This window comes from Heterodontus francisci, chromosome 16 (genome assembly GCF_036365525.1).
Source record: "Heterodontus francisci isolate sHetFra1 chromosome 16, sHetFra1.hap1, whole genome shotgun sequence".
Lineage (NCBI taxonomy): Eukaryota > Metazoa > Chordata > Chondrichthyes > Heterodontiformes > Heterodontidae > Heterodontus > Heterodontus francisci.
The window spans coordinates 89,690,269-89,950,842 of NC_090386.1; the positions used below are offsets into that span (position 1 = coordinate 89,690,269).

Below are 260,574 nucleotides of genomic sequence, written 5' to 3' on the forward strand. Positions count from 1 at the left end.
CAGGCAGGTCATGAATTGCAATGCCCGTGCCCAAAGAAATGGTGTGGACCAATTTCTAGTCCTCTCTCTCCTGAAGCTATGAATCAACGCTGGGGTAAATCTTCACAGATACTAGCTGCCCTCCAGTACCTCACTGATTATTCATGAATAAACAGAAAACCAAGACCTATTTGACCCTAGAAAGCATCACACAGAGCCTCACAATGTTTACATCTGTCATCCGCACACAAATATTTTCCGGCAGGCTCACTGGATTGCAATCAGGATCAGGATAATATAGTCAAGTATTATATCTAGTATTGTACACTCAGATGCAGTATAGTATAGTGGAATGGCAATGCTCTTTTTAGCATGCAGCTTTGGACTTAAATAACACTGATTCAATTTATTTATAAGATTTGGAATTTTAATTTGTACAGGGGAAAAGAGCCATTAAAATGGGAAGGAGGAAAAATTTGCAGGGCTATGGGGAAAGAGCAGCAGAATGGGACTAATTGGATAGCTCTTTCAAAGAGCTAACATGGGCACAATGGGCCAAATGGCCTCCTTCTGTGCTGTATTATTCTGTTGGTATCCTGGCTAAGCTTCCCCCCCCCACCCAATCCCTCAGGACTGAAGCTGGCTGCACTAATTAAACCACTGCCAGGGGGTTGAGAGTAGATTAATCAGCAAAAACCAAGAATTGAACAAACAACAACTGATATTTATACAGCACCTTTTAGCATAGTAAACGCCCCTCGACCCTTCACAGGAGTATTACCAGAAAAGTTTGACACCAAGCCACAAAAGAGACATGAGGGTAGATGATCTGGTCATAGAGGTTGGTTTTGAGGAGCATGTTAAAGGAGGAAAGCGAGGTAGAGAGGCGGAGATGTTTAGGGAGGAAATTCCAGAGCTTAGAGCCTTGACAAATGAAAGCACGCCACCAACTCTGGAACAATTAAAATCAGGGATGGTCATCAGCCCAGAATTGGAGGAAGACAGATATTTCAGAGGGTTTTGGGGCTGGAGGAGGTTACAGAGATAGGGAGGGATGAGGCCATGGAGGCAAAAACAAGGATGAGAATTTTAAAATCGCGGTGTTTCACAACCGGAAGGCAATGTTGGTTAGCAAGCATGTAGGTGATGGGTGAAGGGGACTTGGTGCGAGTTAGGACATGGGCAGCAGAGTTGTGGATGACCTCAAGATTACATAGTAGGAAGTGGGAGGCCAGCCAGGGAGTGCATTGGAACAGTCAATTCTACAGGTGACAAAGTCGTGGGATGAGGGTTTGAGCAGCAGGTGAGCTGAGGCAGGGGCAGAGTCATGTGACAGTATGAGATTTGTGGATATGCATTGTAGAAGGGTAATCAAGGTGGGAGGAATGCACAAACTGAAGACGAAGCAATTCCCCATTGGAGACTGAAGAGGGACAATATGAGCACAAACTAACCTCGTGGCCAGTTACTGCTCAGAGTTTACTCAATACTTTTTTCTTTTGTGTAATAGGTTTGATATAATTTCCTTGAACGGGCTTCATCTCTTATGAACTGAGTCCTGTATTTTTACTCTGCCTTACTGACTTAAAGTAACCCAAGTCTAACAACTGACCCCAGTCACTGTACATTTCTTACTGGGCAGTGAGTAGGATACCCACTTTGTCTCAGGAAGGTTGGAGATTTCATGACTCCAGATCACTTTGTGCAGGCTAAAGTAATGACTGATGATGCAAAAAAAAGGAACAAAATATTAAACAGTACAATGTTTGAATAAAAGAAGTGGAAATGGTTCACAATAAGGAAAGAAAATACATAATATAATGTTTTTCAGAACCTCAGGCCTTCCCAAAGTGCTTCCCAGTAAATTAAGTACTTTTTTGACGTGTAGTTACTGTTGTAACGCAGGAAATGCAGCAGCCAATTTTGCACATAAAACAAGCTGCCACATACAGCAATATGATAATGGCCAGATAATCTTGCTTTAGGGATGTTGATTGAAGGATAAATATTGACCAGGACACTGGGGATAACATCCCTGCTCTTCTTTGAATAGTGGCATGGAATCTTTTACATCAGGGTGTCCAACCTATTCGCGTGAGGGACCCTATTAGAATTTTTGTCCTGCATGGATGGCTGGTGAGCAAATTTCGTGAAGATAAAGGCATTAAAAATTTATCTTACTATTTATCAAAACAACAACAAATTGCATTTTTGTGATCAAGCTTTAAAGGAGAAGACTAATTTATTAACTCACTGTCTCTTCACTGTTGAACACTGATTTAATGAGATACCTGGCATTGTTTTTGCTTGCACAATGTCTGCCCACACACTCGATGTAGCAATGCGGAGTATTCCGAATAGACGTCCATCTGTCAGGACTGATCTTGATCTCGTTCCATCTTCCCACTCTCTCTGTGTCTCCCCACCCTTTCTGTGTCTCCCCCTCTCTGCCTCCTCACTCTGTGTCTCTCCCTCTCTCTATTTGTGTTCCCTGCCTCTCCGTGTTCCCCCCCCATCTCTGTCTCTCTCCATCTCCATCAGTACTGTATCCCACTGTTATACAGTAACAGACCTGTCCCCACCAGTACTGTATCTCAGTGCTATACAGTGACACATGTACAGCAATGCAGTGGAACATCCATCAGTGCTGTAAATATTTCACAAGGGTAGTGTTTGCGATGTAGTGGGTTCTTAGTGGTAATAACAGGCCAGTTAGGAACAATGGGGAGGCTCCAGGCAGGTGCTGTGACATTTCCCATCGGAAGAGAGAACTGATGAACATCATCACTTCTTGGATTTTCTTTGAGTCTCCTGTCCAATCAGGCCCTTGATCAGGGGCCTTGCCAGTGGGCTTCTTATTCCTACAGTGGCAGTCCTCAGTACAAGCCCAGTAACGCTGGCGAGTCATAGCCCTTCACTAGAGAGCAAACAACCGCAGGGGAACAAAGATAAGATGTTAAATCCCCACTGAGACATATGCTTATTCCCACTAGAAGAGCAACTGGCAATGCAGCAGCAGTCCCCACATGCTCAGGTTAAATTTCTCACCTTCCTCAGCAGCTTGTGAGGCAGGTAGGACAAGCAAGCAGCATCCAGCACTCCAGTCCGGGTGAGCGTTGTGACCACCACTCCGCTGGTGCGGCCGAGCCACGGCCAGCACCCTGTCAGTCATACAGGTTTAGTGGGCCGATTCTGGCCCACAGGCCGTATGTTGGACAACCATGTTTTACATCCACCTGAGAGGCCTGAAGGGGCCTAGGTTTAACATCTCATCCGAAAGAAGGCTCCTCTGACAGTATACGAATTATATTTACCATTTTATACATTAGGCTTTTCAGTATTAAAAGCTAATCAGTATGTGAATGTTCCTTTCAACATCTTGTGATCATAGAATGATAGAATAGTTACAGCACAGAAGGAGGCCATTCAGCCTCCCTGCAAGAGCAACTCACCTAGTCCCACTCCCCCGCCTTTTCCCTGTAGTTCTCCAATTTTTTCCTCTTCAGATAATTATCCAGTTCCCTTTTGAAGGCCTCAATTGAATTTCCCTCCACCACAGTCTCAGGCAGTGCATTCCAAATCCTAATCACTTGCTGCGTAAAAAATGGTTTTCCTCATGTCGCTGTTGCTACTTTTGCCGATCACCTTAAATCAATGTCCTCTGGTTCCAGATCCTTCCGTCAATGGGAACAGTTTCTCCCTATCTACTCTACCCAAACCCCTCATGATTTGGAACACCTCTATCAAATCTCCTCTCAATCTTCGCTTCTCTGAGGAAAACAGGCTCAGCTTCTCCAACCCATTCACATAACTGAAATTCCTCATCCCTGGAATCATTCTCATGAATTTTTCCTGCACCCTCTCTAATGCCTTAACATCCTTTTTAAAGTGTGGTGCCCAGAACTGGACACAATACTCCAGTTAAGGCTGAACCAGTATGTTATACAGATTCATCATAATTTCCTTGTTTTGTACGCTATGCCCCTATTTGTAAAGCCTAGGATCCCATATGCTATATTAACCATTTTCTCAGCCTTCAATGATTTGTGTACATATATCCTCGGTCCCTCTGCTCCTGCACCCCCTTTAGAAGTGTATTCTTTTCATTTCAATTGCCTCTCCTTGTTCTTCCCACCAAAATGATTCACTTCACACTTTTCTGCATTAAATGTCATCTGCCACTTGTCTACCTCTTCCACTAGTCTGACTACATCCTCTTGAAGGTTATCACCATCCCCCTCATAGTTCACAATATTTCCAAGTTTTGTGTTATCCGCAATAGAACAGTTTTTTTTTGAATGGCTTGGGTGAGCCTTTCTTTGTTTCTTGGTAAACAAACTTAAGGTGTATTTTTAAGGACGAGCTCTTGCACCTGGAATATGTAAATCTGAAATGGTCTTGGAGATTGATGCATTTATTTGATCTGCATACCTTATCTGCTGAATACTGAAAAGTTCTCACACCTGATATCTTTCAATTCCTTTGAAAACAGCAGTATCAGTCAATTATGATTATAGAAGCAATCAGAATGGAAGCATCAAATCATAATAAAACAAGGCTACATTTCAATTATGTGAGAGTCCAGCAGCCAATACCAACTCTGATCCAAAAGGTGCAAAAGTCAATTAACTCTAAGATACCCTACTTCAACTAATGCAGCTGTGGCTCAGTGGGTAGCACTCTCACCTCAAAGTCAGATGTTCATGTGTCCTAGTCCCACTCCAGACAACTGAGCATGAAATCTAGGCTGACATTGCAGTGCAGCACAGTTGGAGCCACCTCCTTCAAACCTGTGGCTGCAGTCTCCCCTCTCAGGTGGTTGTAAAAGATCCCATGGCATGATTTGGAAAAAGAATTGGAGGGTTCTCCCTGGCGTCTGTGCTAATATTTATCCCTCAACCAACATTTCTAAGACAGATTATCTGGTCATTATTTCACTGCTGTTTGTGGGAAATTTCTGAGTGGAAATTAGCTGCCATATTTCCCATATTACAACACTTTAAAAAATTACTTAATTGACTGTAAGGCATGTAAGTCAAAAAGGTGCTATATAAATGCAAGTTTTTAAATGTCTTTCTTAATTCCTGATCAAATAAATCAGCCCAAAACTGTACACAGTACCCCAGGTGCATTCTCACCAAAGCCCTGTATAACTGTCGTAAAATTTCCTTACTCTTGTACTCCAAACCACTTGCACTAAAGGCGATTTACCTTCCAGTAGAAACTTGCAGTACATGCATGTTAACTTGAAATAAAAACAAGAAATGCTGGAACCACTCAGCAGGTCTGGCAGCATCTGTGGAAAGAGAAGCAGAGTTAACGTTTCGGGTCAGTGACCCTTCTTCGGAACTGACAAATATTAAAAATGTCACAGGTTATAAGCAAGTGAGGTGGGGGTGGGGCAAGAGATAACAAAGGAGAAGGTGTAAGTTGGACAAGGCCACGTAGCTGACCAAAAGGTCATGGAGCAAAGGCATACAATATGTTAATGGTGTGTTGAAAGACAAAGCATTAGTACAGAAAAGGTATTAATGGACTGAATATTGAACAGCAGCAAGTGCAAACATGAAAAAAAAAACAGATTTTATTTCAGATTTCCAGCATCCGCAGTATTTGGCTTTTATTTTGCATGTTAACTTTCTGTGTTTCATAAACAAGGATCCCCAAATCCCTCTGAACACCAACATTTAATAGTTTCTCACCATTTAAAAAATATTCTGTTTTTCTATTCTTACTACCAAAGTGAATAACCTTACATTTCCCCTCATTATATTCCATTCGCCATCTTCTTGCCCACTCACTTAATCTGTCTATGTCCTTTTGCAGTTTGTTTGTGTCTTCCTCACAGCTTACTTTTCCACCTAGTTTTGTACCTTCAGCAAATTTGGATAAAACTACACTATAGACCCTTCATCAAAGACGTTAATATAGATTGTAAATAGCTGAGGCCCTCTTCGAAAGGGGAATCTCATTTTCAGCACCCGCGATAGGCAATAATTAATTTAAAAATGAAAATACATTAAATCTGATATGTTCTCTAAAAAGAACCTTCAGAATATTAAATTTTTTTTTAGTTTCTTTTTTATTGTTAAGCTGCTGTTTTTTTTCTCGAATTTTTTATCTGGAAATTACCCTGAGTTTCACCCCGGCTAGGGTCCACCGCCTTATTCCGGCAGGGGAGTTGTAGTTTCTGGAGTCGGAGCCAGGAACGAGCTGCCCTGCTTGGCCTGGCCGTGTCTGTATTGTCTGAATTCCTCCCGCAGCACAGGGGAATACAGAGTTTCCCCTGCAATAAGACAAACATTACAATAGCTGCTGTGTATCTGCTCCACCATCCCCGACCAACTCAACTTGTCCTTCTGCCAGACACAGGCTCTTTCTCTCTCTCTTTACCCTTCTGGGGGAAAAAAAATAGGTCGTTAAAAATTCGGAAGCTAAACGTCAGAATTCTTGCAGAGTGCGTGTCTAAAAGCCATTAATAATGCATCAACAGCAGGTTAACACAGGAGTCAGAACCGCTGTCATTGTTAAAGGTGGACCGATGACATTAATGTCTGTCCGGTGGAAGCATGATATAATGCAGTAGATTGTTTCCTGCAACCTGATTGACTTGAGGGGGTGTGTGTGTGTTCTATAATCAACTCCACATTACACAGCTATTTAGCTCAAATATAATTTTTGCTTGAAATACTGTGGTGTGGGAAATTTAAAGATGCAGAAAATTTGTTTAAAAAGTATTGGAATTCACAAGTGATTTGTCAGTGTCAGTGATCCCTTGTGTCAATATCAGTACAACATGGGTTTAGATACCAGGATAAAACTCCTTCCGCGATGCCCCCCAAAAAGTACCTTAATCCTGAAGATTCCTCCACATTTGCATCCAGGGGCAGGCAAAATCTGGGCGCAAACCATTAACGTGTCTTAAAAGCGCGGATGTATGGGCGTAAATGAGTTCTGCATGTAGGTACAAAATGCCCAGGACTCCAGTTACAGCCATCTATTAAACCCTCCACCAACTGAATATACGCCCACATTTTCTTTTCACTTGTAGGCAATATCCAAAACTGAGAGGTTATACCTATCGGGAAAGATTGAACAGGCTTCTCTCGAGAAAAGATAAAATTGAAAGGTGACCTGATAGAGGTCTTAAAAGTTATGAAAGGGTTCATAGGCTAGACATAGAGATCTCTCCACCTGCAAGTAAGACCAGACCTACAGACTACAAATATAAGATTGCCACTAATAAATTCAAGAGAAATTTCTATATCCAGAGAGTGTGTAGAATGTGGAACTCGCTATCATATGGAGTAGTTGAGGCAAATAGCATAGATACATTTAAGAGGAAGCTGGATAAATACATGTGTGAGAAAGGAATAGAAGGATCTGTTGATCAGCTTCGATGAAGAGGGGTGGAAGGAGGCTCACGTGGAGCATAAACACTGGAAATCAGCCCATTACGCCTTGCTGTTTCTTTGAAAGAGCTATCCAATTAATCCCACTCCCCCTGCTCATTGACCATAATGCTGTAAACATTTTCTTTTCAAATATATATCCAACTCCTCTTTGAAAGTAATTATTGAATCTGCTTCCACCACACTTGGAGCCAGTGCATTCTAGGTCACAACAGCTTGTTGCTTAAAAGAAGTTCTTTTCTTCAATTAAATTGTCATTTTTACAGTTTGCAGTTAGGATTGCAGTAATAACACTCAAGTAATTTTATGACTGCAATAGTAGTATTCATTTCAGTGACAATGGTGTTGGAAGCTTACAGAACTTTACAGCACAGAAATAATGGGGGCTTGTAAGAAAGGTATTGCAATAATTATGGGTGACTTTAATCTTCATATAAATTGGACAAATCAAATTGGCAAAAGATAGCCTTGAGAACAAGTTCATAGAGTGTATTCAGGTCAGTTTCTTAGAACAAGACATTGTGGAACCAACTAGGGAACAGGCTATTTTAGATCTGGTAATGTGTAATGAGACAAAATTAATTAAGATCTCATAACATAAGAACATAAGAATTAGGAGCAGGAGTAGGCCATTCAGCCCTTCGAGCCCGCTCCGCCATTCAACTAGATCATGGCTGATCTTCTACTTCAACACCATTTTCCTGCACTATCCCCATATCCTTTGATGTTTTTAATATGTAGAAATCTAGCGATCTCAGTCTTGAACATACTCAATGACTGAGCCTCCACAGCCCTCTGAGGTAGAGAATTCCAAAGATTCACCAGCCTCTGAGTGAAGAAATTCCTCCTCACCTCAGTCCTAAATGGCCTGCCCATTATTCTGAGACTATGTCCCCTGGTTCTAGACTCCCCGGCCAGAGGAAACATCCTTCCTGCATCAACTCTGTCGAGCCCTGTAAGAATTTTATATGTTTAAATGAGATCACCTTTCATTCTTCTAAACTCCAGAGAATAAAGGCCCAGTCTATTTAATTAAAAGCAAAATACTGCGGATGCTGGAAAACTGAAATAAAAACAAGAAATGCTGGAACCACTCAGCAGGTCTGGCAGCATCTGTGGAAAGAGAAGCAGAGTTAACGTTTCGGGTCAGTGACCCTTCAGAGATCCGAAGAAGGGTCATTGACCCAAAATGTTAACTCTGCTTCTCTTTCCACAGATGCTGCCAGACCTGCTGAGTGGTTCCAGCATTTCTTGTTTTTATCCCAGTCTATTTAATCTTTCCTCAGAGGACAATTCCTCCATCTCAGAAATTAGTTTGGTGAACCTTCGTTGCCCTCCCTCTATGGCAATTATATCTTTCCCTAGGTAAGGAGCAGGCTTGAAGGGCCGAGTGACCTACTCCTGCTCCTAGTTCATATGTTCGTAAGGAGACCAAAACTGCACACAATACTCCAGGTGCAGTCTCACCAAGGCTTTATAAAATTGCAGTAAGACATCTTTACTCCTATACTCTATTCCTCTTGTAATAAAGGCCAACATACCATTTGCCTTCTTATTTGCTTGCTGTACCGGCATGTTAACTTTCAGTGACTCTTGAACAAGGACACACAAGTCCCTTTGATGTTCAACACTTCCCAGCATTTCACCATTTAAGAAATACTCTGTATTTCTGTTTTTCCTACCAAAGTGGATAACCTCACATTTCTCCACATTGTATTTCATCTGCCAAATTTTTGCCCATTCTCTTAGCCTCTCCAAGTCCCCTTGAAGCATCTTTGCATCTTCCTCACAACTCAGACTCCCACGTACAAATGATCCTCTAGGGAAAAGCGATCATAATATGATAGAATTTTGCATTCACTTTGAGGGTGAGAAACGTGGGCCTGAAACTAGTGTCTTAAACTTAAATAAAGGCAATTGCAAAGGTATGAAGACAGAGTTGGCTAAAGTGGACTGGGAAATTAGATTAAAAGATAAGATGGTAGACAAGCATTGGCAGACATTTAATGAGATATTTCATAATTCTCGACAAAGATATATTCCATCGAGAAAGGAAGACTCTCTGAGAAGGATCCATGGTTAACTAAGGAAGTTAAGGATGGTATCAAATTGAAATAAAAGGCTTATAATGTTGTGAAGATTAGTGACAGGCTAGAAGATTAGGAAAATTTTAGAAATCAGCAAAGGATGACTAAAGAAAAACAAAGGGAGAAAATAGGTTATGAGAGTAAACTAGCAAGAAATGTAAAAACAGACAATAAGAGCTTCTACAAGAATATAAAAAGGAAGACAGCAGCTAAAGTAAATGTTGGTACCTTCAAGGATGAGACTGGGGAATTAATAATGGGAATCAAGGAAATGGCAGAGACTTTGAGCAAGTATTTTGTATCTGTCTTCATGGCAGAAGACACTAAAAGCATCCCAAGAATAGTAGAAAATCAGAGGCAAAAGGGAGGAAGAACTTAAAACAATCAAACATCATCAAAACAACAATAGAGAAAAAGTACTATGTAAACTTATGGGACTAAAAGCAGGCAAGTCCCCTGGACTTGATGGCCTACATCCTAGGGTCTTAAAAGAAGTGGCTGCTGAAACAGTGGATGCTCTGGTTGTAATCTTCCTTTCCAAAATTCCCTAGATGCTGCAAAGGTTCCAACAGATTGGAAAACTGCAAATGTAACACCTATTCAAGACAGGAGGGAGACAGAAAGCGGGAATCTATAGGCCAGTTAACCTAACATCTTTTATTAGGAAAATGCTGGAAGTCATCATTGCGTAAGTAGTAGCGGGACATTTAGAAAATCATAATACAATCAAGCAGAGTCAACATGGTTTTATGAAAGGGAAATGGTGTTTGACAAATTTATTAGAATTCTTTGAGGATGTAACGAGCAAGGTGGATAAAGGGGAACCAGTAGATGTAGTGTATTTGGATTTCCAAAAGGCATCTGATAAGGCCACATAAAAGATTACTGCACAAGATAAGAGCTCATGGGGGTAATATGTTAGCATGGATACAGAGAGTCGGGATAAATAGGGCATGTTCAGGTTGGAAAACTGTAAACTAGTGGGGTGCCACCGGGATCAGTGTTGGTGCCTCAACTATTTGCAATCCATATTAATGACTTGGATGAAGGGACTGAGTGTGTTGTTGCCAAATTTGCAGATGATACAAAGATAGGTAGGAAAGTAAGTTGTGAGGAGGATACAAAAAGTCTACAAACAGTTATAGATAGGTTAAGTGAGTGAGCAAAAATTTGGCAGATGGATTATTATGTGGGAAAATTTGAGGTTATGCACTTTGGTCAGAAGAATAGAAAAGCAAAATATTATTTAAATGGAGAGAAACTACAGAATGCTGCGTTACACAGGTATCTGGGTGTCCTTGTACATAAATCACAAAAATGTAGTATGTAGGTACAGTAAGTAATTAGGAAGGCAAATGGAATGCTGGCATTTATTGCAAAGGGGTTGGAAGTAAAAGTAGGGAAGTCTTGCTACAACTGTACAGGGCATTTGTGAGACCACACCTAGAGTACTGCATACAGTTTTGGCCTCCTTATTTAAGGAGGGAAATATTTGCATTACAGGTAGTTCCGAGAAGATTCACTTGGCTGATTCCTGGGATGAGGGGTTTGTTTTATGAGGAAAGCTTGAGCAATTTGGGCCTATACTCATTGGAGTTTAGATGTATGAGACGTATTTTTATTAAAACACATATGATTCTGAGCGGGCTTGACCGGGTAAATGCAGAGAGGATGTTTTCCCTCATGAGGGAATCTAGAACTAGGGGGCATAGTTTCAGAATAAGGGGTCTCCCATTTAACACGGAGATGAGGAGGAATTTCTTCTCTCAGAGGGTGGTGAATCTTTGGAATTCTCTATCCCAGAAAGCTGTGCAGGGTGTCATTGAATATATTCAAAGATGGGTTAGACAGATTTTTGAACTATAAGGAAGTCGAGGGTTATGGGGAACAGGCTGGAAAGTGGAGTTGAGGCCAAGATCAGAATTATTGAATGGCGGAGCAGACTCAAGAGGCTGTATGACCTACTCCTGCTCCTATTCCTTATGTTCTTATGTCCATCGCAGGAACACAATAATTTCCTGACCTGGCAGCAATCTAAGGATTAATCCCAGCACCTTGAACTGACCCATTGTGCCATTTCCATTTCCCACAGCAGCTAATTCTTGTGTTATCTCTGATTGAGACGCCCTCTACCAATCTGCGCCAAAGATATGGACAGTTTAATGTCACGTTCTCACACTCACTTGAACCTCTGCTGTTTCTGTGCCAAACTTATTCCAGACAAGAGTCCAAAGGTGCATTTACACTAGAGCTGTGGAGTTGGTACAAAATGGCATTGCTTTGGACCAGCGATGCAGTTATATGTAAATGCAGAGACTCTCAGGGTGAGGGCTGTCTACTCTGGATGTGTCATCTCTTGACCTCCAGCCTCCAACTGCCCCACGCTACTACCCACTATTGGTTGCCCAATACATTCATCCTCGCAACCCGCCACCTTCCCAAGGGCCAATTGGAAAGCGAACAAGACTCTGGTACCTGATTGACTGACAGTCAAGAATCATCCAAACTGCCGTTTTCTCCATACAAAAATGTTCAAAGCAAATTGGAAAAACAAACAGTTTTTTAATTGCCCCTATGGGCTGAATTTTGTGCTGGAGGTCGGGCTCCTGGCTGAAAAGGCGGAGGGAGCCCGCCTTTGCCTTTTTGCACCCCTCTCCTCTCCCAGAGCGATCCACCAGTCTTTTTAAATCAAAATTTCACGCCGGGATCCTCATCCCTTTAAAGACAGGAATCCCATCGCCAAGAGCTTTTGGCCAATCAGAGTGCTGGCTGCTCAGCAATATCAGCAGCGCCACCGGGAGCGGTGGCCACCGCTGGTACTGCAGTGCCCTTGGACCCAGGCCCAGCGCCAGAACCCCAGACCAGAGCTGGGTGAAGTGGGGTCGCCAGGGTCAGTCCAGAAAGCCCCAGCAAGTGGGTGGTGGGGGGGGGGATGGTCATGCAGTCCAGGGGAAGGGGGGGAGGGGTCCCAGGGGGTAAAGTGGTTCCCAGTGGGGGTCATCTCTTGGCCACAAATTGCCCACAAAGGAGAGAACCAAACCCCCAAGCCCGCAGGGAGGTTGTCTCATGATACAAGGCAATCTCTCTGCATGGCGGAGGCCCCTACCCCCCACTGCTGGTAAGACCCCAATGGTGGGAGGAAGAGGCCCTTAATTGGTTCTTAATAGGTCACTTAAGGGCCTCAGTTGGCCGGTGGGCGGGAAGGTCGTTGTCATCCTGTCCCCAGGAAGATCGCTGGGCAATGGGTCCTCTGCCTCACCAACCTCCCTCCCGGCACCCATTGCGATACTCTGTGACCCTCCCCACCCCCCTCACCCCTCCACCTCCACCTCTGACCCCACTCAGGGGGGCCACACAAAATCCAAGCCTGTTTTTTGTCCAAGGTATTGCTTGTGGCAGTCTCCTGGAAATTTGTCTTTAATTCCTGGAGGCTCCAGGGCAATCCTGGAGGGTTGGCAACTCTACTCAGGATCTAGCTAACACCAGAACGAAGTGAAGTGAGATTTTCTGGAGCAGGGAGTCTAGCTCTGCTTTGCCTTGACACCAGATGTACACTGCAAGCTTAGTACCATTATACAAACATACGAATTAGGAGCAGGAGTAGGCCACTCGGCCCTCAAGCCTGCTCCTCCATTCAATAATATCATGGCTAATCGGATTGCAACCTCGACTCCCCATTCTGCCTACCCCGATAACCTTTCACCCCTTTGCTTATACGAACATATGAAGTCCTTACAGAAACAGTGCAGGCTGAATTAAATCATTGGTCCCGGAGATGAAAGATCTGTATGTTAACCTTCAGGGTAAAAGGTCTGTGCGATATGCCACCCAATAGATACTCTCTATCAATTCTACTCACAATAATGTGAGTAGCAACAGCAACACCAAAAGACAATGGGAAGAAACTCTTCTGATTAAAAGATTATTGTGATTTTACAGAAGAGTCGAGGAGTTTAGAGAAGAAGTAAAGCTCTCTATTAAATACCTTCTAGCAGCCAAGCATCCTATGCAGTATTGAATGATTCCAATTCACTAAACATGAATCCTTCACCTGCAGGAGTGGCACAGTGGCGCAATGGCTAGCACCGCAGCCTCACAGCTCCCGTGACCCAGGTTCGGTTCTGGGTATTGCCTGTGCGGAGTTTGCAAGTCATCCCTGTGACCTGTGTGGGTTTCTTCCGTGTGCTCCCACAAAACTTGCAGGTCGATAGGTAAACTGGCCTTTGTAAATTACCCCTAGTGTAGGTAAGTGGTAGGAGAATTGAGGGAAGGTGGGGATATGAGACAGATTAATGGAGAATTAGTATAAATGGGTGGTTGATTGTCAGCACAGACTCAGTGGACTGAACGGCTTGCTTCAGTGCTGTATCTCTCTATGACTCTTCCTAAATATGTGCCTATCCTCCCACCCTGAAGTCTTTATTTGTTCATAGGATGTGGGCATTGCTAACTAGGTCAGCATTTATTGCCCATCCCTAAGTGCCCTTGAGAAGGTAGTGGTGAACTGCTTTCTTAACTGCTTCAGTCTTTGGGTTGTAGGTACACCCACAGTGCTGTTAGGAAGGGAGTTCCAGGATTATGACCCAGCGACAGTGAAGGAATGGCGATATATTTCCAAGTCAGGATGGTGTGTGACTTGGAGGGGAGCAGAATATCCCGACCCCCACCCTGTCGGTATTATTTCGCACTTAAAAGGCAGAAATTAATCATCTTCAGCTGCTTCATCAATGACCTCCCCTCCATCAGGATGTTCGCTGATGATTGCACAGCATTCAAAATCATTTGGGACTCCTCAGATACTGAAGCAGTCCATGTCAACATACAGCAAGACCGGGACAACATTTGGGCTAGGGCTGAAAAGTGGCAAGTAACATTTGCGCCACACAAGTGCCACGCAATGACTATCCAAAACAAGAGAGAATCTAACACAACAATAATATAAAAGCAAAATACTGCGGATGCTGGAAATCTGAAACAAAAACAAGAAATGCTGGAATCACTCAGCAGGTCTGGCAGCATCTGTGGAAAGAGAAGCAGAGTTAACGTTTCGGGTCAGTGACCCTTCTTCGGAACTGACAAATATTAGAAAAGTCACAGATTATAAACAAGTGAGGTGGGGGTGGGGCAAGAGATAACAAAGGAGAAGGTGCAGATTGGACCAGGCCACATAGCTGACCAAAAGGTCACGGAGAAAAGGCAAACAATATGTTAATGGTGTGTTGAAAGACAAAGCATGAGTACAGATTAGGTGTGAATACACTGAATATTGAACAGCAGCAAGTGCAAACCTGAAGAAAAACAACCTGAAAAAAACAGTGGGTAAGCAAACTGAACAAACTAAGATGAAATGAAATAAATGCAAAAAAAGATTGTAAAAAATGTAAAAAGGAATGTAAAAAAAAGGAAGAAAAAATAACTAAAAATGAAAGTAAAATGGGGGGCTGTCATGCTCTGAAATTATTGAACTCAATGTTCAGTCCGGCAGGCTGTAGTGTGCCTAATTGGTAGATGAGATGCTGTTCCTCGAGCTTGCATTGATGTTCACTGGAACACTGCAGCAATCCCAGGACAGAGATGTGAGCATGAGAGCAGGGGGGAGTGTTGAAATGGCAAGCAACCGGAAGCTCAGGGTCCTGCTTGCGGACTGAGCGGAGATGTTCCGCAAAGCGGTCACCCAGTCTGCGCTTGGTCTCCCCAATGTAGAGGAGACCACACTGTGAGCAGCGAATACAGTATACTACATTGAAAGTAGTACAAGTAAATCGCTGCTTCACCTGAAAGGAGTGTTTGGGGCCTGGGATAGTGAGGAGAGAGGAGGTAAATGGGCAGGTATTACACCTCCTGCGATTGCAGGGGAAGGTGCCCTGGGACGCGGACGAGGTGGTGGGGGTAATGGAGGAGTGGACCAGGGTGTCGCGGATGGAACGATCCCTTTGGAATGCTGACAGGGGAAGGGAGGGGAAGATGCGACTGGTAGTGGCATCACGCTGGAGGTGACGAAAATGGCGGAGGATGATCCTTTGGATATGGAGGCTGGTGGGATGAAAAGTGAGGACAAGGGGAACCCTGTCACGGTTCTGGGAGGGAGGGGAAGGGGTGAGGGTAGAGGTGCGGGGAATGGGTCGGACACGGTTGAGGGCCCTGTCAACCACAGTGGGGGGAGATCCTCGGTTGAGCAAAAAGGAGGTCATATTAGAAGCACCGTCATGGAAGGTAGCATCATCAGAGCAGATGCGTCGGAGATGGAGAAACTGGGAGAATGGAATGGAGTCCTTACAGGAGGTAGGGTGTGAAGAAGTGTAGTCGAGGTAGCTATGAGAGTCAGTGGGCTTATAATGGATATTGGTAGACAACCTATCCCCAGAGATGGAGACAGAGAAGTCGAGGAAGGGAAGGGAAGTGTCAGAGATGGACCATGTAAAGGTGAGAGAAGGGTGGAAATTGGAAGCAAAGTTGATAAAGTTTTCTAGTTCGGGGCGGGAGCAGGAAACGGCACCGATACAGTCATCAATGTACCGGAAAAAGAGTTGGGGGAGGGGGCCTGAGTAGGACTGGAACAAAGAATGCTCGACACATCCCACAAAAAGACAGGCATAACTAGGACCCATGCGGGTACCCATAGCGACACCTTTTACTTGAAGGAAGTGCATGGAGTTGAAGGAGAAGTTGTTCAATGTGAGAACAAGTTCAGCCAGGCGGAGGAGGGTGGTGGTGGATGGGGACTGGTTGGGCCTCTGTTCCAGGAAGAAGCGGAGAGCCCTCAAACCATCCTGGTGGGGGATGGAGGTGTAGAGCGATTGGACGTCCATAGTGAAGAGGAGGCGGTTGGGACCAGGAAACTGGAAATTGTCAAAATGACGTAGGGCGTCAGAAGAGTCACGGATGTAGATGGGAAGAGACTGGACCAGCGGAGAAAAGATAGAGTCTAGATAGGAAGAAATAAGTTCAGTGGGGCAGGAGCAGGCTGACACAATGGGTCTGCCGGGACAGTCCCGTTTGTGGATTTTGGGAAGGAGGTAGAAGCGGGCTGTCCGGGGTTGTGGGACTATGAGGTTGGAAGCCGTAGAGGGAAGATCTCCAGAGGAGATGAGGTCAGTGACAGTCCTTTGGACGGTGGCTTGATGTTCGGTGGTGGGGTCATGGTCCAGAGGGAGGTAGGAAGAAGTGTCCGTGAGTTGGCGTTGAGCTTCTGCAAGGTAGAGGTCGGTACGCCATACAACAACAGCACCACCCTTGTCTGCAGGTTTGATGACCATGTCGGGGTTAGACCTGAGAGAACGGAGTGCCTCAAGTTCAGAGGGGGACAGGTTAGCGTGAGTGAGGGGGGCAGAGAAATTGAGACGACCAATGTCTCGCCGACAGTTTTCAATGAAGAGATCAAGAGCGGGTAAGAGGCCAGGGGGAGGGGTCCAGGTAGAGGGAGAATGCTGGAGGCGGGTGAATGGGTCTGCTGGTCGGGGGGAGGACTCCTGGTCGAAGAAGTGAGCCCGGAGGCAGAGGCGACGGAAGAAGAGCTCAACGTCATGCCGAGCGCGGAATTCATTGAGGTGGGGGCGTAAGCGGATAAAACTGAGACCTTTGCTGAGTACAGAACGCTCAGCATCAGAGAGGGGGAGGTCAGAGGGTATAGTGAATACACGGCAAGGGGTCAGATCAGAAGGGGTGGGGTCAGAGGGAAGTGAAGCGGAAGGAGGATCTGGAGGGGTATTAGTCCCCATCAGTTGCTGGAGCTTGCGTTCCTTAACACCTGAAAGGAAGAAAAAAAGTTTTTTGTTAATGCGTCGGATGAGACGTAAGATGAGATGAAACTGCGGAGTAGAACAGCTTTGAGATAAGGTGAGAGAGGTCCAGTGTGTGCATATGGCGGCGCATAGCACTGAGTGTGGATCTCAGGATGCGGCGAGAGTAGCAGTCCGAGGAACGTTGTATTTCTCGGAGATACCTGTGATCCTGGGTGGTTTCAAAGCATGATGGGTGAAACTGCAGTTGGAATCCACGTGGAATAAGTCGGAGCCGGAGACAGTCACTGAGGAAGGAGATGTGGCTGTGAAAACGAGTTTTGGTAGATACCTTATCAAACACCAGGAGGGAAATAGAAAGCAATGAAGGTGAACAAGGTAAAAGAGACAAACGAAAATCCCGTCGGAGAGAAGAGCAGAACTTCTTCAAGGTAGGCATTCCTGGAAGAGAAGTGGCAGTGAATTAAACACTAAAATAAAAGCAAAATACTGCGGATGCTGGAACTCTGAAACAAAAACAAGAAATGCTGGAATCACTCAGCAGGTCTGGCAGCATCTGTGGAAAGAGATGCAGAGTTAATGTTTCGGGTCAGTGACCCTTCTTCGGAACTGACAAATATTAGAAAAGTCACAGATTATAAACAAGTGAGGTGGGGGTGGGGCAAGAGATAACAAAGGAGAAGGTGCAGATTGGACCAGGCCACATAGCTGACCAAAAGGTCACGGAGAAAAGGCAAACAATATGTTAATGGTGTGTTGAAAGACAAAGCATTAGTACAGATTAGGTGTGAATACATTGAATATTGAACAGCAGCAAGTGCAAACCTGAAGAAAAACAACCTGAAAAAAACAGTGGGTAAGCAAACTGAACAAACTAAGATGAAATGAAATAAATGCAAAAAAAGATTGTAAAAAATGTAAAAAGGAATGTAAAAAAAAGGAAGAAAAAATAACTAAAAATGAAAGTAAAATCTAACCATCTCCCCCTTAATATTCAATGGCATTACCATCGCTGAATCTCCCACTATCAATATTCTGGGCATTACCATTGAGCAGAAACTTAACTGGACCAGCCATTTAAATAACATGGCTACAGCAGCAGGTCAGAGGCTGGGAATTCTGCAGCAAGTAACTCATCTCCTGATTCCCCAAAGCTTGTCCACCATTTACAAGGCACAAGTCAGGAGTGTGATGAAATACTTTCTACTTGCCTGGCTGGGTGCAGCTCCAACAATACTCAAGAAGCTCAACGCCATCCAGGACAAAGCAGCCCACTTGATCGACACCACCTTAAATATTCACTCTCTCCACCACTGGCGCACAGTGACAGCAGTGTGTACCATCTACAAGATGCGCTTTTTTAAAAATTCATTCATGGGATGTGGGCATCACTGGCTATGCCAGCATTTATTGCCCATCCCTAATTGCCCTTGAGAAGATGGTGGTGAGCTGCCTTCCTGAACCGCTGCAGTCCATTTGGGGTAGGTACACCCACAGTGCTGTTAGGAAGGGAGTTCCAGGATTTTGACCCAGCAGCAGTGAAGGAACGGCGATATAGTTCCAAGTCAGGATGGTGTGTGACTTGGAGGGGAACTTGCAGGTGGTGATGTTCCCATGTATTTGCTGCCCTTGTCCTAGTTGGTAGAGGTCGCGGGTTTGGAAGGTGCTATCTAAGGAGCCTTGGTGCAATGCTGCAATGCATCTTGTAGATGGTACACACTGCTGCCACTGTGCGTTGGTGGTGGAGGGAGTGAATGTTTGTAGATGGGGTGCCAATCAAGCGGGCTGATTTGTCCTGGATGGTGTCGAGGTTCTTGAGTGTTGTTGGAGCTGCACCCATCCAGGCAAGTGGAGAGTATTACATCACACTCCTGACTTGTGCCTTGTAGATGGTGGACAGGCTTTGGGGAGTCAGGAGGTGAGTTACTCACCTCAGGATTCCTAGCCTCTGACCTGCTCTTGTAGCCACAGTATTTATATGACTACTCCAGTTCAGTTTCTGGTCAATGGTAGCCCCTAGGATGTTGATAGTGGGGGATTCAGCAATGGTAATGCTGTTGAATGTCAAGGGGAGATGGTTAGATTCTCTCTTGTTGGAGATGGTCAATGCCTGGCACTTGTGTGGCGCAAATGTTGCTTGCCACTTATCAGCCCAAGCCTGGATATTGTCCAGATCTTGCTGCATTTCTACGCGGACTGCTTCAGTATCTGAGGAGTCACGAATGGTGCTGAACATTGTGCAATCATCAGCGAACATCTCCACTTCTGACCTTATGATTGCAGCAACTCGCCAAGGATCCTTCAACAGCACCTTCCAAACCCACGACCTCTACTACCTAGTAGGACAAGGGCAACAGATGCATGGGAACACCACCACCTGCAAGTTCTCCTCCAAGCCACACACCATCCTGACTTGGAATTATATTGCCGTTCCTTCACTGTCATTGGTTCAAAATCCTGGAACTCCCTGCCTAACAGCACTGTGGGTGTACCTACCTCACATGGACTGCAGCAGTTCAAGAAGGCAGCTCACCACCACCTGGTCAAGGGCAATTAGGGATGGGCAATAAATGCTGGCCTTGCCAATGATGCTCACATCCCATGAAAGAATAAAACAAATCTTGGACTAGTTGGATTTAAATTGTATTTGGAAAATGTTTAAAACTTTTTGATAATTCTGGAATGGTCAGCTGACTCGACGATAGCCACCAGGTTCAATACTCTCAACAAAACTTTCGCCCAGGAGAAACCATAGGAACTGAATTATTTTGTGTGTCTCGTACCTGCCTCGACTGTCCTGTAATGAGGAGCAGAGTGTACACGAAGCAGAGAACAGGTTTCCGCCTGGTTCAGGTTCATCCAACAGAAGATTTCTTTAAAATATAGTTTCTTTTTACAGATGGGGGTCAAACTACTATTTTGCTTCAATGCCCTCGTTCTAACTGCGGTGGACGGATGGACAATCTTGCTACCTTGAATTATACCTTTCCTGTGGGGATGTGGCTTGGCATTTATGAAGACTTGTATTTCCATTGCATCTTTCACAATCTCAGGATGGCTCAAAGAGCTTTACAGCCAATGAGCTACATTTTGATGTAGTCACTGTTGGCAATGTAAGAAAGGCAATAGCCAAGTTGTGCACAGCAAGCTCCCACAAACAGCAACATGATAATGACCAGATCATCTGTTCTATTGATGTTGGTTGAGGGATAAATATTGGCCAGGACACCAGGGAGAACTCCCCTGCTCTTCTTTGAAGTATGTCATAGGATCTTTTACGTCCACCTGAGTGGGCAGACAGGGCCTCAGTTTAACGTCTCATCTGAAAACCGGCTCCTCCAACAGTGCAGCACCCCCTCAGTGCTGTACTGGAGTTCTGCCTGGACTTTGTGCTCAAGTCTTTGGAGTGGGCCAAGACTGACAATGCCTACAGCATTCCAGAGTTGTGCTACGATATCACTGGGCAGGAAATAAGGATAATTATAGCCATTTCATTGAGTTTTACCAGGTTTATTTATAGTGTAAATATTTGGGAGAAAATCAGCGGGGAAAAAAATGGTCCCAAAATCCAGTTAAATTCAGCAAAAACAATATTTATCTTGAATTTTGCTAAAAGTCAAGGAAGAAAAAAGTGACTTAAAAAAGGGTACAGTCACACTAAATGACAACTAGCAATGATCTACTCTGTTTATATGCATGACTCTTGTGCAGTTCACTTAAACCCTTGTTAATTCTTTTAAAATTGTAAGTGGAATTAATACACAGGGGGCTGAATTTTTGGACCCGACATGAGGGCAAATAGAGAGGTGGGCTGGCCAACGTGCCAGTTTGCCAGCACCAATCCATGCCCCAGCCATTTTACTGGATGTGTGATGGCAGGGGTGGGGGAGGGGGTTGGGAGGGCTTACCTGCCCGCAAGCAGCAGATAGACAATTGAGGTAAGTTAATGGTCTCTTAAGGCCAATTGTCAGAGGCTTCCTGGTATTTTCCAGCCCCAGAGGTGTCGGGACCAGGCCAGCTGCCTGGAGGCAGACCGGGGGATTAGTGCGCCAGGCAAGCTTTGAGGCCCTCCCCTCCTGCCTGGCCACAGCTGCAGCCCTAGGCCGCCCTGTGCAGGGGATCGCCTTCCACAATGGTGGCCCGACTGCCGAAGCCATTCTTTACCTTGACTTTTAAAAGTTGAAGAGAGGGTGTCTCAAGATGGAGGTGCCCTTTTTCTCTCTTACCTGAACTGCAGGCTGGTGCTCTTTCCAACCTGGAGGTCCTCCTATTGACCCTCCAGCTTCGAGAGCCCCCACCCCAACCCCCACTCCATCCTTAATTGGACAGCAAGCCTGCCCTCTGGCCATTAATTGGGCAATTTGGGGGAAATCACTGCCAGGTGATTGTTTCCCACACAGTGTGGGGTTGTGAACCCCTGTTGACCAAAATCCTGGCCTTGGTATCTGATAATGCTCCTGTGAAGCACCTTGGGTCACTTTCCTATGTTAGTGATGCTCCATATATCAAGTTGTTGTTGTTCTCCAGCCTCTTATCTGCCAGTATGATGGTGAGGTAATAAAAGTTGGTGGAGACTATTGCAATTTAGGTTTTTGTAAGCCATACCTTGGTGGGTGACTCAAGTCAGTCATTGATTGATGACATCCATCTATTCAGTGTGCTAATTTTGTCAGGTCACTGCAGTCCTTGCTTCAGACACAACTGGGAATGAAAGACTAACCTTTGCTGCAAAGAAGCTAATTGTAATCCAGACACCCTATCTAAAAGGATCACTATTGTACAACCTTGCCTCCATTTCCTCATGGAAATCAGGCCCAGAGACCTGTGTGCATCTTATATGCGGCATCACCGCAGCTAACACAGTGCAACATGTGTGTGCGGAAGTCATAGATGTCAAAACGTGCCCACCTATGGAACCAATATTTGGCAGGAAAATAATGGAAACTTTTGAGGGCATGAGAGCGTTTCTAAAATTCCAGGGAAATAGTTTTTAATGGTACACCACCTGAAAAAAATACGGAAATTAATTGGTAAAAATTTATTTTAACAATCCATTGGCATAAAGCACTGTTACACCACTGGGGCATAATGTGTTGACATGCCACTGGGGATAAAGTAATGCTATAGCCGTGGACATAAAGTATTGGACCCAGGATGAGCCCACCAGTTAACAAGAGTTTGGTGAATGGATGACAATCTGTGCAGGAGGCAAATTGCTACTAACTGAAACTTGCTTCTTTTGACCCAAGTGTTGTAGACTGTACCACAGAACACTAAAGGAAGAGGGCTTACAACTCTACCACTAAATGAGGAGACTGACGAAAGCAGTCTAGGCCTTGACCCTTAAGGCAACAACAATCTCCAGTGTTACAAAAACAGGTGACAGGATATATGTATGGAAACTGCAGTCAGTTCTTAACTCATTCACTGCCTGCTGCCATTGTGACGTAATTTGCTGCAGTTTCCACTCTGCACAGCTGGGATTTAAGAGTCCATCTGGAAGTTTTTGGGGCCTGGAAGGAACTGTGGGGAGAATTAAGCCAAATTAGGTCTTTGGTGCACCAGGATGTTTTCCTTTACCTGTGCTACTCTGGAGTTGATCACACAGGTTAGAAGTAAGCTCTACAAATGTCAGCTACATCTCATTGTTGGTCAGTGGTAGCAGCCTCACTTCTGAGTCAGACAGTCATGGAATCAAGTCTCACCCCAAAGACTTGAGCACATAATCCAGGCTGACACTTGAGTGTCGCATTGATGGAAGTGCTGTCTTTCAGATGAAATGTTAAACCACTCGGGTGGACATAGAAAATCCCATGGCAGTATTTTGTAGAGGAGCAGGAGACCAGTCCTTGATTTCTGGGCCAATATTGATCTCACAACCGAAATCACTAAAGTATAAACCTGGCCATTATCAGATTGCAGTTGGAGAGAGCTTGCTGTGCACAAATTGGTTGCCGTGTTTCCTACATTACAAAGGTGACTAGACTTTAAAAGTACTTTATTGGCTGAAAAGCACTTTGGGACATCCTAATATCATGAAAAGTGCAGTCTCTTTCTTAAAGTGCTTTTGTTCTTTGAGAAGCTGTGTTGGGTTCTCTGTGTCATGGGAAACAATTTGGCTTGATATTCCACCCCCCACCCCACCACATTGTGAAGAAGAAAGTGAAGAGGCACCAAAAAGGAACATATCTCAATGACATCTTCCAGGCCCATGGAAGCACTGGGAGCTATTAAGAAGAGCCTGAACTCAGGTCAAATTGCATTTAATCAACAACCTGCAGCACCACAAGTGCCTAGGGTTACCAACCCTCCTGGATTGCCCTGGCAGAGAGGCAGAAGCAGTATATTTTACGCAGGAACAACTTTGATGTGAAGGGAGCCAAAAGGGGAAAAAAAATTAACTTTCCGTCTTTCAGAGGATTCAGTAAACCGAGGCCCTATTTACTCTTTCAGGTGAGGACGTAAAGAATCCGATGGCACTATTTCAAAGAAAAGCAGGGGAGTTTTCCCCAGTGTCCTGGACAATATTTATCCCACAACCAACACTTCCAAAGCATAATCCAGTCATTATCACATTGCTGTTTGTGGGAGTTTGCTGTGCACAAATAGGTTGCCACATTTCCTACATAACAACAGTGACTACACTTCAAAAGTACTTCATTGGCTGTGAAGCATTTTGGACATTCTGAGGTTGTGGAAGGTGGCTATATAAATGCAAGCTCTTTCTCCTTGCTTTTTAAAACCCTTATGAGCTGCTGTGGATTGCTTAGTGGATAAGTGCTACTGAATCTTTCAAAGCAGAAAATCTGAGCTCAGTGTCAGTGTGTGCTGAGTGAGGTGGTTTCAGTCTGGGTTGCAGTAGGTACCCTAAAAATGGCCTAAGCACCCCTGGGCTACAGAAAGGGGGTACAAATCAGTGAGAGTTTCTTCTCCCAATTGTTTTGTTGACCTCCCGGTCAAGTAACAACTCAATTTAAAATGTTCATCCTTGTTTTCAAATTCCTCCGTGGTCTTGCCCCCGACCACACCCATCTCTGTATTCTCCTGCGCTCTTGTGCATCCCTGATTTTAATCGCTTCACCATTGGCCATGTTTTCAGCTGTCTAGGCCCAAAGTTCTGGAATTCCTTCTGTAAACTTTTCTGCCTCTCTACATCTTTCTCCTCCTTTAAGCCATGCCTTAAAACCTACCTCTTTGACCAAGCTTTTAGTCATCTATTGTAATATCTCCTTATGCGGCCCAGGGTTAAATTTTGTTTGATATCATCCTGTGAAGCGCCTTGCGATGTTTTCCTTCATGTGGGCGGCGCAGTGGTTAGCACCGCAGCCTCACAGCTCCAGCGACTCGGGTTCAGTTCCGGGTACTGCCTGTGTGGAGTTTACAAGTTCCCCTGTGACTGTGTGGGTTTCTGCTCGATGCTCTGGTTTCTTCCCACCGCCAAAGACTTGTAGGTTGATAGGTAAATTGGCCATTGTAAATTGCCCTTAGTGTAGGTAGGAGAATGGTAGGGAAATTGGGATTAATATAGGAGGGGATGTGGTAGGGAACATGGGATTAATGTAGGATTAGTATAATGGGTGGTTGATGGTCGGCACAGACTCAGTGGGCTGAAGGGCCTGTTTCAGTGCTGTATCTCTCTATACCTATGATTAAAGGCACTATTTAAATACAATTTGTTGACTCTTGCTGGATGTTCATAGAATTGTAGAATGATACAGCACAGAAGAAGGCCATTCATCCCATTGTCCCTGTGGTGGCTCTTTCGTAAAGCTGAGTGAGGGTGTGATTGGGGTTTGGCTGTGATGCCCCTACAGTTGAATAGCCCACTGAGACATGGTCACTTGACTGAGGCAGCAGAGGGTGGTTGGACTTCTCGTACTTAACCCCTAGCAAGGAATCAGGAGAGGAGGGGAGGGGGAGAAAACTAAAGAAATCCTCCAAAAACCTTTCTCGCAGTTGCACGGATGGATTTCTACTTCAGAAGCTGAAATGTTCCATCGGCCTTTGAAGTGTTAACGATAGAAGTTTGGACTGTGGGTTTTTCTTTTCAAAGCTTCGCCTGTAACAGGCATCCCGCAAACCTCAGCTGCAAAAAGCAGATTGACTCATTTCTTCTCAAGACATTGAGTGCAGTTCACCCGGTGAGTCTGGTTAATATTCAGCAATAGTTTTTTTTTCTTTAACAAATTGTTGCAAAGCCTGAGAAACATGGTTAAGATAAGCTTAAAAACGTTATTCAGGAATCTGTGAGGTTTTTTTTGAAGTTCAGAGGTGGGGAGTGGTGGAGAACGGTTGAACTATTTTAAAATTACACTTCTAAACTAAACTGGAACCTGAATCCCAGCCATCGTCAGTCTTGGCTCTGACCCAGAACTAACCACTTGGAGACTGTCTTTACAGGTCTGCCTTGTGCGTGCTTTCCTTCCTATACTTCTATGACATCTTCCTGTCCCACGGAACCACTGGGAGCTATTAAGAGCTCCCTGAACTCAGGTCAAATTGGATTTAATCAGCAATCTCCGGCTCCACACGTGCCTATGGTTGCCAACCCTCCAGGATTGCCCTGGAGTCTCCAGGAATTAATATTAATCTCCAGGACACTGCTGAAAGCAACACCCAGGAGAAAAATCACAGGGGCATTAAAAAATTGTGTTTGTTCTTTGAACACTTCTGTTTATTAGTTTTAAAAATATTGGACAGAAGGGGAAAAAAAGCTGCTTGACTAACAGTCATCCAATTGGACAATGAAGTCTATTTGCGTTCTGATTGGCTGTGGAATGGTAGGGCACCACGACGATGGACTCAGGTAATCAATGGGGGGAGTTTTGGGGTGGGGTATTTGGAGCTGGGTGGTCACGTGAGGCAACCTCCTGAGTTGCCAGCACTGAGAATAGTTGAGAACTGGCGCCTGGAAAGATAGGTGGAAATTGAGCAGCAATCTCTCAGCTCTTGGTGCATTGCCAGCCTATGTCCATGGATAGAAACATAGAAAATAGGAGCAGGAGTAAGCCATTTGGCCCTTCGAGCCTGCTCTGCCATTCATTATGATCATGGCTGATCATCCAACTCAGTAACCTGTTCCCCGCTTTCTCCCCATATCCTTTGATCCCTTTAGACCCAAGAGCTATATCTAACTCCTTCTTGAAAACATACAATGTTTTGGCCTCAACTGCTTTCTGTGGTAGCGAATTCCACAGGCCCACCACTCACTGGGTGAAGAAATTTCTCCTCATCTCAGTCCTGAAAGGTTTACCCCACATCCTTAGACTACGACCCCCGGTTCTGGACTCCCCCACCATCTGGAAAATCCTTCCTGCATCTACCCTGTTAGAATTTTATAGGTTTCTATGAGATCCCCCCCCCCCCCCACTCTTCTGAACTCCAGCGAATATAATCCTAACAGAATCAATCTCTCCTCATATGTCAGTCCTGCCATCCCAGGAATCAGTCTGGTAAACCTTCGCTGCACTCCCTCTATAGCAAGAACATCCTTCCTCAGATAAGGAGACCAAAACTGCACACAATATTCCAGGTGTGGCCTCACCAAGGCTCTCTATAATTGCAGTAAGACATCCCTGCTCCTGTACTCAAATCCTCTCGCTCTGAAGGCTAACATACCATTTGCCTTTTTTACCGCCTGTTGGACCTGCATGCTTACCTTCAGCGACTGGTGTACGAGAACACCCAGGTCTCGCTGCATATTCCCCCTCGCTCAGTTTATAGCCGTTCAGATAATAATCTGCCTTCCTGTTTTTGCTACCAAAGTGGATAACCTCACATTTATCCACATTATACTGCATCATGGATGTATCTACCTGCAGGAGATTGTAGTCAAAAAACGTTCATTGGAATACAGATACTTAAGGACAAATACCACAGTTTCCCGTAGGACATTTAAAAAAAAATCTCCCTTCTCTGCCCTGAGAAAAATCAGTCAGCCAGGACTCCTTCTCCAGTTCACTATCTAATGGCTCCCACTGGAAAATGTTTGTGTGGATGTCAGAAACAAGCTCAGCAGTGAGGCCCCCCTTGTCGAATAGCCTGTCCATATCTAGGCTGTCCTTTGGAGTGAGGTTACAAGAGCAGTCAGCGCTCATAACACCGTAACCCCAGCCTGGAATCAAAATTAACTTCTGAGTTGTTCTTATTCAGTTTTGGGTCTGTTTTGAAGACGGTAAATAGTCATTGCGTTCCACATTGTCAACGCAGAGCTGATGTCTAGTGACCCCTGTTGGAAAGTCCACATGTGTGAGGATCAAATGAGAACAGGAGCAGGCTCCACTGTCCAACAGTCTGTCAACACTCTCTGTGTGGAGTCATACCTGAAGAGTAAACACTTGACGGGCAGAGGAGATTACCAGCTGTCACATCATTAACCGAAGGTTTAGCATGAGATTGTTTGCAGTAGATTATGACGGAGATTCCAAACACTTCAAAGGGTTAATGCTCCCGGGTATGTCTTAGTTCCACACTGATCATTGCTTCTCCAACAGGCTTTTCCCACCATCCTTGCTTCCCTTGCTTGCCAAGGACTGCATAGTGCAGCTGCAGTATGGACTTTTTTTGCCATTCCCTGTGGCCTGTTTCTATAAATAGAATCATACACTTGGAGGCCAAGCTGACAGGGACATAAGGGGCTTTGAAAAACAAGTGACGAGAAGCAGCAAGCCTTCTACGTTAGTGGTCCACAAAGATATTTGAATTACGTCTCCTGCATTCCTCAGTGTGAAAGTGCAACCTCTTATGAAAGTAACTGCTGCCAATCTCAGTATACCAGAGGCTGGGCACAAACCTGTGGCTCATCTGGTTGTTGATGTTGTGGGGACACTGTTCCCTAATATTTTCTTTATCTAGTGAAGTAACAGCACTTGATTATCATTTTTACAGGAGTTCCTTCTCGTGGAAAGGTCAGTTCATCTACTCACATTGCAGTTACGTTTTGTGCATTTGACAGCTTCATATCCGGGTGTGTCCATTTTCTTGAGGGATGTTGTGTTTTATTGTTTCTTTTTCCTTAATTCTATTTTGCACTCTCCACTCTTGAAGGTATTCATTCCCTCAGTGTAGTTTTGCAGCCAGCCAATGCTCTCCATTATCTCATCAAGTGGACATTATTCATGGGCAAGCCTTGGCAAGCTGATCATTGAATCATACATTTCAGAAAGAGGCCATTCAACCCATCGTGCCTGTGCCAGCTCTTTGATCCAATTAGTCCCACTTCACTGCTCTTTCCCCATAGCCCTGCCAATTTTTCCTTTTCAACAATGTATCCAATCCACCTTTGAAAATTATTACTCAATATGAATCCACCACCCTTTCAGGCAGCAAAATCCAAACAATAGCAACTCACTTTGTCAAGATTTTTTTTATCCTCATCTCCCCTCTGGCTCTTGACCCAAATATCTTAAAATCTGGTTACTGACCTGCCAGCCAGTGGAAACAGTTTCTCTTTATTTACTCTATCAAAGTCCTTCATAATTTTGAGCACTTCTATTAAATTTCCCCTTAACCTTCTCTGCTCTATATAGGATTACATAGGACATACGGCACAGAAACAGGCCATTTAGTCGACCCAGTCCATGCTGGCATTTACGCTCCACTTGAGCCTCCTCCCATCTTTCCTCATCTAAATCCATCATCATAAACCTTGATTGCCTTCTCCCTCATCTGCTTGTCTAGCTCCCCTTAAATGCATTTATACTATTCACTTCAACCACTCCCCATGGTAGCAAGTTCCATATTATCACTACTCTTTGGGTAAAGAAGTTTCTTCTGAATTCCCTATTGGATTTCTTAGTGGCTATCTTATATTGATGGCCTCTGGTTATGCTCTTCCCCATAAGTGGAAACATTCTCTCTATATCCACTCTATCAATAGCTTTTATAATTTTAAAGATCTATATTAGGTCACCCCTCGGCCTTCCTTTTTCAAGAGAAAAGAGACCCAGCCTGTTCATCCTTTCCTAATATGCATACCCACGCATTTATGGTATCATCCTTGCAAATCTTTTCTGCACCCTTTCCAGTGCCTCTATATCTTTTTGTAATATGGCGACCAGAACTGGATGCACGACTCTCAGTACTGTCTAACCAGGGTTCAATACAGGTTTAGCATAACCTCTCTACTTTTCAGTTCTATCTCTCCAGAAATAAATCCTAGTGCTTGGTTTATGGTCTTGCTAACTGGTGGCACAACTTTTAGTGATTGATGTATTTGTTCTCTGAAATCTCTTTGTTTCTCTACCCCACCTGACTCGCACCTTCCAAGTAATAAGTGACTTCTCTATTCTTGTTACCAAAATGAACTACCTCACATTTATCTGTGTTGAACTTCATTTGCCAATTATTTGCTCATTCTGCAAGTTTATTAATGTCCTCCTGTAATTCGTTGCAGTCCTCCTCAGTATTGAATATCGCCACCCCCCCCACCCCCCACCCCCCACCCCCCCAATTTGGTGTCATCCGTAAATATAGAAATTGCGTTTTTGATTCCAAAGTCCAAATGGTTAAGGTAATTTGTGTGCAGCCGTGGTCCCAGCACTGATCGTTGTGGAACTTCCTACCTTCTGCCACTCTGGAAAAACTACCCTTCACTCCCACTCTTTGCTCGGCAATCCATTTTCTCACTTGTCCCCTGACTTGTATTTTCTGACCTTAGTCATTAGTTTATTATGAGACACCTTATTGAAGGCCTTTTGAAAATCCAGATAAATTACATCTACTGCATTACCCTGTGTTACCTCCTCAAATATTCAATAAGGTTGGTCAAGCAAAATTTTCCTTTTTGAAATCCATGCTGACTATTCATTATTATATTTTTCTTTTCTAGATGTTCTTCTGTTCTCTTCTTAAGTAGGGATTCCATTGTTTTTCCAACCACCGGTGTTAAGCTGACTGGTCTATAATTCCCTGGGCATGTTCTGTCCCTTTCTCAGATATAAGAATTACATTAGCTATCCGCCTGTCCTGTGGCACTACACCTTTTTCTAACAAATTATTAAGTATGTGTAGTAATGCCTCTGCTATCTCTTCCCTAGGTTCTTTTAAAATATATGAATGTAATCCATCTAGACTAAGGGTCTCTTTGAGTTTAATTAGTTTATTCAATACATCCCCGCTTTTCATTTTAAATGCACTTAACTCATTGCTCAGCTAATCAGTCAATATCATGTCTTCCTGTTCTATCTCCCTGGTAAATACTGAAGTGAAATAATTAATTATTATTTCAGCCATCTCCCGATCGTTACTTGTGGTACCAGCCTATCGCATTATGGTCCTATTCTCATTACAGCCTTCCTTTTTTTTATAGATGTGCCAGTAAAATATTTTACTATTTTGTTTTATGTTCCTTGATAATTTAATTTCATAGTTCTTCTTTGCTTTCCTAATTGTTTTTTTGACTTCTCTCCTAATCTCTTCATATTCTCTCTTATCATGCACTCCTCTGTTGTCTAAGCACTTAACGTATGCCTCTTTCCTAACCCTCAATTGTTCCCTTATGTCTTTATTCATCCATGGAGTCTCACTAGTGTTTAGTTTGTTCTTTCCTTTTAGTGGAATATATTTTTCCTGCACTCGGTGAACACCATTTTATATGTTTCCCACTGTCCTGTAAACATTGTGGGAACTCCATTCCCTTATTCCCTTTACCTACCTCTTCTGTCCAATTAATATCAGAATAGTTGAAATTCCCCATGCTTATTATTCTGTTTTTTACTCAGTACCCTAATTTGTCTGCATATGTCTTCCTCCACCACCCTTCCTCTATTAGCTGGTCTGTGGACTACAGCTATTAATGTGATTGATCCTTTATTATCTTTTATCTCAATCTATATCAATTCTTGCTGATATCTCCGTCCCTTTTCTCTACTGCCATTATGTTATCCCTAATAAGTACAGCCACTCCACCTCCCCTTTTTCCCATTCTATCTTTTCTAAATATGTTATACCCTGCAATGTTTAATTCCCAGCTGTGATTTTTCTGTAGCCATGTCAGTAATCTCTACTATATCTGGTTCCTCCCAACGCATGATTGTCTTCAGCTCCCCTGGTTTATTCCCTTTCTCTGCTCTAAGGAGAACAATCGCAGCTTCTCTAGCCATTCCACATAACGGAAGTTCCTCATTGATGTTTCCTTGTGCCCACTTCCCTGTAGCAATCATGAGCAGGAACCCTCACTGATTTCCCCCCTCACTAATCCTGGGGCATTATTAACCAACCGTATTAAGCTACCATCACGCATCAGATCAACTAACTCAACAAGATGCGGAGTCAAACTCCGGGACCTTCCTGGTTTACATTACTCAGCTACCTGTGCCTATTCCATAAATAGACAGAGTGGAAAGTGAGTTCAATAAATGACCAATTAAATCTCTTCACAGAATTTTGCATACTCCTGGACAACACAGCTAAATTCAAAATTTAGAGAAATATCTGTGGGTCAGCTAAATTGGACTTTAGATTTGTTTGACAATGTGTGGAAAATCATATACTTATAACTCAATCTCTTTTGGAAAAAGTTGACTTGAATTCATACTTTTATTAAAATAATGGACAAAAAAATTCACATTAACAAGCTCCTAATATTGCACAGTTCAACTTATGATTAATTTTTCTTAAACTTACTTTTAAGTTATATTTCTTGATATTCCCTCTCTCCAGTGAATACTGCATCATTCAGTGACTGGACAGAATGCCAGGTGGCCAGTGCATGGGCTGTACTGAGTTAGCTAATCTAACCCTGGAGGTGACCACTGGACATATTAGGAGCCAGTCACTTACCTGAGCACTCAGGAGAGTTTCAGGGGCACCTTTGGGACAGATGTCACTCCATAGCATTATATTCACAGGTGAGTATTGCTAAATGCCCAGGAGGAGATGGAGTAATGATAAAGGTCATGTTGGCATGCCCAGTCACTGCCACACAGCTCATTACTCAGTGTACTCCTTTCAGCAGAAGGTACAGCTCTCTGATGGTCTAGACCTTGTGGAGACAACTCGATATGGTTGTCGTAGGGTAGATTTGTCAGGGTCTGCAAATGTGGTTGGTGACACCTTGGTGGGTGCACCCAATCAGGCTGTGGCATGGCATTGGGCATAACATGTAGCCAACAGCTAGCATAGCCTGGAGAAGCACTAAACATTACAACAACTTTCATACATATAGTTCCTTTAATGTAGAAAAATGTCCCAAGGAGCACAAAGAAACAAAATTGACACCAAGGCAAAGAAGGAAACACAAGTGACTAAAAGCTTGGTCAAAGAGGTAGGTTTTAAGGTGGGGAGAGAAGTGGTCAGACTGAGAAGTTTAGGCAGGGAATTCCAGAGATTAATACTTAGATAAGTGTAATTAACATTACAGCTATCCAGTCACTCACATATCTGAATGGTTTCACCTGCTGTCCCAGCTTCCTTTGAGAATAAGAGCCTCCACATTTGCTAATTGTCTGCCAGAGTCAGGGTTATTCACCTCCACCTGCTCATGTGGGGGATATGGGTGCCAGAGGATTGGTATATAAAGTACCCCCATGCAGATGTCATTTTTCCTCCTGTTCTACTAAACAACATAGATGGACAGATTCCCATTGGGAAACCCTTTGGTGCCTGTAATGGTGCTGGGGCAAAGGAAAACTGGAACAGTTACCTGAAAGGTTCATGACAGCTGACGTGTAAACACAAACCAAAAAGAAAAACAGTTGAGAAATGACAGACAATTTCACACCATCACCATAAGTTTCCATATACTTACTATTGCCTGGCAACCCTGGATGGCCATTTCACAAGGGAGTGATTATGAATGGATATCCTGCATCACCAAATGTTGGGAAATACCTTGCAAGGTGACCCCACAGCCAAATTATTGTTTAAATGAAACTCCAGCCATGCTCAAGACATGTGCCTCTAATGCTTTCATTCTCACTCATGGGAAATGGCTTGCAACATAACATGGATAGAGATGTATTGGTACGAATCTCCCTCCACCACTCTGAGTGGGATCATCCGATTTGGGTGATTGGACCACACTCGGAGTACTGTTCACAGTCTCGGTCTCCACATTACAAAGGGGATATAGAAGCACTGGACAAGGTGCAAAAATGATTTACAAGGATGATACCAGAACAGATATGTTCTTCTTCTTCTTTGGCCTCCTTATCTCGAGAGACAATGGATACGCGCCTGGAGGTGGTCAGTGGTTTGTGAAGCAGCGCCTGGAGTGGCTATAAAGGCTAATTCTAGAGTGACAGGCTCTTCCACAGGTGCTGCAGAGAAATTTGTTTGTCGGGGCTGTTGCACAGTTGGCTCTCCCCTTGCGCCTCTGTCATTTTTCCTGCCAACTACTAAGTCTCTTCGACACGCCACATTTTAGCCCCGTCTTTATGGCTGCCCGCCAGCTCTGGCGAACCCTGGACCACACTTGGAGTACTGTTCACAGTCTCAGTCTCCACATTACAAAGGGGATATAGAAGCACTGGAGAAGGTGCAAAAATGATTTACAAGGATGACACCAGAACAGATATGTTACACCTATCAAAAAAGAGTGAACGAGCTGGGGTTCTCTTTTCTAGAAAAGAGAAGGCTGAGGAATGACTTTGTAGAGTTCTTTAACATTATGAAAGGGTTGATAGGGTAGATGTAAAGGAGATGTTCCCCCTTCTGGGGAAAACTAGGGGTGGAATTTTATGCTCTTCCCCTGTGGTGGGTTTGGAGGCGGGGGGAGCATAAAATCGTGTGGGATGATGGCAAGGGGGGGTGGGGGTTGGCGGCATTGCCACTACCATCCTGTCTCCACCGAAATTTCGTCCGAGATGGGAAGGCCTGTGAATGGCCTTCCCCCCCCACCACCAATTGAGGCCCTTAACTGGGTAATGAACTCCCAATTAAGGGCCTCTTCCTGCAGCAGCCGCAATTACCTGTGCGGCGGGCAGCCCTGTCACCACATGGGAAGCACGGTGGGGAAAAAACCATGCGGGCTGCTTCTCAGCCTCCGCGGTGGCGCTGCAGCCGCCGGCCTCTGATTCTAGCGATGGGGTCCTAAATCCTAAGGAAGGCTCACCACTGTCCACCTAAGTGCCTGATTGGCACTAAATTCGACAAGCCTTCCGGAAAAGAGGCAACAAGGGGATCTCAGCGTCGGTTTCCCCCAAAGTCGAGACGCCTGCTGCCAGCATAAAATTCCCCCCTAGGGGTCATAAGTATAAAATAGTCACTAATAAATCCAATAGGGAATTCAGGATAAACTTTTTATCCAGAGAGTGGTGAGAATGTGGAACTCACTACTGCAAGGAGTAGTTCAGGTGAATAGGATAGATGCAGTTAAAGGGAAGCTAGATAAGTACATGAGGGATAAAGGAATGGAAGGATATGTTGATATGGTTAGATGAAGAGAGGTGGGAAGAGGCTCATGTGGATCATAAACACCGGCATGGGCCAGTTGGGCCGAATGGCCTGTTTCTGTGATGTACGTTCTATGTAATTCTATGTAATAGCTGCTCCAGGCTTCATTCAGACACAAAGAACTGTTTCTTGGGGAAGATGCTGGAGGATGATCACTCCTGTTTGAAGTCCGGTATCTCCATCTTTAGGGCAGGAAGGAAGACGAAGGTGAGAAAGGGCTAGAATTGAGCAGAGAGTAAAACAAAAATAAGAGCATTTGCTCTTATGGTTGATGCAAATTTTTACTTTGTGCTACGGACTGAGCCGTTCCATTACCACATGGCCATTGCAGCGGCTTTTACAGTACAGAACCCAAGTCTGCCTATAAAACTCTGCAGCCAGGAGACCTCTCCCCCCACCCTTTCTTTTAATTTAAGCTAAAACAGTGGTTTTAACAGTAGTTAAAGGGTGTCTTTGGAGGGAACTGTCTGGGTTTTTTTTTCAAACATATGTTAAACATTACGATTATAACTTATTATTATCAAAACATTTACTCAGAGAGGTTAAGGGACATGGGGGCAGGTGGTTTCACATTGAAACGAGTACCTTTCACCGTTAGGGCATCAGCATTGAGTCTCTCCGGAGACCAGGCTGGGGGGAAATGAGTTGCTCATTTCCGAAGGGCTGCCCCGGAACAGTCTCAAAGGAGCAGGCACCTGTGCTACACTGCCTTGGCTTTCTTCCAGTCCCTGATAGCACTTGCAGCCGGTGCCAGTTTACAGCACCAACATGTCTTGAGTGTAGGAAACTCTTAAAACAAATTAGCCAAAGTCTGCGGAACACATGTAGAAAAGAAAATACACACCAGAAAAAGATCCTTAAAGAAGCTATGCAGAGGTCAGGTCAAAGGATTCAACTGCAATGATTTAAATGTGGAGCTGAAGTTTCTGCAGGAAAATGGGATATTTTTATTGGAGCACACTGTATGGATTCAGATCTACCTTTGCCTATCCAGCCCACATCCTGTTGGAGGGGCACTTTTCCAAGATAGCATGGAGTCATAGGTACATAGGAACTGGAGTAGGCCATTCAGCCCCTCGTGCCTGTTCCACCATTTTATTCGATCAATGCTGATCTGTATTCTAGTGTCAGCCATGGCTCACATTCTCATTTCTGAATCAGAAGGTGGTGGGTTCAAGCCCCACTCCAGAAACTTGAGCACATAACCTAGGATGGCACCCCCAGTGCAGTGCTCATGGAGTGCTGCACTATTGGAGGTGCTGGGCTGTATTTTACAGACTCCCGACGTCAGGGGTTGTGGCGGTGGGGACAGGGAAATGCCTCCGGGAGAGGCCCGCCACAGACCTCGATGCCGGGAAGGCCCGGCCCCATATTGCCGCTTGGTGACAGAAGCCCAATTTAAATATGCAAATTAATTTAAATAAATGAATTAATTACCGTCGCACTACCACCATCCGTCCCGGAGCGATATTGGTGCCGGTGGCTGGCACTCACGCGCCCTCGGATCCCCATCTGGGGACCTGAGGCGGAACACTGGTGGGGAGGGGGGAGCAGGTAAGTTTTTCACTGCGGGTGGGGGTGGGGGCAACGGGGTCAAACTCATCTCATTGGTGTAGGGGAGGGTGGGAAGGGTTACAGGCACAGTTTATGAACTTTGGGAGAGGAAGGTCAGGTGCACCAGGTAAGTATTTTGGCGAGGGGGGTGTGGGAAGAGGGTCAAAATCAATTTATTTAATTTTTTACAATCAATCGAGCTTTAGATACTTAAATTGAAATGTAGGACTCAAAGCCCTTTAAAAATGCAACAGCGCCTGTGTAAAGGCGGTTGACACCATTGCCGAGGATGGACAGGCCACCACCCCCGCCCACCCCCCAACTTCATCGGATTGGGCAGTCCGCACCAACTATTTAAATGAGCCTCCGCGACGTGTGGCCTGCACGGGCGGACCGCCATTATTTACGAAGTATAAATTTCAGCCCGCTGTCTTTGAACTGAGATGTTAAACTGAGGCTCCATCTGCTCTCTGAGGTGAATCCAAAATATCACATGGTACTGCTTCAACGACGAGCAAGGGATTTCTCCCCAATGTCCCAGGTAATGTATATTCCATTCAACATCACTAAAAGTAGATGATCTGGTTATTATCACGTTGCTATTTGTGGGAGCTTGCTGTGCATAAACTGGCTGCTGCATTGCCTACATTACATTTCAAAAGTATTTCCTTGTCTGTAAAGCACTTTGAGACAACCTGAGATCATGAAAGTCGACTCTTTTTGTACCTCAACTCCATTTTCCAGGCTTTGAGCCATATTCCCTGATACGACTATATGAATTAGGAGCAGGAGTAGGCCATTCAGCCTCTCGAGCCTGCTCCGCGATTTAATAAAGTCAGGGCTGATCTTGGATGAAGGGACCGAAGGTATGGTTGCTAAACTTGTTGATGACACAAAGACAGGTAGGAAAGTAAGTTGTGAAGAGGACATAAGGAGGCTACAACGGGATATAGATAGGATAAGTGAGTGGGCAAAGACCTGGCAAATGGAGTATAATGTTGGAAAATGTGTAACTGTCCATTTTGGTAGGAGGAATAAAAAAGAAGCATATTATCTAAATGGAGAGAGATTGCAGTGCTCTGAGGTGCAGAGGGATCTGGGTGTCCTAGTGCATGAATCGCAAAAGGTTAGTATGCAGGTTCAGCAAGTAATTAGGAAAGCTAATAGAACTTTATCACTTATTGCGAGGGGAATTGAATACAAAAGTAGGGAGGTTATGCTTCAGCTATACAGGGCATTGGTGAGATCACATCTGGAGAACTGTGTACAGTACTGGTCTCCTTATTTAAGGAAGGATGTAAATGCATTGGAAGCAGTTCGGAGAAGGTTTACTAGACCTGGAATGAGCGAATTGTCTTATGAAGACAGGTTGGACAGGCTAGGCTTGTACCTGCTGGTGTTTAGAAGAGTAAGAGGCAGCTTGATTGAAACATATAAGATCCTGAGGGGTCTTGACAGCGTGGATGTGGAAAGGATGTTTCCCCTTGTGGGAGAATCTAGAACTAGGGGTCACTATTTAAAAATAAGGGGTCACCCATTTCAGGCAGAGATGAGGAGAAATTATTTTTCTCAGAGGGTTGTGAGTCTTTGGCACTCTCTTCCTCAAAAAGCAGTGGAAGCAGAGTCTTTAAATATTTTTGAGGCAGAGGTAGATATATTCTTGATAAGCAAGAGGGTGAAAGCTTTTTGGGGGTAGGAAGGAATATGGAGTCAATGTTACAATCAGATCATCCATGATCTTATTGAATGGCCGAGCTCGAGGGGTACTCCTGCTTCTAATTTGTATGTTTGTATGATTGTGGCCTCAACTCCACTTTCCTGCCTATTCCCCTATCCTCTTTGACTCCCTTACCAATCAAGAATCTATCTAACTCAGCCTTAAAAATATTCAATGACCCTGCCTCCACTGCTCTCTGGGGAAGAGAATTCCACAGCCCAACGACCCTCTGAGAGAAAAAAATTTCTCCTCATCTCCAGTTTACACTTATTTTTAAACTACGTCCCCTAGTTCTAGTTTCTCTCATAAGCAAAAATATCCTCTCAGCATCCATTCTCTCAAGTCCCCTCAGGATCTTTCTTTGTTTCAATAAGATCATCTCTCATTCTTCTAAACTCCAATGGATACAGGCCAACCTGTCCAACCTTTCCCCTTAAGATTACCCCTCATCCCAGGAATCTTCTCTAAACTGCTTCTCATACATATCCTTTCTTAAGTAAGGAGACCAAAACTGTACACAGTACTCCAGATGTGGTCTCACCAACACCCTGTGCAACTGTAGCAAAACTTCCCTACTTTTATATTCTATTCCCCTTGCAATAAACGTTCCATTTGCCTTCCTAATTACTTGCTGTACCTGCATACTAACCTTTTTGTGATTCATGTACCAGGACACCCAGATCCCTCTGTAGATAAAAATCTATCAATCACAGTCTTGAAAATTTCAATTGACCTGGTATCCACAGAGATTTGAGAGGATTTCCACGACCCGAAGTGACTGAACCCACGGACAGGATTTTCACCCCCAAATGGGAGCGAGTACGGAGGTGGGTGGGTGCAAAAATTCACACCGCTGGCTGGAGTTCCAGTTTGCCAGCACCATCCCATCCATGGGCCATTTTCCCGGAGGCAGTATCAGTGGCAGAAGGGCTACCCACCCACAAGCAACAGCAAACAAATACAGTGAGTTAACGGTCTATTAAGATCTCTTGTCAGACGAGGCGCGGAGACGAAGACCAGTTGCCTGAAAGTGGCCTCACGGTGGTAGACTGGGAGGTCAGTGCTCCAGGCAGGCTTTGAGGCCTTCCCAGCCTCAGCTGTGGCCACCCTTTTAGAATTAGAACATTACAGCGCAGTACAGGCCCTTTGGCCCTCGATGTTGCGCCGACCTGTGAAACCATCTGACCTACACTATTCCATTTTCATCCATATGTCTATCCAATGACCACTTAAATGCCCTTAAAGTTGGCGAGTCTACTACTGTTGCAGGCAGGGCGTTCTACGCCCCTACTACTCTCTGAGTAAAGAAACTACCTCTGACATCTGTCCTATATCTACCACCCCTCAACATAAAGCTATGTCCCCTCGTGTTTGCCATCACCATCCAAGGAAAAAGACTCTCACTATCCACCCTATCTAACCCTCTGATTATCTTATATGTCTCTATTAAGTCACCTCTCCTCCTCCTTCTCTCCAACGAAAACAACCTCAAGTCCCTCAGCCTTTCCTCGTAAGACCTTCCCTCCATACCAGGCAACATCCTAGTAAATCTCCTCTGCACCCTTTCCAAAGCTTCCACATCCTTCCTATAATGCGGTGACCAGAACTGCACACAATACTCCAGGTGCGGCCTCACCAGAGTTTTGTACAGCTGCAGCATGACCTCGTGGCTCCGAAACTCGATCCCCCTACTAATAAAAGCTAACACACCATATGCCTTCTTAACAGCCCTTTTAACCTGGGTTAACCTTTCAGGGATTTATGTACCTGGACACCAAGATCTCTCTGTTCATCTACACTACCAAGAATCTTCCCATTAGCCCAGTACTCTGCATTCCTGTTACTCCTTCCAAAGTGAATCACTCCACACTTTTCCGCATTAAACTCCATTTAAGCCCAGCTCTGCAGCCTATCTATGTCCCTTTGTACCCTACAACATCCTTCGGCACTATCCACAACTCCACCGACCTTCGTGTCATCCGCAAATTTACTAACCCACCCTTCTACACCCTCTTCCAGGTCATTTATGAAAATGACAAAAACAGCAGTGGCCCCAAAACAGATCCTTGCGGTACACCACTAGTAACTAAACTCCAGGATGAACATTTGCCATCAACCACCACCCTCTGTCTTCTTTCAGCTAGCCAATTTCTGATCCAAAGCTCTAAATCACCTTCAACCCCATACTTCAGTATTTTCTGCAATAGCCTACCGTGGGGAACCTTATCAAACGCCTTACTGAAATCCATATACACCACATCCACTGCTTTACCCTCATCCACCTGTTTGGTCACCTTCTCGAAAAACTCAATAAGGTTTGTGAGGCACGACCTACCCTTCACAAAACCGTGCTGACTATCGCTAATGAACTTATTCTTTTCAAGATGATTATAAATCCTGTCTCTTATAACCTTTTCCAACATTTTACCCACAACCGAAGTAAGGCTCACAGGTATATAATTACCAGGGCTGTCTCTACTCCCCTTCTTGAACAAGGGGACAACATTTGCTATCCTCCAGTCTTCCGGCACTATTCCTGTCGACAATGACGACATAAAGATCAAGGACAAAGGCTCTGCAATCTCCTCCCTGGCTTCCCAGAGAATCCTAGGATAAATCCCATCTGGCCCAGGGGACTTATCTATTTTCACACTTTCCAAAATTGCTAACACCTCCTCCTTGTGAACCTCAATCCCATCTAGCCTAGTAGTCTGAATCTCAGTATTCTCCTTGACAACATTTTCTTTCTCTACTGTAAATACTGACGAAAAATATTCATTTAACGCTTCCCCTATCTCCTCTGATTCCACACACAACTTCCCACTACTATCCTTGATTGGCCCTAATCTAACTCTAGTCATTCTTTTATTCCTGATATACCTATAGAAAGCCTTAGGGTTTTCCTTGATCCTATCCGCCAATGACTTCTCGTGTCCTCTCCTTGCTCTTCTTAGCTCTCCCTTTAGATCCTTCCTGGCTAGCTTGTAACTCTCAAGCGCCCTAACTGAGCCTTCACGTCTCATCCTAACATAAGCCTTCTTCTTCCTCTTGACAAGCGCTTCAACTTCTTTAGTAAACCACGGCTCCCTCGCTCGACAACTTCCTCCCTGTGGAGGGGTTTCCCTCCTCAATGGTGGTCCAGCTGCTGAGGCCATTTTTTTAATTAAAAAATTTTAGAAGTTGCAGAGAGGCACATCTTTCTCTCTCAGCTGAACCGCAGGCTGCTGCTCCTTCAATTCGGGGAAAGTCTCTGCCAGGTGACTTGTTTCCCACACAGTGCAGGGTTGTGACCCCCATTTGACCCCAACATCCAGGTCCCAACCCAAAAGGTAAAATCCTATCCCATGTCCCGGCATTACTCTGGCAACGTGCTCAGATCATTAAAATTACTGATGTTAAAGAAAAACAAACTGATGACAAGGGAGTTCTATTTCTCCTTGTTTTGCCATGGGAGAGGGGTAGGGGAGTGGGGGAAAGCAGCAGGAACCAGAATTTAACCCCCAAGTCAGAAAGTTGTGCATTCAAACCCCACTCCAGAGACTTTATCCCTTGTCTATGCTGACACATGCGGTACATAGCCTACAAGAAACTGAACATTTTATTTGGCTAATTATAAGGAGAATTGTAACATTGGTGATACTGCTGCTAGCAACAGCAAATTATACCAAGCTACTGCTTTAAAACCAGTTTGGTACCTCTTAATTATCACTCTACCATGTCACTGGCAGGATCCAGCACAGTGGGACACCATTTCACTGTATCATGAGAGGTAGGGTTGCCAATTCTGAGTAGACATATTCCTGGAGGTTTCACCACATGACCTCATGTCACCAATGGTCGCGCCCCCACACTCCTGCCATTGGCCGCCTGACAGGTCCATCCTCACAGTGCTCTGCCTACCCGCAGCCAATTGCAAAGCCAACAGACTCTTTGTTACCCAATTGGGTGATTCTTCATTGTCAGTCAAATAGCCTTTTTCCCATATACAATATCTTTTATAAATAATACAGAGAATTAGCAAAGAAAGTGAAAAAACAATTAATTCTTTTTAATGTTCCTATTGATTTTTCTTCAGGGAGTTGCTTATTTAGTTTAGTTTTAGTTTAGAGATACAGCACTGAAACAGGCCCTTCAGCCCACCGAGTCTGTGCCGACCATCAACCACCCATTTATACTAATCCTACACTAATTCCATATTCCTACCACATTCCCACCTGTCCCGATATTTCCCTACCACCTACCTATACTAGGGGCAATTTATAATGGCCAATTTACCTATAAACCTGCAAGTCTTTGGGCGTGGGAGGAAACCAGAGCACCGGGCGGAAACCCACACGGTCACAGGGAGAACTTGCAAACTCCACAGGTAGTACCCAGAACTGACCCCGGGTCGCTGGAGCTGTGAGGCTGCGGTGCTAACCACTGTGCCACTGTGTCTATCGCATGCAAAATCCTGCCGCACTCAGGGAGCAGAGAGATTTTCTAACAGTCTGGCCAACATTAATTCACTCAACCTCCGCCACCAATACAGGTAATCTAGTCATTTATCTCATATGCTGTTTGGGGGTCCTTATTGTGCACAAATTGGCTAGATATTTGTCTGTAAAATAACAATGACTATACCAAAAGTAACCTATTGATTCTGAGTAGACATATTCCTACCACATCCCCACCTGTCCTTATATTTCCCTACCACCTACCTATACTGGGACAATTTATAATGGCCAATTTACCTACCAACCTGCAAGTCTTTTGCCGTAGTGTCCGGCGATTAGTTCCTGGGGACTCCAGGCCAAGCCAAATGGAAGGGCAGGACAAGAGTTGATGCCCCATAATTACTTTATTCAGTGAGTTTCCAATCATAGAATCATAGAATGATTATAGCACAGAAGTAGGCCATTCAGCCTATCAAGTCCATGTCGGCTCTCTACAAGAGTAAGTTAACGAGTCCCACTTCTTTGCCCTTCCCTGTAGCCCTGCAAATTTTTCCCTTTAGATGCTTATCCAATTCCCTTGAAAGCCATGACTGAATCTGCCTCTACCACTCTTTCAGGAAGTGCATTCCAAATTGTAACCACTCGCTGCATAAAAAAGTTTGTCCTCATGTCACCTATAATTCTTTTGCTAATCACTTTAAATCAGTGTCCTCTGGTTCTTGAGCCTTCCTCCAATGGGAACAGTTTCTCTCTATCTACCCTGTCTGGACCACTCATAATTTTGAACACCACTATCAAATCTCCTCCCAACCTTCTCTTCTCTAAGGAGAATAACCCTTGGCTTCTCCAACCCATCCACGTAATTGAAGTCCCTCATCCCTGAAACCATCCTCGTAAATCTTTTCTGTACTCTATCTAAATCTCGCCCAGGCAGACTGAGAAGGTTGAAGCCAAGTGCTTTGCCACATGGAGAGGGGAGTATTATCCCTGAGGGAGTGGTGATCCTGTTAGCTAGTAAGAACTTACATTTATATAGCGTCTTTCATTCAACAAAATGTTCCAAGGCATTTTTCATAGGAACTGGGTGGAAACCAAGCCGAAATTAGAAGAAAAGTAATTGAAATGAGCAAAAGCTGGTTGAAAAAAGGTAAGTTTAGTGGAAACTTTGGAAGGTGGAGAGAAAGGCAGTGAGGCACAGAGATTCGGGAATATAATTCCAGAATGCAGCAGCATGATGGCAGAAGCTTCTGTCAGGAATAGTGGAGTGAAAGGGGCACAGCCGATCAGGGGAGGTGGTGGCATGTAATATCACTGAGCTAGTAATTCTGAGACCCAGGCTAATGCCCTGGGGATGTCAGTTCAAATCCTACCATGACAGCTGATTAAATTTGAGTTCAATTAATTAATTTTAAAAATTTCTATTAATTGATTTTAAAAAATGGAATTGAAAACTAGTCTCAGTAATGGTGCCATGAAACTATCATCAATTGTTGCTAAAAAAAACCCATCTGCTTCACTAATGTCCTTTAGGGAAGGAAATCTGCCGTCCTGACCTGGTCTGGCCTACATGTGACTCCAGACCCATTGCAAAGTGGTTGACTCTTAATTGCCCTCTGCTTTGGCCTAGCAAGACACCCAGTTGGCAAGGGCAATTCGGAATGGGCAAAAATTCTGGCCGTGGCAGTGACACCCACATCCCATGAAAGAATAAAAAAAAGAATTGAACAAAAAGGTAGGTATTAAATAAAATCGATAAAGGGATAAGAAGAGATGATCTACAAGATACATCTGTCAGGGAGTGGCATATGGCCTAGGAAGACTTAAGGCCTGATTTTAAGCTAACCCACCCAGCAGGAAGAGGGTGAGTCCTGGTCGGACTCCCGTTTTACACCCACCCGATTTTACTCTCCTCTGAGTTCAACCGAGCAGAAAAATTGGGCGGGTTGTAAAATGGACATTGACCCAAACAAACCTCTCCCCTCCTACCGGAGGCATTAGGTTGAAGTCAGGGCTTTCAGGAATGGGAAGTAGAAACCAAATTCGCGAAATGGTTAATAAAAAAAATAAAGCTGGTAGAAAGATTGATTTCCCGCATTTAATTTATCTGCTAATGGGAATACTGGAGCACCATCCGGTGGTGAAATGTAGAATCTGCAACAACATTTTTCTTGCTCACATTTCCTCAGTTAAGGCAGTTCAGGTAGTCGTGTTTCTTGGGAAAAAAATTAACAATTTTCCACATCCCAGCTTGACCACCCACTAATTAGTTCATATGACTACAGAGACTGGGCAATTACCATGACGACAAAAAACTAAGAGCAGATCCTGGGAAATGGTCCAGAGAGACATGAGAAATGGCTTTGCAGAAATGTGTTGGCCTGGGAATTGCGGCTAATTCCTGGTGTTCCGTTGGCAAAGAGCGAGCTGCCCAAAGCTTGGTGGTCTTGGCTGGGAGAGGAAGTCGGGCAGATTCCTGCCAATCATCTGTTTTTCTATTTGGATTTGGGTGGATCTAATCAGCCAGGGATAGGTGCCAATGGCTATTATGTGATACAGGAGTAATGTCTTTATTCAGCCTCTCGAGATGTATGTCTTAGACTGTTGTAATCCAGTAGGTGAGGGCAGGGTAATATCGGGAGATTCATATGCGGCTACGCATCACGGGGATATGCCTCGTGGCTTTGAGTAGCTGAACTTCAGGCGTCTGAACATGAGCCAAAAAAGAACTGAATGTTTAGCCAAGTGTAAGTGAATGAGTTGCTAGCTCTCGTGAGCATGGGTCAGAGAGTTCTACATCCAGTGCTGTACGGAGGAAGTGCTGCATTGTCAGAGGTGCCATCAATCGGACAAGATGTCAAACTGAGGTCCTGCCTGCTTGTTCCGGTAATTCAAGCATGCATTAATGATCCCATGACACCGTTTGAAGAAGAGCAGGAAATTCTTGCCATAATTTCTATGAATGCTATGAACAGACCGATGGAACCATTATTCATTTCATTGCTACAGGTCATCACTGGTGCAGAGTGGCTGGGATGGGGGTGGGGCAGGGAACCATCCTTTTGTGGCTTAATTAAAGATTTTGTTGGTAAGCTGCACTTATTGTGAATATTGATCATTGATTGGTAGGTCCACACTATAATTAACTGCTGCAGGTAAACTAAGCAATCACAAAGCCAGTGAGGTGAAATGCTGCTCATTAAACACTTTGACACCCAGAAACAAGCCACTTGACCTTTGTAAGCAATATTCATTTTGTGGAGGCAGAGGAGAAAGGAAAACGGTTCAGACTGACTCAGAGAAAGAGGTGAGAGGTAGAATTTGTCAGTACTGGAGAGCCAACATCAAACTCAGCTGGAAAGAAACACAGAAAGGACGTTACTTCCATTCTCGGGTCCTGCACAAAACTTGTTGCAGACAGGCTGTGCTCAGTCAGGATCAACCTTTAAGTTCTCATTATATTAACCTGGCTAACGAGATCGAAGCACATCAGACAACTTGCATTACAAAATAACGAAACAAAGTCATTTATATGTGTTACCTTTCCAATCCTCTGGATGGCCCAAGGAACTTTACAGACAATTAAGTACTTTTTGAAGTGTAATCACTGTTGCAACATAGGAAACACAGCAGCCAACTTGCACACAGCAAGATCCCAGCAATGAGATACGAACATTGCTTGTCTCTCCGACTCAAAGCCTGCGATCGCTGGACTGATATTTTTTCACAGACCACCACCCGTCTGTGGTGCTGCCTGAATGCCTCTACAAGCTGATTCCCCGACTCTCTGTGCCTCCTTCATCCACGGAGCAGTTCTGGAGCTTTTTCACAGCTTCTTCTCAAGTTCTGCAGTTTTGGTGCCTTTTTTCAGGTCAGCTTTCTTCCAAGTATTTCTTCAAATTCTTCTGCATGTTGTTTGGTAAGAACCACTACTGTTCACCATATTGTATGTTTAGTTAGGTGCCACCATTTTGTGTATTTGGTTAGTCTAGTCAGGAGAGATTACGGAGTCTTCAGTAATTTTAACATCAACTTATTTATTACGTATTAACTATATACAGTGTTAAATAAGTGTGTGTGACTCCTCTCAAGTCACTCTCATATGTGATCTCTTTCATGTGATCATGGTGGAAAGCATTCCTCGCACTGTCTCAAACATTAACCCTTTCAAACTCTTACACTACATCTCATTTTATCAGGCTGTGCACAGTTACATTCCACAAACTGGCTGATCTGGATTTATTGTGCTTCTTAAATGCCTTATTTTTAACCCATTCTCTGGGGCAGATCTGCATTTTCAGTGGAAATTAAACTTGGGAGAGATGTAAAAGCTGCCGGCTCACCTTCCCCTGTTTTACACTATCGCACAAAGCCAAGATCTTCCCCATTTTGCTTTAAAACACAATGCTTGAGTACAACCCATTTTCAAATGCTTTTCCATGAAATAAATGATCAAAACTCTCAAATGTGACAAGGGCTGCTTATTACTGCAGCTATGTCATTACTTAATGTGCCAGAGTCACTGCCTCCCCACTCCCACAATCACTCTCCTCACTTCCTGCCAGGAATACTACTCTGGGTTTGCATTTGTTCCCAATGGTTGGCCGAAGTTTAGGTGACTGAGTCCCTTCTGCTTCTTTGCAGTCCCTCTAAACTTGATTGGGAATTGAATAAATTGTGACTTTGTCCCCATCCCTCACATCGTTCCATTGGACAAGAGACTGATGCAGTTATACCATCCTTTTCCCTTGTACAGAAACAACAACAACTTGCATTTATATAGCACCTTCAACATAGTAAAATGTCCCAAGGTGCTTCACAGAAGTGTTATCAAACAAAATTTGACATCGGGCCACTTAAGGAGAAAGTGCCATTGTCCCTGCTTCCCTCCCCCATGTTATACATGTATTCTTCTTTATTTACCTAACTGTGATAACCCTACTCTTCATAACTGTAATCCCTCATCCCTGGAAACTATCTCACAAGCAAAACACTGCGGCTGTTGTAAATCTGAAGTAAGTATAGAAAATGTTGGAAATACTCAGTAGGTTAGGCAGCATTTGTGCACATGATGCAGCCTCCTCTACACTGGGGAGACAAAATGCAGATTGGCTGACCGCTTTGCAGAACCCTTCCGTTCAGTCCGCAGGCCTGACCCTGAGCTTCTGGTCGCCTGTCATTTCAATTCTTCGCCCCTGTCCCACTCTGACCTTTCTGTCCTTGGCCTTCTACACTATTGCAATGAATCTCAATGTAATTTTGAGGAACAGCACCTCAACTTTTGGTTAGGCACTTTGCAACCTTCCAGACACAACATTGAGTTCAACAATTTCAGATCACAACCACTGCTCCTATTTTTTTAGGACAGCTGTTGCTGATACTAATTCTGCTTTTGTCAATTTCAGCTCTAGACCCATTTTCTGTTTCGCTTATTGTCCCATTACCACCCTCTTTTGCCTTGCAATATCATCCCTTTTATCATTTAAAATTCTCAATCTTGTTTTCAAATCCCTCCATGGCCTCGCCCCTTCCTATCTCTGTATTCTCCGCCTGCCGCACAACCCTCCAAGATAATCCTCTACCGTTGGTTGCCGGGCTTTCAGCTGCCGAGGCTTCTTCTTCTTTCTTTTGGGCCTCCTTATCTCGAGAGACAATGGATATGCGCCTGGAGGTGGTCAGTGGTTTGTAAAGCAGCGCCTGGAGTGGCTATAAAGGCCAATTTTAGAGTGACAGGCTCTTCCACAGGTGCTGCAGAGAAATTTGTTTGTCGGGGCTGTTACACAGTTGGCTCTCCCCTTGCGCCTGTCTTTTTTCCTGCCAACTACTAAGTCTCTTCGACTCACCACATTTTAGCCCTGTCTTTATGGCTGCCCGCCAGCTCTGGCGAACGCTGGCAACTGACTCCCACGACTTGAGATCAATGTCACAGGATTTCATGTCGCGTTTGCAGACGTTTTTATAGCGGAGACATGGACGGCCGGTGGGTCTGATACCAGTGGCGAGCTCGCTGTACAATGTGTCTTTGGGGATCCTGCCATCTTCCATGCGGCTCACATGGCCAAGCCATCTCAAGCGCCGCTGACTCAGTAGTGTGTACAAGCTGGGGATGTTGGCCGCCTTGAGGACTTCCGTGTTGGAGATACGGTCCTGCCACCTGATGCCAAGTATTCTCCGGAGGCAGCGAAGATGGAATGAATTGAGACGTCGCTCTTGGCTGACATACGTTGCCCAGGCCTCGCTGCCATAGAGCAAGGTACTGAGGACACAGGCCTGATACACTCGGACTTTTGTGTTCCGTGTCAGTGCGCCATTTTCCCACACTCTCTTGGCCAGTCTGGACATAGCAGTGGAAGCCTTTCCCATGCGCTTGTTGATTTCTGCATCTAGAGAAAGGTTACTGGTGATAGTTGAGCCTAGGTAGGTGAACTCTTGAACCACTTCCAGAGCGTGGTCGCAGCCGAGCTTCAAGCTCTGGAATATTCTCCCTGCACCTCTCTGCCTCTCTATCTTGCTTTCCTCCTTTAAGCCACACCTTAAAACCTACATCTTTGACCAAGCTTTTGGTCTTCTGACCTGATGGGCTGGATTTTGTGTTGGAGGTGGGTCTCTCGACACTGGGCTGAAAAGGCGGGGGTAAGCCCGCCTCTGCTTTTTAGCCATCCCCTCTTCCCTCCCCCACCCCCATCCACCCCTAACCCCATCCCCGGCGCAATCCTCTGGACTTTTTAAATATAAGTTTCAGGAGCCGGGATCCCCGTCTCATAAAGACAATCAGAAGTAAAGGCCTGTTCGGGTCTGCAAAAAAAAAAACAACCCGAGCCTGACGCGGCCCGAGTCCTTCCATTTTTTCCTGCGCCCGACCAGACCTGACCCGACCATCAGTTAACCTACCTTCCGTTTTTCACTTTGTTGCTGATCTGCACAAGCTTAAAATAACTGTAACAAAACCACCTTTCTGCTCCAAAAATTACATTAACAGTGGAGCCACTTACCTGTGATAGAGTATGTCCTACCTGACCCAAGCCCGAATGCCGGACCCGGAAGAGCAACCCGACCCGACCCGAACCCGACACATGTCATCGGGTCCTATTGGGTTCAGGTCTGGCTGCAGGCCTTTAATCAGAAGGCCTGCAGCTCAGCAATATTGGCAGCACCACCAGGAGCGCTGGCCACTACCTGTACTGCAGAAGCCTCGGACCCAGGCCCACCGCTGGAACCTCGGACCTCAGGTAAGTGAGGCGGGGCTGCCAGGGCCAGTCCGGAAGACCCCGGTGAGGGGTGTGCTGGGGGTGGTCGTGCAGCCCAGGGGGAGGGGGTTTGTGGGGGTTAAAGTAGTTCCTGGCGGAATTCCTCCGTGGGCCACAGATTGCCCACGGAGAAGGCCCCCCCCCCACCCAAAGCCGGCAGGGAATGGGCCCTGTGTTACAAGGCATCCTCCCCATGTGGCGGAGGTCTCCCTCCTTGCTGCTGGTAAGATCCCAGCGACGATGGGAAGAGGCCCTGAATTGGCCATGAAGAGCCACTTAATGGCCTCAATTGGCCTCTGGGCGGGAAGGCTGCTGTCGGCCTATTCCCTGGGAATATCGCTTGGCGATGGGGTCTCCACACCCCACTACCTGTTGTGATACTCCATGTGCCCTGGCTCTGACCACACCTCAAGGGGCCACATAAAATCCCAGCCAATATCTCCTTTGTGGCTAGTGTCATATTTTGTTTTGTAAAGCTCCTGTGAAGTGCCTTGGGATGTTTTATTACATTAAAGGTGCTTTAGAAATATGTGTTGTTATTGTTTAATCTATCCTGACTTCTACTCTATCACAGACCTTCTTTTTTCTTCTTACCCCCACTCCCCCCTTTCTGTGCCTCTGTACTTGCTTAAAATCTATTATGTCATAGAATCATAGAGTCATACAGCATAGAAACAGGCCCTTCGGCCAACCGCGTCCATGCCGACCATAATGCCTATCTATACTAATCCCACCTGCCTGAATTAATTCCATATTCCTCTATGCCTTGGGCATTCAAGTACCTGAGAAGATGCCACTTAAATGTTGCTACTGTTCCTGTCTCCACCACCTCCTCTGGCAGCTCATTCCAGATACCCACTATTCTTTGTGTGAAAAATGTACCCCTTTGATCCCCTTTAAACCTCCTCCCTCTCATCTTAAATCTATGTTCTCTAGTTTTAGTCACCCCTACCATGGGAAACAGACTCTGGCTATCTACCCTATCTATGCCTCTCATAATTTTATATACCTCTATCATGTCCCCTCTCAGCCTCCTTCGCTCCAGGGAAAACAGACCCAGCCTATCCAATCTCTCTTTATAACTCAAGCCCTCCAAACCAGGCAACATCCTTGTGAATCTTTTCTGCACCCTCTCTAGCTTAATCACATCTTTCCTGTAGTGCGGCAACCAGAACTGCACACAGTACTCCAAATGCAGCCTAACCAACGTTATGTACAACTGTAACATGACGTCCCAACTCTTGTACTCAATGTCTCGGCCAATGAAGGCGAGCATGCCATATGCCTTCTTCACCACCCTGTCTACCTGTGTTGCCACTTTCAGGGAACTATGTATTTGCACCCCAAGGTCTCTCTGCTCAACAACACTCCCCAGGGCCCTGCCATTCACTGTATATGTCCTGCCCTGGTTTAACTTGCCAAAATGCATCACTTTGCATTTGTCTGCATTAAATTCCATTTGCCAATCCCTTGCCCACTTTCCCAGGTGATCTATATCCTGTTGTAACCTTAGACAACCTTCTTCACTGTCCACTATACAACCAATTTTGGTGTCATCTGCAAACTTACTAAACATGCCCCTTACATTCACATCCAAGTCATTAATATATATGACAAACAACAGAGGGCCCAGCACCGATCCCTGCGGCAGACCACTGGTCACCGGCCTCCAACCTGAAAAACAACCCTCCACTGCCTCCTATCACCAAGCCAAATATGTACCCAATTGGCTAGCTCACCCTGGATCCCATGTGTTCGAACCTTCCGGACCAGCTCTAACTTTTTTTGTTCTGATGAAAGGTCAGCAACCTGAAACATTAACTCTGATTCTCTTTCCACAGATGCTGCCAGACCTGCTGAGTATTTCCAGCGTATTCTGTTTCTATACAAATGCAAGTTCTGCAATGTCAATATCTTGTTTATCTACAAACTAGGGCTCCTCCATTCAATTCAGAATCTTACCATTTATCTTGTATATTTCCTTTCCCTACTCTCATTTCCAAACATAGACACAAGCCTCATGAATTTATGCAATTTAGGGTCTTGTTCCATCATATTTATAGTACAAAAAAAGGTGTCAGCCATGACTCAGTTGGTAGCACTCGCACCTCCGAGTCAGATGGTTGCGGGTTCAAGTCCCTCTTCAGAGTCTTGGGCATACAAATCTTGGCTGATACATTAGTGCAGCACTGAGGGAGTGCTGCAGTGTTAGAGGTGCCGTCCATCGGATGAGACGTTAAACTGAGGCTCAGTCTGTTCTGTCATATCCCATGTAACTATTTTGAAGAACAGCAGGAGACTTATTGAATCGTAGAATGGTTACAGCAGAGAAGGAGGCCATTCAGCCCATCATGTCCATGTTGGCTCTCTGTGAGAGCAACTTACCTAGTCCCACTCCCCTGCCTTTTCCCTGTAACCCTGCAAATTTTTTCTCTACAGATATATAGGCCGGAATTTTACGCCGCCCCAGCAGGTCAGATGGTGGCGTGGGGGCGGCGTGAAATTGAGCAGCAGGCTCCGGGAGGCCTATCCGACTCCATTCTGCCTCTGGACAAGTTTACGGAGGTCAGGCAGGGGGGCGGGGGGTGGGAAACGGCCCGCCCGCCCGAGGCCAATCAAGACCCTTAACTGGCCACTTAACGGCCACTTAAGTGCCCTTACCCCCCCTCCATGGGTATTTTACCCGTTGCAAGGGGCGTGCTGGGGGCGTGAAAGGCCGCCCAGCAAAAGCTGCCGGCCTTTCTGCGCTCTGGGGGGGTGGTGGGCATGGCAGTCGGGCACAGGGTGCCTGATTGAGGGCTGTCCCGGCTCCCAACCCACCCCCAGGACCCAAGACACCCCCCCCCCTCCAAAGGAGCACTCCAGCCTCACCAGGGAAGGACCAATCCCCCTGGTGAGGCATGCCCCTACTTACCTTCCCTCCTCAATCCATGGCGTTGGTTTGGCTGCAGTCCCAGCAGTGGCCACCGTTCCCTCAAGTGGGTGGAAGTCCCGCCTCAGGACAATTAAAGCCTGGGGATTAATAAAATAGGGGACGGAGCCCCGGCTAGGCGGAAGCGGGCTCGTCACTGACTTTCACGTCGGAGTATGGCTCCCATCCATCCACCATAAAATTCCGGCCATAAGATAAGTATTCGCTTTTGAAGGCCTCAATTGAATCTGCCTCCAGCACACTCTGAGGCAGCGCATTCCAGATCGTAACCACTCGTAGAATAAAAAGTTTTTCCCCATGCCGCTGTTGCTTCTTTTGCCAATCACCTTAAATTGGTGTCCTCTGGTTCTGGATCCTTTGGTCAATGGGAACACTTTCTTCCTATCTACTCTGTCTGGAACCCCATCCCATTTTATTTTTATTTATATTTATCCCTCAACCAACATCAGAAAAACAGATTATCTGGTCATAATCATATTACTTTTTGTGGGATCTTGCTGTGTACAAATTGACGGCTGCATTTCCTACATTACAAAAATGATTACACTTCAAAAGTAACTCATCAGCAGTAAAGTGCTTTGGGCCATCCTGAGGTAGTGAAAGGCGCTCTATAAATGCAAGTCTTTCTCTTCCTTAAAAATGTAAGGATTTGGGAATTTTTCTCAATATGATTTAGAATGACACAAAGCCAGGAGGTTATGGGGTGAAGTCCCACTCCAGGTCTTCAGCCCACAAGCCAGTCAGGCACTCCAGTACAATACTGAGGAAGAGCTGCTTTCACAGAGATTCTGTGCTTCAGATGACACATGATAATGAGGCCCAGTTTGCCTGTTGCAGTGGGTCAGATGAATCTTTACCATCCCAGCAGAATATTTGAAGAAGATCATGTTGCTCTCTTGCTTTCCTGGCCAATAAAATTTCCTCAACCAACTCCACGAACAAAACAGCTTAACTAGTCATTTTGCTGTTGTTTATGTGATCTTAATGTGCACAAAATAACTGAGGAATTAACTAATTTGGATACAACAACAACTTGCATTGATTTACCGCCTTTTACGCATAGAGTCATACAGCACAGAAACAGGCCCTTCGGCCCATCGTGTCTGTGCCGGCCATCAAGCACCTACCTATTCTAATCCCATTTTCCAGCACTTGGCCCATAGCCTTGTATGTTATGGCGTTTCAAGTGCTTGTCTAAATACTTCTTAAATGTTGTGATAGTTCCTGCCTCTACCACCTCTTCAGGCTGTGAGTTCCAGATTCCAACCACCCTCTCGGTGAAAAAATGTTTCCTCAAATCCCCTCTAAACCTCCTGCCCATTACCTTAAATCTATGCCCCCTGGTTATTGACCTCTCCGCTAAGAGAAAAAGTTTCTTCCTATCTAATTTATCAATGCCTCTCATAATTTTGTATACCTCAATCACGTCCCCCTTCATCCTTCTCTGCTTTAAGGAAAACAACCCTCGCCTTTTCAGTCTCTCTTCATAGGTGAAATGCTCCAGCCCAGGCAACATCCTGGTGAATCTCCTCTGCACCCTCTCCAGTGCAATCACATCCTTCCTATAGTGTGGTGCCCAGAACTGTACACACTACTCCAGCTGTGGCCTAATTAGCGTTTTATACAGCTCCATCATAACCTCCCTGCTCTTATATTCTATGCCGCGGCTAATAAAGGCAAGTATCCTATATGCCTTCCTAACCACCTTATCTACCTGTGCTGCTGCCTTCAGTGATCTATGGATGACTACACCAATTCCCTCTGACCTTCTGTACTTCCTAGGATCCTACCATCCATTGTATATTCCCTTGCCTTGTTAGTCCTCCCAAAATGCATCACCTCACACTTCTCAGGATTAAATTCCATTTGCCACTGCTCCGCCCATCTTACCAGCCCATCTATATCGTCCTGTAATCTAAGGCTTTCCTCCTCACTATTTACGACACCACCAATTTTTGTGTCATCTGTGAACTTACTGATCATATCTCCTATATTCACATCTAAACCATTAATGTACACTACAAACAGCAAGGGTCCCAGCACCGATCCCTGCAGTACACCACTGGTCACAGGCTTCCACTCACAGAAACAACCCTCGACCATCACCCTCTGCCTCCTGCCACTAAGACAATTTTGGATATAATTTACCAATTGCCCTGGATCCCATGGGGCTCTTACCTTCTTAAACAATCTCCCATGTGGGACCTTATCAAAAGCCTTACTGAAGTCCATGTACACTACATCAACTGCATTACCCTCATCTACACATGTAGTCACCGCCTCGAAAAATTCAATCAAGTTAGTTAGACACTATCAGCCCCTGACAAAGCCATGCTGACAATCCCTGATTAATCCCTGCCTCTCCAAGTGGAGATTAATCCTGTCCCTCAGAATTTTTTGCAATAGTTTCCCAACCACTGATGTTAGATTCACCGGCCTGTAATTACCTGGTTTATCGTTGCTACCCTTCTTGAATGGTATCACATTCGCTGTCCTCCAGTCCTCTGGTACCTCTCCTGTGGCCAGAGAGGATTTGAAAATTTGTGTCAAACACCCTGCTATCTCCTCCCTTGCCTCACATAACAGCATGGGATACATCTCATCTGGGCCTGGGGATTTATCCACTTTTAAGCCTGCTAAAACAGCTAATACATCCTCCCTTTCAATACTAATATGTTCATGTATATCACAGTCCCCCTCCCTGATCTCTACACCCACATCGTCCTTCTCCATAGTGAACACAGATGAAAAGTAATCATTTACAACCTCAACTATGTCATCCAGATCCACACACAGTTTGGCACTTTGGTCCCTAATGGGTCCTACTCTTTCCCTGCTTATCCTCTTGCCCTTAATATACTTATAAAATACCTTAGGACTTTCCTTTATCTTGCCCGCCAGTATTTTTTCATGTCCCCTCTTTGCTCTCCTAATTACTTTAAGTACACCCCTACACCCCTATACTTTCTATACTCCTCTAGGGCCTCCGCTGTTTTCAGCGCTCTGAATCTGCGATAAGCTTCCTTTTTTTTTCCTGATCCAATCCTCTATATCCTTTGACATCCAGGGTTCCCTGGACTTCTTGGTGCTACCCTTCACCTTAATGGGTATCTGTTGGCTCTGAACTCTCACTATTTCCTCTTTGAATGACTCCCACTGGTCTGATGTAGACTTCCCTACAAGTAGCTGCTCCCGGTCCACTTTGGCCAGATCTTGTTTTATCATACTGAAATCGGCCTTCCCCCAATTCAGTGCCTTTATTTCTGGCCTGTCTTTGTCCTTTTCCATAACTACCTTAAATCTTACAGAGTTATGGTCACTATCCCCGAAATGCTCCCCCACTGACACTTCTACCACTTGTCCAGCTACATTCCCTAAGATTAGGTCCAGTACTGCCCCTTCTTTTGTAGGACTTTCTACATACTGGCTCAAAAAGCTCTCCTGTATGCATTTTAAGAATTCCACCTCCTTTAAGCCTTTTGCACTAAGACTATCTCAGCTGATACTAGGGAAGTTGAAATCCCCTACTATTATTACCCTACTATTTTTACACCTCTCAGAGATTTGCCTACATATCTGCTCCTCTATCTCTCCCTGACTGTTTGGAGGCCTGTTGTACACTCCCAGCCAAGTGATTGCCCCGTTTTTGTTTTTAAGTTCTAAAAGTAAAATGTCCCAAGTTGCTTCACATTACTTTAGCTTAGACAAAAATTGACATAAAACTGAAGAAGGCTTGGTGAAAGAGGTAGATTTTAAAGGTTTTTTTTTGGAGTGGTGGAGAGTTGAGAGAGATTCAGAGAAAGAATTCCAGAGGTTAGGGCCGAGATGGCTGAAGGCACAGCTGCCAATGGTGGGATGATGGAAGTGGGGATGGGAAGGAGGTCAAAGTTGCTGGAACACAGATTTCCCAGAGGTCTGTGGGGGCTGGAGGAAATTATAGGAATAGAGTGGAGTGAGGCTAAGGTACTGTAATTAGGGATACAGGCCTAGCAACCCAAAGGTTTTTAAGTTCATATGCCACCATGATAAAGTTGTAAATATAATTCATTCCTTGTAATTGCTGGCTAGCACCAGTAAACAAAAATTACCACAAAAGGTGCTAGACGGTCATAAAAACTGAACTGTCCTTCAGGAAAGGGAACCGGTTACCCCTAGATTTGGCCTACATTTGAAAACAGTTCCACTCCCTGTGGTTGACTCTTAACTTCCTATAAAGTGGCTTATATTAAGCCACTCAGTTGGAAAAACAATTGCTATGAAGCTTGATACCACAGTTGGTGTATGCTGTGCAGTTTTAGGCTTCACGCTATAGCAAAGGTTATTGAGGCAATTGCAAGGGTGCACTGCAGATTCACTCAGAAACTGCCTGGTATGAGTCGATACAAATACGAAGAAAGATATGAAAAGTTGTGGACAGAAATAGAGTTTGCAGAATTTCTTCAAGGTGGGCACTTTCCAGTTCTGATGAAAGGTCATCGACCTGAAACATTACCTCTGTTTCTATCTTCACAGATGCTTCCTGACTTGCTGAGTATTTCCGGCGTTGTCTGTTTTTATTTCATATTCCCAGCATTTTGCTTTTGTATGAAAAATTGGGACTGTTTTCAAATCGGCAGAGGAAATTAGGGGATGATTTGATCAAGTCTTTAAAATGAAATGGAATGAGACAGAGTAGAAAGAAACATCATGTTCCCAGTGATTTAGGAGTCTAGAATGAGGAACATAACTATAAGATTAAATATAAGAAGCTTAAGACAGAGAGCAAGAGGTTTTACACAGAGGGTTGTGAGACCATGCGGTGCACTGGGAGAGTTAGTGGCTGAAGCCAAGACGATGTCAGCATCTCTGAATAGGTCAGACAGCAAGGTGAAGGGGAGGAGCATAAGGGATGTGGGACCAGAGGCAGGTGGGATTAGGAATACTACTTCTGTGGAGGATAATCACCAATGCAGACTGGTTAGGTTGAACAGCCTGTTTCTGTTGTTGTAATTCAATGTAATACAGGGCAAATAGGTATGGGCAATGAATATAGCCAGACCCAGCATTGCCCGCATCCCAAGAACAAATCAAAAAATCATTGATTGCCTTTCAAAGTAATTTAGTGTATATAAAGCTCTTTTGAGATGTTTATGAGGTGTTGAACACCACTTGGAAGAAGCACTGAGTGTGACAAGGGCACAGCATGTATTCTGGGTGGGGGATCACTACTACTGACCAAGTGGGCTGAGTCCTGAAGGGCATATCTGCTGGACTGAGCCTGTGGCAGGTGGTGAGGGAACCAACAAGAGTGAAAACCCTACTAGAACTTGTCCTCACCAATCTACCTGTTGCAGGTGCATCTGTCCATGGTAGGAGCGACCACTGCACAATCCCTGTGAAAACGAAGTTCCATCTTCACACTGAGGATACCATCCATTGTGTTGTGTGGCATTACCACCGTGCTAAATGGGATAGATTCAGAATCGATCTGGCAGCTCAAAACTGGGCATCCATGAGGCGTTGTGGGCCATCAGCAGCAGCAGAATTGTACTCAACCACAATCTGTAACTTCATGGCCCGGCATATCCCCCACTCTACCATTACCATCAAGCCTGGGGATCAAACCTGGTTCAATGAAGAGTGCAGGAGGGCATGCCAGGAGCAGCACCAGGCATCCCTCTAAATGAGGTATCAAACTGTTGAAGCTAGAACCCAGGACTACTTGCACGCCAATCAGCGCAAGCAGCAGGCAATAGACAGAGCTAAGCGATCTCACAACTAACGGATAAGATCAAAGCTCTGCAGTCCTGCCACTGCTGTTGTGAATGGTGGTGGACAATTAAACAACTAACTGGAGGAGGAGGCTCCACAAATATCCCCATCCTCAATGATGGGGGAGCCCAGCACATCAGTGCAAAAGAAAAGGCTGAAGCATTTGCGACCATCTTTAGTCGGTAGTGCCGAATGAATGATCCATCTCGGCCTCCTACTGAGATCCCCAGCAGCATAAATGTCAGTCTTCAGCCAATTCAATTCACTTCAGGTGATATCAAGAAACGGCTGAAGGCACTGGATACTGCAAAGGATGTGGGCCTGACAACATTCTGGCTGTGGTACTGAAGAGTTGTGCTGCAGAATTAGCCACGCCCCTAGCCAAGCTGTTCCAGTACAGCTACAACACTGGCATCTACCCGACAATATGGAAAATTGCCCAGTTATTTCCTGTCCACAAAAAGCAGGACAAATCCAACCCGGCCAATTACTGCTCCATCAGTTTACTCTCGATCGTCAGCAAAGTGATGGAAGGTGTCATCAACAGTGCTATCAAGCAGCACTTAAACAGCAATAACCTGCTCAATGACGCTCAGTTTGGGTTTTGCCAGAGCCACTCGGCTCCTGACCTCATTGCAACCTTGGTCCAAAAATGGACAAAAGAGCTGAACTCAAGAGGTGAGGTGAGAGTGATTGCCCTTGATATCAAGGCAGCTTTTGACCGAGTGTGGCATCAAGGAGCCCTAGCAAAACTGAAATCAATGGGAATCAGGGAGAACACTCTCCACTGGTTGGAGTCATACCGAGCACAAAGAAAGATGGTTGTGGTTGTTAGAAGCTAATCATCTCAGTCCCAGGACATTGCTGTAGGAGTTTCTCAGGGTAGTGTCCTAGGCCCAGCCATCTTCAGCTGCTTCATCAATCACCTTCCCTCCATCATAAGGTGATGTTCGCTGATAATTGTACAATGTTCAGTATCATTCACAACTCCTCAGATACTGAAGCAGCCTGTGTCCACATGCAGCAAACCTGGACAACATTCAGGCTTGGGCTGATAAGTGGCAAGTAACGTTCACAGCACACAAGTGCCAGGCAATGATGATCTCCAATGAAGCTAACCATCTCCACTTGACATTCAACAGCATTACCATTGCTGAATCCCCCACTATCAACATCCTGGACGTTACCATTGATCAGAAACTGAACTGGAGCAGCCACATAAATACTGTGGCTACAAGAGCACGTCAGAGGCTGGGAATTCTGCAGCGAGCAACCCACCTCTTGACTCCCCAAAGCCTGTCCACCATCTCCAAGGCACAAGTCAGGACTGTCATGGAATACTCTCCACTTTCCTGGATGAGTAGGCCTGCAACAAGTCTCAAGAAGCTTGACACTATCCAGGACAAAGCAGCCCACTTGATTGGTACCCCATCCACCACCTTAAACATTCACTCCTTCCTCCACTGACACATACTGGCAGCAGTACGTACCATCTACAAGATGCACTGCAGCAACTCATGATGCCTCTTTCAACAGCACCTTCCAAACCTGTGACCTCTTCCACCTAGAAGGACAAGGGCAGCAGATGCACGGGAACACTACCACCAGCAAGATTCCCTCCAACCCACCCAACACCCTGACATGGACATGTATCCCCATTCCTTCACTGTTTTTGGATCAAAATTCTTGAACTCCCTTCCTAATAGCACTGTAGTTGTACCCGCACCAGATGGACTGCAACGGTTCAAGAAGGCAGCTCACCACCACATTCTCGAGGGCAACTAGGGATGGGCAACAAATGCTGGCCTTGCCAGAGACGCCCACATCCCATGAAACAATAAAAAATAAATAAATACCAGTGTGTTTTTGAATAGCTTAAACAGCAATTTGCTTTTATATAATTTCTTTCATGTAGAAAAAGAAGTCTCAAGGTACTGCACAGCAGTGTAATTTAAAAAGAAGTGCAGATCCAAAGAAGGTGATATTAGGAGGGGTGATCAAATGCTTAATGTCTTAAATGAGGAGAGAAGTTTAGCAATTGAGGGGTGTGGGTGGGGAGGGAATTTGAGAGTGCATTTTATTATATATATATGTATGTATAAAAATAGGTTAATTTTGAGGGTGATTTGAGAAAGCATTTTTATTGTATAAAGAGAGGTTTGACAACTTAGGGAGTTTTGAGAGTGCATTTTTCATATATCAAAAGAGACATGTAACAATTCGGGGGGATTTGAGGCTGTATTTTTTATTTCAGAAAAATGAGTGGTGTAACAATTTGAAGCGATTTGAGAGTGCATTTCTATTGTATAATGTGATGTTTAACAATTTGGGGGATTTGGTAGTGCATTTTTATTGTATCAAAAGAGAGGTTTAATAATTTGAGAGTGCATTATGATTGTATAAAAAGAGAGACTTAATAATGTGAAAGTCCATTTTTGCTCTATAAAAAGAGTTTTAATAATTTGAGCATGCATTTTATTGCATAAAAAAGGTTTAATAATTTGAGAGTGCATTTTATTGAATACAAAGAGAGGTTTAATAATTTGAGAGTGCATTTTTGTTGTATAAAATGAGTTTTAATAATTTGAGCATGCATTTTATTGTATAAAAAGAAAGGTTTCATAATTTGAGAGTGCATTATATTCTATAAAAAGAGCTTTAATAATTTGAGAGTATTTTATTGCATAAAAGGAGAGGTTTAATAATTTGAGAGTATTTTATTGCATAAAAAGAGAGGTTTAATTATTTGAGACTGCATTTTTGTTGTATAAAATGAGTTTCATTCATTTGAGAGTGCATTATATTCTATAAAAAGAGGTTTAATAATTTGAGAGTATTTTATAGCATAAAACGAGAGGTTGAATAATTTGAGAGTGCATTTTTGTTGTATAAAATGAGTTTTAATCACTTGAGAGTGCATTATATTCTATAAAAAGAGGTTTAATAATTTGAGAGTATTTTATTGCATAAAAAGAGAGGTTTAATAATTTGAGTGTGCATTTTTGTTGTATAAAATGAGTTTCATTCATTTGAGAGTGCATTATATTCTATAAAAAGAGGTTTAATAATTTGAGAGTGCATTTTATTGAATACAAAGAGAGGTTTAATAATTTGAGAGTGCATTTTTGTTGTATAAAATGAGTTTCATTCATTTGAGAGTGCATTATATTCTATAAAAAGAGGTTTAATAATTTGAGAGTATTTTATTGTATAAAAAGAGAGGTTGAATAATTTGAGAGTGCATTTTTGTTGTATAAAATGAGTTTCATTCATTTGAGAGTGCATTATATTCTATAAAAAGAGGTTTAATAATTTGAGAGTATTTTATTGTATAAAAAGAGAGGTTGAATAATTTGAGAGTGCATTTTAGTTGTATAAAATGAGTTTCATTCATTTGAGAGTGCATTATATTCTATAAAAAGAGGTTTAATAATTTGAGAGCATTTTATTGTATAAAAAGAGAGGTTTAATAATTTGAGAGTGCATTTTTGTTGTATAAAATGAGTTTCATTCATTTGAGAGTGCATTATATTCTATAAAAAGAGGTTTAATAATTTGAGAGTATTTTATAGCATAAAAAGAGAGGTTTAATAATTTGAGAGTGCATTTTTGTTGTATAAAATGAGTTTCATTCATTTGAGAGTGCATTATATTCTATAAAAAGAGGTTTAATAATTTGAGAGTATTTTATAGCATAAAAAGAGAGGTTTAATAATTTGAGAGTATTTTATAGCATAAAAAGAGAGGTTTAATAATTTGAGAGTGCATTTTTGTTGTATAAAATGAGTTTCATTCATTTGAGAGTGCATTATATTCTATAAAAAGAGGTTTAATAATTTGAGAGCATTTTATTGTATAAAAAGAGAGGTTTAATAATTTGAGAGTGCATTTTTGTTGTATAAAATGAGTTTCATTCATTTGAGAGTGCATTATATTCTATAAAAAGAGGTTTAATAATTTGAGAGTATTTTATAGCATAAAAAGAGAGGTTTAATAATTTGAGAGTATTTTATTGTATAAAAAGAGAGGTTGAATAATTTGAGAGTGCATTTTTGTTGTATAAAATGAGTTTCAATAATTTGAGCATGCATTTTATTGCATAAAAAGAGAGGTTTAATAATTTGAGAGTGCATTATATTCTATAAAAAGAGGTTTAATAATTTGAGAGTATTTTATTGTATAAAAAGAGAGGTTGAATAATTTGAGAGTGCATTTTTGTTGTATAAAATGAGTTTCAATAATTTGAGCATGCATTTTATTGCATAAAAAGAGAGGTTTAATAATTTGAGAGTGCATTATATTCTATAAAAAGAGGTTTAATAATTTGAGAGTATTTTATAGCATAAAAAGAGAGGTTTAATAATTTGAGAGTATTTTATAGCATAAAAAGAGAGGTTTAATAATTTGAGAGTGCATTTTTGTTGTATAAAATGAGTTTCATTCATTTGAGAGTGCATTATATTCTATAAAAAGAGGTTTAATAATTTGAGAGTATTTTATTGCATAAAAAGAGAGGTTTAATAATTTGAGAGTGCATTTTTGTTGTATAAAATGAGTTTCATTCATTTGAGAGTGCATTATATTCTATAAAAAGAGGTTTAATAATTTGAGAGTATTTTATAGCATAAAAAGAGAGATTTAATAATTTGAGAGTGCATTTTTGTTGTATAAAATGAGTTTCATTCATTTGAGAGTGCATTATATTCTATAAAAAGAGGTTTAATAATTTGAGAGTATTTTATTGCATAAAAAGAGAGGTTTAATAATTTGAGAGTGCATTTTATTGTGTAAAAAGAGAGGTTTAATAATTTGAGAGTGCATTTTTATTGTATAAAATGAGTTTTAATAATTTGAGAGTATTTTATTGCATAAAAAGAGAGGTTTAATAATTTGAGAATGCATTTTTGTTGTATAAAATGAGTTTCATTTATTTGAGAGTGCATAATATTCTATAAAAAGAGGTTTAATAATTTGAGAGTATTTTATTGCATAAAAAGAGAGGTTTAATAATTTGAGAGTGCATTTTTGTTGTATAAAATGAGTTTTAATCATTTGTGCGTGCATTTTATTGCATAAAAAGAGAGGTTTAATAATTTGAGTGTGCATTTTTGTTGTATAAAATGGGTTTCATTCATTTGAGAGTGCATTATATTCTATAAAAAGAGGTTTAATAATTTGAGAGTATTTTATTGCATAAAAAGAGAGGTTTAATAATTTGAGAGTGCATTTTTGTTGTATAAAATGAGTTTCAATAATTTGAGCATGCATTTTATTGCATAAAAAGAGAGGTTTAATAATTTGAGAGTGCATTATATTCTATAAAAAGAGCTTTAATAATTTGAGAGTATTTTATTGCATAAAAAGAGAGGTTTAATTATTTGAGACTGCATTTTTGTTGTATAAAATGAGTTTCATTCATTTGAGAGTGCATTATATTCTATAAAAAGAGGTTTAATAATTTGAAAGTATTTTATTGCATAAAAAGAGAGGTTTAATAATTTGAGAGTGCATTTTTGTTGTATAAAATGAGTTTCAATAATTTTAGCGTGCATTTTATTGCATAAAAAAGGTTTAATAATTTTAGAGTGCATTTTATTGAATAAAAAGAGAGGTTTAATAATTTGAGAGTGCATTATATTCTATAAAAAGAGCTTTAATAATTTGAGAGTATTTTATTGCATAAAAAGAGAGGTTTAATAATTTGAGAGTGCATTTTTGTTGTATAAAATGAGTTTCAATAATTTGAGCGTGTCTTTTATTGCATAAAAAGAGAGGTTTAATAATTTGAGAGTGCATTATATTCTATAAAAAGAGAGGTTTAATAATTTGAGAGTGCATTTTTGTTGTATAAAATGAGTTTTAATAATTTGAGCATGAATTTTATTGCATGAGAGATTTAATAATTTGAGAGTGCATTATATTCTATAAAAAGAGGTTTAATAATTTGAGAGTGCATTATGATTATATTTTATTATTTTAGTTTTAATTTAGAGATACAGCACTGAAACAGGGCCTTCGGCCCACCAAGTCTCTGCTGACCAAGAGCCACCCATTTATACTAATCCTGCAGTAATCCCATATTCCCTACCACCTACCTTCACTAGTGACAATTTACAATGGCCAATTTACCTATCACCTGCAAGTCTTTGGCAGTGGGAGGAAACTGGAGCACCCGGTGAAAACCCACGCGGTCACAGGGAGAACTTGCAAACTCCGCACAGGCAGTACCCAGAATTGCACCCGGGTCCCTGGAGCTGTGAGGCTGCGATGCTAACCACTGCGCCGCCCACATAAAAAGAGACTAAATAATGAGAGTGCATTTTCTTGCATAAAAAGAGGTTTAATAATTTGAGAGTACATTTTATTGCATAAAAAGAGGTTTAATAATTTGAGCGTGCATTTTATTGTAGAAAGAGGTTTAATAATTTGAGAGTACATTTATTGCATAAAAAGAGTTTTAATAATTTGAGCGTGCATTTTATTGTAGAAAGAGGTTTAATAATTTGAGAGTACATTTTATTGCATAAAGAGTTTTAATAATTTGAGAGTGCATTTTATTGCATAAAGAGACTTAATAATGAGTGCATTTTTATTGCATAAAAAGAGGTTTAATAATTTGAGCGTGCATTTTAATTTTTTTTATATATGTATATTGAAAGGCAAGTGAAGTTCAATTGCCAGCAAGAAACCTATTGCAGCCCTCGCCAGCCGGTACAACATGTTTAGATTTCCCCCCAGGTCACAGGTTGTGTGTTTGTGTTTCTCCCGGACGATTTTAAGCGGGGCACCGGCCGGCGCAGCCTCGTTGTGGCGCGGGCCTGGCGGGGGAAGCGCGGCGCCGCCATATTGTTGGGAGTCGGAGTGTTTCCAGCGCCGAGTGTGCGGCGGCTCGGAGTTAAAGGGAAGAGAGAAGATTAACACCTATATTTTTTTTTTAAAAGAGAGAAGGAACCAAACTTACAAAAAAAATTAAAAAAAAAACACTCGCCCACACACTCGAAAACCAGACAATTCTTCCCAGAGGGGGAAAAAAAAAACACAAGTCCCCCGCTCCCAGGACCAGGCCAGGTAAGACAGGCGGTTGTGGTTCTCAGCTGCTGCTGGTGGTGGGGGTGGGAGGAGAGGTGATTATATGACCCGCTGGCGAGGCAGGGGGTGAGTACTGCCCCCATATTGGTGGAGGGGGTAATTGTAATAAGTCCTCATGTACTGGGGGAGGGGGTAGTTGTGATAACCCTTCATGTACTGGGGGAGGGGGTAGTTGTAATAACTCCACAGGATGTACTAGGGGAGGGGATAATTGTAATAACCCCTCAGGATGTACTAGGGGAGGGGATAATTGTAATAACCCCTCAGGATGTACTAGGGGAGGGGATAATTGTAATAACCCCTTAGGATGTACTAGGGGAGGGAATAATTGTAATAACCCCTCAGGATGTACATTGGGGGGAAGATAGGGTAATTGCAATAACCTCTCGGGATGTACTGGGCGGATAGGGTAATTGTAATAACCTCTCGGGATGTACCGGGGGGATATGGTAATTGTAATAACCTCTCGGGATATACTGGGCAGATAGGGTAATTGTAATAACCTCTCGGGATGTACTGGGGGGATAGGGTAATTGCAATAACCTCTCAGGATGTACTGGGGGGGGGGGGGAATAGGGTAATTGCAATAACCTCTCAGGATGTAAAGGGGATAATTATAATAACCTTTCAGGATGTGCTGGAGGAGGGGATATTTGTAATAATCTTTCAGGATGTACCAGGTTCGTGGGGGGGAGGTGATTGCAATATCCCTCCTGGCCTGTTGACGGAGTGGTGATTCTAGCAGTCCTGTGAGATGCTGGTGTGTATTAATTGTAATAGCTGCCCCTTTTGAAGATTAGGTGGAGGGAAGAAGGGGCATTTAAGCGACTCTTGGATAGGTACATGGATGACAGAATGAAGGGTAGGTAGTTAGTTTGATCTTAGAGTAGGTTAAAGGTTCGGCACAACATCGTGGGCCGAAGGGCCTGTACTGTTCTATGTTCTATGAAGGGGTGATTATAGTAGCCCTACTTCCTGCAGGTAATTGTCAGCAGATTATAGTAATATGTCACAATAGTATTTCTACTTCCTTGAGGTGAGATGAGGCATGGAAACACTTCCCATTTGCAATAGCCTTCTACTTCGCCCCCGTTCTAGGAGAATTCAAACTTCTCTTGGGCGTGTGGTTCTGAGTGGGGAAGGCTAGGGTGGTTAGCCTTCAAGGGTAACCTCAGCTGCCTGACACTGGTGCCACTGCCTCATGATTCACCTGTGGCTTGGGCTCTTGCCTGGTTGCAGGTTTAGGCTGTCATTGAGAAGGAAAAGTGGAATAGGAAAAGGAAGCCATGGCCTTTCATGTTGATACCTTTTTTTACCTTTTGGGCCTCCTTATCTCGAGAGACAATGGATACGCGCCTGGAGGTGGTCAGTGGTTTGTGAAGCAGTGCCTGGAGTGGCTATAAAGGCCAATTCTGGAGTGACAGGCTCTTCCACAGGTGCGGCAGAGAAATTTGTTTGTCGGGGCTGTTGCACAGTTGGCTCTCCCCTTTCGCCTCTGTCTTTTTTCCTGCCAACTACTAAGTCTCTTCGACTCGCCACAATTTAGCCCTGTCTTTATGGCTGCCCGCCAGCTCTGGCGAATGCTGGCAACTGACTCCCACGACTTGTGATCAATGTCACAGGATTTCATGTCGCGTTTGCAGACGTCTTTATAGCGGAGACATGGACGGCCGGTGGGTCTGATACCAGTGGCGAGCTCGCTGTACAATGTGTCTTTGGGGATCCTGCCATCTTCCATGCGGCTCACATGGCCAAGCCATCTCAAGCGCCGCTGACTCAGTAGTGTGTATAAGCTGGGGGTGTTGGCCGCTTCAAGGACTTCTGTGTTGGAGATATAGTCCTGCCACCTGATGCCAAGTATTCTCCGGAGGCAGCAAAGATGGAATGAATTGAGACGTCACTCTTGGCTGGCATACGTTGTCCAGGCCTCGCTGCCATAGAGCAAGGTACTGAGGACACAGGCCTGATACACTCGGACTTTTGTGTTCCGTGTCAGTGCGCCATTTTCCCACACTCTCTTGGCCAGTCTGGACATAGCAGTGGAAGCCTTACCCATGCGCCTGTTGATTTCTGCATCTAGAGACAGGTTACTGGTGATAGTTGAGCCTAGGTAGGTGAACTCTTGAACCACTTCCAGAGCGTGGTCGCCAATATTGATGGATGGAGCATTTCTGACGTTCTGCCCCATGATGTTCGTTTTTTTGAGGCTGATGGTTCGGCCAAATTCATTGCAGGCAGCCGCAAACCTGTCGATGAGACTCTGCAGGCACTCTTCAGTGTGAGATGTTAAAGCAGCATCGTCAGCAAAGAGGAGTTCTCTGATGAGGACTTTCCGTACTTTGGACTTCGCTCTTAGACGGGCAAGGTTGAACAACCTGCCCCCTGATCTTGTGTGGAGGAAAATTCCTTCTTCAGAGGATTTGAACGCATGTGAAAGCAGCAGGGAGAAGAAAATCCCAAAAAGTGTGGGTGCGAGAACACAGCCCTGTTTCACACCACTCAGGATAGGAAAGGGCTCTGATGAGGAGCCACCATGTTGAATTGTGCCTTTCATATTGTCATGGAATGAGGTGATGATACTTAGTAGCTTTGGTGGAAGGTTAGACTCAGACCAAAGAAGTTGCACCATTCCAAGCAGAAGGGCCACCCGCGCATCAACACGAGCAGAATTTCTCACCCACAGCTGTTACAAAAATTTCTAAATTCACTTGTAACAGCCCTTCAAAACACTCCCACAGGGGATGCTGAGACCAAGTGGGCCCACATCAGAGACGCCATCTATAAGTCAGCTTTGACCACCTACGGAAAAAGTGCGAAGAGAAATGCAGACTGGTTTCAATCTCATAATGAAGAGCTGGAACCTGTCATAGCCGCTAAGCGTATTGCACTGTTGAACTACAAGAAAGCCCCCAGCGATTTAACATCCGCAGCACTTAAAGCAGCCAGAAGTACTGCACAAAGAACAGCTAGGCGTTGCGCAAACGACTACTGGCAACACCTATGCAGTCATATTCAGCTGGCCTCAGACACCGGCAACATCAGAGGAATGTATGATGGCATGAAGAGAGCTCTTGGGCCAACCATCAAGAAGATCGCCTCCCTCAAATCTAAATCGGGGGACATAATCACTGACCAACGCAAACAAATGGACCGCTGGGTTGAGCACTACCTAGAACTGTACTCCAGGGAGAATGCTGTCACTGAGACTGCCTTCAGTGCAGCCCAGCCTCTACCAGTCATGGATGAGCTGGACATACAGCCAACCAAATCGGAACTCAGTGATGCCATTGATTCTCTAGCCAGCGGAAAAGCCCCTGGGAAGGACAGCATTATCCCTGAAATAATCAAGAGTGCCAAGCCTGCTATACTCTCAGCACTACATGAACTGCTATGCCTGTGCTGGGACAAGGGAGCAGTACCCCAGGACATGCGCGATGCCAATATCATCACCCTCTATAAAAACAAAGGTGACCGCGGTGACTGCAACAACTACCGTGGAATCTCCCTGCTCAGCATAGTGGGTAAAGTCTTTGCTTGAGTCGCTCTGAACAGGCTCCAGAAGCTGGCCGAGCGCGTCTACCCTGAGGTACAGTGTGGCTTTCGTGCAGAGATCGACCATTGACATGCTGTTCTCCCTTCGTCAGATACAGGAGAAATGCCGTGAACAACAGATGCCCCTCTACATTGCTTTCATTGATCTCACCAAAGCCTTTGACCTCGTCAGCAGACGTGGTCTCTTCATGTTGATAGAGTTGAGGTAAAACAAGAGGAGAGTTATTTGTATTTTGTGATCTGAAGTTGAGATTTAAGGGGGAAAAAACTGCACTCAGGTGTAGCTTTCTTAAAAGTAAAAGTCAGAATGCAATAGAGAGGCAAAGATGTACATTAAAAAAATATAATCTATAATTAGATATATGGACTATAAGTTTATAATCTTGGCAGTGAATGATCTTTAACCTTTTAGAGGCCTGAGCGATTTTGAAGTGGAATTTTTTTTGAATAAGTAGGAGAGGGATTTTTAAAGATGGACTGAATGAGTCTGGGGAGAACCCCAATATCAGGAACCATAACTCAGAAGTTGACCTCTGTGTGGATTTGCAGACGAGTGGCACACATTAAGTTGCAAATTCAGAGTATTATGTATTTTTATTTTTCCTTTCCTTGAGTTTCAGGGTGCTCTATTTAAAGTAATTATAATGTTTTTGTCTCCAGAGGCATCTATTTATAATGTAACAGTGTAGCTCTCACCTGGCCAGCCCTTTGGCCTTGGGCTATCCAGGTCAAGCACAGTGATCAGGATGATTGTTCTTTTGTCGTGTCTACGAATTCCAAGTTTCTTAATTTGAATTATCAAGTAATTTAAATTATGTGACTGCAAAAATTATGACTTCAAATTAACAACAGCAGATTGTATCCTTTGTAAGAAAGGGGGAGTTAGACTTCTGGTGTGAATGTTGCAGCAATAAATGCTGGCCTGGCCAGCATGCCCACATCCCATGAAACTAATTTTAAAAAAAAGCTAACAGATGAAAAATGATTGACATAGAGGAGCTGGGCCAGTTTGTTCACTTTTTTAATATACAAGACAGGATTGATTTAATTTTGCCTCTCTGCAGTCAACAATTCAGATGTTGGTAACATGGTTTCTGTTGACTATATTAACTCTAAAGACTAATTTCTCAATTTAAAAGGTAGCTTTTAATCTTCATACACGTGAACTACTGATCAGTAAACATAAAAATAAATACTGAAAATTTAAAACAAAACCACAATGCTGAAAATACACAGCAGGCCCGTCAGCATCTGAGAGAAGAAAATACAAATAGCTCTATCCTGAAACATGAACCTGCATTTCTGATTCTGATAGACTTTTCAGCATTTTCTGTTTGATCCTCTAGTAAGCTTGGACTTTTTTATTAGTTCGGGGGATGTGGGTGTCGCTGGCTATGCCAGCAATTGTTGCCTTTCCCTAATTGCCCTTGAGAAACTGGTGGTGAGTTGTATTCTCGAACTGCTGCAGTCTGTGTGGGTAGCTACACCCACAGTGTTGTTCGGAAGGGAGTTCCAGGATTTTGACCCAGCGACAGTGAAGGAACGGCGATTATAGTTCCAAGTCAGGATGGTGTGTGGTTTGGAGATAAGTTGTAGGCGGTGGTGTTCCCATGCATCTGCTGCCCTTGTCCTTCTAGGTGGAAGAGGTCGTGGGTTTGGAAGGTTGGACTCTGCTTCCCTGACCCGAAATCTGGGCTGGCAGTTAACCCCCAAGTTTTGGAGAAATTGTTCACTTGAAGTAACGGAGAGGGTTGACCAGGGTACTGCAGTTGATGTGTATGTGGACTTTCAAAAGGCATTTGAACAAGTACCATGGAACATTTTTAAAATTGATGCTGATGAAATTAGCGAGACAATGTGCTTATCAAATTGGTTTAGGGATAAAAAGCAGCAAGTATTAAAAAGAAAGACTTAAATAAAAGCTTTTAATGGACATCTCATATTCTACAGTGAATGCAGTACTTTTTGAAGTATAGCGTGGCAGTCAGTTTGCACACACCAAGCTCCCATAAACAGCACTGTGGTAATGACCAGCTAATCAGCTTTTCTGATGTTGATTGAGGGATTATTATTGGCCAGGACATTGGGGATAGCTCCCCTGCTCTTCCATCTGGTTCACTAATCTCTTTTAGGGAAGGAAATCTGCCATCCTCACCTGGTCTGGCTTGTATGAGACTCCAGACCCACACAATGTAGTTGACTCAACTGCCCTCTGAAATGGCTTATAAAGGGCAGTTAGGGATGGGCAATAAATACCAGCCTTGCCAGTGACATCCACATCCACTGGGAGAAATTATCTGCTCTTCAAATTGTCCCATTTCGGTTCAATGTCTCATCCTTTTAAAAAAAAAATAGCACTTCTGACAATGTAACACTGGCTTTACTAGGTTATGTGCTTGAGCTCTGGAGAAGGTCTTGCGCCTTCTGGCTCAAAAGCGAGAGACACTTGGTAGCACAATTACTACATTTGGATATTTACAAAGCAAATTAAAGCGATCTAGGACCTCAGGACAAGAACAACTTTTTTTCTATTCCTTAAATTCAATAGGGTATCCTGAAATTTTGGAAAAGTGAGTCTGAATGAACTCTGCTGTTTCAGCTTCCAAAATCTGATGATGGCTTTTGTGAATGGAATGTAAATTACGTGATGGTGTTGGCCTTGGCCTCTGAGTCAGATGATGCTGGGTCCCACACCAGAGACTTGAGCACTTCATCCAGGCTGACAATTCAGTGCAGTACTGCGTATTTACTGCAGTGTCAGTGATGCAGTCATTAGGATAAGACGTTAAACCAAAGCCCCTTCTACCCCCTCAGATGGTGTAAAAGATCCTTTGGCACTACTGGAAGAAGAGCAAGAGAAATCTCCCAGTGTTCTGGCTGATATTTATTTATTTATTCCTCACCCAACATCACTTAAAAACAGATGATTGGTTATGCATCCCATTGCTGTTTGTAGGGCCTTGCTGTGTGCATATTGGTTGCTGCATTTCCCGACAATGCAAATGTATTTCGAAAATACTTAATTGGCTGTAAAACACTTTGGGATGTTCTGTAGTTGTGAAAGGCAAGCCTAAGTCCTTTAAATTTAGGTCAAAAGATTTTGTAATAATTGCGACAGTCACTGTGCTGCTGACCTTCCACAGTCGCTGTAGTTTCTAATAGAGTAGCCACAATATGAGAGTGCGTCTACGTACTGTGTTTTCATTAGTTAATATTGGGAGATGTCTGTTATGAAAAGCAACATTTGGTTTGACTTTTGTATAAAAGGAAAACAGGTCTGTGTTCCTTTAAATTCATACTGCCCTCAAGTTTAAAAAAATGTTTTGGTTGAAGTATACAGAAGTTTTGACCTGATGTGTGTTTATTTTGCAATTTAACTTTTTCAGGATTTAAAGTTTTTTGTGAGGTTGTTAGTCAAGGTGATGGAATCTTTGGGAATAATCAGTCCTTGAGGTAGAGAAATGTTATTGTGCCATTCAGTGAAGATGGATTCGTGTCAAGTGGTGACTGATTTTGCCTTCTCTTTCTTCCCAACCTCAAAGCGAGGATATTTGTTACCCAAAAGCCCAAATGAGCAGGTGGGCAAGGTCTACAATGGTGGATTTGAACTGGCTGATGGCCAACTTCCACTTGATCTCTGGATACCAAGGTCTTGGTCTCGGGGATTTGCGGGCTCAACCTAGCATCTTAGCATAAGTTGATGTGTTGACATTTGAGTTTGAATATAGTTTTATAACGATTTGAATTTTTAAAAATTCACTGGAATTTAGGGTTTTTAGATCAACTTCCTCTGCACTTAAAGATGGAGGTCAAGGTTTCCCTCTTCACTTGTCTGTTTGCAGAATTTTCCACCCATTTGCTTTAATAAGTGAAAAATTGGTGGTGGGAAAAGCAAGACTGTAGAATGTACACTAGCATAGTGCAAAACCTAGTGTTATCAAGTTTTTTCTATTTCTGTCTCCACACCCGTAAGTCATTTTAGTTTTTAATAACTGTCCTATTGTTACTGACACTATCCTTTACCAAACCCTAATTTTGATTATATATGAATTGCATTTTAATGCCACGTAATATTTAAGTTTCTCTTTAGCAACATGTTCCTTTAAGTAAAAAGAGGAAGATACTGTACGTATACAGCAGGATTTAGCATCTGGAAGAGACAGGTGGGTGGCGACCCTTTGTCAGAACTGGAATGTTAAACTTATATTTTTCAAATGCTGACAGACATACATTTCCATAATTTACTGCTTTTATTTCAGATGTTCAGCATTTGAAATATTTTCCTTTTTTTAAATGTGTCCTCTTGCTTCTGCTTATTTTTGGCACTTGCTGCATTTTTTGGATGCAGACATCTTGGAATTGCAGAATCACATTTTCAAGATGACTCCTTATGGATAAAGAGTCAGTGTTAACTTAAGATGCTTGATGGAATCAAGATTAGGTGGAAATGGCCAGTGTCAAACTGTTGCCTAAAGAAAAAAGCTGCCAAATTGACACTTACAGTTGCTGGCCATTTTCGGTACCATGTTGCAGTACTGTTAAGGCAAACAGCATTACTTGAGACTGACTAGGTTTTGAGTTCTGTGATTTAGGAGTTGATCAGCTTGGGTTTCAGTTTTAAGGCGTGTGATTTAAAGGGCCGTTGCCATAATTTTTATTCACATATTCTTCAGTGTTACTAAAGCAAACATTTCTGAAAATTGCCTCTCTGTCCTAAACTTCATTTGTAAAATAGGTTTGTTTTGTATTTAACAGTAATGCACAATTTCTGTTTCCATTTTGCATCAAAAGCGATTGGCTTGCATGCAGAGATTTGTGAATCTAGAGCAGATTGGGAAATAAATGATGTGATTTTTATATTGAAACTGTTTAGTTGTAGCATAATGTGGCTGAATTGTAGAGACATTTAAGCAGATGCTTCAGGCTCCACAGCCATATAAAACAATTGAAATCTTAACTGGTATGGAATTGTATAAGTTCTTAGACTATTCATCAGATATATGGAGAATCCATATCACAGGACAGTACTATATGAAAAGCAAATCACAAGATGTAGAACAAGAGCAAAATACTGCGAATGATGGAAATTTGGAATAAAAACAGAAGATGCTGGAAATACTCAGCAGGCCTGACAGCATCTGCGGGGAGAGAAACAGCTAATATTTCAGGTTGCTTATCTTTCACCAGAACTAGGAAAAGTTAGAGATGTAATAGGTTTTAAGCAAGTACAGATGCAGGGAAAGGACAATAGTTAAGATCTATGACTTTGTAAAAGGCACAAGAGATTAAATGACAAAACGGTTAATGATACAAGGCAAAAGGGAATGGTGATGGGAAAAGTAAAGAAACAAAAGATGTGTCTAGAGGTGGTGTGAATGGCAGAATCATGAACAGCTGTTATCAGGAAAGAAGCAAAAACAAAACAGGAAAAGAAAAAGGAAACAAAATGGGGGTGGGGTTGCGGTCTGAAATAGTTGAGCTCAGTGAGTCCAGAAACATAGAAACATAGACAATAGGAGCAGCAGTAGGCCATTCGGCCCTTCAAGCCTTCTCCGCCATTCATTATGATCATGGCTGATATTCCAACTCAGTAACCTGTTCTGGCTTTCGCCCCATACCCTTTGATCCCTTTAGATCCAAGAGCTATATCTAACTCTGTAAAGTGCCCAGTCGATAGTTGAGGTGCTGTTCTTCGAGCTTCTGTTGAGCTTCATTGGAACATTGCTGGAGTCTTAGGACAGAGAGGTCAGAATGGGAGCAAGTTGGAGAATTAAAATGACAGGAAACTGAAAGCTCGGGGTCACACTTGTGTACTGAAAGGAGGTGTTCTGTAAAGTGGTCACCCACACTGCCTTTGGTCTCCCCGGTGTGCAGCGAATACAGTGTACTAAATTCAAAAAAAGTACAGATAAATTGTTGTTTCACCTGGCAGGAGTTTTTGAGGCCTTGGACGGTGAGAAGGGAGGAGGTAAAAGGGCAGATGTTGCATTTCCTGTGCTTGCATGGCTGTGAGAAGACTGCTGGGGTGATTGAAAATTGGATCAGGGAACAGTCCCTTTGGAAGGCTAAAAGGGGAGGGGAAGATGTGTTTAGTGGTGGCAGAAATGGCGGAGGGCATCTGTTGAATACGGAGGTTGGTTAGGTGGAAGATGAGGACAAAGGGACCCTATTGTGGTTCTGGTGGGGTGGGGAGGGGTGAGAGCAGAAGTGCATGAAAAGGAATGGAATAGAAGAACTAGAGGACTTCACAAGAAGTAGAGTTGCTTGGTGACTCAACCTGTGTTGCATTGCGTGACACAACTACCAAATGACAGCACCCGTTTCTCAGCTTGTATCCTGTTTGGATTGCATATTTAGTGTCTTGAGGGGTGGGGGAAGTAACAGATTTTAAACCTTAGAAAAATTCAGACAAACGTGAGCTTTATGGAAGCAGTGGCTTGCTGGATGATGTATATTTCGGATATTTGGCAAATTGGTAGTCTGGGCATTGCAGTGTGAAGATGTACATGCGTTGACATTTGATGTTGTACGTGATTGCTTTTATTACTGGTCTTGTGATATTTTGGCTAATACTAATAGATTACTGGAGGCATAAATTGCCAGAGCAAATACAATATGCTTAATCCCAATTTATACCTGTGCTGGTTATGAGATTACATCCCAACTAAAGCCAACCTGATCTTGAATCTTCTCACAGTGTATACTGGTGTATAATTGGGGGAATTAGCTCTAGAGTATGCCCACTAATTGGACAGGAAGCATGATTAAAGGGTGTGCTGTATATTGACATCTTTGTGATGCAATTCTCTTCAGAGGATTGGTTGACTGACACAAAACCTGCCATGAATTTTAGGTGGATTTATGTGCCATTGCTTCCAAATTGTGGAATCAAATGTACTTTGGTTGGAGTTAATTTTCATACCAATGAGATTGAGGTGCTAGTGGGGCTGATAATGCAGTCATTGGCACCCAAAGTGCTGCTGTGCAGTGGGCACCTACTCTTCATTGAGGCTCTGACCACATGTATAGCACAAATATTATGTCTCGAAAGTGCCTGCAGTGGTCATCTCTTGTATACAAAAGCAGTTGTAAATGGGGTGAATTCCTAAAGTGCAGGTATATTTCTAGACCAATGTTCCAGATGCTCAGAGATGTAAAATGGTTTTGCGGATAGCTGTTTGTTATTCTCTGCACCTGCCCCATATACTTGAAAGGAAAGTCAGTCAAATGCATTGGAGTTGTACTAAGCTGCTTAAAGTTGTACTACATCTGTTATCTGCCACTGCTTCCCCAAGGATGGTCTTTGTGTGCTGCTTTGAGAGGAACAATAGGCACCCCTCTTTATTTATGGGTTCTGTAGGAGGTATGCCTAACTCTTGCTTTTGCATCTCACAACATCAGTGAGAACTCATGCTTCTGCTACCAGCCATGTTTACAGATATGTATATACCTCAACATGTCAGATGAAGTCTGGATGTGAGAAAGGTGATTTCTCAAGGAGGCTGTCACTGAACTTTGCAAGCTTTTGAACTAGTCCTGCAAACCACTTCTAACAACAAGGACAGTTCTGTCACTCCCAGTCAAGGTGACCCAACTGTGAATATTTCTGTCATAGGGTTCTAAGCAGCAGCAGGAAATCTCCAAATGTCCGTCCAAAATAGTTGCGTCTTGGAGGTGCCCCTTCCAGATCATCAAAATCCCCAAGGAAAAGACAGCAACAGAGGAGAAGCCAGTGCTTTTCTTATTTAGTTGGATCGTGCATGTGGACATATAGTTTATTACCTCCAGTCTTGCCCCTTTCACGAACAGGAAGTTGTTCCACTCCATTACTGTGCAGCTGGTCTATGACCATTAGCATTGAACGATGCACGTTATTGCCCACCCTCCCCAGACAGTTGCTATGATTCCTTCATTTGACAGAAATAAATGGTTTCAGTTCTTTAAATGGCTGAGGAAAAACTAGATGGATGACTATCGAGAGCAGGGCCATACAATGCAGCTGTGGCTGCTTAGTCCATTGAGAAACCCATGATCAATAGGTGGAGAGAGAGAGTATAAGGTAGACCACCAAGCAAAGGTTTAGATACCTGGAATGCTGCAATACAGTTCACTTGTCCAAAATAATTGTAGCCTGTTATGTTTGACATAGCTTCAGCCTTAAAAAGGGGTCTTAGCATGGAGCAGGCTGCAGAAGACAAAATGGCACCAACCAGTTGCATGAGATTACTGTGACCAAAGCTGGAATGCATATCTACACGAACAGCTGGCTAGTTAGCCATAGTGATGACCCTCTCTAATGGAAGACACTTTAACTACAAAAACTACTTGCATTTATATAGCACCTTTAACGTAATAAAATGTCTCAAAGCATTTTACAGGAGCATTAGCAAACAAAATTTAACACTGAGCCACGTAAGGAGATATTCGGCCAGATGACCAAAAACTTTGTCAGAGAGGTAGGTTCTAAGGTGTGTCTTAAAGGAGGAAAGGGAGGTAGAGATAGATTTAAGGAGGAAATTGCAAAGCTCAGGGCCTTGATGGCTAAAGGCGATTCAAATTGGGAATGCTCAAGAGGCCAGAATTGGCAGAACACAATGATCTCAGCATGATGGTGGTGTAGTAGTTGTAGGGCTGGAGGGGATTAGAGATGGAGAGGGACGAGACCATGGAGGGATTTGAAAACGAGGATGAATATTTTAAAAACGAGGTGTTGCTTAACTGGGTGTCAGTACAGGTAAGCGGGACTTGCTGCGAATTAGGATACAGGCAACAGAGTTTTGAATGGCCTCAAGTTTGTGGAGCGTAGAACTAGGGAAGCTGGCCAGGAGTACATTTCAATAGTCAAGTCTAGAAGAGTGTCAGAAAAGGTGAGGCAAGGATCGAGTCGTGTGATGTTATGGGGGTGGAAATGGGCGGACTTAGTGACGATGCAGATATATGGTAGGATGGACATCTCGAAGCCATGACGCAATCAAAACACAAGTCATTTCCCTTCATTCTGACCAAATAAAGCATCATCTGCAATGCATTTATTAACCTTTTTATCAAGACCTCTAAATGTAAATGCATTTCCCATCTTAATCTGCCTTATAAACAAATGAACCACAAGCACACAATAGTATTCGTGGTCCAACTTTTCTGTTATATGGTGTAGATTTGTTCAGAGTGGTGTTCTCTGATTTGTTCTATTTGCCAAATTATTGTATTGTGGATTCTTCCTCCTTTTCTTCCCACTCTTCATTTGCAGAGCAGCTTTTGAGAGAACAGCAGCTGTTTAACACTTAATGCTTCTGAAATCTTACCCCTGCCCGTTCTACATTGCCAGGGTTTCACGTGCTATGTGGTGCTCTAACACTTAAGTGAGATGACTTTACATTAAAGTGCAAGGTTAGCTCAATTCACTAGTAGCACGTGCAGGGTGGAATCTTATTAGCCACTTGGAGGTGTGAGGATGGATAATTATTGAAAGTTGTGTCTGGTTGTCTACCTGATTCGCTGTCGCCTCTGAGTGATCTTGCTGGCGGTGGGGTCTTATTGGAAGCGATGGGTAGCCTATTAGTGGCAAGTGACCACTTGGGGGCAAATTGGTGATGCTGCTAGGATCTTCTGGATGGACAGGGACCCCTGCTGACACTGAAGCTAGGCAGGTGCCTGGAGGCGGCCTCCGGGGTGGGAGGCAGCGAGGCCTCCTTTTACTTCACCCCACCCTTCCTCCCTCCTTCCCCCCCCCCCCCCTTCCCCCCCACCGCCACCATGCCGTGATGGAATGGCAGCTGTAGCCACACTTATTTTAACCAATTTTTGAAGTCTGCGGAGGGCGCCTCCATCTTGGAGCGCTATTTTGGTCTCCCACCTACATCGGCAGCACCCACCCCTCTCGGGGCTGCCGAACGCTCACAGCCTCGAGTACTCTGATTAGCCTGCCTACTGTCTCTAATTGGATGGGCTCCCGGAGGTGGCCTTCGGGAGGATCTCGCTGGTGGGCGGTACTCTGACATTATCAGGGACTGGACCTGCATTTGGTTCCAACCCCTGAGAATCTTCTAATTTAAGCTTCCATCCACAGTATCAGTTCCTTTACCTAGACTCCGCTAGGACTATGGTATCAGCCCTTTTTTAAAATTCCTATTCGCACAACTTTAATAGTGTAATGTACCGATTTGACATTGGCCAGTTGTTCCAATCAAATGTATTGAAAGTGCTAGTTTAGGTTCAGGGTTTACACCACTGGGTGAATACAGAATCTATGCAAATAGAATGAATACAGCTTTATCTTAGTAATGTAGTGCAGCAGGGTTATTTTAAAAGCTTTTTGTCTTTGTGGCCTGCATTGGCGTATACCATGGTGACCTGAAGCCACAAAAAGTTTAAATTCATGTTCCATTAATTTGCAATTATAAGAAGTTGCTGAAACTTCAGGATTTATCTATCAGAGGCAACAGAATTGAACAACAAAACTGAAACCTGACAAACCAGCAAATGAGAGGTACAGACGCAAAATGGAGCTGAACTGCCTGGTCTTTAGGGTGCATGAATTGGAGGCTGTGTGTGCTCTGTGGGCCATAGTTTGGGCACCCCTTTGGTACAGGTTCTCCTTTTAATATGGAGTTGCTTCTGGACTGAAGTACTTTGTTCTTGTTACAGCTAATGTACCATTCAGTTATTTTGCATTTGGCAATTTTTCTTTTCTGCCAAGCACATTTTTTTTTTTGTTTTTGTCATTTGTTATTTTTATGGAGTTGTTTGGAAATAAAAATTGAGACTGAACAGCTTTGAGTTGGGCATAACTTGTATTTAAGCACTTGCCCCAATTTACAAAATAGTCATGTATCGGCATGGAGTATGTGTTGGCATCCTTCCACCTACGAAAGATGATGGACACGTACAGAAGGAGGCCATTCGACCCATTGTGTCCGCACCGCCTCTCCAAAAGAGCAATTTCCTTAATTCTGTTCCCTTGCCTTCTCCCCATAACCCTGCACATTCTTCCTTTTCATATAACTGTCTGATTCCCTTTTGAAGGCTTCAATTGAACCTGCACCCACCACGTTCTCAGACTGCGCATTCCAGACCTTAACCACTCGCTGCATGAAAAAGTTTTTCCTCATGTCACTTTTGCTTCTCTTACCAAATACTTTAAATTGGTGCCCTCTTGTTGTCGATCCTTTCACGAGTGTGAACAGTTTGTCTCTATCTGCTCTGGCCAGACCCCTCATGATTTTGAATACCTCTATCAAATCACCTCTCAGCCTTCTTTTCTCCAAGGAAAACAGTCCTAACTTCTCCAGTCTATCTTCATAACTGAAATTCCTCATCCCTGGAACTATTCTCATGATTCCTTTCTGTGCTGTCTCCAATGCCCTCATGTCTTTCCTAAAATGTGGCGTCCCGAACTAGACGCAATACTCCAGCTGAGGCCGAACTTGTGTCTTGTACAAGTCCAACGTAACTTCCTTGCTGTTATACTCTGTGCCCTTATTAATAAAGCCCAGGATACAGTATGCTTTATTAACTACTCTCTCAACCTGTCCTGCCACCTTCAATGACTTATGCACATATACACCTAGGTCCCTTTGCTTCTGCACCCCCTTTAGAATAGAACTCCTTATTCTATATTGTCTCTCCATGTTCTTCCTACCAAAATGAATCACCTCATTTCTCTGCATTGAACTTCATCTGCCCATTCTACCAACTTGTCTATGTCCTTTTGAAGTTCTACACTATCCTCCTCACAGTTCACAATACTTCCAAGTTTCGTATCATCTGCAAACTTTGAAATTGTGCCCTGTACACCAAGGTCTAGGTCATTAATATATATCAGGAAAAGCAAGGGTCCCAACACTGATCCCTGGGGAGCTCCACTACAATCCTTTTTCCAGCCCGAAAAACATCCATTAACCACTACTCTTTGTTTTCTGTCACTCAGCCAATTTCATATCCATGTTGCTACCGTCCCTTTTATTCCATGAGTTACAAGTTCGCTCACAAGTCTGTAGTTTGGCACTGTATCAAATGCCTTTTGAAGGTTCCTGTACACCACAATTCATTCCATCTTCGCTGCCTCCGGAGAATATTTGGCATCAGGTGGCAGGACTATATCTCCAACACAGAAGTCCTTGAAGCGGCCAACACCCCCAGCTTATACACACTACTGAGTCAGCGGCGCTTGAGATGGCTTGGCCATGTGAGCCGCATGGAAGATGGCAGGATCCCCAAAGACACATTGTTCAGCGAGCTCGCCACTGGTATCAGACCCATCGGCCGTCCATGTCTCCGCTATAAAGACGTCTGCAAACGCGACATGAAATCGTGTGACATTGATCACAAGTCGTGGGAGTCAGTTGGCAGCATTCGCCAGAGCTGGCGGGCAGCCATAAAGACAGGGCTAAATTGTGGCGAGTCGAAGAGACTTAGTAGTTGGCAGGAAAAAAGACAGGCGAAAGGGGAGAGCCAACTGTGCAACAGCCCCGACAAACAAATTTCTCTGCCGCACCTGTGGAAGAGCCTGTCACTCCAGAATTGGCCTTTATAGCCACTCCAGGCGCTGCTTCACAAACCACTGACCACCTCCAGGCGCGTATCCATTGTCTCTCGAGATAAGGAGGCCCAAAAGGAAAGAAAAGGTACACCACATCAACAGTATTGCCCTCATTTAGGTGGTGTTCTGGTGCACCTTTGCTGATGGCTGTGAAGGCCAATCCTTGAGAGACAGGTTCTGCCACATGTACTGCACGTAAAGCAGCCGAGTGACATTGAGTTGTTGTCAGCATTGGTGCCTGTTGCCAAGCTACTGTAGTCACTGGTCATTGTACTAGTGCTTGCATCGCTATTTCCCTCTTTCGCCAGCTAGTGACTCCCAGATGTGATGTTTAGGGCCTTTATGTTACACGTGCAAGCATCTTTGAAGCGGAGTTTTGGGCGCCCCACTGGTCGTCTGGCCCCGGCTACCTCACCATACAGCTGGTCCTTGGGTCTGCGGACGTGTCTGATCCACCAAAGCCACCTCTGTTTGATCAGTGCCAACACACTTGAGAGCTCTGTCTTTAAGAGGACTGCTGCATTTGTGATTTTGTCCTGCCTGTATATACCCATAATGTGCTGCAGACAACGAAGATGGAAGTTTTGAGCTTCTTTTCCTGGTAGCTGCAAGTTGCTCATGTTTCACAGCCATAGAGCAAGGTGCTGAGAACACAGGCCTTATAAACCATCATCTTGGTCCTAAAGGTCAGCGTGTGTTTTGCGAGTCGGCTAAAGGTGGTAGCTGCTTTCCCTATGCTTCTATCAAGCTCTTCATTGAGGGACAGATTGTCACTATAGACCCAAGCAGAATTTGCTAACCACTTCCACTGGGGTGTTATTTTGTGTGATCGGGGCGGTGATGCAAAACCTTGTCCCATGAACATGATTTTCTTGGCACATACAGTATAGATTTAAGCTGTTGCTAATGTTGGGTCAGAGCCTCCATTCAAGACGTCAGTGCACTGTTGATGTTTCAATTTGAAACCTCAGGGCATTTTTATATAACTGGGACTCTGTCAGGGAGAATGGTGTTTAAATGGTAACCTGTGACTTCTATACTTGTGTGCTGCCTGTTATTAGAGGTTTTCATCTTTTCTGCCCCTTTGTGCCCATTCTGGGCGTTAACAAAACGCTGGGGCCTGGTCTCTTGAAGGTGCAGAGTTTGGCACATTATGATATAATGTGCCATTGGCTGCTGGAGTTCTGTGTGCCTGCCAGTCACACACTGTCAATATAAAACTGCTATATTGGAGCTTTAGAAATGATTTCAATTGGGCACTTCTGCTAATACAATAAATAACAGTTGGTGCAGTATGGATGTTTGCCATTTGCTGGCAATAGCATATATATTTACAACACCATCACTACCAGCTTTTTGTTCACTTTATCTCTCTCAATAAACATTGGGCTGCAGAAAGATTGTATTCTTGGATCAGATGTGCTCTTGAATGTTGTTCATGTAGCCCCAGAAATGTTGGAATAATTGTCTGATGCCAGTGTATGCACGGCATCAACATATCTGAATTTATCCTACCAGCCTCATACCTTTGTATGGATGCACTGTCTTAATAGTATTCACTGATATTTCACATGCGTATTTTCGCACTATATCTCTGCCAAATATAGTGTGAAAATACTGCATATTGTTGAGTCAATCCTATACATCTTAACAAGAACACCACTATTGGACTTTCTGGATAGTTCAGTTGATCAATGCACTATGGTGCAGTACTGAGTGATACAGAGCCAGAGGGAGTTTCTGGTTAAGACAGTTCTGTGCTGATCTTCACTGGGAGGAAATTTCTGGTTGCTCTGAAATTCTTGGGCTAGGGAGCGGGGGAAAAAGTGATCTCGGGTGCTGCCTGCGGATCCCTATCCCTTGGTCTCTGCTGAAAAGTTTTTTTAAAAATTAGTTTTCATGGGCTGTGGGTGTTGCTGGCAACACCAGCATTTATTACCCTTCTCTAATTGCCCTTGAGAAGGTGGTCATGAGCTGCTTGCATATAGGCCTTGGAATCCCCTCCCTCAGTTGCATAACCGAATATTTAGTATCTAGGCGAACCTCTTCTAGTGCAATCCAGTTAGTCCTCGCCCCCAACTCTTCCCTGTATCCTTACAATTTTTTTCTCCTTCAAGTATTTATCCAATTCCCCTTTAAAGGTTACTATTGAATCTGTATCCACTATCAGGCCAGTGCATCCCAAATGCTAACCACTTGTTGCATAAAGAAATCTGCAGTCCTTATGGTTTCGGCTGAACCCTATGATCCTTTGACGCTGGATTGGTGCTAGTTCCCTACCTACTCTGCCCCACCATTAGGGTCAGTCCATCCACCATTACTATGTTGAGCTCTCGAATTCTGCTGAATCACTTCTATTTGCCTTCAAACATCCTTTAAAACTTATCTCTCCAACTGTACTGTGGATTCACCCCCTTCCTGCATTGGATTTACCTACTATTCTCATCTTCCTTGTGCACCACCCCCTCCCCCAAAATCTCTAATATTTTCACATGGGCGGTTCTATATAAAGACAGTTCTGGTTCTATCCCTATGTGGGGAAAGATAGAAGTGAGTTGTAATGTAGGCCACTTTCTGTACACAATATATCTTTTTATTTAAAAGTTGCAGCATCCTTGCACTTGGCCCCGTTTTCTGAATTGTCTAGAGGTGTGTTGTGCCCTGTAGTATTTTAAGAAGATAGTTTAACAGCTTAAACTCTTCATGACTACAATTTAAGAATGGATGAATATAGTGTGTTGGTAAGGCCTATGATATTAAAACGCAGGCGAGCTTGTTCAGTTCATGGATGGTCGTAGTGTATCATTTCCTTGATTGTTCTACAGTGTTGAAGATTGGTAGAGGTTTTTGTCAAGCCCCAAATTAATGTTAATTGCCAAATTAGTCCTAGCTTCAGTTTTCCAAGTCTGTTTCAGTCACATGCAAAATAGTTTTTGCATGGCTTGAAGACTAGCTCTCCATTTACTGAATTGGCCTCCCAAGTGGCAATAGGAGAATCGAGGCAACAGATATAGACTGTTCAATGAAAATAAAAGTTCAGAGTCGCAGATGTTGGCTGGCTGATATGTACTTTGGGATCATGGTTCAACTTTGGGTCACATTGCAATTATACACCATGATTAGGGCTGTTGTTTAACGGCCACTGAAGAAGTCAAATTCTATTTTAATTGGCATTCCAGGATTTTTGCCAATGTTGTGTGTTGTATTTCTCTAATTCCTACTATTTGTAACTAGGCCTACTAGTTTATGTCCACTGAATTATTCAAATTTTATTGTCATCCTGTGGGATTTCAGGAACTTTACTGTTTTGGGGATTATAATTCTGTATTTGCATCTCTTTTTGCATGAAAACAGCAAATGGTAGCCCTGGTCATGTTCTGAGTGTGCTGGCCTGGCTCAGCTTGTTTAGCAGGTTGACAGAGAGATTCTAGTACTGGTAAGCAGATTGAAATGTCCACAGAAGAGTCACCAGTGTTGGAAGTCAACAAATTCACATTTGACACTGAGACCTGTTGATCAAAAATCAACTGTATTAGTCAAGTTGAAGCACATACAGTCACTTTTCCTCATCCAGTCTTTGTTCTACTTTCATTTTGATTTAGAATTATCTAGTAGAAACTGGATGCTGAAGCAACCAATAGAATTAAATGTTGAAACTTTTGAACTTGGCCCACTAGGCTCAAGTTGGTACCATACCATTAAAATGGTAACTGCTCTGTGACAAATGTCAGCATAACCTGCCTTCACCAAAAAAGTGTGTGTGTGCGTAAAAGTTACAGCTAGTAGATGCTTTGTTTCTATTTTGCTTTCAGACTAGTGGCCTCTGTCAGCTTTGCAGCCATAAAAGGATACTCTAGGGTACGATTCTACAGACGACCTTGTTTCTGAGTATTAGTTTGAAAAATATATCCATGTGAGTAATTTTTCTGAACAAAACCAAGATTCAGAAGTTTAAAACCAATTTAAATTTATCACAAGTTGGCTGGCATTGGTGAGTGTTGTTTTTGTCATGTTTCAGGTTAGGCATTGAAATGTGACTCGTCATCCAGTTTCGGCTCCCAACATCACAGCCAGCAGTGACCAGGCTTTGGGGCTTGATGAGAATATTTTTCATTGGTTTTGGAAATGGAGCGAAGGTGGCAACTCTGATTTGAAAGTCCAGCCACAAAATAGTACTTTTTATTTTAAGTGACTCACAAGCGTGCTTTCTTTTTGGACACATTCTTGAGGGTAAGCCCATTTGCACGGCTTTATTCTGAAGTATTTCTTTAATCTTGATATTTCCTTTATCAGTTTTAGATATCTCAGTGACTGGCATCTTGGCACTGCATCTCTGAGCCACGAAGAATATTCTTTAGGCTCCACTACAGTTAGCTTCAAATTAGAACAACTTGTATTTTAAATAGTCATTTGGTAGTACAGAACTTGAGAATTGCTGAAAATAGAGACATGTTGTCGAAGCTTTTCGTCTTGCACTCATCAGGACAATACGCAAGAATAACCAATGTAAGGGAAAACAACTTGTATTGCATCAGAAGGGAGTGCTGATTGGTTGGCAAGTGAACTCTGGTAGGGGCGTTGCCATGGAGAATACACCAGTTTATGGTGACTGACAGTTAACTGCCAAGCTTTGTTTGTAATTTAAACCAGGCAGCTTGACTCTGGTCAAGGCATTGCCCTGAGGAATGAACCAGCGAATGGCTGTCACTTATTTTGTTCAGCTGAAACAGATGCAATGTGTGTACATGCTCTTTATGTCTGCAAAGAACACGGCCCTGTGTATTAATATATGTAGCTTCCAGTATGCGCAAATGCACCACACTGCGAGCCCTACTGACAGTCTTAAATTGGTTGTCAGCGTAATTCTTAGCACACTGTGGATTATTTAGCAAATGTTGTCCAATCGCAGAATCACGTCGAATGTTGGACACTGTTTTGAGTTTTGCAAGCACGGGCTGGTTGGGTACAGCCTGTACCTTGCCTGTTGCGAACAGTGGAAGGGACATTTTGTTTGATACGATCCGCCAGTCTTTGTGACATATGGCCTACATACCTAGCATCACACTGGCATTGAAATTCATATATCACATTACTCACTTGTGTGATAGGCAGGACGTCTTTTTGGCTTGACGGCAGCATCCTATTAGTGGCGAACACCACACGTTGCTACTGCATAGTAGCAGCGTGAAACAGCTAGCTTTACCTGTTGTGCAAATTCTTGGGATACATTACCCTTTAGACTGGGCACTTTTCAGGGCCGAAAATGATGGTCTTAGGCCCGTTCATAAGTTTGAGCGATATACAGCGAGAAATGATGTGATCAGGGTAGCCATTGTCACACAGGATGTCTTTTATTCACCCTATTTTAACCTCAAGCTTGCATGGTTAGCAGATGGCTCGGGGGTCTGTTGCGAGGTTGCCGATAAGGCCAATCTTATAGCGCATGGAACTGTAAGAATCCCAACGCGTATATTGACCAGTGAAGGTAGGTTCACTTGCCAACCAATCAGCACTCTCTTCTCGTGCAGTGTAAGTTAATGTTTTCTCTTACATTGGTTATTCTTGGGTATCGTCCTGATGAGTGCAAGACGAAAAGCTTCAACAACATGTCTCTATTTTCAGCAATTCTCAACTTGTATTTTATTGTCTGACATTGGCTATTTTCTGCGCAGTGGAATTTTTGGGTACTATTTCTAAAAGCTGAAATAAGAGAAACCCATTTTCCTCAATTAGGTGCTACATTAACTGGAAAGGTGGAAATATTTCCCTATTTCAGAACATGCGAGAGAAGACAAAGAGTGTGAACATTTTAAATGTTGCAAAGATCTTCCAGTATTCAAAAGGTTAATTTGCAGAAGGCACCTTTCCAATGTATTCCAGCATTTCCGTACTAACACTTGAGATGCCAGAGTGTGCAGGAACTTCAGATATACAAAACCCTCGTTAGACCAACCCTGGAGTACTGAGGGTGGTTCTGAGCTTGATACCTTGGGAAGGACATATTGGCTGTGGAAAAATGCAGCGTAGCTATACCAGAACGGTACCTGGACTCCAAGGGTTAAATTACAAAGGGATTGCACAAACTTGGGTTGTATTCTCTGGAATTTAGAAGGTAATGGGGTGATCAAAGTTTTCAAGCTATTAAGGGGAGCAGATAGTTTCTCTCTCTACCCTATTTCTGCTGGTTGGTGAGTCTACGACTAGAACATATATGTAAAAATTAGAGCCAGACCTTTCAGGAGTGAAATTAGGAAACACTACCACACACAAAGGGTAGTAGAAGTTTGAAACTCTTCTGCAAATGTAATTAAAGCTTAATTAGTTGTAAATTTTAAATCTGGGCTTAATAGATTTTTTTTTCACCAAAGGTATTAAGAGCTATTGGGCAAAGGTGGCTTTCTGGAGTTAGGTTGCAGATCAACCATCATCTCATTGAATGGTGGAAAGGCTTGAGGGACTAAATAGTTTACTCCTGTTACTAGGAACAGAGAAACCTGGGGTTCAAGTGCGCAAATCTTTGAAGGGGGCACAACAAGTTGATAAGGCTTTTTAAAAAAAAATGCATATAGGATCCTTGGCTTTATGGCAGCGTAGAGCATAATAGCCAGACCTTGAGAAATCACCTTTGTCTTTGCTCCATGACCTCTTGGTCAGCTATGTGGCCTTGTCCAATCTACACCTCCTTTGTTATCTCTTGCCCCACCCCCACCTCACTTGCTTATAACCTGTGACATTTCTAATATTTGCTAGTTCTGAAGAAGGGTCACTGACCCGAAACGTTACCTCTGCTTCTCTTTCCACAGATGCTGCCAGACCTGCTGAGTGGTTCCAGCATTTCTTGTTTTTATTACTTTATAAATCGCCGGTTGGCCTTCACCTAGAGTATTGTCCTCACTTTAGGAATGGTGTTAAGGCCTTGGAGAGGGTGCAGAGGAGATTTACCAGAATTATGCCAGGGGTGAAGAACTTTAGTTATGTGGAGAGGCTACAGAAATTGGGATTGTTCTTAGAGGAGAGAAGGTTAAGAAATTTAGTCAGTTTTCAAAATTGAGGGGTTTCGAGAATAAGGAGAAACTGTTTCCACTGGTGGGTGAGTTGGTAACCAGAAGGCACAGATTTAATATAATTAACAAAAGAAATGGGTGATGGCAATTTTTTTCAATGCAGCAAGTTGTTGTGATCTGAAATGCAGATTCAGTAGCAACATTCAAAAAGGAATTGGACGTATACTCGAAAAGGAAAGATCTGCAGGATTACGGGGAAAGAACAGGTGAGTGGGACTAATTGGATAGCACTTTCAAAGTGCCAACAGAGACACGATGGGCTGAAAGACCTCCTTCTGTGCAGTGTGAATTTGATTCCTTTCCTTACTGTTTGTCTGTCTCTCTTATCCCTTTCCCCATGCTTTCTGCATATTGAGGGAAGGCTGTACGGTACTAAATATCTGAATTTTGTTTTTACATTCTTAATTGCGCACTGATCTGTTGGAATTTCAAAGATGGAATTTCCCATCTATCCACCAGTTATTCTAAACTCTTCCACTATTTCATTCCTTTGACTCTTATCCTGCCTGGTCTTGTTTTTTTAAAATATATATTTGTTGATCTTTGCAAAACATTATTTTAGAAACTTAAATAGTTCTGATTGTAGAGCTATGGAAACCAAAATTCTTTTTCCATACTTGAATATGGTGTGACGCCTCAATGAAACAGTGGCTTAAAACAAAGTTGGCACTATTACATTTTTAAGAATAACTTTTGTTGCTATTTCAGATGGGACTGAGTTCCAATTCTCAGATCATCATGACATTCATATTCTGAAACTTGCATTAGGATATATTTTAAAGCAGTTTAGATAAAATCATCCAGTCGTTAGTATTTTCAATTTATTAGATAGAAAATGGTTAGCTTTGCACAGTCCAACTGGTCTCCTGTTATTTTGCATTGGCCTAAGTTAGCCTAATGTAGTGTGAGATTTCCTTCATAAACGAGTCACCTACGTACTCTGCCTTAAAGCTGCTTTGTATTGTTTTCCACTATATTTCAGTTGGAACTCTGGTGGCTGAGTGATGTCGCCATTTTGGGATTCAAACTCATGCCACCAAACACTAAGTTGATATAGTTTTGAACATATCAAATGGTCTTAATAGTCAAAGTATTTGTAATACTTCCAGCGGCATTGAAAGTTTACATCATTCTCAAAGTTCGGAGAATTGGAACTTTTTCAAAGCAGTACTGAACAGGCAACTGCGTAAAGTGCAAGTGTACTGTGGCAAGTTAATTCTGTCCTGTGAGTGACTGTAATAGGTTGCATTGTATCCAAAATCCTGTTAATTGATATTAGTACCTGTTTCCTTTATTTCACTGAGTACATTGAATGTTGCAGCTTGTTTTGTTTTCTGTAGCTATTGGGGTAGTTTTAGGTATTTGAGTCTTTAGGAATAGATATAATATGCATCAGTGAGCTAATGTTTTTTGGGGTATTTTTTGTCAAAATGGTAAAATCACTTTTGTGCTTTTCTTAACAGTGAAAAGGAGCGGTCTAAGAGACACCCTTCCCACTCCGCTGATTGTCAGAATTGAAGATAATTACCTGCCCCCAGCTGCTGTACCACTTAACATCTGCTTCTGAACTCGCCTCAGACTTCCTCCGATTAGACATGGCAGGACCTGTGCCAAGCAAGGCCAGAGTTTACACTGATGTGAACACACACAAACCAAGGGAATACTGGGATTACGAATCTCATGTGGTGGAATGGGGGTAAATTCCTTTTAAATCATTTTGTTTGAATACATAGTAACAAATGTAGGATAGAACTTCTATTTATGTAGAGTCTTTCATGACATGGGACATGTCAAAATGTTTCACAATCAATAGGTTACTTTTGGTATAGTCATTGTTATTTTACAGACAAATATCTAGCCAATTTGTGCACAATAAGGACCCCCAAACAGCATATGAGATAAATGACTAGATTACCTGTATTGGTGGCGGAGGTTGAGTGAATTAATGTTGGCCAGACTGTTAGAAAATCTCTCTGCTCCCTGAGTGCGGCAGGATTTTGCATGCGATAGACACAGTGGCACAGTGGTTAGCACCGCAGCCTCACAGCTCCAGCGACCCGGGGTCAGTTCTGGGTACTACCTGTGGAGTTTGCAAGTTCCCCCTGTGACCGTGTGGGTTTCCGCCCGGTGCTCTGGTTTCCTCCCACGCCCAAAGACTTGCAGGTTGATAGGTAAATTGGCCATTGTAAATTGCCCCTAGTGTAGGTAGGTGGTAGGAGAATGGTGGGGATGTGGTGGGGACTATATGGGATTAACGTAGGATTTGTATAAATGGGTGGTTGTTGGTTGGTACAGTCTCATTGGGCCGAAGGGCCTTTTTCAGTGCTGTATCTTTCTATGACTCTAAGTCAGGAACATAGGAAATAGGAGCAGGAAGGCCATTTAGCCCCTTGAGCCTGCTCCGCCATTCAACTAGATAATGGCTGGTCTTCTATCTCAATGCCATTTTCCTGAACTATTCACATATCCCTTGATATCTTTAATATCTAGAAAACTATCGATCTCTGTCTTGAATATACTCAATGACTGAGAGTCCACAGCTCTCTGGGGTAGAGAATTCCAAAGATTCACTGCCCTTTGAGTGAAGAAAGTTCTCCTCACCTCAGTCCTAAAGGTCCTACCTCTTATTCTGAGACTGCGTCCCGTGGTTCTTGACCGCACCACCCCGCCAGGGGAAAACATCCTTCCTTCAGCCACCCTATCGAGCCCTGTAAGAATTTTCTATGTTTCAGTGAGATCACCTCTCATTCTTCTAAACTCAAGAGCAGGGTTGTTCAACCTTTTCGATTGGGGGTGGCCACATTACAATTTTTGTCTTACATAGGGGACTGGTGAGCCAATTTCAGAAAGATTAAAGGCATCAAAAAGTTATCTTATTAATCAAAACAACAACAAATGTTCATTTTTGTGAAGAAGCTTTTAAATGAGAAGATTAATTTGACTTACTTTCTCATCACTGGTGGATACTGATTTAATGATTTACCTGGCATTTTTTTTTTTGCTCTCGCAAGTAGTTATAGAGTCGTAGAGTGTTTTACAGCACAGAAACAGGCCCTTCAGCCCAACGCGCCTGCGCCGCACATCATGCACCCGTCCTAACTAATCCCATTTCCACGCACTTGGCCCATATCCTTGTATGTTATGGGGTTTCAAGTGCTCATCTAAATACTTCTTGAATGTTGTGAGTGTTCCTGCCTCCACCACGTCTTCAGGTAGTGTGTTCCAGATTCCAACCACCCTCTGGATGAATAAATTTCTCCTCAACTCCCCTCTAAGCCTTCTGCTCCTTACCTTAAATCTATGCCCCCTAGTTTTTGACTTCTCCGCTAAGGGAAAAGGTTTCTTCCTATCTATCCTATTAATGCCCCTCATAATCTTGTATACCTCAATCAGGTCCCCCCTCAGCCTTTTCCACTCCAAGGAAAACAACCCCGACCTATCCAGTCTGTCTTCATAACTGAAATGTTTGCCCGAACACTTGTAGCATTGTGGAGTATTCCAGATAGAACTCTATCTGTCAGGAGTGATCTTGATCCCTCTCTTTCCCGGCCCCCCACTCTGTCTCGCTTGCTCCGCCCCCCTTCCCCCTGCCTCTCTCCCCCCGCCCGATAGTTGCAGTGAGCGGGAGAGCTCAGCACAGCTGCTTTGTGGTTGGTCATTTAAAAAAAAATCATGCTGTCTGTTTCACAGCTGCGAAACAGCGTGATTTTTTTTTAATACGGTCTGAAAGAAGAAGCAAATGGCAAATTTCTTATCTCTGAAATACATCCGTTTGTTGGATCCTGGTACGTTGGGCAACCCTGCTGTAGAAAATATAGGCCCAGTTTCCTCAATCTCTCCTGCACCTGCATGTTAGCTTTCAATGACATGTGAACAAGGACACCCAGGTCCCTTTTTTTTTTCTAGAGATACAGCACTGAAACAGGCCCTTCGGCCCACCGAGTCTGTGCCGACCATCAACCACCCATTTATACTAATCCTACACTAATCCCATATTCCTACCACATCCCCACCTGTCCCTATATTTCCCTACCACCTACCTATACTAGGGGCAATTTATAATGGCCAATTTACCTACCAACCTGCAAGTCTTTTGGCTTGTGGGAGGAAACCGGAGCACCCGGAGGAAACCCACGCAGACACAGGGAGAACTTGCAAACTCCACACAGGCAGTACCCAGAATTGAACCCGGGTCGATGGAGCTGTGAGGCTGCAGTGCTAACCACTGCGCCACTGTGCCGCCCATTCTCTTCCTTCTCGTATCCAAAGCCTCCCATCCCTGAGGAACCTTACTGAATCTCTTTTGCACCCTCTCCATGGACTTGACATTGTTCCTAAAGGAAGTGAGAAACGGCGTGGCTGGTATGCACAGCTTTCAGGAACGCCGCAAAAGGTTGCTGAAACCTCTGTGCTGCTTTGTCTTCACTGCTTGACTCTTTTTCCCATAGCAGGAATATTGTATGAGCCTATTTGCCATGTAAGGGAACAGCTGTTGAGTGCAGGCATTTAATTCAGCATCATCAGAGTGTTCATTTCAGCCCAGAACATTGCATCCATTACTTTATTGTAAGCTTTGTGGATTGTGACGTCTCGCGATTCCAAGTGATTAAATCCATCAGTTGTGTAGCATTCTTGGCAACAAACTGAACCTCCTCATTTAGATGAGCATCGTTTACAATGTCTGTTAACACCTGTGTTTTCAGTGTCGGTGTGTGAGCTCTTCTGAGATAAAGTCTGAGTAGTATTTTAGGTGAGCTGCATGATGCTGTACTGCCCGAAACTAAGAACTCCAATGTGTAATTACTGGCTCTGGAGGAAGGGCGATGTTTTGTTCCCCAGTTTTAGCCACATTTGCAATATGCTGTTTGTATCAAAGCTTGCGGCTAAGGCAGTGTCTGAAGATCTTTTTAATACAGCTGATCAGTTTGTCGACTTTACCAAACTCGCTTTTCCACAGCTCACTGACGAGAAATTATATGTGCATTACATGTAATATGGACTGCATTCGACATTACACCTTGGAGCACAGATTTGAAAGATTTTGTTATAAGTTGCATTATCATGAAATCTGCGCCGTTTTTAAAAATTGTTTGTCGCTTGGGAATCTGGTGTAATTAACAGCTTCTAAATGGACGTAGTCTGCGAGCACTGTTGTTAGCTTTCCTGACTACATTTTTGGCCTCAGCAGACAAAAAATCAAACAAAACATGCAGCTCATCGGTGGACTCATCACAAATAATTGGTAAAGACTTGCATGCATTAACCTGAGACTTCATCTCCTCAGAATGTGTAGCAAAAACCTTCGGTAGGTAATCCTCTATTTGCAGTTGGCAAACAACCACCATTTTGCACATTACGTTGAATGAATACCCACAGCTTTGGGTGATCCAGTTTTTCCAATGGTATGTTGGTGCTTGCAAAAGCATTCACAAGTTCCATTGTAACCAATTGATGATTTTCTGAGCTCTCTGTTGACTTCTTCAAAAGAGATTAAATCATTGCTTGTATTTTTGCATGTTCATTTCCCAGCAGTGTGATGTTGAATGCTCTCTACTGTGATGGCTTTCAGACTGTAAATGGCGCAGAACCGTTGCCCTCAGTGAGAGATACAACGAAACATTGCAGCTTGTACAAAACAGTATGCAACCACTGGCTTCTAAATTCTTTCATTTGATGTGCTGCAGTAATCGTCATGGCCATTTTTGATTTGCTCATTCTGGCATTCGCACTTGTCTGCTAATACTGCTTCTCTCAAAACTGCACTGGAAGCCGCCCCCTAATCTAATCAGTGAGTTGAGCCTTCGCACAATGTTTGCAACATGCCCAGCAATCAGCAAGGTGAACCTTGTGTCAATGAATAAAACACGCGAAATTCGCAAAATGGCTAATTTCACGGATCCAAGATTTCGCTGCCTGTGATGTATTTTACGTGGCTGAGTTTGGTAAGGCCCTACTTCTGACTCAGACATGAGACTGCAAACTGCTGAGAAAATTAACACTTGACACAATAATTGTAGTTTATATTTACTCTTGGAGAGCCAGTTGCTTTCTTTTCCATGCTTCTGTTCGGGGGTAATTTTCTTTTTGCTGAGGTAGGTTTATATAGTTGTTGGAATATATGCTTCACAATGTGTTGCAGTTGGTTTATTTGCTTCAGAAAGTTGGAAGTTTACTTTGAGAACTGTGGAAAAGTAAATGTGACTTGTGTAGGAGCCTTGTTCCATACATGTTTCCACTTTTGGGAGTTTGGTGTATTCTGTTCTCATGAAATAAATTGGAATGTTAATTGAAGTTGGTAAGAAAAATCTTTTCTGGAATGTGATCTGACTAAATTTTATTTTTGCCCCTTCAAATGTTTTATTAATTGATACCAGACTTCACTAAAGGGTGCAGCAAGTAATCTACATAATCAAAATTAAAATGTTATTAAAATCTTATTTTGGTCTGCCACCTGCACTTTATCATAACTGTCAGATGCATGATTGTTCAAATCCTTCTCCGCCATCTGCATGTTGGCTTTATTTTGGCATAATTTTAGTGGATCAAATGCCATTGGAGACTTGTCAAAACTAGTTGTCTGCAGATGTTAGGAGTACGTTTGTTAACAGCAAAAATAGGCTAACTACTTGCTTACAGCAAAATGAGTCAGCTTTGCACAGTGTTCCTGAACTAGACTAGAAGTTAATTCCCTTCTGCACCTAAATGAATGAATAACTGCTGTAAAGTTGAGCGTGGCAGTTAGCATGTAGTCATTTTGTTGGGCATGTAACCAGCTCTCCCCAAAGCAGAACCATGAGCTATTCTGGAAGGTTTTAACCTTTTAACAATTTCCTAAATTAAGACAGACTTTGTGTTTACTGTTCTTGGATGGTGATTTGGACGAGTGGTTTTTCTAAGTTCTCTGGGTTGCTTTAATATTATGATGAAGCAAGGATACAGCACAAACCAATAATTCTCGTTGGTGATTGCTGAACAGCCAAGGTGGTTTCCATGAATCTTAGAACTTTGTCACCAGAGCTCATTAACTGCAAATAACGTGTAAAGTTGTAGCCCTTTCTGTATGTCTTATTATAACATGAACTAACTCCTTTTGTAGTAAAAGCAAAATACTACAGATGCTGCAAATCTGAAATAAAAATGGTGTTTGAAATACTCCGGTCCAGCAGCATCTGTGGAGAGAGAAATAGTTAATGTTTCAGGTTGATGATCTTTTGATCTTCCTTCAAAACCATGGATTGATCAAATTCAGTTGATGTTGACAGAAGATGGCAATATGGGAAGTGGAATGTAGCTTTGTGTCTACTGTTGATGGTATGCTGGAGTTTCCAAATCTGTTCCTTCCATTTAAGGGGATAGGAGTCCACAGAGGAGGAAGGGTCATCAGAAGTTAAATAACGCCTGGCAAGTCTGATGTATCTTATTGTGGCTATAGAGACCAGAGTGCAAGTTGGTTATTTGACTTGTCAGTTAAGGAGTAATGTTCATTGGTTTTGTGAAAAGTATCCTCTCAACTTGCCATTTAAATCTACTTCTGTGGTACTTTATTCAACGAATCCATTGTTCAGCTTAGCTTTATCCCTGGAATCTGTTGGAAAGTGTAAGCGTAGTAGTCAGGCTGTTGCATCCTGCGTTGTATGCCTTAAGTGAAAGTGGTGTGCCTTTAATTGGTTTTGATTTTGCAGGTGTCAGATTTATTAAACTTTATTTTTTCTGGCTTACAATTATTGCCGTTATCTACTGAGCATCTCTTGAAGTATCTTGTGAACTGCCAGCAACCTCTGTCAGGATCCAATTGGTTTTTTGTTGAAGTGAATACAGAGTGATTGGGGCGGCACAGTGGCGCAGTGGTTAGCACCGCAGCCTCACAGCTCCAGGGACCCGGGTTCGATTCCGGGTACTGCCTGTGTGGAGTTTGCAAGTTCTCCCTGTGTCTGCGTGGGTTTTCTCCGGGTGCTCCGGTTTCCTCCCACAAGCCAAAAGACTTGCAGGTTGATAGGTAAATTGGCCATTATAAATTGTCACTAGTATAGGTAGGTGGTAGGGAAATATAGGGACAGGTGGGGATGATTGGTAGGGATATGGGATTAGTGTAGGATTAGTATAAATGGGTGGTTGATGTTCGGCACAGACTCGGTGGGCCGAAGGGCCTGTTTCAGTGCTGTATCTCTAATCTAAATTGTACTGCTACTAAACCATGGTCCTGTAGGAAGCCTTGGTTTGTACAAAGCTGTTTTAAGTTTTTCTCATTCTTGTTTCAGTAACCATTGTCTGATTAATGGAGAATTAGCTATTGCTTTTTGTCTTTTTATCATCTCTGCTATTCTCAGGTCCTACCAATCTCTTATAGTTGTCTCCTGATGTCTTTTGATCGACCTGCCTCTGCAAACTCCCAGCTTTCCTCTTTACATTTCAGTCACATTTCAGCAACTAAACTCCAACTGAGAAAGAAATCCAAGTTGGGCAGTTCATGTGACATCACAGCATGCTATCCCATTATGGGCTCTGAATGCTTTTAGGTCTGCACAAAATCTGTGTACTCATCAATTTCATAGTCATTTAAAAACAATATAAACTAACCCCCTTAAATTATAATGGAGTGTATCTGGAAATCGATTGTCAGAAACAAAAATGTTTTCATGTTAAATATAATTCATTGCCTCCTGTAGCCTCAGTTGTACACCCTAGAATGTATAAAACTAGGTAAGGAGGGTTTGCTTTCTGCATCCATAGTGTCACCAGTGCTAAGCCACACAAGTTTGTTTTTCCTTTGGAATCCATTAATTATTGTGTCTAAAATAATTTTTTATTCCGGCTATTGTGTTCCGTAACTTACCCGTACCGTGTCCCGTCTTGATCAGTTTGGTGGGGAGGGAACAGCAAAGTGGGAAATTGCAGGGTCAAGCCCATCATTATCACTTCTGTAAACCTACTCAGACTGAATATCAGCTTGGCTCATTTGCTAGTGCACTCACCTCTCAGTTAGATGGTTGTGGATTTGAGCCCTAATTTAGGATTTGTGTGTATAATCCAGGTAGCTATTCCAGTGCAGTACTGAGGGAATGCTGCATTGTCAGCAATGCTGACTTTCAGAAGAGTCATTAAACCGAAGTCTTGTCTATGTGTTGATGTGACATTTAAAACAAAATCCCAGCACACTACTTGAAGAATAGGAGATACCCCAGTGTCCTGGCCAAAATTTCCCCCTCAAACATCTGGCTGTCACAGAGTCATAAAGAGATACAGCACTGAAACAGGCCCTTCGGCCCACCGAGTCTGTGCCGACCAGCAACCACCCATTTATACTAATCCTACATTAATCCCATATTCCCTACCACATCCCACCATTCTCCTACCACCTACCTACACTAGGGGCAATTTACAATGGCCAATTTACCCATCAACCTGCAAGTCTTTGGCTGTGGAAGGAAACCGGAGCACCCGACGGAAACCCACGCGGCCACAGGGAGAACTTGCAAACTGCACACAGGCAGTACCCAGAACTGAACCCGGGTCACAAGCTGTGAGGCTGCGGTGCTAGCCACTGTGTCTATCGCATTCTTTGTTTGTGGGTTCTTGCTGTGAGGAAATTCGTTGCCTAACAGCATTAACTATTGTTTGAAAGGATTTAATTGGATGTGAAGCACTTTGGGTCATCTGGAAAACATGAGGTGCCCTGAAAATGTTCTTTCTTGATGGGTAACTGGCATGTAATCATTTCCCAATGTGTTCATCATGAATGGTGTGCACACAGCTGTAAAACAAAAAAAGCCTAAAAAATGTTAAAACATTGATAAGTGGTTTACCTCGAATACTTGCTGTTCTCGTTTTTATCCGAGTTTAAAAACTGAATTTCCTTTTTCATCATCAACATGTATATTTTTCAAACTCCTATGTAATATGGAAACAGCCCTGTGGCTTTCCGTGGCTGAATATGAAGAGCAACATTAATGGTAGAGATATGGGGGAGAAAAAATATTAATTTACAGTAATCTCTTCAACCAAACTGAAATAAACTTGATCATCCTTTTAATTTTGGTCTGAATATACTGCATTGTTCCAAGCAAGTTAACTTGTGTATTGCTTATCACTCTGTAATTGTATTGAAGCACAGCTACTCTGGAACGGAGGAAGGTCATTTTCTAGGTGTTTACGAATCACTTACCCAGCTATTACTTTATTTCCTAACTAGAAAAGTGTATTAAAAACGAGAAATGCTGGAACCACTCAGCAGGTCTGGCAACATCTGTGAAAAGAGAAGCAGAGTTCATGTTTCGGGTCGGTGACCCTTCATCAGAACTTCGGGTCACTGACCCGAAACGTTAACTCTGCTTCTCTTTTCACAGATGCTGCCAGACCTGCTGAGTGGTTCCAGCATTTCTTGTTTTTATTTCAGATTTCCAGCATCCGCAGTATTTTGCTTTTATAGAAAAGTGTATTGTTTTACATGAAAATTCGTCATGTGTGACTTGAAAGAAAAATATTGCAGCTATCAATGTGCTGTCAAACTTTCTAATTTCCTGGTGGTAATAGCTGAGGCCTTGCTGATAAATTGGTGCTAATGTGATAGTATGCAGGCTCGCGCATGTCGTGCACGAACCTAGACAATCCACAATTTCAAAGTTGCAAAGCTAAGGAGCTCCACTTATTTTAGAGAGAATTTAGAAGATGCAGATGCACAAAGGGAACTAGTTATAGCTTTATTGATACCCTATTAAAACAACTTGGAGATTCCGCTCCTTAACTTTACTAGCTAAGTTTAGATTTATCAGTGATGCTTAACAGTGATCAGAAATTTGGTAAAACTTTTCTTGGAATATCTGCACAGCCGTTTCATGTTCATAAGCTTTTAATTAACCATGAGATGTCGTGTCTTACTAATTTGATTGAGTTTTTTGAGGAAGTGACGAAGATGATTGATGAAGGAAGGGCAGTGGATGTTATCTATATGGATTTTAGTAAAGCCTTTGACAAGGTACCGCATGGCAGACTGGTACAAAAGGTGAAGTCACACGGGATCAGAGGTGAGCTGGCAAGATGGATACAGAACTGGCTCGGTCATAGAAGACAGAGGGTATCAGTGGATGGGTGTTTTTCTGAATGGATGGATGTGACTAATGGTGTTCCGCAGGGATCGGTGCTGGGACCTTTGCTGTTTGTAGTATATATCAATGATTTGGAGGAAAATGTAGCTGGTCTGATTAGTAAGTTTGCGGACGACACAAAGGTTGGTGGAGTTGCGGATAATGATGAGGATTGTCAGAGGATACAGCAGGATATAGATCGGTTGGAGACTTGGGCGGAGAAATGGCAGATGGAGTTTAATCCGGACAAATGTGAGGTAATGCATTTTGGAAGGTCGAATGCAGGAGGGAGGTATACAGTAAATGGCAGAACCCTTAGGAGTGTTGACAGGCAGAGAGATCTGGGCGTACAGGTCCACAGGTCACCGAAAGTGGCAACGCAGGTGGATAAGGTAGTCAAGATGCCATACGGCATGCTTGCTTTCATCGGTCGGGGCATAGAGTATAGAAATTGGCAAGTCATGTTGCAGCTGTACAGAACCTTAGTTAGGCCACACTTAGAATATTGCGTGCAATTCTGGTCACCACACTACCAGAAGGACGTGGAGGCTTTGGAGAGGGTACAGAAGAGGTTTACCAGGATGTTGCCTGGTCTGGAGGGCATTAGCTATGAGGAGAGGTTGGAAAAACTCTGATTGTTTTCACTGGAACGACGGAGATGGAGGGGCGACATGATAGAGGTTTACAAAGTTATGAGCGGCATGGACAGAGTGGATAGTCAGAAGCTTTTTCCCAGGGTGGAAGAGTCAGTTACTAGGGGACATAGGTTTAAGATGAGAGGGGCAAAGTTTAGAGGGGATGTGCGAGGCAAGTTTTTTACACAGAGGATGGTGAGTGCCTGGAACTTGCTGCTGGGGGAGGTGGTGGAAGCAGATACGAGAGTGACGTTTAAGAGACATCTTGACAAATACATGAATAGGAAGGGAATAGAGGGATATGGGCCCCGGAAGTGCAGAAGGTGTTAGTTTAGGCAGGCATCAAGATCGGTGCAGGCTTGGAGGGCCGAATGGCCTGTTCCTGTGCTGTATTGTTCTTTGTTCTTTGAGATGCACTAGCACATGTATGAATTAATCTGCTAGTAAAAGGTTGACTGTTTTAGTACCGACCTATTCATACAACGCCATGCTTCCACACACAGGACGATTTTGGTCAACTCTATAACATTGAATTTGGCGCAGTAGAACACTGCTAATCCAAGCTGCTTAAAGCTAAATGCAGTTTGAATGATGATTCAAGGTTCAAAATGTGCTGTGTGAGTTAACAATGACGCAAGCATTTTGAGAAATTGAGGTGGCCATTTATATTTTTAATTCAGGAGAGAGAATTAGCCTTTAAATATGGCACATACCTCACACTCATCAGCAGGAGCCAAGGAGAAAAGCTGCTGTTTTAAATATGAACCCAATCTTGGGGTGGAATCTTGCCATGCCATTAATTAATCCATGACAGTAAACAAAGTGATTGAAACTAGTGAAAGGACTGCTGATAGGAAGGATTCCACACTATTTTTTTAAGAATGGATTTCCAGGCATGTTAATGGAGGCCGGAACTCTGGCATCATTTCAGAACCAGTTGGGTTATGTGATAGTTGGGAGGAGGGAGGGAGCATGATGTGGATGGTTAGGCTCTTACAACACTGTCTTTGTTCAGATTACTGTACTGGTAAATCAGCAGTGCTCCAGTCCAGATGAACGTTTCTGCTGTTCCTGTCTTCCCCCATCTCAAAGATTTCTTCAGCTGATGGCTCTTTTTTTAGTTTGATGTTTTTTTTTTGTGCATCTTGAACATAAATGTTTTTTCAGGTTGTAGCTTATACTTTTTCTTATAGCTGTATTATATGGTAATAATAGAAGCACAGGTTGATACCGGGAACCTAAGCGTAATTTGGTGTATTTATGTACAGTTATTAAAAGTTCAGGATTTGGCTCACCTTGGAAGTTGCAGAGGTGACTATCCTAGCTCATCTGGGATGTGTTTGGTATGGTGCCCAGAGCAGGTCTTTCATCTTTCCCCCTCACACCAGCCTGTCCCATGCTCAGGTATTTGTACTGTTTTCAAGTAACCATTCTGTCTTGAGAGGAAAGATAGGCAGCTCCAAGATCTCATTAAACAGGGGCCACACATTACTTAGATTTGTATAGCACCTTTAACACATTTAAAGTGTCCCAAGGCATGTCACATGAGCATTATCACAAATAGCAGTTTACTATGATAAAAGTTGGTTTGCATAAAATGGAGAACTGACATTTCATAAATTCAGCTGAGGTCCCAATACCATGCTATGAAATTGTTACAAAAACATGCATACATAATTGCTTTGGATTTGAGAAACAGTACCGAAATTCACATCAAATTGGGAGGGAGATAAATTGCAATGAAGGTTGTGAAAGAAGTAAAAAGACTTTGATTTATAGAGTGCCATTCATGTCGTTGTCATCATGCCCCAAAGCACTTTGCAGCCCAAATGAATTACTTTTTGAAGTATAGTCAGTGTTGTGTTGGCAAACTGCTCACAGCAAGGCCCTGCAAACAACAATGAAATAAATGACCAGTTGATTAAGTAATAAAAGCTGGCCAGGACACCAGAAGAACTCTCCTGCTTTTTGAATGGTGTCATGGGAACATTTATATCTACCTGAACAGGCAGACAGAGCCACAATTTAAAGTCTCACCTGAAAATGCAACCTCTGACAAGGCAGTATTCCTTCAATGCTGCACTGCAGCCTGGATTATGTGCTGAAGTTCTGGAGTATGCCTTGGACTTAGAACCTTCTGGCTCTGAGGTGAGGGCATTAATAAAGTGACATAATGGGCAGTTACAGTGACACAAGAACACAAGAAATAAGAGCAGGAGTAGACCAAATGGCCCATTGAGCCTGCTCTGCCATTCAATACGATTGTGGCTGATCTTCGGCTTCAACTCCACTTTCCCGCCACTCGCCATATCCCTTGATTCCCTGAAAGATCAAAAATCTGTATCCCAGCCTTAAATGTGTTCAGTGATGGAGCATCCAAAACCCTCTGGGGTAGAGAATTTCAAAGATGGAGAAAAACATAAAGTAGTCCATTTTGGAATTGTTCAGAAAGCATACTTAAGTAGAGTTTACTATAGTTACTAAAGGCATGCAGCCGTAAACTAAAACAATTTTTTAAACCAGCTTCTTCAGTGTGAACACCTACCAATCTTGTGCCATTGGCTGAGGGGGAGTTTCTTCCAAGCTGCAGCCTTGAAGCTTGGCAGTTCCGCAATGCACTCTAGTCCATAACTTGTGAAGTTGCCTATTTATACTGAAGGCTTGGATTATGTCTAGTCTTTTCCCCCCTCCTTTTGTTCCTGATTGGTCCTTCATTTTCGCTTCAAGTTTGACTTTGATCTTAATGTTATGTCTCAGGCATTCTTGTTGCTGTTCTCTGAATCCCCTTTAAGGCACCAATATCCTTTTGAAGGTAAAATGCTCAAATTGCAAAAACTATATCAAACATGTTCTTAACCAATGGATAACGAAGGCTAACCCAACCAATTTCAATGTAATGAGCCTAGCAAATTGTATCCGTATACCTGCATAGTTTTGTTGATTGTGGATACGTTCCGTGAGTAGTTCATTATTGCACCCAAATCACTTTCATTGCCACATTTTCCAATGTACCAACCTGCATTTTCTTAATAATGGCAAATATTATATATATATTTTACACTGCACACATGAAATTTTTTTGTTTGTTCCGGGATAGATGGTATTAAGGATGAAGGACATTCGGGGGACCTTTGTGAGCAAGCTGAAACATTTGTAGCTGAATAGAACACAGTGTTTTTTGAGGGTTTGAACAATTTTTGATATACAAAAAATCCAAAGCTCTTTGCAAACAGTTGTCTAATTATCAGGATGGCCAAGAAGATGGTCTTTGAGAGATTTTAGAGGAGGAGGAAGAGTGAACCCTCAGACTCTTGTCTTTTGCAGGTCTAGAGTTATGTTGAGGTCAAGGTGAGAGAAGTCATCCTTCACGATTTGCTCAGCTGTTTACTTCCACAGCACCACCCATCCTTTGTTCTACTCCTCCCTGTCCTGACATGCCATTAATGTCTCCTGCAGTGGCTTATCTTCTTTTAAACCTTTAGTACTGTTTCTGCTATCTTTCCTTGGTGACAATTCATACATATTGGGTCAGCTTCCGTATATCTGCAACAAATGCATGGTTAAATACCTCTGCACCACTAACCAGTTGTCTGTCTCACTACAGTACTACAAGTGCTTCTCCATCAATTCAAAGCTTTCTCCAAATTAACATCAGCAAGACTAAAGCTATCCTATTCAACTTTCTAAAGAACTGCACCCTAGCCCTCAATTGATTCTATCTGTCTCTGGCTGAATCTGATAGCAAATTGTATTCTGTTGAGCCTAACTTGAGCTTCAAACTCCATATCCTCTCTATCCCCAAGGCTGTCTTTATTCCCCTCTGCAGCATCATCCATTTCTATTCTTACAGCCACTATATCCTTCATCCATATATTCAACTCCAGATTCCACTTCTGCAGTGCTCTCCCTACGGCCATTGAAACTCCACTTTATACAAAAACCAATCATCCCAAAACCGCCACCTGCATTCTATCCTGTGCTGTATCCAACTCTCTGATTACTGCCATCATTGTTGACAATTACACAGATTGAATTTGAAATCCCTCTATGTCCATGGTTATACTCCTCTATTTCTGTCTCCTCCAACCCAACATGCTAGCATGCACTCAGTGCTGTCTTAGCTCTGGCTTCCTTTGCATTTCCCCTTCCTTTACTCCTTTTCTGGCGGCTGAGCCTTCAAATATCTTAGCGCTATACCCATATGCCCCATAAAGTACTCTGCCTTGTAACCCCTCCATCCTTCAAATATCTCATCAAAACATATCCCTTTGACTATGTTTTTGATCTCTAACTCTCCTTGCTCACTGTCTTTTTTTGTCTCTATGAAGTGTTTTGGAATGTTTTACTACATTGAGGACACTAATATAAATGAATGTAGCAGTAATAAGGTCAGCAGCTTTAAAGTGTGTCATAACATTTCTTATCATTTGTTGCAGTATACACTGTTCTTTGTTTTAGAAAACATTTCTCTTCCTTTGTTACTCCATCAGTTTGCTTTTTTAGTCCCTGTTTTTCCCCACCTGTCCTGACCTCTCTGGGCTGTGTAATATTCCCTAATCAACAGGGCAGGCAGGAGTCCTATTGTCAGCATTAGCTGCTGTGTAATTAGCTGCAAGGTGATGCAGTAGTGCAGCCTGAATTAATGTTCTCCCTCTCTGGAGAAACTTTCAGTGTACATCGAACAACCATTTCTTTGGACTTTGCCTGATCTATTGACCCTGGCATTCTGAAAATTCATGTATTTTTCTTTTCGGTCTAATCAGGCAGTTAGTTTGGTGACAGAAGGCTACTGGGTCGCTTCTTGCTCTTTCATTACTGTAAACAGGCCTGAGGAACACATTTTTGTTTTTTTAGACATGATGTTCTGCTGTACCATTGCTTGTGTTGAACAGTTAATTTTTTTGTACAACCAAATATTTGAGTGACCAGTTTGAGTTTATAAAATAGGCGTAACATTTATTTTTGTCTCAAAAATCATTTGATTAAAGATGCTGCTCAAAATAGTACAGGATCTTTTTATCACTTCTGAATTTAACTCATGTGCATTTCAAATTGACAGGCTGTATGTTTTAAGCACCAGCGCATCCCAATTCTCAAAACATACGGCTGATTATACATTGGCAAAATATCTAGAGGCGAGATGAGAATCTTTTCGGAGTTGTCAGGTTCTGGAACATTCTGCTTGGAAAGGTGGTGGAAGTTGATTTTAAAAGGAAGTTGGTCAGGTACTTGAGGGTGAGGAACTTGCAGGATTACAGGCAAAAAGCGGTGGTGTAGGACTAAGCGCAGCTGTTCTTTCAGAGTCATCGCAGGCACTGTGGGCCGAATGTCTTCCATCTGTGCTGTAAGTTTGTGATTCTAGGTTAATTAGTGACAACTTGAACAGTCTGTCTATTATGTATGAAAAATCTTCAGCCGACAAAGCTTGACTTCCTGTTGTCATGTCTTTATCAGTGTCAACTTTTTTCCATGTTTGTAATAGGACAGATGTCTATGTAAACTTGTCACGCTGTAATTACACAGCTAGACTAGTGGATGCGCCGAGATATTGAAACTACTCAGCATGTGCCTCAGACTATTTTCAGAGCCTGGGACTAACATCTTGGCGATTCATTTACATAGGGAGATGGTAGGGTAGTGATAATGTTACTGGACTGGTAATCCAGGGGCCTGACTATGTTCTGGGCCACCAATTCAAATCCCACCATGGCAGCTGGTGGAATTTAAATTCAATTCATTAATAAATCTGGAATTAGAAGCTAGTATCAGTTATGGTGACTGAAACTACCGTATTGTTGTAAAACCCATCTGGTTTACTAATATCGTTTTAAGGTATGATATCTGCTGTCCTTACCTAGTCTGGCCTACTTGTGATTCCAGACCCACAGCAATGTGGTTACAGTGCCTTCTGAAATGGCCTAGCAAGCCACTCAGTTGTAGCAAACTGTTACAGAAAAATCAAAAAAGAATAAAATCAGACTGACCACTCGGCGTCGACCTAGGCTCTGGAAACGACAATGCCCTTTCAACCCTGCAAAGTCCTCCTTACTAACATGTGAAGACTTGCACCAAAATTGGGAGAGCCATCTCACAGACCCATCCAGCAACACCCTGACATAGTCATACTCACAGAATCATACCTTACAGCTAATGTCCCAGACTTCTCAATTGCCATCTCTGGCTATGAACTGTCTCACCGGCAGGACAGAGGTGGCGGCACAGTGGTAATACAGTTGGGACGGAGTTGCCCTAGGAGTCCTTAGCATTGGCTCCAGACCTCATGAAGTCTCATGGCATCAGGTCAAACATTGGCAAGGAAACCTGCCATCACCCTCCCTGTTGAGCACCACCTAGAAGAAGCACTGAGGGTAGCAAGGACACAGAATATACTCTTGATGAGGGACTTCAATGCCCATCACCGAGTGACTCGGTAGTACCACTAGCGATCGAGCTGGCCAAGTCCTGAAGGGCATAGCTGGCAGACTGGGCCTGCAGCAGGCGGTGAGGGAATCAACGAGAGAAAATCTGCTTGACCTCGCCCTCACCAATTTACCTGTTGCTGATGCATATGTCCATGACGATATTGGTGGGAGTGACCACCGCAGTGTCCTTGAGACAAGGTCCCAACTTCACACTGAGCATACCGTCTATGGTGTTGTGTGACACTACCACCGTGCTAAATGGGATCGATTCAGAACAGATCTGGCAGCTCAAAACATGAGGTGCTGTCGGCCATAAGCAGCATTAGAATTGTATTCAATCCCAACCTGTAACCTCATGGCCCAGCATATCCCTTGCTCTACCATCACCATCAAGCCAGGGGTTCGACCCTGGTTCAATGAGGAGTGCAGGAGAGCATTGCCAGGAGCAGCAACAGGCATACCTAAAAATGAGGTGCCAGCCTGGTGAAGCTGCAAAACAGGACTACATGCATGCTAAACAACAGAAGCAGCATGCGATAGAGCAAAGTGATCCCACAACCAACGGATCAGAGCAAACCCAGTGAATAGTGGTGGATAGTTAACTGGAGGAGAAGGCTCCACAAACCTCCCCATCCTCAATGATGGGCGAGCCTAGCACGTCAATGCAAAAGACCAGGCTGAAGCATCCGTAACTGTCTTCAACCAGAAGTCCCGCGTGGATGATCCATCTTGGTCGTCTCCTGAGGTCCCCAGAATCACAGATGCCAGTCTTCAGCCAATTCGATTCAGTCCACATGATATCAAGAAGTGGCTGAAGGCACTGGAAACTGCAAAGGCTATGGGCCCTGGCAACATCCTGGCAGTAATACTGAAGACTTGTGCTCCAGAACAAGCCACACTCCTAGTCTGTCCAGAAAAAAACAGGACAAATTCAATCCAGCCAATTACCACCCTATCAGTCTACTCTCAATCATCAGCAAAGTGATGGAAGGTGTCATCGACAGTACTGTCAAGCGAGCACTTACACAGCAATAACCTGCTCACCTGTGCTCAGTTTGGGTTCTGCCAGGGCCACTCAGCCCCTGGCCTCATTACAGCTTTGGTCCAAGCATAGACAAAAGAACTGAATTGAAGAGGTGAGGTGAGAATGAGTACTCGTGACATCAAGGCAGCATTTGAATGAGTGTGGCATCAAGGAACCCAAGCAAAATTGAACTCCATGGGAATTGGTGGGATGGGCAGGTTGGAAACTCTCTTCTGATTGGAGTCATACCTAGCACAAAGGAAGATGGTCATGGTTGTTAGAGGCCAAACATCTCAGCCTCAGGACATTACTGCATGAGTTCCTCAGGGGCAGTGTTCTAGGCCCATCTTTAGCTGCTTCATCAATGACCTTCCCTCTGTCATATGGTCAGAAGTTGGGATGTTCGCTGATGATTCCAGTGTTCAGTACCATTCGTGACTCCTCATACTGAAGCAATCTGTGTCCACATGCAGCAAACCTGGACATCATTCAGACTTGGGCTGAAAAATGGCAAGTGACATTCGCACCACACAAGTGCCAGGCAATGACCATCTCCCCCTGACGTTCAACAACATTACCATAGCTGAATCCTTCCACCAACATCCTGGGGTTACCACTGACCAGAAAACTGACTGGGCCAGCCAAATAAATACTGTGGTTGCAAGAGCAGGCCGAAAATTCTGCATCGAGTAGCGCACATCCTGACTCTGCAAAGCCTGTCTACAAGGCACGAGTCAGGAGTGTGATAGAATACTCTCCACTTGCCTTGAAGCTTGACACCATCCAGGACAAAGCAGTCTGCTTGATTGGCACACCATCCACCACCTTTAACATTCATTCTTTTCACCACTGGCGCACAGTGTCAGCAGTGTGTACCATCTGCAAGATGCAGAAACTCACCAAGCTTCATTTGACAGCACCTTCCAACACCTGGAAGGGCAAGGGCACCACCACCTGCAAGTTCCTCTCCAAGCCCCACGCTATCCTGACTTGGAGCTATATCCCATTCCTTTACTGCCACTGGGTCAAAATCCTGGAACACTCTTCCTAACAGCATTGTAGATGTCCCTACACCACATGGACTGGAGTGGTTCAAGAAGGCGGCTCATCACCACTTTCTCAAAGGCAATTAAGGATGGGCAACAAATGCTGGCCGTGCCAGCGATGCTCACATCCCATGAAAGAAAAATTATCTGTGCCCCACTTGCACATCACCTATCTGTTGCCCTTAACCTTGTACCCCCATCTCTCTCTCGCTCTGTCGTCCCCACCTCACCTCTCACTCAGTCACCCCACCCCCCCCCCCCCCCTGCTCAGTCGGCGTCCCCTCCCTTCTCTCTTTCTACCTACCTCCCTCTCTCACTGCCTTCTGCTGCCGCGACCCCCCACCCCCCCATCACTTCTGCAAATTTGACCACTTTATATATTAGGTTTCTGAATTAAGCTAATTCTGTAAGTTGAAAACAATGGTAGTCCTAGTAGGCATATACTGTTGTCCGCTTGGACTGTCACTTTCTCAAAGAAGTTGAAATGGGTAGCCAGGCAGGAACTTCCTTGTCAATCCATGCAGACTGTTAACCTGGCTATCATCATTTGCTCCTGATAATCATTTCTATTATTTTACATGGACTGGAAGTAAAACTAATTAGTCTATTACTTGTCTCCGAGTCCTCATGTGCAACCCTGTGTGAGATTGACTACTTTTACATGAAGAAGGAGCATTCTTCCTCTTTCTTTTTTTTCTTTCTTCTGCAGTTGAATAATAATTGAATCTAGAATACTCAATGCTTTGTGTGATTACCAACTGAAAATGTACAATAAGGCTTCTCATGGGCAATGAATGCTGGCCTAGCCAGCGATATCCACATCCTGTAAATGAATAAAAAAAATGGGAAAAATTAGAAAAAATTTCAATTTTTGTGTATAGACTCTTCAGTACAGCATTCATTACACTCAGGTTAGTGTATGCTAGAATTGGAAGTTGTTGTACGTAATTGTTCAACCTGAGTGTTTGAAATGCGCATGAAGTAACACTGATGAAGTCCTGCTAGTGTTATTTTGGGTGGCAATCTATAACATCCATCAGGTGTATTTTGACACTAAATCGATGTTATGTGCATTTTATCAACTGGTTATGAAGGGCAATCTGTTGATTTTTATTTTTTTAAAGCATTTACTTGGTTCGTCTTTCATGTGACAACAGGCAGCATTTGGCAATTGGCACCAAACCAGCAAGTCTGTTGCCAGTTGATAGTGAGACCTCTTGTTAAGTCTGCATTCAGGTGAAGCAAGTTGGCACGCTTTTTTGTGCTTAAGAGTTCTGGTCATTGAATTGGTTTTGCAGTGGATAGTTTTTGCAATAGCCTTGGGTCTGTGGCATCAATCATTCCCTGGTGCCAGCAGCCTCCTTGTCTGTGTGATGGACTCACGATGATATCCTATTCATTTGTTATGAAGAGGGCAGATCACGCCCCTTAATGTTATTTTTTGCTAAGGGGAAAAAAATTGCATCCTGTAGTATGGATAAAGCTATTTTAATAAAACAGAATATTGTTTTGCACAATTTCAGTTGCAGTTATTTTAAGCTAAGAATAGATTAAGGGGATGGAGGAAAGAACAGGTACAAAATAAGATTAAGGTGTATTGCACATATGCATCAGATCCCACATTAATCTTAAATTCTCTTTTGTTTGCTTATGGCTGTTCTGCGTTGCAAATATTGACATAATCAATTCAGGACTGTGTGTCCTAATAATTTACTAGAGACCATCATCCTTCATTCTACAGCTGTGTTTTCTAGTCTGAGACCTGCTGCACTATAATGGCGTGCCCTCCCCCACCCCCTTTTGGAATGGCTTTGATTCTAATTATACTTTTTCCAGTCAAGTTTCAGACTTCTAATGCACTTGAGTTACATTCCTTACAGTTAAGCTTTATTGTGGTGGAATAAGAGTCTATTACTGGGTTTGTTTTGAAGCAAAAGGCTTTGATTTCAGCAACCTGGCTGTGAAGAAGCAGCTGTTGTACATTGTTTTGAATAGCTTTGGTCTGTTAAATTTGCGATCCAAAACAACTTTTTAAGAAAACAACTATTGGATTGCCTGGTAACAAGCATACCTTACTTGCCTAATAATATATTTTTAATAAGTACACAAAGAAGTATGGGTCACTAGCATCAAGGGTAGTTTGATTCCATTTCTGAGGTATGTTTTGCACCCCTTTTAGGCCTGCTACCCATGCCACATCACACCAGTTCACTCGAGGGGGAAAAGGGACATGTAAAATTGTGTGAGGTGATAGATAGCATTTTTGAACATTGGAAAGGCAGTGAATTGAAGCCTAGCTACAGGTAATGCTTTTCAGCTAAAGCGTTCATTGCAACATTTGGCCCATAGAGAATGTCCAGGAAACAGATTTTAGGACCCAGTTATGCTAAATGGTGAGTTTCTACATCTCACTTGAGTGTTGGATAGGAACAACTTGAAAACTGAGATTTTTGTTACTCTTGTTATAATTTGGACTGGAAAAACTTAACTGCTGCCTTGTTGAGTCTGCATTTATGCAACGTATGGAAATGCGTGTAATCGATGGAAACAAATAAAGATTCTGCTATTGAAGAAGGTATTCATGAGAAAAATTGTGTTTCAGTATTGTGGAGTGTTTCTTGGGAATTATCCAGCATTTCTTGATGTGAAACTGTGGCCCATTGAGTGGTTGGAATATGCTTTTATAATTAGTTTTCATGAATAGGTTCATTTTCTGAAAGATGTAGTTGCCTTTGTGAAAGTTTTGCTTTTATTGCATTTTTTAAACTTCTCTTTCGTGTTCTGTTTCTTTATGCAGAAATCAAGATGACTACCAGTTAGTTCGTAAATTAGGTCGCGGGAAATACAGTGAAGTGTTTGAAGCCATTAACATCACAAACAATGAAAAAGTAGTTGTTAAAATACTTAAGGTAAGACTTGCTTTAATACTGATGAACATTGCGCCCACACAATTGTTTTCTCAACCCATGCCTGAGCTACACACTTACCCAAATAAGAGGAGCAATAGATGGAAACCAATTTCACCCTTGCAGAATGTGAATATAGGCCCTACTACTTTGACGAAGTCCAGTTGATAGCAGGAACACAATACTCCTGTTAATGGCACCCTACTGTAAAGATCGCCAGAGATCTGACAACATCGAAAGCCTCACATTTCGAGCTACTGTTGAGTCTGCCGTTTAAATCTTAAACACCAAATTGCCCTCTTGACAAAAGTCTTAGAGCAGGTGAGTGGAATTAATTGGATAGCTCTTTCAAAGAGTCAGCATAGGCACGATGGACCGAATGGCCTCCTTTTGTGCTGTAAAATTCTATGATTCATAGATTTCTCACCTCCAACACGCACGGATTTAGGGCAGAATAAAAGAGATAATGAGAAGAGTGGGGCACGGAATGAGGATTCTATTAGAGTGTCACTCTCTCAGAATCCTTAACTCCAATGTAAAATGCCTCGAGTTGGGCATTTTTGTTCCTTATGAACCAATTTTCTCCCCTCTGTGTGCTTTCTCTTTGCTCAAATATAGTTCTCTGAGTATCAGGTACCCTCAAACCTAATTCAAGTGTCAGTTCATATGTAAGTCTGGACAGCAAGTGCTGACTTGCTATTTGATTGTTTTCTGTCCCTGTTCATATTTTAATGATTTATGTACCTGGACCCCCAAATCTCTTTGGGCCTCCATCGTTGCTAGCTTTTCACCATTTAGAATGTACCCTGTTCTATCCTTTTTAGGTCCAAAGTGGGTGAACTGGCTTTTACCTACATTGAAATCCATTGGCTACAGTTTTCCCTTTCACGTAATCTATTGTTATCTGTTTGTAATTTTATGCTCCCATCTACACTGCTTGCAACGCCACCTATCTTTGTGACATTAGTAAATTTAAATAAGTGACTTTCTATCCCATTATCGACGTCATTAATAAATACAGTGAGGCCCCAACACAGGTTCTTCCTGGGCACCACGAGCCACATCCTGACAAAGTAACTGTGCATTATCCCTATTCTGTTTCCTGCCACTCAGCCAATTTCCTAACCAGGTCAATAATTTGCCTTCAATTCCATGGACTTCAACTTTAGCTAACAGGCTTTTACGATGAATTTTATCAAATGCCTTCTGGAAATCCATATAAAATAGTATCTATAGACACCCCTGGCCACTAGTTTTGTCACCTCTTCAAAAAAAATAAAATCTTCACGAGGACAATTAGGGATGGGAAGTAATTGTTGAACCTTGCCAGCAAAGCCCACATCCCATGAATGAATTTTCAGAAAAAATCAGGTCCATCAAGCCTGAAATGTGCTTTAAGTACTTCAGAGGTACATTACACTACAGCAACTTGCCAAGGTGTCTTTGTCAGCATATCACAAACTCATGACCTCTGCCACCTAGAAGGACAAGGGCAGCAGGCGCATGGGAACACCACCTCTCCACGTTTCCCCTGCACGTTGCACACCATCTTGACTTGGAAAGTATATCACCTACTCCTTCATTGTCACTGGTTCTAAATCCTGGAACTCCCTCCCTAGCAGAACTGTGGGAGTACCTTCACCAGAGATTATGTAGTTGTTCAAGGAGGTTACTCACCACCTTATTGAACATTTAGGGGTGGGCAATAAATGCTAGCCTTGCCAGTAATGCCCACATCCCGCAAAGAAATATTTTTGAATGTGTTGTAATTGCATTACTTTGTAAATTTGAGATCATACTCATAATGGAACAAAGTCAAAAAAATCGTAGTACCTGTGTTTTCTTTGCCTCTTCTTTGGTGCTGTTTTAAGTACCAAATACTCGTTTCTATTATTGCTTTTGTGGACATGTTGCCATTTTCTCGACTGGATGGATTGTTTCTGCTTTTAGGCCTCCATTAGCGCTACTCTATACCTGACCATGAAAGTTGCCTAAGATGATGTCTCTTGATTTAATTCCTCCACTGCACCAACCCCTCTCCCTTTCCTTTCCATGTATTATTATGGAGTCTCTCCAGAAAGCACACTTGACATCAGTAACTACGTGAAGAGATGTGCATGTGTACTGACATCACCCATTGGTACAGTAGAGCTCCAAAAACTGTGTGAGATAGCAAAGGGCAGAAACAAAATAATCACAATTGAGTTTGTAATCTTAAAACAAACCAATACTTTTTTCTTGTAGCCTGTAAAGAAGAAGAAAATAAAGCGTGAAATTAAAATATTGGAGAATCTTCGTGGCGGTCCAAATATTATTACACTCATAGATATTGTCAAAGACCCCGTGGTAAGTGAAGATTTCAGTTCTTAAACTTCAGTTGAGTTTTTACTGAAACCCAACTGCAACAAAAATAGAATGGGAAAGCTACATAGTATTGTGAAAGTGCAACTGTAGCCCACATCTTGTAATTGAGAAGGATTTTGTTGTCATTTTGCAGCAATTAATAACACAGAAAACTGAATGCTGGAAATCTGAAATAATGGGAAACGTGAATCCACATTAGAAAAGATGAGCTAATTATGGCATTTTTTGTTACTCTGGCAAAATGGGCTCTACCACATCTATTGGTTTAAGTTGCTGTTCTCTGCATTTCTGGATAGTAATTCATGGCTTTTCCTATGATATTGAGTAAAGAACTGTGTAATACAAACATAGTTAATATTTTATCATATTCACTGGTGATATTGTTCCAGTATTTGAGTGGAAATGATTTCTTGGTAAACTTGTCAGTGATTAAGTCTCATGCATTACTAGATCCGTAGTAATGGGCATCAAGCACTTCGTGCCCATTGGCTGCTGATACCCCACATTGAGCTATGTTTATCAGAAGACACGTTAAAACTTCACTGAGTTAACTCCTTCCATAGTGTACACTACAAAAATGTGATTTGAGTGACAGTAATAAACAGTGCACATTCTACTTCTGTCTGTTATCTGAATCCCAAATAGTCCAAGCTATCCATTTTCTGTTTTCTTCATGGACTAGATGCAGTTATGCAAAGGTTGGCAAATAAAGGAGGGTGGATAAAGATGGAGACTTTCCATGTGTCCATCATACTTATCCAGATTGGGAATTTTTCATCCATTTATCCTATAATTCTTTGCAATAAATATAAATTTCTTGTATTTCCTTCTGTTTTTAAATACAGTAGTGCTAGTTTCACTATATCTCAGATCATTGGATATAAAAATGTTGAAAAGGTTGAATATATTGCATGAAGTAATTCTTAGCCAATCTGGTCTCTATAGTTGCCAGCTCACAGATCGATAATCACTGACTTATGTTTGACCTTGCTTTTGCAAAATGCAGCGAGAACAGGATTTGCTTGCTGTGATGTCCTCTACAGTTTTAGTCCAATGCGCCCTGTCTAAGCTCATGCTAGAAGATTGGCTATGGATATTTTCAACAAATTAATTCAAAAAGTATACATACTTGCATTTTGTGATTATGCTATACAGTGGCTTCACAAATACTTACAAGAGAATTAAAATGTTCAGCTAATCAGAACAGTTCAACATTTTGGGAATAAATTGGTTTTAAGGACCAGGGTAATTTAGCATTCAGCTGAGTGAGCAAGATAGTGAAGGTGCAAACGTGTCTCGCATGATTGTGCTGTTGCCATAATAGGAACTTAAGCAGCAGAACCAAACGAAGAAAATGCTTGTACAAGAGCAAGATACTGCAGATGCTGGAAAGCTGAAATAAAAGCTGAAAATGCTGGCAACGCTCAGCAAGTCGGGCAGCAACTGCAAAGAGCGAAACAGCGCTAAAGTTTTAGCATGGTGATCTTGCATCAGAACTCAAACTCTTAGTTTATAGTTGCGTTCTGAGTTCCTGCTGGGAATCATGAAGCTGAGGAGGCAGGTATTCGGCTGTTTGGCTAATGGAACTGATTAGTTTCATTCCCCACCATTTCCCCATTCCTATTAAAAGTTTCTTTCTCATTCAGATATTTATCTTTTGAAAGTTGACGTGAATTCTACTTCCACTCCTCATTTAGTAGAATATTCCAACTCCTAATGACTCCATATTTAAAAAAAAAAATTCTACTCCCTCCCTTCTTTCCTTTGATCTTATTTATGCCCTCACTGACTGTCAGAAATTGTTTTTCCTCAACCATACAACTTTGAACACCGCTTTGATCTCTTAACATTCTTTGCTCTAATAAAAACATCCCAGCTTCTTTTTTTTTAGAGATACAGCACTGAAACAGGCCCTTCGGCCCACCGAGTCTGTGCCGACCATCAACCACCCATTTATACTAATTCTACACTAATCCCATATTCCTACCACATCCCCACCTGTCCCTATATTTCCCTACCACCTACCTATACTAGGGGCAATTTATAATGGCCAATTTACCTACCAACCTGCAAGTCTTTTGGCTTGTGGGAGGAAACTGGAGCACCCGGAGAAAACCCACGCAGACACAGGGAGAACTTGCAAACTCCACACAGGCAGTACCCAGAATTGAACCCGGGTCGCTGGAGCTGTGAGGCTGCGGTGCTAACCACTGCGCCACTGTGCCGCCCATTCTCTAGTTCCTTCTCGTATCCAAAGCCTCCCATCCCTGAGGAACCTTACTGAATCTCTTTTGCACCCTCTCCATGGACTTGACATTGTTCCTAAAGGAAGTGAGAAACGGCGTGGCTGGTTTCCACTGGTCACCTCCCAACTGACCACGGGTAGTGTTTTGCTTAAATGATTGTTTCAACCCCTGTGGTTTGTTGGTCAAATAAACAGATAGTGATAGGTTTTCTCATGCGTTTAAAACAGAATATTAAATATTTATTTATTAAACAGTAATCACCGAAATTTTCGCAACACCACCCACGCGTACATTCACACACTCATGCACACTCAAGGAAAGATAGATAGAAGGTAAAGGGTAAGAGGCGTTAAGAGTTTAAGGTGTAAAAGTCTGCTCTCTTCAGGATAAACCTGTGGGTTCCTCCTGAAAGGCAAGTTTTAATGTTGGGTTGCTGAAGTCTCCTGGCAGTCACCACTTCATTTTGAAGATGGTGCTACTATTTCTTCTTTCAATTTTCACAGGTAGAGGAGTTGTTCAAAGGGCACTCTTATTTCTCTGCTGCAATTGGTTACCAACTTGTCTCAGCAGGGTTCAATTCTGTTAGCTGGAATTGATCAATCTCTCTCTCAGCCTCGTGCTGGAATTAAAGATGCTTTTCGACGTTCTCTCTGTGGCTAGAGATCCCAGACTAACGATCTTGATGTTCTGATGACTCTCTTTGTTCTCCAAAAAGATTACCTTTCAAGGTAAATTCATAGTGTTAGTTTTGCCCATGTGACTTTAGGTTTTTGGTTCCTGAGAGGCAGATGGTGGAATTTGAATTCAATTAATAAATCTGGAATTAAAAGTTGGTCTAGTAGTGACCATGCAACCATTGTTGATTGTTGTAAAAACCCATCTGGTCCACTTTAGAGGAGGAAATCTGCTGTCTTTAGCTGGTCTGGCCTACATGTGACTCCAGACACACGGCAATATGGTCGACTCTTAAATGCCTTCTGAAATGGCCGAGTAAGCCACTCAGTTGTATTAAACCTCTACAAAGCTGAAGCAAAGGAAAGAAACAGGACGGATCACCCAGCATCGACCTAGGCACTGGAAATGACGCCGGCAAACCCAGCCCTGTCGACCCTGCAAAGTCCTCCTTACTAACATCTGGGGACTTGTGCCAAATTGGGAGAGCTGTCCGGCAGATTAACCAGACATAGTCGTGCTCGCAGAATCATACCTTGCAAACAATGTCCCAGACACCATCATCACCAACCTAGGGTATGTTCTGTCCCACTGGCAGGACAGACCCACCAGAGGTGGCGGCACAGTGGTATACAGTCGGGTGGGAGTTGCCCTGGGAGTCTTCAATATTTACTCCGGACCCCATGAAGTCTTATGACATCAGGTCAAACATGGGAAAGGAAACCGCCTGCTGATTACCACCTACCCCCTCGCCTTTGGCTGATGAATCTGTGCTCCTTCATGTTGAACACCAATTGAAAAAAGCACTGAGGGCACCAAGGCACAAAATGTACTCTGGTTGGGGGACTCCAATGTCCATCACCAAGAGTGGCTTGGTAGCACCATTACTGACTGGTCGAGTCCTATAGGATATAGCTGCTAGATTGGGTCTCCGGCAGGTGGTGAGGGAAAAACCTACTTGGCCTCGTCATCACCAATCTACCTGTTGCAGATGCATCTGTCCATGACAGTATTGGTAGGAGTGACCACTGCACACTCCTTGTGGAAACGAAGTCCCATCTTCACACTGAGGGTACCCACCATTGTGTTGTGTGGCGCTACCACCATGCTAAATGGGATAGATTGTGAACCAGCAACACTCAACTGGGCATCCATGAGATGCTGTGGACCATCAGCAGCAACAGCAGAATTGTATTCAACCACAATCTGTAACTTCATGGCTTGGCATATCCTCCACTCTACCATTCCTATCAAGCCAGGGGAACAACCCTGGTTCAATGGAGAGTGCAGAAGGGTATGCCAGGAATGGCACCAGGCATACCTAAAAATGAGGTGTCAGCCTGGTGAAGCTACAACACAGGACTACCTGCATGCCAAATGGCGCAAACAGCATGCAGTAGACAGGGCTAAGCGATCTCTCAACCAACGGATCAGATCTCAGCTCTGCAGTCCTGCCACATCCAGTCATGAATGGTGGTGGACAAGTAAACAACTGACAGGAGGAGGAGGAGGCTCCAAAAATGTCCCCATCCTCAACGATGGGGGAGCCCAGCACATCAGTGCAAAAGACAAGGCTGAAGCATTTGTATCCATCTTCAGCCAGAAGTGCCAATTGGATGATCCATCTCGGCCTCCACCTGGGGTCCCCAGCACCACTCCACGTGATATCAAGAAACGGCTGAAGGTACTGCAAAGGCTGTGGGCCTGACAACATTCCGGCAGTAGTTCTGAAGACTTGTGCTTCAGAACTAGACATATCCCTAGCCAAGCTGTTCCAGTGCAGCTACAAGACTGGCATCTACCCGGCAATGTGAAAAATTACCCAGGTATGTCTTGTGAACAAAAAGCAGGACATCCAACCCGGCCAATTACCACCCTCTCCGTCTTCTCTCGATCATTAGTAAAGTGATGGAAGGTATCGGCGACAGTGCTATCAAGCGGCACTTGCTCAGCTATAACCTGCTCACTGATGCTCAGTTTGGGTTCTGCCAGCGCCACTCAGCTCCTGACCTCATTACAGCTTTGGTCCAAACATGGACAAAAGAGCTGAACTCCAGAGGTGAGGTGAAAGTGACTGCCCTTGACATCAAGGTAGCATTTGACCGAGTATGGCATCAAGGATCCCTAGCAAAACTGGAGTCAATGGGAATCAGGGAAAACTCTCCACTGGTTGGAGCCATACCTAGCACCAAGGAAAATGGTTGTGGTTGTTGGAGGTCAATCATCTCAGTCCCAGGGCATCACTGCAGGAGTTCCTCAGGGCAGTGTCCTAAGCCCAACCATCTTCAGCTGTTTCATCAATGACCTTCCCTCCATCGTAAGGTCAGAAGTGGGGATGTTCGCTGAAGATTGCACAATGTTCAGCGCCATTCGTGACTCCTCAGATAATGAAGCAGCCCCATGTCCATATGCAGCAATTCCTGGACAACATCCAGGCTTGGGCTGATAAGTAGGAAGTAACATTTGTGCCACACAAGTGCTAGGCAATGACCATCTCCAACAAGAGAGAATCTAACCATCTCCTCTTGACATTCAATGGCATTTCCATAGCTCAATACCCCACTATCAACATCCTGGGGGTTACCATTGACCAGAAACTGAACTGGACCAGCCATATAAATGCTGTGGCTACAAGAGCAGGTCAGAAGCTGGGAATTCTGCGGCGAGTAACTCACCTCCTGACTCCCCAATGCCTGTCCACCATCTACAAGGCACAATTCAGGAGTGTGATAGAATACTCTCCACTCGCCTGGATGGGTGCAGCTCCAACAGCACTTGAGAAGCTCGACACCATCTAGGACAAAGCAGCCTGCTTGATCAGCACCCCATCCACCACCTTAAACATTCACTCCCTCCACCACCAACGTACAGTGGCAGCAGTTTGTACCATCTACAGGACGCACTACAGCAACTCACCAAGGCTCCTTCAACAGCACCTTTTCAAACCCGCGACTTCTACCACCTAGAAAGACAAGGGCAGCAGATGCATGGGAACACCACCACCTGCAAGTTCCCCTCCAGCGCCATCCTGACTTGGAACTGTATTGCCGTTCCTTCACTGTTGCTGGGTCAAAATCCTGGAACTCCCTTCCTAACAGCACTGTTGGTGTACCTACATCCCTAGGCATGCAGCGGTTCAAGAAGGCAGTTTACCACCACCACCTCAAGGGCAATTAGGTATGGGCAATAAATGCTGGCCTAGCCAGTGATGCCCACATTCCACGAACAATTAAAAAATGCAATAGCTTCTGAACTCGGCCCATTTTGATGAGATATGGGTGTTCACACCTTTATCGTAGTGATTGCAGCTGGAGACAGAGTGTCTGCTAATGCCTTTGTTTAGCTCACTTTATGGACAGCTCTCATCCATGTGTGATGAGCTGTTTAATTTCAATGCCAACGAGGTTGATGAGTTTCAGTTCTAGCGGACATGGATGTATATTTCATTGCAGGAGAAGGTGTCATGTGACTTTGTCCTCCATCCTGTTGAAGGCAAGTGTACCATTCTTTTTTTTTAATAACTCTTCGTTCTTTTTATTTCCATTGCTGCACTTCCCACGAGCACGACAGAAGACATCAAAATTGGATAACCTACTCTAGTTGTGGTCTAACCAGAAAAGTATGGTAGTTGTGAAAAGCGCTACAAGAGGAAGAGGTGTATTAATTAATAGAATAAGACAAGTAAATAGTACTGAAAAATGGAAAAGTGGCGCAGTGGCTAGCACCGCAGCCTCACAGCTCCAGCAACCCGGGTTCGGTTCTGGGTACTGCCTGTGCAGAGTTTGCAAGTTCTCCTTGTGACCATGTGGGTTTCCTCCGGGTGCTCCGGTTTCCTCCCACATGCCAAAGACTTGCAGGTTGATAGGTAAATTGGCCGTTGTAAATAAATTGCCCCTAGTGTAGGTAGATGGTAAGAGAATTGAGGAAAGGTGGGGATGTGAGAGGGGAAAAATGGGATTAATGTAGAATTAGTATAAATGGGTGGTTGATGGTCGGCGCGGACTTGGTGGGCCGAAGGGCCTGTTTCGATGCTGTATGTCTCTGGTTCATGATGGCATGCATCCTAAAATGCTTGGGAAAGCCAGAGAGGGAAAGGCTCTGACCACAATCTTTAAAACGTGCTTGCATATGTAAGTTGTGGCAGAAGGTTTGCCAGATGGGAGGGTGGGGACAGAGGGCTGGGGATATGTAGGGTTCCAGGAAAGAGCTCCAAACTGCCTAATATGTCCAGAGTTCCAGACAGTCTGTACATTGCCTGTTCTGGGTGCCATGTGTCACATAAATATTGCAAGTAATGTTTGTTGTAGGGAATCCCTTCTCATGACAAATAGTGCCAGTCGTATTAAACTGTACGATGCCAGAAGGGTAGCGAGGTCTGGTAAAATTTAGTGGGTTGTTGAAATGTAAATAGCCAGTTATAGAGGATTGTGTGATGGTTCTGTTCAAAGACTTGCATGATTCCTCCAGATGCAGTCTCTGTCCTCTATCCCCATAGTATTTATTTGAACAGATTTTTTGTTTTGGTGTTCTTTCGATGCTAAATCATTACAGGCATTTAATGACTTTTTGTGTTTTTTTTTTGTTCTGGGGCATAGAACACTTTGTGTTGTACCCATTTCTAGCATCAAGAACTCCCAGGTCAGGTTAGATGTAAAGTTCCCTGCATTCTGACTGTACCAGAATGACACTTTTCCATTCCTCCACACCTTCCTTCCTGTAACCTTTCTGTGATATGGGCAATTTAGTTCCATTTAATGCTAAATTAGATTCATGCTGTGGATCCATACTGGGAGCTAGATTCAGACTGCTTAAAATCATTTTACATAGTACTCTTAAAACAGTGATTCTGTTTCAGGCTTGGCTGAATTGAAACCCCAAGCCCCAAAGGTAAAAGACCAGTATCTTCATTCACTGTACCATAGATCCCAATGTTTGAGATTTAAATTTTCCTTTTTAAGTAATACTGTATTTGCTTAGATTATTTTGTTTTTTGCTGAGGAATTTGACCTTCATTTGACCTCCCATCCCGAAAAAGCGGACAAGAGTGGTAATGAGCCATGCAGAGGGAGGCTGGTATGGATTTAATTCCTCCAGTTCTTTGTATGGTGCAAAGTTACACTAACCAATTAAGTGATCACCTTATTCTAGTGCAGTATAGTGATCTGTTCCTCCCTCCCCATCCCCAATGCTGACTTTTATTTTCAATTAACCACTTCACTTGCATCTTATTTGTTTTAATAAAAGTGAAAAATTGCTCTGATTATTGTTTAAATGATAGGTCTTTTCAGAAAAGCAGAGTTTGAGATGGACAAGATGACTAGTTCAAGTATTACAGTTTGCAATTTGTGGCTGTGACTGCTTGAAATGTTATACAGTGCCTTGTAGTTTAATTTTATTTTTTGCTAATATTCAGATCTTTCTTTTTTCTTTCTTTTTTCTTTTGGGCCTCCTTATCTCGAGAGACAATGGATACGCGCCTGGAGGTGGTCAGTGGTTTGTGAAGCAGCGCCTGGAGTGGCTATAAAGGCCAATTCTGGAGTGACAGGCTCTTCCACAGGTGCTGCAGAGAAATTTGTTTGTTGGGGCTGTTGCACAGTTGGCTCTCCCCTTGCGCCTCTGTCTTTTTTCCTGCCAACTACTAAGTCTCTTCGACTCGCCACAATTTAGCCCTGTCTTTATGGCTGCCCGCCAGCTCTGGCGAATGCTGGCAACTGACTCCCACGACTTGTGATCAATGTCACACGATTTCATGTCGCGTTTGCAGACGTCTTTATAACGGAGACATGGACGGCCGGTGGGTCTGATACCAGTGGCGAGCTCGCTGTACAATGTGTCTTTGGGGATCCTGCCATCTTCCATGCGGCTCACATGGCCAAGCCATCTCAAGCGCCGCTGACTCAGTAGTGTGTATAAGCTGGGGATGTTGGCCGCTTCAAGGACTTCTGTGTTGGAGATATAGTCCTGCCACCTGATGCCAAGTATTCTCCGAAGGCAGCGAAGATGGAATGAATTGAGACGTCGCTCTTGGCTGGCATACGTTGTCCAGGCCTCGCTGCCGTAGAGCAAGGTACTGAGGACACAGGCCTGATACACTCGGACTTTTGTGTTCCGTGTCAGTGCGCCATTTTCCCACACTCTCTTGGCCAGTCTGAACATAGCAGTGGAAGCCTTACCCATGCGCTTGTTGATTTCTGCATCTAGAGACAGGTTACTGGTGATAGTTGAGCCTAGGTAGGTGAACTCTTGAACCACTTCCAGAGCGTGGTCGCCAATATTGATGGATGGAGCATTTCTGACATCCTGCCCCATGATGTTCGTTTTCTTGAGGCTGATGGTTAGGCCAAATTCATTGCAGGCAGACACAAACCTGTCGATGAGACTCTGCAGGCATTCTTCAGTGTGAGATGTTAAAGCAGCATCGTCAGCAAAGAGGAGTTCTCTGATGAGGACTTTCCGTACTTTGGACTTCGCTCTTAGACGGGCAAGGTTGAACAACCTGCCCCCTGATCTTGTGTGGAGGAAAATTCCTTCTTCAGAGGATTTGAACGCATGTGAAAGCAGCAGGGAGAAGAAAATCCCAAAAAGTGTGGGTGCGAGAACACAGCCCTGTTTCACACCACTCAGGATAGGAAAGGGCTCTGATGAGCCACCATGTTGAATTGTGCCTTTCATATTGTCATGGAATGAGGTGATGATACTTAGTAGCTTTGGTGGACATCCGATCTTTTCTAGTAGTCTGAAGAGACCACGTCTGCTGACGAGGTCAAAGGCTTTGGTGAGATCAATGAAAGCAATGTAGAGGGGCATCTGTTGTTCACGGCATTTCTCCTGTATCTGACGAAGGGAGAACAGCATGTCAATAGTCGATCTCTCTGCACGAAAGCCACACTGTGCCTCAGGGTAGACGCGCTCGGCCAGCTTCTGGAGCCTGTTCAGAGCGACTCGAGCAAAGACTTTCCCCACTATGCTGAGCAGGGAGATTCCACGGTAGTTGTTGCAGTCACCGCGGTCACCTTTGTTTTTATAGAGGGTGATGATGTTGGCATCGCGCATGTCCTGGGGTACTGCTCCCTCGTCCCAGCACAGGCATAGCAGTTCATGTAGTGCTGAGAGTATAGCAGGCTTGGCACTCTTGATTATTTCAGGGGTAATGCTGTCCTTCCCAGGGGCTTTTCCGCTGGCTAGGGAATCAATGGCATCACTGAGTTCCGATTTGGTTGGCTGTATGTCCAGCTCATCCATGACTGGTAGAGGCTGGGCTGCATTGAGGGCAGTCTCAGTGACAGCATTCTCCCTGGAGTACAGTTCTAGGTAGTGCTCAACCCAGCGGTCCATCTGTTTGCGTTGGTCAGTGATTATGTCCCCCGATTTAGATTTGAGGGGGGTGATCTTCTTGATGGTTGGCCCAAGAGCTCTCTTCATGCCATCATACATTCCTCTGATGTTTCCGGTGTCTGAGGCCAGCTGAATGTGACTGCATAGGTGTTGCCAGTAGTCGTTTGCGCAACGCCTAGCTGTTCTTTGTGCAGTACTTCTGGCTGCTTTAAGTGCTGCGGATGTTAAATCGCTGGGGGCTTTCTTGTAGTTCAAAAGTGCAATGCGCTTAGCGGCTATGACAGGTTCCAGCTCTTCATTATGAGATTGAAACCAGTCTGCATTTCTCTTCGCACTTTTGCCGTAGGTGGTCAAAGCTGACTCATAGATGGCGTCTCTGATGTGGGCCCACTTGGTCTCAGCATCCCCTGTGGGAGTGTTTTGAAGGGCTGTTACAAGTGAATTTAGAAATTTTTGTAACAGCTGTGGGTGAGAAATTCTGCTCGTGTTGATGCGCGGGTGGCCCTTCTGCTTGGAATGATGCAACTTCTTTGGTCTGAGTCTAACCTTGCTGCACACCAGGGAGTGGTCGGTGTCGCAGTCCGACATATTCAGATATACATTTATATACTGTATGTAAATTTACTTGAGCTGCTTATTAAAGGTGCAATGATAAATTATGAAAACCTATAAATCATGACCATTTAGCTAATGTGAAAGATGGAACAGGATTAAAAACAGATAATCACTTAAATTTCGCACCTATTAAGTGCAGGCAATGACCATTTCCAATAAAGGGGAGCCTAATCACATGTCCTTAATATTCAATGGCATTATTACTAACATTGTGGGCCATCAACATCGTGGGGGATCCATTAACTCGAAACTCTCCTGGACCAGCCATATAAATGCCGTGGCTACCAGAGCAAGTCAGAGACATGTTACTCTGAGGCAAGTGGCTTAGAGCCTGACTCCCCAAAGCCTATCCACCACCAGAAGGCACAGGTCAGGAGTGGGATAGAGTACTTTACATTTCCTTGGAATGGTGAAGCTGCAGTATTACTCAAGAAGCTCGATACCATCCATATCATCCACTTCCTCCGTTACTGGCATTCCTTAGCTGCAGTATGTACAGGATGCACTGTTAAAACTAAAATATTTTGCATAAACTGTTAACTTTAAAGATCTGACTCTCATACTGTGTTTCTCCTCAGTCACGGACACCTGCTTTGGTTTTTGAACACGTAAACAACACAGATTTTAAGGTAAGATTGTGCCTTTTTTGCTGCAAGCTGGATGCAAATAGTAATAGTCATCTTTGTTTCCTCCTCTGCCCCTTCCTTCCAGCCCCACAAAGGTCAAAGGAAGGGAGCATTTATTGCAAGGTTTTCTGTCGCCTCCAGTATTGCTTTCCCCTGCAGTGGATTAGAGACTAGAGTGCATTTGTGGATATTTGTTCTGTGGAAATCATGGTCTTGAGCCTACTGTTTCATCCCTCCAACTATTGATATTGCCACTTGATATTATCTTAGCCAGTCAGTTCCCTTTATTGCCTCTGTTATTTAGTAACTTTCTGAAACTGATTTCATAATTCCCTGCCACTATCACTTTTCGTTCCAAGCTCAGCTATTTAAGGTCAATAAATTTGACTTTTAATTCAGCTGAAGACACACCTATTAATGCCATATTTCAAATGCAGAGTTGTGCTGTCTGCTTGTATCGAAGTCCATCGCAATTCACACGTGGAGTTTTCTGTGTCATGTTATTTAAAAGAGAAGTGGTTTTGTGAGAGCCCATCATTTCCACTGGACTGAGGAACTTCCCCACTAACCGCAAATGCTTTCTACTTGGTTTAAGAGTCATACTTAACAAGTGTGTCTCTCTTTATTTTTTTCTCTCTCTCTGACAGTCTGAACTCTAATAACCGTGAGCTACCAAAGGGCAGTTAACCTTGAATTGACCCATAAAGCTGTAGAAGGTCCCCTGTTTTTGACCAGGTCACATGTCTTCTAACCTCTCCCATGCCTGTGTAACCTGACTTCTCTGAATGTCCATTTCGATGGCCGCTATGGACCCAAGCCTATTACTACTTTATTTTCCTCTCTTGGGCTCTTCTTTCCTACTTCACACTGTTTTGTCACCCAGTCAAGGCACATTTATTTTCTCCTGTCTTTGGAACCTTTGGGTCCTTCCTCCTCTGCCCACCATCCAATCTCTACCCTAACCCATCAAGATTCTTGCCTTCCTACTCTCCTGCAATTTCAGTCTTGAATCCCATATCCCCTTTTTATAAACCCACAGCTACCCTCTGTGCCTGTCTTGGCATTTTCCAAAGGGCCCATCAAGGGCACCTGTTGCAGCCACCTTACTCGCAGCAACCATAACTGCCAAATACTTCTCTCTCGTTGACTTTCTCACCCAGCTTGTGTGCTTGGGTCTAACTTTGCCAACCTCCTTTGCATCTTACCTATCGTGCATCATTTGAACTCTGCCAGTGGATCAGTTACTGTTCCTCTGAGCATTTCCCTTTAGATTGCCCATTCACTCATTAGCAAGGGCGTTGCCATCTATGACGTTTACTGTGGATGATTGCATTGACATCCAGGCTTTGACTGAAATTTGTCTTCATGGATGGCTACCCCTGTCAATAGGTCACAGTGCCTACCTACCCAAGCTACTGCTGTGGCAGTGTGTGGCCCTTATCACCCAGTCACATCTTGGTCTCCTGCTGCTCTGTTTGTTTCTCCATCTTTGAGCACCTTATCTTGTTCCACCCCTCTCACCCTCTCCTGTCTACTGCCCCAAGTGATTTCAGTCCTTATCTCAGGCCACCTTGTCCTCTCTCCTCTGAATTCACTAACTTCCTGTCCCCTCTATACCTCTCCCTTTTAAACCTCCTACCCATATTTAAGGCTACTATCTCGACAGTGCCAGCTCCCACAACACCATTACTTCTGTGGTCTCCATCACAGGCAAGGTCACATCAAGCCAATCCCTCACCATCTACATCACCCCGCCTCTTTACAACCCCATTTCCTTCTGTCCCTGGGAAAAAGAAAACTCACTCAAATCACTTATAGCTGCACTTCCCAGATCCCACTTGCTTAGCCTTCAGTCCTCCATTTGTCTTGTTTCCAGTAAAATCAATTTAAAATTTGCGCATCCTCATAGCGTAATCCCTCCACATCCAACCACCTCTAGCCCTGCAAGCATCCCTGTCGATTAAATCTAACTCTAGCCTTTTGTGCATGCACCCCATTGCCCCTCCATTGTTTTCTGTGCTTTTAGCTGTCTCAGCCATACGCTGTGGAATTCTCTGCCTAAACCACTTGGCCTCTTCACCCTTCCTCTTTAAAGGCTTAAAACTAACCTGATTCCAATAAAGTCTGAAATTGTTCTGTTTTCTCACAGCCATTCTAAAACCACATTCGTGGTAAAGCCAAAGTATCAGTTGTGGCTTAGTTGCTAACACTCTCGCCTCTGAGTCACAAGGTTCTATGTTCAAGTCCCACTCCAGGACTTGAGCACAAAAAATCAAGGCTAACACTCCCGTGTGGTACCGAGGGCGTGCTGCACTGCCGGAGGTGCCATCTTTTGGATGAGATTTTAAACAGAGGCCCTCTCTGCCCCCTCAGGTGGACGTAAAAGATCCCATGGTACCATTTTGAAGAGCAGGGGAGTTAGCCTTGGTATCCTGCCCAATATATATCCCTCCATCAACATCACAAAAATAGATTATCTGATCATTGTCACATTGATGTTTGTAGGAACTTGCAAATTAGCTGTCATGTTTCCTATACTACAACAGTGACTACACTTTAGAAGTACTCTATTGGCTGTGAGACGTCTGGTGGTCGTAAAAAAGCACTATATAAATACAAGTCAGTCTTTCTTAAAATGTTTTATTTTTGAACCCACCTTTTTGCCAGTTAATGTTTCCATGTTTTTCTAAGGATGTTCTTTGCACCTATGTCCCTTTTTTCTGACTGTGAAGGCAGACAATTCGTCGCATGTCACTGGCCACGCTGCACTGTCAACTGTCTTCTGGGAGATGTCAGAGTGAACATGGTGACAGGTTTTGCTCTTAAGGAAGTGCTTGATCTCTGCATAGATATTCCCTCAGTCAAATTTGACTGCATTAACAGTCACTGCCCTTCAATGAAATTCATAGTTTGTATGATAAAAGTAAAATACTGCAGATGCTGAAAGTCTGAAATAAAACCAATAAGTGCTGGAAATATTCAGTTCAGGCAGCATCTGTGGAGAGAGAAGCAAAGTTGATGTTTCAGGTCAGTGACCTTTCATCACAACTGGCCAAGGGGAAGAAGCGATTTACTTGAACTACTTTCAATCCAGTATACTATATTCACTACTCACAATTCGGTCTCCTCTACATTGGGGAGACCAAATGCTGATTGGGTGACTGCTTTCTGGAACACCTCCGCTCAGTCCGAAAACATTCCCCTGAGCTTCCTGTCGCTTGCCATTTCAACACTTCCCCCCACCCCCCACCCTCCCTGCTCTCATGCCCACATCTCTGTCCTGGGATTGCTGCAGTGTTCCAGTGGACACCAACGCAAACTCGAGGAACAGCACCTCATTTACCAATTAGGCGTGCTACAGCCTACCGGACTGAACATTGAGTTCAGTAATTTCAGAGCATGACTGGCCCCCCCTTTTTTTTTTTAGTTTTACCCCTTTTTTTAGTTTTACTTGTATTTTTTATTTCATTTTTATTTTAATTTGTCTCATAATTAAACTTTTTTTACCACGTGCCTTCGCACTTTTTTATTCATGTTTTGCTTTTGGCTAGGGCTTTCATTATTTTGTCATTTAACACCCTCTCTACACTAGCGCTTTGTATTTCACCATACCGTTAACATACTGTTTGTCTTTGCCCCATGACCTCCTTGTCAGTTATTCTCTGTGACCCTCCGTCGTATCAACACCTTCCCATTTGTTCTCTTTTGCCCCACCTCCACTTTATTTGCTTAAAACCTTTGCCAGTTCTGATGAAAGGTCACTGACCTGAACCGTTAACTTTGCTTCTCTCTCCACAGATGCTCCCAGACCTGCTGAGTTTTTCCAGAACTTTTTGGTTTTATATCATAGTTTGTATGAAGCGCTTTAAGATGTATCTGAAAGACATAATTAATCTACAGATAGATAGGTTGTTAATGTCACAACTGACATTGTGAACTAGCTTAGTGAAAACATGAATATCCATCCAACCATCACAATGCAGCATGGTGATGCCCTTTAAAGGATTCAGTTTATTTCAATATGTTTTTTTTCTCTTCACAATTAATGTGTATTTGGACGTATGTTCGCTAAGGAGAAGAAATACAACATGCATTTCATTACTCTGCATAAGACTTGGTGCATTTTATTTTCACTAAAACAATCCTAGCTTTGAAAATATTGTTAAACTTTTCTTATATGTATTCCCTACAGCAGCTGTACCAGACCTTAACAGATTATGATATACGGTTCTACATGTATGAGATTTTGAAGGTATGTTGAAACATTTTTAGAACTTAGTTTTACAAGTAAAAATACTTAGTATTGTACAGTAAATAGAATCTGTACAGGGCAATATCTAATGAGGGCTGCTCATGGTCAATATCCCAGAACACAAATGAGCTCCTTTGATGGCTTAGAGCAGTAGACAGGGTGCCAGAATTGGTATCAACAGCCTAGGCTATCCCCAATTTTATGGAGGTGTTTTTTTATGGCGTTTGCATCAGTATTTGTGCTGGCTGTGGCTTGCAAGTTATTTAGGAGCAGATCTTGCAAGAATACTGATAATTGTAATGTCATTACTGCAGGTTTATTGAAGAATCAAGTATTGATTGCCAGGAAAAGCTGTACTATATGGGCCATGGATTTACTGCTGTTTCTGATGAATCTGATGTAATGGTACCAGTGTCATAATGTTCAGGGACATATAGAGTACAGATGCTAAAATTGATTCACATTTAAATTAATCAAATGATTTTAACCAGTGAGTCCTTCGATTGTAATCTGCAAATTCAGGTGACAGATGTCAACTTCTCAAATTTCATCTTGAGCAATCAGTAATCTGAGTCTTGATTTAGATTATTGACTCCTAATACGGCATGCTTGCCTTCGTCGGTCGGGGCATAGAGTATAAAAATTGGCAAGTCATGCTGCAGCTGTACAGAACTTTAGTTAGGTCACACCTAGAATATTGCGTGCAATTCTGGTCGCCACACTACCAGAAGGACGTGGACGCTTTGGAGAGGGTACAGAAGAGGTTTACCAGGATGTTGCCTGGTCTGGAGGGCATTAGCTATGAGGAGAGGTTGGATAAACTCGGATTGTTTTCACTGGAACGACGGAGGTGGAGGGGTGACATGATAGAGGTTTACAAAGTTATGAGCGGCATGGACAGAGTGGATAGTCAGAAGCTTTTTCCCAGGGTGGAAGAGTCAGTTACTCGGGGACGGAGGTTTAAGGTGAGAGGGGCAAAGATTAGAGGGGATGTGCGAGGCAAGTTCTTTACACAGAGGGTGGTGAGTGCCTGGAACTTGCTGCCGGGGGAGGTGGTGGAAGCAGGTACGATAATGACGTTTTAAGAGGCATCTTGACAAATACATGAATAGGATGGGAATAGAGGGATACGGTCTCCGGAAGTGCAGAAGGTTTTTAGTTTAGGCAGGCATCAAGATCGGCGCAGGCTTGGAGGGCTGAATGGCCTGTTCCTGTGCTGTACTGTTCTTTGTTCTAATCACTCTGCCGTTCCTGTTCATTTTCTTTACACAGAGATGTAAACTATTTTAGCCAGGCGTAAAGCATATAGTTGTGCATTTGTAGTTGTTATGAAGTGCCCAGCCTATCACCAATGGCAGCATAATTCCTGGGTTATGTCCTGACCTACCTCGAACATTCTGCAGCAAAGTGGTGAGACCTCCTCCAGTGCTATGTGAAACTGGGCTGAAGTGCTTGTGTGGTCCATTGGTCCTTCTAAGCACTTTGTAAACTTACCGAAACCTTTTTAATGTTAGGAGAAAGCAAATAATAATGCCTGCTCTCCTAACATTATGAAATAGCCACTGAGAGAGTGGAGTCCTGCTTGTAATGTAAGCTTGTGTGCAATGCTCTGTTTTCGGAGTACTGTTTTCACCCTGGTGTTAAAGCAGTGATGTGGTATGGGAGCCATTTTAAGATACCCACTGTGAACGAAACCTAAATGCTTTTTATTTGCGCTTAAAAAGCAGTGTGCTACTTATCTATTGGACTGGAAAAAAATCAAAGATCGAGCGGTATGGTTCTGACTGTAACTGCCATTAATTTCGAAGTGCTTATCTTCTGTATATTACTATCTCTGAGAATTGGGAAAAAGATTAACTTCGGTAAACAATTTAGCATTTACTACATCCCCTCACGCACCACTGGATTTGAGCCTGTTGATTAACTTTGGAGGTGGGTGGTTCGGGCGGGGGAACTGCATGATAGACAACAGCCACACTACAATTTTGACATTGGGTGAGTCCAACTCGTTTCAATACCCATTCTCTTGTACCATATAAAAGCCCTCTGCTCATGCTGGAGAGTTTGTTCTCCCCTAGCTGGGAAGTAAAAAAACAAGTATACTTTGATTTGAAAGGGGAGGCAGTGGTGTCGTGGTAATGTCACTAGACTAGTAATCCAGAGTTCAGGCTAATTGGGGGGACATGGGTTCAAATCCCACCATGGCGGGTGGTGAAATGTGAATTCAATTAGTAAATGTGGAATTAAAAAGCTAGTCTAATGGTGACCATAAAACCATTGTTGATTTTTGTAAAAAACCCATCTGGTTCACTAACGTCCTTCCTTCAGGGTAGGAAATCTGCCATCCTAACCTGGTCTGGCCTACATGTGACTCCAGATCCACAGCAATGTGGTTGACTCTAAAAGAAAAATACTGCCTGAAATCGCCTAGCAAACACTCAGTTCAAGGGCAATTAGGGATGGGCAATAAATGTTGGCCTAGCCAGCGTCACCCACATTGCACAAATGAATCAAAAAAAAACTGTTCACTACACCCAAGTATTCTTTGGTTTGCAGTTCGAATTTGACACTTGTATTTGTTCCAGTTGTTCTCTTGCTTTGTCATTTTTTTGCAGATAGACTGTTGATCTTGGTTTTTACATTAATCAAAAGCATTTAAAAAGAAACAATTCTGGATCTTCCTTTTTACCATTGGCAACTGTATACTGATTGACGCACATTTTTCCAACTCCGTCATCTCTACTAACCACGGCCCTGGCTAATGCATGTTGTACCACTTGATGCTGGCTGATACAGTTTCAAGTGATTTAAGAAGTCTTAAAGCTCATGATACCGACTGGCACCATGCTGTCATCCTGTATTCAAAAAAAGAGTTTTATAATTGTATCAAATGGATTTAGTGTGGATGGCAGTGACTGTCTTCAAAACATGTCTTGACTTGCTAGACTTAGTCAGGTTCTCTGCCAATACCTGCTGGAATTGGCTTCGTTGAATCTCTCGTACTCCAGGAAAAAGATTTGAAGCAATAAGTACTGTATAAACAGTAAGTCAGTCAGCTGTGATCCAACTTCCCCGAGTGGCACCACTACTTCACTACGCTCTGTTGCGGAATCTAATGATGACCCTACTCTGTTGGGTGCCTCCCATCCAAGGAAAATGAGTCTAAATCCCAATTCTGCACAGCAACAGGCCGTAGACTTCACCATACTGCATCTGAGGAGGCAGCTTGTTTCTGCCTACGCTTGGGCCATGCTGGAGTTGCCAAACACTACTACATCAGCTCTGCAGATTGTGGTTAGTTACCAGAATGGCGTTGCTTGCGGTAACATGGCTGAGAACATTTGACAACCCATCCTAGTCTTCCAGGTTAACACCCTTGGGTGATGGCCTAGCACTGATCGTCTCACTTGAACAGCAAACTCTGGTAAATGCCTTAGACACAGGTGCATGGTCTACAGCTGCATTGTTCAGTGTTACCTTTAGACTGTAGAGTTGTTTTTTTTGCTGATGCCCTTTGATGGAAAAGGTTCCTTTGGTGGTAAGTGGAGCAATGATTAGAGTCATTCAGATGCCACCAGCTGAACCTGAACAATTTCAAGAATGACTAAGAGGTAGACTATCTCTTGGCGATCCACCTGCCCTATCTCCTGGCTTTCAACTCTTCCACACCTCCACACTATGTACCACCAGACTTGCTAATTATCACTTAGAATCATACTGCACAGAAGGCCATTCGGCCCATTGTATCTCAGTTATTTGGAAGATGTCCAATTAGTCCCATTCTGCTGTTCTTTTCCCAGTACCCTGCAAAATTCTCCTTTGCGAGTATATATCCAATTCCCTTTTGAAAGTTCTACCACCCTTTCCAGTAGTGCATTGCAGATCATCATAGCTCTGGCAAAAGCATTCTCATTTTTCCCTCTGGATTTTTCATTCCTTAAGATTTGTTCCAAAGACTTACAAAATGGATGTTCTTCACTGTTAACATTATTTTGGTAGAAAACCATGTGGCTCATTTTTTTAAAATTTTCCTGTTCTATGGCTGCTTTTTTGGGCATCCTTGTAATAGCTGACCATTAATATGTAAAGACTGCAAAGGAGTAATGCCACCATGTTTACCGCATTGTGCTTTTGCTCGACTATAAAAGGTTTCTGCCTGAGAAGGGTTTCTGCCTGAGAAGTTGTGCGGCGCAGTGGTTAGCACCGCAGCCTCACAGCTCCAGCAACCCGGGTTCAGTTCTGGGTACTGCCTGTGCGGAGTTTGCAAGTTCTCCCTGTGACTGCGTGGGTTTCTGCCGGGTGCTCCGGTTTCCTCCCACCGCCAAAGACTTGCAGGTTGATAGGTAAATTGGCCATTGTAAATTGCCCCTTGTGTAGGTAGGTGGTAGGAGAATGGTGGGGATGTGGTAGGGAATATGGGATTAATGTAGGATTAGTATAAATGGGTGGTTGTTGGTCGGCACAGACGGTGGGCCGAAGGGCCTGTTTCAGTGCTATATCTCTAAACAAATAAAAATAAAGTGAGATCTGTATGTATGCTGTTGGAGACTAACCCATATTATTTGATTGGGTACTCGGCCCTGTTGGTTGGGCTCCAGTGGGGCAAATTTCTTGCGAGTGCAAACCTACAGGAGCAGATCTCCACGTTTGCTTTAAAACAGAGTGACATAATCTGATGGATTCATACATGCAATAGTGTGGATCTGTCTTGTGAGAAGATGGTTTGTGTCTTGGTGATCGACTTTGTGCTAAACATGGCCTGGTATGGCTCAGGAGTCCAACCCTGGCACCAGGGCACAAACCTGGGCAAAATGTATGGCAACCCTAGGCTGCCGAAACATCAGGGTCCCTCTCTTGACCTCCCTAATCAGATCCAAAGGAATGCACAGCACTACATTTGGCACCGGCTTGGTTGCAGGAGTTGCCTGAAAGATGACATATTTAGACATCAGTCTGCCTTTGGGCTCCACTCTAGTTTTGTTTTGTCATTGTCTCCCGCGGTATCAACAAGGCACTGGGGCTATTTTCCCATAGCCGGGAGTTTGGTTCATGAGCACCAGGGCATTTCCACACGCTGGTAGGCCTGTACACGGTATGTCTGGGGGTCAAACCTCTGAGTTTCAGAGGTTTCAACCCGAGTCCGCAAGGGACCCAGTTTCCGTATGTTGCGCATGGAGGCACAGCAGACGACTTGCCGATGGAGCTGCTGTATACTGACTCGGAGAGATTTACATGTTTGTTTCTCCTTTGTCCAACATGTTGATGTAATGCATCTAGTGCATGGCTGAAGAGAGTTGGTGTGCATCTCGCTTTTTGTATGTTAGCTTGCTTCTCGTTTTCAGCCTACACTGCTGGCTAGCAGCAATGAGTGGCCTTACATGAGGGATAATCTTCCTTTCTCAGCAAAAAATCCATCCTGCTTAAATTCTTGAGACTAAAATGTGGATTTTAAAATAGAACCTGCATCAGATCTGCATGTCAAGTGTGCAGTGCTGCTCAGTCGGAAAATCATTGACGTTGAGACTGTTCCATAGTGAGATTGATGGTCCTTGCATGGTATGGGTTTTGGTGCAGTCTTGCTTCCCTTAGCCTACATGTTTAATGCTGCAATCAGCTGTTCAAATTTTATTGCCTTATAATTACCAGAAATCTAATTTGAATGGAGGCTGGAGGTCTGTATTTCCTCTTTACGCAGCCTGTGTAAGACTGTGTTTTCTGTTTAATTCTATTCTGGGTATCTGCAGGAAGCCTGCTGCATTTCAAGTTCCTTATAGATTTTTCTTTTTATTCAATTTATGCACAATATTCTATCAAGCAAACCATGCGGTCACCTTGTTTCTGGCCCTTCATAGTTGCTGGTTATCAGTCACAAGCTGTGTTTATATTAGCGTTTGCTTGGATTGGGTTTTGGGAGACTGGCATCCTTTTTTTAAAAAAACCTGGGCCTTTGATTCTGCTGTCAGGTTAAGGAAGCCTGACTTCGTAGCCTAAATGCTGAATGTCACTCCTTAATACCAGTCTCCTGGAGTCCAACCTAAACCAAACTGCCACCTCATGTTTGAGTGCCTTTCCTCCTGGGACATTTCACTTTAGTTTGCAGTTGAAGAATGTTTGGTTATTTAAAAAAAAATGAGCATGTATGTTTCTGATAATGAGTGAGATTAGGTTGTTTTACAAGTATCATGAATCTGAGCGTTATACAAAAGAAATAATAGTTCCTTTATGAGAATTGGTACATTCCTGGCAGCAGATATTGTATCACTGACGTTTCTAGAAGAAATGAAGACTGAGATTTATATAGTGCTTTTCATGACCTCAGGACATCCCAAAGCATTTTATAGCCAATTAAGCCCTTTTGAAGTGTATTCACTTCAGAACACCAGGGCGAGACAGAGGAGGGGGTAAAAGAGGAGGGGGCATTGCAATATTAGTTAAGGAGTCAGTTGCTGCAGTAAGGAGAGATGATATCTTGGAGGGGGCATCAAATGAAGCTATATGGGTAGAGTTTAAGAATAAAAAAGGGACAGCCACATTGCTAGGTGTTTATTATAGACCCCCCAGATAGTCAGCGGGAAATTGAGGAGCAAATATGTGCGCAATTTGCAGAGGTGTGTAAAACTAATAGGGTAATTATATTAGGTGATTTCAACTTTCCCAAAATTAATTGGGATAGTCAGCGTGTTAAGGGCTTAGATGGAGTGGAGTTCTTAAAATGTATACAGGAGAACTTTTTAGCTCAATATGTAGAGGATCCAACAAGGGAGGGTACAGTGCTGGACCTAATTCTGGGGAATGAAGCCGGACAGGTAGGTGGTTGATGTGTTGGTGGGGGAGCATTTTGGTGATAGTGACCATAACATGGGACAATTTAAGCTTCTTATGGAGAAAGAAATAGACAAGTTGCCAAAAAAAGGTTTTGGATTGGGGGAGAGCGAATTTTAGTAAAATAAGGCAGGATCTGGCCATGGTAGACTGGAAAGAGTTACTTGTCAGGAAATCTACAGAAGAGCAGTGGGGGGCATTCAAAAAGGAAATGGGAAGGGTGCAGGCCCAACATGTTCCCTCAAGGGTAATAGGTAGGAGCAACAAGCCCAGAGAACCCTGGAAGACCAGAAACATTCAGGGTATGATGAGAAGGAAAAGAGAGGCTTTTAGCAAATACAGGGAGAGCAAATCAATGGAAGCATTAGTGGAATACAGAAAGTGTAGGATGGAGCTTAAGAAAGCAATTAGGAGAGCAAAGAGGGGATATGAGAAAGCTCTGGCTGGTAGAAGTAGGGAAAATCCCAAGATATTCTATAAGTATATCAATGGGAAGAGGATAACCAGGGAAAGAGTAGGACCCATTAGGGACCAAGGGAGAAATTTGTGGGTGGAGCCAGAGGACATTGGTAGGGTGTTGAATGAATACTTCACATCTGTCTTCACCCAAGAGAATGAGGATGTAGATATAGAACTTGGAGAGAGAGACTGTGAGGTTCTTGAGCAAATTGTCATAGGGAGTGACAAGGTATTGGAGGTTTTGGAAGGCTTAAAAGTGGACAAATCTCCAGGTCCGGACGATTTGTTTCCCAGGATGCTGTGGGAGGCGAGGGTGGAGATTGCAGGGGCTCTGACCCTAATTTTTAATTCCTCTCTGGCCATGGGGGAGGTGCCAGAGGACTGGAGAACAGCTAATGTTGTCCCACTATTTAAGAAAGGTTGTAGAGATAAGCCAGCGAACTACAGACCAGTGAGTCTCACGTCAGTGGTAGGGAAACTATTGGAGAAAATTCTGAAGGAGAGAATCTATCTCCACTTGGAGAGGCAAAATTTGATTAGGAATAGTCAGCATGGCTTTGTCAGAGGGAGGTCATGCCTAACAAATTTGATTGAATTTTTTGAGCATGTGACCAGGTGTGTAGATGAGGGTAGTGCAGTTGATGTAGTTTACATGGATTTCAGCAAAGCCTTTGACAAGGTCCCACATGGGAGACTTATTAAGAAAGCAAATGCACATGGGATACAAGTTAACTTGATGAGGTGGATTCAAAATTGGCTTAGCTGTAGGAGACAGAGAGTGATGACTGATGGCTGTTTTAGTGACTGGAAGCCAGTGTCCAGTGGTGTACCACAGGGATCTGTGCTGGGACTATGTGGGGGGTAGGATCAGTAAGTTTGCGGATGACACAGATTGGCCGAGTGGTTAACAGTGAGGTGGAGTGTCTTGGGTTACAGGAAGATATAGACGGGATGGTCAAATGGGCAGAAAAGTGGCAGATGGAATTTAACACTGAAAAGTGCGAGGTGATACACTTTGGAAGGAGTAATGTGACACGGAAGTATTCAATGAATGGCCTGACACTGGGAAGTTCTGAGAAACAAAGGGACCTTGGCCTGTTTGTCCATAGATCTCTGAAGGCAGAAGGGCAGGTTAATAGGGTGGTGAAAAAGGCATATGGGACACTTGCCTTTATCAATCAAGGCATAGATTACAAAAGCAGGGAGGTCATGTTGGAGTTGTACGGAACTTTGGTAAGGCCACAGCTGGAGTACTGTGTGCAATTCTGATCGCCACATTCTCGGAAGGATGTGATTGCATTGGAGGGGGTGCAGAGGCGATTCACCAGTATGTTGCCTGGGATGGAACATTTAAGCTATGAAGAGAGGTTGGATAGGCTTGGGTTGTTTTCGCTGGAGCAGAGAAGACTGAGGGGTGACCTGATTGAGGTGTACAAGATTATGAGGGGCATGGACAGGGTGGATAGGGAGAAGCTGTTCCCCTTAGTTGAAGGGTCAGTTACGAGGGGTCACAAGTTTAAGGTGAGGGGCGGGAGGTTTAAGGGGGACTTGAGGAAGAACTTTTTTACCCAGAGGGTGGTGACTGTCTGGAATGCCCTGCCTGAGAGGGTGATAGATGCAGGTTGCCTCACATCCTTTAAAAAGTACCTGGATGAGCACTTGGCATGTCGTAACATTCAAGGCTATGGGCCAAGTTCTGGCAAATGGGATTAGGTAGACAGGTCAGGTGTTTTAATGCATCGGTGCAGACTCGATGGGCCGAAGGGCCTCTTCTGCACTATTATTCTGTGATTCTGAGAACTCCCTTGCTCCTCTTCAAAATAATGGCATGGGGCCTTTTACATCCACCTGAGGGGGAAGGTGGTTTCATCTCTCTCCTGAACTGTGACGCCTCCAATAGTGCAGCACTCCCATCTTATTAAATTACCAGCAGGCACTGCCTAAACCCATGGCTCATTTACCCATGCGCAGCTGCATGGTGAGTTATGAATTTTTTGGAAAGCTGGAAATTATTCTTTTTTAACGTGAGAGCGATAGATGGGGAGAGCTAGCTGAGCTGCATGAGAACTGAGCTGCACAGCAAAACCAAATCCTGGCATAATGTCTTTCTTTGCAATATACAGGAATGATTGTCCATTAGAACTAGTTCTCACCATAGGCATTTAAAACTCTTAATTCTTTTTATTCTCTGTCAAGGGCTTATGTGGATGGTTTGCTGCTCTGTAAATGGGCACAAATAAGTGCACTAGAGTTGCCAGGGGTGTGTTGCAATCTTTTTTACTCTCCATAGGGAAATTCAAGCCCTCATTTATGGTAATGCCTTCACTAAGGCCACGATCAACTACCTTATGGATCCTTGCCATGACCCTTTCTTCTTAGCACAATGCACTGAGTTACTGTGCCACCATTTCACTGAAACTCTTCTTGCCTTTCCATTCCTTAATTGGTCTAAGTATTGTGAAATGTGTAGCTTGCCAGTTCGGGAAGTTTTTGCTGTAAGGAGCAGTTTTGCTTATAATTGTGCCTGTAGTATGAATACCAATGAAGTTACTACAGGGAAAACTTTTGTATGGGTTTCAATTTTATGACCAAAATAAAATCTGCGCAAAAACATCTTGCAATAGTAACAGAAGCTCAAGACGGTCACATCAGCTTTTCTGTCTCAATAATATTCAACTTTCAGACAGGGAATAAGCCTTTCTAGCAAAAACACATGGGGGCAATCTAAATTACTGTCGCTGTTCCAGATTGTTAATATTTTTAATTTAACAACTAAAATTAGTTACTGGTAACATGAGCTCTTAATAGGGTTCTTGCCTAGTCATACCTTTATATTAACTAATTTTGTTGTAAGTGTTACTTGTGGTACTTTGTTCACTTGTCAGTCTTATTTATTAATGAGACAGTGTACTAACACTGGTCGGATGATGTTCTAAGAGTGATCCTCTGTTTTCAGGCTCTGGATTATTGCCATAGTATGGGAATCATGCACAGAGATGTGAAACCACACAACGTTATGATCGACCATGAGCACAGAAAGGTAACAGCAAAAAGCAGCACAATTACTCTAGTACTTAAAGGTGCACGTGCTATTTTTCCTTTTTAATGCTTTACGGTAACCATTAAAATTGGTACCAAAAATACATCTCATGTAGATGATACACTTTTTGATCTCTGCTAAGCAAGTTATGCGTCCTTTGAAGAACAATGGAGGTTTTTTTGGGCTATTCCTATCAAATAGGTGTTGAATGTAAGCTAATTGTTTGATTATCCTCCTAGGATAGGCAAACCAGTTTTACTGGTGGCTCATTGGTCTTTGATATACTTGACAGTTTCATTTGATCATAAAGGTATTTAAAAAAAAACTTCCTTTTATCCCACCATCTTGATTTCAATGAAAAGGACCCATTTAACACAGGCCATATTTTTAGTGATTTCCTACTTCATTGTCTCATAGAACCTCTCAGCACCAATATTGGTTTTAAGTTTGGAACTTGTGTTGTTTTGAAATGGTACTGTAAGCAACAAGTTGTTACGATCTGGGATGTATTGCTTCACTCAAATTCTACAATGTTCAAAAGCGGATTGAATACATAATTGAAAAGGAAAGGTTTGCAGGGCTATGGGGAAAGAGCAAGGAAGTGGGACTAATCGGATAGCCTATTCAAAGAGCTAGCACAGGCACAATGGGCTGAATGGCCTCCTATGCTGTTTGATTCTACGAAGTTAAGTAAAATATTGTAATCTGTATAAATTTGCTGTTTTTATACTTGCTAATCTTAAACTTTATAGGTAGTTTTAACCGAGGTAGGTCCCTATTGTCATTTGTGCTGATTTGGAAGAGGTCAGAAGGTACTGTGTGTAGCCTGTTTCATTACTACATTTCTCAGTGGAGAAAATATGTTCATTATTCATCCTGCAGCTTCCTATCCCAGTTACTTTTTGCACGAGGTCACGTTTTAATTCATGTGAACGGGCCTTGTGTTTTTGGCATGAGCAAAAAAAATAAGGAATTAGGCCAAAGCAACACCCCTACTGATGAGCTGGCGTACGTGACGGTCATCATCTCAGCTAACAGTTACCAATAAAACAAGGAGCAGAAAGGGAACTAATGAAATTATCAATATATTTCATGTTATCATGTTTCCTCACTCAATTGAATGTACACAGTTAATAAATACAATTTATAATATAATTACATGAAAATTTAAACATAGGTTGTAAAATGTATTTCAGTTGCCCATAAAATTGTCCAACTCCTATTGAAAATGCATCTTTTAAGGTTTGCATTCTGAAGCAGAGTGATGGGGCTCTGGTTTGGTTGGGAGGATGCTATCTGCAGTTGTGCTGTAGGATTTCCTAATGCAGTCCTAATTATGCTACAGGAAATCCACTTTTTATGTATTTTTTTTTTAAAAAGCCCATCCCTGCCCATCTTCAAGGCATTTCTGGCCCCAGTTTGAATCACCTGCCATTTTCTGTTCCTACATTCCAGGTGTTTTGGTTGAGACTCTGTATTTTTCTCCTGCTCATTGTGTTTACTGACAGTCCTTTAGATGCTTTGGCTAAACACAGTATCACAAAATGCAATTGATTAGTCCAATGAGCCAGAACTAAACAGAGAAAGTCATAGCTTGTGTCTATATTGTGCCTTAAAATGTCCCAAGACGCTTCATAGTAGCGTTGCCAAACAAAATTTGACATTAAAGGATATTAAGGCTTTCCTTTAAAATAGAGTACTCTCCCATTGCCGACAGCCAATAATTTCTTGTGTTTTCTCTCGTTCTCGCTCTCATAATTTGACTTGCTGCAGTTGCTAAAACAATGTTTTGGTCAGAATACTATTCTGTAATTAACAGGGGAGAAGAAACTGTTGTCTTCAGTTAGTTGTTCATCGTGTTTTGGAGATGCATTTTTATTAGGATCAGAAATAAGTGTGAAAATGGCATGTTACCCAGCAGTTGAAGGATTTATTTTTCCAGTAAAAGGGTGTTGGTGTGAAATTCAAAAACAAAATCCTGCGGATGCTGGAAATCTGAAACAAAAACGGAAAATGCTGGAAATACCCAGGTCAGGCAACATCTGTGGAGAGAAAAACAGCTAATGTTTCAAGTCTGTGACCTTTCATCGGAACTTGGTGTGAAATTCCTTTTTTTTAAGGCTTAATTGAACCCCTTGAATTAGACTAAAATAAAAGCAAAATACTGCAGATGCTGGAAATCCGAAATAAAAACCAAAAGTGCTGGAAATACTCAGGTCAGGCAGCATCTGTGGAGAGAGAAGCAGAGTTGACGTTTCAGGTCTGTGACCTTTCATCAGAACTGGCAAAGGTTAGAAAAGAATTAGGTTTTAAGCAAGTGAAGGGGGTGGGGTGAAGAGAACAAAAGGGAAGGAGTGTGATGGGGCAGAGGGAAGGGGAGATTAAATGACAGAGCTGTCCTAGGGCAAAGACAAAGATTGTGTTATGCTTGTGGTGAAAGACAAAGCATTAGTCCAGGAGAGTGTTAGTAGCAGAATAGTCTACTTGAAAAACAGGCACATGATTATAAAATAAAAAATATAAAAATGGCCAGTCATGCTCTGAAATCATTGAACTCCATGTTCAGTCCGCAAGAGTGTCTAATTGAAAGATCAGGTGCTGCTCCTCGAGCTTGCGTTGATGTTCACTGGAACACTGGAGCAGGCCAAAGACAGAAACGTGGCCATGAGCAGAGGGCGGTGTTGAAATGGCAAGCGACCGGAAGCTCGCAGTCATGCTTTTGGACTGAGCGGAGGCGTTCCGCAAAGCGGTCACCCAATCTGCGTTTGGTCTCCCCCAAATAGAGGCGACTACATTGTTAGCAGCGAATACACTATACTAAATTGAAGGAAGTACAAGTAAATCGCTGCTTCACCTGGCAGGAGTGTATGGGGCCTTGGATGGTAAGAGATGGTCTTAATGTCAAAGGGACCAAGGGATATGGGGAAAAAGCAGGGACAGGGTGCTGAATTAGGTGATTAGGCATGATTTTTTTGAATGGTGGAGAAGGGCCGAATGGCCTACTCCCATTTTCTATATTTCTATGAGAGGAGGTAAAAGGGCACGTATTACACTTCCTGTGATTGCATGAGAAGGTGCCGTGGAGGGAGACGAGGTGTCTGGGGAGATGGAGGAATGGATCAGGGTGTCACAAAGGGAACGATCCCTTCGGAATGCTGACGGGGAAGGGAAGATGTGTTTGGTGGCTTCATATTGGAGGTGGTGGAAACGGTGGAGGATGATCCTTTGGGTGTGGAGGCTGGTGGGGTGGAAAGTGAGGACAAGGGGAACCCTATCGCAGTTCTGGGAGGGAGGGGAAGGGGTAAGGGCAGAAGTGTGGGAAATGGGGCCCTCAACCACGTCTGACCTGTCAACCACAGTGAGGGGAATCCTCAGTTGAGAAAGGAGGAAGACTTGGCAGAAGTGCTGTTGTGGAAGGTTACATCATCAGAACAGATGCGTCGGAGACTGAGAAACTGGGACAATAGGATGGAGTCCTTACAAGTGGCAGGGTGTGAAGAAGTGGTTGAGGTAGCTGTGGGAGTTGGGCTCATAATATCAGTGGACAGCGTATCCCCAGAGATGGAGACAGAGTCGAGGAAGGGAAATGTCAGAAATAGATCATGTAAAGGTGAGAGAAGGGTGGAAATTGGAAGCAAAGTTGAAGTTTTCTAATGCGGGGGAGAGCAGGAAGCGGCACCGATAAAGTCATCAGTGTACCGGAAAAAGAGGTAAGGGGAGGGGGCCTGAGTAGGACTGGAACAAGGAATGTTTGTCATATCCCACAAAAAGACAGGCATAACTAGGACCCATGCGGGTACCCAAAGCAACACCTTTTATTTGAAGGAAGTGAGTGGAGTTGAAGGAGAAGTTGTTCAATGTGAGAACAAATTCAGCCAGGCGGAGGAGGGTGTTGGTGGATGGGGACTGGTTGGGCCCCTGTTCAAGGAAGAAGCAGAGAGCCCTTGAATTAGTTGGTGCATTAAGTGCAGGCTAATAACTAGTAAAATGTAAAATAAAATTACACACAGCTAGTTCACAAATGTTCTGCAAGGATTATGTATTGGGCAACAACCATTTCAGAATTAAAATTAATTCAAACATCTAATCATCATATAATATTTCTGTTATACTGAAAACAATTGCTGCATTTCCACACAAAGAAATAGAGTGGGTGAGTAAGTTCATCTACCTGCATTCTGGTGGGTGCACGGGATGCATGTTCAAACCGGTGCCAAAGTGGAATTGCAGAGGCGGGTTTAATGTGAATAGTGGATCAGGTGGATTACTGATTGTGGACCACTTCAGTGTCCTTCTGCTGTGCTGTGTAACCTGTTGCCATTTCAGTCTTTTGTAGAACTGTGCATGTAAAAGCTTTCTTACGAATAAAATGCGATCACAGGGGTGATGCAGTTGGTTTGACACTCCAGGGCTAGGAGGGGAGAGGATCAGGAGGAGGATTCAGCCATGATTCAAGAACAATATATTGGCCTTGAGGGAGTGCAGCATAGATTTATTAGAATGATACCTGGGCTCCAAGGGTTAAACTGCGAGGAGAGATTAAACAAACTAGGGTTATATTCCCTAGAATTTAGATGGTTAAAGGGTGATTTGATCTAATTTTTCAAGATATTAAAGAAAACAGAGTTGATTAGGGGAAACTATTTCGTTAGTTGAGAAGTCTAAGACTAGGGAGCAAAGTCAAAATTAGTGTCAGACCTTTCGGGAGTGAAATTTAGGAACACTTCACACCAAGTAGAAGTTTGGAACTCTTGATACTAGATCAGTTAATTTTAAATTTAAGATTGCTAGATTTTTGTTAGCCAAAGGTTTTGGGGGATATGGAGCAAAGGCGGATATATGGAATTAGGTTGCAGGTTGGGGGGGTGGGGGGAGGAGAATAAAATGCTGTCAGTTCTCCAATTTTAATTATCTCCATTACTCACAGCCAATTCTTCAGATGAGAAACCCTATATTCACAAACTGTTTTCGATTTATGTCTTATCTGTGATTAGTTGCGGCTGATAGACTGGGGCCTGGCAGAGTTCTACCATCCTGGGCAGGAGTATAATGTCCGAGTGGCCTCCAGGTACTTCAAGGGACCCGAACTACTTGTAGATTATCAGGTGAGGAAAAATAACCTTTCTGGATTGTAAGCTCTTCTGTGCTGAATTAATTTGCACTGACCTTACTGTAGTGTTCTTAAATTGGAATCACGTTTCTTTCAGTTTAGTGAATGTTCCATTTTAATCCAGATGTGAATTATTTTGGTGTCTACCGTTAATTTTAACTAATATATTGCAGTTTCGGAATATGGTACAATGAATTCTTTGCTACATTTTTGAATCTTAACACTAGACAGTTTCCATAGGTTCATTGTCATAAGCCACCAGGTTGGCAACTCACTTGCTGTCTTGGTAAGTGTAAACACAGATCAAACAGAGATCCCTTGGCGGTGTTCTCTGCTTGCAGATATATCACATGTTACCGTGAGCTTTCATCGGCTACAGGAAAGTAAAGGTCATGAGACAATGGCTTAGATGATTAAAATACTAGTCAGATTTACAGAACTTCTACTGAACTGTAAACTGGTAAAGCAAGTATACAGTTAATTTAAATAATTATAACCTTGACTGTACTCTTAATATTTGTAAAACATTTCTGTTTTGTAAGCTTGAAATTTAAAAGCACTGCATACATAACTTTTTAAATGTTACAGTAATTAAAGTGTAGTATTTGAGATGGAGAGACTGGAATAGTGGGTTGGAAGACTGTCTTGATCTAGAAGCTGGATTCAAATCCAGTTGGGACTGATGGGGTCTAAGTCCTATCTGCTTTCAGTTAAGAACTCTTCAGCAAAACGTATTATCATAGCCAGTTCTAATGCCTTTCTTCTAGTTCTGGACAAGAATTAAGCAAGCTTGTTAAATAATTTCTCTCAGCCCATCACAATCTTCTGTGTGTTTCTCTATTTTATCAGTACTTCTTTGGTCTTATTCCTCCTGAACTTTGTTGAACTCCGGATTCAGCACAGTCTTCACTCCAACTTGCTCTTTTCTAGGAATTCCAAGTGAAGCTTCTTGCCTCCCTCAGTCTTTCTTGTACAAGCTTGCTTTCAATACCCAAACTTGGTGTGACCTTTTTTTAATTCTTTCATGGGATGTGAGCGTCAGTGGCAAGGCTTGCCCATCTCATTGCCCTCGAGAAGGTGGTGGTGAGCTGCCTTCTTGAACCGCTACAGTCCATCTGGTGCAGGTACACTCTCAGTGGTGTTTGGGAGGGAGCTCTGGGATTTTGACCCAATCACTACTTCCAGAGTTACTACTACCACCCCCCCCCCCCCCCCCCCACCCCACTCACATTTTTTCTCTCTCTCTCTCTCCCCTCCCCCGCTCTCCCACCCCCCCCCCCCCCCCACCCCAGTTCGGCCTTGGCCTTCACTTCAGTTTCTCAATTCAAAAAAATAGCTTGAGTACTTTGGAGAAAATGGTGTCTAGAACACTAAGCTTTCTTGATATACTTTCTGGAAACAGAAGTATTGGAATTGGTGAATTTGCAGCAGTGGATATGCAGTGTCAACAGGTTCTTTTATAATTGAGGATTTGATCTGCTTCTTTGCATTCTCGGTGAATGAAGTGCTTTTCAGTCAGCTGAGTTAGAAAGTGTTTTGAGTTCGACAGGCTGTACATTCAAATTATTAATCTGTTTTTTCCCTTCGATCTCCAGATGCTTTGGGACTCGCTTTGTGTTCCTAGCATTCTGAAATAAAACGGAAGAAATACAAAGCAATTTTTAAAGCATTTGGAGAGAGGGAAGGCAGCTTGCTTTGGGTATACACTTTTTTGCCAGACTAACTAGCTATCTACCCACAAAATGCATTTTTGCTCAGTTGCATTCCAGCCAGTGCCCCCTGGAGCCGAAACCAGCAAATCAAATGCTCAGGTTCTTTAATTGTCAGCAAAACAAATCCTTTATTGCAAATTCACCAACTGCAACATTTCATGTTCTCAGCAGGTCAGTCACATCTTCTTACCTTTATCTGAGCAAAACAGTAGCTGAGAATCTGAACTACGGGGTTTGAATTTAATAATTGAAGGGTGGTTTCCCATAAGTTGAAATTAATTTGTCAGATCTGAACTTTCCTGGAAAGGACAAAGCTTTCATCTATCATCGAATCATAGAAACTTACAGCATGGAAGGAGGCCATTTGGCTCATCATTTATGCTGGCCAACAAGTTGCCATCCAGCCTATCCCACTTTCCAGCTCTTGGTCCACAGTCTTGTAGGTTATAGCACTTCATATCCAAATACTTTTTAAATGTTAAGATTTCTGCTTCGATCACCCTTTCAGGCAGTGCGTTTCAGATCCTTATCACCCTCTAGCTGAAAATATTGCCCCCTCAAATCCCCTCTTAATCTACCTCTTCCCCTAAATCTATGTCCTTTGGTTATGGACCCCTCAATTAAGTTGAGTGGGGTCTTCCTATCCAATATACACTTCAAAAAATCTCCCCTGAGGCTTCTCTGTTCAAAAGAAAACAATTCTGGCCTATCCAATCTTTCTTCATAACTAAAATTCTCCAATCCAGACAACATCCTGGTAAATCTCCTGTGTACCCTCTCTAATACAATCTTTCCTATAGTGCAGTGACCAGAACTGCGCAAAGTACTTCAGCTGTGGCCTAACTAGTGTTTCATGCAGTTGCAGCATAACCTCCCAGCTCTTGTATTCTATGCCTCAGCTAATAAAGGCAAGTATCCTGCATGCCATTGTGACCACTTTATCTAACTGTTCAGCCACCTTCAGGGATCTATGAACATGCACTCCAAAGTTCCTCAATGTATCCTACCATTTATTGTATATTTTCCTGCCTTGTTAGCCTTCCCCAAATGCATTATCTCTCAGTTCTCCGGATTGGGCTTCATTTGCCACTGTTCCACCCTCCTGACTAATCCGTTGATATCTTCCCGCAGCCTACAGCTTTCTTCATTATCAACCACATGGCCAGTTTTTGTATCGTCAGTGAACTTCTTAATCATACCCCCTACATTCAAGTACAAATCATTGCTACATAGTACAAAAAGCAAGGAACCAATACTGAGCCCTACGGAACCCCACTGGAAACAGTCTTCCAGTCACACAAACACCCATGGACATTGCCCTTTGCTTCCTGTCTCTGAGCCAATGTTGGATTGAACTTACCACTTTGCCTTGGATCCCATGGGCTTTTCCTTTTGTGATCTGTCTGCCATGAGGGACCATATCAAAAGCCTAGATAAAATTGTGTAACATGTAAGGAGGGCATTTGGCCCATGTTTGGAAGAGCTATCCAATTAGTCCTGCAGCCCTGCAGTTTTTTTTATAGCCTTGTATTTTTCCCCCTTTCAAGCATACATCCAATTCCCTTTGAAATTTGCTATTGTATCTGCTTTCAACACCCTTTCAGAAAGTACTTTTCTGATCATTGTAACTTGCTACATAAAAAAAACTTTCTCAACATCCCTCTTATTCTTTTGCCAATTATCTTAAATCTATGTCCTCTGGTTACTGATTCCCCTGCCAGTGAACATTTTTTCCCTATTTACAAATATCAAAACTCTTCATAATATTCAACACCTCAATTACATTTCCCTTTAACCTTCTTTGCTCCAAGGACTCAGTTCTGGCTTCTCTAGTCTTTGCACAGAACTAAACTCCCTCATCTCTGGTACCATTCTAGTGAACTCCTCTACACCCTCTCCAAGGACCTGACATCCTTTCTAAAATGTGGTACCCAGAATTGAACGGGATACTATAGCTGAGTCCTAACCAATGATGTATAAAGGCTTAGCATAACTTCCTTGCTTGTGTGCTCAGTGCTTCTACTTATAGTCAAAGATCCTGTATATTATTCTAACAGTCTTATTAACTTCCCCTGCCACCTTCAAAAGATTTGTCACAGCTTCTTTCAGAAAGAAAACGTTTTGCAGACATTAAAGCTCTTCCTGCCACCCTATCTTGTCGAGTTACCCCCCCTCCTCCCCTTAATGCATTGACTCTGATGAGTCTTGAGAAGACTGCCAAGGAACAATGTGACTGAGTAAAATCCTTCATGAGAGGATGAAGGAAAGGCCTAAGGGAGAACTTATTCATCTTTTTGTTTTCAGAAGACTATTAACCGTTATTTAATTCTGTCCAATATTGTGATAAATATAGGAAATCTAAAACTAAAGACTTAAACTCATAGTAATTTCCTGAGATTTTGCCATCAGCTGTTCCTGCATCACTGATAGCAGTGACACCTTGGTAACCATGCTGTAACATGAAGTGCTGGGAAAAGTGGAAACCAAAAAATATTAATTTGGCTTTCCTGGATGTGACCTTTTTATGATCTTCAGATGCTAAGAATGTTGAGCAGCAAGAGTGAAAGGTGTTGTTTTTAATTGTAAAATGCCTCCTCCTGTGCTGTGATTTTTCTGGTTTGCAAATCCCTTGTTGCTGTACGCAAAGTGCCCTGCTATGCTGAGGATACAGCCCATGTAGAGAGATGGGAAAACAGCAGGTAACTCATTACGAGGTGCATTCACGCTGCAGGAAGCAGCTGGTTCAAAAGATCTGGAGGCAGTTTGGCACGGGAGATGACTAGTGTAGGGGTGTTGGGCGGACAGTGTCTTTCAGTTCTTTTGGAGGTTGTGGGGAGACTACTTTTTAAGCTGCGGCTTTTCTTTGAGACTAATCTAATGCAAATAATGAGACACTTTTGAGATAATGTATTCTCTTAAAGTGATAGTGCAATGGTATTGCACAGTGTTTTTATTTGAGAACATCAACAGAAACAATATTGAAGGAGGTCAACAAACAAAAGTATGATGACAGATGGACTAAACTCTGACCTCCAGGGATCGCAGTTTGAAACCTGTGCCTTTAGGTATGAGATGGTGGAGAAAAACTGCTTCGGATCTGATGGTACTGGAGATGGTGCTGCTCAAAATTCTCTCCTTTCATATTACATCAGAAGGATATGACACACATCAGTTCTTGGGCTGCATTTTCTAAGCACAAAACACAAACTGTAGCTGAGAGCGTATCTGGTCCCTTTTATAAGCTTTCAGATTATTCAATTCAATACGCAATTAATTTGGTAAAGATGTCCTGTGGTTAGGTTTTCTGCCCAAGATTTGATGGAATAAGAGATCTTACTGCAAAGAATTAATGAAATTGGGTTAGAAGAAAATGTAAATTAAAATGTCACCCTTGGCTCAGTGGTAACACTCTTGCCTGAGTTAAAAGGTTGTGGGCTCACTTTGAGCTCCATGACTCAAGTGCATAATCTCTTCCTATATTCTCAAGCACTGCTTGAAGGACTGCTGCATAGTCAGAGGTGCTTTTCAGATCACGTGTTAAACCAAGGTCCTATCTCACCTCTCAGGTGCATGTAAAAGTGCAAGGGTTTTTCTCCTGGTATCTTGGTAAATTCAGCCCCTGGTGTAGGCTCACCTGTCAATGGCCACTAATGGAACCATGTCCCTACAAGAGGTAGCAAGTCAGGAAAGAGGGGGAAATTAAGAAAATAAGGTTGCAGAATTGTATAGGTTGGAGACTTGTTAATGATTTGGAACTTTCTTTTGAAATGGTATGTTGCTCGCAACCAGTTTGCTGTAGGAATGGTTTCAGAGCCTCAACTTTGATTTGATTCAAGAATTGCTTTGATTAAGCAATAAGTGTTCAGAAAATGGGCAGGTAGCTGAACAATAAAGGACCTGTCTATCTGGCCTCTTGCAACTATCAGTGCCCCTCAAATCCATGGAGTATTTTACATTGCTATTGTACTCTGCCTTTAGTATTTTTCAATTAAGGATTTTACATAATCATCTTAAGATTTTTTGGTTCGTTGCAGATGTACGATTATAGTCTAGACATGTGGAGCTTAGGATGCATGCTGGCCAGCATGATCTTCAGAAAAGAACCCTTCTTCCATGGTCATGACAATTATGATCAGGTAAGAGTGCTCACCTTGTCTTAATACAAATGCTTGTTTTTAAAACACAATTCATTGCCAGAGTGCTGTGCCTTGTGGGTTGACTGTCATGTCTTCCTTCCTGCCCAATCAAAATTGCCAAGCATGTGTTGGTGGAACTGGTTGTGCAAATCTGTTATGGCCATATTTAAATCTCCAGGCTCCTCACTGGAAGTTATTACACTTGATAGTTGCACCATTCAGCTTTAAAAGGTCTCCACCATGCCTGTTACAGAATGTTGTTCCACTTTCACCACATAACAAACAGCAACCAGACAAGAGGTTTGTATCTCTGCAACAGGCTCCTATAAATCTCAAGACTTGCCATTGCTTTAAATAGGAAAAAGGGAGTTGGCCATTCAGCCCCTCGAATCTGTTCCTTCATTCAATTCAATCATGCCTGATCTGTATCTCAAATCCCATCTTCCTGCCTTGGTTCAGAAACCTGTTATACCCTTTAATTCTCCACTTCCTTTTGGAATTGCCCTACTTCTACTTTAAGGCATAGCAAAGATGTGGGTTTGCAGTGTGGTGTTACAATCTCAGTGAGACAGTTAATGTAAAAATGAGGTATGAACCCCCAGATCAATTCAAAGAATTACACAACAAGATTTTACTTACTAAGACTTTTAAACTAAAAGAAATCCTCATTAACGAAATAGCACTTTGTAAGTAGCAGATGCCTTTCTTTGTAATTTGGGGTATTTACTATTAAAACACCTGAAAACCTCACACCACACTTAAACGTTACTCTTTCCTCCTTGATGGCAAAATCTTTGTGGTTAAAAGTCCCAAACTCCTCCCAGTTGCAGTGGGTTGGATCTCCCTTTCTCAAAGTAAATGTCCTCTTTGCTCCTTTGTCCAAGCACTTTCGACCTGGGCGTCCGTGAATAAGGCGGTGATCCTGTTGGTATTTTACTTCTGCACAAGCCTCAACTTTTAAAGCAGGTTCAAGTCATTGCAGCCTTTTGCTATATCAGGCATCCCAGAGCAGGTGTTCCCTCTCTCTCCCTTGAGGCTGCCATGACTGGTTGTCTTCCTTACAGCCTGTCTGAGGCTGCAACCATTTGTCTCCCTCCTTACAGCCTGTCTGCCTTCAGAAAATATGTTTAAATGTATCTGTATTCAAAAGTTAATAATCCATTGTTCTTTTCCAACATGCAAAGTCCACAAGTCTGGCTTCAGCAGAGCCACCCCAGTTTTCCATTGTTTCCACGCATTGACTCCTTGTTTGCAATCTGAAAGTCTGGGAGAGTGAAACCCATTGTTCTTCAGGTGTTTATACCCCTGCAGTCTTTGCTTTTTCAAAAAATAAAGTCTATGATCTGGGATCTTTGCTGTCCTGGTAACGAAGGTTTCTATATTGTCTTTAAGTAGAGCTGATGTGAGGTCACCTGACTTCTCTAACTCAACCTTAAACTTTTAAAAATCACAGTTTTTAAAACATGTTACAAAGTCCCGCGTTCATAACAGTGGGAATAGTAGTTGTGTGGCCCACATCCTGCTGCTTCGTCGCACACCAGTATGGTCATCTAATTTGTTTAAATCTGCATTATGTCGGGGAGTGTGTCCAGAAATTCCCTGTTGAGCAATATCTGCATTGGCAGTGCTGTTATCCTGAGGTCCAGCATCCTGCAAATCCTGTAACTTCAACAGAAATTATATATTTGGTTATAGTAAGTGCATAATGTGCATTTTTTACAAAAGGCCCAGTTGTACTCAATTGTATACATTTAGTATATGGTTCTATTTGAAATATATAACTAGTGTAACAGCATTTCGAGCTGGTTAAAGAATGCTTCTAGGATTGGGACAGCACTATTGCTGTTGGGTATACCAAGACTGGACAAACTCCTTTATACCTCCTTTCAGTTTTTACAGCTGACCTTTCTTCCGTTGACAAGTCCTGTCTGCTCCTTTTATTAATGGAGTGCAGTTTTTGGAATGAGCCTGCACAGGACTCTCCTTTTTCTCCCTGATACTGTGCTGATGCAAGTGAGTGATGTGACCTACGCATAACACTGCTAAAATAATGTGCTGCGTTGGAGGTTTCAAAAATTCTGTTAGGTGTAGAGAAACATCCCCACCTGCTGGTAGAAAACAAGATCTTTCTTTGTGTTTTTAAAAATAAATCGCCCCTGTAAATGGGGAACTTGCAAGATAGATGTGGATGAGTAAGACATTTTACCCATCCTCCCTCAACAATCGATCTAGATTTCCAGCATCTGCAGTCTTTTGCTTTATTTTTGAATTGTTTGGGCAGAAAGAGGGGACGTGGAGCACATCACGCTTGGGCAGCTTGAGGTATGGATAGGAGGGTGCACAGTAGTACCATGGCAGCTAGTATTACTGCGCAGTAGCCAGGGTTCCAGCATCTTGCTGCCACTCGGCGTGCAAATGAGCGTGTGCACTTGAGGCTGCGGCCAACTGGTCGTTGGAGCTTGGAATGATTGACACAAGGACTGTTTGAGACAGGCTGTTGCATCTTTTATGGGTAAATTATATAAATAACGGAGGTGAGGGACAGTACAAGGCGGCAAGGAGAGAGTAGGGAAATGGGATTAGTTTAGCAAAAAACTGACGGACATAATGCGCTGAATGTTTTTTGATGTAGTTATCATAGATTGATTACAGCACAGAAGGAGACCATTCGGCTTGTTGTATCTGTGCCAGCTCTCTGCAAGAGCAACTCGGCTAATCCCACTCCCCTGTCCTTTCCCCATAGTCCTGCAAATTTTTTCTCTTCAAGTGCTTGTCCAGTTTCCTTTTGAGAGCCCTGATTTGAATCTCCCCCCACTCGGGCAGTGCATTCCAGACCCTAACCACTTGCTGCGTAAAAAAGACTTCTTCCTCATGTCACCATTGGTCTTTTGCCAATCACCTTAAATTACTGACCTCTGGTTCTCGACCCTTCCACCAATAGGAACAGTTTCTCTCTCTCTACTCTGTTTAGGCCCCTCATGATTTTGGATCCCTCTATCAAATCTCCTCTCAACCTTCTCTTTAAGGAAAACAATCCCAGCTCCTCCAGTCTATTCATGTAACTGAAGTTCCTAATCCCTGGAACCATTCTTGTAAATCTTTTCTGCACCCTCGAAAGCCTTCACATCCTCGCTAAAGTGTGATGCCTAGAATTGGACACAATACTCCGGATGATTCTGACCCAGTATTCTATAAAGGTTTATCATAACTTCCTAGCTTTTGTACTCTGTGCCTCGATTTATACAGCCAAGGATCTCGTATACCTTTCTAACCTGCCCTGCCGCATTCAACAATTTGTGCACACATACCCACCGGGCTCTCTCTTCCTGCACGCCCTTCAGCATTTTATGTTATATTGCCTGTCGGTCTTCCTCCGAAAATGTATGACTTCACGCTCCTCTGCATTAAATTTCATCTGCCACCTGGCTATCCATTCCATCAGCCTGTCTGTGTCTTCTCGAAGTCTAACACTATCCTCTTCACAGTTCACAACACTTGCAAGTTTTGTCATCCTCAGATTTTGAAATTGTGCCCTGTGCACCCAAGTCTAATATGTACCAAGAAAAGCAGTGGTCCTAGTAGCGACCCCTGGGACCTCCACTTATACTTTCCTCCAGTCTGAAAAACAACCGTTCGCGACTACTCACTGTTTCCTGTCACTCTGTCAACTTCATATCCATGCTGCCATGGTCCCGTTTATTCCATGGGCTTCAACTTTGCTGACAAGCCTGTTATATGATACTTTATCAAATGCCTTTTTGGAAGTCTGTCTGCATTACTCTCATCAACCCTCTCAGTTAGCTCGTCAAAAAAGCTCAAATCAAGTTAGTTAAATTTGTTAACAAATCTGTGCTGACTTTCCTTAATTAATCCACACTTGTCCAAGTGATAATTTTGTTATGTGTTATTGTTTCTAAAAGCTTTCCCACCAAGGTTAAACTGACTGGCCTGTAGTTGCTGGGCTTATACTTGCACCCATTTTTTTAAACAAGGGTGTAACATTTGCAATTCTCCAGTCCTCTGGAGCAATCTAAATGCGCTGTAAGAGACAGCAGGGAAAATGCAGTAGGAGACAGTCTTTTGAGACTACCATGACAACTTGCAATTATATAAGCACCTTTAACCTGGTAAAACTTCCCAAGGAGTTTCACAGAAACATTATCAATTAAAATTCAGCACCAAGTCGCATTAGGACAAATGACCAAAAGCTTGGTCAGAAAGGTAGGTTTTAAGGAGCGGCTTAAAGGAAAAAGAGAGGAGAGGTTTGCAGGAGAATTCGAGCTTAGGCACAGGCAACTGATAGTATGGCTGCCAATGTTGGAGCAGTTTTTTTTTTATCGATTCATGGGATGTGGGTGTCGCTGGCTAGGCCAGCATTTATTACCCATCCCTAATTGCCCTTGAGAAGGTGGTGGTGAGCTGCCTTCTTGAACCGCTGCAGTGCATGTGAGATAGGTACACCAACAGCGCTGTTAGGAAGGGAGTTCCAAGATTTTGACCCAGCGACAGTGAAGGAACAGCGATATAGTTCCAATTCAAGATGGTGTATGGCTTGGAGGGGATCTTGCAGGTGGTGGTGTTCCCATGCATCTGCTGCCCTTGTCCTTCTAGCTGGTAGAGGCCGTAGGTTTGGAAGGTGCTGTCGAAGGAGGCTTGGTGAGTTGCTGCAGTGCATCTTGTAGATGGTACACACTGCTGCCAATGTGGAAGGAATGAATGTTGAAGGGGGTGGATGGGGTGCCAATCAAGTGGGCTGCTTTGTCCTGGATGGTGTCGAACTTCGAGTGTTGGAACTGCGCCCATCCAGGCAAGTGGAGAGTATTCCATCACACTTCTGAGGACTCACAGGGCAACTCCCCCAGCCTGTATACCACTGTGCCGCTACCTCTGGTGGGTCTGTCCTGCTGGTGGGACAGGACATACCCAGGGATGGTGATAGTGCTGTCTGAGACATTGTCTGCGAGGTATGATTCCGTGAGTATAACTGTCAGACTATTGCTTGACTAGTCTGTGGGACAACTCTTCCAATTTTGCCACAAGTCCCCAGATGTTAGTAAGGAGAACTTTGCAGGGTCAACAGGGCTGGGTTTGCTGTTGTCGTTTCTGATGCCTAGGTCGATGCTGGGTGGTCCGTCTGGTTTGTCCTTTTCTTAGACTTTGTAATGGTTTATCACAACTGAGTAGCAAGCCATTTCAGAGGGCAGTTAAAAGTCAACCACATTGCCGTGGGTCTGGAGTCACATGTAGGCCAGGTCAGGTAAGGCCGCCAGATTTCCTTCCCTAAAGTACATTAGTAAACGAGACAGCTTTTACAACAATCGACAATGGTTTCATGGTCACCACTAGACTAGCTTTTAATTCCAGATTTTTATTAATTGAATTCAAATTCTGCCATGCTAGGATTCAAGCCCATGTCCCCATGCCTGGGGCTCTGGATTACTAGTTTAGTGATATGACCATTATGCCACCGTATATTATTGGAACAGAGTAGAGGGAGTTTTATGCTACATCTGCCTTTGGACGGTCTGCTGCTGCACGTTGCAATAATTGAGAAAATTCTGAGCTGCAAAATTCTTTTCCAAATCCAATTTTCTTTTATTGCCAAACTAACATTGTGTCTGTTTTTTTTCTGTCTTTCTGAAGACTTACCAATTGTTTGTTTAAAAAGTATGTTGATAGGAATTGGGAGAGCTGACTTGGAAGAAATTTTGAAGCCTTGTAATGAATTTGAATAAGTAAACCATATGGTTGTTTAAGTAAGAGCTATTAATTCACTTCCACAGTGTTGTCAAACTTAGTTCAACCCCAAGCAAGTTTCCTCTTTGCCAGCATTGTTTTATCATGAAATCAAAATCATATTAAAGTTAAATGCTTTCTCGGTAACTTTAAATTTCACTTGTGGTGTGATTACAGTTTAATCTCTTTCCCTCGAGTGGTTTTAACTTGTTTCCTCTCTGTCTTTGAAGTTGGTCAGAATAGCCAAAGTGCTAGGCACGGAAGATCTGTATGACTACATTGACAAATACAATATTGAGCTGGACCCTCGGTTTAATGATATCCTGGGCAGGTCAGTAAGGAGCATTGATATTGGTGTTGAAATGGGATGATTTTATGTATCATCTATGTAAAAGAAAGAAAACTGGTTGATCCAGTTCCTGTTTCCCTGTTTCAGACATTCTCGTAAAAGATGGGAACGCTTTGTCCACAGTGAGAATCAGCACCTGGTTAGCTCAGAGGCACTGGATTTCTTGGATAAGCTGCTACGATATGATCATCAAACACGTCTAACGGCACGAGAAGCTATGGAGCATCCTTATTTTTGTAAGTGTTCCACACACTGTTTATTAAGACTTAGTCTTGTGCTTCCCATTGGAGTTCTGAACACCTCTTCCTACTACTCCACTCACCCACAAGCCAATCTTTCACTTGCCAAAAGGCATTGGTGGAAACAAGTTCTGCTGCGGAAGGCAGTAGACCAGGAGTTACTTTGTTTTTCTGTCTTTTGTGGAACAGGGGTTAGGGGCAGAAGATAAGTTATTTCTCTCAGTACTGTATTAGGCATGTCCTCTAAACTGATGGCAACTGTGTACAGCTGAGAAGGGAGAAATCAAGAAAGGTCATGGATGCTGGTACCATAGCTTTAATTCTGTTTTGTCCCACAGACATGATTGTGAAAGACCAGTCCCGAATGGGCTCCTGTGCTAACATGCCAACTGGTAGCACTCCAATCAGCTCAGCCAGTATGATGTCAGGTCAGTAAAACTGCCAATGGGCAAGTATATATCAAACTTAGTAATTAAGTCTGTAAGAGCTTTGTGTGGGCAGATATGTTGGTTGAAGTCATCTAAGTTTAAATCTGTTCAAAATGCATCTGTTTCTTTTGATGACTAATGTTATTTAATGTTTCTATGCAGGGATATCTGCAATGCCAACCTCATCACCACTGGGACCCCTTGCTGGCTCGCCAGTCATCTCTGCTACCAACACCCTTGGGACGCCGGTTCCAGCCACTGCTGGGGCCCAGCCTTGACGTCGCCCTCCTGACTTCTTGTAACCCTGGCAATAGCCTGGTCGCCCCCTCCCCATCTCCCCCCTTCACCTCACTCCTCCTTGGAAGCACGGGGAACCAGCTGGGCATGTCATGTCTGAGCAGTTGCTTATGGATTCTTTTCAGTTCAATCATTCTGAAAAGGAAAAAAAGGCTGATTTTTACTTGAGAATTTTTTTTTGTGTTTTCTATGTCACCAGACTTAGAGACAGTATACCTCTCTTAGTCCTAAATAGGCCATATGTAATGCCTCTCTGTCATGCCTTTCTGTCAGAAATTGATGCCTACACACTGTTCTCATGCACTTGTTCAGTGTTATCACGTTTTTTTCCCCCTGGGTTTTGAGTGGAGTTTGAGCAGATGATGTCAATCTTGTGAGAATTGTCTGCTGTCATAATTTAGTGGTTCGGAAATAATTTACTTTGGAACATTCAAATGAATTTTTTTCATTAAAGTCTTATTCCCAGACAATTAGAGTAAAGAGAGTAAGTGTGACTTGCATCTTTGCTATCCAAAAACCAAATAGCCTGTATGGGCTTGTGCTAAAAGGGATACTGTCTCTGACATGAAACCTGTTAGGAATATGAAATACTGGAAGTGCGGCATTAAATTTGTATTGTGCTCTTGAAAGTACTCTGTTAAAACTGCTGTTAATTAAGAGTATGTTTAATAGCTAATGTGTTGCTCTGACCTTAAAAAAAAAAGTTCTTTGCTTGGAAAATCCCAGCAAGTCATGACCTTTTTTCTCCTATTTTTGGCCTGAGCACACCACACCATATAATGCAACTGTTATCAGAGTTCGAACCATGGTGGATTTGTTTTCAAACTCTTGGACTGAAGGTTTTTAATAGTTTTGAGAATGTTGAAACAAAATAAGACAGCTCCATTACCATTAGCGCCATGTAGACAAGCAATTTTTATGCTCATTTTTCATTGTCTTTTGTGTTTTTTCAGTTGCCTTTTATTTAAAGCAGTTGAGCAGGGTTTGGGATGGGAGAGGGGTGAATTAGGAATTGGGGCTCAGTTTTTTTTGGGAGGGTGGAAAGGGAACATTTTTTTGTTTTAAGACAACATTTGGAAGCAAAACTGCTGCTGTTGATTAGTGAGAAGGCAGTTGAAACCAGTGCTTTGTTTAACTATATTTTATTCAACAGCCCCTGGTTACACATTTGTCATCCAGTTAGGTGCGTTATTTGTTCTTTCCATTTTGAATGTTATCATTATGCTGTGTTCATCTGCCTTCTCAGACCTGAGTCAGGATCAGGTCAATGTGCAAACTCGTGCATCTGCAATTCCGTTTGGACTGGAGCAGGTTAGAGAGATGGGACAATTCGGCATCTCTGATATCACTAGGTCTTGATGGAGTTGTGAACGTTTGTGTGCAGAAACCCTTATATTTGTGCAGTGGGAGTGGCAATATCATTCCTCTGCTAGTAAACTTTGGAATGGTAATACTTGCCTACGTTCACTTGCATTTGTGAATGCAGAGTAATACTACTTAATTGCTTCAGTCCTACTCTAGATGTAGTCCCAGATCAACTTTTGAAGAGTCCAGTGCGAATGTGACCCCAAAACAGTTCAGATGGCAGTTAGTCAAGAAAAAGACAAGTATTTTCTGTTTTGTGAAGGGTTTAAAAGTCAATATTTAATTACACGTTAAACTGTTTTTCTGGGAGCTGCTTTCTTTGGAAATGGGAAGATTGGTGCAGTGCTGGTGTGCAATACTAGTTGTCACTAGTACACATTGACACAAAAGTAGACGAGAGACCTCGTCATCTGTTTGTTTTATATATTTTGTGCGGCTCTCGTGTATCCCTTGCTTTAGGGGTCAGTGTGTACACTGCATTTGTGGGTAGAAAGTGACCTGATCTTATGCCAAACCCTGTGATCTTGATATTTGTCTGCCTTTGCCCCACTCTCCATTCCAAATAAATTGATCATTACCGAGTCATCTTGTAAGACTTAAGTTTCAAAGGAAAGTAAAATGAAAGCAATAGAAAACATTGCAGTATCTTGTTGATTTATTGTGGGGTTTTTTCCTAATTTAATCATTGTTTTGCCAAAAAGTGACCCATTAGAGAACCGTATTATGGCTCCGTTTTATGTGTATCCTGAAATGGCTGTTAAAATATTGTAGGATAGTAGGTTAACAGCTATTTTGGATACTTAGGCCAGATGCTGATTCATGTGTATTTTTTGTATTTTTCATTCATTTTTATTCTGAAGCAGGTCACAAATTCTAATGAGATCCCCACTTTGAGTTAGCGTCACAACTGGTTTCAATAAACAGTGCATACTTTTGCACCTGTGTTCTCCTCTCTGAATTCACATTCCATTTGGTGCAGATGGTTCATTAGCACAATGTTGCAGCAATGCATTATATATGGTGCTGTTTCACAGTAAATGTTTTACCCCCTTCCCTTCCCCTTTTTAATTTTCTAGCATTTCTAGGCATGAGGATTTAAAGTTCCATTAGCACAGCAAGTCCAAGATCTGCTTTTCAAATTTCAATCACACGCAGAAATCACTCATATGAATTCAGGACCTGTGGAAAAATTAAGAGTACTTTTTTTTTTAGAAAAGTAAAATGCCCAAAGAAAAGTCTTTTGTGATACAGTGCACATCATATGACTTGTATAGTTTCATGGCTGTGTCTCAGTTCACATTTACAAACCTTGTATCTATGTCATGCTACTGTGCAACTGTAAGGAAGTGGATGTCAGCATTTACTAACCTATTCACTGAAATATCAAGATAACAACAATTGGGTTTAAGGTTGGAATTGAACATGTATGAGGGAGGGTTTTGTTAAACTTTACAAAACTGATTGTTGTCCAATCTTAAAAGTTTATGGTGTTCTTTAAACTGTTGGATTGAATTACAGCCTTGGTAACAGCACTTGGGTATCTAGTTCATATTGTAGCACTGCAGTACGCTGGTTCCACTGTTGGATATTGCTGTGCTTACTAGCGCCAACTAGTCATAGAGAATCAGCAGCACATAACTTTTGAAATTCTTGGGTCCACTCAGATGTATGTATATATTGATCCAACAACTTCAGCCCCAGAGAGGTGATGATTAAAATAGTCATCATTAAACAGCGTATAGAATGTATCTATTGTTTTGAATTTCCTACCGAAACCACAATATGTGTTTTAAGGTTCTAAGGTTCAACACATCAGACATTGCCTCCTTTTTTTTAAAAAAAAAACAACTATGGCCATGTACAACTATTTACACAATTAAATGGAGCTGATTGTTATCCTGCAGTCTTAGAAATAACTAATTTAGTTGTGAAATGCATTTAGATTTGACGGGTGATCTGTCAGAAAATAAATTGCTAACATTACGAGTCTCTGCTTTGTTTTAAAATTAATGGGAGAAGCCAGTTTTAGAGTAAATTTCTTTCGAACCAACATGTCAAACCATCTATGGTTTTATTATGGTTAAACTTGAACTCTCTAATCACTTGGCAAGCCCAGTGCTTTACAGGAGGGTGGGCGATTGAAAGAAAACATTGCATTTCTTGTCTTCTGTATCTTCTTGACTCTAGCTTTTTTTTTTGATTTGTACCCTACAAAACATGGAAGCATTGCTTTCTTAATTAAGTTATAATGTTTGTCTTTCTTTAAAGAAAATAGCCAATGTAATTGTTGAAGTCCATTGTTGAGTTTATAGATGGTGTGCTTTTCTTGGCATGATATGATGCCCAAGCAGATTGGAGATAACTGTACTTGTCCACTCTTTCTTTTCCTGCCTGTCGTCCACCATACTCCAATTTTTTCCCCCTCCAATTGAATGCCAGATGATTCATTCATTATATTCCAGGGAGTTTCTCATCGTTTCACAGAGTGGACAGTGCTGACCGTGATCCAGGATTTCATGATTGTGACCATTATGTCGCAATTACTTAAACAGTGCCCTAACTGGTATTACTTTTGTGAGAGTCTTATCACAGCCATCTAATCCAAAGTTTCCCATTTCCCATCCTCCCCACTCCCTTTGAACAAAGGCAGACCTGTGAAGGTAGCATTCTGAATTGTATGGCAGTGACCTCGAGGGCAGCCATGGCATACAGAAAGCATTCCATGGTGACCCAATCATATAAAGCCTAGGCAATGCAGTGATGAGTCACTTTATTGGGGTTATGGGATACCAATGCACTGCTGTGGCTTTTCCTGTCACACAGCTCAGGCTTGCACACACTGTACCAGCAATGGGAGAAGGGGAAGAGTAGAGAGGGAAGATTGCTGTGTCAAGATTGGTAACCATTAATTCCAAGTAAAATTAACTGGATGAATATAGATTATTCTGGAAATTCTGAATATGGTGCTTTTATGTACAAGTAGATGTGATTGTATTTTTCTTGGGCTGTGTGTGTGTAAACCTTTTCACTGCACCACAGAATTCAGCACCTGCAATGTTCTGCAAGGGACTGGATTGTAAGACGGCTACAGATTGACTTAAGGATACAGAGTGTAAACCTGGTTGATAGCATGTTGAGGACGAGTCAACACACCTTGCCTGTATAAAACCCACTGAAGCTGTCGGAGGATATCATGTCGTAGAACTTTGCAACAGCATTACGAGAATTCTCATCTGGTGAAGAAAGCCTCTGTAATCCCGAATGGTGCAGCATCCAGTTTACTGGATGTAAGGTTTAACTTTATTTGTAGATTTGTTTTTACACATGTATAGTTTGAGCATTGTGTAGATAGCGAAAGAAATAAGCTTTAAGACATACTTTCCAGTTGACTTGCACTTTCCTGCAAAAAAAAAGCAGCTTACTGGACAGAAGACCAGTTTGCAATGACAGTGGATGTTAAGTTGGGACTTCTGCCTTTGGTTGCAGAATTATAATGTTAACTGCATCTGTAAATTGCCTCATGTATTTGAAAACAGTTGTGCTTCAGCACCTCTTGCGGCACATTAGATTTTGAAGGTTAAAAGCCAATATTTTACAGTGCTGCTGAATACAGCTTTTAATTTGTTTAAAAATATACATGAAAAATCACTAGTCTGAAGTGACCTCTTTTTAATATTAGGAGATAAAGAAACTAACTGCAGGTTGTAGTCTTATCCTTGTTAAACTGAACTTGATGAATGTGTGCTCGAGAGAAAACAAGAAAATTGTGCCAATGGGGTGTGGATTTTTTTGTCCATGTACTTTAGTTGATAATGTTAAATTAAATGAAATGCAAGAATCGTGACAGCTAGCTTGCCTTATCAGTGCCTGGGACAGATATTTCTCTATCCACTAAAACCTGTCTTCCTTTGTTGTGTGGCATTATCTGCACTTGAATGGTATCTAGACCAATTTTATGTAAACAGTTGACAACTATATATATATATATATATATTTATATATATATATATATATATATATATATATATATATATATAAAAGTTGGAAAATTGTGGTGCATTTTATAGCACAGAATTTCCTTTTTAACACAACCTAGGAGATTCAGTGCATAGTTTGTGCCTATCGAAAGCCACATTCACATTACACTTTTAAATGGATTGGATTGTGTGTATGTGTGTAAGATATGATTAAGAAGCTCATCCAGTATTGCAATGCTTATTTCTAATTAGGTACCTGACTTTGTGTCAGTCACCCATACTTTTTTTTTCCTTTTTGGGACAAAATATGGTACGATGCCATTAAAAGTATGCTGAAGTAATTGTTCGCTGTGCAGTGGTGCTACTGTACTCGAAACATCAATAAATATTCTACCACATCACAATACCATTTTTCAACAGTGTCTAATCAATATTTATTTAATAGTTTAAAAAGGAGCTGGCTTCCCTAGATATGGTACTTTTGAAAATTCTTAGCTGCTCTCTTTTTGTTGCTGATGAATGCTGCTGCAGTCATTTCGGGGAATCTCAGTACAAAAGTTTGAGCATAAGGAGGAGCGTACGGCTGTGTTCCCTGATACTGACTTGGTTACTCAGTCTGATGCAGGAACAAGCAGCTCGCAATTTGTTGTTTTAAAGTGTTGATAGCTAATATAGAGATGTAATTGTCTTAATTTTACTGAGATATCTTGGCAGGACAGCTCCTTTTTATGTAGATTTTCCTTCATAAATGTTTGAATTACGTGGAGAGATATGTTGTGCCAGGCAGTGAGAGCAGATAAATATTTATGGATGGGTGAGGCTGACCAGATAGTGTAGTGGGTTAGCACACTTGGGTTTGATTCCAGCTGGTACCAAATGGATGGAAATTTTAGGTATTTGCCTGCTTGTAAGGGTTTTAATTGAAGTGAGTTTGGGGTAAATTTACTGGGTTCCAGTACCAATGTCCTTCAAAGGATGAGTACTAAAATTATAAATAAAATTGAGCACTGCTAACCAAGTGGCATAAATGCTAAGGAAAGTATGGTAATCCTGCAAGTAAAAATAGCCATCACATACCAGAGCCCTTGTATGTTAAATTAGAAAGACATAAATTAAATATCTCGTATAGCGTATGCATTTCATGTCCATAAATCTTTCTTACAGTTGTCACGATTTTTGATCATGCTTTTGTATTAACATTTATAACTGGATATTGCTATGTTAACATTTCCATTCAGTTTTGCTGTGTCAACTGTCACAATGTAGTTGCAGGCTCCAGCCACTAGATTGCTCTGTGGAACAAGTTTCTGAAGTCTGTCCCAACTTGTATATATAAAAAGAAACAATTCATTAACTGACCGTGGGGAATGTCTTGGGTAATTTACAAGTTAATTATATTTTTGTAGTTCTGAAGGAAGCAGTTCAACTAATTATCATTTGTGCCAATATGATTTTGTATCCACTTCTACATGAGCATAAAGTATTGTACATTTTCCAAAGCATCTCTACCATTGTAATTGAAGATTCCCGGTCTCAGAATTCTAAAGTGTAAATGTATTTATTGATTTGGGTCACAACTGTTTTAGGATTAATATTTGTGGATGAGAAATTCTGGTGTTTTTCACCTTGAATTGTCTCCATTGTTTTCGTATAAGTCCTTGTATTCCAAAGTTGATTCATATCAAGTGCTTTGAAATATTTTAATGACATATAAGTTACATAAATTCAAGTAATATTTCCTTTGTTATTTGAGCGCAATTAACTTGTGCTGGGATACAGTCCAACATGAGGCAGCAACCCTCAATCATCATGCCCCCCAAAAAATTGTTCTTGGGTCAGCTGGATAGTGGATCATATGACTATTTTGACTGTTGGGGGTGGGGGGATGATTAGGTTTTGCCTGATCCAGTCTTCATTTGGTTACATTTCCAGCAGGCATTAGTAGATAGCAGTCAGGAACCTGTCTTGAGTTATTTGTGTTCCCTGTCTTATCCTGTGAATACGGAGTTCATTTTTAGTACCCTAACTGCTGCACTGATGAAGATTGGCTAACTCAGCAATAACCAAAAATTGAACCTGATGCTTCCTCAATCTTGTTTGGTTCAGTTTTGCACCATGCAGTAAGTTTAGTGCAGTAATTAAATAATTAGAGGCATGGCAGGGCTGCTCACACTTGTCCTGTGCAATGTGGGCACTCCAGGACCCTACCCATGTCCTGGACAACTATATATGCAGAAAGTGGCACCAAATGCAAAAACTTGAGCACTGAATCTTGGAACTCAAACAGCTGGTGTCACGGGTGAATTCGAGAGGATGAGAGATACGCGGATAGTACGTTTCAGAAGGTGGTCACCCCGCAACTTAATAGAGTGCAGACAGAGATGGACTGGGTGGCTGCCAGATAGACCAGGAGGACAAGGCAGGTGGTGCAGGAGTCATAGAGATGTCATAGAGTCATACAGCACTGAAACAAGCCCTTTGCCCACCGAGTCTGTGCCAACCAGCAACCACCCATTTATACTAATCCTACATTAATTCCATATTCTCTACCATATCCCCACCATTCTCCTACCACTTACCTACACTAGGGGCAATTTACAATGGCCAATTTACCTATCAACATGCAAGTCTTTGGCTGTGGGAGGAAACTGGAGCACCCAGCGGAAACCCAGGCGCTCAAAGGGAGAACTTGCAAACTCTGCACAGGCAGTACCCAGAACTGAACCCGGGTCACTGGAGCTGTGAGGCTGCGGTGCTAACCACTGTGCCATCCCTGGAGGACATCCCACTTTCTAACCAGTATTCAGTTCTGAGTACTGACGGGAGAGAGGGTTCCTCTGTAGAGTGCAGTGAGAGTCATGACCAGAGCACCATGGGCGGCTCAGCTGTGCAGGGAGGGAGAAAAGACAGGAGAGCAATAGTGGTAGGGGATTCTATAGTTAGGGGAACAGACAGGTGTTTCTGTGATGGCAGATGTGATTCCAGGATGGTATGTTGTCTCCCTGGTGCAAGGGTCATGGATACTACAGAGCATTCTGGAGGTCGTGGTCCACTTTGGTACCAACGATATAGGTAGAAGAGGGGATGAGGTCCTGCAGACTGCATTTAATGAGTTAGGAAAGAAATTAGCGAGCAGGACTTCAAAGGTAGTAATCTCTAGATTACTCCCAAGGCCACGTGCTAGCAAATATAGAAGTAGAATACATCAGATGAATGCGTGGCTGGAGGGATGGTGCAGGAGGGAGCGCTTCAGATTTCTTGAGCTCTGGGACGGGTTCTGGAGAAGGTGGAACCTGAATAGGACTGGGACAAATATCCTTGCAGGAAGGTTTTCTTGTGCTGTTGTGGATGGTTTAAACTAGATTGGTAGGGGGATGGGAACGTGAAGGCAATTTCAGATAGGACAAATTCAGAGCAGGGAACAGGAGGCACAAAATTAGTGAGTGACTCTGAAAGGTTAAAAAATGTGCAACACAGGAATTTGGCAGTGTTAAAAGATATTTATTTAAATGCAAGGAGTATAGCAAATAAAGCCAATGAGCTGAGGGCACAGATAGACACATGGCAGCATGATGTCATTGCTGTAATGGAAACATGGCTTAAAGAGGGGCAAAAATGGCAGCTCAACGTCCTGGATATAGAGTTTTCAGGCAGGATAGGGGGTGTAGCATTATTGGGTAAATAAATACAGCTATGAGGAGAGATGATGTGTTTAGTTGAGATACAGCACTGAAACAGGCCCTTCGGCCGACCATCAAGCACCCATTTATACTAATCCTACACTAATCCCATATTCCTACCACGTACCTATACTAGGGGCAATTGCTAATAGCCAATTTGCCTATCAACCTGCAAGTCTTTGGCATGTGGGAGGAAACCCACACAAACACAGGGAGAACTTGCAAACTCCACACAGGCAGTACCCAGAATTGAACCCGGGTCACTGGAGCTGTGAGGCTGCGGTGCTAACCACTGTGCTGCTGTGTTTAATGAATCATCAAATGAGGCCATATGGGTTGAGCTCAGAAATAAAAAAGGGGCAGCCACACTACTAGGAGTGTACTATAGACACCCAAATAGTGAAAGGGAGATTAGACAAATATGAGTGCAAAAACAAGAGGGCAATAATAGTTGGGGATTTCAACTAACAACATCAATTGGGATACAAACAGTGTGACGGGCACCAAATTCGTGAACTGCATTCAAGAGAACTTTTTTAGCCAGCACGTAACAAGCCCAATGAGAGGGGACTCTATTCTAAATTTGGTCTCAGGAAATGAAGCTGGACAAGTGGATGAAGTAGCATTGGGTGACCATTTTGGAGATAGTGACCATAATACAGTTAGTTTTAGCATTATTATGGAAACAGACGAAGATAGAACAGAAGTAAAGGTTCTAAATTGGGGAAGGCAAATTTTATGAAGCTGAGATCTGACAAAAGTGGACTGGAAACTGCTACTTGAAAATCAGTGGGAGGCATTCAAAAGTGAGATTCTATGGGCAGAATGTAGAGATGTCCCCACAAAGAAAAAGGGTAGTATTGCCAAATGTAGAGCCACCTGGTTATCTAGAAACATACAGTGCGAGATAAAGCAGAAAAAGAAAGCTTATGACAGTCACAAAAAACTTAATTTAGAAAGCCTAGATGAGTCTAGAAAGTGCAGGGGTGAATTAAAAAGAAAAAAGCAAAGAGAGGACATGAAAAAATAATGGCAGGTAAAATCAAGGAAAACCCCAAAGATGGTTAATCAGTACATTAAGTGCAAGAGGATAACTCAGGAAAGGGTATGGCCTATCAGGGATGTAGAAGATTTGGGCAGGGTTATTAATGAGTCTGTCTTCACAAAGGACCGGGATGATGCAGACATTGTAGTTAGAGGAGGAGTGTGGAATATTAGATAAGATAAACTTAATGAGAGAGGAAATACTAGAGGGTCTGACATCCTTGAAAGTGGATAAATGCCAGGGCCGGATGGATTGTATCCTAGGTTGTTAAAGGAAGCCAGGGAGGAAATAGCAGATTCTCTGAGGATCATCTTCAAATCCTCACTGGATACAGGCGAGGTACCAGAGGATTGGTACACAACATTCGCAGACCTCCATTATTTCAAAAGGGTGCGAGGGATAGACCAAATAATTACAGGCCGGTCAATCAAACCTCAGTGGTGGGCAAATTATTAGAATCAATTCTGAGATATAAGATAAACTGTCACTTAGAAAGGGATTAATCGGATAGCATAGATTCGTTAAGGGAAGGTTGTGTTTGACTTCATTGAATTTTTTGAGAAAGTAACGACGATTGATGAGGGTAGTGCAGTGGATGTTGTCTACAGTGGAAAAGCCCATGGGATACAGGGGAATGTGGTGAGTTGGATCCAAAATTGGCTCAGTGACGAGAAACAAAGGGTAATGGTCGATGGATGTTTTTGCGAATGGAAGGCAGTTTCCAGTGGCGTTCCACAGGGCTCATTGTTGGGTCCCTTGCTGTTTGTGGTACATATTAATCATTCGGACTTAAATGTGGGAGGCATGATTGAGAAATTTGCAGATGACACAGAAATTGGTCATGTAGTTGATAGTGAAGAGGATAGTTGTAGACTCAGAATTATAGCAATGGTTTGGTTTAGTGGGCGGAAATGTGGCAAATGGAATTCAATCTGGAGAAGTGTGAGGTAATGCATTTGGGAGGGCTAACAAAGCAAGAGAATACACAATAAACGTGAGGATAAAGAGGGGTAGAGGAAGTGAGAGAGACCTTGGAGTGCATGTTCACAGATCTCTGAAGGTGCAGGACAGGTAGAGAGAGTGGTGAAGAAGGCATACAGAATGCTTTCCTTTATTGGCCGTGGTATATAATACAAAAGCAGGGATGTAATGCTGGAACTGTATAAGACACTGATTAGGCCATAGCTGGAGTACTGCATACAGTTCTGGTCACCACATTACAGGGAGGACATAATTGCTCTGGAGAGAGTACAGAGGAGATTTACAAGAATGTTGCCAGGACTTGAAAATTGCAGCAATGAGGAAACAGATGAGGCTGAGGGGTGACTTGATTGAGGTGTACAAAATTATGAGGGGCCTGGATAGAGTAGACAGGAAGGACCTGTTTTTCTCCTAGCGGAGAGGCCAATTACTAGGGGGCACAGATTTAAGGTGATTGGTCGAAGGATTAAAGGACACAAGAGGAAACACTTTTTCACCCAGAGGGTGGTGGTTTTCTGGAATTCACTGCCAGGATCAGTGGTGGAGGCAGAAACCCTTAACTCATTTAAAAGTTACCTGGACCTGCATCTGAAGTACTGTCACCTACAAGGCTACGGACCAGGTGCTGAAAGGTGGGATTAGATTGGGCGGCTAGCTTTTTCAGCCGCTGCAGACATGATGGGCTGAATGGCCTCTTTCTGTGCCTTAACTTTTCTATGGTTTACCTGCTGAAGCACCGGAAGAGGGAGCTTTAATGTTTTGTAACTGTCTATGCAGTTTTTAGATGCTCTGATAATTTAAGGGCATGTGGACAGAAGTAAACTGCCAGCCTGAATTTCTTTAAAGGTTGTACTTTACCCATTTCTAAAGTTTTTTTGCAGCAAAAGACAAATTCTCATTTTTTTTCTTTAACTAGTTGATCACCAAACTTGGAGGTGTGGCAGTGAGGATGATATGAACCACCTGCAACAGGAGATAGGCTAGCAGAGTGGGCAGACAGGAGGTGGATGGAATTTAATACTGACAAATGTAAGGTGATGCATTTTGGCAGAAGGGATAGGGAGAAGCAATACAGACTAAATGGCACAGTTTTAAAGAGTGTGCAGGAACAGAGGGAGCTGGGGGTGCATGTGCATTGGTCTTTGATGGTGGCAGGACAGGGACAGAGTAATTGGTAAAGCAATTGGGATATTGGGCTTCATAGAGGCATTGAGTACAAAAGCAGGGAAGTTATGCTGAGCCTTTATAAAGCTCTGGTTAGGCCCCAACTGGAGTATTGCGTCCAGTTCTGGTCACAACACTTTAGGAAGGATGTGAGGGTCCTTGAGAGGGTGGGGAGGAGATTTACCAGAATGATTCCAGGAATGGGGGATTTTAGTTACAACGTTATGTTGGAAAAGCTGGGGTTGTTCTCCTTAGAACAAAGGAGATTGAATGGAGATGAAATAGAAGTGTACAAGATTGTGATAGGCTCAGATAAGTTAGACAAGGAAAAACTGTTCCCATTTACTGATGGTGCAATGACTAGAGGACACAGATTGAAGGTTTTGGGCAAAAGATGCAGGAAGAATATGAGGAAGAACTTTTTTACGCAGCGGGTGGGAATGACCAGGAAGTGGAGACAATCAATGACTTTAAGAGGAAATTGGATGGCCACTTGAAGGAAATAGACTTGCAGGACTATGGGGATCAAGCCTGGGAGTGGGACTGAACAGATAGCTCAATGTAAAGCCAGCATGTACTCAATGGGCCAAATGGCCTCCTTTTGTGCTGTAAAAGATCTAGGACTCTTATGCTTTTGCTCATGGCTAAAATAAAATTCCTGTCATGATCATCTCTCTGTTTATTTCACACCTTTTCATTCTTTCCAACTTCCTTTTTCTGTCTTAGATTTCCACTCTGGCTGGCTCCCTGTCTATACCTTATCCACTCTGCCTTTCACACACTTTCCAATTTTCTTGTTCTGAACCCCTTCCATACGCTGTTTTCCTTTGGCTTCTCTGTCTGTCTTCCTGTAAATCTTGTCATGTTTTCATTTTTCTTTCATCTATCAGAGAACCCTGATTCCAACCCTCTGATAGGTACAGGAATCTTGTCTTTCAAAAAGTATGATGTGCCAAGGAAATTAGTTAAATAAAGGAAATGCGTTGGAAATTGGGAGGAATGGGTACATACATTTGCAGAAAGAATAGCACGGGAACAGATTAGAGGTAAATTGCTGATTTTGTGATTTGGATTCACGCTATCTGCTGGGACCTTTATTTGTATAAGTAATTTCAACATGTCCCAATAGAAATTAAATTGAAATTTATTAATCTTAAGGGCCATGGCAACGTTACTAACATAGAAGGAAAATATGGGTTTGTACAGTGGACAGATCGATCATAGAATCATACAGCACCGAAGGAGGCCATTTGTCCCATCATATCTCTGGCTCTTTAAAATGGCTATCCAAATTGTTCTACACCTCTACTCTTTGTCCATAGCCCTGCATAGGTGACAGATAAATTTGTCATAGTATATTTTGTGATGAAGTAACAAAGGAAGTTATAATCTAAGCTTTGGAACAGAACTAGGAGTGCAGATGCATAGATTTTTAAAGGTGAGAGTACAGGTAGAAATGACAAATGGGATTTGGTGCTTTATTTAGAAAGCATCAAAATCAAAAGCAAAGTGGGGTTGAATTTGTACAACACAACTAGCCAATAGTTGGGAGTATTTGTGGTTCTGGACACAGGATTTATGATTTTTAATGAACAGATTGAGGAAAAAGGTATAAAATTTAATCTTGAATAAGTTGTTTTCACTGGTTGTTGGATTGGTAACATGGGATATGAATATGGGAAATTAAGTGACTGAAGAGCGAAGTTGTAAGTTTTTTTTCCCCCGTCATCAGAATGTGTTGTATTTAATTATAAGTGACCATTGGAGACTCTAATGAAATCAAGAATACTTGAAAAGGATAGTTCAGGAAGTTGAATTAGAGTAAATGCCACCAGTTTCAGAGTTGATGCAAGTGCAATGGACCAAATGGTATTAGGGGAAGTACTGTGTGCCCAAGAGGACTATAAAAAATGCAGACCAGGAGATTCTTCCAACACTTTCCCAGGTAGCATCTCCTGGTGTTTATTTTCCTCTGGCAATCTAGGAAGGTGGTTGATGAAAAGCTGGAACAAAGTCCAGGATCCAGCCTAATTGATCTTTGCTGAGCCATTGTCAAAGTTTGGAATGCCAATTGAAAAGCAGGCATTTGGTGTCTTGCATATCTGCTGTAATAAGATGTGGAAAGCGAGAAATAGCTGGCCACTAAAAAGGGAAGGGGTTGGTGCTCAGGCCAACAGAGAACAGATAGATGGGGCCCAGCTGCATGCCTACAACTTTGGGATATGAATTCCTGGTCATCGTCATAGAGTTACACAGCACAGAAACGGGCCCTTCGGCCCTTTGTGTCCGTCAAGCACCTAACTATTCTAATCCCATTTTCCAGCACTTGGCCCATAGCCTTGTATACAATGGCATTTCAAGTGCTCATCTAAATACTTAAATGTTGAGGGTTCCTGCCTCTACCACCTCTTCAGGCAGTGTGTTCCAGATTCCAACCACCCTCAGGGTGAAATTTTTTTCCATCAAATCCCCTCTAAACCTCCTGCCCCTTACCTTAAATCTATGCCCCCGGTTACTGACCCCTCCGCTAAGGGAAAAAGTTTCTTCCTACCTAACCTATCAATGCCCCTCATAATTTTGTATACCTCAATCATGTCCCCCCTCAGCTTTCTCTGCTCTAAGAAAAACAACCCTAACCTTTTCAGTCTCTCTTCATAGCTGAAATGCTCTAACCCAGGCAACATCCTGGTGAATCTCCTCTGCACCCTCTCCAGTGCAATCACATCCTTCCTATAGTGTGGTGCCCAGAACTGTACACACTACTCCAGCTGTGGCCTAACTAACGTTTTATACAGCTTCATCATAGCCTCCTTGCTCTTATATTCTATGCCTCAGCTGATAAAGGTAAGTATCCCATATGCTTTCCTAACCACCTTATCTACCTGTGCTGCTGCCTTCAGTGATCTATGTGCAAGTACACCAAGGTCCCTCTGACCTTCCTAGGGTCCTACCATCCATTGTATGTTCCCTTGCCTTGTTAGTCCTCCTAAAATGCATCACCTCACAATTCTCAGGAAATAAATTCCATTTGCCACTGTTTCACCCATCTATATTGTCCTGTAATCTAAAGCTTTCCTCTTCGCTATTTACAACACCACCAATTTTCATGTCATCTGCGAACTTACTTATCATGCCTCCTATATTCACATTTAAATCATTAATGTACACTACAAACAACAAGGGTCCCAGCACTGATCCCTGTGGTACACCAATGATCATAGGCTTCCACTCGCAAATACAACCCTTGACCATCACCCTCTGCCTCCTGCCACTAAGCCAATTTTGGATCCACTTTGCCAAATTGCCCTGGATCCCATGGGCTCTTACCTTACTAACCAATCTCCCATGCGGTACCTTATCAAAAGCCTTACTGAAGTCCATGTAGACTACATCAACTGCTTTACCCTCATCTACACATGTCGTCACCGCCTCTCAAAATTCAATCAAGTTAGTTGGACACTATCTCCCCCTGACAAAGCCATGCTGTCTATCCCTGATTAATCTCTGCCTCCAAGTGGAGATTAATCCTGTCCCTCAGAATTTTTTCTAATATTTTCCCAACCACTGATGTTAGACTCACTGGCCTGTAATTACCTGATTTATCCCTGCTACCCTTCTTGAATAATGGCACCACATTCGCAGTCCTCCAGTCCTCTGGTACCTCTCCTGTGGCCAGAGAGGATTTGAAAATTTGTGTCAGAGCCCCTACTATCTCCTCCCTTGTCTCACATAACAGCCTGGGATGCATCTCATCTGCGTCTGGGGATTTATCCACTAAAACAGCCTGCTAAAACAGCTAATGCTTCCTTTCAATGCTAATATGTTCAAGTATATCATGATCCCCCTCCCTGATCTCTACACCTACATCATCCTTCTCCATAGTGATGCAAAGTAATCATTTAAAACCTCACCTATGTCTTCCGGCTCAACACACAAATTCCCGCTTTGGTCCCTAATGGGCCCCACTCTTTCCCTGGTTATCCTGTTGCCCTTAATATACTTATAAAACGCCTTAGGATTTTCCTTTATCTTGTCCGTGAGTGTTTTTTTTATGTCCCCGCTTTTCTCCCCTAATTACTTTTTTTGGTACTCCCCTACACTTTCTATACTCCTCTAGTGCCTCTGCTGTTTTCAGCGCTCCGAATCTGCCATAAGCCTCCTTTTTTCCTGATCCAATCCTTTATATCCCTTGATATCCAGGGTTCTCTGGACTTGTTGGTCCTACCCTTCACCTTAACGGGTACATGTTGGCTCTGAACCCTCACTATTTCCTCTTTGACTCCCACTGGTCTGATGTAGACTTTCCTACAAGTAGCTGCTCCCAGTCCACTTTGGCCAGATCCTGTTTTATCATATTGAAATCGGCCTTCCGCCAATTCAGTGTCTTTAGTTCCGGCCCGTCTTTGTCCTTTTCCATAACTACCTTAAATCTTAGAGTTATGGTCACTATCCCCGAAATTTTCCCTCACTGACACTTCTACCACTTGTCCAGCTTCATTCCCTAGGATTAGGTCCAGTACTGCCCCTTCTGTTGTAGGACTTTCTATGTACTGGCTCAAAAAGCTCTTTATGCATTTTAAGAATTCTGCCCCCTTTAAGCCTTTTACACTAAGACTATCCCAGTTGATATTGGGGAAGTTGAAATCCCCTACTATTATTACCCTATTATTTTTACACTTCTGAGATTTGCTTACATATCTACTCCCGTATCTCTCCCTGACTGTTTGGAGACCTATAGTACACTCCCAGCCAAGTGATTGCCCCCTTTTTGTTCTTAAGTTCTACCCAATTGGCCTCATTAGAGGAACCTTCTAAGATATCATCCCTCCTTACTGCAGTAATTGACTCCTTAATCAACAGTGCAATGCCACATCCTCTTTTATCCCCTCCCCTGTCATGCCTGAAGATTCTATACCCTGGAACGTTGAGCTGCCAGTTCTGCCCCTCCCTCAACCATGTATCTGATAGCAACAACATCATAATCCCATGTGCTAATCAATGCCCTCAATTCATCAGTCTTACTGGTAAGACTCCTTGCATTAAATAGATGCAATCCAGCCTTGCATTTTTCACTTGTGCCTTAACAGGTCCATATTTGCTCTGCCTTCCAGACCGACTCAGTTTTTATTCTATATTTGACTGAGCATCACCCCCTACTGTACCTCCACTCTGTATCCCATCCCCCTGCCAAATTAGTTTAACTGCTCTCCCCTCTTCCCCCCCCCCACCCCCATCCCCCAACAACAGCACTAGCAAACCTCCCAGCAAGGATGTTGGTCCCATTCCGGGTTCAGGTGCAATCTGTCCGACTTGTACAGGTCCCACCTTTGCCGGAAACAGATCCAGTGATCCAGGAAACTAAAGCCCTCCCTCCTGCACCATCTCTTCATCTGCTCTATCCTCCTATTCCCATACTCACTAGCACGTGGCACCGGGAGTAATCCAGAGATTACAACTTTTGAGGTCCTGCTCTTTAATCTGCTACTTAGCTCCCTAAATTCTTGTTTCAGGACTTCATCCCTCTTTTTATCTATGGCGTTGGTACCAATGTGTACCACGACCTCTGACTGTTCACCCTTCTCCTTCACAATGTCCTGCAGCTGCTCCATGACATCCTTGACCCTAGCACCAGGCAGGCAACATACCATCATGGAGTCACGTTTGTGGCCACAGAAATGCCTATCTGTGTCCCTTACGATAGAATCCCCTATCCTATAGTTCTTCCACTCCTTTTCTTCCCCTGCTGTGCAGCAGAGCCATCTGTGGTTTTAAGTATGAATAATTAGGTCTCGTACCCCTCCATTGTTCCTTTGGAAAAGATTGTCTTGCTCGTGTGCTTTTTTTTATTTATTTATGGGATGTGGGCATCACTGGCTAGGCCAGCATTTATTGCCCATCCCTAATTGCCCTTGAGCAGGTGGTGCTAAGCTGCCTTCTTGAACCGCTATAGTCCATGTGGGGTAAGTATACCCACAGTGCTGTTCAGAATGGAGTTTCAGGATTTTGACCCAGCAGCAGTGAAGGAACGGCGATCTTTGTCCTCAACAGAAGAGTAGAGGCAGGGTTCAAAATAAGGACTGCGTGTCTCCATTGTCCATCTTGCATTTTTTTTTTTTGGATCAGCTACAAGAAAAAGACTTGGACAAATGTAGATGTCCCAAAGTATTTAACAACCAAAGAAGTACTTGTTAGAAGTGCAGTCCCTGTTGTAATGTAGAAAACACAGCAGCCAATGTATGCACAGCAAGCTCCCACAAACAGGAAGTGATGATGCCCAGATACCCTGTTTTTAGGTATTGGTTGAGTGGTAAATATTAGCCAGATGATAAACGAGCCCTGCTCCTCTTCCAAATAGTGCCGTGGAATCTTTTATATCCACTTGAAGGCTTTGTTTCATGTTGCATTTGAAAAATGACATCTGCAACAGTGCAGCACTGAGATGACCTAAGTGCTACCAGAGGCAGTATGCCACATCAGGAGCTGGGTTTAACCATATGAATTAATTAATGGGATGATCCCAACTAGTGGAAGTACACAGGTAAGCTACTTGGTTTTAACCAGTTAAACTTTAGCAGCTTCCTTATGCATGCTTGATGATTCCTAAACCTTGCCAGGACCAACCTGCACCTAACTTCTCTCACTTAGGACATATCCCTAAAGAGTGAATATGCAGTCTGTATTAGACAAAAACTTCAGACATGGATTTTTCTGTATTTTGGCTTGGACACATTTAACTTCAATAGTGGATTTCTCTGCACAATGGACACCTGCCAAACCAAAACTAAATGATCGAACATATTTTTAAACCTTTGGGGGACACAATCTAATCAAAGGGCTTCTGATTTTTGACTTCTCCTGAAGTTGTGGAGGAATCAAGATTTTATGAGTCAGATGTAGGCAGATCTATGCTTTCATTACACGGTGAACTGCACTTTAAAACAACACTGGGGAGACAAATATATATTTCCTAGTTAATTTTGCACCTGGCGCTGAGAAAATATCACAAACATTGGCAAGTAGTAATATCCCATGGAAATACATATTTGGGCAGCTAAGCTGCCATCAGTAATGTTGCCAACGTAATACAGATGCAGTGAGAAAGTATTGCCAAATAAATTATTGCAGAGCTAACTCATTGCCAACAGTATTTTTTCAACATTCTTGCAGCGAGGAATAGTTTAGAAGGTTGTCTAGTTTTCAGTTAAGATTTTGAATTCAACTGACTTTGGACTAGATGTTACAGCGGGCAGATGGGAGCTGTCCTCCGGCCGAAAAATCGGTGGCGATCCTACCTCTGCCGGGTCTGGGAATCCCGACCAGACTTTACGGTCCCCAGGCCCTTAATTGGTGTTGGGTGGGACTTCCACCTCATTGAGGCAGTAAGTCCCACCTATTGGAGCTGCCAGCCAATTAGTTCCAGAAGCGCCACCAAGAGCGGTGGCTACTGCTAGGACTGCAACCCAGCTTCATAATGAAGATGACTGAGAGCACGGAAAAGCGGTAAGTCTTTGGGGCCTTGCCGGGGGCAATCGGTCAGGCCCTGGCGAGGAGGGGGGGGGGGGGTGGTGGGGGAATCGGTTAGGGGGACGGATCATGTGGGGCAGTTGAGGCTTCTGAGGTGGCCCTCCTTGGGGCACAAGGTGCTCAATCAGGAGGGCCCACCCCAGGCCGCCAGAAGGACGCCCAGTTTTATCGGGCGGCTTTTCGGAGGCCTTAGCAGCCCGCCAGCCAACCATAAAATCCCCATGGTGGCACACGGAGGCCCTTAATTGGCCACTTAAGGACCTGGGGCAGGTGGGCTGTTTCTAGCCGGCCCACATAAATTGGCAGTAAAGGCGGGAGTGGGCGGGGAAGGGCTCCCCCAGCCTCTCACTCCATTTTATGCCTGCTCTCTCCCCACATCGCCCCCCGCTGGCTCTTTTGGGGGGTGTAAAATTACAGCCTTTGAGTTTCCATGGCAATGAGGATCAGAAAGTGAAAACATGAAACTATGTAGGTATAATCTACATAGATAAATGATGTATTACAAATAAATTAACCTTAAAGATAAAAATTGTGAATACCATTTATAGAGCCCCTTTAACACAGAAAATATTCCAGGACACTTAATAGAGGCATAATCAGAAAAAAAAGGATGTTGAGTAAAAACTTCGGGAAAGGTGAGTTTTAAAGAGCATCTCAAACGAGAAGGAGGTTAAGAGGAAGAGGGGTTTAGCAAAGGAATACCAGAGGGCCTAAACAGCTGTCTTTGATGGGGCAAAAGAAGAAGGAATGCATAACTAATGGAACAAGAGTTTGGGAGGAGGAGGAGATAATGATGTAAACACTGTGAATGTGAAATTGGAGGTATTGGGGTTGAGCACAAATATAGAACAGCAAGAAGTGATGGGAGAGCACTGGAACAGTTGACTTTGGAGTGCCAATGGCATGGATGAGGGATTCAGCAGCAGATAGGAACAGAGATTGTCAATTTACCTTTAGTTTTAGTCTGCCCTACAAGCAGAATCTTTTGATGAAGCAACAGAGGGTTAATGAAGGGAATGTGGTGGATGTTGTTTATTTATTTATTTAGAGATACAGCACTGAAACAGGCCCTTCGGCCCACCGAGTCTGTGCCGACCATCAACCACCCATTTATACCAATCCTACATTAATCCCATATTCCTACCACATCCCCACCTTCCCCTACCACCTACCTATACTAGGGCAATTTATAATGGCCAACTTACCTATCAACCTCCGAGTCTTTGGCTGTGGGAGGAAACCAGAGCACCCGGATGAAAACCCACACAGTCACAGGGAGAACTTGCAAACTCCGCACAGGCAGTACCCAGAATTGAACCCGGGTCGCTGGAGCTGTGAGGCTGCGGTGCTAACCACTGCGCTGCCCAAATGCTTTCTTAAAATCCACATAAAGGAGCACATAAAAGTGTCATGACCGAGGCGGGAGGAATGCACTGTTTATTCTAGTTCCACTCTCCACGGGTCACAACATATAATTAAATTATTTCCCACTTACCAATGCGGTCAATTCTTTTTATCCTAGAATAAAACACACCAACCAGGTTTCTTTAATAATTTTGTTGTTTGTCAGTTTATTATAGAACAAGTCTTAACCAGTACTGGAGTAAAGCATTAACACAGAGTGAAATATTAAAGTTCCCTTTTTACCTTAGCCACTCACACACACACACATATTTACACTGGTTAACCAGAAAAATAAAGGGATTTTTGTTTTCAGAGCTCTATTACAGATCAGAAAACCACTTGGGCCGAATATGTGCTCATTGCAGATGAGCTATGTTGTGTTCCAAAACTGGCATACGGTCTGGCCTCCGAGTACATGTAAATGAGTCCCTGGGATCTTTTACACCAGTTCTTTTCAGGCGGCGTTGAGAATTATTTTGGCAGGCTTTTCTTCAATGACAGGAGAAGAGATGAGTTGACACAGTGAACTTCTCAGGGTCTTTGAGAGGTGCTGGAAAGCTGAGCTGGGTTGTGGTCTTTCTCGTTCCTCGGGAATTCTCTTTTTTATATAGTTCAACCCTAAATCAAAACAATTCAAAAGTGAAACTGACAACAGGCGGTCAACCTTTTGACCTCCATCAATCTTGACCTGTCACCACTTTGTTAACAATTCAGAGTCATAGAGAGATACAACACTGAAACAGGTCCTTCAGCCCACCAAGTCTGTGCCGAACAACAACCACCCATTTATACTAAACCGACATTACTCCCATATTCCCACCATTCTCCTACCTACACTAGGGGTAATTTACAATGGCCAATTTACCTATCAACCTGCAAGTCTTTGGCTGTGGGAGGAAACCGGAGCACCCAGTGGAAACCCACATGGTCACAGGGAAAACTTGCAAACTCCACACAGGCAGTACCCAGAACCAAACCTGGGTCGCTGGAGCTGTGAGGCTGTGGTGCTAACCACTGAGCCACTGTGCCACCCCTAGGTTTCTCCAGGTGTCCAATGTTCTCTGTTCTTTATTGAGCTGGAAGTCAGGTGGCTTCCCTGAAAGGCTTGTTTTCCTCAAGACCTCTGTGTCTCTTAAAAACATTTCCAGGGACTGTTTTTCAAAGTCAAGTGGCCTTTACATGACCCCCTTTGAAAACCCCAAAGTTTAACATTTCTTCAATCTTTCAAAAATGAACCCTCGAAACAGACACTTAACAAAACAGGGGCACTTTCATAACAAAAGGCTGGTTAAGACAATTGAGGCTCATGGAATTGGAGGGTCTCTGTCCAATTGGGTAAAAATTGGCTTAAGGACAGAAAACAGCAAGTTATAGTAATTAGTTGCTTTCCAGACTGGAGAATGGTAGACAGTAGTGTTTCCGAAGGGTCAGTGCTGGGACCACTGCTTTTTTTGTTATATATAAATGACTTGGATCTTGGAATAAAGAGTAGAATCTCAAAACTTGTTGATGACACCAAACCTGGAGGTGTGGCAAACAGTGAGGATGATAGGAACCGCCTGCGTCAAGACAGATAGGCTAGCAGAATGGGCAGACAAGTAGCAGATGGAATTTATACAGACAAGTGTGAGTTGATGCATTTTGGCAGAAGGAATGGAGAGAGGCAATATATACTTAATAGCACAGTTCTAAAGAGTGTGAAGAAAGAGGGACCTGGGGGTGCATATGCATCAATCTTTGAAGGTGGCAGGACATATTGGGAGAATGGTTAGTAATGCATATGGGATTTTGGGCTTCATAAATAGAGGTATTGAGTACAAAAGCAGGGATGTTATACTGCACCTATATAAAGCTCTGGTTAGGCCACATCTGGAGTATTGCGTCCAGTTCTGGTCAACACACTTCAGGAAGGATGTGAGGGTCCTTGAGAGGGTGCAGAGGAGATTTAATAGACTGGTTCCAGGGAAGGAGGATTTTAGTGGCAGGGTTACGTTGGGTTGTTCTCCTTAGAAAAAGCAGTTTGAGGGGATATTTAATTGAAGTGTCCAAGTTTAGGGCCAAGTGGCCTCTTTCTGTGCTGTAAACTTTCTATAATTATGACAGGCTTAGATAAGTTGGACAAGGAAAAACTGTTCCTATTAACTAGTGGTACAAGGTCTAGGGGACACAAACTGGAGGTTTTGGGCAAGAGATGTATGGGAGAAGATGAGGAAGAACTTTTTTTTACACAGCGGGTGGTAATGACCTGGAACTCGCTCTCCACAAGGATGGTGGAAGCGGAGACAATCAATGACTTTGAGAGGAAGCCTGACCACCTGAGGGAAATTGACATGCAGGGCTATGGGGATTGAGACTGATTGGATAGCTCTGTGGAGAGCTGGCCAATATTTATCTCTCAACCAACATCACAAAAACAGCTTATCAGGTCATAATAATATTGCTGTTGGTGGGAGCTTGCTGTGCACAAAATGGTTGTTGGATTTCCTACATTTCCAAAAAGTACTTAGTTGGCTATGAAGTGCTATGGGATGTCCAGTGGTTGCAAAAGGTATTACTTAAAGGGACATGCCTCTCACTTTAGCTGCATAGTAACCATTGCAAGATAACTACAGATGAGGCATGCTCGTCAGTACTTCAAGGAAGCTCTGGAAATTCTAGGCATGCCACAGCCTGCCGGACTGAGCATTGAGTTCAAAAATTTCAGAGCAGTTTATTTTTCCCCTTTTTATTTTAGTTTGTTTCATCATTCATACCATATGCCTGCCCACTGTCTTTTTTTTCAGTCAGGGCTGTTAATTTTTCTGTCCATTAACACACTCTCTGCTTTGTCTTTCAACACACCATTGCTTTTGCTCCATGAGCTTGGTTTAAAACCTTTGCCAGTTTTGATGAAGGGTCACTGACCTCTCTCCACAGATGCTGCCAGACCTACTGACTATTTCAAGCATCTCTTGTTTTTAATTACTGAAAATTCTCCTACTATTTATAAGAGTCCAGTTCCCGTGGTTCTATTTAACATCTTGGGGCGGCGCAGTGGTTAGCACCGCAGCCTCACAGCTCCAGTGACCCGGGTTCAGTTCTGGGTACTGTCTGTGTGGAGTTTGCAAATTCTCCCTGTGACTGCGTGGGTTTCCGCCGAGTGCTCCGGTTTCCTCCCACCGCCAAAGACTTGCAGGTTGATAAGTAAATTGGCCATTGTAAATTGCCCCTAGTGTAGGTAGGAGAATGGTAGGGAATATGGGATTAATGTAGGATTAGTATAAATGGGTGGTTGATGGTCGGCACAGACTCGGTGGGCCGAAGGGCCTGTTTCAGTGCTGTATCTCTCTATGACTCATCCACTCCCTCACTCGAGTATGGCATCAAGGAGCCCGAGCAAAACTGAGGTCAATGGGAATCAGGGGGAAAACCCTCCGCTGGCTGGAGTCATACCTAGCGCAAAGGAAGATGGTTGTGGTTGTTGGAGGTCAATCATCTCAGCTCCAGGACATCACTGCAGGAGTTCCTCAGGGTAGTGTCCTGGGCCCAACCATCTTCAGCTGCTTCACCAATGACCTTCCTTCAATCATAAGGTCAGAAGTGGGGATGTTCGCTGATGACTGCACAATGTTCAGCACCAATCGTGACTCCTCAGATACTGAAGCAGTCTGTGTCGAAATGCAGCAAGACCTGGACAATATCCAGGCTTGGGCTGATAAGTGGCAAGTAACATTCACGCCACACAAGTGCCAGGCAATGACCATCTCCAACAAGAGAGAACCTAACCATCTCCCCTTGACATTCAACAGCATTACCATTGCTGAATCCCCCACTATCAACATGCTAGGGGCTACCACTGACCAGAAACTGAACTGGAGTAGCCATATAAATACCGTGGCTACAAGAGCAGGTCAGAGGCTAGGAATCCTAAGGCGAGTAACTCACCTCCTGACTCCCCAAAAGCCTGTCCACCATCTACAAGGCACAGGTGAGGAGTGTGATGGAATACTCTCCACTTGCCTGGATGGGTGCAGCTCCAACAACACTCAAGAAGTTCGGCACCATCCAGAACAAAGCAGCCCGCTTGATTGGCACCCCATCTACAAACATTCACTCACTCCACTACCGACGCCCAGTGGCAGCAGTGTGTACCATCTACAAGATGCACTGCAGCAACACACCAAGGCTCCTTCGACAGCACCTTCCAAACCCGCGACCTCTACCAACTAGAAGGACAAGGGCAGCAAATACATGGGAACACCACCACCTGCAAGTTCCCCTCCAAGTCACACACCATCCTGACTTGGAACTATATCGCCGTTCCTTCACTGTCGCTGGGCCAAAATCCTGGAACTCCCTTCCTAACAGCACTGTAGGTGTACCTACACTACATGGACTGCAGCAGTTCAAGAAGGCAGCTCACCACCACCTTCTCAAGGGCAATTAGGGATGGGTAATAAATGCTGGCCTGGCCAGCGACGCCCACATCCCATGAATGAATTAAAAAAAATATCAGTCAAGGTCTTGCAAACAAAGCCTGCAGCGGGATTTGAACATACTACTTTCTATCCTAGATGCCAGAGTGCAACCAATTGAGCCACAGGTCGCAGACGTAAGCAGCGAGGTTGCCGGGCCATGAGGTCATTCTTTAACGTGACGGCACAACAAACAGGCGCGAGCGGACCTCCCGCGACGTAGCGGTTGCTATGGGGAAGGGGAATGACGTCATACGCACGAACCTGCGCGCGCCTTATGCTTTGAAAAAAAAAAATTGCAACGGAAAGCTGTATTTTACCTCATATCGGCGGCCCGGACCCGGCGGCCCTGACATGAGGCGGACTATCACATTACAAGCCATAAACAGCGAGGCCCGGGTTTAAAATGTGTCTCCTGCTTGTCAGTCACCTGCGCCAATGTATCTGAAGAAAAGTCGAAGCAGCTCGATAAACGGAATCGGAAAACAAGGTAAATAAAAAAAATCAATGGTTTTCTCTTTAAGGAGCACTGTGCGAAGGTGAAACTCTAGCTATAATAAAGGTCTTAAATTTTTAACTGCGTATTTCTCTCACTAGAGAATTCGTTTCTTTTTGGTCGGCATTTTTTTTGTTGACTAAGTGAGAGGGGAGAGGCCGCTCTTGTTGCCGTGTAAACCAAGGTTGATCGAGGGATGAGACTGTGTGTGTGTGTGATTGATTGATGGTTCTGTATGCCAATGAGGAAGCCTCATTGAGGAAGGCGGGCGTCCAGATAGCCAATCATCGTGCGACGTGGGCGGGCTCTGTTGAGGGGGCAGGGCTTGAGAACTATCAGGTTAGGTTTGGTCGAGCCTATTTATCCAACTTCTCTATCAGGTGATGGCTGTTTTTCCTTAGGCTCCTTCCTGATTTTGTAAAAAATGTTTCAAAACGTTTATTTTTTGTCTCCCCCAAATTTGAAGCTGCCTGCTTACAGTTTTGCTTTGGCTGAGTGGAATTGCAAACAAAACTCTCTCAGTTTCATAGAATCATAGAAAGTTTAAGGCACAGAAAGAAGCCACTTGGCCCATCGTGTCTTTGCCAGTCGAAAAGCGATCCACCTATTCTAATCCCACCTTCCAGCATTTGGCCCTTAGCCTTGCAGCTTACGGCACATGAGGTGCATATCCAGACTCTTTTTAAATAAGTTGAGTGTCTCTGCCTCAACTACCCTTCCAGGCAGTGAGTTTGAGACCATCACCAACTTCTGGGTGAAAAAGTTTTGCCTCATCTCCCCTCTACTTTTTCCACCAATCACTTTAAATCTGTGCCCCCTCGTCACTGACCTCTGCTAAGATAAATAGACCCTTCATCTCCACTCTATCCAGGCCCCTCAAAATTTTGTACATTTCAATCAGATCTCCCCTCAGCCTTCTCTGTTCCAAGGAGGACAACCCCAGCCTATCCAATGTTTCCTCATACCTGCATTTTTCCAGTCCTGGCAACATCCTTGTAAATCTCCTCTGTACCCTCTCTAGTGCAATTACATCCTTTCTGTGGTGAGGTGTCCAGAACTGCACACCGTACTCAAGTTGTGGCCTAACCAATGAGTTATACAATTCCAGCATAACCTCCCTGCTCTTGTATTCTAAACCTCGGCTAATAAAGGAAAGGATTCCATATGCCTTCTTAACCACCTTATCGACCTGGCCTACCTTCAGGGATCTGTGCATATTCACTCCAAGGTCCCTTACTTCCTCTACACTTCTCAGTATTTTCCCATTAATCGTGGATTCCTTTGCCTTGTTTAACCTCGCCAAATGCATCACCTCACACTTCTCCAAGTTGAATTTCATTTGCCACTTTTCTACCCATCTGACCAGACCATCAATATCTTCCTACAGCCTACAGCTATCCTCCTCGCTATCTACCACATGGCCAGTCTTTGTGTGGTCCGCAAATTTCTTCATGCCCCCTACATTTACGTCCAAATCGTTAATATACATCACAAAAAGCAGGGGACCCAGTACTGAACCCTGTGGAACGCCACTGGAAACAGCCCTCCAGTCACTAAAGCAACCGTCAACAATTGCCCTTTGTTTCTTGCCACTGAGCCAATTTTGTATCCACCTTGTTGCATTTCCCTGGATCCCATGGGATTTTATTTTTTTAACCAGTCTGCCATGTGGGACCTTGACAAAAGCCTTACTAAAATCCATGTAGACCACATCAACTGCACTACCCTCATCTATCTTCCTTGTTACTTCAAAAAATGTGATCAAGTTGGTCAAACAAGATCTTCCCTTAACAAATCCATGCTGACTATCCTTGATTAACCTGTGCCTTTCTAAGTGACAGTTTATCCTGTCTTTCAGAATAGATTCCAATAATTTGCCCATCACTGAGGTTAGACTGACTGGCCTGTAATTATTCGGTCTATCCTTCACTCCCTTTTTGAACAGAGGTATAATGTTAGCAATTCTCTAGTCCTCTGGCACCACACCTGTATCCAGTGAGGACTGGAAAATGATGGTCAGACCCTCTGTTATTTCCTCTCTTGCTTCTTTTAACAGCCTAGGATACATTTCATCTGGCCCTGGTGATTTATCAGCTTTCAAGGATGCTAATTCCATTAATACTTAGAGTCATAGAGATACAGCACTGAAACAGGCCCTTCGGCCCACCGAGTCTGTGCCGACTGTCAACCGCCCATTTATACTAATCCTACATTAATCCCATATCCCCTACCACATCCCCACCTTCCCTCAATTCTCCTACCACCTACCTATACTAGGGGCGATTTACAATGGCCAATTTACCTATCAACCTGCAAGTCTTTGGCTGTGGGAGGAAACTGGAGCACCCGGTGGAAACCCCCACGGTCACAGGGAGAACTTGCAAACTCCACACAGGCAGTACCCAGAACTGAACCCAGGTCGCTGGAGCTGTGAGGCTGCGGTGCTAGCCACTGTGCTGCCCTCCCTTTGTTTATCACATCCAATACTTCACACTCTTCCTCCTTAACTACAATATCTGCGTCGTCCCCCTCTTTTGTGGAGACAGACGCAAATTATTCGTTCAGAACCATACCAATGTCTTCTGCTCCTACACATGGGTTACGTTTTTGGCCTTCTATTGGCCCTACTGTCTTCTTAGTTATCCTCTTAATGTATTGATAAAACATCTTTGGGTTCACCTTGATTTTGCTTGCCAATATTTTTTCATGCCCTCTCTTTGCTTCCCTAATTTCCTTTTAGATTTCACTCCTCCCGGCTTTCTGTAGTATTGAGTTCTTGGTGTCAGACATAAGCTTTCCTTTTCTGCCTTGTCTTACCCTGTAGGCTCCTTAGCATCCAGTTTGGCAAACTGTTGCACCACCCCACTGGAATTGTACCCCTCCAGTGCTGCTGCCACTAGCATCTGGTTGGTGTATGTCCTCCAGCATCTCTAACTAACTATGTCACTTGCAACATGCCACCCTTACAGAATGGATCATAACTGAGATAGATCTTGTTTCTACCTGCCATAACTGATGCATTTTCCAGCATAAAGTTGTATAGTGGATCAGGAGGAAGAGCTGTGTCTGAGATTCGCTAATATGATATTTATAGAATTTGGTGGTTTATGTGACTCAGGATCACACAGTGCGTGTATATTTTGCTTATTTTCTTTCAGATTCGGGATAAGGTTGGTTCATTGTGCCCCAAAACATCACGAATTCACTTTGAACCATTTCAGCTCTCTCAATGTCTGTGAGTTTGCCATAAGTTCATAGAAATTAAAGCGTGGGAGATGAAATTACTATGGGTAACTAGAGCAATATATATTTTGGGTTGGCAAAAATCATTTAGTTCTTTAGCATAAATAAAAGCAGAAAATGACGGAAATACTCAGGAGGTCAGGCTGTGCCTCATCTGTGGAGAGAGAAATGGAGTTAATGTTTCAGGTTAATGACCTTTCTGCTTTGACCTGTTCTTGAAGAAAGGTCGTCAGCCTGCAATGTTAACTGTTTCCAGAGATGCTGACTGACCGGAATATTTCCAGCATTTACTGTGCTTTTTCAGGTTTCCAGCAGTATTAAGTTTCTTTACATAGTGGTTTATGCATGGATGGATGGGCTAGTAGAGAAGAGCAGAAATAGCAATCCACAGTTGGATGTTTTATGGCAGCATCTTACTAACTAGAGAGCTTGGATGTGCAAAGTTATTCTTTCTGAACAACAACATGGTAATTTTTCCAAACTGTGCATGATGTTCCTCAAAAGATTCCATTCTAAATTGCAAACGATTTGTGAAGTTCTTTGGTATACTCTGTCTGCATTTGTTAGACACAGTGCAATACAATGCCTCAAGGGACATCGCAGAAAATTTAGAATCTGTTCAGTATTATTTTTAATTTTTCTACATACTTAAAAATAGAATATTTAGTTCTGCTTCTCAGTCATTGCATGTTGTCAAAATTCTCTCTGGTGTATGAAAACTCGATTTTCTGGTTGATCTTTCTTAGCCTTTTGCTGTCTGAAGTTTGTCATTGTTTCTGCACCTCAGCCAAGATGATGGGTAGGTGGGTGCCTAACTTGCCTGGCTGCCGCCTTAAACTGCGAGGAGAACAGCTGGGTAGTCACTTCCCATGTGAGGTGTCTACCCATAGTGCAGTGTGACTAGGATTGCGAACTTGGTGTCTTTGGAGAGCTGAACAGTCAAGCAGCTTTTTAGAAAGTAATTTTCAAAAGTTTTGCATTAAAAAAAATCCTTGTTACAAATCTAGTGCAGTTTTCTTAATACAGCCGAAAATGGGTTTATCACAAAAGATAATGATTATTTTAATTACACTGTCCAGTCCAACATCTGTGAGTAACCCAATTTTTTTTTAAAAGAAGAAACTGACTTATTTTTTTAAAAACTAATTACATTGGTGTACAGTAGTCTTTTTCTTATTCAATCAGAAAAATATTTAAAAGGTGCCTATTCATGTCCTTGTGTCTTTTTTTTATTTAAAAAAAAGCTTAATTTTAAGAGCTTCTTTGAAGTCAGCAAATGGCACAATTAGCGGAAACTCACCATGATGATTAATTCTAAGTCAAGTAAGGGTGGAGATAGTGGAAGGGCTTGCCATGATCTTCCAATTTTCCCTAAAGAAAGTGCCAGAGGATCGAAAAGTGGTAAATCTGACCTTTTTCAAAACAGGGTGTAGGACATTCCTAGTAACTACAGGCTAGTCAGTTTAATGTCAGTGGTGGGTAAGGTTTTAGAAATGACAAAAATAGGAAACAATTAAGACACTTGGTGAGGTTTGAGTTAATTAAGGAGAGCCAGCACAGATTTGTAAAAGGCAGCTCATGTTTGACTAATCTAATTGAATATTTTGATGAAGTAACAGAGAAGGTTGATGAAGGGAATGCAGTGGATGTTGTCTATATGGATTTTAAGAAGTATTTGACAAAGTACTGCATAAAAGGCTGGTTAACAAAATTGAAGCTCATGGAATGGGAGGGTTAGTGTCAGCTTGGATAGAATACGGGCTTAAGGACAGAAAACGGTGTGTCGTGGTAAATGGTTGTTTTTCAGACTGGAGGATGATAGACAGTGGTGTTCCCAAGGGTCAGTGCCAGGACCACTGCTTTTTGATATATATAAATTACTTGGATATTGGGATACAGAGTAAAATTTCAAAATTTGCCAATGATACCAAACTTGGAGGTGTGGCAAACAGTGAGGATAATACCAATTGACTGCAACAGGACAAAGACAAGCTAGCAGAATGGGCAGACAAGTGGCAGATGGATTTTAATGCAGTGAAGGGTGAGGTGGTGTATTTTGGCAGAAGGGCTATGGAGAGGCAATATAGACTTATTGGCACAGTTCTAAAGAGTGTGCAGGAACAGAGGAGCCTTGTGCATAGATCTTTGAAGGTGGCAGAACACATTGAGAGAGTGGTTAGTAGAGTAAATGGGATCTTGGGCTTCATAAATAGAGGTATTGAGTACAAAAGCAGGGAAGTTATGCTGCACCTTTTAGAAAGCTCCATTAGGCCCCAATTAGAGTATTGAATCCAGTTCTGGTCACCACACTTTAGAAAGGATGTGAGTGGGTGCAGAGGAGATTTTCCAGAATAGTTCCAGGGATGAGGACGTTTAGCGACAAGGTTAGGTCAGAGAAGCTGGGATCGTTCTCCTTAGAGCAAAGGAGGTTGAGGGGAGATCTGTTAGAGATGTACAAGATTATGACAGGTTTAGATAAGGTAGACAAAAGCTGTTCCTGTTAGCTGATGGTGCAAGGACTAAGGGACACAGATTTAAGGTTCTGGACAAGAGATACAGGGATGTGAGGAAGAACTTTTTTACACAGCAAATGGTAATGACGAACTCGCTGCCTACAAAGGTGATGGAAGCAGCGGTGTTCAATGATTTCAAAAGAAAATTGGTTAGGCACTTGAGTGAAATAAACTTGCAGGGCTATGGGGGTAGAGCAGGGTAATGTGACTGATCAGATTGCTCCACGGAGAATTGGCATGGACTCGATGGGCCGAATGGTCTCGTCCTGTGCCATAAACGAATCTGTGACTAATTTGATCCAAGGGCACGGCCAGTTTTACAGGTGGGGCTGGTTTCCAGCCTGATGTTTTAACCATGTGCAAAAGATTAGAATTAGAACATTACAGCGCAGTACAGGCCCTTCGGCCCTCGATGTTGCGCCGACCTGTGAAACCATCTGACCTACACTATTCCATTTTCATCCATATGTCTATCCAATGACCACTTAAATGCCCTTAAAGTTGGCGAGTCTACTACTGTTGCAGGCAGGGCGTTCCACGCCCCTACTACTCTCTGAGTAAAGAAACTACCTCTAACATCTGTCCTATATCTATCACCCCTCAACTTAAAGCTATGTCCCCTCGTGTTTGCCATCACCATCCGAGGAAAAAGACTCTCACTATCCACCCTATCTAACCCTCTGATTATCTTATATGTCTCTATTAAGTCACCTCTCCTCCTCTCCAACGAAAACAACCTCAAGTCCCTCAGCCTTTCCTCGTAAGACCTTCCCTCCATACCAGGCAACATCCTAGTAAATCTCCTCTGCACCCTTTCCAAAGCTTCCACATCCTTCCTATAATGCGGTGACCAGAACTGCACGCAGTACTCCAGGTGCGGCCTCACCAGAGTTTTGTACAGCTGCAGCATGACCTCGTGGCTCCGAAACTCGATCCCCCTACTAATAAAAGCTAACACACCATATTCCTTCTTAACAGCCCTATTAACCTGGGTAGCAACTTTCAGGGATTTATGTACCTGGATACCAAGATCTCTCTGCTCATCTACACTACCAAGAATCTTCCCATTAGCCCAGTACTCTGCATTCCTGTTACTCCTTCCAAAGTGAATCACCTCACACTTTTCCGCATTAAACTCCATTTGCCATCTCTCAGCCCAGCTCTTCAGCCTATCTATGTCCCTCTGTACCCTACAACATCCTTCGGCACTATCCACAACTCCACCAACCTTCGTGTCATCCGCAAATTTACTAACCCACCCTTCTACACCCTCATCCAGGTCATTTATAAAAATGACAAACAGCAGTGGCCCCAAAACAGATCCTTGCGGTACAACACTAGTAACTAAACTCCAGGATGAACATTTGCCATCAACCACCACCCTCTGTCTTCTTTCAGCTAGCCAATTTCTGATCCAAAGCTCTAAATCACCTTCAACCCCATACTTCCGTATTTTCTGCAATAGCCTACCGTGGGGAACCTTATCAAACGCCTTACTGAAATCCATATACACCACATCCACTGCTTTCCCCTCATCCACCTATTTGGTCACCTTCTCGAAAAACTCAATAAGGTATGTGAGGCACGACCTACCCTTCACAAAACCGTGCTGACTATCGCTAATGAACTTATTCTTTTCAAGATGATTATAAATCCTATCTCTTATAACCTTTTCCAACATTTTACCCACAACCGAAGTAAGGCTCACAGGTATATAATTACCAGGGCTGTCTCTACTCCCCTTCTTGAACAAGGGGACGACATTTGCTATCCTCCAGTCTTCCGGCACTATTCCTGTCGACAATGACGACATAAAGATCAAGGACAAAGGCTCTGCAATCTCCTCCCTGGCTTCCCAGAGAATCCTAGGATAAATCCCATCTGGCCCAGGGGACTTATCTATTTTCACACTTTCCAAAATTGCTAACACCTCCTCCTTGTGAACCTCAATCCCATCTAGCCTCGTAGTCTGAATCTCAGTATTCTCCTCGACAACATTTTCTTTCTCTATTGTAAATACTGACGAAAAATATTCATTTAACGCTTCCCCTATCTCCTCTGATTCTGATTGTGGAAACGTGATTTGCGTCGGACATAATTTGCGTTTGAAATTCTTCAATCTTGTGTGCTGGTTTGCCCAATTTTGGGTGAATTCCAGCACAACCTAGTGAAAACTCAAAGCCCTTGTGTTTGAAAATCAAAGAAAAGACTGAACCAGAAAGATTTTGTATTTCTGAAGTGTTGCTGCAACAATATCAACCTGATTTTTGTTTTACTTGATTTTGTCTTGGCATGTAGTTTACATAGAATCATAGAATGTTAACATAGATGCTTTGCATCTGTTCAGGTGTTTTCTCTGAGCCACCTTGTCCAATCACTATATACTGCACTTTTCCTCTATCCTTTACTATTCATTTTCAAATAGCTATCTAGTTCCATTTTAGTTGAATTTTTGAACTCTGTTTCAATAACAGTCTCTTTGTGGTTCTCGTTTTAAATTTTTTTGCCTTTTGGTACAGTATTGCTCTTTATTTACCGATCATGCCCCCCTAATTCTCTTCCTCCTTGAGTGCAAAAAGTCCTAACTTTGTGTCTTTTTATAATCCTTCATCCCTGATAACATTCTAACGTTTGTGTCTGTCAGCACAATTTCTTTTAGAAGGTATGAACGTTTCCTTGTGGTTACTCAGTACATACTAGAATGCCTTTTAAATTTAAATCACCATGACCAGAGTGATATAGTGCATTAACAACGACTATCTTTAATGTAATCAAATGTCCCACAGATTTTCACAGGCAAAACCAGATGCTGAACAGGGTGGGGAAGTGGCTGGAAGTACAGTCAATGGGATAGGTTTACAGAGAGAGGTCCTGAGCGTGAAGCCAAGTTGATTGAAGACTCTACCATTGAATGCAGCACAGAAAAGGAGGGGAGTCTGTTAAGGAGGTCATTGTTGGAAGAGTAGTTTGTGTGTGTTGATGCATAGGGCTGGAGCAAATTAGAGAGGTAGGGAGGGACAAGATCATGAAGAGATTTATAAGCGAGGATTTTGAATTTGAGGGTTTGGGGTAACAATGGAGATTGTGAGGGGCATGGGTAATAGGGGAGCAGATCTTACTGCAGGACAGGCTGAAGACAGCAGAGGTTGGAGTTTATGCAACATGAAACTTGGGTGTCTGGGAAGGAAAGCTTTGCAGAAGTCTAATCATGGAGGTGTGAATAAGGGTGATGTAAAGATGGATCAGGTGATGTTGAGAGGTGGAAATTCAGTCTTATCAGAAGCCAAACAATGTTTTGGTCTTCTAGAAAGTTCTGGCTTCGACAAAATTTCATGTCAGTCAAGCAGTCACACAGCATAATATAGTTGTGGAGTTGAGGGTGAGGCAGAGAAGTACAGGTGGGTGTTACGAGAATACATGTCGAAATTGAATCCGTGCCCTCAGTTGATATTGTGGAGGGTAATCATGTAGATGAATAGGAGGAGGCCATAGATAGTATCTTGAGCTACTCCAAGGTGAAGAGAAGCCAATGCAAGAGATGTGCTGGCTTCATTAGGACCAAGGAAGCAAATTTGTAAAACTACCCCTTTGATTTTAACCTGAACTTCTAACCTGCAATGACATTAAATAGTCTGTCATTTGCACTGACCGAGTCGCCCAGAAACTGCTGGTGTGGGAGATGGAAAAGCTAAAATTGGTTCTCCTTAAATTGGGAATTAGGGCACACTGTAGAGGCAGTTTTATATTAAATTTTGTGCAGTGGTATCTTACCTGGCAGTAAAGCAGAAAAGTAATCTGACACTGATTTGTGGTGAATTTTCCAGCCGACACACTGCTAGTTATATTTTACGACCCTGAAAAGCTCATACTTAGAGCTAGTGGCAGGCAGATGTTTTAATGTATTAAATAGAATTCTGTTTTATTTACCAGAGGAGTAAGGAAAGTCTAGAGAAGCTACTTTTTGTTCAAAGTAATCATTCTTATTTGTGGGGGAGGAAGAAGGGAATTGAGCTTGCTGTTTACAAATAAAAAACACTAACTCTGTGAAAGCTGCCAGGTTGGTGGTATTTTCTCTGCTATTCCAGTGATGTTAGTTGTGGGTAGTGGTTGTCTCCATCCTCGAGTGGATCTGTTCATTTCAATGGGGTTTAGCATGTGTGGTTGTAGGTATTTTTGTTATACATATTGAAATGATTGATCTGGGGGTAGTCGAACCTATTGATGCTGTATCATACAACATGGTGAAATTCTGACTTCAAACATGCTGTAAAGATCCAATTATTTCTCTGCAAGGGAAATTGAAGAGGAAATCAGAATTTGAACAAGATGCACAGAATGCTGAAAAGAAAAAATACATTTTAATTAATCATGATGTAACATAATTTGTATTTCCCAGCAGATAATGAATCAAAAAGAAAAAGAAAGATAGCAGAAATCTTCCAGGCCTTAAGTAGCTCTCCAGTGGATGTGGCTGCACTGAGGAGAATGGCAATCAGTGAAGGTGGTCTTCTCACCAATGAAATCCGCTGCAAAGTGTGGCCAAAGCTACTTAATATAAACACACATGATCTAACACCCAAACCAGGTACTACTTGCATTCAGTGTATTTGGTCAGAATCCAGTACTGTGTTGTCTTGGGCTGTTGTTGTAACAGTAAAGATCCTAAAGATTAAAGCTCACGCGGGCTTGAAATTAAGGCCACAGGACAATTAGTTGTGGTGGTCACAAGCTTAGAGAAAACCACTAATTGAGAATTGGTTTCAAATGAAACTTACATCTTTTATGAAACATTTATTGAGGCACTTTGTCCTTGAAAACCACCCCGCTCCATCTCCAACCACACTTTCCTCTCTAAAGTCCTTGAATATGCTGCCGCCTCCCAAATCTATGCCCATCTTTCCCACAACTCCATGTTTGAACCATTCTAATCAGGTGTTCAACCCTGCCCCAGCACAGAAACACAAATGGCATCCTCTGTGAATGTGATAAACTATCCCTCTTCATTGTTCTTAACCTTTCTGGAGTCTTTGATACAGTTGACTACACCAGCCTCTCCCTATGCATTTCCTCATTTCTCCAGTTGAATGGAGATTGCTCTCTTGTCTGCTTCCATTCTTACCTATGCAGCCACACCCAGAGAATCTTCTGCACTGTTGCTTTACCCCTCACATTACCTGAAAATACGTCACTTTTCACGTAAGCTGACAACACTCTGCTCTATCTCCCCACTACCTCTTTTGACCAACTGCCTCTGACATCCAGTATTCAATGAGCAGAAATTTATTCCAATTATATCATGAGAAGATCAATGCCATTATTCATAGCCTATACCACAAACTCTGTCCCTAAACACTGACTCCATCCTTCTCCATGGCTACTGCCTCTGGTTGAACTCGACTCTGTGCAGCCTGTGTCCTGTTTGACCCTGAGCTGAGCTTTTGACCCCATATCCCCTCCATCGCAACTACCACCTGTTTCCACTTCTGTGATATCACCATCACTGCCCTACTTCCCCTCCCATTTCTTATCCTTGTGTGAAAATACCTCCATAACCTCTCTCTCACAGCCCCCTTCTCTACGCACACATCTCTGTAACCTACTCCAGCCCTACAACCCTCTGAAAACTCTGCATTCCTCCAATTCTGACCTCTTGGCCCAATTTCCTTTGTCCACGATTGGCGGCTGTGCCCTCAGCTGGTTAGGCCCTAAGCTCTTGAATTCTCTCCTTCTACCTCTCTTTTTAGACAGTCTTCAAAACCCATGCCAAACGTTTTGTTAAGTATCCTAATATCTCCTTATGTGGCTAGGTGTCAAGGTTTGTCTGATGACGTTCCTGTGAAGTGCCTTGGGGCATTATACTACATTATAACTACTATATAAATGCAAGTTATAGTTTAAAAATCTTGCGTTATACGCTTGCTGCCTAGGTGGGAACTGCAGCAGTTAGAATGTATTCCGTAGTCCATTGGATCATAACGCTTCCTGTGTTCAGTTGTCTTCTGCAGAATGTACAATGAATACACAATTGCCAAATGTCTAGTTTGAACTTCAGAAATATGCCTTATTCTAACTTACTTTGTGCTATTTCTTGATGGAGCAGACAGCATTTTCACATTGTTGTCTGCTAAGAGCAGCTCACATTTTTCTTCATTCCACCATCTTCTGAAGTCGCTGACTCCTGGTGGGATATGGTTTCATGGGTGCTGTTCACCTATGGCTATTTTTGTGCAAAGTTAAGGAAGCTGGATCCTATTTTCGACCAACATCCACACTTTCTAGTATGTGTTAAGAAAAAAATTAACTTGCATTACTACATGGTGCCTTTCACATCCTCGGGACACCCTAAATGCTTACAGTCAATGAATTACTTCTGAAGTATAGTCACTCGCTTTGTAAACAAATATAATGAATTTTCACATAGCAAGTTCCCATCAACAGTAATGAGACGAATTATCAGTTGATCTGTTTTTAGTGGTGCTGATTGAAGGATAAGTATTGGCCAGATCACTGGAAAATCTCCCCAACTGCACATTGAATAATGTCATAGGATCTTTTCAGTCCACCTGCAAGTGCAGTTAGGGTCTCAGTTTCACATCTCATCCAAAAGGCAGTACCTCCACCAATGCAGCAATCTCAATACTGCACTGGTGTCAGCTTAGCCTGTGTGCTTGAAACCATGACCTTCTGAGATGACAGCAGTATTACTGCACCTAAACCTGGCACTTTATTGAGCAGTGATGCGTTTTTTTAATATGCAAATCCATACAGGACATTGCATTTACCATCTGAATTGATGTTGTCTTGTACACCTTAAGTTAATTATTGCTATATCTTTTGTTAAGGCATTTAATGCCTGAGTGATGGAACGTGAGAAATATGGGTGATTTTAACACAAGATGTTGGAAAGGATCTAATGCATCTGTTCTGTGGATTTTGGATTGTGCTTTGCAATATAATTTAATTACTTTTGTGTATCCCTAGAGCGCCTGGCTGGCTGGTGTATTAATTGTGCAACATGTAAATTAAACAGTATTTACTTCACCTTCGTAACAGGGCCAGAACTCCGACAGAACAATAAAGACTATCAACAGGTGTTACTGGATGTCCAGCGATCGTTGCGACGCTTTCCACCTGGTAAGTCACCCTAGTTCAAATGACTGCTGATGCAAAATATATTATTTACTTCTTAACAACTGGTTTATACATATCTTTTTTCCATTAATACAATAATGGACAGCAGTTTTCAAGCATGTCTCCATGGAAATAAAAGCAAAATACTGCGGATGCTGGAAATCTGAAATAAAAACAAGAAATGCTGGAACCACTCAGCAGTTGCCATTTCAACACTCTTCCCCTCCCCCCCCCCACCCTGCTCTCATGCTCACATCTCTGTCCTGGGCTTGCTGCAGTGTTCCACTGAACATCAACGCAAGCTCAAGGAACAGCATCTCATTTTCCGATTAGGCACACTACAGCCTGCCGGACTGAACATTTGAGTTCAATAATTTCAGAGCATGACGGGGCCCCCCATTTTACTTTTATTTTTAGTTATTTTTTTTCTTTTTTACATTTTTTACAACTTTTTTTCCTTTTGTTCATTTTATTGTAGTTTGTTCAGTTTGCTTACCCACTGTTTTTTTGCTGCTGTTCAATCTTCAGTTCGTTAACACCATATCTGTACTAATGCTTTGTCTTTCAACACACCATTAACATATTGTTTGCCTTTGCTCCATGACCTCTTGGTCAGCTATGTGGCCTTGTCCAATCTACACCTTCTCCTTTGTTATCTCTTGCCCCACCCCCGGCTCACTTGTTTATAACCTTTGACATTTCTAATACTTGCCAGTTCTGAAGAAGGGTCACTGACCCGAAACGTTAACTCTGCTTCTCTTTCCACAGATGCTGCCAGACCTGCTGAGTGGTTCCAGCATTTCTTGTTTTTATGTCTCCATGGAAGTTGGGGCCATGCCTTATGGAAGGGAGAAAGATGTGTTATACAGATTAACTGGTCATTAATCTCACAGACACAGACTGTGTGCATAGAAACTTTATGTTGCCTATGTAATGGTTATTACATTTCAGAGTAACTCATTGTATTTGGAATTGTTTTGATGGGATTCTGAGAACATAAGAAATAGAAGCAGGAGTAGGCCATTTGGCCTCTCGAGCCTGTTCTGCCATTCAACTAGATCATGCTGATCTTGCACTTCAGAGGTGTCCAACCTTTTTGCGTGGGGGGCCACATTACAATTTTTGTCCCACAAAGGGAGCTGGTGAGAAAATTTCGGAAAGACGAATGTATTAAAAATTTATCTTGCTATTAAACTAAACAACAATGTGCATTTTTGTGAGGAATCTTTAAATGAGGAGACTAATTTATTGACTTACTTTCTCATCACAATGTTGAACACTGGTTTAATGACATACCTGGCATTGTTTTTGCTTGCAATCTCTGACCGCGCACTTGATGCAGAGATGTGGAGTATTCCAGATAGATATCCATCTGTTGTGAGTGATCTTGACCTATTTCTGTCCCCCCTTCCCTTTTTTGTCTGTCTCCCCCTCACCCACCACCCCCATCTATTTCTATCTTTCCCCCGCTCTCTCTCTCTCTCTCTCTCTTCCGCTCCCCCTCCTCTCCCCGCTCGCTCCCAGCTCCTCCCCCCACTCTCTGCTCAGCAACCCGCCCGGATCTCCACTCTCCCTCCTCTGCTGTCAGCTTTCCCCCCCCCCAGCCCCGCAACACAGCGGGCTATCCTCTCTTCCCTAACACCCTGCTCTCCGCACTCACCATAAATGCACATAATCGAGGCAAGCTGTGAATGCGGCTACTCCGCTAGGCTCAGCCATGTTGTGTAGGAGCGGGGTCCTCACCTATAGCTGTCCATCAAGGTGCCTGACATTCTGGCAGTTTACATCTGCAGGTTGGATGGAAACCTTTGGAGGGCTGGAGTGTGGTCTATATGTTGGACAATCATTACCATTAACATACTATTTACCTTTGCCCCATGACCTTCTGGTCAGTTATTCTCTGTGACCCTGTCCTATCAACACCTTGCCATTTGTTATTTCTTGCCCCACGCCCGCTTAAAACCTATTACATTTCTAACCTTAGCCAGTTTGATGAAGGTCACTGACCTGAAAAGTTAACTCTGCTTCTCTCTGCACAGATGCTGCCAGACCCGCTGAGTATTTCCAACATTTCTTGTTTTTATTTTAGATTTCCAGCATCTGCAGCATTTTGCTTTTATTATTATGTTGGACAATCACGTTCTGTCTCAAGGCCATTTTCCTGCACTATCCCTTGATATCATTAACATCTAGATCTATTGATCTCTGTCTTGAATATACTCAATGGTTGAGCCTCCATAGGCCTTTGGGTTAGAGAATTCCAAAGACTCACCACCCTCTGAATAAAGAAATTCCTCCTCATCTCAGTCCTAAGTGGCCGGCCTCTTATTCTGAGACTGTGTCCCCTGGTTCTATACATTTCAGCCAAGGGAAACATCCTTCCCGCATCTACCCTGTCGAGTCCTGTAAGAATTTTGTATGCCTCAATGAAATCACCCCTCATTCTTCTGAACTCTAGAGAATGCAGGCCCAATCTCCTCAATCGCTCCTCATAGGAAAATCGCCTATCCCAGGGATCAATCCAGTGAACCTTTGTTGCACTTTCTCTGTGGAAAGTATATCCTTCCTTGGGTAAGGAGACCATAACTGTACACTATACTCCAGATGCAGTCTCACCAAGGCTCTATACAATTGATGCAAGACTTCTTTACTCCTGTACTCAAATCCTCTTACAATAAAGGCCAATATAACATTTGCCTTCCTAATTGCTTGCTGCACCTGCATGTTAGCTTTCAGTGACTTGTGAGTAAGGATATCCAGGACCCTTTGGACGACAACACTTCCCAATCTCTCACCATTTAAGAAATACTCTGTATTTCTGTTTTTCCTACATTATATTCCATCTGCCATGTTCTTGCTCAGTCACTTAGCCTGTTTAAGTCCCCTTGAAGCATTTTTGCATCCTCCTCACAACTCACATTCCCACCTAGTTTTGCATCATCAGCAAACTTGGAAATATTGCATTTGGTCCTCACATCCAAATCATTGATTATAGATTGTGAATAGCTGGGGCCCAAGCACTGATCCTTGCGGTACACCACTAGTCACAGTCTGCCAACCTGAGAATAACCCATTTATTCCTATTCTCTGTTTTCTGTCCGCTAACCAGTTCTCAATCCATGCCAGTATATTGCCCCTAATCCCATGTGCTCTGATTTTGCTTACTAACTAAGATTGGTAAAGTGTTAACTAATGTAAAAAATTTTTACAGTGAAAGCAGCAATGGTTATAGTGACATCTCAGAGTAGAGGGAGATTATCCTTTTTAATTTTGTTTTTCACCACTGCTTACAAGGATATCATGATTTCCTTTGACTCCTTAAGAGTGATTAATCAAGCGTGATTTTGGAGATGCAGCATATTCTAGCACTACTCCGGTATGGCATTAGTACCAGAATGTGTGTTTTCTGTCTCCTCATCCCTCCCCGCTCTACCAGAAGTACAGTTCTGGCTTCAGATGTAAAGAACCGACAGTCATAGCAAGCAAAGACAGCTGCATGTTTCAGGACGGTCTAATCATAGAGCCTGAGCATGAATGGTCACATCAAATAACCACCAGTACTTTGTTTACCAGCCTCTGTTCCTCTTGTCATCAGATGTTTTGGAGAGAGTGATTATGATCCTGTGAAACTGAAATTTTTCTCCATGGCCAAAAATCTTGCATACCTGTCAAGGGATATGGGGATAGTGCGGGAATATGGCGTTGAGGTAGATGATCAGCCATGATCCAGAATGGCGGAGCACGCTCGAAGGGCTGAACGGCCTACTCCTGCTCCTATGTTCTTATGTTCATAGGAGACTAAAACCTTCAATTCGATTTTGTTTTTGGCCATGAAAAATGCCTGTTAATCTGCATCAGGTATTCTGGGAAAGCTTACTCTGGGCTAACAGTATACCCATTTGTTGTTTTTGCATTACCTATAAGATTCCCACGATATGCTCATGCTGCGTTAAGCTAATCAGAGACTTCTGTAATACACCAACCTACCAAATGTTCACATTCATAGTAATTAGCAGAACCAAGTGGGAACAGAGTTGTTGAAGTCAGCCCATAGGACATACACAAAAGCATGCTGTTGGCGACTTCTAGTGCTGTTTGGAGTCAGACCAGGTCATTGAGTTAATGTGCTAGTGATACTGTTTCTAATAATACATAGTGTATTATATGCAATGACACTTATAAAACATTGCAGCATCCGACTTAGGAGCAACAAGATTGGAGATCTGATAAAAACAAAGGTAACATGATTTTAGGGGGAGGCAGTGGCGTAGTGATAATGTCACGACTAGTAATCCAGATGCCGAAGCTAATGCTCTGGGGACTGGGTTCAAATCCCACCGCGCAGATGGTGAAATTGAATTCAATTATTAAAACTGGAATTAAAAGCTAGTCAAATGGTGAGCATGAAACCATTGTCAATTGTTCACTAATATCCTTCAGGGAAGGCAATCTGCCGTCCTTGCCTGGTCTGGCCTGCATGTGACTCCAGACCCACAGCAATGTGGTTGACTCTTAACTACCCCCTGAAATGGCCTAGCAAGCCACTCAATTGTACTAAAACTGCTCCAAAGTGTAAGAAAAGGAATGAAACCAGAGGTACCACCAAGCACGAACTAGGCACGGGAAACGACAATGGCAAATCCAGCCCTGTTGACATGCAAAGTCCTCAGCCTGACATAGTCATACTCACGGAATCATGTCTTAACACAATGTCCCTGACACCATCATCACCGTCCCACCGGTAGGACAGACCCACTAGAGGTGGGGGCATGCTGGCATACAGTTGGGAGGGAGTTGCCTTGGGAGTCCTCAACATTGACTCTGGACCCCATGAAGTCTCATGGCATCAGGTTAAACATGGGCAAGGAAATGGCCTGCTCATTACCACCTACCATGTTGAAGATCAACTGGAAGAAGCACTAAGGGTAGCAAGTGCACAGAATGTACTCTTGGTGGGGGACTTCAATGTCCATCACCAAGAGTGCCTTGGTAGCACCACTACTGACTGAGCTGGTTGAGTCAGGTGGTGAGGGAACCATATGAACATACGAATTAGGAGCAGGAGTAGGCCACTCAGCCCTTCGAGCCTTCTCCACTATTCAATAGGTTCATGGCTGAACTGATTATTCCACATGTCTACCTACCCCTGATAACATTTCACCCCCTTGCTTATCAAGAATCTACCTCTGCCTTTAAAATATTCAGACTCTGCTTCCACCACCTTTTGAGGAAGAGAATTCCAAAGACTCACCACCCTCCTGAGAGAAAAAACTTCTCATCTCTGTTTGAAATGGGCGACCCCTTATTTTTAAACAGTGACCCTGGAGTATTGTCAGGGCCCATAGCCTTTGTAGTATCCAATGCATTCAGTCGTTTCTTGATATCACGCGGAGTGAATCAAATCGGCTGAAGTCTGGCATCTGTAATCCTGGGGACCTCGGGAGGAAGCCGAGATGGATCATCGACTCAGCACTTCTGGCTGAAGATTGTTACAAATGCTTCAGCCTTATCTTTGGCACTGATGTGCTGGGCTCCCCCATCATTGAGGATGGGGATATTTGTGGAGCCACCTCTAGTTAGTTGTTTAATTGTCCACCACCATTCATGGCTGGATGTGGCAGGACTGCAGAGCTTAGATCTGATCCGTTGGTTATGGGATCGCTTAACTCTGTCTACCGCATGCTGCTTACGCAGTTTGGCATGCAAGTAGTCCTGTGTTGTAGCTGCACCAGGTTGACACCTCATTTTGAGGTATGCTTGCTGCTGCTCCTGGCATGCCCTCCTGCATTCTTCATTGAACCAGGGTTGGTCTCCTGGCTTGATGGTAATGGTAGAGTAGGGTATATGCTGGGTCATGAGATTACAGATTGTGGTTGAGTACAATTCTGCTGCTGCTGATGGTCCACAGCACCTCATGGATGCCCAATTTTACATTGCTAGATCTGTTCGAAATCTATCCCATTTAGCACGATGATAGTGCCACACAACACGATGGATGGTATCCTCAATGTGACGACGGGACTTTGTCTCCAGAAGGACTGTGTGCTGGTCACTCCTACCAATGTTGTCATGGACAGATGCATCTGTGGCAGGCAGATTGGTGAGGATGAGGTCAAGTATGTTTTTCCCTCTTGTTGGTTCCACCACCTGCCGCATATCCAGTCTAGCAGCTATGTCCTTTAGGGCTCAGTCATTAGTGGTGCTACCGAGTCACTCTTGGTGATGGACATTGAAATCCCTCACTCAGAGTACATTTTGTGCCCTTGCCACCCTCCGTGCTTCCTCCATGGTGATCAACATGGAGGAGTACTGATTCATCAGCTGAGGGAGGGTGGTAGGTGGTAATCAGCTTGAGGTTTACTTGCCCATGTTTGGCCTGATGCCATGAGACTTAATGAGGTCTGGAGTTGATGTTGAGGACTCCCAGGGCACCTCCCTCCTGACTATACCACTGTGCCGCCACCTCTGCTGGGTCTGTCCTGCCAGTGGGACAGGACATATCCGGGGATGTTGATGACAGTGTTTGGTACATTGTAAGGTATGATTCCGTGAGTATGACTATGTCAGGCTGTTGCTTGACTAGTCTGTGGGACAGCTCTCCCAACTTTGGTACAAGCCCGCAGATGTTAGTAAGGAGGACTTTGCAGGGTCGACAGGGCTGGGTTTGCCAATGTCGTTTCCGGTACCTAGGTCGATGCTGGGTGATCCGTCCGGTTTCATTCTGTTTTATTGACTTCGTAGCAGTTAGATACAACTGAGTGGCATGCTAGGCCATTTCAGAGGGCATTTATGAGTCAACCACGTTGCTGTGGGTCTGGAGTCACATGTAGGCCAGACCAGGCAAGGACGGCAGATTGCCTTCCCTAAAGGACATTCGCTCCTAATTCCATATTTTCGTATGTAACAAGAGGGAACAACCTGCTTGACCTTCTCCTCACCAATCTACCTGTCGCAGATGCATCTGTCCATGACGGTAATGGTAGGAGTGACAACTGCACAGTCCTTGTAGAGACAAAGTCTCGTCTACACATTGAGGATACACACCATCATGTGTGGTGTTACCACCATGCTAAATGGGATAGATTTCAAACAGATCTATCCTCAGCTAGAAGTGCCGAGTGGATGATCCATCTCTGCTTCCTCCTGAAGTTTCCTGCATCATAGATGCCAGTCTTCAGCCAATCCGATTCACTCCACGTGATATCAAAGAATGGCTGAAGGATACTGCAAAGGCTATGGGCCCTGACTATGATCCGGCAATAGTACTGAAGGCCTGTTCTCTGGAAGTCGCTGCGCCCCTAGCCAAGCTGTACCAGTGCAGTTACAACACTGGCATCTATCCGGCAATGTGGAAAATTGCCCAAGTATGTCCTGTGCAAAAAAAAGTAGGACAAATCCAACCCAGCCAATTATTGCCATATCAGTCTACTCTTGATCATCAGTATAGTGATGGAAGGGGTCGACAACAGTACTATCAAGAGGCACTTGCTCAGCAATAACCTGCTCACTGATGTCAGTTTGGCTTCTGCCAGGTCACTCAGCTCCTTTATCTCATTCCAGCCTTTGCCCAAACATGGACAAAAGAGCTGAGCTCCAAAGGAGAAGTGAGAGTGGCTGCTCTTGACATCAAGACAGCATTTGACCGAGCATGGTTTCTAGGAGCCCTAGAAAAACTGGAGTCGATGGGAATCGGAGGGGAAACTCTCTGCTGGTTGGAGTCATACCTAACACAAAGAAAGATGGCTGTGGTTGTTGGAAGTCAATCATCTCAGTCGCAGGACATCACTGCAGGAGGTCCTCAGGGTCCTAGGCCCATCTATCTTCAGCTGCTTCATCAATGACCTTCCTTCCATCATAAGATCCGAAGTGGAGATGTTCACTAACGATTGCAAAATGTTCAGCACCATTCGTGACTCCTCAGAAAATGAAGCAGCCCGTGTCCAGATGCAGCAGACCTGGATAACATCCAGACTTGGACTGATGTGTGGTGCGAATGTTATTGCCACTTAAGTGCCAGGCAATGACCATCCCAAACAAGTTAGAATCGAACCAACTCCCATTGATGTTCAATGGCATTACGATTGCTGAATCCTACACTATCCATATCCTGGGGGCTACCATTGACCAGAAACTGAACTGGACCAGCCACATAAAGACTGTGGCTGCAAGAGCAGGTCAGAGGCTGGGAATTCTGTGGCGAGTAACTCACCTCCTGTCTCCCCATGTCTGTCCATCATCTACAAGGCACAAGTCAGGAGTGTGATGGAATACTCTCCATTTGCCTGGATGGGTGCATCTCCAACAACACTCAAGAAGCTCAACACCATCCAGGCCAAAGCAGCCCACTTGATTGACACCCCATCCACTCCCTTCGACGTCCCCTCCCCCCCCCTTTCGCCACTGATGTACAGTGGCAGCTGTGTATACCATTTACAAGATGCACTGCAGCAACTCACCAAGGATCCTTCAACAGCACCTTCCAAATAGAGGCCTGCTTTAGGTCGGGAAAAATAAACCCGACCGAACTACAGCGGACCCGAGCCCGACCTGGCCCGAGTCCCTCCAATTTTGCCCCGAGCCCGACCTGAGCCGAACCCGCCGCTACGCGACCCGACCCAAGCATCGTTCACTTACCTTCCTGACACCGAGCTTGCAAGAAGCTGCAGCGCATGCACGATGACATCATAGAGATGCCAGTCGCTCTGCGCAGACTCAGTTTCATCCCAGACACCCAGCTCAGGTAAGTTTTTAAAAAAAATTTTTAATACTTACCCACAGAGCACTTACCATGTGTGTCCGACCCAGCCCTGGATGATGGGCCCGACCCGAACCCAACACATGTCGTCAGGTCCCTTCGGGTTCGGGTCAGGTAGCAGGCCTCTACTTCCAAACCTGTGACCTCTACCATCTAGTAGGACAAGGGCAGCAGATGCTTGGGAACACCACCACCTGCAAGTTCCCTCCAGGGTGCACACCATCCTGATTGGGAACTATATCGACGTTCCTTCACTGTCGCTGGGTCAAAATCCTGGAACTCCCTTCCTAACAGCATTGTGATTGTACCTACACTTCAAGGACTGCAGCAGCTGAAGAAGGCAGCTCACCACCACCTTCTCAAGGGCAATTAGGGATGGGCAATAAGTGCTGGCCTAGCCAGCGACGCCCACATCCCCCGAACAAATTTTTAAAAACTAGTATACCTTCATTGCACCCTGCCACCCCCATAGGCATGTGTATCCTTCCTTTGGTACAGAGACTTAAACTGTTCACTGTACTTCAGTTACTAGGGAGAAGGATTGAAATAGATAATGTAACTGGGTTCAAGAGGTTATTCAGTTCTACAACCATTTGTTAATTTTGTCCATTGAAGAGGAGGGCCTATGTGGATTGGCTAGCTTGCTTACAAAGGGTGAGGCAAGAAAATGAGCATTCTGAATCTTATTGAATTTTGAAGTTATTTTGCCCTATTATATAATGAGCTTCAGTGGTAGCTGCTAATGTTGCTGGTTAAGCTGACATATCTCTGCGATTTGTGCGCTCTTTGGTAAATATTTCTGTTTGTTATGGGTTGATAATGTCTACAGGAATGCCAGATGCAGAGAGAGCGGCACTGCAAGAAGAACTGATCGACAGCATCCTGGAGGTACTGAAGAAAAACCCGCAGCTTCATTATTACCAAGGTTACCATGACATAGTGGTCACCTTCCTTCTGGTTGTCGGTGAGAGAATGGCAACAGCCCTGGTGGAAAAACTTTCCACACATCATCTCAGGTATTTGGTGCACAATTTTAAGTAGTAATAAGTTAACCCTGTTTCCATATTACCCCACTCAACTGAGAAGACAGTGTTCAACTAGCAGGGAACATACTTTCCCCGAGCCTCTTCTACCAACCCCAGCCTTCCCTTTAGTACATTTCTTTTCCCTTTTCTTTCCTGCTTTCTCAATTTTCTCTTCATCTGATCTTAAGATGCTGACTCATGCATGTGAGGGATTTTGTGATGCCAGTAGCTCTTCAGTACCTTGACAAGTAGCCAGTGTTCATGGGAGTTGTAGCTTGCTCCACCCTCACCCCAAGAAAGTCAGCCTCCTTGCTTTTAATTCTGTTATCTTGCATTTATCTTGAAAGGACAAGAAAGGCTTCCATAGTCTTGATCAATATCTAATTTACTAATTCATCCTCCATTAGGGCAGCTCCAACTATATCAGGGGCTATGGAAATTGGACAATTTGAGCCATTCTATACTTGCTTTAGCAATTCGCATGTAACTTACTTTGCATATATTATGCAATTGTGAATTTGCCTTCCCCTCCTCCCTTTTTGAATTTGAAACTCAAGCTGTCTAAATGGAAATTTGATTCTTTATTAGCTTAATCTGGGTTTAAGCTTGACCCTCTGAATATCAAGTCTTCTACTAGATCTGTATAGATTTGAACTACGTTCCTGAATGGAAATGGAACACAAAGTTTGGAATGTGAATTTGCCCATCATTTGGATTTTAGATCTCGTGCTTCTATCGTAAACCTACACCCCCACCCTCATTACTAACTATTGAACCTCTACTTAAAATTTCTGTTCCCTACTGCTAATGCTGTTGGTGCTGTCTCTGTAATATTCTTTCGCAAGAGTCCTTCAGCCAGGAGGATGGCATGTCTCCAAATAGTTCTTAGTCCAGAAGTGCACTCAAGGACTTCCTGTACCCCATGTACAAGATCCACAACCAACTTGTGAGATGGACGTATGGCAATAATGGGAAATGATTGAAGGGTTGAGGGGAGAGGTGGGGGATCTCCATGTACTGCTTTGTCACTGAGTACCATGGAGAGTAATCGGCCTCATGCAATGCCTTTCACATGATGACACTTGATGGTTAAACATCAAACTTGGAACATGAAGGTGGCTGCCACATAGCTAGTCTCCTTGTGTAGGTTCTTTCATTTTGCTGAATGCAGGTGTCCCATCATTCAGCTGGGAAAACCTTTCGACTTGGTTAAACAGCTCTTGAAAAATGTTGCCTGGAGGTTGGGTATGAGAACACGTGCTGATGTAACTAAGACTCAGTGCCAACCATGATTGCGTTGTGGAGAGAGAAGCACATGTTGCTGAAGCTCCATACCTCAATTGGTGATACTGTTTGGCTGGGTATAGAGTGTATCCATGCTTTAGTTAGGATAGCGATGATGCCCTCACGTATTTTATGGTGAATTGTGCTGCTCACCATACTGTTCATGAGCTCCTGCTATCTCTTGTCTGTGCTGCTTCAGTTATCTGATGACAATTTAGGGATTGCCCTTCTTGAAGAGGAGGTAGGGTGAGAGGGTGGTAAACTGTTTCAAAGTTTGAAATCATAGAAAAGTTAGAAGGAGGCCATTTGGCCCATTGTGTCTCTGCTGGTTGACAAAGAGCTACCCAGCCTAATTCCACCTTCCTGCACTAGGTCCTGCAGGTCATGGCTCTTCAAGTAGATACCCCAGTACTTTTAAAATCTAGTGAGAGTTTCTGCCTCTACCTCTATTTCAAGCAGAGTTCCAGGTTCTTACCACCTTCTGGATGAAAAAAAGGTTTCGTTATCTCCCCTTTGTGAAACCATATTATCCCTCTAGCGGACCGTAGTTTACCTAGGCCAGGCATGTCTGCGCTGTTCCCAGCACTGTTGATAATTGACCAGCCAGCTTGGCCCACTGATGTAACAGCAAGTTTAAAAAAAAAACTTAATTACATGCAAATTATTTTTCAAATCTGCATCACAGTCTAATAATTTTCACCATATGTCATCCAATTTCAGGATTCAGCTAACTGTTATAAACATGTTTTTCAAGTTTTTTTTTTAATGGTGTAATCTGAACCCTCAGAGTACATTCAATGGCTATCCATTGCAGTTTGATATATAGAAATTGGCTGGTAATTTAGAGTTTCTACATTCTGGTCCTGCACATATGGTATAGTTATAAATCTTAATGGGAATAAAGGAAATAGTCCTATTTTATAGTCACCAAAATGTAAATACAAACATACATTTGCAGGCAGATAATTAGAGTACAAGTAAGCATAGTTCCAGTGTACTCTGTATTTATGTAACACAAGCAGAGTATGTTACACAGTGAAGTAAAGATATCCTGAAGTACAGTAGTGTTTCAGCTCAGATTGCAGATCTGTCAAATTTACTAGCCACTAAAGAAAATTTTCTGAAAACTAAATGAAACTGGTCATACCAGCTTGAACTATATCCATACCGAATAAATAAATTGTCGAGAGAAGTGTGTTTCAAGGACATTGTTTCTCTTGGGATGGGTTGGAGAGTATTCATGAGTTTATTTTTGTCACTACTGATGTGTTTATAGCCATTCAAAGCTCTCCAGTTTATTTGCTACCGTATGTATAAATAACCTAAATCCATTGATTTTTGGATTGCACAGCCAATCTTCATTCATGTCTTCCTTGAAATCTTGTATCGTAATTTTGTATTCAAGCCAATAGTTCAACTGAACACTTTTAAAAAAAAAAAAAAATGCTATCTTAGACTAACAATCAGATCGATTAAAATGTTCTGGCTATTTCTTTGGTTACCCATGTGTGAGTTAAATATTGCTTTTATTTATAACTACTTGTAGGGATTTTATGGACCCAACCATGGACAATACAAAACACATTTTAAATTACCTTATGCCAATAATAGAGAGAGTTAACCCAGAAGTACATGACTTCATGCAAAGGTGAGAGTGCAAATTTGTTTTGATTCTTCACACTTGTTTCAAGTTTTCAAACTTTTCTGTGTAGAGGAACCCTTGCAAATATCAGCAAGCTCCCTAGGACTCCTGGACTTTGTTTCCGACATGTTGATGTTAGCAAGTAAACAACTGCAGAAATCTGAAGTTTTAGTTTGGCAATCCCTTCCTTTTTTGGCCCTTATTTGAAGACCCAGTTTTGAGTATGGGAGATGGTCATCACTGAATTCCTAAACCAGGAATATGTGACCAAGGCCATTCAATTGAACAAAGTTTCCTAATGGTCCTCTCACCCACTTGTGATAAACCTGTTGTTCAAGACATTAAGCTTTTGGTTGTTAGAGGATTTGAATTGGGAATCTACTGGTTGGAAAACATCTTGCCAGTAGATCTAATATCCAACATCCAGCTTACTGGGCTACCCAACTCCAACTAACGGAACATTGTTAAATAATAAAAAAGCAATGTTTAATGAACGAATGACTTGGTCTTCTAGATGATGCTAGAAAACCCCTTCTGTAATATAGATGCTTTTTACTGTTGTGCCTTGGTATCTTCTGACAATGCTATATCTTCTCTTATAAACACACACACACACACACACACACACACACACACACACACACACACAATCACACACACACATATGTATTATATGTAAAATATATATAAAGCATCTCTCTAATCAGCTACTCTTAACTACAAGGAATCCTCCATAACAAAAATATGAAATGTTTAGACTAATGTGTGTTGGGACTTCTAAGATAGTCTTCCATATGTCACAAGTTTCATATGAAATGATTTTACTTTATAATGACTTGGGTAGGGAGACATGGCAGCCAATTCTGTCCACAGCAAGATGCCACCATAACCAATGAGATGCAACATGATTGAATTGGCCAGTTAGTCGTTAACAGTTATAAATTGGCGATGAGTATTCCTAAATATTGTTTACTTGCATTAAAGTATTTTTTCTCTTATATTGGTAGAGCTGATGTTGGTACTATCTTCGCTTTGAGCTGGCTCATAACTTGGTTTGGCCACGTGCTTTCAGATTTCCGGCATGTGGTTCGGTTATATGACTTCTTCCTGGCATGTCATCCACTAATGCCCATCTATTTTGCTGCAGTGGTAGGTGAATTTTTTATATTTTGTGTGTATGTATCTTTTCAAATGTTCATCCTAGCCCACATTTCTGCCTTCCATACCATTCACCCAGTGGCCCAGAAAGCATCATGTTTTTCACCATTAATTTGATAAATCATTACTTAAAGGGCTAGCTGTCATACTTGCAATTAAAAATCAGGAATGCTAAAATATTGACACTTCATATATAATGAAAAGATGTCATCTTTTTCTTAAGTAGATGATTTCTAATCTGTTTTTTTTGTCAGATACTCATATATTAAGAGTGAGCTGCATGTCAAAATGCTACCATCTTCATTAGGGGTTGTTTCCTTATTTTTGTAGATTGTGTTGCACCGGGGTGACGAGGTTCTGGAGAGTGAATGTGACATGGCCGCTGTCCACCATCTGCTTTCTCAGATCCCACAGGATCTGCCATACGAGACCCTGATCAGCCGTGCTGGTGACCTCTTTGTCCAATTTCCTCCGTCCGAACTTTCCAGGGAGGTTGCCCAGAAAGAGAGGTAAGTGCCAATAAAACTTGGAGTTCACGCTTCTAACTGGCTCCAAAGGGGCGCTAAACCCTAGGGTGGTTGTAATTGCTTTAATTTCCACTTTCTTTTCTGCACTGTACTAAGGTTCCATGTATAAGTCTCTGTTGAAGGTGTATTTTTAATGAACTGCAAACCTACCACTTCTATATTAATCTCTGTGATGTTTTGCTGCTCTGCATAAAAGATGCTGGTGTGACTTTGTTGTTCCATTTGTGGGTTATGTGGTATTTCTTATGGCACTGTAAGGTTTTGTACAGTGTTATTTCTATGATGGTATTCCTAAGCTTTGTTTACCTAGCTGAATAAAGTGGTAATGGAAACCTGGATGGCTGAGAGAACTTATGCAATTGAGGGCTCTTTGTGATTCATCATCTTTACCAAAGGAGATGTGTGGCCCAGTCAAACCAATTGTTGAAAATTGTAAGCTACTGTTGATGCTTTTTATAGGAATGGGGAGAACATTTTGGAGTGGGTAATTCATGGGTCCTTATACTTCATTAAATCAGCATTCATGTCTTAATGTATTTTTAAAAGCGAAAAAATCAAAAATGATGGCTTAAGTGCAAAGAAAAGTCAGGTGAGTAAGCTAATTGAGGAATTATTTCACCAGAAGTCATGCTGCAGCTATAAAAAGCCCTGGTTCGACCACACCTGGAGTACTGTGAGGAGTTCTGGGTATCACACCTTAGGAAGGATATATTGGCCTTGGAGGGAGTGCGGTGTAGATTTATCAGAAGGTCTCTGTCACTGAGCCTGGCTCAGTGGCTCAGAAGGGAAGGGGGGAGAATAGGAGAGCGATAGTGATAGGAGATTCAATGGTTAGAGGAACAGACAGGAGATTCTGTGGTCGCGAACGAGACTCCCGGATGGTATGTTGCCTCCCGGGTGCCAGGGTCAGGGATGTCTCGGATCGAGTCTACAGGATTCTGAAGGGGGAGGGAGAGCAGCCAGAAGTCGTGGTACACATCGGTACCGATGACATAGCTAGGAAAAGGGATGAGGACCTGAAAAGCGAATATAGGGAGTTAGGTTGGAAGCTAAAAGGCAGGACGAGCAGAGTAGTAATCTCAGGATTGATACTGGTGCCACGTGCTAATGAGGCTAGAAACCGAGAGCGAGTGCAGCTGAACACGTGGCTACAGAGCTGGTGTAGGAGGGAGGGCTTCAGATATGTGGATCATTGGGATACCTTCTGGGGAAGGTGGGACCTGTAGAAGAAGGACGGGTTACATCTGAACTGGAGGGGCACCAATATCCTGGGCGGGAGGTTTGCTAGAGCTCTTCGGGAGGGTTTAAACTAGTTTGGCAGGGGGATGGGAGCTACGGATCAGTGCATGGGGTAGCTGTTGAACAGTCAGATACAGAGTGCAGAGATTCTGTGAGGAAGGTTAGACAGTTGACAGGGCAAAGTTGCAGCCAGTATGATGGGTTGAAGTGTGTCTATTTTAACGCAAGAAGTGTCAGGAATAAGGGTGATGAACTTAGAGCATGGATCAGTACTTGGGGCTACGATGTTGTGGCCATTACGGAGACTTGGATATCACAGGGACAGGAATGGATGTTGGATGTTCCGGGGTTTAGATGTTTCAAAAGGAATAGGGAGGGAGGTGAAAGAGGTGGGGGAGTGGCATTGCTAATCAGGGATAGTATCACAGCTGCAGAAAGGGAGGTCGTCGAGGAGGGTTTGTCTACTGAGTCCGTATGGGTGGAAGTCAGAAACAGGAAAGGAGCAGTCACTTTCTTGGGAGTTTTCTAGAGACCCCCCAATAGCAACAGAGACACGGAGGGACAGATTGGGAGGCAGATTTTGGAAAGGTGCAGAAGTAACAGGGTTGTTGTCATGGGTGACTTCAACTTCCCTAATATTGATTGGAACCTCCTTAGTGCAAATAGTTTGGATGGAGCACATTTTGGCAGGTGTGTCCAGGAAGGTTTCCTGACTCAATATGTAGATAGGCCGACTAGAGGGGAGGCTATGTTGGATTTGGTGCTTGGCAACGAACCAGGCCAGGTGGCAGATCTCTCGGTGGGAGAGCATTTCGGTGATAGTGATCACAACTCCCTGACCTTTACTATAGTCATGGAGAGGGATAGGAGCAGACGGGATGGGAAAATATTTAATTGGGGGAGGGGGAATTACAATGCAGGAACTGGGGAGCTTAAATTGGGAACAGATGTTCTCAGGGAAATGCACGACAGAAATGTGGAGGTTGTTTAGGGAGCACTGGCTGCGACGGCTGGATAGGTTTGTCCCGATGATTCTCTAGCCAGCGGAAAAGCCCCTGGGAAGGACAGCATTACCCCTGAAATAGTCAAGAGTGCCAAGCCTGCTATACTCTCAGCACTACATGAACTGCTATGCCTGTGCTGGGACGAGGGAGCAGTACCTCAGGACATGCGCGATGCCAATATCATCACCCTCTATGGCGGCACAGTGGCGCAGTGGTTAGCACCGCAGTCTCACAGCTCCAGCAACCCAGGTTCAATTCTGGGTACTGCCTGTGTGGAGTTTGCAAGTTCTCCCTCTGTCTGCGTGGGTTTCCTCCGGGTGCTCCGGTTTGCTCCCACATGCCAAAGACTTGCAGGTTGATAGGTAAATTGGCCATTATAAATTGCCCCTAGTATAGGTAGGTGGTAGGGAAATATCGGGACAGGTGGGAATGTGGTAGGAATATGGAATTAGTGTAGGGTTAGTATAAATGGGTGGTTGATGGTTGGCACAGACTCGGTGGGCCGAAGGGCCTGTTTCAGTGCTGTATCTCTAAAACTAAAACTAAAAACATAAAAACAAAGGTGACCGCGGTGACTGCAACAACTACCGTGGAATCTCCCTGCTCAGCATAGTGGGGAAAGTCTTTGCTCGAGTTGCTCTAAACAGGCTCCAGAAGCTGGCCGAGCGCGTCTACCCTGAGGCACAGTGTGGCTTTCGTGCAGAGAGATCGACCGTTGACATGCTGTTCTCCCTTCGTCAGATACAGGAGAAATGCCGCGAACAACAGATGCCCCTCTACATTGCTTTCATTGATCTCACCAAAGCCTTTGACCTCGTCAGCAGACGTGGTCTCTTCAGACTACAAGAAAAGATTGGATGTCCACCAAAGCTACTAAGTATCATCACCTCATTCCATGACAATATGAAAGGCACAATTCAACATGGCGGCTCCTCATCAGACCCCTTTCCTATCCTGAGTGGCGTGAAACAGGGCTGTGTTCTCCCTGCTGCTTTCACATGCGTTCAAGTCTTCTGAAGAAGGAATTTTCCTCCACACAAGATCAGGGGGCAGGTTGTTCAACCTTGCCCGTCTAAGGGCGAAGTCCAAAGTACAGAAAGTCCTCATCGGGGAACTCCTGTTTGCTGACGATGCTGCTTTAACATCTCACACTGAAGAGTGCCTGCAGAGTCTCATCGACAGGTTTGCGGCTGCCTGCAATGAATTTGGCCGAACCATCAGCCTCAAGAAAACGAACATCATGGGGCAGGACGTAAGAAATGCTCCATCCATCAATATTGGCGACCACGCTCTGGAAGTGGTTCAAGAGTTCACCTACCTAGGCTCAACTATCGCCAGTAACCTGTCCCTAGATGCAGAAATCTAGAAAGTGCATGGGAAAGGCTTCCACTGCTATGTCCAGACTGGCCAAGAGAGTGTGGGAAAAGGGCACACTGACACGGAACACAAAAGTCCGAGTGTATCAAGCCTGTGTCCTTAGTACCTTGCTCTATGGCAGTGACGCCTGGACAATGTATGTCAGCCAAGAGCGACGTCTCAATTCATTCCATCTTCGCTGCCTCCGGAGAATACTTGGCATCAGGTGGCAGGACCGTATCTCCAACACCGGTCCTCGAGGCGGCCAACATCCCCAGCTTATACACACTACTGAGTCAGCGGCGCTTGAGATGGCTTGGCCATGTGAGCCGCATGGAAGCTGGCAGGATCCCCAAAGACACATTGTACAGCGAGCTCGCCACTGGTATCAGACCCACCGGCCGTTCATGTCTCCGCTTTAAAGACGTCGGCAAACGCGACATGAAGTTCTGTGACATTGAGCACAAGACGTGGGAGTCAGTTGCCGGCGTTCGCCAGAGTTGGCGGGCAGCCATAAAGGCGGGGCTAAAGTGTGGTGAGTCGAAGAGACTTGGCAGTTGGCAGGAAAAAAGACAAAAGCGCAAGGGGAGAGCCAACTGTGTAACAGCCCCGACAAACAAATTTTTCTGCAGCACCTGTGGAAGAGCCTGTCACTCTAGAATTGGCCTTTATAGCCACTCCAGGCGCTGCTCCACACACCACTGACCACCTCCAGACGCTTACCCATTGTCTCTCGAGATAAGGAGGCCAAAGAAGAGAGGCAGGAACTGGGGAGCTTAAATTGGGAACAGATGTTCTCAGGGAAATGCACGACAGAAATGTGGAGGTTGTTTAGGGAGCACTTGCTGCGACTGCTGGATAGGTTTGTCCCGATGAGGCAAGGAAGGGATGGTAGGGTGAAGGAACCTTGGATGACAAGAGATGTGGAACAGCTAGTCAAGAGGAAGAAGGAAGCTTCCTTAAGGTTGCGGAAGCAAGGATCAGACAGGGCTCTAGAGGGTTACAAGGTAGCCAGGAAGGAACTGAAGAATGGACCTAGGAGAGCTAGAAGGGGACATGAATAAGCCTTGGCGGGTAGGATTAAGGAAAATCCCAAGGCGTTCTACACTTATGTGAGGAACAAGAAGATGGCCAGAGTGAGGGTAGTGCCGATCAGGGATAGTGGAGGGAACTTGTGCCTGGAGTCAGAGGAGGTAGTGGGGGGGGTCTTTAATGAATACTTTGCTTCAGTATTCACTAGTGAGAGGGACCTGGTCGTTTGTGAGGACAGCGTGAAACAGGCTGATATGCTCGAACAGGTTGATGTTAAGAAGGAGGATGTGCTGGAAATTTTGAAAGACATGAGGATAGATAAGTCTCCGGGGCCAGACGGGATATACCAAAAGTTATTACGGGAAGCGAGGGAAGAGATTGCTGTACCTTTGGCGATGATCTTTGCGTCCTCACTGTCCACTGGAGTAGTACCAGATGATTGGAGGGTGGCAAATGTTATTCCCTTGTTCAAGAAAGAGAATAGGGATAACCCTGGAAATTACAGACCAGTCAGTCTTACGTCGGTCTGGGCAAATTATTGGAGAGGATTCTGAGAGACAGGATTTATGATTATTTGGAAAAGCATAGTTTGATCAGAGATAGTCAGCATGGCTTTGTGAGGGGCAGGTCATGCCTCACAAGCCTTATTGAATTCTTTGAGGATGTCACAAAACACATTGATGAAGGAAGAGCAATGGATGTGGTATATATGGATTTTAGCAAGGCGTTTGATAAGGTTCCCCATGGTAGGCTCATTCAGAAAGTAAGGAGGCATGGGATACAGGGAAATTTGGCTGTCTGGATACAGAATTGGCTGGCCCATAGAAGTCAGAGGGTGGTAGTAGATGGAAAGTATTCAGCCTGGAGCTCGGTGACCACTGGTGTTCCGCAGGGATCTGTTCTGGGACCTCTGCTCTTTGTGATTTTTATAAATTACTTGGATGAGGAAGTAAGTTTGCTGATGACACAAATGTTGCTGGAGTTGTGGATAGTGTGGATGGCTGTTGTAGGTTGCAACGGGACATTGACAGGATGCAGAGCTGGGCTAAGAAGTGGCAGATGCAGTTCAACCTGGAAAAGTGTGAAGTGATTCATTTTGGAAGGTCGAATTTGAATGCAGAATACAGGCTTAAAGACATGATTCTTGGTAGTGTAGAGGAACAGAGGGATCTTGGGATCCACATCCATAGATCCCTCAAAGTTGCCACCCAAGTTGATAGGGTTGTTAAGAAGGCGTATGGGGTGTTGGCTTTCATTAACAGGGGGATTGCGTTTAAGAGCTGCGAGGTTATGCTGCAGCTCTATAAAGCCCTGGTTAGACCACACTTGGAATATTGTGTTCAGTTCTGGTCGCCTCATTATAGGAAGGATGTGGAAGCTTTAGAGAGGGTGCAGAGGTGATTTACCAGGATGCTGCCTGGACTGGAGGGCATGTCTTATGAAGAAAGGTTGAGGGAGCTAGGGCTTTTCTCATTGGAGCGAAGAAGGATGAGAGGTGACTTGATAGAGGTGTACAAGTTGATGAGAGGCATAGATAGAGTAGATAGCCAGAGACTTTTTCCCAGGGCGGAAAGGGCTATCACCAGGGGGCATAATTTTAAGGTGATTGGAGGAAGGTTTCGGGGAGATGTCAGAGGTAGGTTCTTTACACAGAGAGTAGTGGGTGCGTGGAATGCACTGCCAGCGGTGGTAGTAGAAGCAGATTCATTAGGGGCATTTATGCGACTCTTGGATAGGTACATGGATGATAGTAGAATGAAGGGCATGTAGGTAGTTTGATCTTAGAGTAGGTTAAAGGGTCGGCACAACATCGTGGGCCGAAGGGCCTGTACTGTGCTGTACTGTTCTATGTTCTATACCTGGACTCTAGGGGTTAAGCTAAGAAGAGAGATTACATAAACTCAGCTTGTATTCCCTGGAGTTTAGAAAGTTAAGGGTTGATTTGATCGAAGTATTCAAGATATTAAGTGGAACGGATAGGGTAGATTGGAGAAATTATTCCTACTAGTTTGGGAGTCTAGGAATAGGGGGCCTATTCTAAAAATTAGAGCCAGGCCTCTCAGGAGTAAAATTCGGAAACTCTTCTTCACGCAAAGGGTAGTAGAAATTTGGAACTCTCCTCCGCAACTGCCAATTGGTGCCAGATGAATTGTTAATTTTAAAAGTGAGATTGGTAGATTTTTGTTAGCTGAAAGTATTTAGGGATGGGGCAAAGTTGGGTATATGGAGTTAGGTCGCAGACCAGCCATGATCTCAATGAATGGCTTAACAGGCTCGAGGGCTAAATGGCCTACACCTGTTTTTATGGCACCAGGGTTAGTTTCTGTGTCACCCACCCCCTCCACCACCCCCCCCCCAAAAAAAAACCCCTTCATTTATGAGGTATTGCATGTGAATGTGTTTTATTTATCAGCTTATATCAAAATCAGGGCATTTTGAGTAGATTCTCAACACTATATAAAGGATTCTTCATGATCATCTGTAGCATTGTAAACTTTTTTTATGTGTGACTCTGACTTAAAATTTGAGGATGTATCTTCATGGTCTTGCTGTGGTGTTGCTTATGTATAGAGATATTTTAATTTTTCATTTGTCTTCTGGATTTCTTTCTCACTTGTACACAGTTCCATGGGAAATTTATCATCCAGTAAGGGTCACTGAAGTAATATTTTGACCATTTTATTTCCTTTCATTCCCCCTTCAAAGGATGACCAGGCCAATCTGGCTGAGGTTTGATAATACAGCTCAATGCCTACACCTTATGCAGTTACCCATTGAGTTGTGTGAGGGTGGGGGAAGCACACGTATAATTGATTTAATGATCAGGGGGCAAATGCTTAATGAGTGCTGCGCAAACAGCACACTTGTTCTACTGTTTGTAAATTTCATTTAGTATTTTAAAACATGACAATAAAGAAACAGTCTAAAATGGTGAAATTCTATAGTTGGAATAGAAAAATATTCATAAATGAAAATGACAAACAGACTGGTCTAAATTGAACAATCTTCTAATTTGTCTAGTGCAGGATAGCCAGCTCCATCTGGTCAAATAATAATAATAGAATGTTATTGTTTATTGCGAGGGGAATTGAATACAAAAGTAGGGAGGTTATGCTTATACAGGGCATTGGTGAGACCGTATCTGGAGTACTTTGTACAGTACTGGCCTCCTTTATTTAAGGAGGATGTAAATGCGTTGGAGGCAGTACAGAGAAGGTTTACTCGACTAATACCTGGAATGGGCAGGCTGTCTTACGAGGAAAGATTGGACAGGCTAGGCTTGTATCTGCTGGAATTTAGAAGAGTAAGAGGCAACTTGATTGAAACATATATGATCCTGAGGGGTCTTGACAGGGTGGATATGGAAAGGATGTTCCCCTTGTGGGAGAATCTGGAACTAGGGGTCACTGTTTAAAAATGAGGGGTTTAAGACAGAGATGAGGAGAAGTTTTTTTCTCTCAGGAGGGTAGTGAGTCTTTGGAATTCTCTTCTGCAAAAAGCGGTGGAAGCAGAGTCTGAATATTTTTAAGGCAGAGGTAGATAGATTCTTGATGAGCAAGGGGGTGATAGGTTATCGGAGGTAGGTGGAGATGTGGAGTAATCAGTTCAGCCATGAACTTATTGAATGGTGGAGCAGGCTCGAAGGGCCAAGTGGCCTACTTCTGCTCCTAATTCGTATGTAGCAAACTTGAAGGAGGGGAACCTGGACACTGAGCTGGCATCTGAACACTGCATGGTCTAAACCGAGAAATCAGAGATTCCTTTTCTCTTTGTTGATCTGCAATAGGTTTCAACAAAGTTGAATGATTGTCCATTGTAATAGTTTTACAATATTTCATTTTACTGAGTTTACATTATTCAAGTTGCCTCCTACACTAGCTAAATGGTAAAATACAGAGAACAATTTTGGTAGTGGATGTGCTGCATGCACTGATGTAGACAACTGTAGCATTCATCAGAACAAACATCAGTGCTAATTTTAAATTTGAAGAAGGACACTTAATCCTAGTCAATCCACACTATAGTGCCTTCTGACAAATACACAATTAGTTGCATTTAGTTTTCAGACAAGTGCCACAATTTTATTTTTAAAAATCTTGAGTCTAATATTCTAAGTACTGTACCTTTATAAAAGGAGACATGTTTTAAGAAACTACTTGAATCTGTAATTAGAGAAAAAGTGGCCACTGCATTGGGTGTCACAAGCGACAGAGGCACTGGGTGTCACAAATCAGGAGGGGACAGGCAGAACTGAAAAGCACCAGTCTATATGTAGGTTAAAATACCCCACTATAGTACCTTCTGACAAACTGCCATTATTTCTTCCGTTATACCCCGTCCTACACTGTGGTTAATGTTAGGTGGCCTGTACGCCACTCCCACAAGTGATTTCTTGCCTTTATGATTTCTCATCTCTACCCAAACTGCTTCTACATCCTGGTCTCCTGAACTTGGGTCATCCCTCTCTATTGCGCTAATACAATCATTAATTAACAGAGCTACCCCTCCACCTTCTCCACCTTTTCCTAGCTTCCTGTCCTTCCTAAATGCCATGTACCCTTCAATATTCAGGTTCCAATCTATGCTGTCCTGCAGCCTTGTCTGTATTGGCTATCAGATCGTTCTTATTTATTTCTATTTGTGCTCTCAGTTCATCTGTTTTGTTTCGAATGCTATGTGCATTCAGATACAGAGCCTTTAGTTTTGTCCTTATTATTTTTGTAACCTCTAGCCATATTTGTTGATTTACTCTTGGACTTGTACTCTCTGTCCCTTCCTGTCAGTCTGTTTATCATTTCCCATATTAATACCTTTCTCTCTTGCCTTGTCTCTACTCCTTGATTTACCATATCTTCCCAAATTTGATCCCTTACCCCCACTATTCAGTTTAGAACCCTCTCTACTCCACTAGTTGGAACACTGGCCCCAGCACGGTTCAGGTGTGGACCGTCCCAACGGTACAGCCACCACTTTCCCCAGTACTGGTGCCAGTGCCCCACGAACTGGAACCCACTTCTACCACACCAGTCTTTGAGCCAGGCATTAATTTCTCTAATCTTATTTGCCCTATGCTAATTTGCACGTGGCTCAGGTAATCCAGAGATTATTACCTTTTGAGGTTCTGCTTCTTAATTTGGTGCCTAGTTCCTCATAGTGACTGTGCAGAACCTCTTTCCTTGTCCTGCCTATGTCGTTAGTACCTACATAGACGACGACGACTGGATCTTCCCCCTCCCACTGTAAGTTCCTCTCCAGCCGTGAGCAGATGTCCCGAACCCTGGCAAGGGGCAGGCAACACAGCCATCTGGACTCTCGCTCTTTGCTGCAGAGAACAGTGTCAATCCCCCTAAATATACTGTCCCCTAGTACCACTACATTCTTTTTTATCCCTCCACTTGAATGGCTTCCTGTACCATGGTGCCATGGTCAGGTTGCTTATCCACCCTGCAGCCCCCACTCTCATCTGAACAAGCTGAAAGAACCTCAGACCTGTTGCATAATCGCAAAGGCTGAGGCTCCTGCGCTCCTGCCCTCTGGGTCTCCTTACCTGCTGCAGCTGCAGCCCCACTCTCCAGTCCCGAACCACTGATCAAATCAGAATACTCTAATATCCTAAGGGGTGTGACCGCCTTCTGATACAAAATGCCCAGCTAACTTTCCCCCTCCCTGATGTGTCGCAGTGTCTGCAGCTCGGACTCCAGTTCAATGACTGAGCCAAAGCTCTTCGAGCCGCAGACACTTACTGCAGACGTGTTTGCCCTGGATCACACTGGCATCCAGGAGCTCCCACATGCTGCAGCAGTGACACACCAGCTGTCCTCCCATTCGTAACGTGTTTTAATTAATTACTTAATTATTTTATACAATTTTTTTTATTTTCCTTTTTAAATATATTTTATTAAGCTTACCACTATTCCTTTACTATTTTAAATGTTAAATTTAATCACTTACCAGATACTCAAAAAACAGGTAGCTTCTTCCCAAATCAATCGCCTACCCGCTTGCCTGTGATGTTTGATGCTATGTTTGATTTAAATAAAATTAAATTAAAAGCTTACCTGTATACTCAACCACGCGGCTCTCTGTTTCCCTGCTGTCACTGTTGATTGAGGCTTCACTCGGATGTCACTTTTCGATTTTTTTTTTTTCTCCCTGCTCCGCTCCTGCTGCTCCCACGTGCTCATCTCTCTCTCTCTCTCTCCGCTCCCGCGCGCTCTCGCTCTCCCGCGCTCGCTCGCTCTCTCTCCCGCGCTCGCTCTCTCTCTCTCCCGCGCTCGCTCGCTCTCTCTCCCGCGCTCGCTCGCTCTCTCTCCCGCGCTCGCTCGCTCTCTCTCCCGCGCTCGCTCGCTCTCTCTCCCGCGCTCGCTCGCTCTCTCTCCCGCGCTCGCTCGCTCTCTCTCCCGCGCTCGCTCGCTCTCTCTCCCGCGCTCGCTCGCTCTCTCTCCCGCGCTCGCTCGCTCTCTCTCCCGCGCTCGCTCTCTCTCTCTCCCGCGCTCGCTCTCTTTCTCTCTCCCGCGCTCGCTCTCTCTCTCTCTCCCGCGCTCGCTCTCTCTCTCTCTCCCGCGCTCGCTCTCTCTCTCTCTCCCGCGCTCGCTCGCTCTCTCTCTCTCTCCCGCGCTCGCTCTCTCTCTCTCTCTCTCCCGCGCTCGCTCTCTCTCTCTCTCTCTCCCGCGCTCGCTCTCTCTCTCTCTCTCTCCCGCGCTCGCTCTCTCTCTCTCTCTCTCCCGCGCTCGCTCTCTCTCTCTCTCTCTCCCGCGCTCGCTCTCTCTCTCTCTCTCTCCCGCGCTCGCTCTCTCTCTCTCTCTCTCCCGCTCTCGCTCTCTCTCTCTCTCTCTCCCGCGCTCGCTCTCGCTCTCTCTCTCTCACTCTCCCGCGCTCGCTCTCTCTCTCTCTCTCTCCCGCGCTCGCTCTCTCTCTCTCTCTCTCCCGCGCTCGCTCTCTCTCTCTCTCTCTCCCGCGCTCGCTCTCTCTCTCTCTCTCTCCCGCGCGCTCTCTCTCTCTCTCCGCGCGCACCCTTTGTTGCTCTGTCTCCGGTCTCCAACTCTGTGCTTTTGGTGCACTTTGTAAACCACCGCTCCCGCCTTGTTCCTCTCTCTCTTGCTCTGTCTCTGGTCTCCATGTATGGACTTCAGACTTTCTGTGTGCCTTCTCCGAGAGTGTTGCAATCTTCAGTTTACATATGATGCTTCACAGTGACAGAAACACAGTGCAATTCGGTACTTAATCTTAGAGGCTCATCCAGCAATCTAATTGTTCTCTCTTTCTGGTTTAAATTATTTCCGTCGCACACCTCTTCTCATTGTTTAAGTTTAACCCTGCACCCCACACAACACTGCCTGGTCAAGGGAGGTTTGCATGGTCCATATTCTTTTGTGTTGCTGTTCAGATACAAAGTTAATTAATTTTTTTTGCTACTTCCATTCCATTTGAGAGCAGGAACTGAGCCATGTTGGGAAAATGAGAGTGCAAATTTCTTCTTGTGCATAGGTGAAAATTCCACCCTTTATAATCTGTATATTGTTACAACCCTGTGAGAAAGATGTCTAGGGGTCCCTCTCAGCCTTCACCTGGTCTTACTGTAACAGGGTTTAATTTTAAACACTGTTTTTACCTCCACTTTCCAATTATAAGGCAAAGAAACCAGCACAAACAGGCTTTCATAGGTTTAAAGAAGAAAAGTTGAAATTTATTAAACTTAACCTCTAATTCGGTTAATGCCTACGGATACACGACGTGCCCACGCTAGCATGCATATGTGATACGCACATGCAAATAGAGACAGAAAAGAGCAGAAGGAAAATCAAGTGGAAAAGTTTGAGGCAATATCTGAAGAGTAGTTGTTATGGTTCTTCGAGCTCACTATTGATTTCTTGATTGAAGGTAGATCTTGCTTTTCGTTGGGGCCCAGTATTCTTAAACCTTGTTCGCTCTCGGAGACTTTTCTCTCTTGGGATTCATGTCTGGTGATCAACAGTCCATTGCGGGTTGAATGTGTCAGGGAATGGCTGCTTTGTCCTTCCAAACACTGTCTATTAATATGCAAATGTCTTTCCAGCCAAGATCTGGCAACTTTTGTTTTAAAGCAAGTCCTTTCTTCACTCCAGTAACAGTTTAAAAATCAGTGTTCATGACAAAATTAATGTGTCTCATTCTTGGCAGGTGGGGGCCTAGCATGACAATATGATAGCAGCATTCCAATACCCTCAACTGCATTTTTCTTGATTTTGTTTTTCTTGCTTGCTTGAAATGTATTGCGCTGACGGCAGTTTTGACTTCTGGTGTGGTATTGACATCTACATCTACCCAAGAAGCTAGCTGTAACTACCTATAATCCCATCTTAAAGGTGGACGATTATGTCGCTGGCTTAATTTAGTGTAAACTCTGATTATTCAATGAATATATAATTTGTCTTGTGGGCAATAGAGACAGCATAACCTATAAATTCCACTGGGTGTCTGATGGAATAGTTCAGGCTTGTACACCAGTCTCTGCAACATTTCTATGACTATAGAGCCAATTAGTATTTAATATATCGTAATGGCACTATGATTAAACTCTAAGAACTTCTTTTTATGTCTTCTTTTCCTTACAGGTTGTGTTCACAGGTAGAAAGCACCCCGGTATAGCAAGGTCCTAAATTCCCCAATAAGTATAATTGCACTTACATCAGATAAGCTAGTGGAGATAGATTTTCTTTTGGAAATAATGTATGTGATGGGAGGGGTATATCTTTCTGACTATTGTAGTGTAATAGGGCTGCTAATGGGCTGGATACAATAATAGCACATGCATTCACCATTCTGTCATATTTAGATGACACAATTTAGATTCTGAACTCTGGCTTTGCTGTCAAGATCCAATCTCCAGCAAAGGTAGAGTGAGGAGCTGTGGGCTATCTTCTGAACAAGAAGTGCTTTTCCATTTACCTGGTGCTTTATATGACCGAATTAAGTGGCAGGCAGAAAATGCAACTGTGTTTACATTGTAACTGTAAACTGAGAAAGGGAAGGCTAAAGGTAAGTGTTTTCTTTTTAATTAATCAACCATTTTTCAGTTCAGGTACTATTTGAAGTTGTATTACAAAGCTGTGGAGAGGGGTCCGGAACAGATTAAAGGGTAACCTGATCATTTGTAACCCTAGAAATAAACTTCTTAGTTTTTCTTCCTGACCACCCACCTTTGTTCTCACTTGCAAGCTTAGTCACAGCTAAGTAACCACCTCCGATCAAGTGGAGAAAAAAGCAAGCTGGGCAGGGTGTGGCCTTCTCAATGCCTATTGATAAAGAAGATTGATAGAGGGTGCATAGGAGATTTACTAAAACGGTACCAGGAATGAGGGACTTAAGTTATGTGGAGAGATTAGAGAAGATGAGATTAAAGGCAAATTATTGACCTGGTTAGGAAATTGGCTAAGTGGCAGTAGACAGAATAAGGATAATGGTCATATACTCTAATTGGCAGGATATGACTCCTGGTGTTTTGCAAGGATCTGTGTTGGGCCTCAATTATTCACCATATTTAGCAACAACTGAGATGACTATATCCAAATTTGCCAGTGACACATTGTAAGCACTGTAGATGGAAGCATAAAATTACAAAGAGATATTAATAGATTAAGTAAATGGGCAAAAATGTTGCAAGTAGATTTCAGTGTAGGCAGATATGAGATCATCCACTTTGGACTTAGAATAGAACAGTGTAGTTTCTAAATAGTGAAAAGGTAGACACATTGGAGGTCCAAAGAGACCTTGGAACTCCAGGTACTGTTCTATGAACTTCCCGCAGTGCCTGGAAATAAACAACTCATTTAAGTAAATTTGATGGCAGATGTGCAGCTGGATTTGTAACCTTGTAGTAGTAAATTAAGAGTTGCACATATGTCTAGGGAAGATCTATTCAATAGAATCTGAAAAAGGAGGATGAATGCATCCTCCTACTGGGATTTGAGTGAAGGATGGCGCATTTGGGTTCCAAGATTTCCTGGATATGACCACCAGTTTGTGCTGGGAGCCAGTCAGATGTTTTTATGCTTTGAGTGATCCTCCGCTATCCCAAAAAACCTCTTGCCGAGCATTTAGCCAAATTTAGTTTATAATTGGTAACTTTTGCCTTTTGGACTGTATTCTGTAACTATGGTATCTTCATTGGAAGATTTCATTATAAGCTGTATGTTCACAGACTGCCCCAACAACGATACTCTCTGGTTCCCATATTCTGCTCTTTCAGCTTCTAGTAACTGGCCACCTGCTCTTTTCTATAATTAGCAGTATATGGGTAAAGTACTAGGTTAATATATTTGACTAAATAAAGGGCATAGCTGTCAGGAACATCTGACCAATTCAAGGCTCTCCCAGCTTCAAAGAACCATCTCGAAGAGGATATTTAAAGAGGAAAAGATAGAAAAAAAAATTCAAAAGCTGCTGATAGATATGAAGATACAGTTTCAAGGTTTGAAGGACATATTAAGCCAAATATTAGGAAGCATTTCTTCACAGAAGTGAACAACTGGAATGGGTTGCCAGGAAAGGTGTTTAAGACCAGGACATTAGTCTGTTTTAAGAAACAGTTGGATACTGTTACGGGAAGATAATATGATTGGTATTTTGGATGGATGTAATAAAATGGATTAAAGGGTTTTTTAACCTTCCCTATCTAATAGAATTAGTAATGGAGCATTGTAGAATGGAAAAATAATATTCTTTAAGGTTTGCTTGGACGTCTTATTTGTCTGTATGGACTACCCTCCATGTGCTGGTCCCTATTTCCTTGGTAGTCAGCTGTAACTTAATGCAGCAATGGTAAAAAGAAAGCTGAAACTGAATAATATGCTCTCACATTCCACAGTAACTAACTGATTGCAATCATCAACCTTATTAAAGGCTACAGTCTCATTTAGGGGTTTAAATGACTATTATTTGTAGTATTGGCCATGTGCCTTTCGGAGAATGCATTGAATAGATGCCACATATGAGGTACCAAGCTCTGTGAGTGCACCATCCCAGAAGAACATTTTTTGTACTTCATTAAGAGCAGCGCTTGCAAAGGCTGTGTTTCAGTAAGGTCAGCGAATTACCATCTGCTAGAAGCGGATGTGCAATCTCATTTGGGAACCTGCACTGCATTCTCCGTGCCAGTGAAAGAAAGAACTATCATTTCTATAGTATCTTTCACAAACTCAGCCTAACCCAACAAGTTTTACAGCCAATGGTATACCTTTGAATTCCAGTTATTGTTGTAGAGAAATGCGGCAGCCAATTTGCATAGCAAGGTCCTGCAAACAGCAAAGAAATAAATGGCCAGTTCGTTTGTTTTAGGTGTTGCTCTGAAAATAGCAACAACCTAAAATCTTTTTGTCACTCAAGTTTTTAAAGAGGTCACAGTATACATAGCCTGTATCGACCAATCTGCTGTACATCACTGTAATCAGGAGGTTACAGTTGTGTTGTTTGCCAGGGTTAATATAAATGCCAGGGTGTGTTAAGCCTCAGCCCTTGGCTTTTCCAGGCTTGCAGGCATCCATGGTGTTCAAGCCATCATAGATGGGAGCCTTATGGTGCTTCCTGTTCCTTCAGAGCAGCATCCCATTTTCTCGTACGTTTGTTCTTGGAATGTGGATGATGCCAGCAAGGCAGTAATAATTACCCATCCCTAATTGCCTTGAGAGCATTAACAGCCAACCATATAGCATGTGATTGACATTGCATATAGGCCAGATTAGATTGGGGTGGCACTTGTCTCCTTAGAATATACTAGTGAAGCAACAAACATCTCATTATCTTTGTGGTCATTTTTCTACTGCTGGGCACAAATAACCAGAATTTTATAATACAACTTAGAGTGGTGGGATTTGATTGAAATGGGTATTACTTCATTGTTTGAAGAAGTGCAAGGATCGAGGGGCACACTGCTGGCGGACTTTGGCTATGTACTGTTGCTGTGGCTGATCACTAAATGCTGCTCCCAATGCTGCAGTGAACTGGTAAAATGAGCCCTATGCCCCAATCAGAGTTACTATAAAGAATGCCATCAGGAAACTGAAACAGATGTTTAGGTGATTTGTGCTATTCTAAAGAAGGTTTCCAGCAATAGGTAAATCTATGCAGCTTCCTTCTTTAACCTCTTTGAATTCCCCTTTGTCACTTCCTTTGTCTTCTATGTGTTTAGTGTATGTTTTTTTTCATTTAGTTTCAATTTTGCCCTGATCTGTCTTCATCCCTACTGCTCATTATTGGTTAATTTGTTCTAGTTTATTAGCAAATATATTTCTCCTGTACTTTATTGATCATTGTTTTAAGTATTTCATATTTATATATAAATGGTTCTATTTCAGAGTGCCACAGGCCAAAACCAAACCACCGCTCTGAGCAGTCTTGTTTATGTAATGTAATGTTGCTCTTGCAGCACAGGTCTGTCCTTCTTGGGCAGGGAATACTGTGTAATGTGGTGAGGTGAGTATCAAATGTGGCACAGTACTTTGGTTAATGATATGACAGTAACAATGGGAATAGGAGTGGAGTCAGTGCAACTAAGAGCAATTAAGCAAATTCTGCTGTGGAGAGGAGATGGAGGGAGTAAAGGAAATTTTGAGAAACCATTATTGCTGGGCTGCTGTGAGATGTATCCTAGCAGTACTGAAACAGATCACCCGCTATGGTTTAGGTAATGAATGTCCAAAGGTTAGGGAACAGTGATAAAATCTTGATTCATGTCCTTGCACCATACTGGGGTATCGAATAGACATGTAGACATGAATGGGGGAGTGGATCTTTCTGGTTCTACTGGTCACTATAAATGGCGCAGCATGGCAGCTGCATTTGTCCACAGAATGACCACTGTACTGCAGAAGGTAATTTGTTGTGCAATTTGACATGGCAAGTGCTATATAAATCAAAGGGTTATTCTTTATAATGATACAGAAATGTGACTGTAGGCTGCAGAGATAAATCCGAAAGTTAAATTACTAACTACAGTCTTTATAATTTCTGAAAACTAATAGATCCCCAGTTAAAAATGTATAATGTGCAAAGGTTTAAAAATCTGAATTTCATTATCTTCAGGCTATTGCTATAATTTAATAGAATTCCCTTGATGTCACTTTGAATCATGGCCTTGCTCCCATTATGTACTCAGCTTGTGGCATTATTCAGTGTAGCAGCCACATGTGCAATGAAAGAATCAACATAACCATTTTACGAAAAATGTGTAGACTGAGAATTTGCGTGTTTGTCTCCTCATTAATTTTCTCTTCTCGCCTGAAAGTATTTTCTTGCTAATACTTGGTTCCACAAGTGTTGTTTGTCCTCCAGAACTTCAACCATGGCTTTTGTTTATGTATGTTCTTTTGACGGTGATTGGTGAGCTATTTGCTTGGCCTCATCTGTGTTCACCTGAAGTACATACATGTATTTCCAGCACAAGTTACTGAATGCCTGTTTTTTTTTTTAACTACTTCTCCACCCCCTAACCTGGTCCAGCTGAGATCAGCTAAGGCAGCACAAACCATGACATAGGCAAGACAAGGAAAGAGGTTCTGCATAGTCAGTATAAGGAACTAGGCGCCAAATTAAGAAGCAGAACCTCAAAGGGAATAATCTGAGCCACGTGCAAATTGGCATTGGGCAAGTGGTGGCTGTACCGTTGGGACGGTCTACACCTGAACCATGCTGGGGCCGGTATTTTAGCGAGCCACATAACTAGGGAAGTAGAGAAGGCTTTAAACTGAATAGTGGGGGCAAGGGATCAAAGTTGCGAAGATATGGTAAATCAAGGAGTAGAGACAAGGCCAGAGAGAAAGGTATTAATTTGGGAAATGATAAACAGACTATGACAGATAAGGCTAGAGGTTACAAAAATAATAAAAGGACACAACTGAAGGCACTGTATCTGAATGCATGTAGCATTTGAAACAAAACAGATGAATTGAGAGTGCAAATAGAAATAAATAAGTATGATCTGATAGACATTACTGAGACATGGCTGCAGGACGACATAGATTGGAATCTGAATATTGAAGGATACATGGAATTTTGGAAGGACAGGAAGATAGGAAAAGGAGGAGGGGTAGCTCTGTTAATTAATGATGGTATTAGTGCAATAGGGAGGGATGACTTAAGTTCAGGAGACCAGGATGTAGAAGCAGTTTGGGTAGAGATGAGAAATCATAAAGGTAGGAAGTCACTTGTGGGAGTGGTGTACAGGCCACCTGACCTTAATCACACTGTGGGACGGGATATAAAGGATGAAATAATGGCAGGTTGCCAGAAAGGTACAGCGATAATTCTGGGGGATTTTAACATATAGACTGGAAAAATCAGATGGGCAGAAGTAGCCTAGATGAGGAGTACATAGAATGTTTTCGGGATAATTTCTTGGAACAGTACATTCTGGAGCCAACCAGAGAGCAGGCTATGCATAGAAACATGGAAAATAGGAGCAGGAGTAGGCCATTCGGCCCTTCAAGCCTGCTCCGCCATTCATTATGTTGATGGCTGATCATCCAACTCAGTAACCTGTTCCCACTTTTGCCCCATATCCTTTTGATCCCTTTAAACCCAAGAGCTATATCTAACTCCTTCTGGAAAACGTACAATGTTTTGGCCTCAACTGCTTGCTGTGGTAGCGAATCCCACAGGTTCACCATTCCAGACTCGGTGGGCCGAAGGGCCTGTTTCAGTGCTGTACCTCTAAGCTAAACATTCTCTGGGTGAAGAAATATCTCCTCATCGCAGTCCTGAATGGTTTACCCCGTATCCTTAGACAATGACCCCTGGTTCTGGACTCCCCCACCATCAGGAACATTCTTCCTGCATCTACCCTGTCAAGTCCTGTTAGAATTTTATAGGTTTCTATGAGATCCCCCATCACTCTTCTGAACTCCAGCGAATATAATCCTAACCGACTCAATCTCTCCTCATATGTCAGTCCCGCCATCCCAGGAATCAGTCTGGTAAACCTTCGCTGCACTTCCTCTATAGCAAAAACATCCTTCCTCAGATAAGGAGACCAAAACTGCACACAATATTCCAGGTGTGGCCTCACCAAGGCCCTGTATAATTGCAGCAAGATATCATTGATCCTGTACTAGAATCCTCTCGCTATGAAGGCCAACATACCATTTGTCTTTTTTACCGCCTGTTGGACCTGCATACATACCTTCAGCGACTGGTGTACGAGAACACGCAGGTCTCGTTGCATATTCCCCTCTCAGTTTACAGCCATTCAGATAATCTGCCTTCCTGCTTTTGCTACCAAAGTGGATAACCTCACATTTATCCACATTATACAGCATCTGCCATGCATTATCCCACTCACTCAACTTGTCCAAATCACCCTGAAGCCTCTCTGCATCCTCCTCACAACTCCCCCTCCCACCCACTAGACCTGGTATTGTGCAATGAGATGGAATTAATTAATGACCTCATAGTTAAGGCACCCCCAGGTAGCAGCGATCATAATATGATTGAATTTTACATTCAGTTTGAGGGAGAGAAGAGTGGGTCCAAGACTAGTATTTTAAGCTTAAATAAGGGCAATTGTGAGGGCATGAAAGCAGAGCGAGCTAAAGTGAACTGGCAAATCAAGTTAAGGGATAGGTCAATAGAGATGCAGTGGCAGACATTTAAGGGGATATTTCAGAATACACAGAATAGATACATTTCAACAAGAAAGAAATTTCCACGGGAGGGACCCGCCATCCGTGGTTAACTAAAGCAGTTAAAGATAGTATCAAACTTAAAGAAAAAGCTTATAATTGCGCAAAGATGGAGGCGGGTCAGAAGATTGGACAGGATATAAAAAACAGCAAAGAATGACTAAAAGATTGATAAGGAAGATAAAATTAGAGTACAAGAGAAAGCTAGCTAGAAATATAAAGACAGATAGTAAGAGTTTATAGATATTTTAAAAAGAAAAGAGTTAACAAAGTGTGCTTTGGTCCTATAAAAAGTCAGTCCGGGGAATTAATAATGGAAAGTAAGGAGATGGCAGATGAATTGAACAGGTATTTTGCATTGGTCTTCACTATTGAGGATACAAGTAACATCCCAGTATTAGGTGTAAGTCAGGCAAGGAAGGGAGGGAGGAACTCAAGAAAATTACAATCACCAGAGAAGTGGTACTGAACAAACTGTTGGAGCTGCAGGTTGACTAGTCCCCAGGTTCTGATGGACTTCATCCTAAGGTGTTAAAAGAAGTGGCCAGTGAGATAGTTGATGCGTTAGTTTTAATTTTCCAAAATTTCTTAGATTCGGGGAAGGTTCCTTTAGATTGGAAAATAGTGAATGTAAATCCTTTAATCAAAAAGGGAGGGAGACAGAAAACAGGAAACTGTTGACATCTGTCTTAGAGAAAATGTTAGAAGTTATTACTAAAGATAGTATAGCAGGGCATTTAGAAAAATTCAAGGTAATCAGGCAGAGTCAACATGGTTTTGTGAAAGGGAAATCATGTTTAACCAATTTATTGGAGCTCTTTGAGGTGTTGCATGTGCTGTGGATAACGGGGAACCGGTGGATGTATTGTACTTAGATTTCCAGAAGGCATTTGATAAGGTGCCACATCAAAGGTTATTGGAGAAAATAAAAGCTCATGGTGTAGGGGGTAACATTGGCATAGATAGAAGATTTGTTAGCTAACAGGAAACAGAGAGCAGGCATAAATGGGTCATTTTCTGGTTGGCAAGATGTAACGAGTGGTGTGCCACAGGGATCTGTGCTGGTGCTTCAACTTTTTACAATTTATGTAAATGACTTAGATGAAGGGACTGAAGGTATGGTTGCTAAATTTGCTGATGACACAAAGATAGGTAGGAAAGTAACTTGTGAAGAGGACATAAGGAGGCTACAAAGGGATATAGATAGGTTAAGTGAGTGGGCAAAGACCTGGCAAATGGAGTAAAATGTGGGAAAGTGTGAAATTGTCCACTTGTCCACTTGAGCAGGAAGAATAAAAAAGAAGCATATTATCTAAATGGTGAGAGCTTGCAGAGCTCTGAGATGCAAAGGGACCTGGGTGTCCTAGTGCATGAATCGCAAAAGGTTAGTATACAGGTACAGCAAGTAATTAGGAAAGCTAATAAAATGGTGTCGTTTATCGCGAGGGGAATTGAATACAAAAGTAGGGAGGTTATGTTTCAGCTGTACAGGGCATTGGTGAGACCACATCTGGAGTACTGTGTACAGTACTGGTCTCCTAATTTAAGGAAGGATGTAAATGCATTGGAGGCAGTACAGAGAAGGTTTACTAGACTAATCCCTGAAATGGGTGGCCTGTTTTACGAGGAATGATTGGACAGGCTAGGCTTGTATCCGATGGAATTTAGAAGATTAAGAGGCAACTTGATTGAAACATATAAGATCCTGAGGAGTCTTACTTCTTGACAGGGTGGATGTGGAAAGGATGTTGCCCCTTGTGGGAGAATCTCGAACTAGGGGTCACTGTTTAAAAATAAGACAGAGATGAGGAGAAATTTTTCCTCTTAGGAAGGTCGTGAGTCTTTGGAATTCTCTTCCTCAAAAGGCAGTGGAAGCCGAGTCTTTGAATATTTTTAAGGCAGCGATAGATAGATTCTTGATAAGGGGGTGTTAAGGTTATCGGGGGGTAGGTGGAAATGTGGAGTAATCGGTTCAACCATGAACTTATTGAATGGCGGAGCAGGCTCGAGGGATTGAGTGGCCTGCTCCTGCTCCTAATTTGTTTGTTCTCCACCCGCTAACCTGATCAGCTAACGCAGCACAAACCAAGAATCCAACCTCTGACCTTCCTGGTCTGTTGTAGCTCTGCAGTCTGGATAAGCTCACTAAGCCAATGAGGGATCATTAACACTTTTTTAACAAGGTGAAAATTTTGAATCACGATTTTTAAAAAATGTTTTGGTGTGTTGATTTTGTCGTCTTGCTGGATTGGTTAAGTGTTGGTTTGAGGTTTTTTTTGCACTGCATGTGAATTGTCTAATTGAGGCATTTTGTCTATCCATCCCCACAGCACCGCTGTCTCGACCTTCAAGGATTTTGAACTGGTATCGGCACAGCAGCGTCCTGATGCAGTGCTCAGGAGGCGATTCAGAGGACAGCTCCAACAAGAACCCAGAACGAGTGCAATTGTGGCAATAACGGGGACCAGGAGGTTGATAAAACTGGCAGTGATGGGGCTGACTGTGGCATTGGGGGCAGCAGCCTATGCAGTGGTCAACACCGCACTGGAGTGGGCACCAAAGTTTGAACTGCAACTTTTTCCTTGAGAAGGAAGGACACTTTTAGCCACTTTACAAAACCCCAATTACATATTGGGGGTGGGGCACAGTACTTTGCTTTGTCATTGCCTTTTATTTTTAGTTTAAAATGTGTCATCAAAGACTGAAAGCTGGATAGAATACATATTCAGTTAAGGGTTGAACACTAACTTTTTGACTGCCAATTTGTGAATGATTAGCACCAAACATAAAGCTGCAATATATTGCAGAATATCCATTTTGCTGTCACCAAATTTTTAAAAAGCCTAGGGATATAACCCTTTGAAAATCTACTGTCACAAAGTGATACAATGTGAATTTGTACAGCTGAGTTCCCACATGATGTGTTTCCAATCTCAGCCATATTACCAACGAAAAGAGGTGAATGTGTGTTGATGGAAAAAATTGAAGAGCTGGCCAACTTCTGTTCACTTCCTAGGAAGCTGGTTACAGAGCTGTTGTAGGCATTGGCTTATCAGATTTAGCTTATTTTTTTCTCTCTGTTGGAATGCATGGCTCAAGTGGAAAGTACATGGTGAGTGAAGTGTTCCATTACATTTGCAGTAGTTAATATTGTTCCACTTGTTACTTAACTAAATTTTGAAACAGGTATGTTGGAATATAACTTGTTGAACACTCATTTTTTTGGAAGACCTGGCTTTGATCCTAGTTGAGAGAGAGCAGACAAAGTTCCATCTCTGGAGTTTGATGAAACCTGTCTGGTTGTACATTCTTCTGGCTTAATTGGCAAAGGCAGCAGGTAGCTGAGTCATGTGAAGCTGAATGTGGAGGATTTGATTCCTGATTTCCATAGAGTTAGCTGATCTCTGTGTGATTGGCAGCAGTGGGGTGGTACTTTTGGTTTCTTGAGAGCCTGGACTGGGGTTCATGTTCCACATTGCTGTGCAATGATCTCTGCTGGAAAATGTGGTTGTGTGGGATGGAATCGAGCTTAACTGAGCTGCCTTCTCTTACTTGAATGGCATTGCCAACCTTCACTCATTAATAAAGAATGGTCACTTTAGTTATTGCCTTGACACTGCACCACAGCAAGAGTCAATGCCTTGAAAAGGGGAGAAAATAGACCTTGTTTTAAAAAAACAAAAAGCTCATCCCTGTGTGAAATTAAGTCACAGGACAAAAGCTCCAAATTCTGACACTTAGCTCCACCATCCTGAAGTGTTGGTAGTCTAAATGTTCTAGTCCAGCAGAAGGAGCTGTGCAGAGCTTTGGGTTTCAGGTACATGATCAGTCCATTGTGCAGACAGAGGATGAGCTTGGCATGCCAGTGAATTGGTGAACAACTTGAGTGGCATTCCCTCAGAAGAGTTATACTTTGTCCCCTATCTTGGTCTTGTTCTCCCTTGACTACTGACTTCTAAATTGTCCAGTTTTAAGCAGTGCTTACATGCACTATTGTGACTAGATTTCTTAACTATTGCCTGCAGGATACAATAGCTTTTCATTTTATTCAGCTACCCAGGATATGTTTACGTCACAAACTAAACGATCATCTTGAAATAAAAGTTTGAAGTACAAGCTAATTGGAACCCTTCAGGACTAATTATTATATCTTTGTAAAAATGGAGTCATTGCATTCAAATCATTAGCAGGACCTATTCAACAAAAGTGACACATACATACAGGCTTATAGGCCAAGTGTTTCATTAGTATGCCTCAGTTATAAGCGATTCATCGAAGACTTTTTTAACTGTAATATATTGCAGCCTTAATATTGATGTGTCAACAACGCTAACCTCAGTACAAGGCTTCTTAATTTGTATAGCTAGCCCTTGTAAGGCTATGTTGCTCGAGACTCTGGTATGAAGAAATTATATCTTGATAATGTACTGTTAGCCGTGATATGCAATACACAAATCTTAAACCCTGACGCCTGGTTTTCTCAGTTACAAGATTTACCAATAGTCATATGAAGGTACCTGATAACTTGAATTATAGAATTGGCAGTGGTGAAAGGAGCTGCGTCTATACTGAAGAAGGGTCACTGACCTGAAATGTTAACTCTGCTTCTCTCGCCACAGATGCTGCCAGACCTGCTGAGTATTTCCAGCATTTCTTGTTTTTATTACGTCTATACTGTGTTATTTGTTTTCATTTTCCTTTCATGTTTTCTTCCACTCACTCTTAATATTGCTGCACATAAGTCCCCTTTTGGTGGGAGCCTCAGATGTATTTTGATCTTTAAGTGTTTGCGTGGAAGTGACTGTGTTGCTTTTTCCCTGAGGTGCTGGCCATCTCCAAGTTCCTTAGCTGAGATAGGGAACTCTGGATGGGAAGAACCAGCATGCTATTACTTCATGGGCATAATCTCTGTAGTACCCATAAATGAGACACTAGGGACCCATGATACCAACATATCCATATCTTCTGGCACGCCACTGTTCCTTTGATTTGTCACACGTAAGAGTGGAAAATAAAATCCATGGTTAATGGTTTAGTTGCAGTAGCACCATGTTTTGTCAGGTCAGTGGTGAATTGGTGTCCAGATATGTTCTGCATTGGATTATTGATGCGACTGATGATTGATTATGATTTGATTAATTTACCCCAATTCAAGGAAGTATTACCACTACTGCAGAATTTATTATCTTTACATTGTAAATTTTACAAACAGAGGAAAGGCAATTAGCTGAATAGATGTGCCCCTGTACCATAGATCAGCCAGTCGTTTTATTGAATCTTTCGATCTTCACCCTGATGTTTGAATCCGTTTGTGTCTCTCGTATTTGGGACCATTTACCACCAAAATGGATACATAGGATTATGGTATTAGTACGTCGAGATGTTTCGTATTGGACCAGATCTAATAAAGCTATCCTGTTGACAGTTTAATTAACTGTAGTATTGTAAGCTGGAGTATAATGAACTTTGTGTGTTGTATTCTCTATTGAGCAATTATTTTTGAAGACTTTATATCCTTCTGTAAATCTCCTGGTATTTTTTAAATGTCATTTCTCCCAGTTTTTTCCTTTTACTGTGAATTATTCTGCAGCATATTTTCGTAGTCAGATACAGATTTTCCTATTAGATTTACTTTAGGTCAGATTCAAGTATTAAAATCGAGATTGTGAATTGCTTCCCCAGTTAGCTATTTTATTTGAACTTAACTAAATTGCACCTTGTATAATTTGCTTCCCTGTGTATATAACACAAGATCACACTGACTTGCATTTCACTAATGGTTGCATCTGTATCCAATGAGTAGCTGATTCCTCCAGACTGGAGTTCAGTTCCAGTATATGCTGAGTTAGCTAATCTCTCTGCCAGACTAGTGGAAACAGTTCCCTCTCCTGCTTGCATCCAATAACCCTTGCTGGAAGTGCATGTGTGGACATTTGCTGAAGTCTATAATAAGGCATATAAATAGTAAAAGGGTGGTAAAAGGAGGAGTGGGGCCGATTAGAGACCAGAAAGGGGATTTACACATGGAGGCAGAGGGCATAGCTGAAGTATTAAATAAATACTTTGCATCTGTCTTTACCAAGGAAGAAGATGCAACCCAGGAAGTGTTGAAAGAGGAGGTAAGTCAGACACTAGAGGGATTTAAAATTGATAGAGGAAGTATTAGATAGGCTGTCTGTACTTAGTGGATAAAGCACCAGGGCTGGGTGAGATGCATCCAAGGATACTGAGGGAAGTGAGGGTGGAAATCGCAGAGGCACTGGCCATAATTTTTCAGTCTTCCTTAGACTCGGGTGGTGCCAGAGAACTGGAAGATTGCAAACATTGCACCCTTGTTCAAAAAAGGGTGTAAAGATAAGCCCAGCAACTACAGGCCAGTCAGTTTAACTTCAGTGGTGGGAAAACTTCTAGAAAAAATAACTTGGGTCAAAATCAATAGCCACATGGACAAATGCGAGTTAATTAAGGAAAGCCAGCATGGATTTCTTAAGGGAAAATCATGTTTAACTAACTTGCTGGAGGTTTTTGAGGAGGTAACAGAGAGGGTTGATGAGGGCAATGCTGTTGATGTGGTGTACGTGGACTTCCAAAAGGCACTTGATACAGTGCCACACAACAGACTTGTGAGCAAACTTGTAGCTCATGGAATAAAAGGGATGGTAGCAACATGGATACAAAATTGTTTTTCAGGCTGGAGGAAGATTCGTAGTGAAGTTCCTCAGGGATCAGTGTTGGGAATCTTGTCTTTCCTGATATATATTAATGACCTAGACCTTGGTTTACTGGACACAATTTCAAAGTTTGCAGATGATACAAAACTTGGAAGCATTGTGAACTGTGAGGAAGATAGTGTAGAACTTCAAAAGGACATAGACAAGTTGGTGGAATGGACAGACAGGTGGCAGATAAAGTTCAATGCAGAGAAATGTGTGGTGATTCATTTTGGTGGGATGAACATGGAGAGACAATATAGAATAAAGAGCACAACTCTAAAGGGGGTGCAGGAGCAGAGGGACCTAGGTGTATGTATGCATAAGTCATTGAAGGTGGCAGGACAGGTTGAGAGAGCAATTAATAAAGCATACAATATCCTGGGCTTTATTAATAGGGGCATAGAGTACAAGAGCAAGGAAATTATGTTGAATTTGTATAAGACACTAGTTCAGCCTCAGCTGGAGTATTGCGTCCAATTCTGGGAATTGCATTTGAGGAAAGATGTGAGGGCATTGGAGTACAGAAGTGATTCATGAGAATGGTTCTAGGGATGAGGAATTTCAGTTATGAAGATAGATTAGAGAAGTTAGGATTGTCTTCCTTGGAGAAGAGAAGGCTGAGAGGTGATTTGATAGAGGTATTCAAAATCATGAAGGGTCTGGACAGAGTAGATGGAGAGAAACTGTTCCCACTCGTGAAAGGATCAAAAACGAGAGGGCAGAGATTTAAAGTATTTGGTAAGAGAAGCAAAAGTGACATGAGGAAAAACTTTTTCACGCAGCGAGTGGTTGAGGTCAGGAATGCGCTGCCTGAGAAAGTGGTGGAGGAAGATTCAGTTGAAGCATTCAAAAGAGAATTAGTTATATGAAAAGGAAGAATGCACAGGGTTATGGGGAGAAGGCAGGGGAATGGAACTGAGGGAATTGCTCTTTCAGAGAGACAATGCGGACACGAAGGGCTGAATGGCCTCCTTCTGCGCTGGAACGATTCTGTGATTCTGTTTGGTTGTGATGCCCCTACAGTCAAATGCTTTGTAGACATTCACTGTCATAGATTATACATTGACAACAGTCACAGGCGAGGATTTGGGAAGGTACTGGTGAAGTTATGCCCCAGGAAGGAGTCAGTGCCTGCAAGGACAGAGGAGAAAATTATTTGGAAGGAGGGCGGGAATGACATCCGTCAGATTGTTTATTTTATATCTTCCTAAAATGGCTATAGCAGCTACTGAAAGAAAGTTGTGAAATAGAATAGTTTTGCATATGTTACTTTTTAGAATATTTTCACATTCTAAGCTACAAGAGTGATACTTAAGGAACTTAACTGAATTCATAGCATTGCACTTCTAAAATGTACTATGCACCATTCTTTAAACTAAATACAATTGTCATGAAATTTTTTATATTTTCATCTATTACATCAAAATATTATGCCCTTCGCACATTATTTTTGAAGTCTACTGCTTTCTTGTAGAATCAGGACGGCCATTCTGCACCAGTGACATCCACCAGATATGTGTTTCTTTAGTGATATTGGAAGCAACAATGATGAAAGAACTCTGGTGGGAGTTTAATGTCCGTGTGATCCAGTGCAATGGTCAGATATGTCCTTGGTGCATCATCTTGTCAACATGCAGCACCCACTCTGCACTGGAGGTTTAATCCTAATTGCTAGTAAAAACTTTGCTATGAAACTCAACTCAGCCAGAATTTGAATGCTATCAACTAATCCTAGTTGACACACCCCCAACATTCTCAGAGGTAAGCAAAAAGGTGAGGTGACATCAAATTGCCATTTGATTGAATGTAGTATCAAGGAGCCCTTGCAAAATTGTAGTCACTGGAAATTGGGGAAAACTCTCTATTGGTTAGAGTCGTACCTAGCACAAAAGGTAATGGTTGTGGTTGTTGGAGGCCAATCATCTCGGCCCCAGGACATCGCTGCAGGAGTTCCTCAGGGTAATGTCCTAGGCCTAACCATCTTTAGCTGCTTCATCAATGACCTTCCCTCCATCATAAAGGTCAGAAGTAGTGATGTTCTCTGATTCCACAGTGTTCAGTACCATTTGTGACTCCTCAGCTACTAAAGCAGTCTGTGCCCACATGCAGCAAGACTAGGACAACATTCAGGATTGGACATATGTGGCAAGTAACATTCACACCACACAAGTGCCAGGCAGTGACCATTTCCAACAGGAGAGAATCTAACCATCTCCCATTGATGATCAATGGCCTTGCCATCGCTGAATATCCCAACATCAACATCCCGGGGGTTACTATTGACCAGAAACTTAACTGGGCCAGCCATACAAATACTAGCTACAAGAGCAGGTCAGAGGCTGGGAATTCTGACTCCCCAAAGCCTTTCCACCATCTACAAGGCACAATTCAGCAGTGTGATGGAATACTCTCCACTTGCCTGGATGAGTGCAGCTCCAACTAAACTCAAGAAGCTTGACATCATCCAGGACAAAGCAGCCCGCTTGATCAGCCCCCTATCCACTACTTTCCTCCACCACTGGTGCACGGTGGCAGCAGTGTGTATTATCTACAAGGTGCACTGCAGCAACTCAGCAAGGCTTCTTCAGCACCTTCCAAACCTGCGACCTGTACTACCGAGAAGGACAAGGGCAGCAGACGCCTGGGAACAGCGCCATTTGCAAGTTCCCCTCCAAGCCACCCACCAACCTGACTTGGAACTACATCGTCGTTCCTTCACTATTGCTGGTTCAAAAACCTGGAACTCCCTTCCTAACAGCACTGTGGGTGTACCTATACCACATAGACTGCAGTGGTTCAAGAAGGCAGCTCATCACCACCTTGGGCATTTAGGGATGGGCAACAAATGTTGGCCTTACCAATGAATGCTCGCATCCATGAAAAAATGTAATAAAAGAAAGGACTGGATGGTTGAGGAATTGGTGGGAGACTGTAGAGTGCTTTATAGAACTGTAGAGTTGTGCAAAACAGTGCAAGATGCTTTTGCATGTAGTAATGTAATTTTAATAAATATTTCAGTTTAACAGAGTCTAGTGCAATGCTCTTCAAAACTCATTGATTCAAATCTGGCATTGGGTTATTTGCTTGCTGTTGCGTGTTGGGATTTTTAGCCAGTTTAGACGAAAGAGATTTAGATATGAGTTACGTTGAAGTTGCTTTTATGCTAGATTGAGTCAAAAACATTTTAAATCCACTCTAAAATGTGTGCTGGAGCTACTTGGAGTGAGGGGATTAGTATGTTATTGAGCTCACCCGTGTGGTACTGACCAGCCATTTGAAACCTTTCCTTAATGACCTGGAACAAATGGAGGGAGGGTGCTAAACCGTCCCTACCATCTAATTTCGTCGTTAGGATAGTAATCAATCCCGAAAACAGCAGGAGTTGATCAATTAATCCATCTTTTGAGAGGGGTGGGGAACCAGCAATATGTCTAATTCTACTGACTAGCCCTCAGTCAAGGAAAGAATCAGGAGCAAAATGATAAAACTTGACCTGGAAAGCCTCACAAAAGGTGCAGAGAGATACAAGTCAGTTCAAAGATTGTCAAGTGACTCAGAGCGACAAGTCTCTTTATAAAGGAAGCTAGCCTAGCCTGAGATAGTTTAGTTTTAGTTTAGAGATACAGCACTGAAACAGGCCCTTCGGCCCACCGAGTCTGTGCCGACCATCAACCACCCATTTATACTAATCCTACACTAATCCCATATTCCTACCACATCCCCACCTGTTCCTATATTTCCCTACCACCTACCTATACTAGGGGCAATTTATAATGGCCAATTTACCTACCAACCTGCAAGTCTTTTGGCTTGTGGGAGGAAACCGGAGCACCCGGAGAAAACCCACACAGACACAGGGAGAACTTGCAAACTCCACACAGGCAGTACCCAGAATTGAACCCAGGTCGCTGGAGCTGTGAGGCTGCGGTGCTAACCACTGTGCCGCTGGACAGATTTCAGAAATAGGGAATTGTGGCATAATCTATGAGAAGGGATACAAGGTCAAGTCATATTGTGGGAACTGCTTCAATTTTTTTTTATCTATTTGTTTCCGTAACAATTCACAGCAAGCTAGTTTGTGGATTGGTATCCAGCCTTGTCTCATTCAAGTATGAATCAGTCTGCCTTTTGGGAGACTGGCCAAACTCTCTCAAGGGCACTTGTGAAGGTTATGATATCCAGTTTATCTAACAAGGTGGGGTGGGGGGGCGGGAAGTCTCATTGTTAGACTCCACCAAGTTGTACTATTGCATATCTAGATATTGAGTAGTAAAAGCAATCCTAATCATGAGGAGTAGTGACAATAACCAAGAAATCCTGGAGTTTTCATGGTGGCGGGGGCGGGGTTAACTTCGGAAGAGCCCTCTGAGAAATGGCACAAATAGCGAAGAATAGCTGTTTATACTGTTTCTCTGATGGATTCCCTGTCCAAATTATGGCAAGAGAATCCCCATGGAAATTTGAGTGTGGAATATATAAGGCTGACCCAAAATTTGTAGCACCTACATTCCTCTCCTTCAAATATTTAGCCTCAGAGGCAGATGTCACTTAATGGATGATGCAGGGATTGAATTTGGGCAAACCAAATGGGTCAAAAAACACTTATTTAGCTTTTTACCGCTGTGGTAGCGAATGATAGTGTAGGCACAATTCAGGATTCGATTGGATAAATAACAAATGTCTATAACTACAGCAAAAAGCACCATCAGAAAAGTTCCTGAATTTGTAAAATACGCCATTGACATTTCCACAAGTATACTTGAGCATGTGTTTTCAATTGCACTGGGTTCGTCAAACTGTAGGGTGTAGTACTACAGCTGAGTAGTCAATGTATGTCCGTACCAAAACTAAGACTTCAATTTACAAAGCAAATGTTCTTCTTTCAGAGGCTCGCATGGCAGAAGAACATACAGGAAATTCGGGCACAGAGATCAGAGAGTTTAAGATCTGGAATGCTTTACCTGAAAAGGTGGTGGAAGCTGATTCCATAAATCATTTAAAAAGTAAGTTAGATGGGTATTTTGGCCTCCTCCTGTGCTACAAGTTTCTATGATTCTAAGGTACACAAGTTCACAGCTAACTCGATGCTTAAAAGATATTAAGGGTTTTGGAAGGCTGCATAATCTGCTACATTTAAGATCTGCAGCATTAAAAATTTCTCCCCTCCCTGCTGCATCTTTTGTCAGTGATTTTTAAACCTATGACCTCTGGTCATTAATCCATTCTCCAGAGGGAATAGTTTTTATCTACTATATCAAAACCTCTTGAAAATCTCTATTAGGTCACCTCTTAACCTCTTTCAAAGGAGAACAATTGTAACTTATCTCCACCTGACTGAATTCCCTCTCCCTGGTTAATGGTTGGCATCCTTCCATCTATGAAAGATGATGGACACGCCGAAAACAATCCATTTAGGTGTGGTGCCTTCACTTGGTGCACCTTTACTGATGGCTGTGAGGCCAATCCTTGAGAGGCAGGTACTGCCACATCTGCAAGAGAAGCTGCCAAGTGACTCTGTGAGTGGTTTTTGGCATTGGCGCCCATTGCCAAGCTACTATTGTAGCTGGTCATCGTGGTAGTGCACACCAGTCCGCAGGATATGTTGCCATTTCCCTCTTTCGCCAGCTAGTGACTCCCAGGTGTGATAGTTGATATTTAGGGCCTTCATGTCACGCTTGCAACCATCCTTGAAATGGAGTTTTTTTGCATCCCTGGTAAATCTCCTATGTATCTTTTCTATGACCTTTACATCTTCCCTGAAGTGTGATGCACAGTATTATCCATAGTACTTCACCTGAAGCCTAACCAGTGATTTATAAAGTTCTAACATGATTTCTTTGCTTTTATATTCTATTCCTCTATTTATAAATCCAAGTAACCCATATGCCATTTTAACCACCTAATGTGTCAATACCTCTTTAAATAGGCTTAACTGTGACTTGTTTCAAAGTATCAAAGTTTGATTTACATATATAAAATATCAAAGTAAACCTACAGTAATTTCTAAGGGGCTACAAGTGTTTGCTGCTTACTGAGTCGCACCAAAGGAGAGAGAGCACAAAGGAATCATCTGATGAGTCACATGATGAATTTTGTGGCTTACGCCTTGCACTTGCTGCCAATATGACCTCTCGCTTCATGTTTCCCTTGAAGAAGAAAGAATATATTAATGAAACTAATTTTCAGAGTTCAAAGCCCTTGACCAAGACCTAAGCATAATGATCTGCTGTCGTAATGGTTCCTCACTTGAAGAACTCCAGTGAGCCAAACAGATATCACACTGTGCTCTGTTGACATCCTGGGCCAATAGAGGTTGTCACAGACTCTGGAGACAACTGTCTATGCTCATATGTATTAATGAGCTACTGATATTCCTTATGCAATGTAGCTGGTACTTCGAGTTGCTCTCCACTGAATATCAAATCCCCTTGTACAGTTAGTTTATTTCAAAAGTCAATGTAAGGGTGGAGGCATTCAGGTACCTCTGACTTGATATAAAAACAAGGAATGCTGGAAATACTCGGCAGGTCTGGCAGCATCTGTGGAGAGAGAAGCAAAGTTAACGTTTCAGGTCAGTGACCCTTCTTCAGAACTCCACAGATGCTGCCAGACCTGCTGAGTATTTCCAGCATTTGTTTTTATTTCAGATTTCCAGCATCCGCAGTATTTTGCTTTTATTACCTCTGACTTGATCCCAGGCCGGCCTTACTGAACAATAATACGCAGTTGCTTCTGTTGCATTATTGGCTCAACACAAAGGTACCAAACACTATAACAATGATTGGCAAACTAAATGAAGGGTTCTTTATTGAAAAATAACAGGATTCTGGGAGAGCTGTTCAATGCATGTGCTACCTGCTGACCAATGCTGCTTCAACTGCTGTATCACATGTTAACTTCTATCACTTCCTGTGATGTATACTAAATATTTAGTATTTAGTAATATAAACTAATTCAGGGGGATGGGAACCTAAATTGTAGTTCCAGTGTACAGGATGTTGAGAGTAGTGAGGTCAGGGATAAGGTTACAAGGACGTAAGAGGGCACTGGCAAGCAAGAACTTGGTTTAAAGTGTGTCTACTTCAATGCCAGGAGCATCCGGAATAAGGTGGGTGAGCTTGCAGCATGGGTTGGTACCTGGGATCTCGATGTTGTGGCTATTTCGGAGACATGGGTAGAGCAGGGACAGGAATGGATGTTGCAGGTTCCGGGATTTAGATGTTTCAGTAAGAACAGAGAAGATGGTAAAAGAGGGGGGGGGGTGTGGCATTGTTAATCAAGGAGAGTATTACGGCGGCAGAAAGGACGTTTGAAGACTCGTCTACTGAGGTAGTATGGGCCGAGGTTAGAAACAGGAGAGGAGAGGTCACCCTGTTGGGAGTTTTCTATAGACCTCCGAATAGTTCCAGAGATGTAGAGGAAAGGATAGCGAAGATGATTCTCGACAGGAGCGAGAGTAACAGGGGAGTTGTTATGGGGGACTTTAACTTTCCAAATATTGACTGGAAATACTATAGTTCGAGTACTTTAGATGGGTCAGTTTTTGTCCAGTGTGTGCAGGAGGGTTTTCTGACACAGTATGTAGACAGGCCAACCAGGGGCGATGCCACATTGGATTTGGTACTGGGTAATGAACCCGGCCAGGTGTTAGATTTAGATGTAGGTGAGCACTTTGGTGATAGTGATCACAATTCGGTTAAGTTTACCTTAGCGATGGGCAGGGACAGGTATATACCGCAGGGCAAGAGTTATAGCTGGGGGAAAGGAAATTATGATGCGATTGGGCAAGATTTAGGATGCGTAGGATGGGGAAGGAAACTACAGGGGATGGGCACAATCGAAATGTAGAGCTTATTCAAGGAGCAGCTACTGCGTGTCCTTGATAAGTATGTACCTGTGAGGCAGGGAGGAAGTTGTCGAGCGAGGGAGCCGTGGTTTACTAAAGAAGTTGAAGCGCTTGTCAAGAGGAAGAAGAAGGCTTATGTTAGGATGAGACGTGAAGGCTCAGTTAGGGTGCTTGAGAGTTGCAAGCTAGCCAGGAAGGATCTAAAGGGAGAGCTAAGAAGAGCGAGGAGAGGACACGAGAAGTCATTGGCGGATAGGATCAAGGAAAACCCTAAGGCTTTCTATAGGTATATCAGGAATAAAAGAATGACTAGAGTTAGATTAGGGCCAATCAAGGATAGTAGTGGGAAGTTGTGTGTGGAATCAGAGGAGATAGGGGAAGCGTTAAATGAATATTTTTCATCAGTATTTACAATAGAGAAAGAAAATGTTGTCGAGGAGAATACTGAGATACAGACTACTAGGCGAGATGGGATTGAGGTTCACAAGGAGGAGGTGTTAGCAATTTTGGAAAGTGTGAAAATAGATAAGTCCCCTGGGCCAGATGGGATTTATCCTAGGATTCTCTGGGAAGCCAGGGAGGAGATTGCAGAGCCTTTGTCCTTGATCTTTATGTCGTCATTGTCGACAGGAATAGTGCCGGAAGACTGGAGGATAGCAAATGTTGTCCCCTTGTTCAAGAAGGGGAGTAGAGACAGCCCTGGTAATTATAGACCTGTGAGCCTTACTTCGGTTGTGGGTAAAATGTTGGAAAAGGTTATAAGGGATAGGATTTATAATCATCTTGAAAAGAATAAGTTCATTAGCGATAGTCAGCACGGTTTTGTGAAGGGTAGGTCGTGCCTCACAAACCTTATTGAGTTTTTCGAGAAGGTGACCAAACAGGTGGATGAGGGTAAAGCCGTGGATGTGGTGTATATGGATTTCAGTAAGGCGTTTGATAAGGTTCCCCACGGTAGGCTATTGCAGAAAATACGGAAGTATGGGATTGAAGGTGATTTAGAGCTTTGGATCAGAAATTGGCTAGCTGAAAGAAGACAGAGGGTGGTGGTTGATGGCAAATGTTCATCCTGGAGTTTAGTTATTAGTGGTGTACCGCAAGGATCTGTTTTGGGGCCACTGCTGTTTGTCATTTTTATAAATGACCTGGATGAAGGTGTGGAAGGGTGGGTTAGTAAATTTGCGGATGACACGAAGGTTGGTGGAGTTGTGGATAGTGCCGAAGGATGTTGTAGGTTACAGAGGGACATAGATAGGCTGCAGAGCTGGGTTGAGAGATGGCAAATGGAGTTCAATGCGGAAAAGTGTGAGGTGATTCACTTTGGAAGGAGTAACAGGAATGCAGAGTACTGGGCTAATGGGAAGATTCTTGGTAGTGTAGATGAGCAGAGAGATCTTGGTGTCCAGGTACATAAATCCCTGAAAGTTGCCACCCAGGTTAATAGGGCTGTTAAGAAGGCATATGGTGTGCTTTTATTAGTCGGGGGATCGAGTTTCGGAGCCACGAGGTCATGCTGCAGCTGTACAAAACTCTGGTGCAGCCGCACCTGGAGTATTGCGTGCAGTTCTGGTCACCGCATTATAGGAAGGATGTGGAAGCTTTGGAAAGGGTGCAGAGGAGATTTACTAGGATGTTGCCTGGTATGGAGCGAAGGTCTTACGAGGAAAGGCTGAGGGACTTGAGGTTGTTTTCGTTCGAGAGAGGGAGGAGGAGATGTGACTTAATAGAGACATATAAGATAATCAGAGGGTTAGATAGGGTGGATAATGAGAGTCTTTTTCCTCGGATGGTGATGGCAAACACGAGGGGACATAGCTTTAAGTTGAGGGGTGATAGATATAGGACAGATGTTAGAGGTAGTTTCTTTACTCAGAGAGTAATAGGGGCGTGGAACGCCCTGCCTGCAACAGTAGTAGACGCACCAACTTTAAGGGCATTTAAGTGGTCATTGGATAGACATATGGATGAAAATGGAATAGTGTAGGTCAGATGGTTTCACAGGTCGGTGCAACATCGAGGGCCGAAGGGCCTGTACTGCGCTGTAATGTTCTATGTTCTATATTTACATATTCAGTAGTGTGTTAATCAGTATTAAAGCAATATCTCAACAGCTTCTGAACTGGATCATTCGCTGCTGCATGATTCAGTTGGCAGCATGGATCTCCAACTGGAAGGGGTTCACGATGATCAATTTCTTTCAGCTCACATAAAATCGCGGGCGTTAACATTTGGCAGGCATGCTTTGCTCAGTGTACCTGCTCAGACCATCTTTTCCCCTTAAGATACTTTCAGACAACTTTTGTTGGTGTCTTAACAGCATTTTTAAAATCCACTTAGGGGCACTGTTTAATGGCTTGAGAGCTATTGATTCTAACAAATGATGATCCATTTCAATAATCACCACTTCCTGGCCATAAATGTAAGCTTCAAATTTATCACAGGTGAGCACTATCGCTAGAAGTTCTTTCACGATCTGTGTGTATCTAGTCTCTGCTGCTGTTAATGCCCTTGCATACGTGAACTGTTTGCCAATTCTACATCAATGCTGCTCCAAGCCCAAATTAAGATGTTTCGCATTGCAGAGTGACTTCTTCCTTGAGATTATAATGCCTAAGAACTGGTGTGCCGGTGATCGCTACTTTAGGTTGTTGCGACATCAATCTTGGGGCTTTCCCCAGAACAATTCTGTATCCTGTGTTAAGTCTCTGAGTGGTTTTGTAACGTCTGAGAGATGCGGGAGTAATTTACTCAAGCATCGAGCAAGTCCAAGTAGTTACTGGTCCCTGCTACATCAGTTGGTGTAGGCATCTCCAAAACCACTTTAACTTTGGCTGGATCTACACAAGATCCACTTCCAGTAGCAACATATCTTATAAAAGGAACTACTTGTCTCCAAAGTCTCATTTTGTCAATGTTTAACACCACACCGCAATTGTTGCATTGTTTTAGGAAAACTTCTAGATTTTTATCATGCTGTCAAATCGCTACTTCAGGCAGTTCTGCAAAACCAACCACCGCAAAATCATCTGCTATGACCTCTATCCATTACAGTTGTCCAACCAACTCATGTTGGGAAACTTCTGGAGCTGAGCTCATCCCTAATGACATACACTCACCTAACAAATCCCATGACTCAGATGCCATGCATTTACAACTAACGAGCACCTCATGTCACACCTGATCAACATGCCCTGCTGCCTTTAAGGATTTGTGTATATGGATGTCATTTTCAGTCAGTGAAAAAAGTGACTGAACAGGAATGTGACCGGAGAATAATTTTAAAATGCATTATTGCAATAGGTGAATAGAAGGTGTGGTTGTAAGCTGAACTAAACAGAGCAGGGAAATTCTGTCCCTAATTCATGCTATGTTAATTGATTTCAGCTGGAGCAATAGGAAGGTTCTACAATTAGTCATCGGCTCTCTGGCCTGGGGAGGAAGAACTTGCATTGTCTGTTTTCCAGTAATACCCTTATAATCAAACAGCCTGCCAATACCTAATGTCTAGGCTCGCGCATGACAGAAGACTGCCACAGTGAGATGCAACCAAGTTCCTGCAACCATATGTCGTATCTGTCAGGAAGACAAGAAAGTGGAGGGAGGGGAAAGCTCTTGTCAAATCTGAACTGAGCAAAAGGTATCACGACCATGTTGTGGGAAGCAGTACATAGATGAGCTGCCATTTCCTCAAATTAAACATGGGGAGGAGCGAAACAGCAATCTTCAGCCCCCACCACAAGCTCTTCATTTACCACCAATTCCATCCTCCTCCTGAGCTACTGCCTCAAGCCGAAACCAGACTGCTAATACCCTCGCTGCTTTCTTTGATCTTGAGCTGAGCCTCCAAATCCAATTATTACGATAGGTTAGATGCAGGTGAGGTGAGAGTGACTGCCCTTGACATCAAGGCAGCATTTGACCGAGTATGGCATCAAGGAACCCAAGCAAAACTGGGGTCAATGGGAATCAAGGGAAAACTCTTTGCTGGTTGGAATCATACCTACTGCAAAGGAAGATGGTTGTAGTTCTTGGAGGTCAATCATCTCAGCTCCAGGACATCACTGCAGGAGTTCCTCAGGGTAGTCTCCTAGGCCCAACCATCTACAGCTGCTTTATCAATGACCTTCCTTCAATCATAAGGTCAGAAGTGGGGATGTTCACTGATGATTGCACAATGTTCAGCACCATTCGTGACTCTTCAGATACTGAAGCAGTCCATGTAGAAATGCAGCAAGACCTGGAAAATATCCAGACTTGGTCTGATAAGTGGCAAGTAACATTCGCACCACAGTCAATGACCATCTCCAACAAAAGAGAATCTAACCATTTCCCCATGACATTCAATGGCATTATGATCGCTGAATCCTCCACAATCAACATTCTGGGGGTTACCATTGAACAGAAACTGAACTGGAATATCCATATAAATACTGTGGCTACAAGAGCAGGTCGGAGGCGAGGAATCCTGCGATGAGTAACTTACCTCCTGACTCCCCAAAGCCTGTCCACTGTCGACAAGACACGTGTGGAGTGTGATGGAATAGTCTCCACTTGTCTCGATGGTTGCAGCTCTAACAACACTCAAGAAGCTCAATACCATTTAGGGCAAAGCGGCCTGCTTGATTGGCACCCCATTTACAAACATTCACTCCTTCCACCACCGACACACAGTGGTCGCTGTGTGCCATCTACAAGATGCACTGCAGCATTGCACCAAGGCCCCTTCCAAACCCTCGACCTCTACTAACGAGAAGGACAAGGGCAGCAGATGCATGGGAACACCACCACCTGCAAGTTCCCCTCCAAACCACACACCATCCTGACTTGGAACTATATCACTGCTGTTCTTTCACTGTTGCTGGGTCAAAATCCTGGAACTCCCTTCCTAACAGCGCTGTGGGTGTACCTACCCCACATGGACTGCAGCGGTTCAAAAAGGCAGCTCACTACCACCTTCTGAAGGGCAATTTGGGGTGGGCAATAAATGTTGGCGTAGCCAGTGACGCCCACATCCCATGAATGAATAAAAAAAGGAAGGATGGTTACCCTGGCTGGGGATCTAGAATCAGGGTACACAGTCTCAGAATAAGAGATAGGCCATTTAGGACTGAGATGAGGATGAATGTCTTCACTCGTAGGGTAGTGAATCTTTGGCATTCTCTGTCCCAGAGGGATGTGGAGGCTCAGTCATTGAGTGTGTTCAAGACAAAGATTGATAGATTTCTAGATATTAAAAGTCTCAAGGGATAGGATAGTGCAGGAAAATGACATTGAGGTAGAAGATCAGCCATGATCTAATTGAATGGCCTACTCCTGCTCCTATTTCCTATGTTCCACCAGTGTAACATTGCCCATCTCTGCCCCTTCCTAATTCTAATGTCTCCTTTGGCTTGATGTCAACTTTTATCGTATGATGCTGGCTTGAGATGTTTTACTTTTTATTTGTCCTTGGGATGTGGGCATCGCTGGGAAGGCCAGCATTTATTGCCCATCCTAATTGTCCGTGAGCAGGTGTTTGTGTGCGGCCGTCTTGCAGTCCGTGTTGTTACGGAGTTTCAAGATTTTGACCCAATGACAATGAAGTAATGGCGATATAGTTCCAAGTCAGGATGTTGTGTGACTTGGAGGGGAAGATGCAGCTGGTGCTGTTTGCATGTGTCATAGAATCATAGAATGGTTACAGCACAGAAGGAGGCCATTTGGCCTATCATGTCCATGCTGGCTCTCTGCAAGAGTAATTCTGCTTGTCTCACTCCCCTGCCCTTTCCCCGTAATTTGTTTCTCAGATGCTTAACCAATTCCCTTTTGAAATCCACAATTGAAACTGCCTCTACCACAGTCTAAGGCAGTGCATTCCAGATCCTAACCACTTGCTAGATAAAAATGTTTTCTTCATATCACCTCCAGTTCTTTTGCTATTCACCTTAAATCGATGTCCTTTTATTTTTGATCCTTCCACCAATGGGAACAGTTTCTCCCTATCTATTCTGTCTGGACCCTCCTTAATTTTGAACATGTCCATCAAGTCTCCTCTCAATCTTCTCTAAGGAGAACAGCCCCAGCTTCTCTATGTCCTTCATCCCTAGAACCGTTCTCATAATGCATTTCTGCACCCACTGTAAGGCCTACACATTGTTCTTAAAGTGTGGTGCCCAGAATTGGACACACTATTCCGGTTGAGGCCAAACCAGTGTTTTATAAAGGTTCATCATAACTTTCTTGCATTTGAACTCTATGTCTTGATTTATAAAACCCAAGATTCCATATGCCTTATTATCTGCTTACTCAAACTGCCCTGCTACCTTCAAGAACATGTGCTCATATACCCTAGGTTCCTCTGCTCCTGAACCCCCTTTAGAATTATTTTATATTACCACTCCTCGTTCTTCCTCCCAAAATGTATCACTTCATCTGCAAAGTGTCCGCCCATTCCACCAGCCTGGCTATGTTTTCTTGAAGTCTATCACTATCCTCCTCACAGTTCAAAATACTTCTAAGTTTTGTGTCATCTGAAAATTTTGAAATTGTGCCATGTATCCCCAACTCTAGGTCATTAATATAGATCATACAGTAGTCCTAATACGGACTCCTGGGGAAGCCCTCTGTATACCTTTCCCCAGTCTGAAAAACAACTGTTCACCACTATTTACCTTGTTTCCTGTCACTCAGCCAACTTCATATCCATCCTGCCATTGTCCCTTTTATTACCTGGGCTTTAACTTTGCTCAACTTTATCAAATGCCTCTTGGAAGTCCATGTGCACCGCATCACTGCATTACCCTTAGCAACCCTCTCTGTTCTCTCATCAAAAAAAACTCAATCAAGTTAGTTAAACACAATTTGCCCTTAACAAATCTGTGTTGGCTTTCCTTAATCAATCCACATTTGTCCAAATCACTTGTTAATTTTGTCCCAGATTATCATTTCTAAATGCTTTCCCACCACCGAAGTTAAACTGACAGGGCTGTAGTTGCTGGATTTATCCTAACACCATTTTTGAACAAGGGTGCAACATTTGCAATTCTCTAATCCTCTGGCACCTGAGGAGGATTGGAAGAATATGGTCAGTGCCTCTGTAATTTCCACCTTTACTTTCCTCAGTATCCACGATGCATCTGATTTGGTCCTGGTCATCAACTTTTAGTACAGCCAATCTTTCTAAGCCTCCTCTATCAATTTTTAGCCCTTCCAGTGTCTCACTAACTACCTCCTCTTTCTGTATGACTTTGGCAGCATCTTCCTTGGTAAAGACAGATGCAAAGTATTCACTCGGTACCTCAGCCCTGCCCTCTGCCTCCAGGCGTAAATCCCCTTTTTGGTCCCTAATCGGCCCCACTCCTCCTTTTACCACCTTTTAGTATATATAGGCCTATAAAACACTTTTGGATTCCCTTTTATGTTAGCTGCCAGCCTCTTCTCATACTCTCTATTATTTCACTTTCCCTCTGAACTTTTTCTATTCAGCCTGATTCCCACTTGTATTAGCAACCTGACATCTGTCCTATGTACCCTTTTTCTGCTTCATCTTCCTCTTATCTCTTTAGTTATCTGGGGAGCTCTGGCTTTTTGTGTTCTTTTCCCCGTCATAGGAATGTACCTTGATTGTACCCAACTATCTCTTTCATCATCTATCATTGTTCCAATACAGCTTTACCTGCCAATTTTTGATTCCCGTATACCTGGGCCAGATCTGTTCTCATCCCATTGAAATTGGCTCTTCCCCCAATTAATTATTTTTTATTGTGAATTGCTCCTTGTCCTTTTCCGTAGCTAACCTAAACCTTCTTCAATCTATGATCACTGTCCCCCAATTGTTCCCCTACTGACACATGTCTGCTGCCCTTGTTCTTCTAGGTGGTAAAGCTCATGGGTTTGGAAGGTGCTGTCGAAGGAGCCTTGGTGAGTTGCTGCAGTGCATCTTGTACATGGTACATACTGCTCCCATTGTGTGCTGGTAGTGAAGGGAATGAATGTTTAAAATGATGGATGGGTTGCTGATCAAACATGCTAATTTGTCTTGGATGGTGTTGAGCTTCTTGAGTGCTGTTGGAGCTGCACTCATCCAATCAAGTAGAGAGTATTCCATCACATTCCTGACTTGTGCCTTGTAGATGATGGAAAGGCTTTGGGGAGTCAGGAAGAGAGTACATTGCAAAATTCCCAGCCTCAGACCTTGGCTGGTCCAGACCAGTTTCTGATCAATGGTAACCCCCAGGATGTCTATGGTGGATTCAGCGATGGTAATACTATTGAATGTTATGGGGAGATGGTTAGATTCTCTCTTGTTGGAGATGGTCATTGCCTGGCACTTATGTGGTGCAAATGTTACTTGCCATTTATCAGCCCATGCCTGAATGTTGTCCAGGTCTTGCTGCATGCGGGCACTGACTGCTTCAGTATCTGAGGAGTTGTGAATGGTACTGAAAACTGTGCAATCGTCAGCAAACATCCCCACTTCTGATCTTATGATGGAGGAAAAGTCATTGGCAAAGTAGCTGAAGATGATTGAGTCGAGGACAGTACCCTGCAATGATGGCCCAGGACTGAGCTGATTGGCTTTCAACAACCACAACCATCTTCCTTTGTGCTAGGTATGACTGCAACCAGTGGAGAGTTTTCCCTCTGATTCCCATTGACTTCAATTTTGCTAGGGCTCCTTGATGCCACACTCTATCAAATGCTGCCCTGATGTCAAGGGCAGTCACTCTCACCTCACCTCTGGAATTCAGCTCTTGTGTCCATGTTTGGACCAAGGTTGCAATGAGATCTGGAAAGAACCTGGAAAGGACTTAACTTCTGGGAGAGGAGCGGACCTGAGGGGGAGAACACCAAGCGAGGACCCGATAAATAAAGCCCGAGGATTGTGGCCCAGGCACTATCCTTCCGGGAGAGGAGCAGAGAGCAGTCCTGGCGTGCTGGAGTTTTGGAAAAAAGTCAACAGTGACATCACAAGAAAGCTATATGCTGATTGGTTGGGTATGTAACAGTTGTTAGTGCCTGTAAATAGCTTTAAAAAAGGGGAAAGTTCTTTTTATAAAAAAAAACCTCAAAACCTACCATATGTGATAGTACTACTAAAGTGTGTTTTTTTTAATTAGTGTAATTTATTGACTTTAGATTGTAGTGGGTGGCAAATGTAACCCCACTATTTAAAAAAGGAGAGAAAAAACGGGGAACTACAGACCAGTGAGCTTTACATCAGTCATGGGGAAAATGCTAGAGTCTATTATAAAGGATGTGATAGCAGAACACCTGAAAAGCATAAAAGGGATTGGGCAAAGTCAGCATGGGTTTACGAAAGGGAAATCATGCTTAACAAATTTACTGGAGTTTTTTGAGGATGTAACTAGTAGAACAGATAAGGGATAACCAGTGGATGTGGTGTATTTGGATTTTCAGAAAGCTTTTGATAAGGTCTCACGTAAGAGGTTAGTGTGCAAAATTAAAGCACATGGAATTGGGAGTAATATACTGGCATGGATTGACAATTGGTTGACAGACAGGAAACAGAGAGTAGGAATAAACGGGTCTTTTTCCAGGTGGCAGGCAGTGACTAGTGGGGTACCGCAGGGATCAGTGCTTGGACCCCAGCTATTCACAATATATATTAATGACTTGGGTGAGGGAACTAAATGTAACATTGCCAAGTTTGCAGGTGACACAAAATTGGGGGGAAAGTGAGCTGTGAGGAGGATACATAGAGGCTCCAATGTGATTTGGATAAGTTGGGTGAGTGGGCAAATGCATGGCAGATTATTATCTGAATGGGAAAGGGGAAGGTGCAACGAGACCTGGGCGTCCTTGTACACCAGTCGCTGAAAGCAAACATTCAGGTGCAGCAAGCAATTAGGAAGTCGAATGGTATGTTGGCCTTCAATGCAAAAAAAGGATTTGAGTACAGGAGCAAGGATGTCTTACTGCAGTTATACAGGGCCTTGGTGATACCACATCTGGAGTATTGTGTGCAGTTTTGGTCTCCTTATCTGAGGACGGATGTGCTTGCCATGGAGGGAGTGCAAAGAAGATTTACTAGGCTGATTCCTGGGATGGCAGGATTGATGTATGAGGAGAGATTAGGTCGAATAGGCCTATATTCACTAGAGTTTAGAAGAATGAGAGAAACCTATCAAATTCTAAAAGGACTAGACAGGCTAGATGCAGGGAGGATGTTCCCGATGGCCAGGGAGTCCCGAACCAGGGGTCACAGTCTCAGAATACGGGGTATGCCATTTAGAACCGAGATGACGAGAAATTTCTTCACTCAGAGGATGGTGAACCTGTGGAATTTTCTACCGCAGAAGGCAGTGGAGGCCAAATCATTAAATATATTCAAGAAGGAGATAAATATATTTCTTAATGCCAAAGGGATCAAGGGATATGGGGAAAAAGCGGGAACAGGGACAATCAGCCATGATCTTTTTTGAATGGTGGAGCAGGGCTGCATGGCCTATTCCTGCTCCTATTTTCTATGTTTCTATGAACCCAAACTGAGCATCAGTGAGCAGGTTGTTTCTGAGTAAGGGCCACTTGATAACACATTGCTGATGATTGAGACTGCTGGGCCGGTAACTGCCTAATTGGATTTGTCCTGCTTTTGTGGACTGGACATATCTGGGCAATTTTCCACATTGCCTACGTTGTAGCTATAGTGGAACAGCTTGGCTAAGGATGCTATATAAATGTAGTGTATTAAAGACACAATATAAATACAATTTCTTATTACCATGACCTCATAACTGTGACATGAAAGGATGCATCAATCTCTTGGCACCTTTTCAGCAGGTGAATTGTTGAAAAGCATAGCAGACATTTGGCATTTCTCTGATACTCATGTAAAATAGACAAGCTATTCATTGATGCCGAAAGGCAGCTTGTGGCTCTCCTGCATGAAGGAATTCTACTTAGTTAAAGGGACTTAGTTTACACAAGTGGGAACACTCAGGAAGTCCCAACATTTTGTACAACATAAGAAAAAGGAGCACGAGTCGGCCTTTCACCTCCTTGAGCCTGCTACACCATTCAGGAAGATCACAGCTGATCTTCTACCTCAACTCCATCTTCCTACACCATTCCTTATCCCTTGATTCCCTTAGTATTCAAAAAATCTATTGATCTCTGTTTTGAATATACTCAACAACTGAGCAGCCACAGCTTTCTTGGGTAGAGAATTCCAAAGACCCTCTGAATAAAGAAATTTCTCCTTATCTCTGTCCTAAATGGTCGACCCCTTATTCTGAGACTGTGACCCCGTGTTCTAGATTCCCCAGCCAGAGGAACCATCCTCCCCGCATTTACCCTGTCAAGTCCCTTAAGAATTTTATATGTTTCAATGAATTCACTCTTCATTCTTCTAAATTCCAGGGAATGTATGCCAAGTCGACTTGATTTCTCCTCTTAGGTCAATACCCTCATCTTAGGAATCAGTCTAGTGAACCTTCGTTATACTTCTTCTAAGACAAGTATATCCTTCATTAGGTAAGGAGACCATAACTTTACATAGTACTCCCTTATCATTAGCTTTGGACATCAAGGGCTGTTGTAGCCACAGTGCAGGATAGTGAGTTGGAGTTTTCACAGAATAATACAGTGCAGAAGAGGCCCTTCGGCCCATCGAGTCTGCACTGATGCATTAAAACACCTGACCTGCCTACCTCATCCCATTTGCCAGCACTTGGCCCATAGCCTTGAATGTTATGACGTGCCAAGTGCTCATCCAGGTACTTTTTAAAGGATGTGAGGCAACCTGCCTCTACCACCCTCCCAGGCAGGGCATTTCAGTCCGTCACCACCCTCTGGGTAAAAAAGTTCTTCCTCAAATCCCCCTTAAACCCTCCCACCCCTCACCTTAAACTTGTGACCCCTCGTAACTGACCCTTCAACTAAGGGGAACAGCTTCTCCCTATCCACCCTGTCCATGCCCCTCATAATCTTGTACACCTCGATCAGGTCACCCCTCAGTCTTCTCTGCCCCAGTGAAAACAACCCAAGCCTATCCAACCTCTCTTCAGAGCTTAAATGTTCCATCCCAGGCAACATCCTGGTGAATCGCCTCTGCACCCCCTCCAATGCAATCACATCCTTCCGAGAATGTGGCGACCAGAATTGCACACAGTACTCCAGCTGTGGCCTTACCAAAGTTCTGTACAACTCCAACATGACCTCCCTGCTTTTGTAATCTATGCCTCGATTGATAAAGGCAAGTGTCCCATATGCCTTTTTCACCACCCTATTAACCTGCCCTTCTGCCTTCAGAGATCTATGGACAAACAGGCCAAGGTCCCTTTGTTTCTCAGAACTTCCCAGTGTCAGGCCATTCATTGAATACTTCCGTGTCACATTACTCCTTCCAAAGTGTATCACCTCACACTTTTCAGCGTTAAATTCCATCTGCCACTTTTCTGCCCATTTGACCATCCCGTCTATATCTTCCTGTAACCCAAGACACTCCACCTCACTGTTAACCACTCGGCCAATCTTTGTGTCATCTGCGAACTTACTGATCCTACCCCCCACATAGTCATCTATGTCGTTTATATCAATGACAACAATAGGGGACCCAGCACAGATCCCTGTGGTACACCACTGGCTTCCAGTCACTAAAACAGCCATCTGTCATCACTCTCTTTCTCCTACAGCTAAGCCAATTTTGAATCCACCTTATCAAGTTACCTTGTATCCCATGTGCATTTGCTTTCTTGATAAGTCTCCCATGTGGGACTTTGTCAAAGGCTTTGCTGAAATCCATGTAAACTACATCAACTGCACTACCCTCATCTACACACCTGGTCACATGCTCAAAAAATTCAATCAAATTTGTTAGGCATGACCTCCCTCTGACAAAGCCATGCTGACTATTCCTAATCAAATTTTGCCTGTCCAAGTGGTGATAGATTCTCTCCGTCAGAATTTTCTCCAATAGTTTCCCTACCACTGACATGAGACTCACTGGTCTGTAGTTCCCTGGCTTATCTCTACAACCTTTCTTAAATAGTTGGACCACATTAGCTGTTCTCCAGTCCTCTGGCACCTCCCCCATGGCCAGAGCCCCTGCAATCTCCACCCTCGCCTCCCACAGCATCCTGGGAAACAAATCGTCCGGACCTGGAGATTTGTCCACTTTTAGCCTTCCAAAACCTCCAATACCTTGTCACTCCCTATGACAATTTGCTCAAGAACCTCACAGTCTCTCTCTCCAAGTTCCATATCTACATCCTCTTTCTCTAGGGTGAAGACAGATGTGAAGTATTCGTTCAACACCCTATCAGTGTCCTCTGGCTCCACCCACAAATTTCCCCCTCGGTCCCTAACAGGTCCTACTCTTTCCCTGGTTATCCTCTTCCCATTGATATTTACTTATAGAATATCTTGGGATTTTCCCTACTTTTACCAGCCAGAGCTTTCTCATATCCCCTCTTTGCTCTCCTAATTGCTTTCTTAAGCTCCATCCTACACTTTCTGTACTCCACTAATGCTTCCATTGATTTGCTCACCTTGTATTTGCTAAAAGCCTCTCTTTTTTCCTTCTCATCGTACCCTGGATGTTTCTGGTCATCCATGATTCTCTGGGCTTGTTGCTCCTACCTATTATCCTAGAGGGAACATGTTGGGCCTGTACCCTCCCCATTTCCTTTTTGAATGTCCCCCACTGCTCTTCTGTAGAGTTACAAGTAACAACAACTGACAAGTAACTCTTTCCAGTCTACCTTGGCCAGATCCTGCCTTATTTTACTAAAATTCGCTCTCCCCCAATCCAAAACCTTTTTGTGCAACTTGTCTATTTCTTTCTCCATAACAAGATTAAATTGTACCATGTTTTGTGAAGGGTTAATTGTGGAGGTGTTGCTTTAAGAGGGTGAGCAAAGGAAAAATGAGAGAGTTGTACAGTTGCTGAGGATGTGGAACTTTTGGGTCTACTGTTCTGTTGACTGTTACTGCCACCTCCCTCCAGGTGACTAGGTGGCACCCACACCTCAGAGTCTGTTTGTCCTGCCTTCAATGGCCCCCCACCCCCCCAGGAAGTTGAAGAGTGAAGTTGAGCTGTCTTCTCCTCTGGCTTGGTGTAATAGGCTACTCTTCCTAAGTGTTATAAAAATATTGATAAAGGCATTCGGTGCCTTTTTTTAAATTCATTCATGGGATGTGGGCGTCACTGGCCAGGCCAGCATTTATTGCCCATCCCTAATTGCCCTTGAGAAGGTAGTGGTGAGCTGCCTTCTTGAACCGCTGCAGTCCATTTGGGGTAGGTATACCCACAGTGCTGTTAGGAAGGGAGTTCCAGGATTTTGACCCAGTGACAGTGAAGGAACAGCAATATAGTTCCAAG

At 43.1% G+C, this 260,574-nt stretch overlaps 2 protein-coding genes across 6 annotated transcripts; both read left to right on the plus strand.

Moving 5' to 3' along the window:
• Positions 1-65,031: 65,031 nt before the first annotated feature.
• On the plus strand, positions 65,032-164,921 carry LOC137378351 (casein kinase II subunit alpha). 3 transcript variants are annotated; one of them, XM_068048614.1, is made up of 15 exons: positions 65,032-65,313; positions 85,237-85,337; positions 85,443-85,654; positions 89,952-90,184; positions 111,494-111,605; positions 113,847-113,948; positions 125,413-125,463; positions 129,653-129,712; positions 139,950-140,033; positions 145,028-145,138; positions 150,890-150,991; positions 156,958-157,058; positions 157,164-157,312; positions 157,654-157,743; positions 157,906-164,921. In XM_068048614.1, the coding sequence occupies exons 4-15, from the start codon at positions 90,084-90,086 to the stop codon at positions 158,019-158,021; spliced, it is 1,179 nt and encodes a 392-aa protein (XP_067904715.1). In that variant the 5' UTR covers positions 65,032-65,313; positions 85,237-85,337; positions 85,443-85,654; positions 89,952-90,083; the 3' UTR covers positions 158,022-164,921. The 3 variants fall into 3 exon arrangements, with proteins under 3 accessions (XP_067904715.1, XP_067904717.1, XP_067904716.1); XM_068048616.1 differs by having other exon boundaries at positions 129,656-129,712; XM_068048615.1 differs by lacking the exons at positions 85,237-85,337; positions 85,443-85,654.
• Positions 164,922-183,901: 18,980 nt separating this feature from the next.
• tbc1d20 (TBC1 domain family, member 20) lies at positions 183,902-237,263 on the plus strand. Of its 3 annotated transcripts, none has more exons than XM_068048617.1 (8): positions 183,902-184,124; positions 194,283-194,471; positions 196,940-197,020; positions 206,602-206,788; positions 209,628-209,729; positions 210,731-210,872; positions 211,212-211,390; positions 234,023-237,263. In XM_068048617.1, the coding sequence occupies exons 1-8, from the start codon at positions 184,073-184,075 to the stop codon at positions 234,276-234,278; spliced, it is 1,188 nt and encodes a 395-aa protein (XP_067904718.1). In that variant the 5' UTR covers positions 183,902-184,072; the 3' UTR covers positions 234,279-237,263. The 3 variants fall into 3 exon arrangements, with proteins under 3 accessions (XP_067904718.1, XP_067904719.1, XP_067904720.1); XM_068048618.1 differs by having other exon boundaries at positions 194,286-194,471; XM_068048619.1 differs by lacking the exon at positions 234,023-237,263 and adding an exon at positions 224,634-225,049.
• The last annotated feature ends 23,311 nt before the right edge of the window (positions 237,264-260,574 follow it).

Excerpts from the sequence above, each read along its gene's own strand:
- LOC137378351 (XM_068048614.1), top strand. The coding sequence starts at position 90,084 with ATGGCAGGACCTGTGCCAAGCAAGGCCAGAGTTTACACTGATGTGAAC. Across the intron at positions 140,034-145,027 it reads TCGACCATGAGCACAGAAAG|TTGCGGCTGATAGACTGGGG; the intron begins GTAACAGCAAAA and ends ATCTGTGATTAG. Across the intron at positions 157,744-157,905 it reads CTCAGCCAGTATGATGTCAG|GGATATCTGCAATGCCAACC; the intron begins GTCAGTAAAACT and ends GTTTCTATGCAG.
- tbc1d20 (XM_068048617.1), top strand. The coding sequence starts at position 184,073 with ATGTATCTGAAGAAAAGTCGAAGCAGCTCGATAAACGGAATCGGAAAA. Across the intron at positions 184,125-194,282 it reads AAACGGAATCGGAAAACAAG|CAGATAATGAATCAAAAAGA; the intron begins GTAAATAAAAAA and ends TGTATTTCCCAG. Across the intron at positions 211,391-234,022 it reads GAGGTTGCCCAGAAAGAGAG|CACCGCTGTCTCGACCTTCA; the intron begins GTAAGTGCCAAT and ends CCATCCCCACAG.